The sequence below is a fragment of the Myotis daubentonii genome, chromosome 17 (assembly GCF_963259705.1).
Source record: "Myotis daubentonii chromosome 17, mMyoDau2.1, whole genome shotgun sequence".
In the NCBI taxonomy this organism is placed as follows: Eukaryota; Metazoa; Chordata; class Mammalia; order Chiroptera; family Vespertilionidae; genus Myotis; species Myotis daubentonii.
In genome coordinates, this window is record NC_081856.1 from 26,393,365 (window position 1) to 26,681,722 (window position 288,358).

Genomic DNA, 288,358 nt, shown 5'->3' on the forward strand with positions numbered 1-288,358 from the left:
GTCCTAGGATTTTCAAGGAGCTCTCTACCTATGAAAGTCCTAGATGGCATTTTCATCCAACATAAGGATGTTTTAACCTACATTGAAACCTGTTGCTGAATGTAGCAGAGGAGGCAGAGGAAGCAGAGGAGGAGGAGGAGGAGGAGGAGGAGGAGGAGGAGGAGGAGGAGGAGGAGGAGGAGGAGGAGGAGGAGGAGGAGGAGGAGGAGGAGGAGGAGAGGAAGGAGAGGGAGGAGAGAGTGGAACAGAACAAGAAGAAGTAGAAAAAGAAGAAATAATATGTGTACTCCAGATATAGGCTGATCTTGGTCAGGTGTTGACTGGTACTTCTCTCAACTATTGCAGTTTTTCAAAGCAATAATTGTGTCTAGCACAAAGTGATCCTCCCAAGGGTTTGCTCCAGCACAAGGAAAGGGAAAAAATATTATTAGAGTCAGATCAATAGTTTTTTGAAGCCACAAAACAGCGACAGACCCAAGCTGGCCCTTTCACAAGGCCATAGATCCAATCTCTCCTACTGCACAGTAGCTACTTTCTGCAAGCAGTTCCCATTCAGTCTTGCCATCATCTTGGTACTCATCTAGCCATCTGCTGGGGAAAGAGGGAAGACAATTAAAATAAAAGAACATTAAAAGAAGGCACATTACTTAGAACAAAAAAAAATTAAATACTTAAAGGATTTAAAGGGGCTTTCAGAGAGGGGCTCAGAAATTTAAAAATCAGTTAAGATTTCAAGCCACATCCAATGATCTTCAGGAATTCAACTTCAGCAAACCTTTGTCCTACACTCAAGTTATATTGATACATCCTAAAATGTCAGTTTTTAGAAACATTCTATGATAACTTTACAAATATTCTAATATATCTTAAAATCAGTAAAAATTTCTTATTTGGACTTTCCTTAGTGGAAATCTTTATTTCTCTCCTTTCATGTAACTGGTGTTTAGTTGCTAAGGCAGGCTCTACAACAGCAATCTTTCAGAGATATATAACACAAGGCACATATATTTTTTAAAAAGTAAAAAAGAGTAAAGATTAAATTAATTTAAATATTTTTATTTTAATAAATTCAAAAGATGATATTTCAACATGTAATCAATATAAAAATTATTGAGCTATATTACTGCAGTGGTCTGAATGTTTGTGTCCTCCTACCCCCAGAATTCATATGTGGAAATCCTTTGAAAGATGCTTAAGTCATGAGAGGAGATCCTTCATGAATGGAATTAGTGGCTTTAAGAAAAAAAGATTCTGGGGCCATGGAACAGACTAACATAGCTTGATTATATTTACACCATGTTAGAATAATGCTTTAGCATTCACAGTTCATACACATAACTTTGTTTGATGTTAATTCATATGAACGAATAAAAACAGGTATTCCCATGATACTTACACATGAGGAAACTGAACCTCAGAGAAGTCGATAATAGTACCCACATTCCAAAATTAGCAGGGAGCAGAACAAGTGTTTGAGGAACAGAATCAAGAGCCTGTTTTCTAAATCCTACTCCAGTTTTCTTTCCATTTCAGCATGCTTATTGCAGAAGAGAAAATTATTAAATATTCCAAATAAAGAGAAAATGTCTAATGCTGATAAAGAACAGCCTCCTGAGGAGAGAAGGCCTTCAATTCTGGTCTCAAAGGAGGGAGTAATGCAGCCAGAGGGAAGGCAGGAGGTATGCTGATGACACAGCTGGAATGAACTGGACAAAGGGGAGTATAACCAGGTAGTAAGTTACCACACACCTGTTGCATGGAAACAGCACCTCTTGATTGCCATTATACCAGTGGAGAAATGAAAACATGAGTAATGACGTAATAACTCAGAGCAGTAGAAGCAGAGGAAAAAACAAGATTCTGTATTAGGGACACAAAATCTAATAATTCGGGGGGAGGGCGGGGGGGAAGGACTTAAAGACCAACGATAAAGAGAGAAGTAAATTCACATGAATGTGTGTCAATACATTATTTATAGAATACTGATATGTTTAAATAATAATGTAAAGTCACAATCAATCATCATTCTTAATGGCGAAAATTTAGAGGTAACCACTGATGAATGCACTTGTCGATGTGATTAAATAAAGGGAAAAAAGGAAAGGAAAGAAGAAAGAGAATGAAAAGCAATGTGGTGGGAAAGAGAAAACAGAACTTGCATTATTCACAAATAATGTGACTTTCTAAATTAAAAACCTAAAGAAATTTCAGAAAATAGTGGAATTAAAAGAGGTGAAAAAATGGTAAATATGTACTAAATATATACAAATTAATTACATTCCTATTGACTAGAAAGGAAGAGTTAAGAAGCATAATTCAATGAAACTTACAGTATTGAATTGCTGTAAAAATTTAAGAATGTATTGGTAAATCTAAAGACAGATGTAGTATAATTCGTAGAAAAATTTTTAAATTTAAGAAATGACATAAACAAAGAGCTATCCCATATTTGTAAGTACAAAAAAATTATAGAGATATATTTCGCTCAAACCAATCTAAAACTTTAGTGTAATTAAATCAAATTCACCACAGGGTTTTACAAGAATATTTACGAGCAGATGATAAAATGTATGTGGATGAATGAAGCCCAAGAATGTCAGAGCCACTACTGACCAGAGTAAGGTAAGAGATTCAGACTAATGGTTATCAAAATGCATTATAAATCTATGCTATTACCACAAGGCAGAATTGTTGTTGGCGTAGATCAGGTGACTGATGGAACGGAAAAAAGAATTCAGGATTGATCTACACATTCACACAAATGTGATACAGGCAGTCCTGGCTTTGTGCAGTGGTGCAGAACCACATGAAAGACTGCATGCCGGAGCTCCAGTGGCGCAATCGGTTAGCGCGCGGTACTTATAAGACTGCATGCTGAAGCCCTGCCAAGCCATCTTACTAACCAATGGGGAAAATTACGAATGTTCATTGTGAAACATGTTTGCTGAAACATCAAAAACTCTCTTACTGCTAGTTATAAAGATAAAAGAAAATAAAAATATCAACATGAATATTTAGTATACCGCAATTTAAAACAGAAACATTGAGAATTACAAGGTCTAATTCTTTGTAAATTAAAAAAAAAAAAAGCCTTTCCAAAAGTATTTGATGAACAAGAAAGGATCCAGAGACAAATGGCCGGGCGGGGGGGGGGGGGGAGGGGGGGAGGGGGAGAGGGGGCTGTAGAGATTTATCAGCATAACCAATGGACACTGACACTGGGGTGGTGGGGCCTTGCCCGGGGTGGGAATGGCTGGGGGGTGGGAGGTGGTCAAGGGGGTAAGGGGGTGGGAAGGGGGAGGCAATATATGTAAAACTTTAGACAATAAATTAAAAAAATGCAAAAAAGAAAATAAAGTATTTTGAATGGTACTTGCCTTCTTTATAATGTACAGTAAAGAGCAAGTATCTTTTCTATTCCAAATTGTGGTACCCCTTTCTAAGTTACAATCAGCTTCCAACATTTTATCACTCTGTGCTGTTAATGTTGTACAATACCTCTGAGAGTTCCTTCAAGGTAAGGTTTTTACCAACATTACTTCCTCTGGGACATATTCATTCTTTTTGTCACAACCACTTTTCTCACTTATGGTCAAAAGCTCGCTTCACTAAGTTTCTCTGCTGCTTAGAAAGTCTCCCAAACGGTGGCAGTGGCAGCATTCCCACAGTCACATTTTTCTCCAGTCATCCCATTTTTGTTTGATTTGAACTTCAGCATTATCACTTTCTATTATTTTTTTTGTCGTGCTTTCATCTTTGAAGTATACATTTTTGTAAAATGTCACATGGGTTGGTCACTGGGAGACATGGAGTCAATACAATGACCTACTTTGCTGTCTGTGCATGAACTGGTAACACATGGGTAGGAACACATCACCAAAGGACTGTGAAAGAAGTAAAGTGACTGGTTGCAGATCAGAAGGTGCATCAATTATTTATGTAGTGATTGGTGGACTGAAGAACTAGCAGTGAAGTTTATACTTTATACAATAACAACAATAAACGGTGGTACCTGACATTTGAACCATGTTGTCGGTGGACTTGTGCTAATTAACTAAAGAATTGTAATTGAAATTTGTGCATACAGAAACCATGCAAAGCAAGGACTGCCTGAATTTGATAAAGATGACTTTGTAGAGCACTAAGGAAAAGATGGAGTAGGTCATGAACAGTGGTGGTACAACTGATTACCCATACAGGAAAAAAATGAAAGTGGATTCCATCTTCATGTCATACACAAATATCAACTACAGATCCAGATACAACTTAATATTTTATACATGTGTGCATATGTATGAACTGTTTATACATGCACATACAAATATATGAACATTTATTTCTAGAACACCCTAGGGTAGACTTCTTAAAATACAAAACATGCTGAGCATTAGAAAAAATACCACATTGTTAAATTCAACTACATTAAAGTTAATAATTTAAGTTCATTAAAATATATCACAAACTGGACAAAATATTGTGGTAGTAACTGCTAGTTGTTTTCCCCTTCTTCAATCACTGCAGTGTTAGAGCCCACATTTCCCAAGAGTCTTTGCAGCTATGTATAACATATGACTAATTTCTCAGCAAGAAAACATGAAGAGAAGTAGTGTGTGCAGTTTCCACCTCACTGGCTTTGAAATGACTTTTGCCTTCACCCTAAATATTATAGACAAGAACATGTATTTCCACAGAAGAAGAAATTCAAAAAAATGAAAGAATGCTGAATCTTCTTAGAAATCAGAAAAATGCAAATTAAGACCACGATGGGATACCATTTTATACCCATTTAGAGAAGGCAAGTATTAAGTGTTCCAGGTGTTTGAGGGGATATTGCACAACAGAAATTCTTGTTCACTGCAGGTAAGAGTAAAACAGTACAATAACTTTTGGGGGGAAAGTGCTTGAGCTTATAAAGCTGAATATAATCATATTCGTTGGCCCAGCAATTTAATTCTATGCATTTACCCTGTTTCTAAGCCTCAGTATTATTGACATTTGGCTTAACAATTCTTTGTTGTGGAGACTGCGGTGTGCATTATAGGCTGTTTAGCAGCAACCAGGCCTCTACCCACTAGATACTGGTAGCACCCCCAATCCAATGTAATAACCTAAAAAACCTTCAGACATTGCCAAATGTCCCCGAAAAAGACAAAATCACTTCCATTGGGAACCCCTATCTTAGCGGAACTCTTGTTTTTATACACTAGGCAGTGGTTCTCAACCTTCCTAATGCCACGACCCTTTAATACAGTTCCTCATGTTGTGGTGACCCCCAATTTCATTGTTACAAATTGAACATAATTAAAGCATAGTGATTATTCACAAAAACAATATGTAATTATATATGTGTTTTCCGATGGTTTTAGGTGACCCCTGTGAAAGGGTCGTTCGACCCCCAAAGGGATCGCGACCCACAGGTTGAGAACCGCTGCACTAGGAGCTGTGCACAGCCTATTCAGTTTGTTTGAGACAGTCAAACTAGAAAAAACACATTTTATTAACAAGAGATAAAAATTTAATTATGTGAATCATGCAATAGAATATTCGATAGACATGAAAATAAATTATCTATAGCATCACATAAGAAAATGAGTGAATCTTAGAAGCATAATCTTGAGTAGAAAAATAAGTGGAAGGCTTCAAACAGCATATCTTGATTTTTACAAAACACAAAAACTGTCAAAAGTATTTTCAAGGATACCTGCATAATTAGTAAAGCCTTTTTTTTTTAAAAGCAAGGATTAAAAAACATCAAGAAATGATAAACCAAAAATTCAGAATAGCTACTTTGGTGGAGAGGATAGGAATAGCGAATACAGGTAGAAGCACTGGTATTGGTAATTTTCTAGGCTCAAAGTGGGGGGTGGGTTATCAGACCTTATATAATACAAATTTTGAAACACATAGCCTAGCTTTTCTATTATGGTAATTTTCTTTTCTTTTAGTGAAAAATATGCAGAATGTAGGAAGGAGAGTTTAGTTAAAGACTTTTAAAACTATGCTCTAGAGCCCTGGCTGAGTAGCTCAGTTGGTTAGAGGATCATCCGCCAAGGTTGTGGGTTCAGTTCCCAGTCAGGGCACATATAAGACTCAACTGATGAATGTAAAAATAATTGGAACAACAAATCAGTGTTTCTCTCTGCCTTTCTCTCTCTGTCAAATCAATATTTTTTTTTAAATTAAAAAGAAAATTATGCTATCATAATTACTTTCAACTTTTCTTAACTGAGGTCAAATTGCCTTACCCTATCAGAGAAACCCATCAAAATTCTAAACTATCCTGCCAAAATCTAGCTCTCACCTTCAGCCTGCCTATCATGTTGTTTGTGTATTGTTTTTTTAAATGCCTATCATGTTTTCATCGTTTCTTGGAGGAGAGCTTCATATTCTTCTGGACGAGGCGAGGTCCCCTTGCCATGTGGTACAATAATAACACTGTGTGTGTCACTTTAACACTGTGTGTCACGCTTTATTATACTTGCTTATTTCCTCTGTGTCTGCTCCCACTAGGCCCTGCCTTGTTCACATTTGAATGCCCAACCTGTGGCAAAGGGCCGGGCATAGCAGGTCCTCCACAAAGCACTCTGACATCAGAAGGCAGTGCTTTTCAACAATGGTCTGAGGACCACATGAATCAGAATCCCCTCAGGTGCTCGTAAAAAACAAGCAAACAAACAAAAAACCAGACAGCACATTTCTGATGATTCAATAACTATGAATCAGAATATCTGGGTGTAGGCCCAAGAGGCTATTGTGTTTGTTTTAAGACATTCGGGTATTTCCTAAATATCGTGAGGCTTTGCTAAGTTTGCTGTAAATGTGAGGCTTTACTGAGGCTGTCTCTTTATTCTATTTGAGATAAAACTTTGTTCAAGTTAAAAGAATAATGTTGGGGGAGGTGCATGGGAGAGGGCAATGGGGGGAAAAGGGACATATGTAATAGTTTCAACAGTAAAGATTTATAAAAAAGAAGAAAAAGAATAATGTTAAGTAGCTTCTCTTTTTAACAATGGGAAGGAAAATTAAAGGTTTGCAAGTTTCGCTGAAGTGTTTCCTATACCTGCACAGATTTTGTTAATCAGTGTTTCACTGAAAAACAAACTAGTATTAAGACGTTTGTTGCTTTTAGCTCTTTAAACATTAAAAATCATAACGTTTCTTTCCTTTTTCCTTTTATCATTTTTATTTTGTTGAATCAACCCACCTGGTAATAACACCCTACCCTACAAATGTCCAGCCTGCTCCTTCAAACAAACCCCTAACTCTTCCTCCTTTGACCTGCGGAGTCCCTGGTGATCGCCCTGTAGGTGCTGTTGCTATTGTTGCCACAGTGCCTCAACATCGTCTCTTTCAGCATTTGGGGTTAGATCTTCTGTTTCTCACAACCAAGAGGAGTCTCAAAATGATTTTTAAAAACTAGAGCCTGGTTAAGCCAGGAATTCCTATTAGCTGTTCTGTTTGATTCATGCCCAAGTCTACCGTCTTGACTCTCATCAGCTCTTCTGCAAATCCATGCACGATTTCCAGGGAGACTTTGGATAAAAGCTAAATCTCAATAGAAGTTTCCATCCTTCATGACACCATGCATAGAAGACAGTATATTATGTCTTTCCTTCCTCTATGTAATATCTTATTTCTGCCTCTTTCTAATAATTTCCTCTATCTAGTCCTCAACTCATGTTATCATGCATCTATTTTCTTCCTATACAATGTGGCCTTCCCTTTTCTTCTTCCTTTCTCTTTGGGTTGTACCTAGAACACCCATGCTTCTTTCTGGTAAAGGCCATTTTTAAGCTCTAAGCACTATACTTGGTACGAGGAGAATAAAGTTGAATAATATGTTATACCATACATCAAAAAACTAAAAGTCTAGCAAAAGGGAAAAAAGTATAGAAATAAATGTAATAAATGGTTACTAAAATATGTGGTTGCATTTTAGCAGTGAAGAATGGAGGTTCCAGAGTCAAACAAACTTACGTTTGAATTTAATATGTCTAAGGAAAATAAGGGAGATATTTAAATATTAGAATTGACTGGACTAGTTAATAGGTGTGGGAGGGGTAGAAGGTGAGGAAAGAAAGGATCAGGATGATTTCCAAGTTACTGGTTTGCTAAAAGAGTGTGGGGTAGGGAACCCAGCAGAAACACATCTGTAGGGAAACATGACAGATGCATTTTTTAGTATTACCTAGTAGATCTGGGTACTTTATGCGCGCGTGTGCACGCACACACACACACACACACATACATACATACATACACACACGTGGAAATTTTCCTAGGAAATTTTCTTCATAATAAGGTACCAGTGAGCTTTTTAAGTCCTATAATAAATATAATCTAACAACACTTCATTTAACTCTAATTTCTTAAAAGAAAATTTTCTCATTTCAATTTTACATGAATTGTACATCCATCGTTTGTTTCACCTGCCTTTTATGAGACTTTTGATAAATATTCAAAACAAACTTCTTACCAAGAAAGCAAATCTTACCGGGACCTGTGCCATCATGACCAATCAGAACTTTCTTCAATTTTCCAAGGGACACTGCCTCAATGGAAAAAATATCAACCTGTAAAAGAAACGGAGTGACTGTTAGGACATTCCCTTTATCTAGAAAAAAAGCATTGCAATCAGTACATTATTAGTAACTACAGTACAATATTACTATATTGCTATATATTACTACTGTATCATTATTACTACCACTATAAGAATCACCATTTACTATGTTATGCACAAAGCCTACACTATGCCTTATGGAAAATATACAAACATGTAATATAATTCTTCCCCTCCTCAATCATACAGCCTAATAAAAATATTTTAAAAATTTAATCACAACATTTATTCAAAGTCTACTACTGCTAATTTCTTATTCATTTTCTTACTTTATTTTTAAAAAATGTATTTTATTGCCCTAGCTGGTTTTGCTCAGTGAATAGAGCATTGGCCTGCGGCCTGAAAGCTCCCAGGTTCAATTCCAGTCAAGGGCACATGCCTGGTTTGCGGGCTCACTCCCCAGTAGGGGCCATGCAGGAGGCAGCTGATCAATGATTCTCTCTTACCATTGATGTTTCTATCTCTCTCTCCCTCTCCCTTCCTCTCTGAAATTAATAAAAATATATTTTTAAAATATATTTTAAAAAACAATTCCAACCTAGGCATGTAAATATTCCTTTCTAAATTGAGTAAATTGGTTGCCAAGAAGAAGATGGAAAAAGAATAAATAAATAAAACTTGATGCTGAGGTCCTAGAGGGACCTAGTCCCTGCTGCAAACAGCAGTGGCATCGAGAATACACATCTTGATTATATTGTCTCCAGCTCTCTCCTTCTCTGCATTTCTTCTCTGTGCTTCCTGGGTCGCCTCCTGCCCAGGATCTGCCCTAGGCTGTGTTTTGGGAGAATTCACCTGAAGGTCTCACTTTCCAAGTGGGAGTTTACGACAGCCTATCTTTACTGCAGGGCCCAGACTGAATCCCAGCCTGATGAGCCCTCTTAAGCCTCCACAGGGCATCACCGGTTCACTGTCATTTCCTGATTGGCTTCTTGCTGCTAAGCTGCCACTTACAAATGGCTGAAAGCTATGGTAAATACCAGCTACTCCTTTGGACGTTCTTCTTTCCAGAATCTTGGGCCCTTAAGCCTTGTCTTCCTTGGCAGCTCTCCAATGCCTTTAAAACATATTTAAAAGATGCTTACCACCCTAGCCAGTTTGGCTCAGTGGATAGAGCATTAGCCTGTGGACTGAAGGGCCCCAGGTTTGATTCTGGTCAAGGGCAGGTCCCCTGGCTTTGGTTGGGGTTTGTGTGGAAGGCAACCAATTGATGTGTCTCTCTCACATTGATGTTTCTCTCTCTCCCTCCCTACCACTCTCTCTAAAAAAAAATCAATGGAAAAATATCCTCGGGTGAGGATTAACAAAAATAAATAAATAAAAGATGTTCATCAAACATTTCTAATTCTCAGCAGGATGGCCATTTTGTTACAAGTTAGACTGCCCTAGCTGGAAGTAGAACCTTGATTGTTTTATTTTTGTTTTTGTTTTATTTATTTTTAATAGGAGAAACTGGGACTTACTATGGTTGCATTGTTCTGGTTCAGCCCCACCTCAACTCAACTCCAGAGCAATAAGATGCACACCAAGAAGTGACCTCACCTCTCTCCTTTCTATTTGGTACCAAATGACTATTCAGGAATTTTCCGAGTGTGTGTCTTTTTAGATAAAGAAATTACAGGAAGTATGTGGGGTAACAGTTTATAAGGATCTTTCTGTTACCTGTCCCTATTGAAACTTGACTTTGTTATTTTTGGACTGGTGAAGACTTCGATTCGCCGAGTCCCCCTGGAGCCGATGAGGCTGATAAATACATTAGACTCTGTCCCGGTACCTGGCCTCCTGCCAGTGTAGACCTCATAAACCACCACTGAAATGTCAGAAATCTCATATTATTTTTCTCATTTCTATTTTCTCTTTGAATTTATTAGATACCCTGGAGAAAAATCTGACTGTTCTTTAATCTAGTTGACACAACTTTCTCTATGGTACTTGGGCCCACTCCTTCTTATGTGTACCCCTATTCAAGCATACTCTCCACCACTTCATGTTTATCTCATTCATACAGACGCTCAGCCATTCCCACAACTACTGTTTCAAAATAATTATTGTTAAGAATTATGCACTTCCATTAACCACTACACTTTCACAGTTATTATAAGAGGTTGTACTTAAAACACACACACACACACACACACACACACACACACACACACACACCTCTTCTCTCTCTTAATTAGATGAAAGTGGCATTTCCCCCCCACCCCCTGAAGTTGGCCTATTCTAATCACAGCTGGTCACTCATGCTGCTCCTTCATGGCGATTATTATTCTGTGAGGATTTTTAATAATCTTGATAGAGAAGAAATACAAAGACCCTAGAGAATTGCAAATTTAAATATAATTCTAAAGAAAGAGCTCAGTGAGGTACCAGCAAATTTTAATCCACCATATTTGACCTTAGAATTAAGGTGATTTTCAAGACACTGGTAAAAGTCACTAAAATTTAAAAAAGAGACTTTTCTAGCTGGTACTATTAATATGAATAATATCTTGGACACAATGAGTACTTGTTATTTCGAGTTCTAGAATTCTTTGTAAGTCATACTCTGTGCAATTGAACAACTGCATTTATAGAAATCCACATTAACATTTTCGAAAAAACTCAGACATAAAAATCCAACAAGAAAACAAGGTACGTGAGAAACATTGCCTGTTTCCATCATGCCTGACCTTTAGAAAGACAAATGTGGTATATTGGGAAATGGTGTAAGCAGAGGAGATAAATCAGCTTCTTGTGCAGTCTCACATATTCTAAAATACCCCAGAGTGAAAGCCAGCTGAGCCGAAGCAAAAAATTTAGAACACTTCTCATGAATTTAGGACAATGAAGAAATCTTTTAAACTACCTATAAAGGAGATCTGGTCTCACAACCTGTGCAACTACCTGAGCTGAACTGGCTGAAACTGACACTGGAATGCTTCATGAAAACAAGTATGTGGACAAGCATGATTAGAAGTCGTTACAGGGAGACCATGATTTTGTTTACTGGAATTTTTTCTTCATTTCAGGTGATAAGTGAACTTGTTTACAACTTAAAAAAATAAAAAAATAAGGACATTAAAAATATTAAAACAGTCCAGCTGTGGTGGCTCAGTGGTTGAGAGTTGCCCTATGAACCAGGAGGTCACGGTTCAATTCTGGTTAGAGCACATGCCCTGGTTGCAGGCTGGATCCTCAGTAGGAGGTGTGCAGGAGGCAGCCAATCAATGATTCTCTCTCATCATTAACGTTTCTATCTCTCTTCTTCTCCCTTCCCTCTCTGAAGTCAATAAAAAATATATTTTTAAAAAAATATTAAAACACAAAGTTAAACAAACTAATTGTTCATGGTTTAAAAAGTATACACCAAAAATTATTTAGAACAGAGACCATATATTTGTAGCACAAAATGCAGCACTCAGCCCTCCCTCAAGCATTGAACCTGCCCCATGATCAATTCATGCCCCTTTCCTGCTATCTGCACACACCTCAAATACTTCTCAACACTGTGTTCCCAGGAACAAGTTTAATACAGATAATTGGACCAGAAAAATTTCCTCCTAGATTTAGGCAGCTATTGCCAGAGAAATGTCCTAAAGGGAAGCCATCTTCACAATTTAGGATGATTTTGGATAAATTATGAAAGAATGTTAAGTAATTCTGTTCTTAATGTCACCAGAATTATCAATGATATATCAAAAAGCAATGGCCGTGTTCACAGGATTGTCTATTGTCAAAGCCATTGTCTACCCTCATGCTGAGCGTACCCTGCAGGACTGCACTTGTCCGGGTATTGAGTGTCTTGGTCTCCGTGTCCTAACCCTCATGTGCCGTTAAGTGCAGTGCTCACGTCTTTTTCCATTTCGAACCCCTACCTCCCAGCACATGTTAAATGTTCACTGAATAATACTGAGTAAGTGAATGCCTAGTACTCCCTCCATCTAGGAAAAGTGTTGTGTGCTGCTCTCTGCTGGTTGTCCACAGAACTGCTCAAGCAGGAATCACCAGACTGCGCCTCAAACCCACCCCACCTTCCCAGGATCCTTCTGCTACTAACTTTGCTCTCATTGCCCAGTTTATCTCAGGGTCCAGATGGCTTCTGGCCCTTTGGATTTGTCTCCTGGTCTTAGATCTACATGTGCTATCAGGAACTGACAATAGAATTTGGCTTCCTAGACTGAGCCTCTCTGAAGACTACCATCCACACGGGAGTGACTGAAGAAGGCAAGGGGTAGGCAAGGAGTTACCCCGTTGTCAAGTACTTCATGCCAGACATGTGCTAGAAGCTTCTCTTAAGTGAGCTTATTTAAAATGCCTCTTTACTACTATATGCAGTATGGCCTAGTGGTGTTATTCTATTTTGGTTCAAACCATCCAAGAATTCTCAATCTATTACTGAAAAAAAATCTCCATTTTTTTAAAAAGCAATAGAGTCACATAAAAAATATCATTCTTCTAGCTGTATCCCTAAAGTCGCAAGCTTTCATTCTCCTCCCAGGGTACATGGTAGAAATTTTCATTAGGAAGAGACATATGGAACTTACCCTAGAGAGATGTGCCCCTGTGCAAATGTGTGTAGGTGGAGACACACACACACACACACACACACACACATACACACTCCCTGCCCTGAGTTGGGAGCAAACACATTAATGCTCAGTGAAATTCATGGGACCTTAAATTTTAAGTAGGGCCCAAAATGAAAAATTCTCCACCCAGGGCCTTCCAAATATTTAGCTCCCCAATTCAGAGATGGAGGAACCATAGAGTCTCCCAACTCCTTCCAGCTGGCAAATGACCATGGGGCCATGGGGCCATGATTTCTCAGTCCCCTTCCCTCCATTCATGGAGACAGACTCTCAAAACATTTCAGGTCCTACCAACCTGCGGTGACATAAACAAATAATCACTGAGTCTAAGGTCATGAACTTTGCATTTGTGCCCCCATCCTTGTCAGAGTGCACACAATAGCTTTAGTGAATGTAAGGGGTTTTTTAATTATTTTTTTTCTAATTAGAAAAAAAGAAATGTAACTGTTTATGTTTGGGGGACTTTTCTAGTGCCATGTTTTTATCATGATGTTCTAATGTTCCTAGGTAATACTCAGTGACTTTGCCCTGCCGTGCTCTTATGCCCTGTCGAGTCCTTATGCCCTGTGCCATGCGGCTCCTCTCTGCACATGGGCACCTGTGATGCTGCTCAACCACCTCAGGAGCATAAGCATCACTGCCGAAACCCGGGGAACTCTACAGGCAGCACAACTGAACTTCCCAAGACAAACCCCTCGGCTGAATCTTTAATTTGATTTAATTAATGGACTGTTTCAGTGCTTTCTCTCAAGTCACCAAGAATGAAGCTTTCTCAGCACTCATCATGGTGAGATCATGTTGATACAAACTGCCCAAAGAAATCGGATCTCAGAAACAGATGGTAAATGGGATTCAGTGCTAAGCATGTGCCGACACTTCAGTCTGCACTGAAGGTCTGAAGGTTTGTGGTCCAAGACTTTATATACACTGGTATTTAGGGCAGAAGCTTCATGGGCTTCTACGTGGTAAAATATTTATCTTGCCTTTGAGCTATAGGAGGAAGTCCCAGGGTGGAGAGGGAAGTGGAATTTCTTGCTATTTTGTAGGTCACCCACAAGGCCTAGTGAAAAGATCCCTTAACACTAGGAGACCTGACCCAAAGTAAAGGAGCTGGCCGTGCAGAGGCCTGGGGAGGTACAGCACAGCAGATAAAATAGAAGATCAGGGGGCTGAGGGCTAAAGGGACAACTTGTCTGGTGCCCTGAGGGAGCACTGAGGCTGGAGCTGCGGGGAGGGTGATAGGCCTTGCAGGAAGTTGTGATGATTTTGGCTTTTACTCTTGGTAAGTGGGGAAACCTTGGGAGGGTTATAAGTAACGGAGTGACATCATCTGCCTGCTATTTTCTGGAGACCACACTGGCTATGGGGCTGAGAACAGCCTGTCCTAAAGCCAAGGTGCTCTTTGTGTTTGCCCTCCCACCGTGACAGCAGCTCCGTGCTATGAAGGAAGCAGCAAAGAAAGACAAGTCAAAGGGAGAATGCAAAGGCATTGCAGAGTGCCTGCTACGTGACAAATGCTGTATTCAGACCTTTTCACATACTCCTGATGGACATATATTTCTGGTGTGCCTGGAATGGTCCCGATCAACACCTGTTATTCTCACATACTCATTAACAGAAAGTCTTTCTCCTCTCTAAGGAAATGTCCTGGTTTGGATGGTGAATTATAATGGTGATCATGATCTAATCTAATAATAAGATTAATGTGCCCCATTTCAGAGGCAAACTAACCAAGACTGAGAAAAGCGGTGCACCTTGTCCTCATTCGGAAGCCAGTGATTGAGACCAAGACTTGAATCCAGACTCTGCTTCTCTGAGCTCCAGCTGTTTCCTCAATGAAAGGGTGTGTCTCTGTCTGAAGCCCACATTTCCCCCGTGAGCCTGGGCACTGTGGTAAAGGCTAAAGCATGAAATAACAAACTTATCTTAACTCGGCTATTATCATCCACAACTTGCTGTAAGATATCAGAAAGTGTTTCAGAAACACACATATTTTCTCACTACTTAAAGTCTGATAAATGCACATATTTGGAAGCAGACACATTTCTACTATGATGGTACTTTCTTACAGTCACAGATAGTTATTTTCTATTTCAGAGCACACCGCTAAGCATATCTGTGCCCTTGCAGAAACCTAGCATCCAACACTTCCTCACACACAGATGTGGCCCAAGACCCCACTTCGCATCATCATCTGTCTCTCCTGAAGAAAGCCTGGAGCCAGAACGTGTGAAGCAGCTATGGTGAGTTCAGGTGACATTCTTATCATCTCTGGGCATCCCCACCGGCCATTAACTAAAGATTTTTACAGACAACCAACCAAGGGCGATCGGCAGCTCCTGGTGCCTGTCCCCAGGAACAGGGCGGACAGTGAGCAAATCGGAGCTGGTGTGGATGCGTTCAGCTTGGCATACTAGTGCCTGGGAGGAGATTGCTCTGATCCCACCAGCAATCTAGCTCAGCCCCCAAAGAGTGGTGATTTATAGACAGATAGTCTCGAAAAACCTTTTCTTTTGAAAACATTCCAGTTACCATTTGAAAAGAAGCGGCAAAGCCACAAAATTAATTGGCTCGAGTGTTAAGTGCCAATTATAAGGAAAAGGACTCCTTTCTCTGCCACTAAATTAAAAAATAAATAAAACCCTCAAGGGTGTCACTAGAACTCTATCCAGCCTGGCAAGCCTAAGCATTAGTAGCTTCATTAAAAACAAAAAGTTCCCCTACATTATTCTTTGTGTTCTTCCCTGGGCTACTTCAAAACATTTTGACAGATGGACAGACATATCCCAAAATGAAGGTCAACCCCTCCTTTCAAACCCAGAACAGAGAAGCACCAACGCAATGGTGTGAGTCTGCTCTGCCTCCCTTGATGTCACAGGAATAGTAAGTGAACTGTCCGTGGCACCAAGAATGACTTTCCAAAAGCAACACCAAGCATGACCAGACTGCCCTTTGCTCATCAGTAGGTTTTGATCCCTCATTAATTCCTGAACACTGATGTGTCGTTATTTTTTTATTTTCCTATTTTAATGATTTCCCCCTCAATGTCTGGGAAAAGGGCAGCTGAATTGATTTGCCAGAACTGGAATAAAATGAAAAGACTGGACAGGATTAGCTTTAGGTGTCATGCATTACATGATATTACTTTATAGGAGAAATTGCTGTAAGAAAGGGTTGGTGTGCTTCAGCTAAGAAATTTCCCCTCTAAATGGGAGATGCTAATGGGTAAAGTTTCATTAGCTAGTTTGGGAAATGGATGAACAGAAAGATGCAGAGGAGACATGCTGAGCTTTTATTGCTGCTCAAGTTAAATGAACCCCAAAAATCAATAGTTCATTTAAAGTACAATGAGTTTCTTTTGTATCTTGAATTTTTTTAAAAACCCACACAACTGCTTTCTACGTTTTTGCATCCAATGTAGTTGTGCAATTGAGTTTAAGTAAAGTTCTTTTTTAAATAATGCAGCTTTTAAAAACACAATACATTGAGAAATAACTAGTATATCAGACCAATAAGATTCCTTCTGTTTCTTATTGGCATCATGGATTTAAAAGTTCTTCTATATATCACTTTTAGAAAGAATGGATTCTTGACAGATGTTAGCAACTTGGTGAATAGTATAAATAGGTCCTAGAATTCTAGACTGCTAGATATTAGCTCTAATTTTTTCCTCATACATCCTCTGTAATTTCTAACATTCCTATATTAGTTAAGAATGATTCATGTAGCAGAGCATGGATCATTTTCTGAGTCTTTAAAAAATTTTATTCAATTTATTTAAACAACATAAAAAAGACAGTTTACCCATTTCTCCCAAACCCCAACCCTCTCCACTTGTAATCACTAATCTGTTCTCTGTATCTGAGCTGGTTGTTTTTTGTTTGGGTATTTTTCCACATATAAGAATGATAATACAGGATTTGTCCTTCTCTGTCTGGTTTATTTCACAGCATAATGCCCTAGACATCTGTCCATGTTGTTGTAAATGTCAAGATTTCAATTGATAACCACTTATATTATTTCCACACCTTGGCTATTGCAAGTAATGATGCAATGAACATGATACTGCATATATCTTTTTCAATTAGTGTTTTCATTTTCTTTAGATAAACATCCAGAAGTGAAATTGCTGGACTACATGGTAGTTTTATTTTTAACGTTTAAAGGAAATGCCATACTGCTTTTCATAGTGGTTGCACCATGGCATGCCTACCAGCAACAGCACATAGGATTCCCTTTTCTCCACATGCTCAGGTTGGGATGTGGTAGTTCAAAGTATCAGTGAGCTATGGAGGGAAGCCTTCTGAGGAGAGACAAAGAGAAGAAACCGATGAAAGGGCAGAGAGAGGGGAGACGACAGACCGAACATGTTAACTGAAGCCATGAAAACTGAACAGCTTCTGGGGAACAGGAGCCCTGTCTGAATCATCTTATGTCCTCTGGTTCCCATTACACTAGGCAGCTAATGCCCATTGTATACATATGTTTACCTTTACTTGTGTGCAGTGGCAGGATAGAGCATGAACAGATATTAAAGAAGATGAGGGTGAATTGCCTAATGAAATATGGGGGCCGTAAGCAAGAAAGAGGACAAAGCTGAAGATGAAATGTTAGTCCTCTGTGTAAAGTTAGCAACAGAAGTTAGGGAGAGGCTCAAAAAGATAGTGACAAATCAAGTATTTAAATCCATGTGTTCAAGGAAAGAGAATCACGTAGAGGTAGTGATTTTAAAAAAAAATTTTTAATGGAGGAAACAGTAAAGAATTATGTTTGTATCATATAACCGAGGTCAAGGTGAGAGACATATTTAATAACAATGATGGTAATAGCTAGTATTTATTACATGAGTCTTTGTACCAGGAAGACTAAGTGCATTGTCTCATGACTCAAAACAATCCTGTGACATAGGCACTAGTTTCATCATTTCACAGATGAGGTATTCTGGCTAAGGACAGCACAACTAAATATATCACCAAGCCAAAACTAAACCAATGTGTCTAGTTCCAGAGTCCCTAGAAGTCTCTGCCTATTCAAATGAGAGATCAACAGTGTCAAATGCAGTAAATAATTCTAGGACACAGAGAAAACACACAGACACACATTTAATTTAGGACAAATGAGAGAAACCAAGATGGCGGCATAGGTAAACACCAGAGATTGCTGCCTCGCACAACCACTTCAAAAATACAACTAAAAGACGAAACGGACATCACCCAGAACCACAGGAAGGCTGGCTGAGTGGAAATTCTACAACTAGAAGGAAAGAGAACAGCAAAACGAGACTCAGAGGAGGTGCAGTGCGGAAGTAAAATACTAAGGTGCAGAGGTGCGTGTGGAGCGGGCTGGCGGCTGAGGGCGCGGTTGTCGTTTTCAATCGGGAGGGAGTCTCAGGCTCTGAGCTCCAGTTCCAGGTGAGTCTCTAGGGACCCAGACTCATACGGGAGAAGAGGGACTGTCTGGCAGCTGTTGGAACTCCAGGGAAGCTTTCTCTCCGAGGGTCTTGCAGCGATTACCGGGACATTGAGAAGCAAAGCCTCTGAGGGCAAGACTGAGAGCAGCCATAACTGCTAGCCCCGCCCTGTTGATCCCGTGGGACCCGCCCCGCCTAAGCCCTGCAGGGAGGCTTTTGCTGGATAGCCTCAGGCAAAGGCTAGATTAGCACCTCCCTAGAGATCCAGGAGCCAGGAAGCCCAGAGGTCAGAGTGGGACCATCCAGTTTGCAGCTCCGTGGAAACATAAAGCACACACTCAGGGGGCAGACTCAGTGAGCACCAAAGCCCCATTGAAGCAAGTCTTGCCCCAGAGGGGTGTCTCCAGCACAGAAGTTCTCCTACTGCAGACACAGCTGATTCTCACAGCCAATTGACCTGGAGGCCAATTCCTCCCAGTGATACCTACAACAATCAAGGCTTAACTACAACAAGACTGTGCACAAAGACCACAAGGGGGTGCACCAAGAGTGTCCTCCTCAGGTAATTGGGGAGGCTGAACCACTGGGCCCTAGAGGACACTTAGCACAGAAAACCACTATATCAACACAGGGAAGCATAAAAAATGCAGAGACAAAGAAAAAGGACACAAATTACAGAAATGGAGGAAAGCAAACTACTGGATATAGAGTTCAAAACCACACTTTTAAGGTCTTTCAATAATTTTCTAGAAACTGCCGATAAACTTAATGAGATCTACAAGAAATCTAATGAGACCCTCAATGTTGTGATAAAGAACCAACTAGAAATTAAGCATACACGGACTGAAGTAAAGAATATTATACAGACTCCCAACAGCAGCCTAGAGGATTGCAAGAATCAAGGCAACGATTTAAAATACAAAGAAGCAAAAAACACCCAACCGGAAAAGCAAAATGAAAAAAGAATCCAAAAGTACGAAGATAGCATAAAGAGCCTCTGGGACAGCTTCAAGCGTACCAACACCCGAATTATAGGGGTGCCAGAAGATGAGAGAGAGCAAGATATTGAAAATCTATTTGAAGAAATAATGACAGAAAACTTCCCCTACCTGGTGAAAGAAATAGACTTACAAGTCCAGGAAGCACAGAGAACCCCAAACAAAAGGAATCCAAAGAGGACCACACCAAGACACATCATAATTAAAATGCCAAGAGCAAAAGACAAAGAGAGAATCTTAAAAACAGCAAGAGAAAGAAACTCAGTTACCTACAAGGGAGTACCCATACAACTGTCAGCTGATTTCTCAACAGAAACTTTGCAGGCCAGAAGGGAGTGGCAAGAAATATTCAAAGTGATGAATGCCAAGAACCTACAACCAAGATTACTTTATCCAGCAAAGCTATCATTCAGAATTGAAGGCCAGATAAAGAGCTTCACAGATAAGGAAAAGCTAAAGGAGTTCATCACCACCAAACCAGTATTATATGAAATGCTGAAAGGTATCCTTTAAGAAGAGGAAGAAGAAAAAGGTAAAGATACAAATTTTGAACAACAAATATACATCTATCAACAAGCGAATCTGAAAATCAAGTGAATAAATAATCTGGTGATCAGAATGAACTGGTGATTATAATAGAATCAGGGGCATAGAAAGGGAGTGGACTGACTATTCTTGGGTGGGTAAGGGGTTGGGGGGAATGCGGGAAGAGACTGGACAAAAATTGTGCACCTATGGATGAGGACAATGGGTGGGGAGTGAGGGAGGAGGGTGGGGTGGGAACTGGGTGGAGGGGAGTTATGGGGGGAAAAAAGAGGAACAAATGTAATAATCTGAAAATAGAGATTTAATAAAAAAAAAAAAAACAAATTTAGGACAAATGGCCATTGGTATCTACTGGGAGAGTATCTTCAACACAGCAGTGAAAACAAGGTGATTATCAGAAATACATGGAACGGATAGAGAAAAATTAAGGCAGTGTGTGAGTTCACTTTTAGGCAAAACAAAACAAACAAAAACCTGAGTGAGGGAATTTAGGTGCTCCTAAATTCATGATTGATAATATTGACTACCTGTATAGCCAAGGAGAAAGTCACATTGAAATGGCTAGCAAACCATTTGCAGAAAGATGAATTGACGACACACATAACACATCCTTGTATGTACATTTTCACCTTTAAACAACCATGCAAGTGTTAATCCTAAAGCCTAATGTTCTAAATAAGGAAAGCTTCAGCCTGCGGGCTAAATCTTCCAGCATCTGTTTTTGTACAGTCCAGGAGCTAAGAATGCTTTTCACTTTTCTTAATGGTTAAAAAATTAAAAAACAGAATATTATTCCTTGATAAATTGAAATTATATAAAATTATAACTACAGTTCCCACAAATAATTTTTTTAAATACAGCTACACTATTACTTTACATATTATTCATAGGACCTGAACAGTTTCAAGACTTTATGATATCCTATTCTTTGTGTCTGGATCTTTACTGGAATAGGTTCCTATTCTCTGTTCTATATCATTTCAATTATTTTCATCTTTAATGTCAATCACAAAGGAAGCAAAATTAAATACCTGGCAAAGATGCTTTGTTAGTTCTCACAATGGGCATTTCTTTCCATGTATAACCATCATTTTCATTCTCAGCTATCCAAGATTCAACAGTTAGACAAAACAGCTCACATGTGTCTATGTTTTCAAGTTGAATTTCTTCCAGATACCACCTGGGGTCCTTTCCACTGTTGTCATGTCCAATACGTATTTTATAGATTTCACCAATAACTGTAAGATTAATCTGCAACACAAAGGAGAAAGGGGAAGTAAAATTTCCTACATCTCTGATCTGATTTGTCAAATTACAAATTCATATTCAATTGTGAACTCAATATCTACTTCCTCCCCCTAAATATTTCTTACTAATTTCCTTTAAAACTAGTTACTTGTAAATGCTAGTACTTATGGCAAAGCATAAATTCATTGACCATGGACAAACTAATGTATTAAATCCAGCTAATTTTCACTACATCTTTTTTTTTTTTTTAGCAACTCACTGTTATTACCTTGAAAAATAAATGTTTTATTGTAATTATTGATATCCACTATTTATTCAGTGGTTAGACCTAAAGAAAATAATCTAACTTTCTGGAGTCTATAATACATTATGGGTTTTTTTCCTATTAAAGTGAGGTCCCAAGGAAAAGAAACCATATATGCTTCTGAGTTTAAACTAGGGCTAATCAAATAGCCCTGAAACAGAGTGACTGTGTATTGGAAAGTGTGATTTCCCCGCCCTCCCCCACCCACCACCCCCAGTTTTACTGAGCAATAATTGACATTCATCACTGTACAAGTTTAAGGTGCATAGCATGATGGTTTGATTTACAATAGGTTCAACTAACATCCATCTTCACACATAGACTAAAAAGAAAAGAAAGAAAAAAAAAAGAAATATTTTCTCTTTGTGATGAGAACTCATAGAATTTATTAGCTGTAGTCATCATTTGTACATTACACCCCTGGTACTTATTTATCATATAACTGGAAGTTTTTACCTTTTGACCATCTTCAAAAGATCAGATTCTTAGACATGATACAAAAAGCATAATCCATAAAAGAAAAAAAACCTGATAAATTGAATTTTATCAAAATTCAAAACTTTCGCTCTGTAAAAAATCCTACTAACAGGATGAAAATTCAATCTACAGAATGAGAGAAAATACTTGCAAATCACATGTCTGAAAGAGAACTAATAATATCTATTGAATATTATTTATATATTCACATATATCCACATTTACCTATAGAGCATATATATCCTTTAATAAATGTGAATAGATATATATGTGTAGATAAAAACAAAACCAACTTCTCAAAAATCAACATTTAAAAAAAACAATGAAATGGTCAAATGATATAAAGAGCCACTTTACCAAAAATGATATGCAGATTACAATAAGCACATGAAAAGATGTTTGCAATAGAGAAGTGTATATTAAGACCACAATGAGCTATCACTATACATGTATTAGGACAGACAAAATAAAAAAATAATGACTACACCAAATGCTTGCGATGATGAAAAAAACCACAACTCATGAGATCACTGATACATGTTATATGTAAATTGCCGGTGAGAGTGTAAAATAGTAGTCCACCTGGAAAATAGTTTGTCAGTTTCCTAAAATAAAAAATTAAACATACACTACCATACCTCTCAGCAATTACACTGCTGGCCTTTATCTCCGAGAAATGAAAACTTAGCTCCATGCAAATGCCTGTACACAATTGTCCTAACAACTTTATTTATAATAGTCCCAAATTAGAAACAATCAAAATGTCTCAGTAGGTAAATCATTAAGCAAACTGTGGTACAGCCACACAATGGACTACTATCAGCCATGGAAAGGAATGAACTATTGATACATGCAACAACTTGGATGGATCTGAAGGGCATTATGCCAAATGAAGGGGGAAATAAGCTAATATCAAAACACCATAGACTTTAAGATTCCAATTATATAATATTCTCAAAATGACAGAATCATAGAGATTAAAAACAGAATAGTGTTTTCCAGGGATGGTGGTGGAACATGGCTGGGGGTGGGGGCTGTGGCCATAAAGCGAAAGCACCAGGGAAATCCTTGGGGGATGAAAAGAGCTCTATACATACGTTGATAATGGAGGTGGTTACATGAACCTATGCACCTGATTAAATGACATAAAAACTATTCATACAGATTGTACCAATGTCAAAATCTTGAGGTGATATTAAGCTATAATTAGGTAAAATGGAAACAATTGGAGAAAACTAGATGAAGGGTACATGGAATATTTCTACAACTTCCTGTGAATCTAAAATCATTTTTAAAAGAAAAAATATTTAAAATGTACTTATAAGCATTTTATTATAATTAGAAAGGCCATTTAGAGGTCTTCTCTCCTGGGAGATGATTTTGTCTGCATAGTTCTTCCTCTAGGCACTTGGCTAATTCACCATTTTGGAGCCCACATGACCTCACTCTAAGCCACTGTGTATGGCATGGGGCGGAGGCAGTCCTTCCTCACCGTAGTGTAAATCAGTGTCTACTTCTTCCTGGACTATTTGAATTACTCACAAGGCTCTGTACTTTTTTCTTCCTTCCCATACAGATAGAAACAAATACATTTTTGTACATAAATAAAATAAGAAACAAAGCATATATTCATGGTATACACAATAAATTTTCACTTTTTAAATTTAATACATATGTATCTATTGAAGATATAAACAATTTGTAAAATATAGAAGAGAATTTACTTATAATTTAAATTAAATTATTAATGATTCACTTTTCTAATTTCTTTCTTTTATATTCCAGGTAATGAAAACTATGCTGTGTTGAATGACATCAAAACTATCCAAAATCATGGTTGATACACTGAAAGCTAACATTCCTAAAATCAAATATGCTACTCACTGGGTAATTTTTTGTCACAATTTGCAAATTGTTTAGGTCCTTTATAGAAGTTAATTTATTAAAATTTCAAATGACATGAAGCTTTACAGGAATCCTATTTATTAACACCCTTTTATTTATTAAAACCATAAGTAATAAAACAAACTATTATATATATACCCTTCTTTGCATGACTGCATTTTCTACATTTCTTATTCTCTTTTCTCTTTTGAATATAATTACTAATTCATGGCTTTTCAGTCTCTCCTTGTTTCAATTAACTGTTATGATTATTATCACTATTGTGAAGATGGCACTTCCAGCTTAGCCAGTGAAAGCCCCTTTATATATTCACTCGTCTGTCTGTCAACACCGCCCTTGACATTTTTGAAGCTATCACCGACTCCAGAAACAGAAGGCTATTCCAGACCAATTCTGTTGTTGTTGTGTGTTTTGTTTTTTCCTGATCGAAGACAAAGAATGAATGTATCCTGACTCTTTTAAGCGGTAAGTATTATTCGAGACAAAATGTGGGCACCAGCAGACACATGTGGGTTGTGTGTATGTGGAGATGCAGCTGCCTTTGGGACAATGAATGGTGGCAGATTAGTAAAAGCCATTTCCCGCTTTCCCCCTTATCTTGATGCTTCTTCTCCGGGTACACTCTCCTTACGGATCTTCTTGTGGATTCCTGGGGACCAGGGCTCCTTTTAATCTTGGGCGGACATCAGTCTCCTTCCTAACTGTGTTCTGGGCCCTACAGTCATGCACCTCACCTCTTGTCCAGCCCGCCCCTTCTCTGTCCTGTGTGGTGAGCTCAGAACTGATCACCTCTTGAGTTCTCTGCAGTCTCCAGCGCTTCACTCCTAGATTCCACCTCACCTCAGGGCCCTCCTACTTTGGCTACTCCATCATTTCCTCCTTCTTTGGCTCTGTGGTTTCTGGGATTTGCAGTATCACTGCCTTGTTCTGAGACCCTGGCAGTCATTGCCTCTGAAAGTAGTTTCAAGGGGGCGAAGAGTGGCTGGCTATTCCCAGTGGCACGCATCCTGAGTAAGGCGGGGTGCTACCACACACCTTCCACCTTTCCCCAGTCAGGGGCTCCCCTAGAGGGGACCTGGGCCTCAAGCTCTGACTCACTCCTCTTAGATGCCCTGCATCCTAGGTCTGTGGTTACTTTTAGTTTTCCATGTTGAGATTTCTCACTGTTACCGAATCTTAATGTGTTGGGAGATAGATGCTGTTCTGAAAAGCCTCAGGCTAAATAAATCTGATGGCTTTTTATAAAATAGCATTTCTTAGAAGCAAGAGGACAGGAAATGTCCTGCCAGAACAGGCCATCATTAGCAGAAGGTTTATTTCAGGTACGGTTTGCATTTTTGCAAAGACACTGCTTATTGAATCCATTTCACAGTTGAGGAAATTGAGCTAAAGTAACTGGTCCAAGGTTGCATAAGAAGCATGCAAATTAAAAATGCAGATGCAGTGCACATTTGGTTCAAAACTGTCAGTCAAATTATTTCCTAACCAGGGCATCTTAACATGGCCTTGGCATGAGAAAATGACCGAAGCAAGTGTTGTTAACATACTGAATCTTTGAGATGTTAAAAATGATTAAAGAGCTTTATTTGTATCTTTTTCCTTATTTTATAGAAAAATTCTGCTTGTGAGCATTTAGGTTGGTCAAACTTTCTGATAGGAAATACAAGCTCTATAAGGAATGGTCACACTTTCCAATAATGAAATGGCGTTCATAGTTCTTTTCTGAAAGTAAAATGAAGTAGGCCACATATTAATTATGACTTTCTCTGTAAGTGGAATTTTGCAATACTTTAACCCAAGTCTAATAAATTAAAATAAAGAGTGCATATTACTTTTAGAAAAACATTATATATGTCTGTATGAGCATCAATAGAATTAACAGGTGGAATAATGAGGTATTTTAAAGTCATTTAACAAAAAAAACATTTCCCTACATATATGTGAGGAAATTATTTAGAAACTTAACTAAGACCATTCCCTCTGTATTAAACACAGTTTTATTCTGCACACAGACACATATTTCACTTTCACAGAGTCACCAACTTTTTCTGCATAGTTTTCAAATGCCAAATATGAGCTATCACTCTGAAAAATATTAATATTAGCAAATAGAACTTCAAGGCAAGCATCTATTTTTAAAAAAATAAAGGGTGGGGTAAAAGTAGCTTTACAGTTGTTTGCATGGGAAATAATACAATAATTAATGTTATAATACAAGAATAAATTTTGTTTTGAATTTTGAATGCTTACAAGTGTAAATCCCCCTTTGCCCTATCCTGTATTAAAATTGGTATTCATCATTTCTCTCTCTCTCTCTATCCCCTCTCTCCTCTCTCGCACACACATTTTTTGTTGCTGTAAAAATGCTTTAAGAATTAAAGGGCTGGAATGCAGCTTGCAATGCTATCTAGTCCATTTGTCTGCTGTTAAGGGGGGTCTACAAATGACCATCTAAGACTATGAAGAAAATTTCAGATTTCCTTTGTAATCTTCTTCAAATGTTAGGAATACTGTTATCAAACTACATTGTCTGCAGTATGATAAATCAATATTGGACATGCTCATACATTAGAATATTAAAAGTGAACGCTGTCCTTGAATTGGTGCAAATATTAAATAATGATTATTAATAGGCCATTTATTTCATCTAATAATATTACAAGAAGAGAGTTTCTAATTAATTTATTTTGATGGATTTATTGCAGTATATGTGATATACAAAAAGCTGTATGTATTTAATGTACGTAATTTGATGAGTGGACACATGCATTCAACTACCAAAATCGAGGTAATAAAGATGTTTCTCACCTCAAAAAGTTTCTTTTTTGAGGTGAGAAGAGAGAGAGTTTTAAAGCTTGATTCTGACTTGAGAACTAGACAACAAGCTTTTCTCAGCTTAGAGCCATTCGACAAACATTTCGTAACGTATTTTGAAAATAGTTCTCCCATATACCACCTGACTTACAAAAGTATGATTCGGTCGCGAGGGATAGAATTCTGTGGTGTGTGGAGTCAGTGCAGGAGACAGCTATGTGAGCCTCTCAAATGACCTAAGCCACAAAAGAAATGCCAGACCATGTGCTGAGGTTCTTTTTTAGGCAGAATTTCCACTATTTTCAATGGGCTCATAGGCACAATCACTTTGTGACCAACAGGTGGAATAGCAAACCTCTCCAAAGAGAGGAACAAAATAGCTGATGAAATTTGAGCAGCATCCAATGTCAGCTTACCAAAGTTAAAATTCTCCCAACTGAAAGAGTGGTAAGTAACCAGCACATTCAGAGTGCATTGAAAACACAATAACCAGGGCCCTTACATCAAGGGGCAAATTGGGAAACTAAACTCCATGCCTAGTGCCTCCCGTCACATGCGTAGTCCCATTACAGGGCCTGTTCACTGCAGAATTTACTTCGTCAGCTCTGAGAAAATACACCAGGTTTTACATGTTCTCGTGATCATCCATCAAGCACCTTGTTCTCCGCAGACAACGAAACCACCGCCCATGCCATGCTACCTGGTACAAAGTCTGAAATACTTCCACAGGGACAGTGCAGTCATTCTGAGTTCTTTTGAGCTTTGTTTGTTTGGGTTTTGTTTATTTTGTTTTTAACTTTTGAGTTATTTTGAGTGTTGGTTTGTTTGGGTTTTGTTTGTTTTTGGTTCTTTTTTTAACTTTTGAGTTATTCTGAGTGCTCACTCATTCTTTAAGGCTCTCTTCAGTCCCAGCATTCTGTGAGCTTCTTGAAGCTTTTCATAAGTCTGTCCATTTTTCAGAATTACAATAAAAAGTTTGGGGATTTTCATTTAAAAATGTCTTACATCAAAATCAGGTCAAGATTCAAGCTGTGTATGTGCTGGAATAATAGTGATGAGATCACAGACTACTTTTGCTGAGGTTAGGAAAGTCTCTGCCAAACACTTTTTTATTTTTAATCCTCACCCAAGGATATTTTTTCCATTGATTTTTAGAGTGAAAGGGAGGGGAAAGGTGGGGAGAGAGAGAAACATCGACGTGAGAGAGACACACCCACTGGTTGCCTCCCTACAGGCGCCCTGACAGACTGACTGGGGTGGGGTGCAAACCTGCAGCTGAGGTACATGCCCTTGACCAGAATCAAACCTGAAAACCTATGCTTTAACCACTGAGCAAAACTGGACAGGACTCTGCCGAACACTTTACATGTGGTTTCAAATCCTTACGGAAATCCTATGAGATACCATTCTTTCCATTTTGCAAAAGAGGAAACAGCTGAGCTTCAGAGAGGTTATGTCATTTGCCCAAAGCCCTGTGTCCCCTAAGCTTCAGAGCAGGGAATTTAACTCAAGACAACTGGATTTCCCAGGGCACGCGGCCCTTTCCACCCCATCAGCACACTGAAACGCCTGGACAGTTCTATCCCTAGAGGTGACCATGGTCCACGTAGAAAAACAAAACAAAACGCAGCAGAAACGGCAAACATAACTGGTGTGTTAATATGTAAATCAAATAGTTGCTCATTTCCTCCTTTCCACCCCTTCACTTCCCACATAATCACCCCCTGTGCTTACCAAATGAATGTGTGTGCATGTTGTGTGCATGAGTGTATATGCATGACCGCACCCATGAGGGATCAGCTCTCACATATTCTACAGGATTTTCCAGGGAATTAAGTAATATTTTGTCTGCAAGAGCAAATGATTACATGAGAGTAAAAGTGAATAAGTTAATGCATCCTTTGCATCATCTGAATGGGAAAGTTCTTCCCATTTTGCCCGCTTATGAGTGGGTGGACAGCATCCCTTCAACTACTCCTGTGCCCTCCAGGAAGTGGCCTGGTTTTATAGAGGCACTGTACTTCTATTTGCATGTGGGGCAAAGGTTAATCATTTGTAAATGCTAACACTACACTATGGCATACTTAAAACAGCAAAGAACAGGTGTGTTGCACAAGAAGACTAAATGAGTGAAGTAGAAGCCATTCTGTCTTGGGCCAGAGACTGAGCTTGTGGAGGAGCTGAAGGCAGAGATGTCTATAGAGGAAAGCGCGAAGTGAAGCACTGAGCGATGCATCAAGGGGTACCCAGGAAGGCTGTTCATGAAATTCAGACTTCCAGACAACCTGAGGTCTGGAGCTCCTCACATAGCATGCTAGGTTGCTAATTAACTCAGTCTTTGAGTCCATCTAAAGGAGAGTGAAAATATTCCATGAAAAGCCTGTACATATTGATTTCATTGCCTACTGTTACCAGACTTGGAAAACTGCTAGAACATGATCTCACTCATATGTGGAATCTAATGAACAAAATAAATGGATGAACAAAATAGATCCAGAGACATAGAAGCATGAAACAGACTGATGAATCTCAAAGGGCGGTGAGTGGGTGGGGAGAAATTAACTAGGGAACTGATATGCATATATGCATAGCCCATGGACACAGACAATAGTATGGTGAAGGCCTGGGGCTGGAGAGGGTCAATGGGGCGGGGGGGGGGGGGGGGGGAGAAGGGATATGTGTAGTACTTTCAACAATAAAGGTAAATCTAAAATAAATAAATAAAAATGTCCAAAAAAACCCAAAACAAAACCACCTGCTAGAGATAATTTAGGTGTAATTAGAGTTCAATGCCTAAGGCTTCTCTTTCATGCTTGAACTGTGACTAATTTTCCTGGCCTGCAAGCTATAAAAGTTGGACTGGGTTTCCCTTAAACGCCTCCTCACCATTACCCACAATAAGATTCTCACAGAAAATGAGAGCTAAAACTAAATTTTGACTTGTGGCATAGAAGTGTTGATCCCAATAAAATCTGTTGGGCAGATGGATTATCAAGAATGAGTTACCATAGTCATTTAAGAAACTGAAATAAGTATAGCTTGAATCTTTGGAAGATTGTTGATAATATAATTCCTACATCCTTTACTTTCTAATTTAATAGATAAATGACGATAAATAGACAACATAGTTAGATAGCTAGATGATGGATGAGAGATAGATAGAGATACATAGATAGGTGATAAAGATAGATGATAGATGATAGATAGATGATAGATACAGCAGATAGATAGATAGATAGATAGATAGATAGATAGATAGATAGATAGATAGATGATAGATAGATGTAAAACAGAGATGGAAGGGGGAAGAGGGAGAGTACCTAGACTCATGTAAATAATCAACTTATACTTGAAAAATAAAATTAAAGTGTACTTAGGAACAAAAGAAAATAAATAGAAATGGAGGCTTAAAATAAAATTAAATAAACTGATAGATGTTTCTAAGGTTGATTATTTTGAATATATATGAGGCTGAGATATTTGAACAATAATCTGTATGTTATCATATAATTGGAGCCAATATAGCATGCAGAAAATATGTGCATTTTTAAGGGAACAAAAATATGGGAAATGTACACATTTCTCATGATTATTGATGAATCTGTTTTTCTCTTGGTCTTAATACAACACAGTTGTTCCCACTCTGTAATTCACAGACTAGTTTCAAAGAATTGGATACAAACTGTTGAAACTGACCTCACAAGTACTGTGTTTTTTTAATAAAATGTTTTTATTCAGTTACTAGGGGCCCGGTGCACAAAATTCGTGCACTGGGTGTGTGTGGGGAGGGGAGTGTCCCTCAGCCCAGCCTGCCCCCTCTCACATACTGGGAGCCCTCAGGCGTTGACCCCCATCACCCTCCAATCGCAGTATCGGCCCCTTGCCCAGGCCTGACGCCTCCGCCAGAGGTGTCAGGCTTGGACAGGGGACCCCCATCTCCCCCCGATCACTGGCTCTGGACCCCGCCCAGGCCTGAGGCCTCTGGCCCAGGAATCATGCCTGGGCAGGGGACCCCCATCTCCCTCTGATCACTTGCTCCACCCCCCACCCAAGCCTGACGCCTCTGACCCAGGCTTCAGGCCTGGGCAAGGGGACCATCATATCCCCCCAATCCCCGGCTCCGCCCCCCACCCAGGCCTGATGCCTCGGCCAGAGGAGTTGACCCTCATCACCCTCTGATCACCAATCACCGGATCGGCCCCTTGACCAGGCCTGAGGCCTCTGGCAGAGGTGTCAGGCCTGGGCAGGGGACCCCCAGCTCCCCGCGGTTGCAGGCTCCGCCCCTGCCCAGGCCTAACGTCTCTGGCCTAGGCGTCCGGCCCGGGCAGCAGGGACCCGCAGCTGCAGCGGCCCTGCGATCGTGGGCTCCGCTTTAGGCCTAGGCAAGGGACCCCTAGCTCCCGGGACTGCCAGCTTCGACCATGCCCAGCTCCCATCGCTGGCTCCACCCCTACTTCCTGCTATCACTGGCCAGGGCGGCAAAGGCACCTGATTCTCTGATCATGGCTGGGGGGCAGGGCAAAGGCGGCCCTGGGGCCGCCTTTGCCCTGCCCCCCAGCTCTTAGCTCCCCCCTGGGTTTCCGATCACTGTCAGTGGCAGGGGGCTTCTTCCTGCTTTCCCTTTCGCCTCCCTGCATTGTGCCTACATATGCAAATTAACCGCCATCTTGTTGGCAGTTAACTGCAATGTTAGTTGGCAGTTAACTGCCAATCATAGTTGGCAGTTAACTGCCAATCATAGTTGGCAGTTAACTGCCAATCATAGTTGGCAGTTAATTTGCATATAGCCCTGATTAGCCAATGAAAAGGGTATCGTCGTACGCCAATTACCATTTTTCTCTTTTATTAGATAGGATAACTGAGCTCCCTCCCCAAGGCTCCCAATGCAGGTTTTTAGTGAGGATCAACCAGAAGCTGAGCCTTGCTGACTACTGTGAAGAGAGGAATATGCTGTAAGCTTTTATGCGATCCTGTGTGCAATGAAAGACTGCAAGATCAAGCCATAAACTTCAATTGATTAAAATCTGGAAACTTTTGAGATTGTTCCTTACCCCCAACTTTTTGAATTCCTAAATCTTACCAATAAAAAATGGCTGAAGATACTTAAACTTTGAAATGTGTGTTTAGAATTCACTGTCACTCTCAAGTTTATCCACTACACAGATACTTGAGGGCCTGTGTCTGGCCAGTATTGAGTATTAAGGAAGCAACAATACATATGACATATGACCCCCTCCCTCAGGGAGCATACAAGTCAGACATGCACTCAGTCACAGATGTAATCAGTACTGCAAGATGGGGCTGTGGAGAAATGGAAACTGTTGATTTAACCAGTCTAGGGTGTCAAGGATTCCCATTTTAGCATTAAAATTATAAGTAGTGTTGATGACAATATTCTGAAGGTGGATTTGGGACAGTCGGTTAGAAAGAAAAGTCTGACAGGAGTGGCATATAATAAAGACGCTGCAGAAGTGAAGACATGAGAATACAAAGTCTGGCTGAGGTTGGAAGAGGTAACATTTGCAATGAAATCTGCACATCACAACAAAGCAAGATGCATAGAACCTTATGCTTATCAAGGAGATTTGAAAGTTCCTGGGAACAACACTTTGACAATCAAACTCAATAATAATAATAATAATAATAATAATAATAATAATAGCAAAATTCAACAGGTAGAATAGTGAAACTTCAGAAAATCTTTTTAACAAACAATTAGCTACTATATATGCAAGAAAATAATTGCCCATGGAATAGGACTAAGTATTATAAATGTTCAGAAAATGCCTTTTCTAAAAATCTTTTTTTTTCCTTTTTAATTCTCACCTGAGGATATTTTTCCATTGGTTTTAGAGAGAGTGGAAGAGAGAGGGAAAGATACAGAGAAACATCGATGTATTTTTGGTTGCCTCCTGCATATGCCCTGACCAGGGCCTGGGCTGAGGAGGAATCTGCAACCGATGCACACACCCCTGACCAGAATCGAATTTAGGTCCCTTCAGCCCACAGGCCAACGCTCTTCCCACTGAGCCAACCCAGCTAGGACTCTAAATTCTTTATGCTAAGATCAAAACAACCAGCTTAGTTCCCATCCCTCTTACTGAATGCCTTTTGAGAAGCAGGGAACTCCAGCATACAAGTCATTTTAAAATGTTGCTTTGTATCATTTTTATCCCAAGATAATTAACAAGTTCATGTTGGTGCCAAATGCAAATTATGTTTATTTTGTTCTGAAAACCATGGCAGGGATTTTAATGGCATTCACTAGAACATATGGTCAGATGTGAGAAATTCTGTTGAAAGGTTACTCATGTATGTGCTCAAACACATATGTAACACTGTTTAGAATGGGGCTAGTGCTCGGGTCCAAGCTCTCCTCAGTTGATTGCATTTTCAGGTGAGCGTTTACACTGAACGCTCAGCAGTATTGACTGATGAAAATCATACTGTTTGCCAACTGGAATACTGTCAAACATTTTCAGCTTTCTTTTTCACACTGCATTTGGAAGAAAATGCTCTCACTATCACACTGCATCACAAATAACTTTCTTAGTCCCACCTTAAGCTGAAGTTGCTACTTAATTTTCAGCATTCACCTAACAACTGCGAATGTCATGCATGCAGTTCTCTGTATCAAGGTATGTTGTACAATTAGCTCCAGGAGACAGTGCTATTTTTCCTAGGAAAGCCATCAAGCAAAATAGATTTTTATTTCCTTTATGGCACAATGGCTGTGAAAGAAACAGTCATCTTTATGTACAGCATGTCTTTCTGGAACAAGGTTGAAGTAAATACAGAGAATATGTTTGAATTTAAGGGTATTATGAACAACTCAGTCCCTTACTACTTGCCTCCTGCATGAATCTTTTTTCATAAATCAATGTCAGCAGCAGATCCCATCTCTTCCATTGAACTCCCTTCACTGACACAGTCTCCCCATGCTATTTAGATGTCCTGGGAGAATTGGACCTCCTCTGGGAGCATCTGCGTAACTCCCACTGATCCTGATTCAAATGTTTCAGCACAGAATGAAGAAAAAGAATGGAGGAGTAAGAATATGAGTCGCTTATTTTGTGATAGCATAAGGTGTTAGCAAGCTGTATGTGCTCCTACACTTCAGAAAGATCTGCAGCTTCATAAAAGCAAATGCAGTCCTGCATGGACCCACATTCCTTTCTAGGTAAAGGCAATAAAGGAAGCAAATGCCCAGGAAGAGTAGGTAAACTGTTATGCAATGAAGGTCAGAGTGCCAAGTGAAATCATTTGGATAATTTAAAACTATTCAAGTACTTTCTGGAACTAGAACTTTTAGCTTTATAAATAGCTCATCTTCTTCATTCGCACTGTAAAATATGCATTAATTATTTATGCTATAGGACATAATATTGGCAGATAGAACTTACACATTTTAGTGGACTCTATGAAGTGGATCTTGGTTGAACTGGATGTGGCCATCAAGGACTGTTTAATCACACAACAGAATTTTCAGATAGAAAAGAAGGACAAATATGTAAGCAAGTGTATATATATATCAATGTCTGTGCATCAGGCTCACCCAAGTTCTAGAAAGTTATTATACCCATGCAGGAGTACATTTTTTAAGAAACAAATGGTAAAGAATGAATCTAAGTGAAAAATAAAAAAAAAGAAAGGAAAGCTTTGCTCACATCTTCTTGATTGATTAAGAATCTCAATGACAGAAACATTATCTGTAATGGCCAACTAGGTATTCTTAACCCATGATATAACCATGCAGTCTCGGAATAATACCAGGATGATGACCCTCCCACGAGTTCAGAACCTCAACATTAAATCAAAACCATTCAAAGCTTTGGCTAATGTGTGGAGGATGTGAGAAGATGCAAATATGTCCCCATTTATACTCTTGGCAGCTGAGGACTGCTGTGTAAGGAGTTAAAGCAATGACACCTATTCGCACTAGGCTTCCTAAGAGAACCTTGCAGAGCTGTGGGGAAGTCAGGCTAGTCAGTGGAATGGAATAAACCTCCATGCAGTCGACCCCAGTTTACTAAGGTCAGGGGCCTCTTGAAGGATCAAGTGGCCAATGTTTTGCTAGTCCTAATTCTGGGAGGGAAAAGAGCTTTTTTTTGTACCTCAGTGAACTACACAGATCCTTTAAGCTACTTTTCATTTGGTTGTTAAGGAAGTTTCATGGCTATGATCATTAATTTTATGTGTAAACATAGTGGGCCATGGTACCCAGATACTTAGCCAAACATTATTTTGGTTGTATCTGTGAAGATGTGTGTGGTTTTTTTCAATGGGATTAAATTTAAATCAGTGGACTTGGAGTAAAGCAGATAGTCCTGTATAATATGGGTGGGTCTCACCTAATCAGTTGAAGGCCTGGACAGGGAAAAATGCTGGCATCCAAAGAGTAGGAAGAAGTCTGCTGGCAGGCTGCCTTTGGACTTGACCTGCAACACTGGCTTGTTCCGGGATCTCTAGCTTGCTTACTTGGCAGATTTTGGACTTGCCCTTCTACAACTGCATGAGGCAATTTCTTAAAATCTCTCTCTCTCCCTCTCTTTCTTTCTCTCTCTCCCTCTCCCTCTCTCTCTCTCTCTCTCTCTCTCTCTCTCTCTCTCTCTCTCTCTCTCTCTCATATACATACCATTGGTTTCTCTGGAAAACCCTCATGCAAATGCACTACACCTAGAAGCTCTCTAGGTTAAGGGATAAACTCAAATCTAAATGAATGAACAGACAAGTATCAGAAATACATGAAATACACATACAATACATCATACATTTATGCTCATGCAGTCAAAGGAGTAAATGGATACAGTGCAATGATGGCCTAGCTCATGGCACATTTTAGCAAGGTAAGTCTCTAGCTATGTACTACCATGATTATTTCTCACTAAAAGGGAGAAAACATTATTCCCACTTCAAAAGAGTTTGCTCTTTAAAAGACAAGGGATACCCTCCTGCACAGTTCTTTGAGATGTGTACCTCAGGCTCTAACCTAGTAGGCAACATGATATAATGAAAGACTGACAGAGTTTGATATACCTGAGCCCCCAAAAAGGTTGTGTGCCCACTGTTCTTTCTTTTTTAAATATATCTTTTTATTGATTTCAGAGAGGAAGGGAGATGGAGAGAGAGATAGAAACATCCAAGATGAGAGAGATTCATTGATCAGCTGCCCCTGCATGCTCCACACTGGGGATCAAGCCCACAACCCAGGTATGTGCCCTGATTAGGAATCGAACCACAACCGTTGAGCCATGTCGGCCGGGCTGCCCATTGTTCTTAAAGTTACCTGTACTTTTGCAGCCTACATTGTAGCAGGTGGAGAAAATTTAATTGGATGAGATATGCAGAATACTTCAAACAAGCAGGGCCCTTTTCAGACAATCAATAAATATCATTTTAACACTCTACCATACAAATAAGAATGAGACACCTCTGCCACCAGGAACCTGCTTATTCTATTCCTTTTTCTCTCAGAAACCTAATTCTCTGGCAAATCAGACTTTAAGGACAACAGTAGCTTAAATTCATGCACTTAGCTTATTTAGGGCACCACAGAGTCCACGTTTGGTAACCTTCACAGCAGTTCTGTCCCAGGGCGAGGAGGCCCATCATTTCCTGTGGAGGTACTAAATGTTCTTCCTTATCCATTCTTAGCAATGATTTTTTTAAAGCAAAGAATATTTTTATTAAGAAAACAGGGAAAGAAATGGAGGGGAAATACAAGCCATTTCTGTGACAGGTAATATTCCATTTTCAAAGTTATCACCAAATAAATGTAAGCCTGAGTATATAAGTTATGAGCTCTTAAGGCACATATGTTCGCATACAGCAAGGTGTAAAAGTTTAGGAATTGTGTTTCTGAAACAAATGTGGGGGTGAAAACATGAGAACTCTATTTGAAATTTTAATCCAGTGCCATTACTGCTTGCCAAAAACTAGTTACACTTCTTTGCTAAATGTAGCCAGGGAACCTTGTAAAGAGAGGTGAATTTCTGTATTTTTTTAACCACATATACTTACCATAGATGTCTATGATTTTACATTGAGAGAATGCCCATCTTTAAGCTCTACAATTGACACTAGGTTAAGAAAAAACAAAATAAAGGCTACATTCATTACCTTCTCTCATTTATTATACTAGACACACCCATTCTGCACAAGAGCAGTACGTCTCCACTCAGAGAAATTAATGTCTTTCAGCAAGTAACATATATACTGGAGGTGCCGGTACCCATATGGACCCATCATTCACAACGTTTCAGATGTCTTATGTAATGGCAAGATTCTCTAACAGTCTGGAAACCATTGACAACATTCATTTGCCCTCTGTGGTACCTATAGATACAAGCAGGTGTACGTACCCCTGACCAACGATGTCACAACTAATGTCCTGACAAAACACTAAGAGTCTGACTAGGTTGCTTGTATTTTCCAGTTGTATAAACTCAGTCACTGTTTTGAACAAAGTTTGATTATCCTGGCACAGTTTCACAGGGTATCATTCACGACAGGTAAAGCCATTAGCATTAGGAGATTCAAGTAATGAGTGTGAAAGATGTTATTGGGGTTTCTTTTTCCTTTCTTTTTCTCTTTTATTTTATTTTATTAAGACTTGCTTTGTCAGAGAAGTTCAAGGTTCACACCAAAATTAAGATTTCCCCTATGCCCTCTGTCCCCACACGTGCAGTGCCTCCCCATTACCAGTATTCCCCACCAGAATTACAAACTTGTTACAATCAATGAGCCTACACTGACTTATACTCACCCAAAATCCATAGTATACATTACAGTTCACTCCTGATATCTTATATTCTACTAGAGGCTGGGTACATGAAATTCATGCACGGGTAGGGGCCCTAGGCCTGGCCGGCGATCAGGGCTAATCTGCAGGGCGACCGGCGGACGCCCACCTTGGCTGGCCTGGCCCCCTGTCACTGCCGGTTGGGGTCTGCAGGCTGGGGGAAACTCCTGCAGTGAGCATCTGCCCCCTGGTGGTCAGTGCGCATCATAGCGACCGGTCGTTCTGCCAGTCGGTCTGTGGTTTGGTCTATTTGCATATTAGGCTTTTATTATATAGGCTAGCTTTGGACAAATGTGTAATGCCATTATGATCTCATACAGTGTATTTTTAATGCCTTTAAACCCTCTGTGTCTTGCCATTTCCTCTCTCCCACCACCCAATCCCTGGCAATCCTTTTACTGTCTGCATAGTTTTGCCTTTTCCAGAATGTCAGATAATTGAATTCATACAAGCTGGAGATCAAACCTGAAACCCAGATATGGGCCCTTGATCAGGAATAGAACCGAAGACCCTTCAGTGCATGGGCCCACGCTCCAACCCCTGAACCACCACAGGCCAGGGTGCTTTGTTAATATTTTGTTGAGAATTTTTGTATCTATGTTCACCAGAGATATTAGTCTGTAGTTTCTTTTCTTGTGATGTCTTTGTATGATTTTAGTACTATAGTAATGTTGATCTCATAAAATGAGTCTGGAAGGATTTCTTCTGCTTCCATATTCTCAAAGAAATAATAGAAAACTGGTATCATTTCTTCCTTAAATGTTTGATAAAACTTATCAGTGAACCCACCTTGGCCTATTGCTTTCAGTTTTGAAGGTTATTCATTATGATTTCATTTCTTTATTAGATAAAAGTTATTTCTTTTTCGTATGAGTGTTGCAAATTGCGTCTTTCACAAAATTGGTCCATGTTATCTTGACCCATTATTTGTTTTATTTCAAATTTATACCTCTAGTTTAGTGGAAAAGTCACGAACACCATTCTTATTTACTCTGATGCTCGAGCCCAATATTCAAACTTAGTGAAGAATGTCAAGGACAATAACACTGCTGTAATATATTTCACCTGAAAGGCAGCTTAGCATTAGAAATAAATAACCAGTGAGGCATAACGAATTCATAAAAATGCATAAATACATTCACAAGAATAAAAGCATGAATTTATTGAAACACCATTCAGAAAATGCTTAAAAGGTCTGAGCAGAAAAAAAAAAATCAAAGATGTTGATAAAAACTCTGGATCCAGGATGATCTAAAACATTCTCAGTAACAAATATTTTGTATTTTCTCAAATTCTAGACACTGACAGTGTACCTTATGGAATCTGTCTCCTTTGTCAGGGCTCTTCAGATGTTGATAAAAAATCAGAATAACGTGAGCAGCTTCTCAGACCTCATTAGCAGCTTTTCAGGCTCCAGTAGCATCTTTCATACTCATGGAGAATCATATGCTCCAAGGTGAAACTTGAGCAACTCTAGATGAAAACTCCACAAATGTTTCTACTGGCACCCAAATTTAGTTAGCAATTCCATGTGCACTTGAAATGAGGAAATATTCTTTATTAGTAGGGTATAGCACTTGATATATAAACAAAACATCAACCTTATTAATTATGTTGTTTACTTTTTTTATATAATTGATTAATTTGAGTCAACTTCACCTGTCTTGAAACAAGAGGGACATATGAAAGCCCCCTAATATTAGTGGGTTTCTATTTAAATTCTTGCATCCCTTGTAGCTTTTGTTTAGTATGGGTATTTCTTGTGTTATTTTATGCATTGGTATTCATAACAGTTTTATCTTCCTTGTGGAATGTAGCTTCTAACATTACAAAGTGTCCTTTTTATCTCATTTAATGTTTTTTGGCTTTAATGCTTTTAGTTGTCAGTTTTGCAGCCATTGTTTTCTTTCTTTTTTTAAAAAGAAAATATATATATATATTTCTTTTGATTCCAGAGAGGAAAGGTGAGGGAGAGAGAGAAAGAACATCAATGATGAGAGAGAATCATGGATCGGCTGCCTCCTGCATGCCCCACACTGAGGATCGAGCCTGCAACCCAGGCATGTGCCCCAACCAGGAATCGAACCGTGACCTCCTGGGTCATAGGTCGACGCCCAACCACTGAGCATGCCAGCCAGGCAGCCCTTGTTTTCTTACTATTCCTTTTTGCTTGGTAAATCTTTGTCCACATTTTTTAATATTAGCCTTTTTGAACCAGTAAATTTTAAGTGGTTCTCCAAGATACTAACATTCGTGTGTTTTATCCCACAGTAGATATATTACAGTCTCAGATTTAGTATCAAAACTACTGCCAACTAAATTATTACTATACATCCTACTAGGGTTGTGTAGTCAAATTTCTAGGTTTTAATGTAACTTGAAATAATTTGCTGTGTCCTTACATCATCCAGATACACAGGTTGTTTCATTTTCCTTTCACTTTTAGGGGTTACTTTTTTTAAAAAAAGTTACATAAAATATTTATATGTTTCCAAATCAAAACTGACATATGAGTGTTTTTTTGTGTGTTTTTTAAAAATATATTTTATTGATTTTTACAGAGAGGAGAGGAGGAGGATAGAGAGTTAGAAACATCAATGAGAGAGAAACATCGATCAGTTGCCTCCTGCACACTCCCTACTGGGGATGTGCCCGCAACCAAGGTACATGCCCTTGACCGGAATCGAACCCTGGAGCCTTCAGTCCGCAGGCCAACGCTCTATACACTGAGCCAAACTGGTCAGGGCTGAAATATGAGGTTTATTCAAAGAAGTTTAGTTTCCTTTCCTGACCCCTCTGACCTAGCCCCTCCTTCCACAAATGTAATCATTTATTAGCTTATAGTTAATCTTTCAAATGTTTATTTTTTAAATTTAAGAATATAAATGTGTAAATATGTGGAGATATATGGATATATTCACATAATATCCCTTTTCTTAAATAAATGGTAGCATATATGTTTTCTCTAACTTTTTAACTATTTAATATATCATGGAAACTTAATAATAGTATATGAAAATAAACCTTACTCTTTGATACAATAAGGAATTATATTAATGAACTTATTCAACAGCACTTTTTTCTGAATAACATTTGGGAGATGATACTTTGTAATTCCATTCTTTTTCATATATTTTTCTGGACCCTTAATTTTCTTAGGTGAATACTTATGACTAAAGAATAAGCCAAAGTTTATAGTGACATTTTTTAAATATAAAATTTTGTAGTCTTGGTTGCCTGGCAAGTTTAAGAAGATGTAGGGAATACTAAGCAAAGGGATAACTACTGCTGTATTTGGGGTTGATAGTTTTATATTTGGGAAACACAAAGAAGACTGGAGGAAAAATGAGCCAGGAATCCAAAAAGAGGCCAATGTCCTTGCTCCCTTGAGCTAAGTAAGCTACCTGGCTTTTATAGAATGACATCTCCAGCTCACCTTGATCCCAGCTGAAAGGCCCACCAGTCAACAGCTATAAAGGGTTTAGCTTTGGCTGGTCCCAAGAGAGAATGTAGATCCTTTCTCTAAGCCCCTAAAGTATGTTCATCTATATTGCTTAATGGGCACCAACTCATAAAATTTCTGGAATCCTATCTGTTTCATGTGTACATGTCCTTTGTCTTCAATGTGATTGCTTTGTATTTTATAGTTCTATACCTACCACGGGTCTTAGCACAGTGTTGAAAATATCGTGTGCTCTATAAACACTTGATGAATTACATTACAATAAATAATATCCTTTGAACACCCTATCTTTAGAAGAAGAAACAATTTGGTCTTCTTAAAATTATTTTTGAGAAACTGGATCAAACCTTTTGTTTATATTTTATTCTATTCCACCTAAGAACTGCAATAGGGGTTTTCTAGTCTTCCTATTTCAACTTGAAGATATTTCTTATTTTTCTCCTTAAAAAGCCTATGTTCTTAAATTTCTAATGCATGTACAACATCAGAGATCATTATTAGAGGGAAAATTTTAATTTAAAAAGTAAATTTTCTTACCTGTAGGCTGTTTTCATCTAAATTAGGGTATATTAAAAAATTACCCAATTGTTTAATATTATTGGAGAAGAAGAAAACATAATAAATATTATTCCAAGAGTATTTTACCTTTATTTATAGTTGTTTCTTGATTATGATTTCAATTTCTCTTGCTACAGTCTAGGGCATTTATTCTCTTCTTAGAGAAAATGGAGCATTGTAGATTTATGTTTCTAAATAGTATCTTATAATATCAACTGGTTACTGATTAACAACTTCAGTTAATAACAACTGATGAGATAATTAAGACTTCACTGCTGATCCTAGAAAACATGGATTATATGGGGTAACAGGAGAAAATTCCCAACTGCAAGCGATTTAGGAGAAAATGGGAAGAGAAAGAAGTGAAGCAACAGGGTAAGTTCATATTTCAAAAGGTTTGTAAAGAAGGGAAGGAGAATGGTTAGTGAGTTAAGAGCAGAGTAAGGGTCATTTTTAGAATAGGGAAGATATAAGCATGTTGGTAGTTTGAAGGCAAGGGTTAAATAGAACCATCAACTTTACTCAATATCTAACATTTAGTTCAGAGTAGACATTAGCAAATGCCATTTTTTTCTTCCCACAAAAGTTTCGGCTTCTTCAGGAGTTGGCAGGCCAAACTCTTTTGGTAATCCTCCAATAAACAAATGAAAATGACTGCTATCTGAGGCCAAAACCTTTGTGTTTTAATATTTAGCTGTTATTAAAAAAATGATAAACTGCTTTTTGTAATTTATTCTGTATTGGGGTTTTGGTTTCGGTAGTTTATTCTATATTTAAGTAGAGAAGCTCCACTGGCTTCTTTGGATAAGAATTCATATGTGAAAATTTGGTGGTCCAAATATATATGCTTTTAGAAAATACTTCAACTTTGGTAACTGAAGAAAAGATTAAGTTAAATTGTCCCTGGGATCTGCCACCCACAGGAAAGTTGGCTGTGTTGGCAGGACACTGCTTAGTGCTGCCAAATAGAGTCAAAGTCCATTACTGAACTCCAAATTTCAAGTCCACCAGGAAAAGGAACTGAAGGGAGAAGAGGGGAGGGGAGGGGAGGGGAAAAGTTAAAGAAAGAGGATGGATAGGAGAAGGAGAGGGGAAAAGAAAAATATAAAAAGAAAGTCATACAGAGTTGTGCCAAAATCAAAATGACACACTGGCATCAATGTAGTTAATGGCTAGTAATTTTTAGATCCACGTGGTCATCTAACCTTTAAACACTGAAAAGGCCCAAGATAAACATTCTTTCTATTACTTATGCATTCACTGCTTTACTCTGGTCCAGCCAAGCTAGTCTTGGCTCCCTCTATTCCTTCCTCCTACTCCAGCCTCCTGACATGTTTCTACATAGAACTCCCATGCCAGCAATAGCCACCTACCAGCCATCTGCCAAGCTGCCTTCCTGCCTTCATTCATCTGAAAACTTATTTTAAATTTCACCCCATCAAGAAGCCTATCCCAATTTGTGGGCAGAGTTAGCTGCAGGAGTATAAAGACAAGAATATTTTATACTTTATACAAAGTATTTTGATTTTTAACTCTTTGAGTATGTACAATAATATTATAAGGTATTATTGTACCCATTTTACAAAGGAGGAAATTAAAGCTTAAAAATTTTAAGTGATTTATCCATATTTCCTTAGCTAGTAAAGGTCAAAGGTGAAACTCAAATATAGGTCCTCTATTTTCTGCTGATCTAAATTGCATTTTAAAAGGCAAAAAATGTATTTTACATTTTATTCTAGGAACATAAGGGATATTCAAATAATTGTGAAAGTGCCCTATGAGCTCATAATATTAAACCTATCTATCTACAAAATTAATTGACTTTATATAGTACTGAACCAGAAACAGGAAACTATTTTCTAAGAGTGAACGGCTTAGCCATTAACTTTTCCCAAGCAACAGAGAATACTATTTAATGTTTTGATTTACAAAAATGCAATAAAAGCTCAGCGAAATCTCTGGAAAGATTTATAAGTAAATAATAACCATACAAGATACATGGGACGCCTTTATTATGCCCTCAAGGTGAGAATGATCACAGGAAAATTCAACAATGAATGCCTCAGGTGAAAGTAACAAATATTAAACACATTCCAGCAAAGTCACTTCCATTAAACTTTCATGCTTTCAACAGATATTCATGAGTATCTAGTCTATGCTAGTCAATGGATAAGATTAACAAAGGTGAACAGAATAGCCAAAGAGCATATATGCATATCCCATGGACACAGACAAAAATGTGGTTAGGGCCAGAGCGAGGGGAGGGAGGGCCTGCATAGAGGGGGTAAAAGGGAGGGAAATAGGGGACATCTGTAATCATGTCAACATAAAGAAAAAAAGAATTCAAGATTTAGCGAATGAATGAGATCTAGCCCTTGCAGTCTAGGAAATCCTCGCTGACTATCTTCAAATTTTCTGCTATGATGGACTCTTTGTTCTGATTTTTGGCTTGGTCATTTTTCTGAGGATGTCTCATTTCCTTCCATCTAAATCTAAGTGACATTTCAGGTGCTCCTATAGGGCTGACCCTATAGTCTATGGAAGGTAGCTACCAAAATTAATATAAGGTCTTCCATCACTTTGCAATTCCTTTTTTGAAACTAGATTCCTCCTATAGCATGCTACACTCAAGTTCCCCTTCAAGACTTATGATTGGGTTAGGGAAACATTAGAGTTGCCTCACATTGCCACATGTAACATGAACCAGTTATATAAAAGGAAATTTTTCACTGTTCTGACAGTAATGGGATAGTCAATGTTTCAACTCCACTTGCCTGGTGGCTCTTCAATTCCATGGATTTGGTCACATGATATATTTTAGGCCCAAAGTCACATTTACATTGGGCCAGTTCTTACTTACCTTCAGAAAATTATAGAAATCACAGCTAGAATTAGAAGATTTTATAGAGTAATAGACATTTCAGTAAAATAGAACAAAATAAAGATATAAACAGGTAGAGAAAGACTGCTAGAATGGCATATTGAGGCCTTTCATAGATCCAATCCTCCATAGAACAATGGCAAATCTTTTTAAATCAAATTTTCAAAAATTCTGGGAGTTAATCAAAGGGTCGCAACAATCTGAGGAGCATTTATTCAATGAAAGCTATGAACCTTAGTAAGAACAGAAGGGTTCGTGCATTATAACTTGGTCTATTTCCATTTCTCTCTCTCAAGCTCCACAATATCCTAAAAAACAACAACACTGCAACTATGGCAGCTGAGAAAAACAGCAGGAAGACAGTCTACATAGTCTAACTATTGAAAGCCAAAAACAAGAAGAGAATTTTGAAAGTGGCAAAAGAAAACAATTCATCACATATAAGGGATTTTCAAAAATATTAACAGCTGACTTCTCATCAGAAATCGCGAAAGCCATCAATAGCAAATGATATGGTAAACTTCATATACGCAACATTTATTTAATATAATTTATAATTAGGTAGACTATGTATCTCCTTTTCTAATAAGGGAATAAAAAAATGTTTACGTACTATAATAATCATAGCACTCACTCACTGAGCATTTTAGGCACTACACTAAACACTTTACATGGATTAATTCATTTAGTTCTCATGATAACCTTCTGAGGTAAGAGTTATTGAGGCACATAGCAATTAAGTAACTTGTACAAGTAGCCACGCTGGTAAGTGCTAAATCTTGGCCATTCAAATGTTGGCCCTCTGACTCCTTCGACTCTGTCTTGGCCATGAGGCTCACCACCTTTCCATCACAGCATCATACTCCATGGACGTGAAAAGGATGAGAAAAGATACTCAAAATAGAAATATTTGACCTGATGGTGACCTAGAAATACATTTTTCCATAATAAGTTTTAAGTTTTCTAAAGTTCATATACTGTGTTGCCTTTATGCACATAAAAAGTGGGGAACAAACAAAACCTTCTATTTCTATTATTACTCCTGTTTTCCAACTCCATTAGGATAAAAAAAAATGATGTTTTCCAAAAAAATGTCATGTAAATGCAAAACATACACAATTCTCTATTTCATCTTAGGAACTGTAGATCAGAAGATATTTTCATAAGCAGGTGATAGTATATCAATTTTACCTTGAACATATCTGCACTGTTGGGGTTAAACAGCTGGTGTTTCCCAGAGCCTAAAATAATTGGACCTGAACATCTTGTTTCTCCATAAACATAAAGGGATACTGTTGCCGTGGTGCCCGCATTTTCAAGATCCCCAGTGACAACAGTCAACTTCCAATCTCCTTCTGCAAAGGAAAAAGAAAATCAATAAGAAATTGTGGAGGAAAACCATATTAATATTAGGAAATGAAGAATTCTACATAATCTACTTAGTTGTGAAATGAATACTTTGTGAAATCAAGAAGTATTGATAATTGTTAATCATGGACTCCTTTTGAAACTGGCGTGGAAAAACTGTAGAAATATTATAGCATTTTAATTGCAAAGCAAATAAGCAGCGAGCTTTTCAGGAAAGCATATATTTGGGGCAGAAATGCTCTGTTGGAGGCATTTAATATGGTTTGGCTGGAAAAAGTAGAAGTTTATTTAGGCATCACTGTCAAATCTTTGAGTGGGAAGAATGACGGACATACTAATAACCGGACACTATAAGTTGTTATCTGTACTAGGAGAATGCCCTGTCAGGTTGAGGTTAGTAATACAGTCCTAGCAGAATCACAGTGAGAACACAGAAGGCCAAAAATGAAGCAAAAAGAGCTAAAAAAAAGTTTTTAAGAAAGATTGCTGGAGTGCCTTAAGGGTTGGAATGAACCAATAAATAAGGAGCAACATGTTGAAAGCAGGACTTACAAAAGGAGTTAGGTTTGGGAGCGGGAGGGTGTAAAAAAGATGTATTTGAAATAAAGACAAAGGTATATTATAAGCAGACTGGATCTCTGTGGTGATGCTGGAGGCACAGGAAGGCTGAGGCAAGCAGGACATGACAGAAAACATCTTTTAAAAGATCTACAACTTGTACTATGACTTGTTGAGTTGGAAAAATAAATTGAGATAGGATTTCTTTTATCGTTCTGTGCACTTTGGAAAATTATACCATCAACCTCACAGCAGTAAAACCTGCTCATGCTGAATCCACACCATGTAGTCAAGCGTAACAGAGGGTAGAGTCTTTTCTGCTAGAACTCAATGCAGGGCATGCAACTCTACCCACCCAGGTTATCCCTGGATTGAAGGGACAACTTAAAGATGTTTTTATTGTTATTTTCAAAGGCTCCACAGATGCATACTGCTTTGTGAGTATTTTTAACATTTACAAATATGAGTAAGACCTACCACCATTCTGGACACCCAAGTTCTCAGTAACTCCTTCACTAGATGTTATCTTTCTTTTTAATACATAATGTTATTCCCTCTCCCCAATACATTCACAAAGATCATTTGATTATCTCTAAGCTGTTTAATAAAACTTGCAACAAGTAAATTTTTCATGATGTTACAGTTGATAAAAAATAAAAAAATTAGAACTTAAGCCTCAGTATCCAAAAGCCAAAGGAGGAGGACTCAAAGTGGTTCACTGTACACTCCACCTTGTGGCAAGTTTGCTCTGAGGAATTTCAGTTCAGCTGGGAAAATAGGAAGCATTTCTAACTACAGTCCCATGGAGAATTCTATCGCGGTATTAGTTCTCACAGAAAGTCTTTTTTTCACCTGTGCTTGGATGCATAGTTCAAAAAGTTACAGAATTTCTTTCCTTTTTATGGATCTTCTTTCCTACCTCAACCTTATCTCCTTCCGCTGCCCTCTGAGCCTACCCTGGGATTTTCCTGTCATGCTATCACAGGGAGAAGGATAGGAATAACTTTGTACATGGGCTTACGTATCTTCTTCAATAAAATAGAGACAAGCAGCAGGGAGCCATTGAATTATATAATGCTCCTGTGATCGTCCCATCTGGAATTAGCATGTCACCATGACAGGAGCTTTAAAGGTGGGCTAACTAATGAAATGTCTTCCGTGGTGATTTTTGTTGATTCTCAAGTTTTCCTGGGCATGATTTTCTTTTCTACTGCCCAAATAAAATAAGTATTTTCTCCTATTTTGTATAGTTTACTTTTTTAAAATATGATCACTTATCTCTTCTAAGAATGTCTATTTAAAATACAAAATAGTTATGATGAGAGATTTAAACAATGCATGCAAAGCTATTAACCCCCATTGATTTCCCAGTTTAAGTAACTGTTTCCAGTCACGCTTCCACCAACCCATAAATACCAGGTTTATTCACAATAGGCAACCTGGACAAAGCAGGCACCTCCTGTTAGGTCAGAGAGCATATTTAAAGAAGGCCTGACGGATGTCTACTAACCCACTTGCTCTTTTGCAGTGACCATTGTATTGCTCTAGTAAGAGGTGGGGTCTGTTTCCCTCCCTTTGAGTCCGGGTTGCCCTTGTCCAATAGAATGCATCACAAGTGACATTCTGAGACTCCAGGGTCTAGACAGGCCTGGGTCTGTTAGAACACTCCCTCTTGGACCCCAAGAGTCTCCAAGCAAAAATCACCTACCTGAGCCACATCAACCCACTGAAAAGTACAAGATAATAATAAATTATTGTTTAGAGTCACTCAATTTGGGGGCGGTTTCTCGTGCAGCAACAGAAAACTGGAACGGCTGCTGAAAGCATGTCACAGATAAGAGCTCTCTATTATCTTTTTACTTAAAAATACCATTAGTGTTTTTACCAGGAGGTCTGATTATTAGCATGTACGCCAGGGGATTTGACAGAGGCATTGCTTTCATTTCCCAGGTAAAGCGGGATAACAGATTGCAGGCCTGTTGTTAACCTTTTCCTTTCCAAAGTTTTCCTTATTAATTGGAGATTTATTTTCAGGAAGGCACAGATGGTTTCTGTTGGTGAACTAAGTCCCTATAGCTAGTGATGTTGAATAGCCCCTTCCTTAGATCTTAACATTTTATCTTTCTTATTCTGTGCAGAATTCTGTCACAGAGCTGGCATGCATTTAACTCTGTAGCTCAGAAAATGGACCCTGTGGTTGAATATAGAAACATCTGTGTCTAGACACATTTTCAGTTACTTGGCAACTACCCACTGAATATAGTACTCAAAGAAATGCAGGGAAGATGCATGTAAATTAAGCTCTTCCCATGTAATTGTTAGTTCAACAGACAGAGGAAAAACTCAAAGCTTAAGTCACCTCGATGCACAGGGAAAATTATGGTACAGGCATGCTTTGCCTGTGGCACACCAGACAGCAAGCATAGTCACTTACCTTACGAGCAGGGCGCAGTCAGATGCAGTGAGAGTGACAAACCCACTGCTCCTCTGCAAACCGCAAGCTCCTGAGTACTTGGTGTATTTGACTCTGACTTGGTGGAGAGGGTGAGCATTGTGGCAGAGGAAGATGAAGGAGAATGGGAACAGCAGGTGACTTAGGGAGCAAAGGCTCTAACATTAACCAGATTCACCCCCTTCCCCAAAGCCCCGTGAGGACCCTCCAGACTCCAGGGGATGAATCCAAGAATTTCTTCCACCCACATCCCCTTTGTTTCCAGAGGGAGGTCAGAATAAATAAAATGACCTCCATCTTTACATCCTTAGTGGTATTTTAACATGGCTCATAGATTAGCATGCCTGTCAAATGCTGAATGCAACTCTGTTCATGATACTGATGCCCACAGCACCCCATCAAGCAGCCTCTGCCCCCTATGAACTCATTCCCCCTATAGCCACTTTCCCTTGCACCATCCTTTATCTATCCTAAAGGGCTCCTTCCCACCTCCAGGACTTTGTCTGAAATACCTCTGCCAGAATGTTTGTCCTCTAACTCTATTCTCCTCCTCCCATCTGGTGAACACCTTTGATTTCAGGCTCAGCTCACAAGTTACCTCCTCTAAGAAGCCCCCTCCAGACATCCCTCAAAATAATTGGAATGAACCCATCTCTCCTTGCTTCTGTTGGACCCTGTGCACACTTCAATTCTTAGATATGTGAATAAACGCCATCTGTCTGTGCGCTCCTACCCCCGTCTATCCACCAAGATTGTAAGCCACTGGAAGGCCAACTTTTGGTCTTAAATGTCTCCATATTCCCACTGCCTCTTTACTAGTACACTACTTCACACAGAGTAGTCTCTCAAAAAGTGAATGAGTGAGTGATTTATAAAACCTTTTGGGATCCATTAAGGAGTATTTTTTAAAAGACTGCATGTGTGAGAAAGAATATTCATGTATTATTACAAATGTTTCAGAACAATATTTAACTATTTCATAATTTAAAAAGAACAAGTCCTTCTAATGAGGTTTCATTAGTGTCATTTTTGGTACAAAGGGCAAGAACATTGTTATTTGCCTCATAATTCATCTTGTTATTAGTACAATAATAATAAAAACAATATTGACCTTGTATCATCCAAATTTTGAAGGGCATATAAATATATCTAAATGAGATTTGGCAAAGATACTATAAACAGACAAATTATTACTTTATTCTAACTTTGATAATTTTATCTCCAAACAAATCTATGTAAATAAATTCACAAGTCCTTCAAATATAGACTCATAAGATTATGACATTTTTTGAATTTTTTAAGTACTTCAGAAGAACTTTTATTTTTCCAAGAGACAAATAATATTAATCCTAGTATACATGTAAAGCAATCGAGAAATTATGTGCTGAATAGCACAAGAGTTGGGACATTTGATACAGAATTAGAAACAGCTATGCTGCTTAGAATAAAAGGGTTTCAAATAATGCTCAATTTTCTTCACTTCAAGTTCAGAAAACAACCATAAAACACTATCAGAAATGAATCTGTTAGCCCTGACCGGTTTGGCTCAGTGGATAGAGTGTCGGCCTGTGGACTGAAGAGTCCCAGGTTCGATTCCGGTCAAGGGCATGTACCTTGGTTGCGGGCACATCCCCTGTAGGGAGTGTGCAGGAGGCAGCCGATCGATGTTTCTCTCTCATCGATGTTTCTCTCTATCTCTCTCCCTTCCTCTCTGTAAAAAATCAATAAAAAATATATTTTAAAAAAAGAAATGAATCTGTTATATATTTTATGTCATGGTTATAGAGTAAAACTTTTGTCATTTCAATGATTCTGACTATTATTTATTGTTGTGGGACATAGTAAAAGACACCCCAATTTACAGGGCTGAATGGAGATAAACAGGAGTATAAATAGTTGACAATAGTGGGGTGTGCTGCCTGCTCCAGCCCAAATGCTTGTTCAGGGGACTGTTGCCAGGTGCTCCGGATCCATGATGCATTTCAACACAAGGAAAAATGTAGTCTAAAAATTAACATTTATCGGGTACACAAGATGTACCAGGCTCTATTTAAGTGTTTTATAAATATTATTTTACCTAATCCTCACAGCAACCCTGATAGTTTCTATTATTGTCTCTATTTTATAAGAAAGTAGGAGGCATGGAGAAACACAGTGATTGCTCCATGCCATGCAGTGAGCAAGGGATGTAGTGAAGATTTAGAATCTGCACTATCACCCAGGATGCTCAGGAGCCTCTCTGCTTGTTGGTAGCTGGTTGGATCTCACTATTAAGTAAGGATTAACTATTCTTCAGTGCAATTTACCATGAAGCCCCTGCCTCTCTGTTTAGTACCTTCAACTCCACTTCAAATCCTGATCCTTGTCAGGGAGAATGGCATGATAGCTAAATGTCATGTTCTTTCCAGGTGCCCCAGAGTCCCTGTGGCCATCCTCAATCTGGATTCTAGCTTCTCCTCAATGGCATTTTCATCTTGCCTTTACCCCAAATTCCCTTCAAGCTTATCCTTCATACTTGCTGCTAAACTTCCCCCCATATCCCTGTCTTTACTGATCATCCACCTTACCTTAGCGAACACAGAAACCTATTTCTTGCTTCTCTTTGAGTATTTACTAACAGTTCTCAAGTGCTGCACTTTCCAGCCTCCAAACAATTTACTAGACCCAAACCTACCTTCAGATACACCTCACGGTATGCCACTCATTAGGATAGCAACTCATAGTCCTCAGTATATCCAGAATTCAAATCTTGGCCTACACACATACGCAGGTCTACATGAACTACCCTCTACCAATTCTATGGCTGTACTTACCTATTGCTTTGTAACAAACCATTCTAAGCTTAATGGAATAAAAAAATGATAATTATTTATTTTGCCAGTGACTGCAATCTGGGTCAGACTTGGCAGAGAAGGACCATCCCTGCTTCACACAGTGTCAACTGGGAAGGCTCAACTGCCACAGGAGGATCTGAATCCAAGATGGCCCTCTCAGATGCCCGGCAAGTTGGTGCGGGCTGCTGGCTGGAAGGTCAGCCGGGGATCAGGGAAATACCTTTGTGCCTCTCCATGTAGAGCTCTCCATGTGGTCTGTGCTCCCTTACGGTCATGGTATGTGGCTGGGTTCTAAGGACAAACATCTCCAGAGAGAGATGAAGACAGGAACAACCCGGCAGAGCAGTGTTGATTTTCCTGACCGGCTAGTGTACAGCGGAAATGTCGCATAGCATGACACCTGCTGCGCACTCACAGTGGAGGCAGTCTCAAAGGTCTGCCCAGGTTGATTCTGCCTTTTGATGGGAGACTGACAAGGTCTGGAAGAGCACATGGGACAGGAAGTGTTATAGGCATTTTCAGCAAATACGGTCTGCCACATCTCCCTTTCCAGACCTGCCATTCAACCTTTCTCAGCCACTCTTCCACCAGGACCACTAGTCTCTAGGTCAGTGGTTCTCACCTGGGGGTGATTTTGCCCCAGAGGACATTTGGTGATGCCTGAAGATATATTCTGTGGTCACAATTTAGGGAATGGGGTAGGTGTTATTAGCATCCAGGGATGATGATATACTTGACAGTATATCACAACTCCTGTGGCAGTTGAGCCTTCCCAGTTGACACTGTGTGAAGCAGGGATGGTCCTTCTCTGCCAAGTCTGACCCAGATTGCACAAGAAAAAAAGTTATTCAGCCCAAAGAATAGTTGTAAGGTTGAAAATCACTTCATTAAGTATATTTTACCCCAAACTGTACTATGCTTTCTGTGAATTATCTCTAAACTGGTTGAGAATAAACTCTTTTGGCAATGTTTCTTCATAGCTGTTAGACATTCTGAAGATGCTAAAATCATAGTATTACTGTTTCAATGTCAAATCCATTCCATTCCATTTCTATGTTGAAATATGGATATTTTGTCTGTCAGGGAAAGGTGTAAAACAAGGTTCTAGAATCAAGGAAGGATGAATGACTATCTAAACACTGGTATTTAACTTGTTTTGCATATTTGTTATCTGCATTTATCCATCACATTCAGATCAGCTTTAAAATGTAAACATACTAATAATACAATTGTGGTTGATTTAAAGAGGACCTAATTGAAAAAGCTAACTTCAAAAGACTTAAAAAGAAAACTAGAAAGCAATATGCAAATTTAATAAAGAAAAAGTACAATGAATAGAAATTAATCACTTGAAAATGATTATTTCTCTTATGTTTAAATTATTGAAAGGAAAAAGCATTTGAAGCTAAGGTCATTTATGTTACTTTCATTATAAACCAAGCAATAACTTAATGCCTGTGCCTATATTCATTTTAAATATTTTTCTATCAATAGTTTAATAATATACAATAAGAATATATAAAAACTGGTCAGGATAGGTCATCTTGAAAAAGAAACCAGTTATTTCAGATGATTAAAAGGTGAAAAGTGGCAATAACATTTACCATTTGCTTCCTCTTGTATTTTAGGTTGATGATTTATTTGCATTTCTGCAAAAAAATAAAAGTGAAGTGCAGTTAATAATAGATCTGTCTGATGACATAAGTGGAAGAAAAAGAAGTATGAGTTTAACTCTTTAACAGTATAGCAAATCCTTAGACTAATTTGTAACTTGCAGTAGGGCATATAACATTGCAAGACACATCTTTATATATGCTTTTATTTTCACTGTGAAAAATAATTATAAATTTGATGCAAAGGGGAAACTATCAAAGGGGACATTCTGGAAACAACTGGGGATTATTCCATGACATCCAGTTTATCAAAATCATCTTGTACTTTCTTGTACTGAAGATTTTTTTAATCCTCACCTTGAAGATAAAGTTCAATTTCTGAATGAATTATGCCCTGAGACATAAAGGGAAGCCATCTGAAGAAAAGAAAAAAGAAAAAGAAGAAAAAAAGAGAGAGAATTAATTTTTGTTTTTCTTAATTTTTACAATAAGCCTTATTCTTCATTGATTTTGAATATTAAAAGGTAACTATTAAAATAGCTTTAAGTCAAACATGATCCAATATACTATGGACTCATCACTGGTAAGAATGATGTCACAACTGTGGCTTGCAGAATAAAATACATAAATTACTAACCTTGCTAACCATCTATCTCTTCAGGTTTACCAGTCCTCAATCAGAAACACTTGTAAATATAACTGAGGCCCCTGGGGAGCACACTCCACATACCAAGCTGTAACAAAGACAAGCGAGGTCTAAGACTGAACCTGATACGTGGGCTAGGTTCAAAAGTGTGGCCTGAGGATAACTTGGCACAGAAAAATAAGCTCCACCATTTTAATAAATCCTCAATCGTTAATACAACCTGTATCTCTAACATCCTCTGTCTTGCTTTCTCATAGCTTTCTTTAATATCTTTCCTTCATTGTCTCCAAAAAGAATATTACCCTAGCCCTGATCGGTTTGGCTCAGGGGATAGAGCGTTGGCCTGCAGACTGAAGGGTCCCAGGTTTGATTCCAGTCAAGGGCATGTACCTTGGTTGCGGGCACATCCCCAGTGGGGGGTGTGCAGGAGGCAGCTGGTCAATGTTTCTCTCTCATCGATGTTTCTAACTCTCTGTCCCTCCCCTTTCCTCTCTGTAGAAAATCAATAAAATATATTTTTTAGAAAAGAATATTACCCTAAAATTTGGTGAAAATATTACCACTTTGGAAAATGTACTCAGCATGAATGATAGCTAATCATACCAGCTTCCCTCTCAACCAAGCAAACTCCTGTGTCAGAAGTTCCTTTTGGCAGAAAAAGCCAAGGCTGACCTCAGAAAGCCAACCTTCCCACTTGCTGGCTTTGTGATACTACTCTCTTTACTAAGTTGCCTACCTCACAGAGCTGTTGTGAAGCTGAAATGAATAGTCATGTAAAAATATTTTATGTACTATTAAGTGGTACATAAATGTTACTACTTTACCACAATAACCACAGTTATTGTTATTCAAATAATTCCACATTCAAACACACTTCTATTCCTTCCATCCTTCTATCTATTCAATAAATATTTAGAAAGCACCTTTTGTGTGGCAGGCACTTTGCTAAGTGCTGGGGAATACAAGAACAAGAGAGACAAGGAAACTGTGCTGAAGAAAATTTCAGTGTGAAAGAAGAAAACAGATGTGTAAAGGTATCAATTCACCAAGTGCTGTAGGTGATGTAAGAAATAATTGCAGATATTATAGGAGAAGAGGAGACTGACCACTTCTTAATGGCAAGAATGGAGAAGTAAAGGAATAAAGAACAAACAAATTTCAATAAAGATATGATACTTGAGCGACAAGTTGGACAGTAAGTAGATGTTTGACAGGCAAACAAGATGTCAGGAAGGCACCGTAGGGAGAGAAAAATAGCACTGGCAATGGTACAGAGATGAAACTCCATGTGGCTGGAGCACGGGAGCTGCTGGAAAAGACATGAGAGGTGGGGGGGTAGAAACATGTGGTGGTTACTGAACCCCAAAATGCCAAGGTATTCCAAGGCTGAGCTGTGGGACTTACTCCACCGCACTGGCCTTGGAGTTACCAGATGGTGCTGGAGTTGGGGTATAAAGGTGAACTGTGAGCTCAGACAGTTCTACTGAGCTGTCAGCACTACTCATCTTTCCACTTTTCAAAAGCTAGGGTCTTGACTGTCCAAGAACATCATACATTTTATGCAGCCACCAGCAAAAAGCATGCTTGAACAGCCCAGATCACCCCAGAGTTATGGGCTAAGTAGAAAATATAAATGCAGAAACAAAAAAAATCTAGAAAAAACATTTTTTTCTAGACTTTTAAGATGAAAGTAGACAACCATGAAATGTGTTTGAGTGATCTTGCCCTAAAAAATATGGGTTGTTTCCGTGGGAAAGGGCATAAAAGGTTGACATAGCATAGATCTTGTCTGTGATACATTTTACATATGGCAACCCCTGACTCACATTCAACATGGCAGAAGAAATACTAAAAGCATGTAACAAGGCTCTATGTCTCCAGCCCCACACCGAAAAAACGAGCAAGACTCATCCCTACGCCGCATTCTGTCAGTTTCCCACCATCACTACTTGTCACTTTTGTACCAAGGATCGGCTCAAACTGACAAAGAAGAGGCCAGAAATCTGCAGTAGCACAAATACACTCTCAGAATAGCAAGAAATTATTAAGAGTGGCCTCCTTTAGGGAAAAGAAAATCTGTAAAGATTGTTGGACAGTTCCCAACATTAAAGATTCAAAATGCCAAAAACAGCCCAAAGTTTCTTCTTCCATGTCCACAATAGGCTGGGTTTTCACATGGAAACCTATTCTTATTCAACCGCTTTCATGGGTCTGGGGCCCATCCTCTTTCCTGTGACTGAGAGACCAAGTGACAATAAACTCGGTGCCTCCGTGCCAGCGGGGAGTTTTCCTGAGAGACTCGGTAAGAATCTAGAGAGCAAGGCTTAAAGGCAGTAGGGCCAGGTCAGAAGTGGAGGGAGTTGCTTCCTGGACTTGTCATCATGGGGCTCAAGGGAAAGCCCAAATTATCTAGATTTTAATCGTTGTCCTTTGTCTTTCTTATGTGCTGTTCTGAGAGTTCTCTCTAAAATTTTCCTCACTAAATTCCCTTATGAAATTGTTATATCGTGACGATTTTAGTAATGTAAAGAGACCAACATTTAAACAAATATCCTCACAATGTATGTGATAATTTTCAGTGTAATCTTTTGGTCCTTTTGTGACATATAGCACACTGAAATGCCGAGAAATTGCAAGATAATTTTTAAGTATATATATTTTTTTATTTCAGAGAGGAAGAGAGAGAGAGAGAGAGAGAGAGAGAGAGAGAGAGAGAGAGAGAAACATCAGTGATGAGAGAGAACCATTGATTGGCTGCCTCCTGCACACCCCCTACTGTGGGTCCAGCCTGCAATCTGGGCATGTGCCCTTGACCAGAAATGAACCCTTCTGTCTACAGGCTTACTATCTTTCCACTGAGCCAAACCAGCTAGGGTGCAAGGTAATTTTTACTTGCAATACTTACCAATAAATTATTTACTTAAACAACAACGAATGATGCATGTCGTGGAATACTGAGTCAATGACACAAATCCACGCACCTAAAACACACACATACACTCACACACACAGGACTGTCCGCATTGCAGCACACTCTCTTTTTTTTTTAATTAAATCTTTATTGTTCAGATTATTACATATGTTCCTCTTTTTTTTCCCCCCCATAACTCCCCTCCTCCCAGTTCCCGCCCCACCCTCCGCCCTCACTCCCCACCCACTGTCCTCATCCATAGGTGCACGATTTTTGTCCAGTCTCTTCCCACATCTCCCACACCCCTTTCCCCCCCAAGAATAGTCAGTCCATTCCCTTTCTATGTCCCTGATTTTATTATAATCAACAGTTCATTCTGTTCATCAGATTATGTATTCACTTGATTCTTAGATTCACTTGTTGATAGATGCATATTTGTTGTTCATAATTTGTATCTTTACCTTTTTCTTCCTCTTCCTCTTCTTAAAGGATACCTTTCAGCATTTCATATAATCCTGGTTTGGTGGTGATGAACTCCTTTAGCTTTTCCTTATCTGTGAAGCTCTTTATCTGACCTTCAATTCTGAATGATAGCTTGCAGCACACTCTCTTGAAGTACCATGGAGACCAGCACTACCTTTCACAGGAGAAGATGGACTGGGATGCGGTGCCAGGTTCTCTGACAATGACCTTCTCACAATACCAGTACTGAGATTTGTCACTGGCCTCACAGCGCAACAGCACCTTCTGCAGCTTGCCAAGTGACACTGCTTCTATTTGAAACATGTCAGTCTGGTGCAGGAGACAGAGGAAAACCCCACAGAAATAACTTGAGTCCAGCACATGACAAATGCAGGTAATAATAATAGCCCAAGGACGGCCAGAGGTGGCATAATACTTTAAAAGAGATAATGTTACTACAGCCAGCATCAAAAGGGGTAATAAGGAAAGAAAAATAAGCAAATTACTTTTTTACCTATTAGAAATCTATTTCTGGCTGTGCTTCTTTCTCTCTTGCAGTTTTATTTTCTCCATTTGTGGTAGTATCCAGTGTAACAAATAAATAAGCCCTAATACAAAGGCTTCCAGTCCGTGGCTTTTCTCTGGCTTGGATTTCTGCCCCTGTATGCAGTTTATTAGGTGGTCAGGTTGCAGCACGTGGACCCATATGTAGCACATTTCATTTTCATGAATGCTGATCTACTTTGAGGCATGGAGGCACACATTTCTCCTCTCTCCCCACCTCCCCCTTCTTCCTTCCATTCTCTAAAATTTCTCTCCTGTACCTCTCTCCATAAATTAGATAGAGCACATTCTTGGGTTTGTTGTGAAAGAGCATCCTGGCGTCTTCATTTCTAAATAGGGTTGCTTTATCATGTCAAAAAGTTACTGAATTTCCAGAGATGTAGGACCTAAAGTAAATGCTACATTGATTAAAATAAAAAGAACTCCTTCACACATTACTTCCTCATAGATTGTTGCTGGGAATAACCACCCTAAAATTATCTGAGAAAAGGGTCATGGATTTGATTATGTCTGAGACATTCCCAGACATGCCATCTGACTATTAGCCACTTTTTTCTACTTTGTGGTAGGAATGCTGATTTAGGGCTGCTTATTTTGCTTACATTGCCACCAGGTTAAATTTCAATTTGGTATTCATGATATATTACTGGGTGTCGACTGTTGGGTCCACATATTTTTATGGAAATCTCTTGTTTAGACCAAACAGAAACCATGACTAGTCCCATGACATTTCTTTAAATCAGATAATGATTGTGCATGTTCTCTGGGATGCCTTTAAAGGGACATTTCTTGATATGCATCACCTGCTGTAGCAGATATAAGTGATACGCCCTGCCATCTGAGTCCATTTCTGGGGTCATCGGCTGCTTTGCTAGCTGGCGTAGGCGTGCTGGCAGCTTTCTTTCTCAGTCCCTACACCTCACTGCTTCTTTGCCTGAGGACTTCCCGTGGTGGGACAATTTTGAGGGATGTCCTGCAGAGTTTCTCTAAAGGTACCTAACAAGAAAAAGTTCCAGTAGTAATTAACTCATTAATGTCCCTATATTGGCTTTTCCCCATTTCCTGCCTCACTTTCCCCACTCTTCGCCTCAAAGGTGCTCACTGGGATCACCTCCGAGATAAATTACCTGTACCCCAGTCTTTGTCTTATGGCCTGCCTTACAGCAAATACCTCAAGGTGCAGAAAGATTTCCTGAATCAGCTTTCTGGTTTCTTCTTGTCTCTTAAAGTAACTTAACTTTTGAAGATAAAATTAAACTCGGTCTATTATGTATGTTGCTGCCTTTTGATTACATCGCTGGACACTTTGTAGAAAAAATGACAACAACCAGCCCAATCAGTGGCTAACGATGTGAGTTGTGGCTGGTGTGAAATTACTCTGGGGATAAACCAAAAGATTGTTGCCACAGTTTCTCGAATGCAAAATTCTTGCAATCATTGAGCAATTCCATTACATTCTAAGCAGTGAGGAAAATAACAGAAAAAAATGTGAGATCCATAATGAATCAGGGAAGAAAACACTTTTCTACCTCTAGTTTTAAATTTTAAAATCATGCCACTTATTTATGTACTGATTGCAACTTTAATTTCAACCTATAATACATCTTCTCCACTCTGTGGTAAATGATGAGCTGTCAAATCTGAGCATGTAACTTCACACAACACTGCATGCTGGCGACCAACTAGCAGGTACTGAAGCTTCACAATTGATCACGAAGGGGTAGGGTGAGCATCTGGGACTGATGGAAAGCTGGGAAGATTCTCCAATGGATAACCTCACTAATCACTTGGAGTAATAATAACAATAATATCATGGTATATAAAATTGTGTTTTTGCTCAAAATTTATAACTCAGTTTCACAGCAAAAATTAGGCATAATTTTGTATTTCCCCTCATCCATACTAGTTCTAGTTTTCCTCTTCATTCTGATAATGTGCCATGATAAATAAAAACTCATGTGAGCTTTAACACCTCTGATGTTTCAAAATATCTTATGAACTATAACTACAAAAAAAGTATGAGAAACAGCATTCTCAAACTGGTTTGGGAACCTTTATTTTTAAAAATATACCCTTGGGTTACACAATCTCTACTCTTAATTTCAGACCCCCTAAATAGCTCTGTATTTCTATATATATAGCAAAATAACTTTAAAAAGTAACTGGATTGCCTGGCTGGGTGGCTCAATTGGTTGGATCATGGACCCTTACACCAAAAGGTTAGGAGTTCAATTCCTGGTTAGGGCGCACACCTAGGTTGTGTGTTCAATTCCCGTTCGGGGGGTATACAGGAGGCAATCTGTCAATGTTTCTTTCTTACATTGACATTTTTATCACACATTCTATTCCTTTATCTAAAATCAATTTTAAAAAACCCATATCCTCAGGTGAGGATTAAAAAAATCTAACTGGATTGATTATGTATCTCAGCACAACTCCTCAGACACCTAATACACAGAAAGATTCTCATATTTGACAAAATAAATAATAAAGGACTTTAATGTGTGAAAATGATATAGTTGGCACCAGGCAAGATGTTTAAAGAAAGGCTATTGTGTTATTATGTGAAATGTACTATAATGGCTTTTCTATAACCTCACTGTTTAGCACAAACTTTGTAACTTTCAGTCTCAACAGAGCATGTTCATGTATATTTTTCTCTGATATCATCTCAACTTATCTTTTTCTTATTCTAAGACTATCACTAATTTTGAGTGTTTTTATCTTTGTTCTGTTATTCAACCCTAGTATAGGGTGTCCCATTTTTCTTGTGAGAACAACTTCTAAAATAAAGCACATTAGGAAGCTGAGTCAGGAAACTTTGCTGAAGACGTCCTAAAATGGAAACTTGAAGCATTGTGAGCACCTTTCACTTTCAATCATGTACGGGAACCTTCAGAGAGACTGCGAAGAACAGGGGGAGTTATTTGCGCAGACTCACCTGTCCTCTTTGAAATTTGACTGGCATGTTGGAGTTGCACAGCAGTCTAAGGCCAGAGTCTCCCCTCTCCCCGTAGAGACACAGGGAAACTTCCGACATGTTTCTGCTCTCTTCAGTTGCCCAGTATGGATGTCAACATGGTACCTCACTACTGGCAAAGCAAAGGGGAGAGAAACAAGAGGAAATCCATCACATGGGAGTCCATGCAAACAGGACCCAGACCCATGGGCTAGGCTATAGTAAAAACAAACGAACAAAAAAATCACATGAGAATTCCCTTAATCTGGACTTTCTATATCTGAGAGATTTTTTTATCTTTCAATTATTAATTTTAATTTTAAATGGGCATTTTCACATCATGAACAATTGCCCAGGAGGCTTATAGCTTTTTAAGAAAGAGAAATAAAAGATTTTTAAAAGGCTTTCATTGTTTTTTATGCATGGCATAGGAAAAGATTTCATGCTTAGTATTTTAACAGCAAAGGTGACAATGTTATTGTGCATGATGCTTAAAGTTTAAAATTATGTAGGGTTTGATGAGGAAATAGATCATTAGTGAGGTAATGACATTAGGTGGCCACTGGCCCAGGCAAAGCCAGAGGAAACACAGATGTGACATTTTTCTTTGTCATCACCTCAGCCCCTGAGACTGTAGCTGGACAGTAAGAACCTTTTTGAGATTACATTTAATCCCAGATCCACCAGTGACTCGTGCTGTGATGCTGAAAAAGTCACTTCTCAATGGGTAAAACAACTCTCTTGGAAATAGGAAAAAATATTCTGTGACTAAATAGTTCAGAAATAAATTTAAGCAACTGTAAAACAATTTGTATATGCAAGATATGTTACTGCAAATCATAACACACATGGAAACATAGCTTGTCCTCCTTTTATGGCAGGAAGCTCACAGACAACATCCTCATCGGCTTGGATTCGAGATAACCACACATTTGCTGCAAAATCTAGGGTCTTCTTGCTCTTCATATGCTGCATGGTCACCTGAGATTAGAAGAAACAATAACCAAATTGTGTGATTTCCAATGTCTCATAGGCTCAGAGTTCAAAATGCAGCCCAGGGATTGCCAAATGCATTGCACACTCTGGTGGTGGTTATTATGATTATTCGTTATAGCAGTGGCTGTTGCTTATAAAGTAATATTTTTTGCCAGATAAATGACTTATGCTGAGTGACTTATTTTAATGATCTCCTTTAACCTTTGCCAATTAGAATTTTAAAATTCTTATAATTTTATAAATAAGAAAATGGAGGCTTGAAGATTTGAAAGAGACTGATTCAAAGCTCTCAATTTCACCTATAGCACCTGGTAAACAAGCACCCTATAGGAGAAACTCCAAAAGAGATGTCTGTGTTCAGATTAGTCACCAAAGCAGGCATACGGCAGAATTCCACAACTTAGCCACATTCCTGCTCATCTCAGAGTTTTCACACACACACACTTGTATATCTGCCTAGAACAGCTTTCATCTGATTCATTACCATGTTGAATCTACCCATCTTTCATTACCTAACTTAGACATAACCTCTTCTAAGAAGCCTTTTGTGAGACCCTGATCTGAGTTAGGTGACCTTATTTTGTGATCCATGGGAACCTACTTATTCATGACTATGACTTAATACCTAATATTTGACTAATGTGATGGACATAACATGTTCTACTCAACATGGTACTTCTACCAGCTTTCACAAGGAAGTCCTTAAATTGTTTGTTTAATAAATCTACACTAATAAAAGAGAAAAATGGTAATTGGCGTACGACGATACCCTTTTCATTGGCTAATCAGGGCTATATGCAAATTAACTGCCAACTATGATTGGCAGTTAACTGCCAACTAAGATTGGCAGTTAACTGCCAACAAGATGGCGGTTAATTTGCATATGTAGGCACAATGCAGGGAGGCGAAAGGGAAAGCAGGAAGAAGCCCCCTGCCACTGACAGTGATCGGAAACCCAGGGGGGAGCTAAGAGCTGGGGGGCAGGGCAAAGGCGGCCCCAGGGCCGCCTTTGCCCTGCCCCCCAGCCATGATCGGAGAATCAGGCGCCTTTGCCGCCCTGGCCAGTGATAGCAGGAAGTAGGGGTGGAGCCAGCGATGGGAGCTGGGCACGGTCGAAACTGGCAGTCCCGGGAGCTAGGGGTCCCTTGCCTGGGCCTAAAGCGGAGCCCACGATCACGGGGCCGCTGCAGCTGCAGGTCCCCGCTGCCCGAGCCGGAAGCCTCAGCCAGAGGCGTTAGGCCTGGGCAGGGGCGGAGCCTGCAACCGCGGGGAGCTGGGGGTCCCCTGCCCAGGCCTGACACCTCTGCTGGAGGCCTCAGGCCTGGTCAAGGGGCCGATCCAGTGATTGGTGATCGGAGGGTGATGAGGGTCAACTCCTTTGGCCGAGGCATCAGGCCTGGGCGGGGGCCTGAGCCGGGGATTGGGGGGATATGATGGTCCCCTTGCCCAGGCCTGAAGCCTGGGTCAGAGGCGTCAGGCTTGGGCGGGGGGTGGAGCAAGCGATCAGAGGGAGATGGGGGTCCCCTGCCCAGGCATGATTCCTGGGCCAGAGGCCTCAGGCCTGGGTGGGGGCCAGAGCCAGTGATCGGGGGGAGATGGGGGTTCCCTGTCCAAGCCTGACACCTCTGGCGGAGGCGTCAGGCCTGGGCAAGGGGCCGATCAGGTGATCAGAGGGTGATGGGGGTCTACGCCTCTGGCTGAGGCATCAGGCCTGGGCAAGGGGCAGAGCCAGCAATCGGAGGGGTCTGGGGGTCCCCTGCCCAGGCCTGATGCCTGGGCCAGAGGCATCAGGCCTGGGCTGGGGGCAGAACCAGTGATGGGGGGAAATGAGGGTCCCCTGCCCAGGCCTGACACCTCTGTCAGAGGTGTCAGGCCTGGGCTAGGGGCTGATCCTGCGATTGGAGGGTGATGGGGGTCAACGCCTGAGGGCTCCCAGTATGTGAGAGGGGGCAGGCTGGGCTGAGGAACACTCCCCCCCACACACACCCAGTGCACGAATTTCGTGCACCGGGCCCCTAGTGATTAAATAAATGAAATGGATATTTGTCAACACAGGTAATTAAACTAAATCAGTACACCTCATTGGATACAATATCTGGTTGTATCCTTACTTGCTCCAACCAAAGGGACATGAAAAGAACATTGAGTATGAAGTCATTGCTTGGTCTCCTTGCAATGACAATTTTTACAGTGGATTTTCACAGCACTGCACTGGGCATGGTTGGGAGTTTAACAAAAAGAAACTGTCTCTACCACTAAGAAGATTTTATAGATTATCTGTGAAATATAGACACAAAATATTTTAACTACATAAGAATATATTATAGCATGCATATCAATAAACACTTATTAATACACACTAAATGCTATGTGGATTTTGCATAATGCAAAGGTTAGGATATAATAAAAATAATATCAGATGGAACCCAGTAGATGTTTCAGATAAATGAGAGTCATTATAAGCAGGTGAATGGAAATCTTCTAGATTCTGGACTTAAAGCCTTCCCCGGGAAGTACACAGTTTTTACAAGGTCATTCTAGCTGAAACTCTAGACTAAACTACCTACGGAAATTGGCAAGAAGCCTCTGGTTTATGAGGTGCCACTATTCCTTCATCTTTAGAAGTACCCACTGATGAGTCTTAGTCATTTTTCGTAAACAACAAAACCCTACTAACTCCACTAAAAAGCCTTTGGGATGAGGACTCTAAGTGAGTTCCATTTACCTTCTCAGTCATGATGCCTCAAATAAAAAATGAATCAAAGTTAATTTGTTTATTTGGTCAAGCAATTAAGAGTTGCAGCAGTGGTTCTCCACTGAATGAGATCTTTGCCCCCAATCCCCAGGAGACATATGGCAATGTCTGAGACATTTTTAGTGGTCACAATTGGGGAAGCTGGGGAGGGTACTACTGGTATCTAATGATGGAGACCAGGGAAGTTGCTAAACATTCTACAGTGTACAGTACATACACCCACACACAACAAAGAATTATCCAGCTCCAAGTGTCAATAGTAGTGCTAAGGTTGAAAAATCCTGGGATAGAAAGATACATAGTTGGTTAGGAGATAACTCAATAATTCAATAGAGCGATGTAGATAGATAAAGAAAGATACATTTATTGACCTTATTGTTGGTTGTGTTTGTTGTTTTTACAAAAATGTCAATTATTAAAGTGTTAAAGGGGGTCACAATTCCTGGAAGACCAAAATGCATTAGCCCAGGACTAAAATGAAGGCCGACTGGAATAAACTTGGACTTTGGATGAAAAGACTTTGATTTATGTCCTGGCCCTGCTACTTACCAGGTGTATGTCCTTAGGTGAAAGTTTTACATGATAACCTGTGATCCTCAGGTCCTCATTTGCAAAATTGGTATCATACCTACCTGCCTCACCAGGTTGAAGACTGAATGTTTTAGAGCAAGAATGAAATTAAATTAAATGGAAAACACATTATGAAAAAGACAAATAGGAAATTATTTCCCAAAGCAGAGCAATCTCAAGTGTGAGTTGCAATACCAAGGGCTATTGAACGGGAGATTCATTTTAGAACATCTGATTTTCAAATCCATGTGACAGTTATGTGATATTGAGAACTGCTTATCATCAATTCAAAACCCAACTACAATATCCTCAGTCAGGATAATAATATTACCTACCTTGTTGTGGCATAAATATTAAAAGTGATGATCTATACCCTGAGTGCTCAATAAATGTTTGGTGGTGGTGGTGGTAATAGTAGTAGTATCAAACTTAATCACAGAACTTAGACATCAGAATTCTTTACTGTTATTTGGGATTGCTTGTGATTCCTCACTCTCCAATAGCCTCCTAGAGCAGCGGTTCTCAACCTGTGGGTCATGACCCCTTTGGGGGTCGAATGACCTGACCCTTTCACATGGGTCATCTAAGACCATCGAAAAACACATGTATAATTACATATTGTTTTTGTGATTAATCACTATGCTTTAATTATGTTCAATTTGTAACAATGAAATTGGGGGTCACCACAAAATGAGGAACTGTATTAAAGGGTCGCAGCATTAGGAAGGTTGAGAACCACTGTCTAGAGACAGCACAAAGAAAACTTCAGTCAAACCATCTGTTCTTTAATAACAGAAAGATAAATTCTATTTTAAATCTGAGTTCTAGGTATAATTTAGGAAGACAGAGAAAGGCCTCCTTCACCTCTCCTCCCCTAAGTCAATCTAAAAGAGCTTCTGCTACCTCTCCTAAGGTCCCTACCCTGAATTCTCTACACCAGTCAAGAGCTCCATAAACAAAAGGCAAAACCCTTAACTTCAAAAGAAAGAGACCTTCCAAGTCTTTGGGAATGGAAAGCTATCCTTTAACCCCTCTCTTTCACTTACCGCACCCCAAGCCTCCCATCCCCATGGAGCTCCCTGACATATCTAGTCTCCTACATTCCTAGTTGAATAATCTTTGCATGCTTTTTCTGAGGTGGTCCCCATTCTGATTTGCAATATCAGGCAGGAACACATTAGAGAAAAGATGTCCATTTCTCTAAACCCCAGGGACTGGCATTGTCTCTATTCTCCATGTGTTTACCTCTTTTGCTAATGTCCTCCCTATTTAGCCCTTCAGGGATGGCCCTGTAGCCGTTCCCTACCTGTCCTTAGTGCCTATTTTTTCATGCCAACCAGGGCCCCCAATGGAGTAAGGATCAGGTCCAGGAAGCCCAGAGAACACACCGGCTGGATCACGAGGGCAGAGTGAGCCAACTGCCCTTCTCCTTGGCCCAAGCTCCATATCTTCCTTTCCTGCCTGTTACAGCCAAGACTAAATGCAAAAATCATTACTACCACCACCTACATTTATATTCTACTTTGATTTATGAAATACTCTTCACATATATTATTTAATTCTAAATTTAATCTTATCTTTTCTTGGAGGAGAAATAATATAAAGCCAAATCAAACAAACACTTTCTGAGAACTAAATTTTTGTGACTAGTTGTCTGCTGGACACTGACTATAAAAACAAAGAGTGTACTAGGATGAGAAAAGTTGAGAAAAATACTTTTAGAAATCCTACTTTGAAATGCCATAAAGCTTTGTTCTACAAAACAAAAAATATGTAACATTTCTATTCTTATTATATACTCAATTTATCCAATGCTTCTTTTAAAAATAATAAAGGCGAATAGCCCCCAACACATTTGTTGGGCCCTTAAAGTATTTAAAATATTACACTAGACTAGAGGCCCAGTGCACGAAATTCGTGCACTCATAGAGGGGGTCCTTCAGCCCAGCCTGCACTCTCTTGCAGTCTAGGAGCCTTCAGGGGATGTCCGACTGCCACGGAGGTGGGAGAGACTCATGCCACCGCCACTGCGCTGTGAAACTGGCTATTGGCTGAGTGGCACTCCCTCTGTGGGAGCACACTGACCACCAGGGGCAGCTCCTGCACTGAGCATCTGGTGGTCAGTGCTTGTCATAGCAACCGGTCGTTCCACTGTTTGGTCAATTTGCATATTAGCCTTTTATTATATAGAATAAAGTAATAAAGTTTTATGGGAGTAGAAGAATTTGGTACTTGGGTCAGGTTAGCAAGTACTAATTTCAGTCATTAGTATTTTCTTTTTGGAGTTGGAAATATGAAAATAAAATAAGGTCTAAATGTGTTCTCAGAGAACACACTAAGTGTTCTTACAAATAAGATACAAAGTTAAAACTTGACTCCAAGTCTCCTTATTTCTGGTACTATTCCTTGTGATGACACCCTATTTGTTACAAGGACTGTACAAGGAGGATCAATTATGGTATCTACAATGGACTGAAGGACTATCAAATGCAAGAATTTATCTTTGATTCAAATAAGCTGGCACAACTTTTAGAATATTTCTATAAACTGCTGGAGTCTTTTGAGATTAAACATTTGACTGGGGATTTGGGGAGAATAAGAAGCAGGTGCTTCCTGCTGTTCAATGAACTAGAAAATCCTCAAAAACAATTTTCCTCACTGCATTTCAGAGCTTGCTCTTTCTTTTCCATGGTTCTTTCTAAAACCCTGAAGTGAAGAAGTAACTGAAAATGAACAGGAACTGGAAATATTTACAAGATGCTTTAAAACTTCAAAAGTAAACAAATAATTTCCTACCTATTTTAGCTAATCTCAAGACTGCTGGGAGTTCATATCAAGTAGCTTATTATAGCATATCAAGAAGTAGTAGTTTAAAAAAAAGGCCCCTGCTGAAAATCTACATGTTAAGCAAAACAAACAAAAACATGTTTTCACCTATTTTAACTTGGGACACCAGGAATAATTTCAACAAATACTTGTTAGAAGCACTGGCTTCCCCCAAACAATAACACACTATAAGTTCTCTCCTTATTCATCATGAGAAACTATCTGGCTATAAACAATACATCATGATTATGGGGGGGAAATCCTCCTGGTATACATACTAATAATGGCAGACTTTCTTTTAGATTTTCTTAGTCTACAGAAGGAAGCCTTTGATCATTACAGAACTGACCATTATCTTTTTGAAAATGGCATTTCCATTTCGCTTTCAGATTCGGACATCATCTAGTATACTTCTAGACTAAAACAACCTGAAGCCCTGACTTTTGCTTTAGCTCTGACACAGAGCTGCCAAATATGAGCAATATAAAAAAGTCAGTATGGCTGAGGGAAAAAAAATGCAGTCGAATTAAACTTCAAAGCCAAACCTTATGTTGGGGTAGATGTAGAAAAAGTGTTGAGTTTCCAAAAATACATTTTCATTGAAACAAATACTCATTTTCCTTCTAAACGAATAAACAAATAAATAAAATATTTAAAGAATGGCAGTGTCTTTTTCATATAAAATCTTCAGCATTTGTTTTAATTTCCTAAATGAATAGAAACCATTTTAGGACCGGCCTTGATAGAAACTAAAGTTTATTTGTTGAGCTCCCCCTGCTGATTTAGAGCAGCAAATATTAGTTATTTCACACTAAACATTACCATAAAAACTCGCTCTTGGTTTCTTAGAAGCCTCAAATTTCTGGGTTATTTTAATAAACTTCAACCAAGTAGTTAAATACACCTCCTAAAATTGGCTGACTGCAACAGAGTAGAGTGGTATTTACAATGTCTGAATGAACACATTGAGGTTATAATACCTCAGTCAGGTTACCCAACCTGTCTGCTTAGAACCTGAGAGAATGGGAGAAATCAATTTACCTCCTTCAGTAAATCCTTTGAAAGACAGATGCAGTAAGAGAGGCATTTTCATTGAGATATGACGATTAAAATTAAAATTCCAAAGAGAACTAATCCATAATCTGGTTTCTAGTTGGGTTAATTATAGAATGAACTCTTTGAAGAAAAGAACTACATCTTAGTCATGTTGGCATGCTCAAACTCCTAGCAGAACCTCTTCCACATAATGGGTGCGCTAGCAATACTTGATGAAGTACCTTGACAATGAGTATAATTATGTATGCCTTTATGCATCTGTGCTCTTCTATATTTTAACACCAAAGTCCACAAAGGAAAGAACTGTTGCTCTCTTCCTCCCACCCAGGCACACTGAAACATAAAAGGGAAATTATCTTGGTCCTGACCTGTCTCAAAATATAGAGTTAATTAGAATAGAACCATACTAGTCCTAGTAAGAAAAAGGGAAAAGTCCTTTAAGAAAAGAGAAATATTGATGAAAAGGAATATATAAAAGATATAAAGATTACTGAATTGTTTCACTAGGCAATACATATAGATGAATTGAACTTTATTTTGCAAAGGGATAAACTTCAGGTGAAATTGTAAAATACTGGAAAAAGAAATAATGACTGAAGTTTAATTATCAGACGGGGGAGGAGGGACATATGTAATACTTTCAACAATAAAGAATTATTAAATAAAAATTAAAAAAATATTATCAGACAGAATATGGTAATCATGTACACAGAATGCACACCTGAGAAGACATGATGTTGATAGACCTGTAAGTCAGTGTGTTTATCAACTGACTCCACCCAAACAAGGTTACACAATTTGTATCTAATAAATTTCAGGCTATTGGAAGACCAAATACAAGGCATCTACTTTAGCTTTGCAAACAGACATTTTCCCTCTCATTAGGAAACAAGTCATTTTTCATACATAGTTATTTCATGATAATCTATGTGCAGCGCTGAAAACAGAAAAATTCAATCTTCAAATTACTTTCCATTCACCATCCCTCCCTACTCTGCCCTTACTCACACCTCTCTACTCTTTAAAATCCTCCTTGTCCACAAAGCCTTCCCAGTTCCTCCAGGGCAGTGATTGTCAACCCGTGTGCTGCAAGAATTTTTAAAACATACAATACCTGGCTATTTAGTCAGGGCACTGATCTCTTTTCCCTTACATTGTCAAATTTAAAAATGACAATAGCCAACACAATAACCATCTGGTGTGAGTGAATCAAAATTATACCTATTTTTTTTGGTCAGACTGGCAAAAAATATAATTTTCGGTATGCCACAGAATTTTAGTAATTGGTTTATGTGTGTCATGAGATGAAAAAGGTTGAAAATCTCTACTCTAGAGCACACATGTATTTTTCTTATTAGAAATCTACTGTGATTAGGGTCTGAACATGCAGCTCAGCCTTTAACTGCTCTCTAATTATTGTATTTGCTAATTGATTTTGTTTCTTCACCCAGATTGAAAGCAGAATCTATGGTTGATTCTAAGTTTATATCCTTGCAAAAGCTAAGGCCAGACTTATGGCAAGTTCATTTTCTCTTAGATATAACATCATAACCCAGTAATTGACATAGCTTTTTTAGGCTAAAATGGTTTCTTGGAATCTCATGTTAATAGCTTCTCCCAGAACTCTCCATAGCTCTGGATAGCTCAAAAGAATAGATTAGTACATAGGCTAGTCATTTTCTAAATCATATAAATAATAAGTGATAACTATTATTGGATTCATACAAACATTAGTCATATTTCCAGATGTGGAACTATTATATAAATGAGTCAAAGATGGCCTCTGTATATTGTCCCCTACATTGATTATTTCTTCCCCGAAGACTGAAACCCCTTAGCTTAAAAGCCCACTGGCAGCAAACTCAAATTTTAAAGTTTTTAAAATAGCCCCTATGACAGATATATGAAAAAATGCTCAACTTCACCAGGTACAAGGGAAATGGAAATCAAAACCACAATGAGATACCACTTCACACCTGTTATAATGTCTATAATCAGTAAGACAAGAAATAACAACTGTTAAAGAGGATATGGAGAAAGGGGAACCCCTTTGTGGAATGTAAATTGGTACAGCCACTATGGAAAAAAGTATGGAGATTCCTCAAAAAATTAAGAATAGAGCTACCATCTGATCAAGCAACCCCTCCTCTGGGTATCAACATGAAAACTTTAAAAAATGTCTTCATAAACACATATATACCCCTATGTTTGCTGAAACATTATACACAGTAGCCAAGATATGAACACAACCTAAGTGTCTTTTGATGAATGATTAGAAAAAAAGATGTGGTACATATATACAGCGGAACACTACTCAGTCATAAGGATGAGATATCGCCATTTGCAACAACGTGGATAGATCTAACGAGTAACAGACTAAGTGAAATAAGTCAGATGGGAAAGGACAAGAACCATATGATTTCATTCATTTATATGTGGGATATAAAATAGAAAGCAACAGGACCTCCTGTTAAGATGGCAGAGTAGGTAAAGGCTATGCCTGCCTTCTCTTCCCAGGACCACATCAAAATGACAACGAGATCAACCGAAGGACTTGTATGCATGCATATAAGCATAACCAGCGGACATAAGACACTGGGGGGTAAGGGAGGCCAGGGGATTGTCAAGGGCGGGGGGGGAGGGGAGGGGGGCACATATGTAATACCCTTTGTAATACTTTAAGCAAAACAATAAAAAAAATGACAACTAAATTATAGAACAACCATCCTTCACAACCACCTGAAGACTAGTTGAACAGAACTCCCATAACTGAGGATATTAAGAAGCCATGTCAAGACTGGTAGGAGGGGTGGCGATGCCTAATGGGCTGGTCCCTGTGCAGCAGCTAAGAATCAGCAGGAATAGCTCATCTGTGGAGGAACCCCCTGTGGAGCGAGGGTTCCAGCACAACACTGGGCTCCCCAGCTGAGAGCACCAGTGCCAGGAAGCGAAGTCCCCACCATATCTGGCTGTAAAATTCAACAAGGATTTCATCCCAGTGAGATGGAGGACTGCTGTAAACTCAGGCATTGTCTTAGGGACTGAGAACAGATTCACTCAGTCACAGACACTAGCCTTAAATGCCAGAGAAGGGACAGAAGCTCAAAAAGTGCCAGGGACATACGAGGAGGACTTGAATTATCTGGTTTCAGGGCAAGTGTTAGAGGGCAGCTCTCGCCTAGAGTAAAGTATCAGCAGGAATCACTGTCCTTTTGTTGATCCCTCCCCCAAACCAGACTGCAAGCACAGGTGAGTGAGTGCCAAGTCTGAGTATCCATTAACCAGGCTAACTGTACTTTCTTTCCACACTGTTGATTCTCTGGGACCCTGTGCCACCCAATTCACACACCTAGCCGTAACCTCTTTCCAAGGCTAATCCACACAAGTGACCAATCAGGGAATGCACTAAGGCCGTGGTCGGCCAACTGCGGCTCGCGAGCCACATGCGGCTCTTTGGCCCCTTGAGTGTGGCTCTTCCTAAGCCTTAGGAGTACCCTAATTAAGTTAATAACAATGTACCTACCTATATAGTTTAAGTTTAAAAAATTTGGCTCTCAAAAGAAATTTCAATCGTTGTACTGCTGATATTTGGCTCTGTTGACTAATGAGTTTGCCGACCACTGCACTAAGGACTTTCCTAAAATCTCTAAAAGGTCCACAAACTGCAAACCATGTGTGCGCTGTACCTATTGCTAAGTGGCCCTAAGCTCAGCATTAGTAAACCAATCACAGTTCATAGCATAACCGCTCAGAGGCACAGCTGATGAAGGAAATAGACATATAAGTCCAGAAAAAGCAGTGAGTCCCAAGATGAACCCCAAAGAGGCCCACACCAAGACACACCAGTAGTAAAATGGCAAAGATTAAAGACAAAGAGAGAATCTTAAAAGCAGCAAGAGAAAAGCAACTCATTATATTCAAGGGAGCTCCTATAAGATTTCTCAAAAGAAACTTTGCAGGCCAGAAGGTACTGGCAAGAAATATTCAAAGTAATGAAAAGCAAGGACCCACAACCATGATTACTCCACCCAGTAAAGCTATCATTTAGAATCAAAGGACACATAAAGAGCTTCCCAGACAAGAAAAAGCTAAAGGAGTTCATCACCAGCAAACCAGTATTAAATAAAATGTTAAAGGATCTTCTTTAATAAGAATAAGGAAAAAAAAAGATAAAAAATATGAATAATAAAATGGCAACAAATACAGATCTATTCAACAATTGAATCTCAAAAACAAAACAAACAAGCAGAACAGAAACAGACTCATAGATACAGAGAACATTGTGGTAGTTGCCAGATGAGAGGTGGGTTGCAGGGATAGGTAAAACTGGTGATGGGAATAAGAAGTACAACCTAGTAGTTATGTAATAGTCATGGGGATGTATAGTACAACATGGGGAATATAGTCAATAATATTATAATAACTATAAATGGTGTCAGATGGGTATTAGATTTATTGGGATGATCACTTAGTAAATTATATAATGTCTAATCACTGGGTTGTACACCTGAAACTAATATATTATATGTCAACTGCAATTGGAAAATTTAAAAAAATTGTTCACATTGATAACAACAATTAGGAAAATATGTTATCTTTCTCACTGGTTAAGATTTACTGCAGTGGGAAGGCCAGGGAGGGTTGGGGGGCAGGAGGGAGGGGGTAAGAGATCAACCAAAGGACTTGTATGCATGCATATAAGCATAACCAATGGACATAAGACACTGGGGGATAGGGGAGGCTAGGGGACTGTCAAGGGCGAGGGGAAAAAAAGGACACATATGTAATACCCTTTGTAATACTTTAAGCAATAATAAATAAATAAATAAATAAATAAATAAATAAATAAATAAGAAGCTCTGGCAGAAAAAAAATAAAAGAAAAAGATTTCTGCTTATTTCTTTTCATAATAACTATGAAGCGCAAAATATAAAACATTACCTTCTGTAAGTTCCATTCAGGTTGTTCACTAGTTGCATCATGTCCTATCCTTATTTTATATATCTCTCCAATGTTTCTTATTTCAACCTGAATGAAATGCAAAGGAGAAAAAAATAGCAGAATGTTTTAAATTAAGCACATTAAATTTTTTTCTTCCTACCAAATACTTTTTATTTTTTGGTTCCTAATATTTAAAAAGCTCTCAAGGACCCTTTCAGAGTCTAAAAATTAGGCCCTCTGAAGAAGCTATCAGCGGTTTACACAGACAGGGAGTATAAGACAGAAATATCATGAGACTTGACTAAAAATATGCGAAAGGAGTTAGATGAAAGAATAGGATAAAGAGCAGGCATATGCTCAGTACTCTGACTACATTTCTCACTAGAAACCAATGTATTTTGAGATGAGTTCCAATGACATAAACATGTGTTTTTATTTTAAGAAAATAAGCAACTTTCATCAAAGCTAAATATGGTGAGTTCTATAAACTTAAGGAAAAGTACCAGTGAGTCTAGAACTTCCTTTTACTCTGAAAATCCTCTTGTTTATCTCATAGGCTAAGACACAGATGTTCAAAGTTCAAGGAAGAGAAACAAACCTGTCCACACAGTATGTATACTTGGCAAGTTTTTTATATGGTCCAAGAGTATTTGTTTATCTAGGTAGCACTGTGGAAAACTGACTTTGGAATCACTCTGAGCTCAGTTTGGATCCTGGCTGTTGTAATATGAGTAGAATATGGTGTTTTCATCTCTCATCAATTTCTTTATCTGTTGAATAGACATAATATCGACTGCATACAATTTTCAGTTCAACTAAATGTTTGTTTAACACAATAACGTGGGCATTGTGCAAGGCCACAGATATACAAAGATGAAAATAATGGCACACTCCTTAACATAGAGATACTTATAATCTAGTGAGGAAGACCGACTTATAAGCTGACACTTTCTGTATTATAAGATATATCTAGGACAGTGGTTGGCAAACTGCGGCCCCTTGAGTGTGGCTCTTCCACAAAATACCACATGCGGGTGCGCACGTACAGTGCGATTGAAACTTCGTGGCCACACGCAAGGGGCCAAAGAGCCACATGTGGCTCGCGAGCCGCAGTTTGCCGACCACTGATCTAGGACACTGAACTCTGAGGATTAAAAAGGTGAAATGCTACCTTATTATTTAATAGCTTAAGTAATAGCGAACCATCAGAATTTCATAATCTCTTTCATAACACTTCCCATACTTAGAAATTATCTTAAGTGCCCACCACCACCATCACTTCCTCCCATAGACTAGCCCTTGGGGCTATTACAACACCACCAGGAAGGAATATGCTGGCATTGACTAGGAGGAAGAAACAGAGGGCTCTTAATCCCGTAGAGCCAACTTCTGCCCCACTTTCTTATACCCAGAGTCAGTCTCAGCAGTAGAACTCAAACTAGTTCTTCCCAGCAAATGTAACAGAAAGTTATCCCATAGTCCGAGTTTGGTTTCTCTCTGCAAGGTAAGCCAACTTTTATATATACTACTTTTGTCCCAAGAATCTATTAGCATTTAAGGGCAAACTTACTCTTTTTACACATTCTAAGTGACAAAAATAAAAGGATAACTGAACAGTCAGGTTACCTAGTTTATGTTACTTCATGCCTGTCTGCCTGTTACTCTGGAGAATGGAACTACCATGCAATCAGCTCAACTACATGTCAGCCAGGAGGCAAGTAAGTGCCTGGCATGCATTGTCTTTTCCAATTTGCAGAGTAGCCCTGGGAAGAGTAAGGCTCTTTAAAGAGTCTACTTTAAAAAATGAAGAAACAAAGAGGTTAAGTAATTTGTCTAAGGATACACAGATGGATACATAGCTGGTGAGTTCCAAAGTAAAATTCAAAGACAAGCTTGTTTGATCAGAAATATCCCACTGTCCTCAAAAATGGCTCACTTCAGGATTGGAAGAACGGAAAAGAGAATGAAAAACTAATTCAGAAGTGGCAAATGATAATGAGGAAAAAATAAACAAGTCAATGCCTACAGACGAGAGAGCAGATAGGAATGAGCTGGCTGGTCCTAATTTAGGGTTCTCAGACTATCAAGAGGTCCCAGTTGCATTGTGCCTTAAGCCCTAGACTATGCTGCTCAAACATCAGTATAAATGCAAATTACATGGGGGTCTTTTAAAATGTAGATTCTGACTCAGTAGATCTGGTACGGGGCCTGAGATGCTGCATGTCTAACCACCTCCCAGGTGATGCCCATGCTGTTGGCCTGAGGTCACAAGGCCCTACACTCCTACAGGTCTTTCATACCCATCCCTGATCTCTACCACTGATCTCTAATTTAGTAGCTATTACTTAAGCTATTAAATAATAAGGTGGTGGGCACTTAAGACACTGAGGTAGTGTCTTAGAGCTAAGTCCTTGCTCTCACTCCACAGTAAATAGGAGGAGCTAGAAGAAGAAAACGTATGCAATGCCATTGACCAGGAGAGAGAGTCCTCAGTAACTAATGTTCGTAGAGCCCTTCCCATCTACCAGGGAGAGTGCATATCACATACATTCCCCAACATTCTTTTAGAGCCACAACAAGGCTTTTTAGTAAGTGTTTTATGCTCCACCTTTACCAAAAAGGAAATTAAAGATTAGTGAGGATAAGCAATCTGTTCAAGGTCAATCTGGCTTTGAACCTGGTCTTCGTGACTCCAAGACCTATTCCTAACATTTACTACATTCCCTATATGTCAATAGAATTTTTAAAATATATACATATTTTTTCTTTTGGTCATCAGACCACCCTAAAATTTAGAAAAAAAGAAACCCATATCACTGCCTCTATTCTATATGTAAAAATAAGGCCGGCCTGAGAAAAATAAGTGATATATTCAAGGTCACACATAGAAGACATGGAAAGCTAGGACTCCAATCCAGCTCACATGGTTTACAGTCTAGTGCTGTACCTGGCAAAATAACCAGTCTCTGGAAGTGGAACCAGGCAGCAGTAGTTTTTAAAATTCCTCAGGAGACTCCAATGTGCAATCAACACTGATTATCCTTTCCAAGATTGAGCCCTGAGTAAATTTTTCCAGAAAAACATTGAGAGGATTTACCAGCACATGAGTGCATATACCACAAGATACAGTATGGGCAATCATAGGCCTGTGGGTTGGCCAGTGATCTAACCATAGCACACATATAGTGAATTCTAAACAATCGCCTTAAAATAATCTTTTGAAATACATATGTGCATTGAGCAAAAGTGCTCCTTCATGACTTCATAATAGCTTTTTTTTTTTCAACTTAAAATGTGCAGAAACAGAATGCCAGGCTCTGATCTAGAGATCTAGAAACCATGGGGGTTTGAGGTACTGCAGCCTCAAACAGCCTTGGCTTCCAGTGACTTGAGTTGACCTCAATCATTCTCTATCCAGTCTTATGATACTAAGATATATTCTCTAGGGAACACAACTGATTTTCAACAGCTCTCAGCCTGTGGGGATGGGGGTGGGGTGGGAATTAGTGAAGTGGAATGTGATTGTCCTAATTAAAGTCTGTCCAAAACCCTGAGGAACTAGGAGGCAACCAGTGACACTCAAAACAATGCAGCCCAGTTTTCTCTGATGCTAATTAAAATAGAGAGATATTCAAACGGACATTGGCAGAGCTTCAAAATATGGCTTCTGAATATGCCAAAAAGATGATTTCACACCATACAACTCAGCTGAGTGACATCTAAAAGTATGCGCAAATAAAAAGAAAAAAGGGTTTTCATTATCAGAAGAATCTCTAAATCTGGTTATAATTTGAGTTGAAATTGATGATTTATGGGGGCAATTTCAAACCAATGGCCTATGCCGGGAGCCGGTCCATCCTTGCTGTTTCAAGGGACCTGGCATATATGGCATACGGTTCTTAATATGTTTGCTCACCTTCTTGGCGCTGTGTTTTAACCAAAGTCACCTCTCCGAGAAAGGTTGTTTCCCCAGGTAGGGATTTTCCCCTGAAGTTAGGGAGGGAATAAAACCCCTCAACTAAGTGCCAGGCGGGTAATTAATCCCTTTAACTACGAACAATCATGCTTAAACTACATAATCTTTTCTCCCTGGAATGGAGATAAGAAACGCCCTAACCTTTGTAATAGAGATTGATAGGATTGAATCAACTGGTATAAATACAGTTGTAACAAGACAGAAAGACTCAGAACTTAGAACAGAATCAAGAAGACAGAATCTACACGGAGCCTAGAGACAGAAGAACTTTGCTGGAGAGAGCATGCCGGAGGATCCTGGAGAGGGACTGGCCTCGGAGCCTAGAGACAGAGCCTAGCGGGAGAACATGGCAAGGGATCCTGGACTGAACCTGACTACAGAGATTGGCAGGAGAACCTGACTGGAACCTGGACCCTGAACCTGACTGGAGTACCTGGACAGAACCTCTCTGGAGAGCCTAAGCAGAACCTCTCTGGAGATCGAGACCAGAACTTGGCTGGAGATCCGGGCTGGAGATCCTGGCTAGGCTGCTGATCAACTGAACGCTGTCTCCGTGTCATTCCTTCTTCGCCGACTCCGTCCACACCTTTGGGGACCCCTGGACCTGCTGGGGTTGGACCCCAGCAGGCCTAAAAATTATCTTTAAAGAAAGAAATTTCTTCTATCACTTTCCTTGTTTGGCCCTAGCTGGTTTGGCTCAGTGGGTAGAGTGTCGGTCTGCGAACTGAAGGGTCCAGGGTTCTATTCCTGTCAATGGCACATGCCCAGGTTGCAGGCTTAATCCCCAGTAGCAGGTGTGCAGGAGGCAGCCAATCAATAATTCTCTCTCATCATTGATGTTCCTCCCTCCCTCTCTCTCTCTCTCTCTCTCTCTCTCTCTCTCTCTCTCTCTCTCTCTCCCCCTTCCTCTCTGAAATTAAAAATATATTTTCAAAAATAAACTTTCCTTGTTTGTATAAGATATGTGAAGGGAAAATGTTTCCTTTGATGATTACAATAGGCATTAGGATAACTTATGAGAATTCTAATAGACCAGAGATTTATTTTATACAGAACACACATGCACACACAATCACACCCTCCTGTATTATAGAAATACCTTTGAAATGGTCAAAAAACTATATTCCTACCGATATTGTTTACCTGAAACTCATCCTCCTGTCTTGGAAGGAATAGCTGCTCTGGGCTGTCCTTGCTAAGACTTATTGGTCCAGGGACTCCTTCATCTCCATACACCCAGAGTGTGGCATTGGCTCGAGTCCCTGTGTTTCCTGTCAGCACTAACACCTTCCATTCATCTTCTGACAGAAGAGTCTCATTGCTCCGGGAAGGTCTGACTTCTTCTATGGGGGTAAAAAAGCATTAGTGGCAGATCAGGTGCAATGTCAGGCTGACAGGATCCTTTGTCTCATGGAGCCCAAGGACATCAAACAGAGCAGGGAGGGGTGGGGCGGGCAGGGAGGCACCGAACTGCTACAAACTCCAGAGAGCTGATTTGTGCTCCTCTCCTCTCAACAAGGCTCTGGTCAACGGAAACTGAAGAAAATTCAATGAGGACAATAAACATATGAAATGCCTGGCAATCTCTCACTTGTCCTCAATACTTCAACATGGATGTGTGCTGGAATTTGCAGTCTGTGTCCATAGATTTCTCATAAAGCTGCCTGCCTGGCTCACAGGTTTTTAGACAGAGCTACTGCAATGTAAAGTAACAAAGAAAAGTGGAATTAAAACACATTTTCAAATGAGATGTAAAAACAGCAATTTTTGAGGAGAGAGAAAATTTTTCTGAAATAGTTCAGGGGGCGGGGGCCGGGGGGTCGGGGGGAGCCCTACGGAAAGAGCAATGTAAGGATCAGAAACCACAGACAGAATTTACACAAATGCAAGTGGTTTCTGAAGTGCTTAGAGCGGGTTTTCTGTGGGGGCAGGGACCACATGGCGGCAGTGTGCCCAAGGCAGCCTCCATCAGCCAGGAGGTGCCCAACAGCAGCTCCTTGTTTGTAAGAGACGCTGATAAAGGGAAGCTCCCAACTTGCTGTCTTCTTTGCACTCAGCTTAGCCTGTTGCCTCATGAAGGAGATACTGGGGAATGCAGTGCTAAGAGCATTGCCCCAGGTACTCTGCATTGGTTGTCTAAATTGCCCCAACATTTGCATGTTAATTCTTAACTGAGATTTCCAGGTAGAAATCATATATTACAGACTTAGGTCATAAATTTAATGTCCTTATGTCAAATGGTTAAAAGGAAGCCAAGACTCTCCCTACATTTAATTATATGGAATGAAATAATAGGCAACCTTAGGAAGCACCTAGGACCTTAGTACAGCATTAGTATGATGACAACAAACCCAGGAAGTGGCTAGTTACTTCCTGCTATAATAAACAAATTTTAAAATAAAATAAAAACTATGCCAAAAAGTATATTTGCTAAGAAAGGACTTACCTTTATCTTTTAAAGGTGCCTCCACTTTACTGTCCTAGATCATCTCTATCACTACAATAGCAAGCATTTTTTTCAATTATAATAATAATCACCATTTATTAAGCTCCTATTATATGTAGGCTCTGTGTTGAATGCTTCATATTCATTTTTTCATTCCATGAAGTAAGTCAAATTATGTTGTCCATTTTAAAATGAGAAAAAGAGATAGAGGCTAAGTAATGTGCCCAAGTCATATAATAAGTAAATAATGAAATATCTAAATCCGAAGCCTCTGTACTTAAATGAGCTGGATAGCTGTTCTGTGTTCATTTAAAGACAGTTCAGCAGGACACAAGATTTTATTCAGTGCTAAGCACTGTTCTAAAAACTTAGTATTCATACCATGTCAACCTTACACAATCCTCACACCAGTCCTATGAGGTACTGTCCCCTATGAGACAGGTAAACAAACCAGGACTCAGAGGTTAAGAAATTTGCTGACAGCTATACAGGCAGTAACAAAAAATTAAACTTCAAACCCAGGCAGAACAAGGTTAAATCCCACGTCATTCGGGGTGTTATATCAAAGGCAGCTGACCTTTGATATAAAGGTCACAAATATTTTCCCAACAAAACTTTATGGTACAATTTAATTTCCAAATATTTTATGTAAACACCTGACTGTTATTTGTAGTCTATCACAATCAGGAGCCTGGCAAACACACTTGGAATTTCGTCAGAGCCCAGAAAACAGCAGTCAGCTCTCTACTGATGAAAACTCCACAGGACGTCCATGAGTCCTTCCCAGAGAGTAACTGGTGATCTAGGTCAGCAGGATACTCTTTAGGATGCTAATTATCTACTTGAATTTCTTGTGCTCAGCTAAAAGGATCATTTTTACTCAATTCAAGAAAACTTCTTTCAGTTCCTATTATTCATTAGGCACTGTGTTAGGTTCATTGCTCCCTCAATATTAATGGCAGAGATTAAAACTTTGAAAGAAAAATAATGACATTCTCACTCTGGACATACGCACTATCTAGTAGGAAAGGCAGACATATAAATATTTGGATTTCAAAGATGCAAACACATGCATAGGAAACAAAAGAAACAGGACAGAGTTCAGATGTAGCAGAGTCATTAACTATAGAGGGTGGCAGGAAAGGCTTCTACAGGTAACCTGGGTGCTGGATGTAGAAGGATGCATTAGAATTTTTCAGAAAGTGAAGGGAAGGGTATTTCAGATAAAGGGAATACCTGTCCAGCATGTACAAAGACTTGTAGTGGCAGGCATTATGAAAGAACTACACTAAGGGAGATGTGCTTGAACAAGACAATGAGATCATGAAAGGCATTGGCAAGTTGGAAGTTGGCATACCTTTGTGCAGACAACATGGAATAAGTCAAGATTCTAAATAATGGTGGTGACATGCTCTGAGTATTAGAAAGATCTGTCTGAAACAGGGTGGACTGTATGGAGCAGGGAAAGACTGAGGCAGAAAGGCCAGTGAACAATATAAAATGAAAAAACAAATGGGGTCAAGACACCATGGTTACTTGGTTTTAGTTTTTGGGTATCCAAATACGAACATATGCACGCGCATGTGTATGTGTGTGTGTGTGTGTGTGTGTGTGTGTGTGTGTGTAGCTTGTTTGTTTGATTTAATCTGCAAACATGTTATGGTCTCTAAAGTCTTTTCTTGCTATAACATTTGCACAAACATAACAATCATCAGGGTGCACTCATGTTTCAAAATTCATGACTTAATATTGTATAATTTATAATATAGAACAATGAATTAAAGTTTGTGCTGTTATCAATTAAAAATGAGTTCCATCTAATACCCTGATCTTTTGGAAATGAACCAAAATCCATTAGTCTCAGATAATAAATTTATCCATTTGAAAACCATAAAAGCAGTTGCTTTTGTTGACTAGAGTTTTAAAATATTCTAAGATGGGTGCATATTTTATGGAGATGCTGATTTCATCACCTGACTCATTCAGGGGCTCCCTAAATAAAATCTAAGGTGCCTAAAACTTACTCGGATATCTCAAAAATGTTCTTCATGAGGGTGACAGAACACTTTATTTTTTTTATTAAGTTATTACATATGTGTCTTTATCCCCACATTACCCAGCATCCCCCCCACTCATGCCCTCACCCCCCTGTTGTCTGTGTCCATTGGTTAGGCCTATATGCTGGCATATAAGTACTTCGGTTGATCTCTCTCCCTTACCCCCACCCTCCCCTACCTTCCCTCTGAGGTTTGACGGTCTGATTGAGAACACTTTAATTAAGCACCACTCAAGTTGACTCAGTCAATATAAAGTAAAATCAAGCTAAGCTACCTCTGGTGCTGTTGATCTCCTGAAGCTCTGAAAAAAAAATTTTTAATTACACATCGACATAAATAACAAATTAGGCTGATTCCATACATAGTTCATGGGTTGGTCAAAGTTGAGGTCAACTAAAGGCATGAATCATTATCAGAAAGTGTGGGCATAAAAAGACAAGTCCCATAAACCTTTGTGTGCTTTTTCAAGACAGTGTTTAAGAAAGCTGATTTACACTAGAATGTAAAGCAGAAACTGAAATCAAATTTTGATAGTACAGTGTCACAAAAATGATTATAATTTAACCCTATTTTTTAAAATGTAAAATAATCTGGAAAAAATATAAAAAGTTAAACCATTTTCTCTATAGATATCGTGCAATGTAAAAGTATTTCTAAAAAACTAACACAAATAGTCTTGTTTTATTCATTAATTTGTCAGTTTCTTGGTGTAAGGTATAGTAGGCTTTTATATAGAGCACAGGAAGCACAACACTGATAGGAATAGCTAACAGAAAATAAGATGAAGTAATCAAGGCTATCTCAACATGCTAAAATATTGGACTAATACCAAGAAGAAAAAATATAATTGTTATCAAGGTAAAGGCCTAAATTTGGTTTAAAAATCTGTTACATCTTTTTCAGTGAAAGAATATTGTACATACAATATCCTAGTGATCTTAGTATATACCAAGAGTCCAAAAAAGATGTGCTCCAAGCAACATTATACTGACAGATATATGGAGTCCACATTAAAGAAATACCAATTTTCTAAGTGTCCTGATTAAATGAGAAGACAGTCTCCTATTTAGACTTACACTTTAAAATATATATATACTATATATAGATGTGGTATTATAAGTTCTAGATCTTTGTCTTCCTTTCTTTTCTAATACATGAGGCTTTTGAATACAAAGGATGAGTTTATTTTATCTATAATACCTAACCCCCAAATTACATACATCTTGCCCTATCCTAAAGGTAGACTGACAAACATAATCTCATTCTTCAGGAATGGATCGTTGGTTTTGATGTCTTTAAAGTACAAAATAAGCTTTATAAGTTTTCTAAAGTATTTTTCAACTAATTTAATTTATTTCTATATGAATTAATGTAACCCAAATCTATCTAGCATAACAGCTAAATAGCGAAACATAGAGGAAGATATTTCTCACAATAAATAAGTTTTAACTACTACAGATGTTTTATAGAAGTAGAAAGAGAATCATGATCTGATCACTCAGTAATGAATCAGTCTTCTAAGTAATATTATTATGTAAAGACATTTTTGCCCACATGAAGGATACTTATAAAAACCATTTCTACTGCAATCACAGAAGGCAAAATTTAAACAAATCATGGGGATTTTGTAGGTGACATTTGCATTAGGAAAGCTTTATCACCTAGATTTTCAGGATTTAATGTCTAAACACAAGGTATATGCTATATCAATACTTCAAATAGTTAATAAATTAAACAGCTTCATTAATAAAGTTAAGTCTCCTTTTTCTCAGTTTCTGGCCCATTCTCCATTTCTATTGCCATTAACTAGTATTGCCATAACATGTAGTATTGCCATTAACTACAATAAAAAAAATTGGGCCTTTTTATAATGAATTAATGACTTAAATTTTATTTGTGCCTAGTTTGCCCTGAATGTTCCTTCATAAGACTCAGTAATCCCATTTCTGGGTATATACAGAAATATTATTCAGCCATGAGAAAGAAGGAAATCCTGCCATTTGTAACAACATGGGTGGAACTTGAGGACATTATGCTAAGTGAGATACAAAGACACATACTGTATTATATCACTTACATGTGGAATAAAATTTTAAAAAGCCAAACTTGTAAAAACAGAAAGTAAAATGGTAGTTACCAACAGCAAGGGTTGGGAGTGGGAGAAAAGGGAGAGATATTTAAGGATACAAACTTGAAGCTAGTAGATAAATAAGACCCAGAGATCTAATGTATAGTATGGCAATTATAGACAACATCTTATTATAAATATCAAACTTACTAAGAGACTAGATCTTAATACTTCTCATCATAAAAAAGAAATGATCATTATGTGACATGATAGAGGGGCATCATAGTGCAATATACAAATGTATCAAATCAATATCTTGTGCACCTTAAATTTTAAAGAAAATTAACAATGATAACATTTTTTAAATGTTTTCGCCAGAACAAGTTTTCACAAAATACAGTACATAGATTTTTTTTCTCTTAAATGTTTTGCTACTCATAAAAATGTATCTACTCCCAGAGATTTCAGCTAGCATGCTATTTTCAGCCAAGTCAAATTTAACTTGAGGTGGCCATCCCGGATTCCATACCTCCTGACACAAGACTGAATTCTCCCTCTGAGAAAAATTTTAACTAAGCACATGTTTCTCACACAATGTGATCTGTCCCACTGCTCCATGGATTCATGACATGACATGGAAATATAACACTGGGCCTTGTCCATACAGCAAAACTCAAAAGGCTCATTTCTCTTTTCTCTGGTTGATACAATAGTATCATAGGGCTGTCAGAAAGAGACGTCTATTTTCTGTTGCTATCTGAAATAAAAAAGAAAGCACACCCAATAACTGATTTTCAAAAAGCACTTTTTTAAAGGTAACATGAGCATTTATCTATTTCTCAAGATGGGTTTAAAAAATGTTTCAGACACAGTGGTCACTATGTCAGTTTACCCAAAGATGACTAGATTCTGATGCACAGGATTTGTCAGATATCATTCATAGAAGATAATACATTTAAGAGAGAGAAAAATGATCGAACAGACTAAAACTAGAAACTAAAAATCCAAACCTCTCAGCTCTAGAACACTTTATTGATGCCTCATTTTCTATATCAGAGAATTGGAGGAGATTATTTTTGTTGTTGTTTAGACTTTGGCGAGAATTTACTGTTATTTATAAAATATATTCATAAGATATTTTGTAGATAATAGTCCAATGGGATGTCATAATTTAATGCTACCTTCTTTTCAAGTCATTGTTCAGGAGTGATAATTGAATTCAAGGTAAAGAAATAAATACATCTATAATAATAAAAGCGTAATATGCTAATTAGACTGGACGCCTTTCTGGACATCCTTCCTTCCGGACAAAGCCGCAGTGGGTGGGGGCCACAGCAGAGGCAGGAGAGGCCCCGGCCACAGCAGTGACAGCGGCAGGTTGGGGCTGGGGCCAAGGCCCTTACATGAATTTCGTGCATCAGGTCTCTAGCTTTTAAATATATTTATGTTTTGCAATATAGAGCCCAAGCATAAAAAAGGTAAGATAACAGCTTAAAAGCTAGTTCATGTGTTATAATGTAACCTATATTATAAAAATAACTTGGTGTTCTCCCTGAGGTGTTCACAAAGAACCAGTGCAGACAAACAAACCGAAAGAAGAAGAAAAACAAAAGACAAAACTGCTGCTTACTTGCAGTTGAAGAAAGCGAGGAACCTCTGGCCTCAGATTCAGGTGGTATTTCTTGCTGGTGTTTTGACTCCTGGATCTTTTCCTCTTCTTGGCTGGCTGTTGCAGACATACCCATTGGGTTTTCTCTGCCAACTGAAATTAAGATTTTAAAAGAGATCATCCTTTTAAAATCACTTGTTTCTTCTCAGAAAACTCACCATGTGTTTAAACTATGCAAGTTTAAGTTTTGATATTGTTTCCATTTCAGTGCCTAGTCAAATCCTTTTACTCTGTATTACAGTTACCAGAAAATGACTTTTCACTCTTAGCAGCAGGCTGTGCGTGAACGGTATTCCGTTAAAATCTACTCACTGCTTTATAAATCAAAGCAATAATTTAACGTCACAGTATGAATCAAATGGCTTATTCGAGATATTTTTTATAGATTCTAACAGGAACTCCTTTGATAATCTGCTACTTTGCCTTCTTCAAAAGGGCAAACTGACTAAAATGTCATTTAAACAATACTTCATGTGGCTTTACTAAAATATGAGAATCAAAGAAATATACCTATACCTAGAAATGAAGAAAACATTCACTATTGTACTGTCTTTTATTTTGAAACAAGTTGTTTTGGTGTCTTATTCAGGAATAGATATCCCCAACCTAGCTGAATAATGACTCCACTTTTATAGTCCATGCTCATGAGTACTATTTGTATTTAGAACTTCAAAGTTTAAGTTTGTGTTTTATTCTTAGGGATTAGTCATAGTACAGCCATTTTTAAATTATAGTAATTCAAACTGACTGTCAGAAAATAGAGAGATCATCAGCAACAAAAAAAATTATACAGATGTCTGATTCTATATAATCAGAAATAATAGCAGCTATTTCTTGATACCACAATTGCAGTCAATAAGTAAAGATGACTCATAAAATATATGTTAGCATGAGAAGGCATAACCTCAGAGGTATGGCTAACAGGAATTAACAAAACTTAATCTTATGGAGTTATAACACTGGTGTCTGAAGACTGCCCATGATGATATCATCATGGATATCCTTAAAGGATTATAAGATAAAGATTCAGATAATACACTTTTTAACACCAAATCCTGTAAAACATGTTTTTCCATATGGTTTATTTATAATGCAATGCTTAGATAGTAGAGACTGATGCTGGTAAAAAAAAACAAAAAAACAAAAAAACAACAACTTTAAAACATTAAAAGGAAAATCAAGAAACAGGAAGTGTATATGCTGAGGATAAATTAACTCGTGGAGAAGAAAGAAAAAGTATAATTTAGGGTACATTTTATTATGACCCAATTAAGAGATCCATAATGCCCAGGCTGGTGACTCAGTTAGTTGGAGTGTCGTCCCAAACACCAAAAGGGTTGCAGGGTCGAGCCTGGTCCAGGCATATATGGGAGGCTATCAATCCAGGTTTCTCACATCGATTTCTCTTTCTCTCTCTCTCTCTCTCTCTCTCTCTCTCTCTCTCTCTCTCTCATTTAAAATAAAAAGATTTTAAAAAGAGATCCATAATTAAGGGTTTTCATTATCTATAATAATAAAAGCGTAATGTGCTAATTAGACCGGACGTCCTTCCGGACGAAGCTGGGGCTGTGAGGGAAGACTGGGTCCCAGGTGCCAGAGGGAAGCTGGTGCCAGCATCCAGGGGAAGGAAGGCCTACTCTTGCATGAATTTCGTGCATCGGGTCTCTAGTTTACTAATAATGTAGAAATCTAGGATCTACAAAGACAAGATAAACTTTCTTCTAGTCACTTCCATCAGCATAAACTGTAAGTCAATGAATAAGACATGCCTTGGACATTAATAGGGTATACAACCCAGAAGGAGAACATGTAAAGAATGGTATATATTGGTGAGTGCTATAACAGACATATGCACAGAGTGCCAATGGAGCACAGAGGAGAAAAAAATTAATGTTCTGTCTAGAAATCAGAAACAAGCTCAGAAAGGGTTGCACAGTAGGACAGCCAAAGCAAATGGTGACATGGGAATAAGCATCTCTCATCTCTCTGCCTCCCAGCACTGGCTTCTCAAGATTCTACCTCATCCTCAAAAACAATGTCAACATTTTTTATAAATATAATAGTTGCTTTATAGTATGTTTAAAAAATCTTCCCATCTATTGTTTTCAAGTGAAAGAGACACCTGCAATGAATACTATTCTAACTAAAACATCATTTAAATAATACTTCATGTGACTTTACTAAAGTATGAGAATCAAAGAAATATACCAATTTCTATTAACATTATAGAACTTTCATAAATGTTAATTTAACTAACACAAAATTCCATGATTATCTTCATGGGTTGATCCAAATAGAAAGAGCTTGTTAGTCACAGGAATTTGTGTCTAATCATAAGGATAACTTGTGAGGTTAAAGCATACTTTGTCCAAAGTCAGGAAAGGGGAAGCTGTGTACAGCAGGACAAACAGACACCTCTAGGCGATTACCCACAGGATTGACGACTAATGCCAAAACTACACTATGTGTATTTATTTAAATCATTTATTTTTAAGCAAAAATCAGAAAATTGTTTTCATATATAAAAAATCGCAACCCATTTTTTGTTTAAAAATATACTTTTTAGTATATTTAGATAAAATGGTAGATAAATATATACAACACATACCTTTATAGAAAAAAATCATGATAATCTATACATCAAAATATAGTTTTTACTGCTGGATAGATTACATGGGTATATTTTCAAATTTTTCCACAATTGCACGTATTTTTATAATAAAAATAATAAAGGAAAAAATTATATAAGCAGTTTACAGGTGCCTATCAACCAGTTTAATCAATATAAAATCAGCCCCAGCCCCATTTGCTCTAAGCTTTTAAAGTTTCACAATCACTGGAGATATTCAATTCTTTTAAAAAAAAAATTATCAAATAATCAGAGTGCAGTCTCAAAAGACAATAAAAAAAATAGTATGCCTACTTTTCAAAATCATGTTGAAAAATGTAACCTGTACTTTGCAATGCCTGGCACAAAATAACTGCCCGTAATAGTTAGCTATTATCACTGAAACAAGAACTTTCCCATACTCTTAACTGGCTTGGTCCCCAACAGCTCTGTGGGGCAGATAGAAAAGATGTTACTATTACCCCGGTTACACAGATACAGAAACCAAAGTTCTTTGATATTAATATAGCTGGTAAGTAGACAAGAAAACTCAGATCATCCATGCTCAATAATAGAACTACATTGTAGAGCCTGTAAGAAAGAATTCTTTTGTTTCTAGTGGTTCTACTGGTACTAATACCTTCCGTTGACCCTTTTATTATCTCTTTTATGTATTGTCACAAATTATTTTTTCTTCTACTCATCTTTTCTAATCATTGCTATCTATTTTATTCCTCAGCTTTGCTTCACTACCTTACCCTTTCCTTTGTATGAGTTTTCCTTTCTTCCTGTGCTCTTCCCACATGTGTGCTGTCGCCTGCTAGCTATTTCTCACTGCTTTTTCTTCTACTCCACCCTGCATCTTTCTGCTTTCTCTCTCATCATCTGTTTCCCTCCAGAGCTGCTGAGACAGATGGCATACCCATTTTGTTGAGTAGGAGTGCCGCTCTGTGCCAGGCTGTGGAAACACAGAGCACAGAGGGAGTGGTGGTGTGGATGGCAGTGAGTTAAGGTATACTAGCCCAATAATTTGCAAACTTTTAAAGATGGCAACTAAATGCTAAAAAGGAATTAATGCAGATAGCACAAAGAATAGGACCGGATAGACCACTATGTTAACATCAAGCTCTATTTTTTCTTATTTTAAACTATCTTCTGTAGATATAATATCACTATACGCATATAGTGATATTATATAAATATATATATACAAACTTTACATAAATATATATACAGACTTTGATAAGAAAAGACTAGGCAGACTTTGATAAGAAAAAGAGAAGTTAAATAAGAGTCATACTGACTAAGAAAATCATCAGGATTTTGATTAAGCCCAAATCCATGGGACTACAGCAGGGACAAATTAAACTACAAACTATATTTTGAAATAATTTAAGAACACAACAGAGTTGCCTCATTACCTGTGGTGTTCAAGCAAATACATTCTAAGTTTAAATTGTTTATGTAAAGATTTCAGATTCTTACTTCAATTTACTAGAGACCCTAAACTTAGATACAAAAAGTCAGTTTAAAAATACTCACATTTCTGTCCTATCCTTAGACTTCTTTTTTCAAATTCTATTTTTAATTCAAATATCATTTGTGTTGATCTTTTTCAATCTCCTTTCCTACTATGATCATAAAAAATTCATAGCAATTAAGCTGAGAATGTTTCTAACAGCCCCATCCCCTCTCAGTGTATGTGGAGATATCCTCAAATAAAATACAAGCACACAGACACACACACACAGAGATGCACACACACACAAGTGCACACACCCAATTTAAAAAACTACAAAGGAGCTTGATGTAGCAAAATCTTCATACCAAACATTAAATACCAGAATTTGAGGTATGTGGTCGTTATTACAGGTTTTTTTTTTTTTACTGCTTCTAGAATAGCAACCATAAAAAGCCTAACAGCAGAAATTTGCTGAGAAAAAAAATGATGAAAATATCAGTGTGTATAACCATCACGAAGCAAAAACAATGAAATATTTCAGAGTAAACGTACATTTGATGACTTGTGGATAGAAGAAAACATTCCCACTCTTGGTGTAAATAACTGGTTTCACCTGTCCATCTGACTGGAGTCCAACAAACAACCCTGGGCTCTTTGTAGATTCCAGGCTTATAGATGCATTTTCCAAGTTCTTCTTAATTTTAAAGTGACAGTCAATATCTCCTGTACCCTGCAATCAACATAACATGATTTTGTAACTCTGAGCAAACCCTGAAGGACAGAATTTTAAACCAGTCAGTTCACAAGGATATTATTTTGCTTCATTTTCAAATCCTCATGCCAAATCTAGAAACTGTTACATGAATTGCCCTATGCACTTGACCCTGTTCCATAAGATCCAGAAACAGACCAGGTGAGTGGCTGAGGCAAGGTGCACACCTTGGACAGAAGAGCTCGGAATCACAGAGAAGCTATGTTCTGTTTCAGTGTTGCCCATCTGTAGGAGAATAGAGAACAGTGAACTGTGAAGTTTTCCTTTTGGAAAATAATGTAATGATGAAAAGAGAGAAATTTTTGCCATAAAGTTTATTTACATTTAAACATAAACTAATTTTCTGTGCTAGTCCACATTTTCTGGATTGAACTGCCACCGGTAAATCGAGTTCACATAAATTGCTCAAAGACTGTATAGCAAAAATTCAAGACTTAGAAGCCTAGAAGTCATCTATATATCAGATAATCAAAATCACCTCTCTCTTTTTTAATGCCATTTATAATTGAATATTAGAAAAGTCACTATGTTCACATTTTATGACCTTAAAGAGGTTTTCTTATAAGATTTAAGAGTCCCAGAAGAGAAAGGTTTGTATACTTTGTGGATGTTGGTGATATGAAGGAAAAGCTACTTCCTGGTGTTCCTTCTCTAAGGTGACTGCATATTATGAAATTTTACTCTCAACTAGTCTGGCCATGATAATAACAATGTTACCTGTTGGTTTTCTTAATTGATTTTTTTTTTTTTAGAGAGAGAGAGAGAAATATTGCTTTCCACTTACTTGTGCATGCATTGGTTGATTATTGTATGTGCCCTGACCGGGAATCAAACCCAAAACCTTGGCATATCTGGATGACACTCTAACCAACTGAGCTACCCAGCCAGGGCCTGTTACCTGTTTTTATCTCAATTAGTCCACTTACCAGTTTAAAGACCATAAGCCTGACACTCTGTTTCTCAAGCATGACTTCCTCTTCTGTGAAATGGAATATAGCCCACTTTACAACCCTCTGGTGAGTCAATCAAGGACGCTAATTAAATGTGTGTGTGCACGTGCTTTCCTCTTTTGCCCTGTGAACATCAGTGCAGACTCACCAGTCCACTCAAGACAGGGAGCCAGAGAACCCTGAACGATCTAAGCCAGTGATAGCGAACCTTTTGAGCTCGGCGTGTCAGCATTTTGAAAAACCCTAACTTAACTCTGGTGCCGTGTCACATATAGAAATTTTTTGATATTTGCAACCATAGTAAAACAAAGACTTATATTTTTGATATTTATTTTATATATTTAAATGCCATTTAACAAAGAAAAATCAACCAAAAAAATGAGTTTGCGTGTCACCTCTGACACGCGTGCCATAGGTTTGCCATCACTGATCTAAGCCTTCCCTCTTCCCACCTCCAGAAACTCATGCAAACTCTCCCACACAGCCAGAGCCACACTGGTAAGGGGAAAGGGGAGTGGGGGCATCTCTGAGTTTATCCGAAAAAGAGTTTAAACTGTTTCAAACAAGAACAGATACACAGAGCATTAATCAGTAAGTTAAATGTATAATCCTTTTGCCGCTCAATCCATAGGAAAATTATAAATCTATAAAAGATGTTATGTTAGTTGCCTCCCACATCCCCTCCTAAGGTGTTAAAGAAGAGCCCTTAATACTTGAAATTTAAAATTACTTCCTTATTCAAAGTACAGGGTTTCCATTGGTGGAAATTCAGGCACCAAAAGCAGCAGCTAGGAAATATTGTTGAACTGAGACTTTCTAGTACCTTGGTTCTCAAAGTGTGGTTTGCAGACCAGCTCACCAACAGCTGGTTGTTATTAGAAATGCAGGCACACAATCCCACTGCAGTCTAAGATAGAATCTGCTTTCTAACACAATTCCCAGGTGATTTGTACACACATTATGTTTCAGAAACAGTGTCTCTCAAGGGTCCGGATTCCACTCCAATCACACCAAGCATTCCTACCAATCATACCCACTCATTAAAAACACTAGCTAAGGGAGACCACCATATATAACACCCAATTTCCAGATTGTTCATAGATTAAAACTAAACAAGGAATTATTAAGAAATTGCTATTCTCATATCTATTATTGGCAAATGTCTTAAACGTTTGCTGAGAAAAATAAGAGCAGATGCTTACTGTTCCATCACACTGGCCATCTTTAATCCTCAGATACATCCGTGCATTTTTCACACTTTCAAACATGCAAATCCCAGCGCTGATTTTATGCACTTTCCAGTAGGATTTTTCAGACTGGTTTCCCACTCCAGTGCAGCTGCCATCCGGCTGGAGACACAGGGCTTGGCACAGGCTTGTGGCAAGCAGAACCACAGCACTGTTGAGGAACACACCCTTCAGAGCAACAAATAGAACAGAAAAGCAATAAATAACAAGTTCAAGTATTGCTAGAGGAATATGGCAATAGAGGCCACTCTCTTACAGAAGTTGCAGTGATCAGGATCTTACCAGAAGCTTGGTGATTAAAAATGAGCAAAAAATGCCCAGCTAGCATGCTCAGTGGTTGAGCGCCAACCTATGAACCTGGACGTCACGGTTTGATTCCCGGTCAGGCACATGCTTGGGTTGTGGGCTCAATCACCAGTGTGGGGAGTGCAGGAGGCAGCCGATCAATGATTCTCTTTCATCACTGGTGTTTCTATTTCTCTCCCTCTCCCTTTCTCTGTGAAATCAATAAAAATATTTTTTAAATGAGCAAAAGAAAATAATAAATAGCTTAACTGCAATGCAAAACTGAACAAAAATAAAGGAGATAATCTGGTAGATTCCTGATTCACATGAATCATTATTTATTGAGAGTGTGAAGGTAAGCATCAGATGCTACAGAGATTTTAAAAAGATACAAAACATATATATACCACATAGAAACAGACAACAGTGTAGTGATAGCCAGAGGGAAGGGGGTGGGCGATAGGTGGAGGTGAGCAAAGGGGTGGGGGAGTGTGCAGATGATGTTTTGTTGAGTTGTATACTTGAAACCTGTATGGTTTTGTGAACCAATGTCACCCCAATAAATTCAATTTTTAAAAAAGATACAAAACACAAACACTTCTCTTAATAAATGTATAGTCACTATTAAAAATAGTTTTAATACTAATATAAAGCAGAATATTCTGCTAGCCAAGTACCTGAATTATGAAATGCATTGTATGCATATTAGTTAAATGTATGCATGTAAGAATACATCCTATATAATAAAAGGGTAACATGCAAATTGATCCTAACAGCAGAATGACTGGGAATGACTGGTCACTGTGACACACACTGACTACCAGGGGGCAGACGCTCAATGCAGGAGCTGTCCCCTGGTTTTCATTGTGCTCCCACAGGGGGAGCTCTGCTCAGCCACAAGTCAGGCTGATGGCTGCCCATACAGTGTTGGTGGTGGGAACCCCTCTCGCCTCCTCACCAGCGCTAAGGATATCCGAATGCAGCTTAGGTCTGCTCCCCGCTGGCAAGTGGACATCCCCCGAGGGCTCCTGGGCTGCCAGAGTGATGTCTGACTGCCAGCTTAGGCCCAACCCCCCAGGGATCAGGACTAAGCCAGGAGGTGGACATCCCCCAAGGGGACCCAGACTGCGAGTGGGCACAGGCCAGACTGAGGGACCACCCCCTCTCCCCCAGGTGCACAAATTTTTGTGCACTGGGCCTCTAGTAAATGAATAAAAGAAAAGAGATATTAAATATATAAGATATGTTTAAGAAAATTTTATGCAATCAACAGCTTAAGAGGAAGCTATAAATAGTTCTTTAAAGTTAATTAGACATATACTAACACTGTAGAAAAATGGATAAAATACATAAACACATAAGTCACAAAAGACAAAACACAAATGGTGTATAAACATAAGGAAAGGTACCCACACTAGTAATTAAAAAATAAATAAAACTAAAATTACATGTTTATTCCCCCTAGAAAATTGTCAGGTGCTATTTTTTAAGGACCATACTCAACACTTGAGTCAATGAAATGGATACTTTCCTACACTGCCGATGGGAGTTAGGTAGTAAAGAATTTAATATTACATAGAGAGGTCTGTGGCCTTCAGAGAGTTTTACTACCAAACCCTTAATGTAATACCTAATAGGAGTGTTTTTGTTTGTTTGAGGGTTTTGGGTCAACCATATAATATAAATGTGATTCAGGGTAGGAACTTTGAGTCACAAGGTGCCAGTTGACCTCCGAGAGGCAGGAGACTGAAATCAGCCACATGGACTCCCTATATGTTGGAACCCTAGTAAAGGCTCAGGTGAGCTCGCTTCCCTGGTTGGCAATACTCCATGCAGACTGTCACATATTAATGCTGAGAAAGTATCACTGTCCTGACTCCATGGGAAGAGGACAGTGTCTGCTACTTTTCCTAGACTCTGCCCTCTGTGTCTATTCCGTTAGCTAATTTTCATGTTATCCTTCCCTGCAAAAAAACCTTAACCATGAGTATAACAGAGTTCATGAGTTCTGAGCTGTTTTAGTGATCTCAAAGACCCCTGAACGCTAAAGTTTGTATCAGCAGTGAGGTGGTATATGAACTGTTCTCTCTAACTTCAGGGTTGACTTAAGTTTCTCAGGATTAAAAATTGGTACATTTCTGAAAGAAAATTTGGCAGTATGTTTCTAGAGTCTTAAAGATTTCGTATTCTGATCCTTATGTTCAGTTTCAAATTATCTAAGTTAAAAAAAATAATGGAAAAGAAAAAAGAACATAATAAAATATGTGGTCAAAGATTTGTCAAAGTATATGTTGCAGTAATATATGTAGAGATGTAAAATGAAAAGACAAAGATTAAAGGTACAATGATAAACAAATATATATATATGTATATATTCCTTATGTTTAAATATTATGCAACCATTAAAATCTTATTGTTTTGAAAAATGATAATGTGATAAAGTGTTTATTTTATAAATGTAAACAGTTTGGAAGAGAAGCTGACCTTGATTTGATTCATGAACCATCATTGACTAGCCATGCTATACTAGTCAAGATTCTTAACTTCCTGAAATGTTTTTCTCCCCATTTAAAAAACAAATAACAATATCTGTCAATATTTTCATGACGGTTAAATTTAGTCTTGTATGTAACGGAGGTCTCAATAAAGTGCCTGGCACAAAATACACAGTCTTATAACTGATAGACATTATAGTAATATGATAATAATATTATTTTTAAAATAAGGTCACAAACATATACTATAAAGGAAGAAGCATAAGTATTATGAAATCACTACATGTATATACCACACTCAAAGGGTGCAAACATTCTAATTGTCAGAAAAATTAAATATATACATTTGTTTGTCCCAAATGTAAGATTTTCTAACTTTTATTAAGAATCCCCACATCCATAGTTTTAACCTCCAATTGATATGGGATGTTACTCCCATTGGTTTGTTGCTGCTGTTATGATCCCTCTGGACTTTCAGTCTGGGTAAATAAAAGGCAATAGGCATCAATGCCACCTCGTGGGAAGACATCTGATTACCCCATATGACTCCATTCAAGAGCTTTCCTTAACAGAGAAAGTAGGTGTTCAGCAATATAAACTTTAATGACTTTCCTCCATTTTACCTTGACAAAAACAACAAATTCTTTGGAAAGGCCTGCATAGCCTGTTGATGATTCATCAGCTATTTTGCCATGGGAGTCAAAGATAACGGTGTGCCCAGGAACCTGTGCTGACTCAAGAAGTGCACAGCGGTTGGGCTGAACACGCACCCGTAGCTCAGTGGAGGCTCCACCACTAGCCTAAAAGAAAAGGGGGAAATCCTTTGCATTAACAATAGAGAGTAAATTTAAAATGTGTTGACATTATATGCCTATAGAAGTCTACTCCACTCTATAGCACTCTTGAACTATTTATATAATCTCATATCTTTGTAATTCAATAGTTTTGGTTCCCCAGCATCATTCCCAGTGTCTTTACCCAAGAACTTTCTTTTTCTCTTGATTCTCAGAACCTATGGTAGATTATTGGGTAACAATAAAAATAATTCCATAGCAGGATAATTTAATGAGATGTTAATATGTATTTCATCATTGTTTATTTTTTACTTCTTCATTTGCATCTTCCTAACTCAAGAGAGACTATCTGGGACCAAAAGCTGAAATGAATACACATGTATTACTAGGTTTTACTTTCAAAAAACTAAACATATCAAGGAGGTTATGCTATAGAGAGACATTCCTGGTTTGGGGGTACTGTTTGAGGGCTTACCCTATCTCCCCTCAGTACCCTAGAAAGCATTTGGGCCTGAAAAGAAAGGAGCCTCGGGTGCCTCTTGAATGGCTTGACCCATGACACTAGGGCTGGCTATAAGCTAAGTTCCCGTGTGTAGGTATGGTAGATTAGCAACAGACCTAATTACCTTCAAGAAACTATCTTGTTTGATAAATACATTACCAGCAACCAGTGTGGCCCTAAGCTAAGAGGGCTGTCCAGACATTCTGAGACCCCATTCCATGTGAAATCTTGTGTGTAGCGATATGATTCTCATAATAACTAAGCTGGAATATCTCATCAACCTAGGAGCTTTGAGATAGAGTTAATTTGATTTTAGAAAAATAAAGCAGTAGAACATTTGTTAAACTCAATTTAATTGAGTAGATTCCATATCCACTACATTCATATTTATTAAGCACTTACTATGACCAGGACCTGTACTGGGCAGAATGTGCTATGAAGTATCGTAAAGAAGGCACCTTGCTAAACCTGGAGCAGAGGGGAAAAGACTTCATGGAGGAAGTTTGACTAATTAACCACTTAGCCTAAATTTCAGTCACACAAATTACATAAGATTTTTTTAATAATTATTAATTACCCTTAAATAACATGCTGTGAATTCAAAATCATCATGTAATATTACATAACATTACTAGAAGCCTGGTGCACGAATTTGTGCACGGGTGGGATCCAGCCAGCCAGCTGGGGGGAGGGGCTGTGGGAGCTTGGCCGGCCCTGCCCGCATCGGCCTGGTTGGCCAGCCGCAGTGCGCATCATAGTGACCGGTCATTCTGGTTGCTTGGCTTTTATATATGTAAACTAGCAGCCTGGTGCATGAAATTCGTGCATGGAGGGGGGTGGTTCCCTCAGCCCAGCCTGCACCCACTCCAATCGGAGACCCCTCGGAGGATGTCCGACCACCGGTTTAGGCCCAATATCTGTGGGATCGGGCCTAAGCCGGCAGTTGGACACCCCTCTCACAATCTGGGACCGCTGGCTCCTAACCACTCACCTGCCTGCCTGCCTGATTGCCCCTAACTGCCTTTGTCTGCCTACCTGATTACCCCTAACTGCCCTCCCCTGCCGGCCTGATCTCACCCCAACTTCCCTCCCCTGCTGGCCTGATCTCCCCCCTAACTGCTCTCCCCTGCCAGCCTGATTGCTCCTAACTGCCTCTGCCTGCCTGATCACCCCTAACTGCCCTCCCCTGCCGGCCTGATCTCACTCCCAACTGCCCTCCCCTGCAGGCCTGATCTTGCCCCCAACTGCCTTCCTCTGCCAGCCAATTTGGTTCTGATTGGTCAGTTTCTATGTCAGTCAGCATCAAAAGCTCCACCTCCTAGGCAGCCTTTGGTTCCTCACAGTTGACCCAGATTTGATTCTGACTGGTCAGTTTCTATGCCAATCAGCATCTCTGGACCTATCAATGGGGCCTGATCAGAAAGGTGGGGCTGATAAGCAGCCCAGGTGGAGGCCTGGAGAGAAATAGAGGCACAGCTGTTGGCCAGGCTGGGAGAGAAAGAGAGGCAAGTTCTGATCAACGGCTGCCACAGAGGCTACAGATCAGACCCTGCCTCTCTCTCTCTCTGCAGGCTTCTCTCCGGGCCTGATCCTCAGCCCCGTAGGCAGTCAGTGCTGGGTCAAGGTGCGTGCAGTGGCCCCAGTCAGTGCTGGGTAACCCAGCACTGACTTCCGGTCTGGTTGAGCCTTTGGTTGTTATTACCCTGGCTCTTTATTATATAGACTAGAGGCCCGGTGCACAAAAATTTGTGCACTCGGGGTTGGGAGAGGAGGTCCCTCAGCCTGGCCTGTGCCCTCTCACAGTCTGGGACCCATCAGGAGATAATGACCTGCTGGCTTAGGCCTGCTCCCGGGTGGCAGAGGGCAGGCCTAATCCTAGGTGTAACCCCTGGTCGGGCTCAGAGCAGGGCCCATTGGGGAGTTGGGGCCCCGCCTCCTGTCATGCACAGAGCAGGGCGGATTGGGAGGTTGCGATGCCACCCTCAGTCATGCTCAGGGTAGGGCTGATTGGGGGGTTGGGGCACCACCCCCTGGCACACTCAAGGCAGGGTCCATAGGGAGGTTGCAGCGCCACTCCTGTCATGCACAGAGCAGGGCTGATCAGAGGGTTGGAGCTCCGCACCCTGTCACACTGATCCCGGTGCTGGGAAGCCTCCCTGCTCCGCTGATCCCAGGGCCAGGACGCCTCTCGGCTCCCCTGATCCCTGGCCCGGAGGCCTCTCGGCTCCGCTGATCACCGGGGCGGGAGGCCTCTCTGCTCCGCTGATCGCGGGGCCTCCGACTCCACTAATCACGGGGCCGGGACGCCTCTGGACTCCGCTGATCACCGGGGCCGGGAGGCCTCTCGGCTGATCACCGGGCCGGGATGCCTCTGGACTCCGCTGATCACAGGGGCCGGGAGGCCTCTCGGCTGATCACCGGGCTGGGAGGCCTATGGACTCCGCTGATCACCGGGCCGGGAGGCCTCTGGACTCCGCTGATCACCGGGCCGGGAGGCCTCTCGGCTCCGCTGATCGCGGGGCCTCCGACTCCGTTGATCACCAGGCCGGGAGGCCTCTCGGCTCCGCTGATCACCGGGGCTGGGAGGCCTCTCGGCTCCGCTGATCACCGGGCCGGGAGGCCTCTGGACTCCGCTGATCACAGGGGCCGGGAGGCCTCTAGGCTCCGCTGATCACCGGGGCTGGGAGGCCTCTCGGCTCCGCTGATCACCGGGGCCGGGAGGCCTCTCAGCTCCGCTGATCACCGGGGCCGGGAGGCCTCTCAGCTCCGCTGATCACCGGGGCCGGGAGGCCTCTGGACTCCGCTGATCATGGGGCCGGGAGGCCTCTCGGCTCCGCTGATCACCGGGCCGGGAGGCCTCTGGACTCCGCTGATCACCGGGGCCGGGAGGCCTCTCGGCTCCGCTGATCACCGGGGCCAGGATGCCTCTCGGCTCCGCTGATCACTGGGGCCGGGAGGCCTCTCGGCTCCGCTGATCGCGGGGCCTCCGACTCCGCTGATCACCGGGGCCGGGAGGCCTCTCGGCTCCACTGATCACCGGGGCCGGGAGGCCTCTCGGCTCCGCTGATCACCGGGGCCTCCGACTCCGCTGATCACCGGGGCCGGGAGGCCTCTCGGCTCCGCTGATCACCGGGGCCGGGAGGCCTCTCGGCTCCGCTGATCACCGGGGCCGGGAGGCCTCTCGGCTCCGCTGATCACCGGGGCCGGGAGGCCTCTCGGCTCCGCTGATCACCGGGGCCGGGAGGCCTCTCGGCTCCGCTGATCACCGGGGCCGGGAGGCCTCTCGGCTCCGCTGATCACAGGGGCCGGGAGGCCTCTCGGATCCGCTGATCACCGGGGCCGGGAGGCCTCTCGACTCCGCTGATCCCAGGCCCTGAGGCCTCTCTGCCCTGCTGCTTCAGGGCTGTTTTGCTTCGCTCTGCTTGGAGCCTGAGTATGCCAATTAACCGCCATCTTTTAGCTTCTATAATTGAAACATTCTATCTTTTGGAGTTGTTGCTTCAGGAGCTCAGAGCCCTGCAGCTGCGGGGATCCTTGACTTTCTCCATCGCTGGGGCAACCAAGCCTCCTATTCTCAGCTGCCTGGCTGCCAGCCGCCATCTTGGCTGACAGTTAATTTGCATATCTCGCTGATTAGCCAATGAAAAAGGTATCGGTTGTACGCCAATTACCATTTTTCTCTTTTATTAGTATAGGATACTAGGGGCCCGGTGCACGAAATTCGTGCACTGGGTGTGGGGGGAGGGGGAGTGTCCCTCAGCCCAGCCTGCCCCCTCTCACATACTGGGAGTCCTCAGGCGTTGACCCCCATCACCCTCCAATCGCAGGATCAGCCCCTTGCCCAGGCATGACGCCTCTGACAGAGGCGTCAGGCCTGGGCAGGGGACCCTCATTTCCCCCCATCACTGGTTCTGCCCCCAGCCCAGGCCTGATGCCTCTGGCCCAGGCATCAGACCTGGGCAGGGGACCCCCAGACCCCTCTGATTGCTGGCTCTGCCCCTTGCCCAGGCCTGATGCCTCGGCCAGAGGCATAGACCCCCATCACCCTCCGATTGCCTGATCGGCCCCTTGCCCAGGCCTGACGCCTCCGCCAGAGGTGTCAGGCTTGGACAGGGGACCCCCATCTTCCCTCAATCACAGGCTCTGGCCCCCGCCCAGGCCTGAGGCCTCTGGCCCAGGAATCATGCCTGGGCAGGGGACCCCCATCTCCCTCTGATCGCTTGCTCCACCCCCCGCCCAAGCCTGACGCCTCTGACCCAGGCTTCAGGCCTGGGCAAGGGGACCATCATATCCCCCCAATCCCCGTCTCCGCCCCCCCACCCAGGCCTGATGCCTCTGGCCCAGGCATCAGGCCTGGGCAGGGAACCCCCAGCCCCCCGCCAGGCCTGATGCCTCAGCCAGAGGAGTTGACCCTCATCACCTTCCGATCACCAATCACCAGATCGGCCCCTTGACCAGGCCTGAGGCCTCCGGCAGAGGTGTCAGGCCTGGGCAGGGGACCCCCAGCTCCCCGCGGTTGCAGGCTCCGCCCCTGCCCAGGCCTAACGCCTCTGGCCTAGGCGTCCGGCCTGGGCAGCGGGGACCTGCAGTGGCAGCGGGGGGCGCCGCGATCACGCGGGCTCCGCCCCTGCCCCTGCAGGACGCCTTTATGCCCTGCCCCCCACCTCTTAGCTCCCCCCTGGGTTTCCGATCACTGTCAGTGGCAGGGGGCTTCTTCCTGCTTTCCCTTTCGCCTCCCTGCATTGTGCCTACATATGCAAATTAACCGCCATCTTGTTGGCAGTTAACTGCCAATCTTAGTTGGCAGTTAATTTGCATATAGCCCTGATTAGCCAATGAAAAGGGTATCGTCGTACGCCAATTACCATTTTTCTCTTTTATTAGTGTAGATGAGGAAGCTGTCACATGAGAGCTGGAGTCCGATGGCCTGTGTTCAATTCTTGCTTTCCCACTTACTAGCTCTGTGACTTTGGGCAGCTCACTGAATTCTCCTATACTTCAGGTTCCTCTTCTGTTAAATTGGCGTAATAATGGATTCTCTCATACAGTAGATGTAAAGACTAAAATTTATAACACCTATTAAGCACATAAGACAGTTTATGACAGTAATGTCTCACTTTTCAAAATACATAATATGCATGGATTTTTAAAGATAGCTTTCTATATTTGTGAATTTCAAGCACAAACTAAGCAATACAAAGCATAATTACATGAAATTATTGGATTCTGTTTCCTAATAATAGTAACACTGAAAGGGTCTTTGACAAGTTAGATTGTCTCCTTTGGGAGGCTTACCAAAATTTTGAATGTTATCAGAGAAGTGGTCTACTTTTGGGTTTCGGTCTAAATTCTAATTGTAGACATTTAGGAGCATGTATGCATTAGAATCTCAAAAATCAGTGAGACAAAACAGAATGAAGAAAGTGGAAGTAAAAACCAAAGGAAATACAATTTGATAATCTTATAAAAGTACCTTATGCAAAAATATGTTATATATAAATACAATACTATTGATATATGACAAAAAGAAAAATTACTACCTACCATTCCAGTGACAAAGCCATTGTTAACAGCAAGAGAAAGATGCCTTATTTCATGACTTTGGAATATGCATATATTTCCTTTGTTGAAAATAACATCAAAGAGACCTGGAAAACATTTTAAGTATAGCAATTAATTCATAGTTTTAAGGATTTTTTCTTATTTAATTATACATTGAAATCTCCTAATAATATCTCTCAGTTAAATTTTTGTTAATTAGTGAAAAGGTAGAATGCCAGTAGCCTTTGATTATCTGTATCTTGCTTGGCAATTTGGTGGAATGTTCATGGAAAATCTTTAATGCCTTCCCATGCTAATTGGTAAACTCCTGAGACAAGCCTCCCCCGCCCCCCCCCCCCGCAAAAAAAAAATAACCACTGGTGGTCCCAGGAAGATAAATAATGCTAGTGTAAAAAACCCCTTACCCTTCTATAAATCTCAGAGATTTGGGGTAAAATAAAATTATGCATTACCAAAGTAATTACATATGATTTGGGCATTAATGACTGGTTCATATGATTGTGATGACAAAGATTCTTTCATCGTGTATTTGATGGTTTTTAGTTCTCAATGTACTTTTATATACCTTTTATCTTAAAATTTAAGCTTTTGAGGCATAAATTTTTGTCTACTCTGTGCACAGCTATATAACAGCACTTAGAAGAGTTCCTAGAACATAGTGAGTGCTCAAGAAATATCCTTTAGATATATTAGTTAACTTAGGTCCCCATTAGCCTATAAATACAAAACTATACACACTCGCACTCACAGAGTTAATCCCCATTTGGCAAGTGAGGAAACTGAGATACAGAGAGGTAAGGGACTTTCCCAAGACCCCTACGTAGTCATAGAATAGAAATGGAACCAGGACTTCAGGTCTTAGTCCAACATTCTTTGCATTACCAATAATCCTTCCTTTAGGACTTATAGCCAACAAATTTTCAGGAATCCACTCTTGTAACAACAATAAATGAAGGCCATTTTTGCTTTTACAAACAGCTGGTTCTCAATGATGAGTCAAACAAGCCAGATATAAAAGAATATGCATTGTTTGTTTTATTAAATAAAGCACAAAAACAGACAGAACTATCCCAGGGTCTTAGGAGGCAAGGTAATGGTTACCTTTGTGGGGAGAGTGACTAGAAAGAGGCACGAGATTGTTTCTGGAGTGCTGGTTATGTTCTATTTCTTGATCTGGGTTCCAGTTACATGGGCATGTTCAGTTTGTAAAAATTCACATTAAAATATGTGTATTTTTTTCTGCATATGGATATTATTGAAAGGGTTCAGAGTATGCCACCCCAAAAGTATGCCCTTTTGGCACAAAGATTATTTTGAGCTGAAGGCAACTGAGAAAAGAAAAGACACAGTATGAACTCCTTGTCCCCCACTCTATCAGCCTAAAAGCAGAACATAGATTTATTTTGTGAAGGTATCTCCCAACCCCACTTCCCCAACAAGAAGGGAATAACAATCTTATGACTGGAGACACGTGGCACTGAGAAAGAGATGACACAAGTCTCACTAATTAGCTCTTACCTCGCATTAGCTTCCCCAAATACATCCTTCCCAGAGTTGGCAGCCCCTAGGACCTCAAAGACCTTTTCCTTTGTCTTGTCACTTCTCTATAAAATTATTGTTCTTTTTAAAATGCTATGTAAGCCCCAAGTTTTAACCATCCCTTTGAGTTCAACTCCCTTCTTTTAGTTCATCACTAAGTTCTCTCCCATAACATGATTTTAAAATAGGTGATTTCTTGAGCCATGACTTATTTCATTTCCTAATGAGTTGCTGAGGTTTGTCTGTGTGGTGTGTATGTGCATATAAATATTTATACATAATATAAAATAATGTATCTAATATAAAATATGCATCATATAATATCTATAAAATGGTTTCATGGTTACAAAGTTAAATTTTCTAAAATAAAGCAATCTGCCAGGCTGGTGTCAACTTATGAACCAGGAGGTCAAGGTTCAATTCCCCATCAGGGCACATGCCTGGGTTGTGCGCTCAATCCCCACTAGGGGGCATGCAGGAGGCAGCCAATCAATGATTCTCATCACTGATGTTTCAATCTCTCTCTCTCCCTCTCCCTCTCTGAAATCAGTAAGAATATATTTTAAAAATAAAAATAAAATAAACCAATCTTTCCTTCTTCACCACTGTCAATATAGCCCATTTTGTATTAACTCAAAACTTTGAGCTTAGTCAACATATAACAAATGAAGCAGAATTATGGTAGTTATTGTGTGATTTAGGTTCCCTAAATCCTAATTTTTAACATGGAATTATTTATATATTTGCTTTACTTATTCACCTAGTATGTGTATATTCATCTAGAGTTAACAAGTGCAATGAATGAATTCTATCTCTATATATTTTTAAATATATTTTTATTGATTTCAGAGAGGAAGGGAGAGGGAGAGAGAAACTGAGACATCAATGATGCGAGAGAATCATTGATTAGCTGCCTCTTGCATGCCCCCTACTGAGGAGCGAGCCTGCAACCCGGGCATGTGCCCTTGATGGAATCAAACCTGGGACCCTTCAGTCTTCAGGCTGGCACTCTATCCACTGACCCAAACCAACTAGGGCTACCTTTATATTTTTATTTCAATTAATTCATTGGCAAAAGTTTTTAGTTAAGAATCGGGTCTGATGAAGAGATTAATTCTACTATTCTAAATTTTAAAAGGATTTCACTGTATATTGAAATTCTCTTATATTAATTTAAAGTTATATTTCCAAAAGTGAAGGACTTGCATATTAGTTCAACAAATCACTCCAAATGGAAGGATTTCTGCCTAATTAAGCTCTAACTTATTTTTGTCTACTTAATAAAATTCATCTTAATGGCTAAACATTAAGGATCTTCATAAAATTAAATCATGTTGATGCATATTTCTAGGTAATCCTGGACATTATAAGGTGTGGGATGTTATTAAATTTTGTCTTCCTCATTACATTTTGAATCTCTGGAATTCAGAATACTGTCTTAGTTATTTCTGTGGCCATCAAACTATTTAACATTATGTTTTGAACAGGATAGGCATTCAGTATTGAGTAGAACCAACTTAATTCCTTAAATGGCCACACTGTGTAAGAGCTACACTGTGGCTGTCTATGAACAATTATAATGTTAATTGCCTACATTTTAATCTTCAATTTAGTAATATCAAATATGATTTTCATGGTGTAATGTTCTGGTCAATGACATTTTCTGCCCAGATTTAAAGCCTGTCATCTATTGATCATTTATATTAATGCAGATAGTGAATTATTTAAATGACCCAATACTGGTATAAAGACATCTGAAAAAGAAGAAGCAAAACTATAAATTAAACTAGGTCTAGAAATCTGCCTTTTTCCAGCTCCCAAAACTGCCACAGCACCACATGCTTTGCCCAGTGATTTTACCATATTTGTCTGTCTTCTCTCCAACTGCATCAACTATGCCATCTGGATGCAGACGGACAAACCCTCCCGTAAGCTTGTTGTAGAATTGAAGAGTATTTCCCTTCATAAACTTCCAGCTTTCTGCAGCCCACTAAATAGGAAAACAAAACAAAAAAAATATCAATATGAAAGACAAAAAGAAGAACATTACGAAGAAACACCCCTTACTAAACATTATGTACTGTTTTCTTTTAACACATCAATTAGCTATTTGAACACTCTACCAAATAATTTTTAAAGCCAAAAGTAAAATCTTACTGTTTCCTTTCTATTACGTTCTAGCTTCTGCCCTGAGGATATAAAGGAAAGAAAGGGCCATTAATTTCAGCAGTGCCATGCCTTCCTCAATCATCATAGACTAGAGCTCTTCAAGAAATGTGTGTACATGACACTCACTTGCAGAGATGATATTGTTATCCCTGGCATAGAGTTCTCTGACAATTTTACCATCATCTTCCCCTTGATCCAGCCATCTGTGGAAAGAAAGTGTACCTAGTATATTCTGGATTTATATTTATACTAACCATGGGCAATTATCTAGCCCAGTCAGAAATAATGGATAATGGACATTAAAAAAAGCCATAGGTATCCAGTTGGTAAAAGCAGAGTAAAAAATGGAAAAGGAAATGCTTAAAATGACTGAGAGTACAGGTGAAGTAGGAGAAGCTACTAGCAGGTAAGGATGAAATATGTTTCTCCTAATTCACAGGTGCATTATTCAATCAGTCTGTCCAGGTCATACATTTTACATCCACTGGACCAATTATTTTATCCTGTTCTCTGGCCACCAATTACAGTACAAACAGTATCAGTTATTTTATAAATGGCTGTTATTGGTTCCACGGGAAAAGAGACAGGAAAATGTCGAAAGAAAGAGCAAATCTATAATCACTATTGGGGAAAATAACCCAAAAATCAAGGGCTGATGACAGTGGGTCAGCATATCATCAACACTAATAAAAGAGAAAAATGGTAATTGGCGTACGAGCTACCCTTTTCATTGGCTAATCAGGGCTATATGCAAATTAACTGCCAACTGAGATGGCAGTTAACTGCCAACAAGATGGCGGCTAATTTGCATATGTAGGCACAATGCAGGGAGGCGAAAGGGAAAGCAGGAAGAAGCCCCCTGCCACTGACAGTGATCGGAAACCCAGGGGGGAGCTAAGAGCTGGGGGGCAGGGCAAAGGCTGCCCTGGGGCCGCCTTTGCCCTGCCCCCCAGCCATGATCAGAGAATCAGGTGCCTTTTCCGCCCTGGCCAGTGATAGCAGGAAGTAGGGGTGGAGCCAGCGATGGGAGCTGGGCACGGTCGAAGCTGGCAGTCCCAGGAGCTAGGGGTCCCTTGCCTGGGCCTAAAGCGAAGCCCACGATCGTGGGGCCGCTGCAGCTGCGGGTCCCCGCTGCCCGGGCCGAACGCCTAGGCCAGAGGCATCAGGCCTGGGCAAGGGGCCGATCCTGCGATTGGAGGGTGATGGGGGTCAACGCCTGAGGGCTCCCAGTATGTGAGAGGGGGCAGGCTGGGCTGAGGGACACTCCCCCCCACACACACACCCAGTGCACGGGGATCAGCGGAGCCGCGAGGCCTCCCTGCACCGGCATCAGTGTGACAGGGGGCAGTGCCCAAATCCCCTGAACCCCCTGATCGCCCTGCGGCTCTGTGTGCGACAGGGGGCGGGGCCACAACCTCCCTATCCGCCCTGCTCTGTTCGGGACAGGGGAAGGCGCCCCAACCCCCTGATCAGCCCTGCTCTGTGCCTGATAGGGGGGAGCTGCCCAACCCCCTGATCGCTCTGCGGCTCTGTGTGTGACAGGGTGCAGTGCCCCAACCCCCTGATTGGCCCTGCTCTGTGTGTGACAGGGTGTGGTGCCCCAACCCCCTCCCCCCCCGCCCCCCCCCCCTAACGGGTCCTGCTCTGTGTGTGACGGGGTAGAGCCATAACCTCCCCTTCGGCCCTGCCCTGAGTGTGAGAGTGGCAGCGCCCCAACCCCTCTGATGGGCTCTGCTCTGTGAGTGACAGGGGCCAGCGCCCCAACCCCCTGATTGGCCCTGCTCTGTGCGTGACAGGGGGTTGCACTGCAACCTCCCCATCGACCCTGCCTTGAGTGTGACAGGGGGCGGTGCCCCAATCCCCCAATCGGCCCTACCCTGAGCGTGACTGAGGGTGGCATCGCAACCTCCTGATCCTCCCTGCTCTGTGCATGACATGGGGCGGTGCCCCAACTCCCCAAATGGCCCTGCTCTGAGCCCGACCAGGGGCTGCACCTAGGGATTGGGCCTGCCCTCTGCCACCCGGGAGCAGGCCTAAGCCAGCAGGTCGTTATCTCCCGAGGGTTCCCAGACTGGGAGAGGGCACAGGCCGGGCGGAGGGACCCCCCCTCCCTCCCTGAGTGCACAAATTTTTGTGCACCGGGCCTCTAGTCCTATATAATAAAAGGCTAATATGCAAATAGAATGAACGGTGTAACAACCAGAACAACCAAACAACCGAACAACTGGTTGCTGTGACATGTGCTGACCACCAGGGGGCATGTGCAGAACATGGCAGGTATTGGCCATGGCAGGATGGTGGAGCAGGTGAACAGGGGCGCCAGACCAAGGCAGGGCACTGGTTACTGTCATTGCAGCAAGCCTCTGGTGGTTACTGAAAATTCTTTGCTTCCGTGCACCACGGTCCCGCCCGGCACTCACATCTGCTGCCAGTGCTGGCCCCGCTTGCACCCACTGCCGGTGCCCGGCACCAGTCCCAATCACTTGGTGCCATCAGTGGATGCAAATGGCAGCTGCTGGCCCTGATCTCCCCTAAGGGCTTCTCCACCTCCTCCTGCTCCTGATGGGTGATCAGGGCAGCAGCCGCTGCTCACACCCACTGACAGCGCCGGCCCCACTCACACCCACTGCTGGTGCCAGCCCCAATCACTCCATGCTGTCAGCAGGTGCGCGCCAGGGCTGGTGCAGTCAGCATGTAGGAGTGACAGCAGTGGGAGCAGGGCTGCCAGCAGACAGGGGACCAGAGGCAATGGTGGGAGGGGTCAGGAGGGGGCGTGGAGGATGGGCCGACCTACCCCTGTGCCTACCACAGCCTTGCAGCCCATAGTTCCTGTCAAGGTGCACGAATCCATGCACTGGGTCCCTAGTTTTTGTATAAAAAGCCACATATGACATTTATTTTATACATTTATTTTTTAACCTAATTTGGGATCTAATCCAATGGGAATAAGTTTTCTTAACGGACTTTCATTCTCCTTATTAGAGAGAAATTATATTTTTAAAATCTACCTTAATTTTCCAAGAAATATTTAAATTTATATCATCAGGAATAATGATAAACATAATGGATATCTTTCTAAATAGAAGAAATAGTACCTAAAATTAATGTTCCAAAAAGTTACCCAGCAAAGCACTATTAACCAGGAAAAACTGAATAAAAAATCTATTTCTCTAGAACTTGGAACTGATATGAAATGAATTTAGTCAATGTAAAAGCACATCTACAAACCTGTGGCAGAAGAAGACATATTCATGGTTGGTTGTAGGATCACTGATTACAACATCGTCAAGAAACCAGCCATTTCCTATACACAAATTAAAAAAAAACAAAAAAAACAAACGTGGTGTGAGTATGTATGGTTCAGGTTTTACTTGAAGTTTTGAGAAAGAGGTTCTAGTTTCCAGACATATATAAAGGCTTTGGGAACCTTTAAGCTTTCATACTTCAAATAAAGCAAGACATAAGAGAAGTAAGCTTGAAAAAGCATCTAAAACTGTTTCTTACCCATGTAACAAAAACACAGTATATTTCAAGGCCTCATGTTTCGTTACCTACTTCAATGTTTTTCCTAACAGTTAAAAATAGAACAATTCTGCAACTGCTCTTGATTTCATAAACTGCATTTATAATCCTGGACCTGGCATCTCCCAAAGAATATATATCTGAACTATTTCCAAAATACGTTTGTGGATGAAAAGGGGCCACATGCTAACCTGGCTAGCTCAGGGAGGGCCTGTGCGGTGGCCTTGCGAACTCAGAGACCTAAAGTAACCACAACAGATGGGCTGAAATTAAAACTTTTTAACTAAAAGCAAATCATGGCTCTTAGTCATGTCCTAGACCGACATCTTCCCTGACAAAGGTCAATCATTACCTTAACTGAGCCTGTCTATTGTCTTTCTGCATCTATAACATATCTTTGGATGTCAAAGTAATTTTCCTTTCTCCAGACCCCTCAAAGCATGGGTACTGCTCTGCAAAGCTCACAAATACCCTTCATTAATTGTCAACCGTTAACTATCCTGTACCTACCTATTGTAAAAGAAGCATGTGTCTATCATTTTACTTTTTATCCAATCCCAGAGGCTTCCCCACTTTGCTTCCTCCCATCTCCCTAATCTGTCACCAATGGATTTCATGTAACCCACATACATTTCATCTTTGGATTGTAATGTATAAAATCAGGGGCAAAACTGCCATTTTCCGGAGCATTCTCTCAATTTGTTGAGATTTTGCTTCCTGGCCATTGTCAACAGTTTGGCTCAAATAAACTCACAAAAAATTCTTCACAGGTTTGAATGATTCTTACATTGACAAAACTCTCAGCAAAGTGGGAATAGAGAGATCATATCTCAACAAGATAAAGGCCATATATGAAAAACCTACAGCCAACATCATACTCCATGGGCCAAAACTAACATGTTTCCCTGAAAGACAGGAACATCACTCTTATTCAACATAGTACTGGCAGTCTTAGTCACAACCATCAGACAAGAAGAAAAAATAACAGGCATACAAATTGAAAGGAGGAAGTAAAACTGTCACTGTCTGTAGAGGACATGACTTTGTACATGGAAAACCCTGAAGATGCCACCATGTGGGCTCTTCTTCCTGTCTCTCCTGCTCTGGGGTTGGGATCCCAGAGTGGAGTTGAGACCCCACACTCCCAAGGGGAGGGACCTTTGCAGCAGATGTCACAGGGGCTGAGGGCTGCCACAGCTTTTCGAGGGGTGCTGCCCCTCTCTGGACTCCCCTCCTCTTACTAGTCTCTACATGGTTTCTTCAGTGGTCCTTATATATAATATGTCAATCAGCTGCACTTCACCTGGTTTTTCAAGTTGATCGTGAAGTATTTTAGCTGTAAATCTGGTCCCTGGCTGGGAGGAAGGAACCTCAGTCTCCAGCTATGCTGCAGACATTCTGGAGACTCTGAGAACTTTGTTCTTAACATTTTGAAAATTATACATTGATACTTTCAAGAAAAAGTTTATTTTTTATCATTTTTGTGGTATATGCACATTAATACTCTTGCCTTTTGTTAAAGGATTTTGTTTATCTTATATGGGTATTTCATACACTAGAAGAAAATTACTTCATTGGGAAGAAGTGGGTCACCTCTCAGCACTGATGGGAAAACTGAGGAAGAAGCAGACACAAATGGCAGCAGAAAATACAGCTGAGACCTTGCTGCCAGGACAGTCTCCCTGACGTGCCACTCTTGGCACTAGAGCTTGTGCTTCATGGACTGTCACTGCTGCTGTAACCACCAGTAGCATGCTGAGATGTTTCCACTGCCATAGCATTTAATCCAAAACTCCCCCAATATTTATGCATCACATTTCCTAGCATTCTAGGCAGAACAGCTACTTAGTCAAGCCTATCTTATTTAAAGAATATCTGGGGACACTATTTTAATTTCAGTCAATACTTATACATCAGCCTATTAAAAGTTTTCTATAATTATTCTCTAAATTTGTACAGAGTTTCATATGATTATTATGGAAGCAGACCTATGGAAGACTCTTACCTGGGCCAAGCCCATCGTGTCCTATGACAATTTTGTATAAATCCCCAAGGTGCACAGCTTCTAGGAAGAAGGTGTCAGTCTACAACAAATCAAACAAGTATACTTAGATCTAGACTATGAGTCTGATTTCTAACAAGAGTATAAATTTAGATATAGTAAAAATTGTGAAAAGAATTAGGTTCATTCAGTAAATATTCAAATATGTTTAAAATAAAACAATAATATTAACTTATAGAATGTGATAAACAATTTTCTAATATACCCTACTCCTTTTCACTACCAATTTTTCATTACAAAAGCATACATTGGGTCTCCCTACAGACATATTTTTCAAAGCACGTTGAGATTGGTAAGAAAGGTGGAGGTGCGGACCGGGCTGGTCCGACATCCACCTGTGCTGTTTTTCTAATCAGGAGGGAGATCGTCTCTGTGGAGGCCACCCGTGAGGAGCAAGGGGTCCCAGCACCACACCAGACCCCCAGCCCAGAGTCCCAGAGTTGGGAAGAGAAGCCCCTTATTGTCTATTGGCTGTAAAAAGTCACTAGCTGTTCTCTGGGACTCTTTCCCTCTTTTGTCTCTTTGCTGCACTAGAACTTACTTCAGGATCACTGAGCCTCTGTCTCACTAAAAACCTATTCAATGATGTTTGGTTTGGCCTACATTTTAACACTTGCCTGAAGCGAAACACTGCATTGTCACTGAACAGTCTGCTAGTTCTTTGTCAGGGTGATATTTCTCAATAAATATTCACAGCACAATTTCCTGAGATAACAACATGAGGTTTAGCAGTAAACTGACTCATACTTGTGCATTCTCTCCTTTGTTATCTGAGAGACACGTGATTGATCATACAGGTATCAATATGAAAGGGTTGCTGGGTCAAGAACTGAAGTTCTGTGAGACATACGAGACATTTTTTCCGTAAACAACTTGATTGAGAACCAAACTGTTCAAGATGGGAGACATTTGAGAACTGAGGTTTGACTGCATACTTAACACTACTGAACTGTGCACTTGCAATAGTTAAGCTGGTACATTTTATTTTATGTGTTCTTACCAGAAGTTTTTTTAAACCAGACAAAGGACTTTTCATCACTTACTTGTCCTCTTAAAAAACTGATGGAGCTCTTCGGTCGAAATAGTTGTCTGGATCCTGTATCTCCCTTTTTCCCATAGATTGATATGTAGACGTTTGCTACTGTCCCAGCATTCCAAAGCTCGCCTGTTGCCACATGCACTTCATATACTGTCACTGATAACAAAAGAAAAATAAGCTTCTTATGCCAAGCATTACATTTATGATAGAAAAATTATAATACATATACATATATATGATCAAGAGTTCCAGTTTCAGTTAAGATAGAGTGACACACTCCACCCAGTCTCTCCCACTGAATACAGCTATAAAATCTTGACAGAATGCATGGAACAGCTATATGAAGACTTTGAAAATAAAGAGTAGCATGGAGATTGGCGAAGAAGACCAGTATTTAAAGTACCAAGATGTGGCAGTGATTTTACCATTTTTTTTTTTCTTTTTCACCCTCTGTCATCTCCCACCTGGTAGCAGACACAGGCAGAAACTGCCACAGGAACCATTGCTGGGGTAGGAAAATCTGAACTGTAATTAACAACTGTTGGAGGCTCATTGCTGACAAGTCTGAGTGTTTAAAACTCCAGGGGCACCCAGTCATACTTTTGTGAGTTTTGTCTCCAGGAGATCAACTAGATTCTGACAGTAAATATCAGAGAAAATTTTCCTCCTGTTTCTTTCCTTAGGAAGAGGAGAAAGGGGAGCAATCTGACATATACCAGAACATTCTGTTCTTAATAAGGACTGTCCTCAGGAGAAATGAGTTATTTATTATAATGTGTTCGTTACAATTAAAAACAAATTTAAAAAATACCTTGCACAGCCTGAGAGAGCCCACTTTTTCCCTGGTTTTCTTAGCAACCCTTATTGTCTTCAGGAAAATAATTCCATAATTAAAACATATTTTTCAGGTTAACCAGGCAAACACTTTTAGACTTCCTTTTACCTTAAATGACAAATACTATTCTACTTCTTTATAGACTCAAAAGTATACAATATGGGGGGGGGGGGGAGAGAAAGACACTGATTCAACCTTTCCTTACTGTATATATAATGACATCATTTCATACACAGCACCAATCTCTGCTAGAATTTTGGGCAAAAATATGGCTGTCAGCCATCATTTGCTACATCTACCACTGACCTAGATAACTAAAGGCCTACCAAATTTATAAATAGCACATGAGATGGTATAGATAGCACATGAGAGATACCACTTGAGAAGTTTCTCCAAGCCAAGAGGAAAAACTAAAAATAATTAAAACAATTTTTTTTCATTAATCAACCATTGTACCAAGTACTATAGGGAAGACAATGGAAATCATTAAGTATTTGTAGAATATGCCTTCTTTTGATCAGAATTATACAATTAAAATGAAAGAAGCAAAAAGTAACCTCTGCATCATTACTAACAGTGGATAGGAACAGGGAACCTAGCTAATACCTCTTAGGGAAGAGAATGGGCTGATGAGAAAGAATGTTGAGAAGAATACTTAGGAGTGATGAGAACAGTGCTCATACATAGCCTTCACTTTGTAGCAACTGGAACTATTCATATCACTTCAAAAATATTTTAACTTCAGCAACTTAACAGTTTAATGCACCTTATTTAAAAACCACAAAGGAATCATCAGTATCTGCAAATGTTTTACCAACCTATGTTCCCTAAAAACGATACCCGTGTACCTAAGCATAACATTAGATCTATGGCATTGTGTAGCTCTTGCTAATCTTCACATAATATTCATTATCATTTCTTTCTTTAGAAAACAAAGATATATTTTTAGTAGAAAATATTCTAGATTGGAGAAAAATCTGTTTTTTTTTCAATTTCCCATTTAATAATTCTCATTTACCCTTTTCCTATTCTTTTCTAAAGTAGAGACCAGCAGACACAACAGCAAATAGCTGCCATAGACAATCACCCTGAATCCTTGTGGCAGTCGAGCTGTGATAGTCTAACCCTGAGCAGAGCCTACTTCTCAGCCACATATACACAAGCCTTGAACACACCTTTGCCTTTGATCAAATGCTTACAAAGTCATTGAGCAGTTCTGTTTTCATTTCCTAATCAAATAGATAAATTTTCAAAAATAAGGCAGAACCTGGTGGGAAAAGCATACATTGAGTTGCATTTCTTAGTCCTGGAATAAATTCATTGGACATTCAATTTCTCATGACGCTCTTACAATTCATTTTCTTGTTTTGATTAAGAGGCATTTCAGCTGACCTTCCTACAAGATTAACTGTTGAGAAGAAACCTATTTCTGACTGCCAGTATATGAAACAACTAAAAAATATACCACCAGCAGAGATAAGAAATTAGCAATTCCTTATTCATTCATTCATTTATTCATTTACTCAACATGGATTTATCAAGTCCCCTGTCCTTCAGCAGTTACGGAAACAAGTGTTTTTTTGTGCTACCTGGAGTTGTATTTTTCCTACCTGGAAGAGTGGGTTGTCCTCTGTTTAAAACAGGAAATTCTCGACAGATTTCCCCATCCTCTTGATCTCGTGCCAACCATCGTTGTACAGGTATATAAAACTTTTTTCCAGAATTCATGTCCCACAATTGTATCTACAAAAGCAACAATATTACTTGTAAAAATATTTAAAAATACATTTTTATTTTAAAGTGATTTTTATAAAATATTAGCATGAGCTCAGATTTCATGCACTACAGATTCGAACTGGTAGTTACTTCTCTGGGGTCTTAGCAATGAATGAAATTCAAGCAATAATTATTTATTTGAGCACCTATTATACCATACTATATCTAATCATTTATCCTGTAGTTAATCAAAGATGTTAATAAATGTCCAAAATCATCAAAAAGTAGAAATTGTTTTCTAATTCTAAAATCTAGCATTTCATAGTAGCGTACTATTATTGTTGTTGTTATCTGTTAAATTAATCTTTAAAATGTCTCAGATTTTCTACTTAATGTGTTTAAGAAATCATGTTGTTATAAAGGTAGATTTTCAAGGCCTAAACTAATTCTGTGGGTCTTGGTAAGGCACAGAAATTTACATTAATAAATTTACGTGAGGTGTGATTATGGCGTAATCATTCTTTTAGAAAGGCTCTCAAAGAACCACACAGAATTTCCATTGGCTTGCAAAGCTGCTACTGCTGCCACTAGTGTTTGATTTGATTATTTTAATTAAAGCTTAAGAAGATTATTTGAGAAATACACAAAATAAATCACTAATTGAAACTTTTTTTTGTACTCTTCCTTATCTATACATGAAAGAATCAAGATTAAGGTCCTAAGAGCAATGTGAATATTTTATGTGCTGTGAAAATATTGTACCATTATTGCTATAATGGACTGTCTTTTAATTCAAGTCCCTTCAAGTTAGAAACACAAGTTGGCTTACTTAAAATTTTAAATTTCAAGCTTCTAAACTCTATTATAAGAATCGAACAGAAAATTCCCAGCCAATTATCTAGCATCTTAATTTGAAATAATGAGTAAATTATATACAGGTTTTATGCACTCAGAATAAAACTTTGAATCAAGAATATCTCTCTTCTTCATTGGTACTCAAAGACAGGTGAGGTAAACCTCAGGCAAACAAGTTACCTTGTAGTGAGAAAGAACTTGCCATAGAAAGACAATAGGAATTTTCAGCAGCCTGATTTTTTTGTCTTTCCTGTGCGATGTTATACAAACTTTTTCAGATAACGTAACCACTGTATTAGCATTCCAGCTTCAAAATGGATATAATATTGTTTATTGGTTATAAATCAAATGAGATGGCAGGGGGATTGATGATCATTTTCATAAGTTAGTTAATTAGGAAAGAAAATAAAAATATATTATTACATATGATCACTTATTAATTTGAATATCATCCTTTAAAAGCTCTATATAGTATAAAAGAGAGAATTATTTTATACTGAAGCCAGACAGTAATTTTGAATTTTGAAATCAAATTTCAACTCTCTGTATTTTCTTTTATGAGTTTCATTTTTTTTATTCTGCCTCAAGATTTTTCATGACTTGATGCAAAAAAGGTGGCATTATTAATGACTATATATTTCCAATAATGGATTAAAAAATATGTTCATCTTACATAATTTTTCATTTATTTTTCTCACATTATAAAACTACTGAACAAGTTTGCCAAGAATATCAGGAGTTTGACTAGATGTTCTTTGCATTTTAAGAACTTGTTTAGTTAAAGATCATTTGTTTTTGAAATGACAAGAGATAGAAATACACCATATATAAAAATTAATGACAAGCTGTATGATTTCCAGTTCTCAAGATTTGCATTTATTGGCAATCATGCTAATAAGTAAAATTTTTAAAGTAAAATGTAAATGGGTTCTTTGTTGTTTTCTGTGGGGACTTTTGCTCTTAAAAGTATTCAGGGGGCATTATCTGGATTAGCATAAGCAGACTAAATTTGAAAGCTGGAAGTCAAGGTCTAATAGATTATTATTTCATCGACATTAATGTTCTAATTTTACAACTCTACTGAAGCAGACAACATCCACCTAGTTACTAATGCAACAATGTCAAAAAGCAGTGTGAGTTATTCCAGAGTCCCAAGTATTTTCTTCTCTTTGCAAAGAAATAAGAGGATTTATTAGTTGAGGTGCTTCCCTTAATTAATTAGGGATTAAATTACTAACAAGGGCATGTGATACTACCACCTTAAGGATTACACTGACTAAAAAGGTCCAGGTTTGACTCCATCAACTCATAATAGGGATGAAATGTTCCCTTGAGGTTTGATTCCTGAATAGAATTTGCAAAGTCTTTGAAAAGGATAGGAGTGTTGATATGTCTTTACCTGTTTACAGTGCCAAGAAGGGGAGATTCCAGAGTTTGTATGACCAATACGAATTTTAAAAAGTGTACCAATGTCTCCAACCGTGATCTACAAAGTAATCATGAGAACATCTTTCAATGCAATTTTACAAAATCCCATTAAAAACAGCTACTCTTAGGGCATTATACATTGATAAAGGGGTCAATCCATCAAGAAGATATAAGAATTATAAACATGTATGAACCTAATGACAGAGCATCAAAATGTATGAGGCAAAAATTGACCAAACTAAATGGAGAAATAGTCTACAATTATAGTTAGAGACTTCAGAATCCCACTTTGAATAATGGATAGAACTAGATAGGAGATCAATAAGGAAAAAGAGGACTTGAACAACATCAACTAAGTCTAACAGACATGTATAGAACATTCCACTCAACAACAGCAGAATATAGTTTCTCAAGTGTACATGCAACATTCTCCAGATAAACTATATGTTATGTCACAAGAACAAGTTTTGAAAATTAAAAATAACTGAAATCATCTATCTTTTCTAATTACAATGGAATGAAACTAAAAATCAATACAAGAAGAAAAACTGAAAAATCCACACAAATGGTGAAAATGAACATACTTTTAAGTAACCCATAAATCAAAAAAAAATGCAAGAGATATTTTTAAGTACCCTGTGATAATTTTTTTAAAAATACAAAAACAGAGGGAATTCAATAAAAACATAACTCAGAGGGGAATTTTAGATGTAATTCCATAAAATTTGAATGTACTTTTTGAACCCTGAGAACAAAGACACCTACTAAGAAGGGCTGCTGGTGGAAAACTGAGCTCAAATTTAAAAACAGAGCCTAGCAGCCACTTCTACACAGGGGGTCTCTCATATAAGCTGCACTTCAGGGTGAAATCCGCATTGAACTGCCTGACTCTGCATTAAACTGCCTTACTCTGCACTGACCTGCCTACCTACATGCTGTTTCTGCCATCTGAGCCAACCCTTATAAAGGAGTTCCTGGAAGCCTATTTTAACCAATAGGGCTAAGGCTTTCCCTATCCCTTTAGAGCTAAATAGCTCCAACCAACCAGAGCAGCTCGACTCTGACCAATCAGGACAGTGTCTTTTGGACCAATCAAACTGTGAGGATTTGGAGTCCTCATTTGCATGAGGACAGATCAATCAAAAACCAGGGGCAGGGACTTCTCTATCTCTACCCAGTTCAAAACAGTCCCTCTATGCATCCATTCATTCAACAGATATTATTAAACATATATAAAGTGCAAGGTGCTTGACTCATTTCAAGTCTTGCCTTTCATACTAATCTTTCTGACTTTAGTTTAACAACATAATACTAGTCTCCCCTGCTACCTGTTTCTTTGATACCTGTTTCTCTTTGCCTCCTGTTTCTCCCTTGCTCTTGATCTCAATATGCCTAGCTATGAATTAATAACTTGATGACAGCTTTGTTGCCCTCCTTTATTTGACAATTTTACTTTTCTCTTTTTTATCATGACTGAGAGTCTTGTCTGTTAAAGCCTCAGCCAGAAAGGCATAAGCTCTTGCTCTTGACCACAAGCATAAAAACAATAAATGTGGGCTACCTAGTATTTTCTTGTTGTATTGCAGTTTTATTTGTGTTTAATATGCTTAAGCATGATTGAGCAAAACTGCCATGAATTATTTTTGATTGATTGCCTACAGGACACATGTAGTCATAATGGAATGTGCCAAATTCAATAGATTGCATTCATTCCAAAGTACTAACTGTATCAGTTATATCATCAAGTTTTACTTGATTTTATTACTTACAGTAAATATGTCTTCATAGCCATCCTGAAATCGAGCTCCATCTGTTCCATAAAGATATATGGGGGCTGAGCTTCTTCGCTGTCCATATAGTATAATATAAACCTGTGAGCTGGTTCCTGCATTTGGCAAGTCACTGGTGGTTATGGAAACTTTCCAGTTACCACCTACAGCAGCACAAATAACACACAGCGTTACAGCAACTTATAAAATGGAAGACTCAGAAGAGCAGGTCATCATAACCTAGGAGAGTTCAGGACAGACATAATTCACTCTTCTCCACCTCCTCTGGAAAAGTCTATAATACAGAGTTAGACTGTTGTTTAAATACTCAATAATATTACTATGTCCTACAATATGACTCTGGGAATATTTCCTAAAGGATCTTTAATAATAGAGTAAGAAGCCGAAACTGGTTTGGCTCAGTGGATAGAGCGTCGGCTTGCAGACTGAAAGGTCCCAGGTTCGATTCCGGTCAAGAGCATGTACCTGGGTTGCAGGCACATCCCCAGTAGGAGATGTGCAGGAGGCAGCTGATCAATGTTCCTCTCTCATCGATGTTTCTAACTCTCTCCCTTCCTCTCTATAAAAAATCAATAAAATATATTTTTTTTAAAAAAAGTGAATCATCGGACAATATTTAAAAAAATAATAATAATAATAGAGTAAGAAAGAGACCATTATCCTGTCATTGTTAGTTGGTCATCCTGGATTCCAAGATACTCACTAATATAACTTCTCTTAAGTTTTTGAAAGCATTTTGACAAAATATCAACAATATTCTTAGCTCTGACATGTAATTGTGCATTCAGAATTACACCTCTCAAGATCATTTGAGTTCAGATATTTATTTTCCAAATCAAAATAAAATATCCAAAAATTTACATAAGCATAAAAACTGGAATCAGAGATGTTAGAAGGCATTCGAGGAGTCATCTGTTACCATTTATTCACTTATTGTTTTAAGTACCCTTAATTAACATATGAAGTAACTGAGTTCAAAACATGTTAAGTAAATGTATCATCAATCAACAAATAAAAACAGTGCTGGAGGGGAGCGGAGGCAAGATGGCTGCAGTCTCAGGACGTTCCTTCCGCTTGCACCCAGCACCGGAGCAGACTTGTGGCCAAACTGCAGAAGATTCAACTTAAAAAATAGCTGATCTGAAATACTGTGAGAGGGCAGCACCGAGAAGATGGAGTCGGTGAAGCCAGAGGGAAGGCACAGCAGTGCAGCCCCCTACCCCTGAGAGAATGGGTCTCAGCCCCACACAGGGGTCCCCAAAAGAGAGCAGCAGAGAAGGGAAGGGGAGCCCACATAGCATCGGGCAGTGGGAATCAGTGTTGATTTGGTCCATGTGGGAGACTCAGACCACACTATCCTTCTGATCTGGACAACATGCCAGTACAGGCCCACTCTCTGTTTTCAGTTCTTAATGCCCTCAAACTAGTTGGCCAGCTGTCTGCAGATGTCTGCAGCTGTCTGCCAATTAGGCAGTCATTGTAGACACTATTCCTATCCCACTCAAGAGCACACAAGGTTAAATCAGTCCTATCAAAACATTCCATATCACCCCACATATGTCATATCAACCAGATATACGTCATGTTAAGCCAATTTATTGACCAGGTCAAGGCTTACATTATAATTATGTGTGGTGGACAGCCAAACAGGGCATATCCAACTGAGATCAATAGTAGCCTCCTGAAGAAATAGAGCACCAGACTGAATCCACATAATGCTATTCTACACCAGACATTCTGGGAAGGAGAGAGACAAAGATAAGTTCTATGAAACATATGACAGAGTTCAATGTACACATTGGTGTATACCAGGGGGCCTCAAACTACGGCCCGCGGGCCACATGCAAATACAAATATTGTATTTGTTCCCATTTTGGTTTTTTTACTTCAAAATAAGATATGTGCAGTGTGCACAGGAATTTATTCATAGTTTTTTTTAAAACTATAGTCTGGCCCTCCAACGGTCTGAGGGACAGTGAACTGGCTCCCTGTTTAAAAAGTTTGAGGACCCCTGGTGTATACAAAGGGTTAACAAGAAGAAAGTAAGCAAAAGCACAAAAGTACATATCTAGAGAGTTTTCTGTTGATGCAAGTCATTCTTTACATAATAACTTTATCTTTTGACTGAGAATTCCCACTAATAGTTGTATACTTGAATGTGAGTCTAAAAGAATTCCCTATATCATATAAATGACAGGGAATTATTATTTTAGATTTTCTATAATACATTACTAAGACCAAATGGGATATATTACATGAATATATAGTATTTAAGGTTACTTATTTCTCAGTAGCCATTATCATCCTAATATAATGCGTGGAATTCCTGTGATGCACAAGTCATGTTTCTCAATGAATCTAACATCCTATTTTAACTAACTTGTTTATATTGATTCATCTGAACTTTAAGCAGTTTATTTAGATAGTAGCCAGTAGATTCCAGCCACTCATCAATATAAGTCTTACAAGAGAGATATCACTGTGATGGTGGTATAGGAGACCCCAGTCACCATCCCCCCAACAGAGATCAACAATTAGACAGATAGCCATGAGCAAAAAAAGCTCTTGGAGAGCTCAGGAGTCCACTAAGGAAACTTCAGCAAGAGAGTGGAACAAAACCCCTGAGAACAGACACACAAAAAAGGGAAGAAGAACAGCTTCATTTGCCCTACATCATTTCATCACCCTGCCCAGCACAGCTCGGCACCAAGGGGGGACTCCCCAGCTAAAAAGAGTTCCCCTCACTGGGAATGGGAAAGAGGGGTGAACAAACAACTGTCTCAGCCTTTCGGGGAACCACATGAAAGACCCACTTCAGGTTCACCCCACCCAGAGACCGGCAAAGCTGAATCGTACAGAGAGGTCCAGACGAGCAGGGGTTCCCAGTATAAACCACACAGCAGGAACAGCCCTGGTTCCAAGTGACGTGCTCTCAGAGGACCCCAACAGTTCTCACCACTAAAAAAAACAATAGTCAGCACAGCAGCCACAGTTCCCCAGCTGATTTCACCAGTTTTTACCACACAGGTATTCAAATTCAAAGATACCAGCCACCGGATTCCCATCCCACTCCCTCCTACCCACACCTGCTGGAGGCTGGGATTCACACCAGCAGCTCATGCCTAGCTTTCTGAGGCTGCATGAGTGCAAGATGCCACCTAGACCCGTGAAGCTAACTCTCACCACTGTGTCCCCTCAAGGCCAATGCCTCTGGCTTTGCACTTGCACTCTAACTGCCTACTATAGCACCAACCTCTACTGCCCTGTATGCACCCATGGTGAGATCCTGTAGCCATGGTACACTGTTGGTGGGAATGTAAATTGGTAGCACCATTATGGAACACAGTATGGAGGATCCTCAAAATATTGAAAATAGAACTGCCATATGTGCAGCAATCTCATTTCTGGGTATGTATGCAAAAGAGATGGAAGCATCGTCTCAAAAAGATATCTGCACTCCCATGGTGTTCATTCCAGCATTATTCACAACAGCCAAGACATGGAAACAACCTAAGTGTTAATCAACAAATAAAGAAAATGTGATATGTATGTTTGTATATAATTGTAATGGAATATTATTCAACCATAAAAAAAAGGAGATCCTGCCATTTGTAACAACTTGGATGGACCTTGAGGGCAATGTGTTAAATGAAATAAACCAGAAGATAAATTATCTCACTTATAGGTGGAATCTACAAACATCAAACTCATAGAGACAGAGAGTATAGTGGTGGTTGCCAGGAGTTGAAGAGTGGGTGAAATGGAGAGATGTTGGTCAAAGGGTAAAACTTTCAGTGATAAGATAAAATAATTCTGAAATCTTATACACAGCATGGTTGGCCATAGTTAACAATACTATATTGTATACTTAAAAGTTGTTATCGAAGTATATTATGTTCTAACCATACCAACAAAACAGTAATTATGTGAGATGAAAGATTTATTACCTAACCTTATTGTGAAAAACATTTCCTATTATGTGTGTATCAGATGATCACCTTGTACACCTTAAACTTAAACAATGCTATATGCCACTTATAGCTCAATAAAGCTGGGGGGGAGGTGGGACTAATCTTGCAAAAGGTAAGAACTATTCTCAAGAAAAAAAGCAGTTACATGACTGATTTTTTTTTTTTACTCCATCCACCTTTATTGTTTTTGTTGTTGCTGTTATTGTTATGGTAATCTCTGTGTATGAATCAGAATATAAAAATTGATAATAAATTGAAAATATGTATGCATAGAAAAAAGGCTGCTAATGTTCATGCCCTTTGAGAAGAATTCTAATCATTAACACCTATCACTACATATTGCCTTAAAATCTATGCTGGGGATTGTTTACTGCTTATTTCCAGAATTACAGAATGAACAGATCTGCCTTAAACCATCAAATATACCAAGACTCCCTCTTAGAGGTTTTGTTGTTTATTGTTTAATTTTCAAAAAAATTTCTAGTCATAAACTGTGTGCTACTTTTCTGTGTAGAAAAATTATGAAACACCTTGAAATGGACCAAAAAAATTACTGAAATGCCTTATCAAGTAGTCTCAGGGATATATGCCTTCCATTATCTTAATTATCTTACAATCCTGCAAACTGTAAAAAAAAAAAATAGTAATGTAAATTACTCTTATCCATAGAAATATAAATTAGTTGTGTCCAATGGAATGCAATTAATTACTGTCCTAGACAGACCCATATTCATTTTGGCATTCTTTTTCTCACTATTTTTGTGTGATACTTTAAATTCTTCTTTGAGTCCACTGTAATATATTACTGGTTCCCTAGTTAATGAGTTAAATAAAATACTTGGCATGTGTTTATATTATATCCTGTATGGAGAAAGTATTCTACTTTACATTATAATAATTTTGATTTATTATGCTACTCTGGGCAGTTACAAAACCCCATTTAGCCTCAATAAACAGGGAATACAAAGTATTTTTATGTTTTTAAAGTAGAGATGTTTACAGCATATCCACAAAGCTCTGGGCTATTTGTGAGGATGAAATAGTACAGGCGACATCGCAGGCACAGTTCCAGACGACTGCAAAAAAATGAATGATAATAGAGTCACACAAATTTTTGGTTTCCCAGTGCATATAACAGTTTTGTTTACACTATGCTGTAGTCTAGTGTGTAATAGCATTATGTCTTTAAAAAAACAATGTACATACTTTAATTAGAAAATACCTTATTGCTAAAAAATGCTGACCATCATCTGAACCTGTTGGGAAAATGATGCTGATAGACAAACCTTCAATTGATCTAAAATGTATCCACAAAGCACAATAAAACGAGGTATGCCTATACAGATACAGAAGGAAAAGTGCTTCTTTCTTGGGTCCCATGAGCCTCAGTCTCCTCTAACTACGCTAGAGATACTATTGTCCATCTGAGGGGTTTATTGTGAGGACTAAGACAGTATACATATAGCACCTAGCATAATTTTGGCACCAAGCAGGACTCAAAATGTTAGTCACCTTTACTTTTATAAAGGGTCATAGGAATAGATGTTGAAATTATATCTATTTTATGTATCTGAATACCCATGAGAGCGAAATAATTCTTGATTAGACAAACACCAACTTTTTAAAAGCATATCAAAGACACTAGTACTAATGGCTTTAAAAAGAACAGCTCAAATATATTCAGCACTATGTGGCAAGCTCCTTGCTAAAAGCTTTAAAATCATTCTCTCGAGTGAACCGCTCCCAGTAACCTTATAAAGGTAGCTCCTCATAAGGATGTTAAAGTGGCCCTATGTTATAGATGAGAAAACTAACCGAATGAGTATTACAAACACGCAAAGTGGCGTGGAGACCTCAAATTTAACCTTGAATGGGGGCCATGTTTTGTGTCACTGAAAGGTTTAGGAGGTAAAACACCTGAAAGCTTCATGTGAAAATAACCCCTCCCCCACTAAGCCAATCACTCATTAACTTAATTGCAACTTAAGTTAGGATTTCTGGTTTCTCCCATTATTCCCAAATTCAGCTTTCCTGGGGATCAACTCTGAGGATTCTTAATAGCTGGCATTTTTCTCCTTATTCCCTTTTGAACGCTAGCTCCTGGCTACTAACAGCATATTTCCATTATTTGTTAACACCGCTATACCTTCTGGGTTTAAGACTTAGGGATGCCTGCACAACTGGGTCCTCTGCTTTCTCTGAAGCAGAAGCAAGCAGCCCTGGGATGGCCCCAATGACTGAGGCACTCCCTTCAGTCCTGCAGGCCTCCTTCTGGGGGAGCCTGTGCTCTGGCCACACAGCACAGCTGACACCTGGTGGGCATGAACTGTAATTGCACCCCTCCATTTGAGGACCCAAGATCCTGAAATCCTCTATATTCCCCTGAACACAATAAATAGGCTAGCATCGCTTCCTCAGCCCTGAGGCACTACATCTCTAAAGCAAAAACCAGGTCTGTGTGACATTCTTAAATTTCCTCTAACGTTTCATTTAGTCTTCTGAATTTCACAATGTTACAAGATTTTTAAATAATATAATCATTGTGAAAATTCAAAAAACAAAACAAAAACCACACAGCTTTTGAATGTTTAAAAGAAAAAAATCACTTCCACAGACATTTTTAAGGTGATTGAAATATTGCTTCATAAAATACAAGAAACTTAGATCTACCCCTCAGCATCTTTGCATATCCTTCTACATGTATGTATCCAAAGTTAATAAGACGTAAAGAAAAAGCATTCAAAAGCACTTCTTGTCCAATCAACACACATTCACTAGGTGCTTACTATGTTCTAAGAAATATGCTAGATCTGGGATATAACCATAAGATGTGGCTGAACTTCAATACATACGAACATTATTTTAAATAAAAAGTACATTACATGGTCATCATTCCCAACTTCTTTTTCCCAATATCATCTGGGCTACCTAGGCCATTGTTTGATGTAGTAGTACTAAAAACCATATGCTACCATGCCAAATTTTCTAAAAACTCCTGGTTTTTATGAGCGATTTCCCCAATCTTCTTGATACATCTACATAACACATTCTTTCCAAGTTAAAGACAAAATTAATTTCCTAGTCTCTCTGCTCCAGGAAATGTACTACATAATTTTTTATTCATTTTATCCCATCTACCTCATATAAAGAATAAAGATGCAGCAAAAACAGCATGTTTTCAAGAATGAATGACTGGGTTCTAATCCCGACATGATGCCTACTGTGCACCCTGACAGAAGTACTCTGGCTCCCTGCTTCTAGGTTGTCTCATCTGCAAAAAGGTAGTATCAAAGCCAACAGTGCCTTTACAAGGAAAGATTACATATAATAAATCTGTAAGACTATCATAGTCCCTGGTAAACAGTAGACACAAAATTAATGTTAACTCTTCTCCCCTATTATTTCTCCACAATTTCACCAAAAGTACTCATTGCTCAATATAGAAGCTTATATAACATTAAGCTTTCACCTTTCAATTAGAAGTGTGTATCACAATGTAGAAAAACCATACTCTATGTAGAGGCAGTCTTCATCTGGTGAAATAAATAGCAACTCATAATTTTTTTATGGATTTATTACTCATGTTCAACTGACCAAAGGTATTCTCCATAAAATCAATTACCTTTTAGTTTCTTAATACCAAATTTGTTATTTTAGCACCTCTACATGTGACTCCACAAAACATTAATCATTCTACTTTGAGTCAGTTCCAGACAAGAGACACAACTTCAACATTTTATAAGACTCATTTCTATACCATCATATAGTGAGGAAGAAGAAGGGATCTTAAAAGGTTCCTGGATTAAGTCCCAGGCAAAATATCATGATATTGAAAGCAGAGAATTTATGGTTCATAGTCTAGTTGAATTTATCCTCTGGGCAACATGTTTTTATTTATATATAATTTTTTATTAATGCAGGTTAACACAGAAAGAATTCTGTCAAGTTCCTCTTCACAGAAGTACTTTTCCAATTCTGAAAAGTTTAGTCACCTCTAAAATCACCTCTTTTCTTTTCCAAGTTAAATCATTCCAGTTCCTTCAATTTTTCTTCACAGAGTATGCCTTAAAATTTTCCATTTTGTATGACCTATTTGAATCTCTTGACATTTTACTAATATTTAAAAGAATATAATCTATAGGCAAAGTACTGGAGAGACAGCTTAGTAGTAGAACATCTTTTCCTAATCGTGAAGAAAAATGGTGAATCCTGTTCCACAGAAATGCTTACAAGTTCATTTAACAGATGTTCTGAGGAAACTAAATTCAACACATTTGGCACAAGAAATGTTAGAGATTGTTGTGGAGATCTTACAATCATACTTTTATCAAATCAGTAATAAATGAAGTGCTTTAAGGCTATGTCTAATCTATTTATTCACCAATACATTTTGCACTGAGTGACAACATTAAAAAAAGATATAATTCTTATACTTAGGGCATTTATAATATCCTAGGAGAAAAATCAAAGAGACAGGAAATAATACATTATCAGAAAGACACACATTTCTGAAATAATAGAATAGAAACTGAGTCTGAAAAATGAAGAACAGAGGAATGATATGTCAAATTGGATTATCATTTTGAAGAAGTAGGAAATTCTTGGAGGTTATCTAATCCATATCCATCCCATGTACACCATCTTATTACAAGGAAAAAAAAACTCATGATGCAGAAAAGCAGTGGTGATATTGAAATTGTAAGTCTTTCTGTTCCTGCTTTCAAAATTATTTAATTTAGTTGGGTTTCCTCTTCCCAAATGAAAAAAATTTCACCCTCAAAACCATAAAATATTTTTAATACATTTCTGTTGCTAATATTTAAGGATGTCTCAAGTAGACTTGAACAAACATTTCAAAGAAGAAATAATAGTTGATATTTTCTCTTATTACTTGGTTCAGATTTGTCCTTGAGCTCTGGAATCTGTTGTTTAATAAGTTGTTATTCTCATCAACTACTTCAAATATTTCATTTGTCTGATTGTTGGGACCTTGTGTATTTGAGTTCACATCACCCACAACTAACAGTAATGTGTGTAAGAAATTCACACAAAACCTTTTCTTTAAATATAATTGAAATTTGTTTAACTTATTTTCTTCCTCTAAGTCCAAGAAGTTAATTCTTTTTAATTTTCTTCTTTTACCCACCAAGTCAAATGTGCTATTGAAATAAAGTCGATCAAATATATCACCAATGGCTTTATCAATAAATGCCTTTCTACTACTTTCTTTCTTATTTCTGAACATGGTCTTGTTTGACTCTAGGAAACAGGGGTGTATTTTCATCCATAAATAGTTGTCCAAGGAATTTTCAATATCAGAATCTTTGCAATATGCAAATCCTCGGTCTTCCTCATTTATAGGTTGGATAATAACTGTTAGTATTGGGCAATGTTGACCACAAAGGGCATAGAGTTTATCCAAAGAGTCACCATCCTGAAGTGCACCATGAGTATTATTATTTCCAGGCAATGGCTGGTGTTTAATAGTATCATCAGAGGCAGGATGGACTTTGTTGGCAGCAGTAAAGACATGAGTGACAGAGGTGCATACTCTTTCTGACCTATGATTACCCTTCTCCTCTGCATGATGATTTCGTATTTTCTCCTTAGGACAAGTTTTATTTTGAACATCTAGCAAATCCTCCTGAAAATGCTCAGAGTCACTACAGTGAGGCATGTTAAAATAATTGCATTTCAGTTCAAGGGGTTGAGCCAGTTCCTCCAATTCTGAAGAGGAGAGTTCAGCCATGTTTGGGTTTGGGGCCAAATTTCCAAAGTGTGAGTATGGTATCTCATTACTATTCCCAAGTAGAGTATCCACTGATATAGTATCTACATTGCCACATATGCCAGGATTTTCAGGAGATGATACTCTTAGCAAATGATTTTCTTTCAGGAGCCACTTGCCCTTGTCAATCAGTACTCCTTCCTCTCTGTCCCTGAGGATTCTGTTATGATCATTTTGTTTTGTGCTATGTTCTACAATGTCTCCCCCATGATAATTGGCCTTCATGTCATTAAAGTCACATTTATCTTGTCTTCCCTCCTGAAATTTCTGCAACTTAGATGAACTTCTGGATACCTGTCCAGAAGAGCCAAATGACTGACCTTCAGAATCAGAAAGACCTGCTTTTCTAGCACACTGAAATTCCACAGAACTGTAAGGACAAACCTGAGATCTGTGCGGAGGCCCAGGGAAAAAAGATGGTTTAACAATCTCCACTTTACCATAAAGTTTTTCTATTGTTCTCTTAACAAGTCCTTTATTATATTCTTTCTCTTGAGCAATCTCCTCACCATTGTCATTGGAGCCATCACTGGATGTTTTCCATGGCTGATCATTCTCACTGTCTTGTGTATAGTCTGACCAATCAGAAGTCACTGTTCTCTTGAAGCCGTTTTTAAAATCAAGAGGGGACTCTGAACAACTTCCAATTTCCATGCTTTTCACCATCATTTTTACCCTCATATTAGTTTCTCCCTCATTGAGTTCCTTTTCAGGAGCAGAGCAAAATACTAAAGATGTTAGTGGTGCCATCCCTCTACTGTTTGCCTTACAAATTACACCATTCCTTCTTTCTTCTTCCACAATGTTCCTGCTAGAGACTTCTATTAACTCCAGATTTTTACTAGTCTCTAACTCTTTTTGGATCAATTCTTCAGTGGTTTGCTCTCCAGTATTTAACTTTCTATTAAAGATATCAATGTCCTGCTTTTCTAATTCTTCAAAGGATTCCAGTTCTGAAATGTGTCTTTCATTTGATGTTATGCTTTCGGTTATTGAACCCAATTCTTCAGAAGTCTTTGATTCTTCCTTATCAAAGGATGTATATAAATTTTTATCCTGAGACTTTTTAAATAAACAACCTCTAGATTCACCTAGAGCACTATGTTCCTTATCAAATTCTGGTTCAGTTGCATTTAGGGAAACACCATAATGGCCCAAATTGCTATTTTGGTGTGGCACCAATACATTAAAGCCATGTTTATACCCAGGGTCTGCCAAAATATTTAGGTCTTTCTTAACATCATCAACTCTTTCTACCTCTTCAGTGAATTCCAAATTATCAGTATATGTGATTTCTTTGAAATTTAAAAAGTCACTGGTATTGCAGACTTTGATGGGAATGTAGGCCCCATCAATTGGGCAAGCTGTCTCAAAAGTATGTTTTTCCTCATGAGCACAAACCTTATGGGAAGATACTGCATCAGTAAGTGAACAGACCTTTCCTGGGAAACAAGCCTGATTCATAGAGGTCTGATCCATGGTACAGCCATCACTATAGGAAAAAACGTCTCTGAGGTTACAAGTCTCTTTTGGAGGATAAATGTTACTCACAGTGCACACCTCACATGGAGAGTAAGTCACCTCTGAAAGACAAACTTCAGAAGCACAGTCCTCACTGGCATTTAAAGAGAAGATTTTCTGTGCTTTTTCATTTTCAATCCACTTAGAAACTCTCTGAATGTTAGGTGTCGAACAATTTGCAGCAAGACCTACTGGAACCATGTCTTGTCCCGTCTCAGTGAGTCCAAGGGGATTTGTAGTTGACTCCACTAAATTGGCAACAGCAGCCTTCAAGTCATCAGCTTCCTCTGTGATGGCAACGTGCTTTAGAACCTCCAACAAGGCAAGTATTTCTGAAGTTCTGTTGGTAGTCTTGTGAGCATCACCTTGACAGAGGCTATTCACACTTCCCTTTAGGTTTAGCACCAAGAGCCAAGCTAGAAGGACATTAGTGGATGAATCACATATTGGGTAATGGGAAGGCACATCTACAAGTGAACCTGGCACTTGAACAATACCATTCTGGGTCTGGTGAATACTGGAAACTAAAGCTTGCAGTTGGCGAAGCAAAAGTACTAGAAAGATGTCTTTTGGAGTGGCCTCTTCCATTGGACCTACTTGGATGGCAGCCTCTACACTTTGCCCTTTTGTAGCTAGGTTTATTTCTTGGTAAACAAGGCTTGGTAAACAATGTCCTGACTTTTCAACAGATCCTTGCCTTTTAGTATTATGATCATCAATAGTTGACTGTGACGAAGTACAACATTCATGCAGGGAAAGCAAGTAAGCATCATTCAGAGATTCAACCTGGCTCTCATGGAGATCTTCAGTAAGTTCTTCACTGTTATCTTTGTCAAAAGATTTACCTACCTCTTTATCTAGATTATCTCCTGTCAAACTATCATTTTTAGTTATGAGCTTATTACTCTTCACGACACAGTTATTTCCTTTTTCAGAACTTGTGTGATAATTATTTCCTGCAAAACCATTGTTACAACTTACCACACACCTTTCCTTTTTGCATATTGGTGCTGATTTTTTAGGTTGCAAAGCTGAATGTGGATTTATGTTCTGCAACCATCTCTGTATATAATTTTGAACTGAATGATGGGTAATATCCTCAGGAAAAACAGTGTTTTTCAAAGATGGTAAGGAATTTACCCTTGTTGTAGCACGTTGTTTACTTACAATAGTTCCTGATTTTGACTTAGCCCCTTTTTGTTTTTTCTGGCTTTTTAAAGTTATATGTGAATTATTAACTTTTGAAACTAAACTCTTCTTTTCCATTCCTCTCAAATACCAAGATGCTATTTCTGCTTGAGCCTGTTGTCTGCAAAAAGCACTGGGGTTTTGCTCAAGAAAGTTAACCACATGAAATAAATTTTGATTTTCAAAAATATTTTTGCAATATCTGAGTTTATTATGGGGAAATGCTTTATCTCCTTGACCAACTTCTTTTTTTGCAGGGCCTCCTAAGTTTACTTTGTTTAATGGTCTGGATTTTCTTTTGGCTCTAAGTCCTTGAACCTTAGGATTCTGAATAATACTTAATTTATTTTTTTGGAAATTCTTAGAATTCACAGGATTGAGATTACTTTTGGAACAAAAATAACTTGTTTCAATTACCCTATCACTTGCATGAAGGTCTTCCTCACAAAGTAACCCTCCTTCAATGGGACTGTGTGAATCTTGCAATATGGTTTCCTGTGCAATTCTACCTCTTGTGCTTATTTTCTTACTAGGGATTCCTTTAGTTGCAATCTCTCCACCCTGATGCCTATAACTTTTCACTTGCTGCCGAGATATCATCTTTTTGCTGGCAACAGATGATGAAATCTGCTTTTCATTTTCTGGAAGTTTTGTTAAACTGCACTGAGAAAATTTATTAATTAGTCTGTCAATTCTTCTGGTGACAGTAGAGGATCCTACTGAAGCTGGGGTCTCAGAAATATATTTGTCAGTTTCAGAATTTGTACTTGAAGAAGGTGCTGCATCTGCTAAAATAGGACAGAAACTATCATTGGGGTTACCGTAAGTTCTCGAGTTCTTCATACTAGTTTTGTTGTCTGGTGTTACATTATCAACTATATCTTCCTCCACAACTACGTTTTTTGGTATAGTGTGTGGAAAGCCATGATTATGGGACATCTCTAACATCTTCTGACTTGTAATTTCTATAACACCAGCACTTAATGAACTTGATTTGAGTTGTCTGCTTTCCTTTTTTCCTTCGGAAGATGACTCCATCTGCTCACTGTTATCTATCTGAATAAGTACTGGTTTGTTAGATACTGATGACATTTTACTGCAAGAATGTGTAAACATGTGATACTCAGATTTGTTTTCTCCATCTTTCCTTTCTTCACTGTAAGAAAATTGTCCAATCATTTTTTCTTGAACTTCAGTTTCGGATACTAAGGTCACACTCCCTATCACAGATTTCTTCTGTCTCATTCTCTTTGGTCCAGGCGTAGGGGGCCTATAAAAATGCTGTTCTGCTTGATCCTGAGTTCCCTGGGTGGCATTTGTGTCCATAGCAGAATTCTCACAGTTAGAAACATAAGTTTCAACCTCTTGATCTGTCATTTCAGTTTTTATCTCCTCTGCTAAACTGTCCTCTTGATTATTGCTTTTCTCCAAAGGTGAGACATCTGCAGACAATGAACATGCTGCAATCTTTAAACCAGATTTCAGATCATCTGTTCTTCCTGGAAAACTGTTTATATCACTCTTTTCATGATTATTAGAAAGACCAGCTCTACTGACACTGGTTGTCCATTTTATGGTTTCCTCTTCTTTTATCTTGAATCGAACTTTCATCTCAACTGTCATAGTGCCATCTTGATTAAAAATAATTGATTTCTCAACATCATCTTCAGAAGGATATATCAATAAATTCTGAGAATTCTTTTTTTCTAAGGCCAAGTAATGTTCAGGAGCAAAGGAATGGTCTGAGTAGCAATCATTATTATGCATTTTGTCAGAAGCAGCAGAATAAATCTGAGACCTTGGGCTTGAAGGCATAAGTGTGCTCACTTTCAAGATTTTAAGAGTACAAGATGCCCCGCATCAAAATATAATGTGGAAGATAGAGGAGTTATAAATACATATATCCAATAGAAGAGGCAGCAAAGGAAGAAGAAAAGGAAAAAGGAAATAATTAGTATGAAAAATATAATTTTTCTAAATTTCATAGTAAGAATCATTAATATGTTTCTCACCTCTATGTATTCACTGGTTATTTGAGTTCACTGTGATATCTGGTATATTTCTACAAATTTTTCTTTTAGAAAGAACTTTAATCATAATCCAATGAGGAAATTCATAGAACTTTAATTTTCAGTTGAATAAGGCAATTTTAAAAAGGAAAGTATAAAGCAGAAATTGCCAAGTATTCTAGCAAAAATAGATTTTTGTGGCCTTTACTTTTGTTGTTTGATTTTCTTTACCAGTACTGAAATTGGAGTCTACCCAAGTGCTGCTCAGTTATTCAAACAAAGCAAGTAATAATTTATGGTGGTATTTATTTTCCCATTTGTGCATATCCAAGAGAGGCATTTATAGCATTTTGAAAGCTAAAGCATTTTTATAATGTAAGGCTACCTTAATCAAATAATAATTATTAATTTAGCATTCACTTTGTATAATCAGTGAATCTGATTTAAAATAGGGCACAAAAGAGAGCTAGAGATAAGGCCCAGATATCTCATTATCTTTATAATGTGTATTTCTAGAGATAACCTTAGCATTCATACTTCTTATACTAAATCAAATCTTATTAGTGATTTGTATGGATTTTTACATGCTTGCCATCAATTAAATACCCTTAACTTTTCAAAATATAAACCTAGAAATATTTTCTCTTATCCCTCTGTACTTTTACCAAAATTTTAAGTGAAAATGTCTTACTCATAATTTTTTAAAGTAAAACTTAAGGAAGCCCTCAGATTCCCTGAAACCATCAAAAATCATACTCAACAACCTATATCAAACACAAAATAATAAAATCAGTTTAGCAAAATGACCAAGGTAAATAGTAGTACTGTATACATAATGAATACTCAGCAGCTAATGTGTACAAAACAGAAACATTAATAATTATCTATTGAGATTATATATAAAACTAGAGGCCCGGTGCATGAATTTGTGCACAGGTGCGGCCTGTCAACATAGCTGGTGATCAGGGCTGATGCAGGGGAGGAGCCAGCTGGCTGGGTGGAGGGACCGTGGGAGGTTGGCTGGCCAGGGGGAGGGACCGCAGCCGGCTGCGGGGAGAGACCACGAGAGATTGGCCAGCCAGCCATGGGAGGTTGGCTGTGGGAACATACTGACCACCAGGGGGCAGCTCCTGTGTTGAGTGTCTGCCCCCTGGTGATCAGTGCACGTCATAACAACTGGTCAACCAGTGGTTCGGTCTTTCAGTCACTTAGGCTTTTATACACATAGATAAGATAACTAAATAACAACAATAAGTAACAGATGAATTTCATCCACTTTAGTAGTAAGTAGAGGATTAATACTACTTATCCATCTCCAATTAAAATTTAAGTATAAATGGCAACCAATACTCTAGCAGAGAGCTAAAATACTTAGCACAATGAATAATGAAATTAGCCATGCCTGCATAGGGAATTTACAGCCTATCCCACACTCCTTAGCATCAAGAGGCCCTCCTCCTCCCCTATCCACATTATGCAGTATTTCCTAAGAAATTATCACCCTAGATTATTGTTAGCAAGCATGAAGTGGCTACATAAACCTTTGCTTTAAATAAATAAAATGTGAATCTAAGGGCCTGTGTTTTTTCCTTCAATAAGTAAAGAATGCATATAGTTAGAGATTTTTAAAAATATAGTCACTCAACTAACCTACTGAGCTCTGCATGATATAATTAAGAGAAACTTGCAACCACCAGAGATGTCACCTACATATTCCAGAGACTTCCTCGCCAAATAAAGAACTGCTGGCATTTTGATTTTTTTTAATCTACGTATTATATGAAAGAAACCCATACCTCATCAATTCAATTTAAACAGAAATATCACAGATTGATTTGGAAAAAATCTTTTAAAAATGAGATAGCTTTTTATGACACTCTGCAACTATAAATATAATCAGTTTCAGTTTAGAATGTTTTTTATACCATTTTCTCTTCTGTGATGAAGAAAATTGGCCATTTAAGCAAGGATTTTTTGTTGTTGTTGCTGCTGTTGTTGAGCTAAAAAATCTCAGTGCTAAACAGAAATGCTGTATATTTAAGTGACTTACTCTTTTTGCTTTCTGACCTAGTATTTCCCTTGGGGTACACACGATGAGAGATCCCTGGTAATCTAGCAGGCAGCAAGTACTTCTGGATGTCATAATTTCCTGGTTTAAATGGCTCCCTCCCTGCTGCCACCACAACTCCCGGGCTCGCAATCACGGCCTGGAGACTGGGAACCTAGGAGAAACCAAAGAGGTATGGTCCTTACGTAAGTAACTTGCAGTTTTGTTCTTTCCATAGGATAACTGTACAATGGACTGAATCAATTCAACAACCTCTGGGCTTGAAAGAGATAATCACCAAGTATTTGTTAGGCACCAATGATGTATGCAAAATAACGAAATACCAAAGTGTGGGTGGTGGCGGTTAAACCAACACCCTTCCTGAGCTGGAAAAAGACAGACCTGTCTTCCGTCAAGCTAAATAAATCTTTAAAAGGTATGCAATACTGCCCCTGCCTCCCCCACCAAAGTACCCACCTGTAGCCAAATGTCTACCCTGCCTCTTGTGGACACAGGGGCAGCTGCAGGGGAAACTCTCCCCTGGCCCCCTCAGCAGGGATCCCAGGAAAAGTCTTCTCTCCCTAACAGAATACATCTCTGGAGGACTCCTTTTTAAGAAATATTGTCAGCCCTAACCGGTTTGGCCCGGTGGATAGAGCTTCGGCCTGCGGACTGAAGGGTCCCCGGTTCGATTCTGGTCAAGGGCATGTACCTTGGTTGCGGGCACATCCCTAGTAGGGGGTGTGCAGGAGGCAGCTGATGGATGTTTCTCTCTCATCGATGTTTCTAACTCTTTATCCCTCTCCCTTCCTCTCTGTAAAAAATCAATAAAATATATATTTTTTTAAAAAAAATAAATATTGTCAGCCTGGCCAACGTGCCTCAGTGGTTGAGCATTGACCTATGAACCAGGAGGTCACGGCTCAATTCCCAGTCAGAGCATAGAACCTGGGTTGCAGGTTCTATCCCTGGTGTGAGGTGTGCAGGAGGCAGCCAATCAATGATTCTCTCTCACCACTGATGTTTCTCTCTCTCTCCCTCTCCCTTCCTCTCTGAAATCAATTTAAAAAAGAAAGAAAGTAAATATACTGTCGGATGAGAATCTATGCCAACACATTACATAACTCAGCGCTCAGGGAAGGCAGGCAAGGGGAGGGAGCACGGGAGAAAAACCACCCTCCCGGGGAGGAAAAGCAACCGGCCACGAGGGTGGAGCTCACACGCACACGCGGGCACCTAAGCCTTCTTTCCCGCGGGATGAGCTAAGCATGAGGAGCTGCCAGACCCTTACCTTCCTCCCATCCGTGGAGTACAGCCTGGTCACGCGGCACCGCATGACCTCCGCCAGGTGCTGCAGAAAGGCCTCGAAGCTCTGGGTGACCCTCCTGCTCAGAAGGACCACGCGCCCAGCGCTCGGGTCCCCGTTCCGGAACACCAGCAGCCGGCGCGGGGCGCGCAGCATGCCGGGAGCGGCGGCGGCGGGGAGGCGGTGCGCATGCGCGCTGAGCGCCAGGCTGCTGTGCCAGGGCCGCGGGCGCCGGCGGGCCTTGTCCAGGTCCACGGGCTGCACCCTCCTGCTGTGCGAGCACAGGTACGACTGGCCGTCCTCCAGCTGCTCCAGGCAGGTGATGCCGTGCCTTCCCCCAGGGGTGCTGACGTTCCTCACCCCAAAAGGCAGAGGCACCTTTCTGGACAAGCTATCCAGCAAAGCATCGAACGTCTTAAAGGACCGAGGGTTGACCACCACGCTGACCCCACCAAACTGCGGGTCTCCGCTCTTGTAGAAGCTGATCCTTTTGGCCACCACGGGGTGAGTGACGCTCAGGTGGCGAAGAGAAGGAACCTGACCTTCAGAAGAAGTCGGATGAATCATGGAAAAACTAGAGGAAGGCGTTTCACTCATTTTGGCCAAGACCTAGATAGGGAAGAAAATTATTCATCTCCAGAATAACAGCACCATAAAGAATATATGATAATGATCATGATAATGCAAACTAAGTACAGTTGTAGATATCCAGGCTTTTCCCAGGATTTCGTTCATTCATTTATTCATTCATTACACCTGCCTGTTTTGAAAGATAATTTTAAGGGCCTAATAGTAAAAGGACACAAATGAAACAGTTAAATAATGATATTTCTCATTTAAAGATAAAAACAACCTAAAGACACTAAGAAGTGACTAGGTAAATAAATTATGATATATGCACTCATGCAATGGAAAGCTAGGCAACCATTACACATGACCTTGTAGATCTGTATTTATTGGCATAGAAAAACGATCATGACCCATTGCTAAGTGAAAACGCAGTTTGTAAAATACATATGCTATGACATTGCTAGTGTATTCAACAGCCCTCCCTATACATGGATTTCACATCTGTAGATAAAACCAACTGAAGATGGAGATATTCAGGGGGAAAAAAGTTACGTTTTTGCTTATGTGTACTATGTAGTTAGGCCTACAATGGTTGCATCTCAACTGAATATGTACCTTGTCATTATTTCCTAAACAATACAGTATAATAACTATTTATATAGCATTTACATTGTGTCAGGTATAATCATCTCGAGGTAATTTAAAGTATAAGGGAGAATACACATAGGTTATATGCAAATACTATAACGTTTTATATATGGGATTTGAACATCCATGGATTTTCTTATCTGCGGTATTCCTGGAACCAATCCCCTCATGGATACTGACGTTCAACTTGTACATCAAAGGTGGGCAAATGTGGGTTAATAATAATATAATAATTAATAAATGAATAATAATACAAGAGCAGACTTTGTTTTGTGTACTCACACCTATAAACCTACTTTTGCCCACCCCTGTATTTATTATACTAGTAGAAAAAGTCTAAAAGTATGCACAGCCCACTATTTATGACAGTTATCTATGGATGGCAGTGCTCAGGATAATATTGATGGGGTTTTTTATACATTGCTAAATTTTATGAATCTTTAAAATTAACAGGTATTCTTGAACAATTAAAAAAACAAAGAGACACAAATTAGAAACCATCCAGTGAGAAAATTAGTTCTGCATGCCCTCATAGTTAAGGAAAAGAGGGGAAATAAGAAAGATTTATAAAGTTTAATTTGTCTGTTGGAGGGAACTAAATGAGTTCATCTGGAGGAAAATGTTTTCTGACATTAAATTCTAAAATCACATAAATCTAGTATCACATAAATCCTTAAATAATAGCCACATTAAGACTGTGTAAAATGTTTCTATTACAGATTGTAGAATGCAGGAAAATTATCTAATACATCACTAATCCTACTTGGAGAAACTGCAGTAAATAACTCTGTTTTGAATGACAGCTAAAAGTGGTGCAATCAGTACTGCTCCCACTACTGGTTCTCAAATGAAAACTTCCAGAAGGAATTTCTAAGCCATTGTCAGCCAATCTCTGAGAATCTGATTGACAAGTAAGCTTCTTGTGGAAGGGTTTATCTGTTTGGGGGCTTGTTTTCCATTTGTAGCATATATGGGTATTTTCTATTGTTTTAAATCAATATAATCATTAGTGTCTTTTGACGTGGTAAAAAAAAAAAAAACTCTACAGCCTTGAAGACAAATTAAACACACTAAATAAATGTGATCAGTATTATAGAGGTGACAACAGCATGTTTGTAATTATAAATGAGCTATAATAAATCTGGCCCAAATCACCTACCTAAATGTTTGCAAGTTGTCATCTAAGATTATCCAGTATCATTTGTAAATCTTACTTATATGTAATTTAGGAAAATGAACGTAAAGATCAACCTATAAATTAGGTGTCTCCCCTTCTGCCTCCCCACAGGGTTTAAAGTAATTATGGTACTTAGGACAGTAAAGGCAGCTGCAGCAGGCATGCGGATCAGGATTGGGGAATCCAGCTTTGCCGTGGAGTCAGCAAAACTGCAGCCTCTTCTCATCCTCTGCTCATAAACTGTGGTCTGACCTTGAGCGCGCTGCTTAATCTCCGTGCCCTCACCAACCATAAGAGGGAGGAATTCCTTCAATACTTAACTAAAAGACTCCAGAACTCCTTGTCTCGAAATACTTTTTAGGTTGGTTTACTTACACATTTTTCATGAATAGTGTTTGAAATACATTTTTCTCCTAATTTTGGAAAATTATATTTATGCGTAAGTATAGTGAGGCTTTTCATTTCAATAGCTTTCTGACGGATCTCACTATTTGGAGAGCTGTTGACCTGGTGATCATGATGGGAACACAGTTATGAGAGCTGATAGGCTAAGGGTTTTGGTTTGTTGGTGTGTTTGTGTGTGGAGGGCTGACTGAAAAAGAGAAAGGAGATTTTGTGCTGGGACCAGGAATGAGAACATGGAAGATAAGGATAATTGGAAAGGAGGGTGGCCCCCATCGTTCCTATCCCACCGCTGCCCAGCCCTGAGCACTGGTTTTGAGTCTGATGCATGAAGGGAGAGCTGTCCCAATATGTCAAGGTTGCAGGTTCAATCCTGGGTCAGGGCACATATAAGAAACAACCAATTAATGCATAAATAAGTGGAAAACAAATCTCTCTCTCTTTCTCTTTCTCTCTCTCTCTCTCTCTCTCTCTCTCTCTCTCCATCCCTTTCTCTCTCCGCCTCTAAAACCAGTAATAAAAATGAATCAGAATTTGGATGAATTTTTTAAATGTTTCTTTACATATGTCTTAAATAATAAGGTTTATTAGATCCCTCAGATATTGGGATGTGGCAATAATATACTTAGGGGATATCTAGGGAATAAAAACACTCCATAGCCTAAAGCAGTCTAATTCTCACAGCAGGTTAGGCCGAAGGAGAAGCGGAAATAGGTAACAAGAGAAACCGTAGAATTTTAGGCCCATCACTTTCCTCACCCCTGACTTCCCTAGAAGTAACAAACTGTCCTGCCTCCAGCCCAAATTATATTGAAATCTGCTTCTAATGATTTGGCAGCTTGCACCAATAGCTTCTCCTCTTCCATTCATTCTCTTCAGTGCCTAAAGTCAGACCATGAACTATCATGAATAATTGTACATGTATTGCTTCTTAAGATTGAGCGGGTTTTTTTAACCACCCTTTGGTTCCCTGGGTTCATGATTGGTCTCAATTATCTGTGCTGCTCTGAGATAAACGCAGTGGTTGCCTCTACCAAGAGAGTTGTACCTTCTCTACGCTACTCATTTGACAAAACAAATGGCAGACTTACAATAGCCATGCATCATTTCACTAATTGTAACTTAAATGTAATTTTCTACCATGAAGTAGGAATTTAGAAAGAATAACAGGAAACAAAATAAGAAAAATGGTATATTCATAGTATTAGTGCTATGGCATTTCAGAGATTTAATGTTGCAAGAAAAATTGGTTCATTTCACAGATTATCATAACCATGCAGTGGAACTGAGGGGTGGGAGTTCAGAAAGGAAACACAAGAGTCCCCTATGGTAGTCGAAGCATTGTTGAATTATAAGCAGCTTTCTTTATAATGTGTTGCACAGATTTCTCTAATCAGTAAATAGTGATTTTATAATCAGTAAAAAGAAAATGTTACTCATATTTTATTACACTAGAATTTCTTCATTTCCTGAGAGTGAGGTTCCCTTCTACTTCAATATCAGCATATTGTGAAGGTTTGTGGCATATTTAGGTATTAGGAATATTTCTTCCTTTTCTAATGGTTAAAGATAGAACACAGATATGCAATCTAGATATAAAATAAAGTTTAACTAGCTAAGCATAGCTTATTTTCAAAATAAAGATTCCAAGTAATTTTGTACTTACCAGAACTTGAAACTTCCTTTTAAAAAAAAAAAAAAGATGTTTTAAGTTGTTTGTATAATTCACATGAAGGTTACTGGATATGTAACCTGCTTATTTCTTGCAAAGAAATGAATGTCTTTGGGTTTATTGTTAGTGCATCCACTCAGGGCTTTAGTACAGCCAATTAATTTAATTCAAGGTGATGCTAATCACCAGACAGGATTCACCTTAAAGGGGACCACAGCCAGAAACAAATCAGTTTCTAGCATGCTCCACAGTTCTGAAATCTGCCTAAATAGAGCCTCCCTTGTATTATCTTGCTTACCTAGTGTCATTCTCAGGAGAAAACACTTTGCCAATTTATAAACATTTCTCTCCCAGACAACCTTAAGTCCTCACTTATTTATGTTGAAGAGAAAAAATTGTTATGCTGCCAAAAATGAAATAGTTTGACAGTTTATCATTCCATGAAAAGTAATTCTGAGTAACATTTGCTCATGGTAGTCATTAAATAAGCAAAGGACCTAAGCCTTTTTGTTTTTAATGTAAGCACTCCTTATTACCTCATCAGTGTAGTTCTAATGAAAATGGCTGGAAGTGTGAACAAAGTCACTGCTCAGCATAACACAGGACAAATGAGAGAAGCAGAGCATGAGGACATGAAGGAATTTTACACTTCTCCATACACAGCACTCTTCCATTGCTTTGCTTAATCATGATGGGAATTTGAACATGTTCTAGGACTTTCCATGAAGTCCCCAGATGATATCTGCTGCTCCTGATGGCTACCTGTAGCCTAATTGGATTTTCAGATACCTCACCTCATCGGATTTCTTACCAGGCTTCCTGCCTTCTTTCTGAACCACAAAAACAAGGTAAGAGGCCCTTCAGGAAGGAAGGATCATGTTCAAGTATGTTCCTAAATGTTGTCTCCAAACAGATCACACACAAAAAATAATTATGAAATTATATACTTTGCCTCATAAATATTGACTTTGTAATAAGTCACCTATTCAAACATTAAAAAATAGTAAGAAAGGAAGGACAGAAGGGAGGGAAGGAAGGAATGAGGGGAGAGAGACAGAAGGGGAAAAACAGAAGGAAGGAAGGAAGGGAGGAAGGAAGGAAGGAAGGAAGGAAGGAAGGAAGGAAGGAAGGAAGGAAGGAAGGAAGGAAGGAAGGAAGGAAGGAGGGAAGGAAGGAAGGGAGGGAGGAAAGAAGGAACAGGGGAGGTATAGATACAAGAAACAATAGTATTTAAGTATGATACAACCCTCCATTCATAATAATAACTACCTACACAAAGACATGGCTGTTAAGTAAGTAAAGAAATTTATGATTACAGCCTAGCACTAGGCATGAATGGTCTCATTACCACCTCCAAATTGGGAGGCAATAAATGAGAGGTAATTTTTTACATACAGGAATTGTTAATAAGATTATCAGCTGATTTCTCATCAGAAATCTTGGAGGCCAGAAGGCAGGGTGATACATTGAAAGTGCTAAAAGATAAAAACCTCAATCAAGACTTCTCTATCCGGCAAAACTGTCCTTCAAAAATGAGGGGGAAATTAAGACATTACCACATAAACAAAAAGTCAGAGAGTTCATTACCAGTAGACCTGTTCTGTAAGAAATTATAAAAGAAGTTCTTAGCATAGAAATGAAAGACTACTAGACACCACCCAATGAAGTGAAGTAATCAATATGAAGAAAGCAAGACCTCTGGTAAAGGTAAATACCTTCAGGGAAAGGTAAATGGGTAAAAGGTAAATTATATAAAAACCAGTATTGTTATCATTTTTGTCCAAAACTCTAGGGTTTTTTCACATGACTTAAAATAAAAATGCATAAAAACAATTATTAATGCCACTGTGCAAACAATGCATAAAACCTTCATTTCTGATATTAATAAAAGGGAGAGGGGAAAACTGATTAGATTGAGCTACCCCATTCCGACTTTAACTTGGTCAGACCCACTGCCTAATGCAGTGGTTCTCAACCTCCCTAATGCCGCGACCCTTTAATACAGTTCCTCATGTTGTGGTGACCCCCAATTTCATTGTTACAAATTGAACATAATTAAAGCATAGTGATTAGTCACAAAAACAATATGTAATTATATATATGTTTTCCAATGGTCTTAGGCAACCCCTGTGAAAGGGTCATTCGACCCCCGAAGGGGTCGCGACCCACAGGTTGAGAACCGCTGGCCTAACGTGCGTTCCACAGATGAGACTGCAGACTAAACACAGGTTCAAAGTCAATAATGACGTCCCTATCCCTTCCAACAGAGCAGTATGGCAGCCCATCCTATGTTGAGGGTCTTCCCTATATCTGGTCTCACTTACTCCCTTCACATTACAGCCTTCTGCCTCTGCCCCAGTGAGCCCTGCAGCCTATCACTCTGCATATAGTGAATATGGCAGCACATGCCAGATGGCCACGAGATTAGCTGGATTGGTGAGTGATTACAAATCAAATTGCTGATGTGGGGGAGGTAACGGACAGCTAATGGGATGAGTTGAATCCCAGCCTGAGAGACTGAGATTTACCACAACAGAACTAACACAGATTTTGGAGAAAGAAAAGGACAAGACAAAAATGGTATTTAAGATGATATTCTACTAGCAGCATTCAGTAAATGTACACAGAGGATGAAAAAGGAAAAGACTGGGGAAAGAAATGCAGCATGGAAACAAATCTTTAAGAATTGGCTTGGGCCGAAACCGGTTTGGCTCAGTGGATAGAGCATCGGCCTGCGGACTGGAAGGTCCCAGGTTCGATTCCGGTCGAGGGCATGTACCTGGGTTGCGGGCATATCCCCAGTGGGAGATGTGCAGGAGGCGGCTGATCGATGTTTCTCTCTCATCGATGTTTCTGACTCTCTATCTCTCTCCCTTCCTCTCTGTAAAAAATCAATAAAATATATTTAAAAAAAAAAAAAGAATTGGCTTGGAATAAAATGGTGGTCTGTAATGAAAGCAAAAGATATTTTCCAAGCACTGTTCTAGGCTCCACAGAGACAGCACAAATGAAGCACAATCTCTGCCCTACAGGAACCATCCTTTTAAAGGGGAAACTAAAGCCCTAGCTGGTTTGGCTTGGTGGATGGAGTGTCAGCCTGCAGATTGAAGGGTCCTGGGTTTGATTCTGGTCAAGTGCACATGCTCAGGTTGCGGGCTCCATCCCCAGTAGGATGCATGCAGGAGGCAGCTGATCAATGATTCTCTCTCCTCATTGATGTTTCTATCTCTCTCTCTTCTCTCCCTTCCTCTCTGAAATCAATAAAAATATATCTAAAAATAAAAAATAAAAGGGAAACTAATAATGCAATAGGCACCACTCATACCTTATTTGCCACACATTCTCAAGTTTTCTCCCTGTATACCTTCCTCAGAGAGGTTAGAAAGCCAAGTACTCACCTCCCAATCTCTACGTCAGTAGTCTAAGTGATCTTGTCTAGGCCAAGACAATGTAAGAGAGCTCTGAATGGAAACTTTTGCTTTCTTGATAAGAGACACACATGGTGCCACCCCCTTTTCTGCCTTCATGCCTGGAATATGGGAGTAACACATGGAACTACTAAGAGGCAACAAGTATGAAGATAAAAGATTAACACACTAAGGATGGCCAAGTAGAGAGATAGGAGAGCCTGGCCGGTGTGGCTCATTTGTTGATAGAGGACCTATGAACCAGAAGTCACAGTTCAATTCCCGGTCAGGGCACTGCCTGGATTTGGGGCTCAACCCCCAGCAGGGGGCGTGCAGAAGGCAGCTGATCAAGATTCTCTCTCAACATTGATGTTTTGATGTTTCTGTCTCTCTCTCCCTCTCCCTTCCTCTCTGAAATTAAAGAAGAAAGAAAGAAAGAAAGAAAGAAAGAAAGAAAGAAAGAAAGAAAGAAAGAAAGAAAGAAAGAAAGAAGAAAGAAAGAGAGGAGAAGAGAAAGAAGAGAAAAGAAGAGAAAAGAAGAGAAAAGAAAAGAAAAAAGAAAAGAAAAGAAAAGAAAAGAAAAGAAAAGAAAAGAAAAGAAAAATAGAAGAAGAGTCCTGATAGCTATGTGAGCAACTGGACTAATCGGGCAACCACCTAACTCTTCTAATGAGAAAAATTAACCCCATTCCTGATACCAGCTGCTGAAATAGAACTCTTTATGGCAAGCAACCTTGTCTGACTCTGGGAGGTTACATAAAAAAAGGAGTCTATTAAAAGAATAGTGAATGGCTCACAGAATCTTTGAAAGTTCTAAAGAATAAGGCTCAGATGTAAGATTCTAGGAACAACATAAAAACCTTTCATAGAACTGGCCTGACGAGGAATCACCTGTACACCACAGAGCCCATGGTGTGAAAGTTTGCACCCTTGCCACTTTTCTACCAGGAACACGATTATACTTCAAATAAGATCAACCTAGCTATTCCCCTTTGCTGTCACCCTAACCAGAAAATCAATTTCACAGGGCGCCTGCTGTTTCACCTTGCTCACCTCCAACCTACACTAGTACCTGTGCCCTCATTTGGGGAAAAAATGGAAAGAAAATATGTAGCTTATTCGGCTCCTACAGGAAGAAATAGTCTTTGGCCTATGAAGATTCATAAGGTGAATAATCTCCCAAACTCAAACAGGGTGATTTGCAAAAATGACTGCAATTCCCTGCAAACCCCTTTACTATGTAATCTGTAGCTCCAACCATCAAGAGGTGATATCTGGTTTTTTTTCTCCCCTGCTCCCTGAATTTTGACTGCTTTGACCAATAGAATGAGGCAGAGGGGATATTATGCCAGCAACAAAACTAAACCTGCCTCAAGAGGATGGGTATACTCTGTCCTCCTAAGAATCCTCTATTATTCATGAACTAGAGGCCCGATGCATGAAATTCATGCAAGGGGCTCAGCGCTCACAGCCTCAGTGGCTGCCTCAGCCCTCGCAGCCATGGTGCCTGGCTTTGTCCAGAAGGTCGTCCGGACGGTCATTCTGCTGTTTGGCCATCCAGTCTAATTAGCATATTACGCTTTTATTATTATAGATAAGCCTTGCCTGGCCTGCTAGTTGATGAAAAAAACTTACTCCATGTGTCTGATTTACCCCAGCTAACAGCTGGCCAGCCCTCAGAAACAGAGCCACCTACCTGATCGCAGATGCATAAGTAAAACCTGCCTAACACCGAAGATCATCCATCTGAGCCCCTTCTGCTTGGCTCACCCAAAGAAGTATAAGCTCAATAAATGTTTGTTTTAGCCACTATGTTTGGGGTGATGTTTTATGCCATAAAAGCTAATGGACATTAATATAAGTTGACAGGAGAAGATGTGACTTTGGGTAGTGGGCACGTAGTGCAATATACAGAGCTTGTAACATAGAAACCCACACATGAAACCTATATGTTCATGTTGACCAATGTCACCCCAAACAATTTAATAAATATTTTTAAGCTAATGGACAAAATTACAGAGAGCATAAAAAAAATAAGATAGTAAGTAAGATAATTTAAGATTTGAAAAAACTAAAACAGTATAATTTAGTAGAAAGTGATGAGGTCCACTCAATATTTAAGGTGAAACTTAAATCTGAAGAATCAAAAACTATTTAAAGCCAAAACTGGTTTGGCTCAGTGGATAGAGCGTCGGCCTGCGGACTGAAGGGTCCCAGGTTCGATTCCAGTCAAGGGCATGTACCTTGGTTGCGGGCACATCCCCAATAGGAGATGTGCAGGAGGCGGCTGATCGATGTTTCTCTCTCATCGATGTTTCTAACTCTCTGTCTCTCTCCCTTCCTCTCTGTAAAAAATCAATAAAATATATTTAAAAAAAAAAAACTATTTAAAGATATAGAAGAAATGTATTCCAAACAAAAGCAACCGCCCATTTCCAAAGGTCCTGAGACAGGGAATGTGACTAGCATTGCTTAAAAATATGAACAAAGTGGAGAGTGACGAAAGATAACATCAGAGGAATAGGAAGAGACCAGATTGTTTAGAGCTCTCGAAACCCTGGTAAGGATTTTGGATTTTATTCTGGTGAGGAAATCTGATTTACATTTTAGAGAGATTGCTCACCTGCTATGAGGCGCATGGGCGTTAGAACAGCAGGAGGGGAGGCCAGAGCCCTGTTTGGTAGTTACTATAATAATAATAGGAAATATCTGCTCAGTTTGGCTGTGAGCATAAAACTGCTCTTAAAGAATAGCTTTTTTTTTTAATTGGGGAAAAATTGGAAGAATGGATTTAAGAGATTAGTAGGATAGAGAGAGAGAGAGAGAGAGAGAGAGAGAGAGAGAGAGAGAGAGAGATATGCAGGGAGGGAGGAAGTCAGCAGGACCTAATGCAACTTACTGAAAGCTGCTGTGTGCCAGGCCCAGTCCCTGGAGTCACTGGGCATCTATAGGAGGCAGCCTGGTGGAGTGAAAAGGGTGGGGACTTTAGAATCATGCAAAGCTGGAAGTGCATCTGTAGGCCACCACTTAGTAACTGAGTGCACCAGGGTGAGTTACTTATCTATCTGAGCCTCCACATGTTCTGTAAAAAAAAAAAAAAAAAAAAAAAGATAAAAATAACTGTCTCATGGGCTGCTCTAACAGCTCAATGTGTAGCATATGCAAAGTGCCTAGCCAAGTACTTTTTAAGTAGTAGACATCCTAGAAGTGTTGGTTTCATTTCCTTTCATTTATTTCCCTGATGGAAGATCCAGTATCTGAATAAAAGCTGAAAGTCAAGGGATCCTGAAACCAAGGTAGACCTGTGTCTGGATATGTAATCAGGTCAACCACGATCTTTCCTTCTATAAATCTTACTCAATAACCTTTCCCCTGAATATTCTCACTTAGCTACACCGGCACCTTCAGGCAACTGACACCAGCTACTGACCTAACATGACAAGTATAAAACTCCAGGCTAAACTGAAATGTCAGTTTAGTGTCCAGAGCCTTTTCTGTTGCCAACGCCTGTGATCCACTTCCTTCTTTTGGGTCCTGCTTCCCACTGTGCTGAGATCCAAACACTGAAGCTGCTTTCCTAAACTCCAGCCCAACCGCTTGCTCTAATCTTCAAACAACACTTCCTGCACCAGTCCGGATTCGGGGCCTAACTCTGACCCTCAGCGCCATGATTAACTTTCTCTGGGTCCCTCTTAATCCGTGGTGGCCTCTGCTATGGCTTCTCCAATCTCGCTTTTGCTCTTTCACACCCAGCTCCCTTCCATCTGTCCAAAGCCATTTACACTCTTCCAGAACATTCCATCCTGATAGTATTACCCACCATGGATGCATTGTTTCTGTAAGATTGCTTCTTTAATCTTATAGCATGAAGTATTCTTCTGCATTTGAACTGGCTTTTCTATCCCAAGGGAATAACTTAAATTGAAAAATGTTCTATAACTTGCAGCTGTATTCACAACATACAGTCACAAGTTGACCTGCCAATGAATATTAAATTCCTTATCAAAGATGGATTAACTCTGCCGTAAATGTAATTCAAAAATAGCAACAGACATAAGGCAACGTGATTGGACAGCTTCGCTTTGTAGGAGAAGAAATCTGCAAGACAGGATTTAAAATGCACTAAACTCAACAGTGTATGAAATGGCACTTTTGTTGTAATTTTAAGCTTTTTAAGTAGAATCTATAAATATATCTAAAAAATTCCAAGAAGGCTAAAGAAAAAAATACATGAGAAAACACACAAAAGAGAGATAGAGGAAGAGATTAGACATGAAATTAGAAATGGAAAAAGTCCTTAGGCCACTTGCTCATTTCCCTGCCAGCATAGCTCATTCTCCAGGGTTCGTCCAGTCTAATTTTAGATGGCCGGAGAGTCTTGACTTCAGGCACTTCATTTGTAAAACCATTCTGCTGTCTAACGAACCCTCATGATCTGTCAGTCCTTCTAGTTCTTGTGCCTAAATTTTCAACCTTCCAATAGGTTCCAAGGGTCTCCTGGCCTTCGCTGGCTGCAATGCCCAGGTACAGTGCTAGAGGGAAAATGTTCTCTTCTTTGTCAGATCTATCTATAAAATACCTCAGAAAGCTGAGATCAAATCAAAACCAAGATAGGCACTCTCCAAAGATCGCCAGTGGGCTGGTGCAGGAGAACTTGGGTCTTACTTTGTTTTCACGAAGAAAACATCCTATGTTGAGGGTCTGATCAATGATTGCCACTTTTACAAAGCATCCAGAGGCTTAAGAATCTCTACTTAGATTTTTCTTTCCAAAGTCCAAATAGTTCACAGAAAGGCATAATAAACACCACCAGTTATAAAATGGCTAATACTTGCCAGACATTACCCCTGATACTTTATATACATTGACTCTGACCTTACAATAAACCCTACACAGCAGTTATTCACCGTTTCCTACATATGAAGACACGGAGACTTGTGGGTTGGAGTTAAAATAGTTCAGTCATGTCCGTCTGGCTGAAACCCTTGCTTTTCCCGCTGCCTATGCCATTTCTACAGCACCTTTGTCAGAGCGCCTGATTCTGGGCTCTCCATGTCCAAGCAGATGATGTCTCCTGACCCGGGTACACTGTGAGGAGATGGATGGGGCAGAGCACCACACTCCCCAGAAGACACACTGCCTCTAAGCATTCTGGAGACAAGCTCGGAGAGAACTGGGTGGGCATTGCAGCTCTGTTGCAGGAATGAGGAACCTAGACTCTGGGGCTGGGGAACACCAGGGCATGCAGTGGGGTAGAAAGACCCAAGCTTGCCTAAGTGGGGAGTGAGCAGGACAAAGCAGCAGCCCCTGATACTTGGCAAACACATTTAGGTTCTGACCATCCCATTGTGGCTTCAGCTACTTTGGATCCATCCTAGGCTTTGAATCAGGGTCTGAACCGATTTATGGGACCGGGTGTTTTAAAGAACCTGACTCAGAACTTCTCCTTGACCCGGACCTTAAAAAGAATATCAGGACTCATTCCTATAGCTCAGTCGTCCCCAATGCCCCACACTAACAAAGGGTAACAAAACGCCACCAGGCACCAAAGCCTTCCTTAGCCAGAGTGGCAAGGGAGGAGCAGATCTGCCCAGGTAGGTGAGTCATTAATACCGCCCTGCTTTTCAGCTTTCAGAATTGATCCTACATTTTAGCTTCTTGGACTGGGCTCCTCATCAGTTTGCTTAGTTTTCTCCCTCATTTGGAGGGAAATGTTGAGAATCATCAAAGGAGCCTGTCTGCAGCTGCTGATTTACAGCTGTGTGTCTACTGAGATAACACAGAGTGGAAATCTGGGCACTTCAGGCCCCTGATTTCAGCTTCCTAGACAAAAGCTCTGCTGATTAGATTGGCAGTTCTTGAAACAACACTGATGCAGCTTTTTCAAACATGAATTGGAACTCACATGGACGACACATCCAACCTTAGGAATACAGCACTGGAACCGAGAACTGCAAGGGTAATGAAGAATCTGCTTATTTGGGGAAATGGTTTTATTCCTCTCACTTTTCAAAGGACAATAAATCTATTTCTAAGAAGGGCCCGAGGCAGACATGAGTTGGAATCCCAGCCCTGTGGCTTACAGTATGTACCACTTCTGTGAAGGCACTTCGCTTTCCCTGAAACTGTTCCCTCAGCTGAAAGATGGCTACACTAATATCCTGCTGACACAGTGCTGGTGAGAATTAAATCAAGGGACTTGCTTAGCACAGTGTTTTGTGCTTAGCAAATGCTGGAGTCCTTCCTTTGATAAACTGCACGAAAGAACACAGCAGCTCATTAAAAAAAAAAAAAAAAAAAAAAAAGATAGTTTTATTTGAAAGGTAGCACGTCACCCTTGTGAGAAATATTAAAATATTTTACTCCCAGAGCAAAAATCAGAGGTAAAAGAAATGAAATTAGTTGTAAATTTTCAACTAATTTTTGTCAACTCTTATTCGTTAAGAAATGAATCAATCCCTCTAAGCCATGTCTTACTCTGTAATTAGAAAATGCTTCTCACATTTCCATCTTCTTTCTGAAAATGTCTACCAAGCTTCTCATCAGGAATTTGTCCAAGTCTGAGGTTACCAAGGCACCACATGAAAAGCCATTGGAGCACACTAATTAAAGGGATGGTTTGACAATGGACATACCTGTATTTGAGCCCAACCTTTATTTATACTTCCGAGCTGTGTGGCCTGGGTAATTATACAGCCTAAGTCTCCATTTCCTCATCTACAACATAGGGAGGTTACCATAGTATATATCTTTCAATATTACTTTTTTTTTTTAATATATTTTATTGATTTTTTACAGAGAGGAAGGGAGAGAGATAGAGAGTTAGAAACATCGATGAGAGAGAAACATCGATCAGCTGCCTCCTGCACATCTCCCACTGGGGATATGCCCGCAACCCAGGTACATGCCCTTGACCAGAATCGAACCTGGGACCCTTCAGTCTGCAGGCCGACGCTCTATCCACTGAGCCAAACCGGTTTCGGCTCAATATTACTTTTGAGGATTAAATGAAATAAAGTAGTGTAACACTAGTAAGAAATCATGTTAGTCATTTTATTATTAACGAGCAATCCATAACACATGTGACTGATTCATAACCTATGTAAGAAAGGAATGTGAATTTAAACACCATTCTCAAAATTGCATAAGCACAATTCATTTATTCATTGTGGGAAACCACACAGACTATAAACTCTGAATGAGGATTCATTACTTCTAGTATTTATCATTTTCCTCCTTCCATGGAAGTCCCAAATAAATGATCGACATTTCTTACCAAATGTAAGCAATCTTTTGTCTTAGATAACTTTCTCTTACTTAAAGAAGTTATTGTTTCATATTTAAAACTGTAGAATAGTAGTTAGGGAAACTAGAAATAATAAGTAATCTAAAGCATATTCTGATCAATCAGTGTCTATCACATTTAACCTTGGGCTATTGATAACACCAGCCACACCTAGGATTGCCTCCCCACCACATCCCCGTTGGCCCTGCTGTAGGGAGTCTTATCTAGGAAACTAAGCCCATGAATTTCCGGACCCAAAGTGGAAAGAGATTAGCTCCTGCCCTAAAATAAATCACTTCCCAGTGTTTTCACTTCCAGACTTCTAGAACTTTCCCTGCAGTTTTGAATGTGAACAACTGTTACATGTCTGCAACAAAGATGATCAATTGCACTCTGATCCCAAATTAAAATGGGAACCTGTAGTTTAGAATCTCTTCACTGTGACCCATAGGGCGTCCTTTTTTTAGCATAGCTGTCAGTGACTTTTCTGATAGCTAGCATACCTTTGAGGAATGTCTTTAAAGCATGAGAAGAAACGCAGTGTAAATTAGGTTACCATTAAGTAATGCAAAAGAAACTGAAACATACCCTCCGTAGCTGCTAATGAAGCTGCTAAGCAAGTAGCTGTTGCAAGACTCATTGCCAGCATTAATGAGTGGTAAGAATGACATACATATTCATTCATTCTTTTCCTCCTCAGGACATGTAAATAGCACACAGGCTGGGCGCTTCCTAAAGCAGCAAAGAGTGATTGAAAAAGTGATGTTTTCCTTCTCTCTACTCACACCCTCAGGTGAGGAAGAACTACTCTCTCTTCAGTTAATCACGACTGACGTTAGGAAGTGCACTGTTTTTCAGACACTTCATTGGTTTTTCTCGATCTCAATAGCTTTGTTACATTAGGGAACAACTACCTCAGGACCCGTAAATTCCAAGTCATCATAAAACCATCATCTAGTGTAATAGTCTTAGAATGAAGGAGTTGCTTTGGCAGAATCCCTGAGTTACAGCTCTGCATCCACTACTTTAATTCATCTAAAAGTGGAGGACTCCTTAGCTTAGGACAAAGCCCATAGTTAGCTCCAGATATAAGAAAGTTCTTACTTATGGCGAGTTAGACTGGTCCTCAAGATGTCTATCTCCTCCTTTGTATAAGTTCTATACGGACAGCAACAGGAGTTGCCATGTGAATTGTGGAAATATCTGCAAAGGTAGCCTTTGATGGGGAACCCCTTGATGAGATTGGCTGTTACTTCAAACTCTTGGTGGGAGGGCAGACACTAAATACAATGGAGGCCTGAAAATAGGCACCAGGGCCGCAAACACCTGGCTGAGGTTCTACGGCAAATTCCTAGTTCCTGGCTGAACTAGCCCAGATTGCAAAATCACAAGAAATAGTAAGTTGTTGTTGTTTTAAGTCAGTTAGTTTTTTTTAAATAAATAGCTTTGGTGTAGTCTGCTATGCAGCAATAGAAGTCTGAAGCATGGACATACAAATAAAACTTCACAGACACACTCAAGCCGGTTCCTAGGCTTCTTAGAGAGCATGAGACCGGCTCCCAGACCCCAATCTTAAAAACTTAGGGTTGCATTTCCCAATAGTTGTTCTAAACAAAGCTACTCTACCAAAAGGGTTTCCACCTTTACCCCACTGTCTTCCCATTCTCTCTCGAAATGCCATCTCTCACCCAAGTTTCTTCTTACCTTAACCATCCTTCAGGCCCATTCCATGTGCCCCTTCCTCCAACAGGTCTTTCCACATCCTCTCACTCAGTGATACAGCCACCACCCTCAATAGTCATGTAGATTAGAGATCAGAACACCTTTTGCATATCAGGATCTCTCTCTTCTTAAGCTCCTCATAGCATTATTTCATAGACTCTTTATTTTAATTTAAATTCTTTATTTTATTTAAAGCATTACATGAGTCTCCTTTTTTCCCCATTGACCTCTCCCCAGCCACTCGCACCCCCCAGCACATGCTCTCACCCCCCACTGTCTGTGTCCATTGGTTATGCTCACATGCATGCATACAAGTCCTTCGGTTGATCTCTTACCCCCTCGCCCCCCGCCTTCCCTCATAGGTTGGACAGTCTGTTCAATGCTTCTATGTCTCTGGTTCTATTTTTGTTCATCAGTTTATGTTGCTCATTATATTCTACTCATAGACTTTTTCATGGCACTTTTATTCTCTCTCGCTCTTTTTTAAATATATTTTTATTTCAGAGAGGAAGGGAGAGGGAGAGATAGAAACATCAGTGATGAGAGAGAATCATCAATGGGCTGCCTCCTGCATGCCCCCTAATTGGGGATGGAGCCTGCAACCTGGGCATGTCCCCTGACCAGGAATCGAACCATGACCTCCTGGTTTATAGGTCGACACTCAACTACTGAGCCACACCAGCTGGGCTATCCTCTTTAATCATAACGATAGCGTGCACTTTCAGGATCCTCCAAAAAGCACTCTGAGGAACTGTGTTTCCTTCATCTCTGCATGCCCCTTAGTGCCTAGTATTTCCAATCCTAAACCCACCAGTCCTGGCCTGGCTTAGAGTAATGATGCCATAACAAGGCCTTTGTATTCACCTGAATCTCACACCTGGGAAGCTGTGTGACAACAGCATTTGCATAAATCAGGCCCTAGTAATAGAAACCCAGACTTTTGGAAAGAGCTCAGGGCCTGACTCAAATGGTCCTGCTCCATGCTGGAATCCCAATGATGCGATTTCATATTTGGATGAATTTGACATTATTTTCATCTATAAATTGACATTTTTCCAATCTCATAAGTCTTTTTCTTTCTTTCTTTTTTTTTTTTTTTTTTTGCTTTAAATGATATCATGTACGCTCAACACCTAACCTAGGGACTGATACATAACAGACTACAGAATGTTGAGATAAAATACTTTGGTAACTGACTCTATTGTGATAATGCTGCAAATCCACTCTTTGCCTCATTGTAACATTGTTGAGACTTTTTTTGGCAAAAAGAAAGTTCTGAAATCACATGCCATTTAAATGTAAATCTGAGTATTTTTAAATTTGAGGGAAAGGCTATTATATTGAGAGCTGTCTCCCTGGCTTCATATCAAATCTATATTCCTCTCAATCATTAAACTGGAAGTAAGTTTATTAATCAATTCTCTTTCTCCTGGAGTTATTTTTGTGTGTGAGAGGTTATTTTTGGTCTCAATATTAAATGAGAAAAAACACTGACAATTTTACCTCCTTCTTTATTCATATTAATGAGGGTTGCATCCTTAAAACCAAATACCACACAACTGAGACAGAACAACTAGCAGACGTTCTTTTTTCTTTTCTTTTTTTCTGTTTGCTTTGGAAAGACTGAATGGAAAGTAGAGTCTACGCCTCACTCAAACTACTCTCCCTCGTTTTTCTTGGAAAAAAGAAGGTGATGACTGATTTATCCAAACATGTTTAAGGCATCTGGTCTATTTTGTATCCTCCCTACAATCAAGGGTCACAGTTTTATGACAAAATAAAGAAAAAGAATTAACACACATTGAGCATTGTAAGAGGCAGTACAATAGAAGGACGGGCATCTGAAAATCTCTATTTATAGTAAAGATGCTATTATTAGCAGAAGTTTTGATGCCAAGATTATAAAGAGTGAGCAAATACAGCCAGAGGCTCAGCTGTACAAGCACCAAATAATTAAAACTCTGGTTTGGTTCTTAAATATGTTGTCAGGCACTCGTAGAAATAGCTCTTCAAAAAACGTGTTATTTTGAGGGTGAAAATGATACATTCAACCTCTTTGAATTCTGATGCCACAAACCCACCAGAGTGTGACCACTGGGGTGACAAGGGGAATAACTCCCATTAACATGAGTGCTACATGCTGGTCCATAGCATATAAGGAGTAGACACTGAGCACGTAAAAGTTGATGAAGGCAGGAATCAAACCTCTTTCTTCTGTGCTGAGACTAGAACCACCTCATATCTACTGATGAGAATGAATGGAAAAAGTGCTTCAACAACTGATTCCTTTTTATACTTGCACAGTCCAATTCCTTAGATGATTTTTCTCTGTTTTCAACACTAAAAGAACCACGTAATTCCCAAAAGGTTCCAGCCAGAAGGGTCCTTTGAGGTTACCTAAACCAGTGCCAGAACTTTATGGATATGCATGGATGTCCAGCCAGTTACATCACTTGCTTAGGGCCACACTGCTAATAGGTGGCAAAATTTGTGTTACTTCTAATTTCAAACGGTGGGTGACTTTCATTCAATTGTTGACAAAGTCACTTTCTTAAAATAATTGTTTATTGACTCACGAGAATAAATGAACTCCTGTGACTGTGCTTCTTGGATATGCCAAGTGGGTCTAATGTCAGTCAGTACAAAACATCATATGGAGACAATTTTCCAAACTTAGCAAGCAAGCGGCATTACCTGAGCAAACCAACCTCTTAATCTGTGAACCAGGTTGTCCTCTGTCTTAAGGTTTTTGCTCACAAAAGACAGCAAGACTAGACCTGGGAAAATAATGCAACCCTTATGTTCTAAAAATGTTGGGTAATTATCATCATCTTTTTGTAGAGAGGACAATGTGTTATGAATTTAGTCATTGTTATTGGCTAAATTCTGCCCTGCTCCAAGATGTTGAAGTCCTAACCTCAGTACCTGTGAATGTAACTCTACTTGGAAGCAAGATCTTTGCAAATGATCAAGTGAAAAAAATGAGGTCCTTTTGGTAGGCCCTAACCCAATATGATTGGTATTCTTGTAAAAAGGGGAAATTTGGACACTGACATGCCCTCAGGGAGAACATCATATGAAGATGAAGGCAGAGATGGGGTGATGCTTCTTCAAGCCAAGGAATGCCAAAGATCACCAGAAAACACCAGAAGGTAGGAGAGAGGCAGGATCCTTCCCTCACAACCCTCAGAAGGAACCAGCCCTACCAACACCTTGATCTCAGAGTTCTAGTCTCCAGAATTGTGAGACAATAAATGTTTATTGTCTAAAACACCCAGTTTGTGGTATTCTGTTTGGCAGACCTAGCAAACTAGTACTATTGCCTCATCTGAAAAAGGATGGGCTAGCCCTAGATGGTTTTGCTCAGTGAATAGAGCATCGGCCATGGACTGAAAGGTCTGGAGTTCGATTCTAGTGAAGGGCACATACCTCAGTTGCAGGCTCTATCCCTGGTCTTGGTCACGGCATGTGTGAGAAGCAACCAACTAATGTGTCTCTCTCACGTTGATGTTTCTCTCTATATATATTTCTCCCTATCCCTTCCACTCTCCAAAAATCAATGGAAATATAGATTCGGGTGAGGATCAAAGGATATATGCACCCCTATGTTCATAACAGCACAATTCACCATAGCTAAGATTTGGAAACAGCCTAAGTGCCTATCAACGGATGAGTGGATTAGAAAACTGTGGTACATCTACACAATGGAATACTACACTGCAGTAAAAAAGGAAAGAATTCTTACCATTTGCAACAGCGTGGATGGTACTGGAGAGCATCATGCTAAGCAAAATAAGCCAGTCAGAGAAAGATAAATATCACATGATCGCATTCATTTATGGAATATAATGAACAACATAAACTGATGAACAAAAACAGATCCAGAGACAGAGAAGCATCGATCAGACCATCAAACCTCAGAGGGAAGGGAGGGTAGGGTGGGGGTAAAAGGGAGAGATCAACCAAAGGACTTGTATGCATGCATATAAGTATAACCAGTGGACACAGACACCAGGAGAGAGAGGGCTTGAGTGGGAGGGGGGGAGGCAATGGGGGATAAGGACACATATGTAATACCTTAATCAATAAAGAAAAAAAAGAAGAAAAAAGAGAAAGAGAAAAAAAAGGATGGGGTAAACTAATTTATCTCACCGGCCCTTCAGGCCTAACAGCTGCAGTTCCATAAAGGCAACTATTCAGAGGCTCTGAGTCCTGGGAACCTGCTCAGTGTAATGGGAGGGGAGGGGCTACAGCTCTCAGACAGTGAACAAATATTTATTAAGCAACTATTATGTGTCCAGCATCACTCTGGGCCTGGGACACAGCCATGAACAGGAAGACACAGTCCCTGTGACCCAGAATTCCCAGGGAAGATCTGCTCTAAACAAGTAATCACAAGTGTGATGTGTGCTGTGGAAATGCAGAGACCGCCCTGGGACAATTAGACCAGCAAATGAGGTTTACAGAGAGACAGAAATGAGGGTGAGGAATTAGCACCCCAACAAAGAAAGGTGGGGTGGGAGGGGGTGGTGTGCATGTTCCACAAAACTCCCACAGTCTAACCCTTCTCTCAGGGAAGGGACAGCCTCGACAGGCAGAAAGGGGAGAATAGAGGGTTGACAAACAAAGCAACAAATGTCCTCCATAATACAGAGACAGCTGCCACTCAACCTGTCGAGGCCACAGGAGGCTGAGGAGGTACAATTTCCAGCAGCAGCATTAGCGGCAGCACAAGTTTCAAAGGAATCCTTCTCTCCTAGACTCACATCATGAGTCACTTCCAAACTTCAGTTATATTTAGATTTCTGTTGGGCCTAATGGCATTCTTTCTGGTTTCTATTTTAAAATGGTGTCGAGCAGGGTGAAAACAGAATTTGTGAATAAGCACATATTATTTAATCTAGATCGCAACGGCCCATTTTCCTTTTCAACATGTTTTGGCCTTTAGGTTTCTGTGAAAAGGTATGTTGTGTGTGTTTGCGTATTTGTTTGAAAAATAGCTAAGAACATTTTGATAAATAGTCCAAACTATATGTAACAAAAGATACCCAGAACACTATATACGCACTTAGCAAATTGTTTTCTGAAACATGATGGCAACATTCCATGAGGATTAATATTGTGATATGTATCAGGTTTCCTCTTCCCTCCCTCAAGACAACCCAGGAATAAAGGCATTTGGGTCATTGAATTTTCCACCTGTTAAGATTTTGGTTCTGCTCTTTGCATTATTGATAATTACAGTTAATGTTTACCATGTACTTAATATGTGCCAGGCACTGAACAAGGCTCTTACATTCATTTTTTTCTTAATTCTCCTAACAGTCCAGAAAGTAAGAATGTGTATGGTCCCCAGTTTAAAGATGAGGAAACTGAGGCTTAGTATTGTTGAATAACTTATCCTCGGTCACACAGAAAATAAATGGTGGAGCCACTGCTAATGTCAATGGCTTCTGAATTGATGAGGAATCAGGAGTCTTCCCTAGGTTTCATCCCAGGTATTGGCTATACAAAGGAAATGAGCTATCCTCTGCTCCTTCTCATCATCAGAGCACTAGATTTTCATCTTAAGGAACCTGAAGTATTTGTCTCACGCTATTCATCTTCACTCCCAACTTCCTGAAGGATAAAAGAGCACAAGGGTTTTAACTTCCTTGCACACAGTAAGTCCAGGCCAGTCCAACATGTGTCCAGAACCAGTGCTCTCTTTCCTAACTCCCATATGAATCAAAGTGTGAGGTATAGAAGCTTCCTACAGAGATATCAATCAACAAAATATCTCATGTGCACCAGTTCTGGCCAATGGATCCAGTTCCATTCAACAAGTATTTTTTGAGCCATATACAAAGGATTGCTAGCTCTATCTTAAAATCTAATATTTACTTCCTTTTAGTAAAGGTTTATTAATTTTTTGGTAAGCTAAGCAAATTTTTCTAGTCTCTGTTGCAGCCACCTTGACCATGTCACTGTTCTAACCACCGACCTGGAAGCAGTAGGGTTATATGGTTCTTTCAGAAAGACTCCTGAACAGGGAAGGGCTCCTTTTTTTTTCCAAGCCCTTCTTCCTCTTTTCTTTCCTAAAATGTGGTTCAATGGCTGGAACCCCTGCAACCGTCTAGGACCACAGGATGACCTTGAGAATGGTACCCATTCACAGCAGAGTGAAAAGATGGAGGAATCTTGGGTCTCGGCACTGCAGATGAACTATATCAGACCTGGACTATACTTTCACATTGTAATAAGAAAGAAACATAGTCAAGTCTATATGTTATGTTTCAGTTATGTTCAGCCAAAATGACCTGAGAGTACCACCTACTACCTGCCAGGCATTAGGCTAGAAACAATTCCCTCCACCTCCCCCACCCCCAATACCCACATACATGCAATGTATGTGTGGGTATTTGGGCAATGCCTAATATAATGAGATCACACCAACCACAAACATCTCTCCTAAAGATTTGACAGAAGTGCTTCAGAGGACCACAACATTTTATGAAACATTCTCACATCCGTGAGCTTATCATTGATCTTTCTCCCACACAGGGTGGTATTTTTATTCCTGAATATACAAAATGAGGTCTAGCTTCCCACTGCTTATTGCATTCAAAGACCATTACACTAAAAATAATTACCTCAAAACCAGTAGGAACATTTTGTCTTCTCCATCCCACCTGTTAAAAATTTAAGTTATGGACGTCTGCATGCCTATATTTTCATTTTACTTTCCCTCAGGAAGCCTCTTGATAATAAGTGAAATGCCTACGACCTGGGTCAGCTTTGAATTATGCTGTAAAAATAAAGCCTTTTGTGGTCTCCTGAAAGATATTTGGATCCAAGGCTGTAAAATATTGCTGAGATATTGGTGCTCACATTAAATTGGCCCTTTTGCCAGAATATAATGAAAGTGTGGGCATCCCTCTCTATGTCCAAAGACCTTAACTGATGAATAACAATAGTACATTCTGTGACTAAAGGAAGGTTTGACAAAATTTGTCAAACAGCCATTTAACTCTAAGGAGATAAAATAATTGCCTATATTGTGTTGTTGTTTCTTTTACTTAAATGCTTATTTTTGGAGAAGCAAAGTCAGAATGCTGTTTGAGCTACAGGAATTTAAATATTCAAATCAACTATAAGAAATTCAAGGAACACCCAAGCTGAGATGGGTCTAGAGCTGCAGCCACCATTAGCAGGAGAATTGGTCATTCCCCGGCCTCAAACTCAGGTCAGACCAGGGTGAGGCTTTGAGGAATTCACAGCCACCACTTGCCTCGGCCTACACTCCCCACAGTGGCCTCAGGTCCTGAGAACCTTCCTACTCTGTTAGTTAATTAAGCACACTCTGTAAGGTTGTCTTGCCCCTGTGGCTGGTAGAGGTTGCTGTTTGGAGCCCTGTGTAAATGATTTGTCAGCAGTAAATCTCTTATCTTATCCCTTTATTTCTTTGGAACAATGGGACCGAGGCCCAGGGTCCAGGGAAATAGAAGTGGCTCTGAGCTCAGCTCAGCACTGGTTCTTTTTTTTCTTTTAATATATTTTTATTGATTTTTTACAGGGAGGAAGGGAGAGGGATAGAGAGTTAGAAACATCGATGAGAGAGAGACATTGATCAGCTGCCTCCTGCACACGCCCCCCTGGGGAAGTGCCCGCAACCAAGGTACATGCCCTTGCCCGGAATCGAACCCGGGACCCTTCAGTCCACAGGCCGATGCTCTATCCACTGAGCCAAACCGGTTAGGGCAGCACTGGTTCTTTATATCCCCAACCCCCACAGCTTTCATGGGTCCAACTCAGGCTACAAACCACAGCTCAAACAGGAGAAAAGGGACTGTGCCAAGACAACTCTGAAGACGAAAAAGCCAGAATAAAGCAGCCATGGGTGGAGTTCCTCCAGGTGAATGGCTTTGATCTGACAAGCACCTGCTCTGGCCAGTCCTCCCCCAGGAGGAGATGGTGGGCCTTTGCCTCGGAAAAGGGTATCACTCATCTCAGAGAACCCAACCTAAAAAAAAAAAAATGTGACCTGTCCTCTGAGTGATTAGAAAGAGGAACGCAGAGGACCTATAGTTAAACTTTAGCATCCTGGCCCACCTCTAGAAAGCTGGGGGCAAGCTCAGGGCCCTCTGAAGGCATCCAGGTCTCTCTATGTCCCTCTCTTATGGGGAGAACAACAGAGATTGAGGATCACTGCTTTAAATCTCTCCAATGATATCTGTTCCCTGCGCTGACCAGTCTTGACATTCCTGGCATCACCAACACCAGGACAGGGACAAAGCCCCACCCGCAGGAGACCTGGTCTGAAATGTTCTAGGAGTTCATTTCTGTGCAGAAAACCATGGGCCACCAAACCTCTCACATCAACCTAACTTGAGGGACTTCCTCCTGGGATGAGCTTACTCATATTTCTACTGGAGTAACCAGTATTACTGCTTAGAGATCAATTCTTTCTTGCTATTTCCATTTGTTAGACAAATGTATGGGACTTAGTTCCAGGAAGTGAAGATTTGGGTGTCAGTAATAATGATAATAATAACTGACACTTGTGAGGCATTTAAAATGTGCTGGGCTCTTAAATATCAAGGAACCCTGTAAGAAAGGTATTTTATCTGCAACACATAGGAAATGGTGACCTAGGGTGTTAAGTGACACTCTGCACTGCCATTCTCTTTGGGAGGAGCGTGTCTCAGGAATGCAGCTACCCGTTATGACTGAGGGACAAGCGGCCCTGGATCTCCTCCCTCTCAGCCTGTTCCCAACCTCAGATCTTAGGAAGCCCCACAGCAGCCAGAACACGGACCCTTCTGTTCTGGGCCTTAAGGAACAACTAATTATGTTTTCCTCTTTCTTTAGATTCAATTTCCTTCCCGATCAGAGTGGTAAGACTAAAGAGCAGAAAGTCGGGTGTGCACTTATAGGAACAAAACCACGATTACTACTGGGACACCAGGGGCCTCGGTGAAAGGTGCCTCCCCGTATGGCTTGCCTGGTGGGCCAGCCCCTGCACCACCCATTCAGGGAAAATTCTGTAGAATTAGAAGGGGTTTGCCTGGCCTTGCATCCTTGCCAGAACTCCCCTGGGGACCTTCAAAGACCTTTGGAAAACTGCTTTGCTCTTCAATATTGAAGAAGATGCCACCTGAAAAAGCATCCATGGAAATGCTTTTTGATCAATTCATATTGACATCTTAGAGAGTACAGACTCCCTGCTGTGGACTGCCTGGAAACGTGGGCCTGGGCTCCCCAGCCTGAGACAAGGAGGCACGACAGGAGGGAGAGAGGGTTTTGAAACAGGGCATGAAGGAGCCAAAAAAAAGTGGTCAAACACTGCCTATCATCCATAGCCCTGTTGTACCAGGTTAAACACAATAAATACAGCATGAAATCCACTTGCACCTGGCTCCGATAACAAGACAAAACAAAAGAAAGAAAGAAATTTTAGATGATAATTATAAATTTATAGTAACGCTTCACCAAGCCTAATATTACTTAAAACTATTTCTTTTAACTTATTTCAGAGACTTGTTTATAAATCATAGACAAATGTTATCATTTCAGTATGTTCAGGAATGCCTTCTCTGAAACATCAGATAACTTCAGATATGAATCCTGCAATTTTCTTTAAAACAGCAATGATCATTCAGCCTCCACTTCCTTAATGAGAAATGTTGCACCCCTATTCACTGGTTTCGCATATGAACATAAGACAAGAAATTTGGAATTCTGGGTTTTGAATCATTTGAGGAATAGAATAGCTGCCCAGTGTTTTAGGCAGATTCATTTTTAATTACTTAATATTAACTATTAGCATCTCATATCTCTCTGGACAAGTTAGGGGACCATCCATTCATTCAACCCATCTATATATTTTCTGTAGCTACAGTACTTTTTTGTGATAAGCGATATTTATATCAATATCCTTGAAATGCTATAAAAATTTGAAATACCTTCTCAGAGAAAAAACAAACTTATTTTCATGTATTTGAGTAGATTTTCATTATCCGAGTAGAGTTGTTCTATCATGATATCATGATATTAATTCATATTATCAGAATATATAATTATTTGGAATATGGCATTCATCAACCATGCATAGAAAGTAGAATGTTCTAGCAATGATATTTGCTATTGATCTTTTTTTCTGTTTAGTTACTAAAATGTTTTTCGGGAGTAGGTAATTCAACAGGAATAAAATAATCCAATGACCAGGATTTATACATTGTGCCAATTAATCACCTGAAAGGCCATAATTTATTATTTTTAGAGCAGACCAGCTGTGTTTTTGATAGGACTGATCAGTGAAGTCATGCCTGCCAAACTACTCTAGCAATTCCTTACCCTGAGGAACCCTTCAGCTGTGGTAATGGCCAGGTCTTCATTGTGTTTCCTAGTTTCCAAGGGTGTTGTCTGGCCTTAGTAGTGTGTTGCTATTAAATGATTCTAAGGTACTAAATAAAGTAAATACAAACAGAAACTAAACCCCTATTGCTATGGTGCCAATGGCAAGTAATTTAAGCAAGCACTTTGAGTTTACTCAGAATCTATAATAACAATGTTAAGTATAGAAATTCTGGTTAGCCAACAAGAAGAAAGTGATTTCGTAATATGTCCCTGTGGGAATATTATGCCATTAATTTCAAATTACCAGAAGCTTTTGCTCAGGCTGGTTTTCAGTCTGTGGGGCCAGATGGACAGACCGTTTCTGTGGAGCCACGTCTCCCAGGGTAACACAGCTCACCCAGTGACGCCACCTACTGGCCAAGCAGTTCTGCTGCATATCCCTCCCCAATCAGCTGTGATCTCTCCAGCATCAAAACAGTGTATCACACCTCCTGAGGCTGCCAAGTGGCCCTGTCTTCAATGCTGAGGGGACCACGAGAGCAGCCACTGCCTGTATCTCCACTGGAAGCCTCTGACTCCACTACAACTGGAAGCTCCACTTCTGGCCCCACATAAAACCACCAAATGCCACCCACATAGAGATGACACCAAATGTGCAACCGCCGTGGCGGTCTCCCTGCACCATGTCAGCATGTCAGGCTCAGAACACATAACATCTATTGTTTTACATATTGAGTGCTCACAAAATACTAGGCACTGTATAGAGTGTCTGCACCCAGCCCTACCGTTATCATTTCCAATATACAGATTTTGGAAACAGGAAGGGAGGTGAAAGTACACTCACACGTGAAGGACTTGGAGCAGGCATTCTGAGCCACCACACACTCCTGCCTCCAGGCAGAAACCTTAGGGACCAGTGCATTCTGCTCACTGAACACAGCACAAGTGGATTAGGACCAAGGCTCCCACCTGCACTCTTTTGGCGCCCACGCTAAAAGTTCTGGCCTATCTCACCTCTGACATGAGCCAGGACTTGGTGGTCCCCTAATGCTCTGTCCAGCTCCACAGCAGTCAGAACACCTAGTGACTTAAAATGAAAATGAACTTCCACTTGAACTGGTAAGAAAAGAAATCCAAGCTAATAACTAACATTCATGGAGCACTAGCTTATAGAGTGAGGGAGTGCTGAGCACACACACGGGAGGAGCCGGGTACCAGCTCAGACCCACGCCACACCCTCTGGCTCCTCATCCCTGCTATGATGTTCCTGCTATGATGCCCCAATGCTGCAGCTTGAAGGTGACTAAGTGAACATGAGAAGTTGCAATCAAAAGAACATGAGAAATTGTCATTCAAGTTAGAAACCACAGAAGAGTTTAACTTCTCTCCAATTTGGGGACTGAGTCCCTACATACAGTCCCACACCACCTCATGCTCTGAATATTCTTTTCATATTCTTTGATCTGGCCCTTCTCACCCCTAAAAGTCATCTCATATCAGTCTGTCTCAATAGCCTCCCAGCTGGTGTTCAGGCATCTGTCTGGTCCTGCCCCACCATGAGCCAGCCGCTCCCCTATTGGCCCCCATAGTAAAAACCTGTCCGTTATGATTTCTAAAATCTAAGACTGATCATACTAGTCTTCTGCCTAACACCCTCCAGGTCTCCCCCACGGCTTTAAGGATCAAGTCCCAAGTCTGAGTATGGCCCATGGGCTATGGAACTTGAGGACAATTGTCCAAACAACCTCTCAAACCTAGAATATCTTAGGAACACCTGCAAAAATGCCAGTGCAAGAAACATAAGTTCACTCACCTTCCCCATAGTAACCAAGACTAAAAAGTATTTAGCTCAGGCCTTTTCTGCTTTCTTTGCCATCTCTGGCATGTTTTCCGCACCATTAAGCAATCTTCCACATTTAAATAAAAGTTAAGTGTTCTCCCTTAGAAACCTAATTATAAAACTTAAAAATTGTAATTACCACTCCCAATAATAAAGGCAAGGAGGGGAAAAGAGCATATAATTTACCTGTATTTCTAAAACGCATATAGAAATTCCTCAGATGCTTCCAGAATGGCTTACTCCAGACGACTCAAGTTTAGGATAATCAGAGTGAAGAACCTGGCATTGCTGGGAGCCTGTCGCTCAAATGCGGCTTAGGAGTCAGCCTGGCTTCTGTGTGTGCTGGTCAAAGGGAAAAGCGATGTTTGCGTTGTCACCTGTATTACCTGTAACAACAACAAACACTTCACGTAACTCCCAAACCACCCACTGGCAAAGAATAGAGCTAGTCTGAGGTTCATGATTGTTATTATGCATTGGTGAGTGAATTCATCTTATTCTGATAAAGAAACAGAGAGTATAGTACATATAACTGTGTTCCCTTATCTCTCCAGTTCCCTATAATTTCTAATAACCTATAATAAATAAAATTACATTTTATTAATGGACCAAAAAATCCCATTTTGTTCTCATTCTAATCAATAGATCTTTTGTGGCATATAAATATTTGACATACAAACAGATGAGCTGTTTACCTTATTTTGGTATTTTGAGTATTTTTCGTGAAAAGTATGTTTCCGTTCAGTCAGATGCCAGGAAGTGGAGGTCATGTTCCCATGACAAGTACATTGTTAAATTCAACAGACATCTGTTTAGAGCCTGCTGCATTTAAGACGTGAGCCTGCAAACAAACCAACAGAAAACCCTCTGACTTCTAAGTGTTCGTGAGCCAATTATCTTTTGTACTAGGTGATTTTCAACATGCACATATTGTTTCTACTCTTCACTTACTCTCTCAAAACCACAGAAGTGCCTCTGCAGGCCAGGCTGAGCTAAGCTCTGAGCACTGCCAGCAGCCCAGGATGGGCTCCAGGGGGTGATAAATGTCTCAAATCACTTGTCGTCGTCCTTCGCTTCATTTTGGTCACCAGAACCCCAGGTTAAAGGTCTCATATTGTTTTGTGTTTATTTAACAGCTTTATGGAGGTGTAATTGACATACAGGGAACTGCACATGTGTCATGTGTACAGTTTGGTGAATTTGCACATGTGCAAGCATCTGTCATACCATCACCCCAATCAAGGTAACAGACATATCCAGCACCTCCCAGAGTTTCCTTGTGTCCCTTTGTTTCTGTTGCTTGGTTTTTTCCTCGATGCAGAAAATACATTTTCTTTTTTTTCTTTCTTTTTTTTTTTTTTTTAGTTGGTTTGCACATGAAGCAAAGATTTTTCAAATATGACCTTAGAATGGGAAATCCAGAAAGCAAGAAATTCTATCTGGAAGAATCTGTGCTTTTTAAAACACTTACAGGTTCTTGACAAATTAAGCAGCAGAGGGCAGGATGGTGCAGGGAAAAGTCAGGGGCCCATCAGCCAGAAACCTGGGACTGGTCCCATTCCTGCTGGAAGTCTGTTCACCTCCACTGGGTGTCTGTTACCTCGCCTGCAGAGGCAGGGGCTGGGTTGGAGAGACTTTCCTACACCTAGCATGCTTTTTCTTTCATTCAATAATACTACTACATCCCTATTATCTGCCAGACAGAGTGCTAGGTGCTGCAATTAAACATGGTAGACAATGTAATTTCTCAGGTGACATTGTTTCAGACAGTGCCAGTGCTACAAATAAACACCCACTGGCCTTGTTTTGTCCTCTCCTTTACTAGTCCTGGCCCGTCCCAGGGCTCTGCACGCCCTGGGTTGATTTTTCCCTAAATATGCACAGGGCTCTCCCATCCTCCTCATGTAGGTCTCAGCTCTGATGTCACTCAGAAGCCTTCTAAGGCCACCCTGGCTAAGGTTGGCTCACCCTCCCCCAGTCACTGTATAGCATGTCACCCTGATTTATTTCATGTGGAGCATTTAGCTCTGCCTGAAACAATATTCTTCTACATTATTTAGAGGAATGCAATCTCCAAATGGCTAGTTTTTCTGTTGATATGCAGGTAGGCAACTGATTTTATTTCTACCTTGTCCAAACTGTCCCAGGAACTATGGAATGAAGAAAATATTCCTGACCTATCCTCCAGAAGTGTTCTGAAGGATATTTTAATAAATACTAGCTACTGAACATACTTTTATTTGTTTATTTATTTATTCATCTATTTATCTATTTTACATCTTCTTTAAAAAAAAAGGAGTGTATGCCTACTAGATTGTCATTGAATTAGAGTTAGTAGTTTAATGAATATTTGAAAAAGTTTCCAGTAAAACGCTTCAGTGTGCTCTTATATAAAGCATAACTTCTGTCTTTAAAAAACAGCAACGTCACCAGACAATTAAGTCAGATTCTCAATGGGTGTCACAATAAAGAATCATGCAATGTGCAATATAAACAGAAAACATTGCAGTCCCTACTGCAGACCCATCACAAAACTGTGGAAGCCACCAGAAGCCCCGGACTTCCCTAGGGTTTTGGAAAATGAGAGGAGAATGTCTCTCTCCCTACTACTGGATTACATGTTATCACCTGGGCACTCAAAGCAATACTAGCTCCTAGGAAACACTTTCTCCAGCTTCTGTCTCCTCTAGCTTATCACGCCAGGCAGGGACAATGCCTCCTTAGGGATGCTCTGGGTGCGGCTCCATGGCCAGACCATCCCAGCTCTGCAGCCTTGGGCAAACCTGCTCACCTCTTTGTGCTTTTGTTTCCTTTATTATAAAGGAGGGCATTAATAACTGGGTATTATTTAGTTGGCTTGTTGAAGAGAAAATTAGATAATTACATATAGGGCTAAGAATACCACTCAGACCGGTGTTGCTCTGTAGTTGAGTGTCAACCTATGAATTGGGAGGTCCCGGTTCGACTCCTGGTCATGGCACATGCCCAGGTTGTGGGCTCTATTTCTAGCAGGGGGCGTGCAGGAGGCAGCCCATCAGTGATTCTCTCTCATCATTGATGTTTCTATCTCTCTTTCTTTCTTCCTTCCTCCCTGAAATCAATTAAAAATATATATATATATATATGCTTTTTAAAAAGAATACCACCCAGTGCATAGTGAGCACCTGGTACATATTAACTGCTGCTTTTTCATCCTCCTGTTTCTCAGTTCATCTCTCCCCACTCCAACCTGAGGCCCAAGGTGCACAAAACTTCCTCTGCCTCAGCACCCCCTCCTTTCAGCTCACTTCAAAGAACTAGATACTGTATTTAGAATAACTGGGTGCTGCTGGACTCTACTCATCTGAGAAATCAGAATTGACCTGTTTAAGCCTCCTGAAAGAACCCCCCAAAATAAATGTGTTCCTTGCATTCTAAAAGTTAAGCTCAACCTGAGATGCCAACAGATAACGAAGGAGTGAATGTTACCCAGGACGACAGTGACATTCCAACACTTTACTCTCAATTAGAATCAAATTTTGATCCAAGTATCTGGATATAACACTGGATAGTAGACAACTGAGCAGCAAGATCAATATACTCTTTACGACTCCAGCTTCATTTCAAACATCCATGAACATGGCTGTGACTCTAAGCCGCAAACACAGTATCATCAGAAGCATGCAACCCTTCTCCCCACCATGTACACCACTGCAGTTGGGACCCTTTTGTTTCCGTGGCCCTGTTTTGCTCCCAGGTTTCCCAGCCACGCAACCTTTGAGTCATTCTTGACACCTCTCTTCCCCTTCCTTCCTGAATTTAATAAACTACCGACAAATCTGCTGCTACTGGTTGCAATGCAGTGCCCTCCCCAGCAGCGATAGTGCAAACCTCTATTGTTGTAACCCCCTTTCAGGGGGAATTCCAGCTACAGGCAGTTGGAGGCCCCAGTGGAAACCTGGGAGGAACTGCTCCAGCCTTGCACTCCCTCCCGACCTGACTCACACGGAGCCCAGCTCTCAGCTGGAGCCCAGAAGGGAGGTAAACAACTGGACAAGTGCTTCCTCCCGCTCCAGCGGCTCAGGCACAGGGGGCTTTCCCACAAGGCCGGGCCGTCTCTAGGCAGACGAACGTCTGTGTTCCAAGGCACAGCCCGGGCTGGCGATGCGCACCCCCCTTCGAAATCACTTTGAAGCCGTGCAAAAGTCTTGCCAACACCGAGCCTGAGAGCTCCTCTGCTTTCGCTGGGAGGGGCGGTTTCCTGCCGGCCTTTCACATGAGGGAAGTGGAGGAACAATCATTCTGCAAGGTACTCCCTTCACACACCAAAACCTGAAAACCTAATAGGATTGAGCTTTCTGTAAGATAATGCATCAGACAGGACATTCGGTCCTGAAGAATAATGCTCCCACCTTAGAGACTAGTGGTCATGCTATGCTTAATTTGTAAAATCAGTTCAGAAACGCTTCTCCTTCAAAATCAGATTAAACATGCTTGGCTCCTCCAATAATTCCAGAACCTTCCCTACCTTGATGATCTTTCTCTGAACATGGTTCAGGTTCTGAACGAAGAAAATTGGGTTTGAAGGCTCTTGTTTGTGTTTTTTTTTTTGTTTTTTTAGGAGAATCAGAGAACATTAGCACTAAAGAGTCCATAGAAATTGCTGGTACAGTGTCTTCAAGTTGTGGGTTACAGCTCATTCGTGGGCCATGAAATCAATTCAGTAGGACACCACCAGCTTTTCCTTTTAAAATGAAATAGAATAGAAAATATCAGAGTGCACTGCATTTATGAAGGGTACGTATTATTTCATGGAACTTTTGTTTCAGGTTGTGTATGTGTGTGTGGGTATCTACCAAGTTACGATCACCATAGAGCTTCAGTCAAAAAAATTAAAAGTCACTCGTCTAGTCCAACCAGGAACTAGCCGTGTGCTATCATGGATAAGCATTTGTTTGCAATTTAGAGTCAGAAAATCCTTGGTTTTAAGTCTGGCCTCTGGCACTTAGAAATTGCATGAGCACAGGTTCCTATTAAGAATGGCTGAAACTTAGCTCAGCTCATCTACAAACAAAGGGATGACAACAGTGTTTTCCTCAAAGAGGTGTTAAGGAGACACACACCAACACTCACTTCCAGGTCCTAAACTCAGACCGTGTGCCAGGAATCAGGACATGAGCTTTACCTGCATCATCTACCACAAAAACCCTTTATGTTACACAGTATTGTTATCATCCATCACAGGAGGAAATGGAGGCAGTTTGGTCCACGTGTCTTTACTTACATTCCACTAACTACACTGTGCCTCTATACCAGCGGTTCTCAACCTGTGGGTCGCGACCCCTTTGGCTGTCGAACGACCCTTTCACAGGGGTCGCCTAAGACCATCCTGCATATCAGATATTTACATTACGATTCATCACAGTAGCAACATTACAGTTATGAAGTAGCAACGAAAATAATTTTATGGTTGGGTCACAACATGAGGAACTGTATTTAAAGGGCCAGAAGGTTGAGAACCACTGCACTATACAAATGTGATGATGCATTTAAAGTACTTAGCAAATTAACATTAAGTACTTAGTACTGACACCAAGGAACCTTTAGAATTCAATGCTGCTCCAAAGGGGGACAGGGGGCCTTCAAGAAGTGTTCATGCTGGTAGGTAGGTTGATGGCCTGCTTCCTTCACCAGGAAAGTTTTGGTTGTTTGTCTTTACTCAGCAATGTGCTTTGTGCTGAAGTTCATTGACACCCTGGCAGGAGCACAGTCATCAACAAGCAACTGGTGGTGCGTAGACCACACCTTGAGTAGCCCTGTGTTAGATGGCAGGGCTGTAATCATCACAGTCATCCTGGTCATGTTAGTATTATCTGGGACACATATTCAGATCTCCTCTTTCACTGACCAACGGTCTTTTGACTACTCGGTCAAAGGTAAACTTGTACATTTATCCCTGTTCACCTTCATCTTGTAGATTGCAGTCCATTGCACATTTTACAATTTTTATAATGTCATCCAAATGCACCAATTATCCTCCCCGGCTTTGTGTCATCCACACACCTGCTAAGCATGCCTTGTGTGTCTCCATAGAAATACACATACAAGGTTAATCAGGATAGAGCCAATGACAGATTGGCTTTCAGTATAACAATGAGAACAATGCTCTAGCTCCTCACAAGGGCTGCATACTCTGTTTCCTGTCCCAAACACTCACAAACCCGGACCTTCACTTTCCAACGGGGAAGGAAATGGACTGAAAACACTAGGAAATAAACTGCTTTGAAGGCTCCATCTTGTGGTGCACAAGCATCAGTGCATCTGGATGGCAAACCAAAAGGAGGAGGCACTTACGGAGAAGTAGGTCCTAAGAGCAGGTGAGAGCCTAGAGTATGTGTGTCACTCTCATGATCTGCACAGCAAATCCTTTATTCTCGTCATGTCTCAAATTAAAGTCAGACTGGCCCTTTCTTTCTGTTCATCACTGTGAATTCAATGAATGTAACACCACACCTATTTGATTAATGGCCCAGAAAAAAATACATGTTTCATGAGCCACATAAAGAGAACATTTTAAAAATACCTTCTTTCATCCATAGTTGTAGATTTGAAATATAAATATTCCCTTTTCTTCTGCTCACGATTTTGAAATTATCTTTAAGGAGTCCTGGATTTAATGGTGGGCATCTATGATGAAGGAGGGAATGCTCAATTTTGCTGGCCAAGCAGCTACCTCATAATCTTAAAAGGCTGAGGCTAGCATGACGCCCTGGTCACTCTGGCCTGCTTGGTCCACAGCTGGGCCCTACATCCTGCAGATGTCAGGTGATGCTGCCTTCCTAGCTACTCAGATATCTGTTTCCTTCCTCCAGCCAGCCACGACCAAATGAGGCCTTTCAAACGCAAGAACAGGCATGAGTCTTCAATGTAAGTTTAAATAATCATGATTGAATTGTAGTATACAATATCACATTTTGTTAACAATGGGTGATGGAAATCCTTAGGCTTCAGAAATTAAGAGAAGACTCCAAACAGAGGGATTCAACAGGGATTTCAGATTTGGCCCAAACGCTGGAATTTTAATGCCCAGGGGAGCAGCAGAGAAGAGAGAAGGAAATTGGACTGAGTCACCTGCTCAATATGCAAATGTGTTGAAGAACTGAAAAGCATGCAAGAAAATTATGTTCACTGGTCCTAGAAAGAATCAAGGAAACTTTCAGGCTATAGGTACCTTGCATTAAAAAAATAAATAACCTGCAAGAATGCACACCCTCAGACTATATCATGTGCAGATGTGAATTTACTAGTATATCACCTACAGCAGACAGGAACCACAACATGGGAATCAAACACAAAGACTGGCCAGGATAGTTGAGACCCTGATTCATAGGAATACTTGTACAACCCTGGGCATATAGGAAGGACAGCCCAGCCAACCATAAATCAAAATTCAAAGTGACATAATCAAAACTCTACACGTGCCCTGCCAGTGTGGCTCAGTGGTTGAGCATCGACCTATGAATCAGGAGGTCACAGTTCGATTCCCAGCCAGGGCACATGCCCGGGTTGTGGGCTGGATCCCCAGTGGGGTGTGTGCAGGAAGCAACCAATCAATGAATCTCTCTCATCACTGCTGTTTCTATCTCTCTCTCCCTCTCCCTTCCTCTCTGAAATCAGTATATACTAGTATATATTAAATTAAAAATAATTAAAACTCGATATGCAAGCACCATCTAAACTACATGAGGGCCAGCATGAAAGATGGGCAGAATCAATACAGGAAGAATTAGCACTCAAGAATGAGAGGAAATAGAAAAATCTGAAATACACTAGTAAAAAGATACACTTAAGCTTATTGTAGATGAAAGAAGGAATATAAACAATCATGAAAGGCAGGGCAGCACTTTAAAAGATCAGGAATATTGGGGGTGGGGGAAGAGGAGAAATGTAGGAATTTAAGAAACAGATTATTTGAATTTCCAGATTCAGCAAGGAGATGTAGAGAGCTAGAAAGCCACCCTTACAACAAGAAAAATGATGGACAAACTGCAAATCAATGACTTTTCTTGAACCTCTTAGAGAACTAAGGTCAGAAGATCAAACATCTAACAAGAAATCTTCAAAGAGACAGGTGCTGGCAAGAAGAAGCGGAACTCGAGCTTTTCCTTATCTAGGGCAGATGTCATCACAGGCCATATAAGCCAATAAGAAAATTCAGCTATAAGTATTTAACGAATTGCTAAAGGCCAAGTGTAAAAGCAGAAAGAATTTGAAACCCTGGGGGCTGCAGAAAGGGGGAGACAGCGAGTTAGCAGTAGTCCAAACCATTGCCAGCATCCAACTCTATAAGAAATGTTTAAAGAAGCTCTTCAGTCAGAAGGAATATAATATAGGTCAGAAACTCAGATCTACAAAAAGAAATGAATAGAATTAGAAGTAATAGAAAATGTGAATTAAAATAAAATAAAATAATTGCTCTAAAAGGAAACTTAATGTTTGAGTAATTATAATAATGCATTCTGTATTGAAGACTTGCATAAAGGTAAAATATATGACAACAATAGCACAAAGGCTATAGTAACCAGGAATTGAGGATATACTGTTATATAAGTTCCTTATACCGCATTGAATAATATTACCATTTTTTTAAGACAAACTTAAATTATTTCTAAATGTATATTATAAACCCTACGGTCACAACTAAATAAAATTTTGAAGCATGAATTACTTAAATGAAAAAAAGATAAAATGGGATAACAAAAAATGTGCTCAAATAAAACCAGAGAGAAATAAACAAAAAACCAATAGAACAAGTAGAAAACAACAAAGTATAAATAGGTTAGAAGTAAACGTATAGAAAAATATGCTTTTTTTCCTACACTTTTACTGGAGTGGAATCCAGGTTCTGTCGCTCCCTAGCTGTTGACACAATTATTCAACTTCTCCACCCTTGTCAGTGACCAAGAAAATCGGAAGTGAGCATCTCCATCTAAATGACCTCCAGGCACATCAAGTTCCTGAACATTTAAATCTGGAGTCTTATCTCTGCCCCTACCTCTGCCTCCCCACCCACATTGCTCTCGGGCAGTTTCCTGATCAAGGCACAGCTCTGCCACCAGGCCAGGTGCTGCAGCCTCAAACCAGCAGACCTTTCCTAAAGCTGCCGGGGTCATCGTCCTCTGCCCCCACCAGGGATTAGAATATAATCAGTCTGGGCAAGGCCAGGTATTGATCATTCCTAAAGCAGCCCAGATGATTTTAATATTTAGCAGGGCTATGAACCACTGGAGAGCAGTGCCCCCACCACCACCTGCATGTCCCCCCTCCCCCAATTTGGTACTGTCTGGAGACATTTTTGGCTGTTCCACTGGGTTGATATTGCATCTGGGGATGCTGCTATATGTCCTACAATACACAGGATGTCTCCCACCCACCCCATAACAGAAAGTTACGTGATCCAAAATGTCAAAAACTGAGGTTGAGCCCAACCAGCATGGCTCAGTGGTTGATCATCAACCTACGAACCAGGAGGTCATGGGTTCAGTTTTGGGCTAGATCCCCAGTGAGGGGCTTGCAGGAGGCAGCTGATCTGTGATTCTCTCTCATCATTGATGTTTCTATCTCTCCCTCTCCCTTCCTCTCTGAAATTAATAAAAGGAAAAAAATTTTAAATGAGGTTGAAAATCCTGGACCTAGAGTATGTTAGTTCCTCCCTTGCTACCCAAAACATAATCCCTGAGCACAGTATCACATCACCATCACCGGGGAACTTTTACTGATGTGAGAGCTCTGGCTCCTCCCAGACCTACAAGTCAGAATCTACATATTAGCAGCATCCCCAGATCACCCAGGGAACATTACAGTTTGAGAAGCCTGGACTGCTCCCTCCTCTTCCCCCTGCAAATCTATCAGATAACAGATCCTGTCACCACCATCTCTCCATCATTCCTGAAATTGCCCTTGCCTTCCATCCCTAGGGAAACTTCTCAGTCCAGGGCTTCGTTGCTTGTCATCTCAGTTATTGCAATAACCTTCCCATCTGACAGCCCCCTTCTGTCTCAGTAGAGGTCTTCACCCCTTCTGAGAGTTATGCAACAGTTTAGGATGGAAGGAAAGAGCTGGGCCTTCCCAGGGGAACACACACACACACATACACACACACACACACACCACACACACACACACCACATTGCATACAATTACACAGAGCCGCTGAAGCCCTCCTCAGCACTTCCAGGCCACCTTAGTCTCTGAGCAGAGTGCCTATTCTAACAAGCCGAGATGATCACTTGAACCCCTCCTAAAAGTCCCAGCTCTTAGCACAGCCTACTCCAGCCAAGGAAAGTTTCAGCAGCTGCCCTGTGTGCGAGGGCTTGGCCCACCTCGGAGTCTCTGCAAATGCTGCTTCCCTTGTCCGACCCACCCTTCCTCTCCTGGGTGAGGCCCTCTGCCCTCTCCCTCCAGAGCAGCTCAAGGATCACTTTTCCTGAGAAGCCTTTACTGACCACCCACTCCCATCCCCACCTTCCACTCTTAGTTAATTTTCCTTTGTGGTCTCAGTTTCCAGAGCTTCTATCTGCCATAGCATTCAGAGAGTATTATGTTGTTGTGTTTCTTCTTTTCTTGTGAGTCTTCCGTCATATCAGAGTCAGCAAGGGTATCTTTCCTCTCCAGTCTCAGTGCCCAGCACAAACAAGAGCTCAATAAATGTTGCTGATAAAGTTTAAAGGAACAATAAAGCTAGCATCCTTCCCACTGTCATACATTGTTTTCAGTTTATGCTTTAGTGACTTCGTACTTTCCCCTTATAAAGTATAATGTCTTATTTCTTAACTAGAGGCCCAATGCACAAAATTCGTGCAAGAGTACACCTTCCTCTCCCTGGCTGCCCACACCAGCTTCCCTCTGGCACCCAGGACCCAGGCTTCCCTCACAGGCCCGGTTTTGTCTAGAAGGTCATCCAGAAGGATGTCTGGTCTAATTAGCATATTATGCTTTTATTATTATAGATTAGGGTGGTGAGTGGATGCTCATGATATTATTCTTTTACTTTTCTTTTTCATTCTCACCTGAGGAAGATATTTTTCCATTGATTTTTAGAGAGAGTGGAAGAGAGAGGGAAAGATAGAAATATTGATGTGAGAGAAACACATGGATGGGTTGCCTCCTGCACAAGCCCTGACCAGGGCCCTGGCCGGGGAGAAACCTGCAACCGAGGTACATGCCCTTGACTGGAATGGAACCCAGGAACCTTTGGTGCACAGGCCAACACTCTATCCACTGAGCCAAACCAACTAGGGCATCTTTTTCATTTTTATAGTCCTGAAACTTTTTACACTCATAAGTAAAAACGATTAAAACTCTCACCTCAACAAATGAATGCCTATGTGTCCCCAGCATTCTGCACCCATAATATTGCTTGCTGAGGCCCAGTTCTGGCTTTCCCAAGAGCCTTTCTCTGCAAGGACCCCCCCCTCCCCCCCCCCACCATGCACCCCACCAGAGCCATTCTCAGCTAATTGCAGGAGGTGAGAATTTATAAACACTTTTTCATGTTTGAGTGTCCAGGTGAAAAAGCTGACCGAATACAGAAGAAATAGGACTTGAATCAGGATAAGAGAGAAAGACTTGGAGCCAGAAATTTTACACAGAAAACATTTCAACCCCCTGTGGAGATTATGGACAAAAGTACTCTGTTTATTTTAAAACGCTAAGAACCTCACTAACACTGGATTACAAATTTCAAGGTAAAGCCAAAATTTACACACTCCCCATCCCCATTTGGAAAAAGATTGTGAATCTTTCTTAATAAGAATAGAGCATACTCATTAAAGAAAGGGCTTTTCCAAACAAATATCTTGAAACTGCTCCATGGCAGTGTTGTTTTATATCTACCCTTTTACCATTACAATAACTTATTTCTCTCTACCCTCCAAAACAAACAAACAAAAACCTTGTTTGCTTTGAAAATATCACCTCTTTTTCACTTTGATTTACTGCCCTTTGGCTACGGGCCCACTGGTCCCAGGCCAAGTCATCAGACTCCCCAGGGCTGCCCTGGCAGGGCAGGGACACGGGGCTGCAGCTCAGGAAGCCTGCACGGGGCCAGCATCCCTACAAAGTGCCCTCTACGTGTCCACTGCCATCTGTCCTGCTGTCTCTCCTTGGGCAGGGCAGGTCCTCAGAGATGCCCGTTCCCTCCCCCCGCCCTCCGGCAAAGGCTCTGTCCACAGCCCCAGAGAAACAGGGTGGAAAGGGAGGGCCTTCTCAGGGACCAACTGAGAGGAAGCAGCCTCTGTGTGTTTGAAAGTGTTGACAAGGGCCTATCCCAGGAAAACAACTACCATAGAACCAAACAAAACAAAACAACCCTCTTCTCTCCCAAGGACCCTCAGTCCCCAGTGCTGGAATCATTTCCTTGCTCTCCATGTGAGTTAGAGCTGCACCTGAGTCAGTCAAAACAGACAGCGAGGGTCAGAGGAGAGCAAGTCAACAGACTCATAAATAAGCTTGTGGGTCTTACGTAAAGAGCGCATTTGAACGTTATTTGGTGGTTGGTGTTACCTGGTGTGAAATCAGCTCTACCACTTACTGGCTACCTTGAACGGGTTACAGAATTCCATTTGAGCATTCCAGGAGTTTCCTCTACTACTATAGGACTTCTGAATTTTGCCTGATATATCAGAGTATGGATTTAAAATAACTAATTCTCTTTGCTATATGAAGAGAATTTTTTTAAGGCTAAGTTTTTCTTGTCATTGAGACAAATTCTCTGAAACTTCTCTAGATTGACATTTTTCCAGATTAGCACTATAAGAAGAAATAATTATGGAGTATAAAGAAGTAATTTTTTCTGCCTTTTGAACCTATACCCTTTGACTATACATTCCCCAAAAGTTTGTAAAAACAGAATATGTACATATATTTTTCAATGATGAAACTATTATTTTTTTAATATTATAGCAAGAAAAAATTTAGATTGATTTAGGATGTCTATCCAATTTCACATAAAATCAACTAAAATCCCTATAGTACTAAACTTCATGGACATGTGCATGCACACACAAAAATATGTGTATAAGGAAGTACGGATATTAGAATAGAAACTAATGTGTTTCTCTTTCTTGCATAACAACCTTGAAATGCTTTGTCATTCAACATTGGGGATGCTCTATCTCTTCACCTGGTAGATAAGCCACAAAACAGTACATGGTATACAATTCTATTCTGATCAATAAAGCACCAATACAGCACTTCCCAAATGCAAAAACCTTTGCATCCAAGGATCTATTCATGTCTCAGGCTCTGAGGTCAATGATCCTCTTCCATTAAACAACTTCCTGTTTTGGTCTATAGTATCATTTATCACACTAGACCCTTTGACTGCACTATTTTTGTCTTGCTTTTTTTTTCTACGAGCAAAATCATTGCACCTGAACAAGAAACTCCTTTTTTTAAAAAAATCTGGTTTTCTCACAGAATCAATGACATAAGAGGATTAATTGTTTGTTTTCAGTCCTGACTTTTTCTTCTCCTAGATCTATTTTTGAAACAAATTTTATTTTGGGATGTCCTGACTAGGATGATACAAAATTGGAAAGCCTGGTGCAAATTTTATTGACCTCCATTTCCTACTATAAAGGATGTCCCCACTAATCTGTCATGTACAGGGCAGACAAAGGCCAGAGCCAAGGGAAGCCAAGCCAGATGGTGTGTCCAAGAAGCCCGGGACCAGACTCTGTGTGTTTTGTTGGTGTGTTTTTAAATAAATGGTCAACTAGAAGGAGGAAAAAACATGTGGGCATCCTTCTTCTTGTTCCAAGCTAAGCTAAATTAAATGTGAGCTGTAATATGCATGGCAAACACAAATGTCTGAGAAGGGGCACTTCCTAAACGTGCTTGGATATGATAGGATGAATGGATGGAATTATGGATAGATGGGTGAATGGATGGGTCGGTGGATGAATGGATAGGCGATGGATTGATGAGTAGATTGATTAATTAATGAGTGAATTAATTAATATTATTGATTTTTAAAAATTTAAACAATGCAGAAAACTGAAAAAGATAGAAGTTACCACTTTGGGAACTATATGAATTATTTTTAAAAAGTCTCTGGGACTACATAGATTTTAAAAAGAAAGAAAAAGTACAATGTGTTCCATATATATATATTTTGCCCTGACTTTCATGATGTATGAATTTAAAATCAAACGTGTAGTCCTACCCGGTTTGGCTCAGTGGATAGAGTGTTGGCCTGCAGACTGAAGGGTCTCAGGTTCCATTCTGGTCAAGGGCACATGCCCAGGTTTCAGGCTTGATCCCCAGTAGAGGGCCTGCAGGAGGCAGCCAATCAATGATTCTCTCTCATCATTGATGTTTCAATCTCCCTCTCCCTCTCCCTTCCTCTCTGAAATCAATTTTAAAATATTTTAAAATAATAATAAACAATAAACATGTAACTGCCATGTTTTACATTTTCTCTCAATCCAGCTGCCTTGCCCCAAAATGGTGAGATATCTGCATGCAATAAGATGTTAGATAGAAATATATATTTATATTATTCAGCATAAATACTGCTAATAAGCTAATTCCAGCATAATTTAATTTTTAATGCAAATGTGGAGATGTTAAAAAAGTATATTTATATTAAATGTATTGATGTATAAAATTTGTAAAACATTTATCCTTTTCAGAAAAAAACAATGTTAAAAGTTTTGCCCATATTCTTCCTGAGTTTGGCATATTATATTAGATTATTAATCTATTTATCTATATTATGTATCAATCATCTATATGATTAATTTTTAATTAATTTTAATTTTGCACCAAATTATAGTCACATTGTCCATAGTAATTTACATCTCTTTTTTTTTTCACTTTTATATCCAGGGCATCTGTTCATGTCACTGCAGATGTCTATCTTGTTCTCTTTTAATAGTAACTGCATGGACACAATTCAGTCAGACTCCTAGTGAGAATTAAACTGTTTTTGATTTTTATGTCATTACCAGGAATACAGTGGGGCCTTGACTTACAAGTGTCCCGACTAATGAGTTTTTCGAGATACGAGCCATCTCTCGGCCGATTTTTTGCTTTGAGTTGCGAGCTAAAATTCGGGTTACGAGCCAGCTTCAGATACCCCACTGCTAGTTTGCGCAGCGAACGTCACAGTGAACGCCACATCAGCCCAGCATCACGTGTCTCACTCATTCACTTTAATGATTTGACATACGAGTAATTTGAATTACAAGCTCCATCACAGAACAAATTAAACTCCTAAGTCAAGGCCCCAGTGTACTGCAATGTACTTCCTTGTACATATATGACTGACCATCTTTATTTTTGAATTTTTAGTAATCTGTGCTATGTTCTCTATTAGTTTGTCATTTTTTCAGTATAGAGAGAGGGGAACAGAGGGGAAGAGATAGAAACATGGATTGGCTGCCTCCTGTATGCCCCCTACTGGGGAATCAAGCCTGAAACCCAGGCATGTGCCCTGACCAGGAATTGAACCAGTTACTTCTTGATTCATGGGTCAAAGCTCAACCACTGAGGCACATGGGACAGGCTTGTATGGGTTGTTTTTCAATCTTTGTTTTCTTTCCTTTTTGTTTTCTAAGGTTCTATTGATATACAGTATCTTCTAACTCAGAGTAGATACTTCCCTTTATCTTATCTAATCTGCTAATAAACCTATCAAAGGCATTCTTCATTTCTATTAGAGTGTTTTTTATCTCTAGCATTTCTTTTAGTATATCACTTCCTCTAGTCCAAGGGTGGGGAATGTCTGGGCCCAAGCAATCATTTGGTCTGGCCCTGCCAAGACAACCTCAGGTGGGACTCAAAATTCAATAAATCTAGGAGCTTTTCTCATAGCAACATAACTTTATATTAAGTGAATTATATTGAGCAAATGATGTTATAAATATCCAAATAGCCCTTGGCGGAAAAAAGTTCCCCACCCCTGCTCTTGTCAGTTAGCCTCTGATAATGCCCCAACAGGTTAGGTTCTAGTTAACTGGTTTTCCCTGAGGGCAGGCCTTGCTAAGCAGAACCCGTGTAGCTCTAAATGGTTCCTTTCCCCCTTTCCCTGACAGAAGCACAGGGGAGTTTTTTCTTGGATGGTGAGAATCTGACCAAGCTCCTGGAGGTAAATCTCACAAAATTGTGGGTCTCCCTGAAGTTTATAACTCTCCGAATTGTCCACACTGAGCCTCCAGCAATTTGCTAATTACATTTCAGGTGTTCCTGGCTCAGCTCTGAAATCAGTGCTCCTGGGGAGCTGTGACTATGTAGTCATCTGTCTTTCTCTCCATTCTTGGGCGCAGTGGCTTGCCCCGTGTCTTCCCCTTCATTCCTGAAGGATATGTTCACTGGATATAGAATTCTGGGTTCTTTTCTTTCAGCTCTTGAAAATGTGCCACTTCTTTTTGGCCTCCATTGTTCCTAGTGAGAAATCCACCATCATTTGGATTGCTTTTCTCCTGTAGTAGGTAATGTAGCATTTCTCCGTGCCTGTTTTCAATTTTTTTGTTTGTTTTTAAGTTTTCAGAACTTTGACTATGATGTGTCTTGGCACAGAAATATTTGAGCTTATTCTGTTTGTGAATTGCTCAGCCCCTCTAATTTATAGGTGTATGTCTTTGGCCAAATTTGGGGGATTTCCAGCTATTTTTTAAAAATATTTATTTATTTATTTATTTTAAATATATTTTATTGATTTTTTACAGAGAGGAAGGGAGAGGGATAGAGAGTTAGAAACATCGATGAGAGAGAAACATCGATCAGCTGCCTCCTGCACACCCCCTATCGCGGATGTGCCCGCAACCAAGGTACATGCCCCTGTCTGGAATCAAACCTGGGACCCTTCAGTCCGCAGGCCAAAGCTCTATCCACCGAGCCAAACCGGTCAGGGCATTCAGCTATTTTTTTTAATACTTTTCAACCTCACCTAGTTTCTCTATCGCTTTGGGATTTCGATGTCATGAATGTTAGATCTTTATTATAGTCCCAAATACCACTGAAGCCCTGCTCATTTTTTAAAGTATATTTTTCTTTGTTACTTGGATTAAATAATTTCCATTGTTCTGTCTTCAAATGCATAGATTTCTTCACATGTATTCCCCATTCTGCTGTTGACTACATCCATTAAGTTTGTTTTTTGTATTTTGTTTTTTTGGTTACCATATTTCTCAATTCCAAAACTTCAAGTTGTTTCTTCTTTGTATCTTCTATTTCTTATTTTTTTTATGTCTTTGCTGAGACCTTCTATATTTTTTGTTTCAAGAGTGTTTATAGCTTCTCATTGAAGCATATTTATGATGGCTGCTTTAAAATTCCTGTTAGCCCAGCTAGCATGCTCAGTGGTTGAGCACCAACAATCTATGAACCAGGAGGTCCCGGTTAGATTCTGGGTCAGGGCACATGCCCGGATTGTGGGTTTGATACCCAGTGTGGGGCATGCAGGAGATGGTCAAACATTGATTCTCTTTCATCATTGATGTTTCTATCTCTCTCTCCCCCTCTAAAATCAATAAAAATATATTTTTTAAAATAATAGAATGAAATTTCTATTAGATATTTCTAATATCTGTATCACCTCAGTTTTTCCTTCATTAATTGCTGCTTTTATTCTAGTTAAGGTTTCTTGATTGCCTGTTTGCTATGATGAGTGATATTCAGATAAATCTGGTCATTTGGGGTATTACATTACAGAGCCCACATCTTACTTAAATCTTATGTTTTAGCATGTCTCCTTTGATACCACTCTGGTAAAAGAAGAAAAGTACCACTCATTAATACCAGGTTTTCTACTTGGCCTTTGTTGAGACCCCGAGAGAAGAGCTCTTCATTACTGCTCCCCATGTACACCGTAGAGGATGACCTCATTACTACCCAACAGTAGTGAGAGTCCTGGTTCTCTCTTGGCTTCCTCTGACACCACCCCAGCAAGAGGAGAAGGTGGAATTTCAGTCATTCTATGTTGCCTCTACTGACAGTGCAGAGTGGGGGGAGTGAAAGTCCCCACTCCCCACTCAGCCCTCACTGAAGCTATATGAGTGGGGTGGGAGCACCCTGTTACTATATGGCAAGGATTGAAGTCTTGGCCTTGGCTTGAGCACAATGGAGGGAAGATAAGACCACAGTTTTTTTCTGTGGTGTTTGGCTGGAGTAGAGCAGATATTATCTAAAATTTTCTTGCTGGGTGTCCTTTTCTTGTTTTGTTTTGTTGTGGGGTTGTTGTTTTTTGCCAGAAAGTGCAAACTTTCCTTTTAAATAAAAATGGAGAGAGAGAGAGAGAGAGAGAGAGAGAGAGAGAGAGAGAGAGAGAGAGAGAGAAACATCCTATATAATAAAAGGCTAATATGCAAATTGTCCCCTCAACCGGGGGCTTGACTGGGAGTTCGATCAGGGGCAGGGCCACCCGGCCAACTGCCCACGGCCCTTTCCCCCAACTGGCCCAGTCTGATTGGCCCAATGGGGGTGGGCTGGCCAGACCCCACCCATGCACAAATTCGTGCACCAGGCCTCTAGTCAATGATAAAAGAGAATCATTGATTGGCTGGCTTTCACACAACCCACAGTGGTGATCAGGCCGGCAACCTGGCCATGTACTTTGATCTGGAATCCAATGGTGACCTCCCAGTTCATAGGTCAACACTCAATCACTCAAGCAGGCCAGGCTTGAGGCTTTTTAGTCTATGTCTATTGATATTTCCAAGTTGCCAGTTTCTCTAATGTTCTGTCTGGAATACATAAGACAAAACAAAGCCTAGGTCCTAAGGTCCCCAGTCAGTCTACTTTCTGTTCTCCATCTTTTAACATCTTCTTTTATTTATTTTGTATTTAATGTTCAGTGCTTTTAGTTAGCAAGAAGAATAGGGAAAAGGTTGTCTACTCTCTCGTCCTGGAGGCAGAAGTCTTTTACAACTTTGAAATGATGTCCTCTCCTGGCCTCATGTGAAGTGTAATTAGCGCACAACTTTAATTGCACAGCATCTTGTGTGAGTCTTTCCTCTTGTTTCACACACTTTGCCTTCATAGAAGGATATTTGAGAATGAGTAAAAGAATATGTAACATCAATGCTCATTGCAGCTTTTACTTTTTAATAGTCTAACAAAATTATTTAAATATCTATTAATACAGGACGTATATTTTCCTTTCACACAAGGAAATTGTACGCAGCCACTTAAAATGAAATATAAGTTTATGTATAAAACCATCAAGGATATATTGCTATGTCATAAAAACAATGAGCTTGCATATTATTTTTTTAATTTTTATGCTTTTCTGTTTAAAAGTTTTTCTTTTTTTTAAGAATTAAAAGTCCATGTCCATGAGTTCTCTTTTTTTTCATATTTTGCTCAATCCCTCCACCTCCAACCAAGACCCTCCCCACACCAGAGCTTAACATTTTTTAAAGATCTTTAAAAATAAGTAAGTGATGTTTCAGTCCAATAAATAAGAAATGTTTTAGTTTTTCAATAGCTATGCTCTAAAAGCAATTTCATACGGCTTAATCATTTGATGTTCATAATATGTATAGCCAGGGAAGGCATTATCCCGAGTTAAGTTCTAGTTCGACGCAGTTTCTAGGTACCACACACTTTTCTATATAACTCTCCTGGGTTCCCAATGCAATCAGGTTTGCCTTTTTATAATCATCTATTTGAAAAGCATCCTATGATGTAAGATAAACAAATATGACATTGCATAGAGAATCAAAACTGCAAACTTCAGCGGCCTAATCTTCAGAGAACATTTTCAAGAAACAGGTGTTTCTTCTTTTCCATGTACTCGACATACACAGCAGATAAACAGTCTTAACGTTTTTAATCACAAGGTCTATGACATATGACTTCTCTACTTCAAAGCACTCTAATAATAGCACATGCATAGAAATATAGTGCTCTGAGCAAAGTAAACAAACACTTTTCTCTCCTGAGAGGGATCAGATGAATCCGCTTATGTCAGATCTCTCCCAGAATTCCATTGTTGTCTCTCCAAACAAGCTTTAAGGAAAACCACCAAATCTGGGATTGGGAGCTTTTCTCAAACGTGTTTCCTTTAAAAACACAGGGAAACAGGATTTTTGGCCACAGGAGGTCAAGGTCAGCAATCTAACAGAAATGGTCCTTTTGAACTTCCTTTTTGAGAAACGCATTATGTTATCTGAGGAAAGTTGTTACATTGAAAATCTCTGCTGACACTCAAGTGATGATCAATTTTGCACAAGGAATGATTTCAGGAAGCATACCTATGAAATCCACAAATCAGTCTCATGATACTAAAATTTAAATTTCCAAGACAATGAGAACAGTATAAACTCAGTGAGGACTGGAACAGTGTTTTAGCATTTTTGTGTGCTCCAAAAAGTACTGTGCAGTGCCTTACACATAAGTAATAAATAATTATCTATTTAATGAATGGTATTTTTAACAATAAAAAAAGAAACTCATAATAAAAAAAACAGAATTAAGAATGCAAAGAGTAACTATTATATTTAAAATCTTTTTTTTGAAATTAAAAAATGAAAATAAAGAATCCAAAGAAATGCAAATAAAACACCCAAATTGTGTTCCTCATATAATGTATTGCTTTCAGAGACCTGAATTTATATGAAATGTTTGCAAATATGGGTATTGTTATCAAATAGAATATAAAGACATTCCTATTAAGATGGTTTTCATACCACTGTCTTATATGTGTACAGTATTTTTTTTGAGAATTTAAGAAAATTTTCAATAAATTAGCTCATTTTAGTGTTACAGAAATTTCAATAGTATTATCTCCGTTACAAAGTTAGAAAAGTTCAGATGAGATTTACCAAAAGGCACCCAACAAATGAGCAACAGAGCTTGACCTTTGCTCCTGAAGATGAGACTGCTATTTCTGTAAGAAAGGCAGCTCTTCAAGATCTTATCTGTGAGAAGGGCTTAAAGGGCCAGCCCTCAGCTCCCAATCCTCTCTAATCACTGTAAGCTGTAGTTTGACTTGCTTTCTCTCTGATATTAAACTGTCACTGAGCTTTGGTTTAGTTTTAAGAAAGAAATACCAAAGAAGAAGAAAACACATCACGTAGGGGACATAGATTTTTTGTCTCACTGGCAGGTTTTCTTCCCACCTGATGGACACATTTTCAGTTGACACTGCCCACTTCCTGTCCAGAGGAGAGTGTTTAAGGAAAATGTCTGAAACACATTTCCCTTTGCTTTAAACTGAATCATGAAAACCCATAAATGTTTTTCATTCTACGCTAGAAAATGGGTATTCTAAGATATTTTAGCAATTCTCAATTTAAAAAAATAAGAAGCATTAAACAACAGAGCAGTTTGTTTGCATGAAATACCATAATATTGTTATTCACACTTGGCCTTACTTACATTTTACTAAGTTGACTTATTTCCATTTAATATACGAAAACTTCTAGTTTCTCTTTTTAAAAACTCGTTTCAGTAAGAATCAATATTGGGACTGTGTTAAAAAGGTATATGACATCTGTCATCAACTTATGTTTGGACTCTATAATTAGATTAGAACTAACGATCACTATTCTTCCCTTAACTAAATTTTCCTTCTAATGCTTGAAACATCCAGAGTTTGCCTTATGATCTATTAATTAGCGACTAGTTAAAAATGTTTTCTAGAAAGGCACAAAATGTCTATCCAGTGATGAGATTAACTGGACCAAAATGCTGAAAGTACTTAGCATCATGTTATAATAAAACATGCCTGTGAGGTGAGTGACAAAAGTTGCCAATGCAGTGGGCATATGTGCCCCAACCTACAATGCTGAAAGGTAAAACATCCCAGGGATTGTATGATTTTATAGCTATCTCCGGTCTTGGCCTAATATACCAGGCAGTTTAATGAGCCAAACACAGCAGGTAGCCTTAGAGGAAGTTCCGCTCTCTATCAAGGCTCTTGCTTCATTTCCTGCCCCAGACACAATTCCCATGGGCAGCAGTTGGAGTTTAAGTCTCAAGGAAATGCAGAACCAGTTTAAATGTATTACTACTCTAGATAATGTCTAACCTCTCTAGGAGCCATGAAAATAAATATGTCTATTCCTTCTCCTAGAACAGTATCTTGTACATGAGACAACTCAATAAAGTCATGTCCAATTGAATAAATAGGATTATATTAGGCAGCAATATTTTTGTTAGGGTTTCTGATCACCTTATATTTGGAAATTTTGTCTTAATGTGACATTGTGCTTTGAAAACGCCTGAGTTCTTCGAACTTAGAAGATACTCTTTATATCAAAAGACAAGTGGTAGCTTGAATTCTAGAATTTTGCAGCTTTAAGGCAACAAAAAGTTCATTATGAAAGTAATCATAAATCACTACCTAGTTACAAAGAATAAAAATTCAGGTTTTTTTTCTGCAATATGGAGAGGTCAAGCGTAGGTGATCTGAGCAACAGCCCAGACATGAGAAGGAGGAAGCTGTTGGAAGGACTTCAGAATGACCTACTTGATGGTGAAAGTCAGAATGCTTGTCGTCTAAGGTCAGAAACAAGACAAGAATGTTTGCACTCACTACTTCTATTCAACATTATACTTGAAGTTCTAGCCAGAGCAATCAGGCAAGAAAAAAAAAATAAAAGTCATCCAGATTAGAAAAAGAAAAGTACAATTTCCTTTATTCACAGATGACATAATAATTTATGTAGAAAATCTGACAGAATTTACAGAAAAACTGAAAAAGCCAATAAGTGAGTTTAGCCAGATTTCAGTTTACAAAATCAATATACAAAAATAAATTGTATTCCTACATACTAGCAATAGAAAATAAGAAAATGAAATTTGTAAAAATCACAATAACATCAAAAATATGAAATACTTGCAGATAATTCTGAGTCTGATAAAACATGTGAAAGACTTGTACTTTACCCACTAGGAAGTATTGCTGATAGAAATTAAAGAATACTTAAAATAAATTGAGAGATATATCTTGTTCATGGTATGGAAGACTAAATAGTTTTAAAGTATTAATTCTTCCCAAATAAACCCATAGACTTTGGGATCCCCATCCAAAGAAATCGCAATCAAAATCCCCAATGGCTAGTTTGAAGAAATTTGCAAGCTCATTTTAAAATTCATGTGGGACTGGCCAATGTGGCTCAGTGATTGAGTGTCAACAAGTGGACTAAGAGGTCACTGGTTCAATTCCTAGTTAGGGCACATGCCTGGGTTGCAGGCTTGATCCCCAGTGTGGGGCATGCAGGAGGCAGCCAATCAATGATTCTCTCTCATCATTGATGTTTCATTCTCTCTAACCCTCTCTCTTCCTCTCTGAAATCAATAAAAATATTTTTAAAGAAAACTATAGACCAATATTCTTTACAAATATTTTTTTAAAAAATATGTTTTATTGATTTTTTACAGAGAGGAAGGGAGAGGGATAGAGAGTTAGAAACATCGATGAGAGAGAAACATTGATCAGCTGCCTCCTGCACACCCCCTACTGGGGATGTGCCCGCAACCAACGTACATGCCCTTGATTGGAATCGAACCTGGGACCCTTCAGTCCAAAGTCCGATGCTCTATCCAGTGAGCCAAACCAGCTAGGGCATTCTTTATAAATATTGATATAAAAAATTATCAACAAAATGCCAGCAAACAGAATTCAGCAGCATATTGAAAAGATACGCTATACCATGACCAAATTTATTCCTGGAGTACAAGGATGGTTTGACATATCATCAATATAATATGCCACTTCAACCAAATAAAAAAATAAAAATCATTATCTCAATTGATGCAAAAAAATAGCATTTGACAAAATCCAACACACTTTCTAGACACAGACACTCAACAAAATAGAAATAAAAGAAAATTAGCTTAAAATAATAAAACCTATAATGAGAAATCTACAGCAAACATTGTACTCAATGGTGAGAGACTCAAGACTTTTTCTCTAAGACCAGGAATAGGGCAAGGATGACCACTTTCTCTAATTCTATTTAACACTAGAGGCCCAGTGCACAAAATTCATGCAAGGGCCTTGGCCCCACCCCCCGCCTGCCGCCACTGCGGCTAGGGGCCTCTGCCACCATCCCCACCCACTGCCGCCACGGCCGGGGGCCTGTGCCACATCTGCAGTGGCCCCCACCCGCTGCGGTTTTGTCCAGAAGGAAGGACATCTGGAAGGACATCTGGTCTAATTAGCATATTACACTTTTATTATTATAAACTAGGGACCCAGTGCACAAATTTGTGCACCTTGAAAGGAACTGTGGGCCATGAGGCTGTGGTGGGCACAGGGGTGGGTCTCGGCCCATCCTCTGCGCCCCTGCCCAGCCCCTCCTGCTGTGGCCCCCGGTTCCCTCTCTGCCGGCAGTCCCGCTCCCATTGCTGCTGCTCCCAAGCGCTAAAGGCAGCAGCCCCGCTCACACCCGCTGATGGTGTCAAGTGATCAGGACCAGCGCTGGGTACCTACAGTGAGTGCAAGCAGCGGGTGTGAGTGGCAGCTTCGGTACCAGCTGCGGGTGCGAGCAGGGCCAGTGCCAGCAGTGGGTGCGAGTAGCACCTCTGGCACCGGCAGCAGATGCGAGCGCCGGGCGGGACCAGGGGGCACAGGAGCAAAGAATTTGCAGTAACCACCAGAGGTTCACCCTGATGACAGTGACCAGCACCCTGTCTTGATCTGGTGCCCCCACTCACCTGCTCCATCATCCAGCCACGGCCAACGCCCACCATGTTCCGTGAACGCCTCCTGGTGGTCAGTGCACGTCATAGTGACCAGTTGTTCCATTGTTCTGCCATTTGGTCTATTTGCATATTAGCCTTTTATTATATAAGATAGCACTGGCCGTTCTAGCCAGAACTCTTGGACAAAAAAAAGACTGGAGGCCTCTTAAGCCTGCTCTGTGTAGCATCTTCTGTGGACTTGTGTTTGTAAATTCCCAGTTACAGGAATTTTCCAGTTTTTTTCCCCCAGGAGTTCATAATCTCTTGCTCCCTCTGCTGTCGGTCTGCTATGCAATGAATTTTTTGAAGCAGTGGCAAAACTTCAGCTTTTTGTTTGTTTGTTGTTTTTGGTGTTTTGTTGCTGTTGTTGTTCTCAGTAGCCTCCGGACATCTATAGCATTCGAGGTTTCATATGCATTCTGAGACTCAAAAATAAAGTCAGTCTCAGGCAGCCACTAAAAAGTCTGAATATTAGGTGTTCGTTTCAGTCTCCTCTTTCCTTGTCCAGAGGTAAGCCGTGGCCTGGGAGCCTTGCCGATGGCATTGTACTGAGCTGGTGCAGGATCTCTGGTAGGTGACTGTGTCCTGGTCTAAATCTTTACCTTGGTTCCTGGTGACCCTCTGGCATCTAAAGTACACTGGGCCCCTCAGTGCTACAAGACAGGCGAAACAAGCCAGTACTTCAGTTCCCATAAAAGTTGGAACATTGGACACATAATCCAACTCTTTCTCTCCTCAATGAGAAGTTTGGATTTGGAGTATTTTTTCCATTCACTCTGGAGGGGTTCTGTGGGTGCTTGCATGTGAATTTGTATCTCCATCTTTATCTCAGTTCTCTTGACCTTGAGATTTTTCCTGTCAGTACTCAGATGCAGGCAAGACAGAAACCAGTACCAGGTCAATCCCCTCAAAAAAATCAGAATATTAGACATATAGTCTAGTTCTTTCCTTCCTTCCCCAGGAAAGTGTTTCCTTCCAATCATATGGGGGGGGGGTGCAGACTTATAGTGAGAAAGTGTCTCCAATATTTCTACTGGCTTGGATGTGGCTAGTTTCATGCTCACCATATTCTTGAGAACTGACCACCACCTTCATTAAGTCACTCAAGACATAAGCAAATTACACTTTCGGATGTATATTTGATTTGTGCCTCCTTCTGCCATGAACTTCATAATTAAACACTGCAGTTTCCATTTTCATCTAACACTGCAGGTTCCATTTTCATCTAACTAATGCTATGAAATGCATATTTTTGCATTCTTTATTAATGCTTAACTAAAGAGAAAATTCTGTTTTAAACAGAGTGTGTACAAGATAAATTTTGTTTCTAAACTGCAATAACAGCTTTAGTGTAAATCAGACACTATCAAACAATTTTACAATGTCTTGGAAAAGAGCCCAAGACCATGAGTTCTTAAATAGGTTCTCTGTGGTAAATGGGCTGCCAACCTCTGTGTAAACAATAAGCCTATTCCCTAATAATGCTAAGAAATATCCCCTGAAATGAATTTTAGTCTGATAAGAAAAAGAGTGGAAATATGTTCTGATCCTTGAATTGTTTTTAACCAATTGTGGAAAAGCTATCTTTAAGAAGTGTTGCTCAGGGCTTTTTCTTTCCTAGTGCTTTATATCTTACTTTCTACTCTACTCCAAACAGACTAATTGACTTGTCATTGAGCACTCGACTTGCCTGTCTTAGCCCCCATGCTTCTTCACACACTACGCCTGAGTATACAGTTGCTCATGGGGGTACTCTGCATCCCCATTGTTTTATTTTTCAAAAACATTTAATGATTCTGCTTTGCCTATAGAAAATTCAGTTCAACCACTTCAGCCTGATTTTCAAACGCTTCTATAATCTGACTTCAACTCATTGGAAGCAATATAAACAACACTTAACACTTGAAATTCAAGTACTTTTCATTTATTTCCCCAATTAAATTAAAACCAATTCAACTCCCAATGTCTGAGAGTGGTAGGAAGAATAATTTCACCCTCTGAGGGGTTCTCTCTTTCCCTTTTGTGGATCATTCAAGAACTTCAGGCACTTTTGCAGTCCCAAGAAAGAGCCTTTGGACATCCCCTACTAAGTGAACAAGGGACCTGGGGTCTTTCAACCACTGCCACTGGGATTATCACATTCTGCCACCCAGGATGGCCATGAACTGCTGTCCTCTCTATTTCTGAAACAAAGGCTGACTTGCCCGATTTCCTAGCCTAGGCTGGCAGGGATTTGGAAGGTAAATACTGCCCCTCTATACCTCCATTTCTTCAAAGGCACGCCTGATTCAGAGAGTTTCTAGCTATATTTACCATGTTGTAGCCTAACCACCCAATCCCCTTAGTTACAAGAGGACTGACCATTCTCCTCTGAGCCCAGCTGTCCCAAAGACATGTTTAGGGTCTATCCGTTAGGGACCCGTAATCACTGGAAGTCCATTCCAGGGTAAAGAGCCATAACAACTGCTGAATCAGTCTCTTTTTCAGCTCCCAAACCACCAAAATTCATTCTACTCCCTTTTCAAACTAAGTGGGATGTAATGGAGGCAGGTCCTAGAAACAAAATACCCATTTTCCCTCTTGGAAGGGGACTTGCCCCTGAGTCACATCACCAAGAGAAAGAAGAAAGACTCTTAGATGCTTTTCCTTTTCAACACATAGAGAAAGTCTTAGCCAATGCAGTAAGATAAGAAAACCAAAAAGGCATGCACATTTGAAAAAAGAAATAAAGCTATCTTTATTCACAGAGAACATAACTGTTTATAAACAAAATCTGAAATAATCTACAAAAAACACCCTCCTAGAACTAATAAGATTAATTTTTTAAAAAATCAACTATATTCCTATAAAGTAGCAACAATTTGAAATGCAAAATATAATTATATTGCCCTGGCTGGTGTGTCTCAGTTGGTTGAGCATTGTCCCATGAGCTGAGAAGTCACTGGTTTGATTCCCAGTCAGGGCACATGCCCGGGTGGCAGGCTTGATCCCCAGTCCAGGGAGTGTAGGGAGCAGCCAATCAATGATTCTCTCTCATCATTGATGTTTCTCTCTCTCTCTCCCTCTCCCTTCCTCTCTAAAATCAACAAATATATATTTTAAAAAACTACACTTGTATAATGTTTTTTTTTAAAAAAAGAGCAAGACAGGAAAATTAAAGAGAGCCTAGTTAAAGCCATACTTAAAAGCACAAAACCTTTTGGTGTTTATGTCCCAGTGACTGGTCAGTAAACTGGTTACTCTACAGGCTCAGGCTGGACAGACACTCTCTGGGCACACACACACCCCTGGAAATACCAGTTTAGAGGAGCACAGATTTCCTCCTAATACCACCACTCAGCTAGGCGCTGCACAAATATTTCTAATCCTTGCAATGACTCTGCAGGTAGTTATTATGACCCACACTTTATAGATGAGGAAACAGACGTTTTGAGTGGTCGGGTGAGGGCCCAAGGTTTAGAAAGTCACTGGTGGTCTCCCTGGAGAGCAAACTCAGGTTTCTCAGCCTGTGTGGCCCATGCCTGACCCCCCATAGCATGCTGCTTTCATTAGCTCTCCTCTGAGCTTCTCAGAATCCCTCCCTGAAACCTCAGGCTGGTCCTCCCACTGTGACAAACAGGGGGGCTCCTGCGCCTTCCCTACTTAGGGCAGCCCCCTTTCGCCCACCTTCATAGATGTTTTCAAGTCCCCCCTCTCCCGTAATGTTTCTTCCCAAGGTTCACACTGAGCTCTCTGCTTCCAAATCTGCAATAACCCAAGACCCTGAGTCCAGTATGTTTGATGTGATGATGGAGGGGGCAGAGGAAGCACATCTCCAGAAACCCCTGGAGCTGGAAAACAAGCCTGGAGCCCAGCCTGAGGGAGGAAGTGGGGTGGGCCAACTAGAAAGGATGTTGACCCCCACAGGTCAGACAAGAGGAGGGGCCCTCTGGTCAGAGGGAAGTGAAAACAGGGAGTGCCTGGAAGAGATTGTTCATGCTTTAAACCCGGGCCAAACTAAATGAGTAATGAGAGAGGGTGTGCGGGGCCTCACTATATATAGCTGGACCCAGGACTCCCTCGAGGGAAAAAAAGTCCTTCTGCCCCACATAGTCTTAGGACCTGTTAGTTGGCAACCCACCCAATGACACAGCGGGGGGACAGCCCAGGGAGGGGTGGGGGGCACGAGAACTCCATCTTCCCCTTTGGGGATGCTCCTGAGTGGTGTTAGGGGAACAGGATGTAGAGCCCACTTGGGAAGGGGAAGACCTCCCTTCCGCTGCGAACATGTATGTCTCAGCCCTTAGTAATGAATTCCTAAGGGAAACTGACTCCTGTCTTCCCACAAGCGCCTGGCTGCAGAAGGTGTGTGGATGCTCCCCCAGCTGTGGATTGGGGGAACAGGAATTCTCTCTCTGGAGGTCTTTGGGGGGCTCTATCTCTCTCCATTGGGGGCGCAGAGTCTCTATTGCGGTATTTTGGGAGATAATGTTCTCTGGAAAAGGAGGGTTCTAGGAGGACTCCAGCACCCATGTTTCCATGTCCAGGTGCAGTTCTCTCCCCTCACGGGAAATTCTGAAGAAGCCAGCCACCCGATGGAGTTCCACCTTGGGTCTGATAGGGCCCCTCCTGACAAGGGGCGTTGTCCTTTTGCCATCGGATAAGGCGACTAATCAGTACTGCTCACTATTTGGAAAAAAGGAGCTCTAGGATCTGGGGGAAGGTAGGAGAAGGCCGAATGCGGGAAGTCAGAGACCCTTCCAGGCTGAGCAGAACTCTAATGCCAGGTGAATGGGGCTTTGTCTCAAGATATCAATTTGAGCTCACTGGGGGGAGGGAGGAGGGTGTTTTCTTAATGATTTTTAAAATGTAGCTCCTAGCAACCAAGAACAATTTAAACAGGAAATTCTCAGACACAGGGCATTGCTAATGACACTTATCTGTAAACCCTACCATTGATGACAAAATTGATAAGAGACAATCTCTTCCTTGGCCTTCCGCGGCTGTTACCGGCCACAAAATTTCCAAATTCTAGAGCTTTTACCCCTAAGCTAAGAAAATCCATCTCCAGGTTTGCAGAAGGATACACAAAACTTTCATCACTAGGAATTTCTGCCACTTCTTCCTCAATATTTTCCGTTCTGAGTGGGATTTTCCTGTTTCACCGGTGCTGTATTTTGTGGCATGCCCCTTGCTCCTGCTCTAACTCTCCCTCCTTCCTCTCCTGAATGAGTTGATTGAATCCACTCCCGCTAGCAGCATGTCTCATAAAATATGCCCAGAGAGCATTGCAGTCTTCCTTCCCTCCTCTCCTCCCACTGCGGGGGTTTCAGCATCCACATGGGGAATCCACACCATGTCTCCTGGCTGCACAATTCTAGTGACCTTTCCCTTCACGCCCCTCTTCAGCAGACGCTACCCAACCCGCACCTTGTACATTATCATCACCCTGGCCAATTTCATCCCTGAAATCCCCCTCTGATGAATTCTTTCCAGCCCAGTTTCTCCCCCCAGTTCTTTCCAAGCCTAACAGTTCTCTCCAGACCGTATTTCCTTCAAACCCATCTCCATTAAACTCTTGAGCCAAAATCTCATTTCCACAGTCCCATCTCTCTATTTCGACATTGGAGCTGCTGAGTATGCGATCCTGAAGGTCAAAACCAGTCTATGAAACCCAAGTTCATCTAGGCCTTCAACAGTGCACCAAGCCCTCTCTGCCTGGAGCTCCTCTTCTCTAGTCAGGGACTCCACCCCTCCAGCCCCTCCACCATCCTCTCTGAGGTCATGGCTCCACCCTGATTTTACAAAGAAACCAGGAGTAACCTCCCTTAGTCTCTTCACCCGTTCACCCCCATCTCCATCAACTTCAGCTCAGAACTACCTTCCCCATCCCCCACCTGTTTTCCCCACTTGGCTCTCTCCTTCCCCTTCTAGGCCTCGGGTAAAACATCAGCACTTCCCTGGGGCCTTCTGGATCCATAGTAAGTACTTGATAAATGTCAACTATGATTATGTTTATCCCATGCCCCTTCACACAGAATCTATCACTGTGCTTTCTGCCAGATAATAATACTTTTTGTGTTTTATTGCACTGACCACACGTTAATGATTATTTATCTGCATGCCTTTTCCTCATATAAAGCCACAAGCCCCTTGAGAACAGAGACTGTGCCTTGTGTATCAGTGGAAGCAATATAGTATCTGGCATATAATAGATGCTCAATAAACATTTGATGAAATAAAACATAACTGACTTCTCAGTTCTCAACTGTGAGGTCATATGTCCATCTACTTAATGGCTGCAATTCAAATCACCTTAGGAGACCAATCACCTTGACTGAAACCAAACCAAGTAAATCAGAATCTTTTGGGAGACAGGCCTCAGGCTTTTTTTTTTTTTTTTAACTGATTGTAGTGTGCAGCTTGTTTTGAGAATCACTGGCTTATAGAAGGTGGAGAGACTCATAAAACTCAGAAGGTATCTAATTCTAATATGTTGTATTACAAGAAATGCCCAACCAATCTAATAAGAGAGACAAGCAAACAAGAAATAGATTTGTAAAACATTAAACAAAAATGAAGTTGGGGTGAGACCAGTGGAAACGCCCAGTGAGTGGGCACCGGGGGCAACGGCTTTTCCCTGGCACCAACACTGGGGCTATTCCTCCTCAAGTCCATCAAGTTCTCAGCTTTGGGGCTCCAGATACTTTCTGTTCGTCTCCCCAGTTCCTCCTCTCAGCCAGCATCATCATTTCCTAGTGCTATCACACCTGTGGCTCTAACTTGAGCATTTACAGGACTTCAGAGAAAAGCAAGATAGCTAAGACAAGTTGAGAGGTCGGGCTGTGTGGGGGTGAAAAGCAGGGCAGACGTGGCTGGCAGGAAAAAATGACCCAAAACTGTCTAGTCCAGTGGCTCTTCTGAAATTACTCTTTGGTGTTTGTTCCTAACCTGGGGGTGTTTTAGGCCAAGAGCAGTGCCTAAGAAGTCAGTGTGGATAAGGGATCTAAGGTCTGGCCCTCAAGGTGTAGTCTCCGCCTCCTCTGGGAATTTGTTAGAATCTTGGCCCTCCTCTGCCAGAATTTTCATTTTAGCAAGATCCCGCAGATGCTTCACACACACATTCAAGTTCCAGAAGTTCTGTTCTAGACCGGAATCTGAGGCAATGCAAATGCTGCCGGTCCCAGGACACCCCACATTGGGTATTTCCCTCTCACAACCAAAGCAATTAGCAATCATGACTACAGCCAGCTCTTTCTCTGGTTATCTGTTATGAGTTCCTGTGTTTCAAGTAAGAAGAAAATCAATTTGAAGGGGTGTAAACAGTAAATGACTTGCATACACTCACATAACTGAAGAATTCAGAGATATGGCTCACCTCCCAGGAGCCTTGATTCACAGGCTCTGATACTGTCACCTGGGTTCCAGGTTCTCTCATGCCCCCTGCTCTACCACCCACCACGATGGCTTCATTCCCATGCTCCACTGGGGGGCCTCTAGGCTCTCCCCATCATGGGCAAAATGTCTGAGATTGAGAAGATCAGCAGCTAAGATTCCTTCTTACCATCAGTTACATTTCAGACGCATAGTATGGCAGTCAGGTTCATTCAGTGAAGTCTGAAGGGCTGTGCTGAACTGCCACCTGAGTAGCTGTTGATGAGGAAGCCTGGACTTCTCTCCATCCTCTCCCCTGTGGCAGCATCCACGGCGCCCTGTCCTCTAGTTTTGTGGTTAGGTTTGGCCAATGAGAGGCACCATCAGAAAATCAGGAGACCCCTAACCGGTTTGGCTCAGGGAATAGAGTGTTGGCCTGCAGACTGAAGGGTCCCAGGTTTGATTCCAGTCAAGGGCATGTACCTTAGTTGCGGACACATCCCCAGTAGGGGGTGTGCAGGAGGCAGCTGGTCCATGTTTCTAACTCTCTATCCCTCTCCCTTCCTCTCTGTAAAAAAATTAATAATATATATATAATTTTAAAAAGTCAGGAGAACAACAGGATTTTTTTCCAAGATCCATTTTCTGGCCCCATTCTCTGGGGCCACAGGTGGCAGTCATTTCATTCCTCTTCTCAAGGCCACCACCTCCTGCTGGCAGGACCCAAAGCTGCCATTACCTTGGGTTCCAGTAACAGCCTCTCCCAAGCCCAACCATGGTTGGTGGATGATGCTCTGAGCTACTGCCTGACTTAGGATGCTTCCAGTCTCTTTACAGATTCCCTTGCATAACGGTTCCTTGATCTTTCATGGTTCACCTATTTTAAATAGAGCCTGTTTCCTGTAGGACTCTGACCCAGACACACCCCATTTGCTTTTGCACAAGCTTTATTTTAAATAAGCTTTCTTTCCCAATTTCAAAGATGGCGGTAACCAAGAACTTTAGAAACAATGATTTGAAATGTGAAAGAGACACACTAAGTGTTCAATGTTTAAAACTAGCTGGGAATGACATGCCTTTTGAAGAAAAAAGTGCTTTCTAGCACGGTTCATGAATTTTCCACTTTATAAAAAGAATCCAACCTTACTGTAAAAGTAGTGAATATACAAAATGAAAAAAGATGGGCTTTACGTATCCTTAAGCAGAGCACATTTTTGCTTTGCCTTCTTTGAGATGTTAACCATGGTAACAGTTGTTCCTACTGGGATGGATGTTCCTGAGGAGAAAGGGAAGTTTTATCTAGTGTGCCAATTGTAGTGATACAGGGTAAACTGGCTATGGAACTCATGAGGACAGAGGCGAGGGGTTCAAGCCAGCACCCCCAGCTGAGCTGTCTTGAGAGTACAACTGGCTTAGGTCCCACCGTTCCCTGAGACGCCGGCGCCTCGGGTGGGGGCGCTGGCTGCCCCAGGACAGGGACAGGTGGGAGCTGCTGAGGTTGCATTTGGAAGTAGCACCCCGACACCAGCCACAGGTGAGCACATAGAGCATTGGTGCATGCGCAGGGCGCTGGGGGGCGCCAGGAGCCCCCTGCATTGCGGGGATGGGGAGAGGTGGGCAAGTCCACCAGCTGGGGGCCTAGCCCGGGTGCCAGGGGCCAGCGGGCCACTCCAGCCCCCTCCCCCTTCCCCACTGCGTAGTCAGAGGGGTGTAGGGGCCGAACAGTCCCCAACCAGCTGCCCAGCGCAGCAAAGAAGGCGGGATCTGGCTGCACACAGTCCAGGTGGACGTGTCCGCCGTGGGGGCGTGGGTAGCGGTTGAGTGGGCGGGTGGGGGGGGTCACTCCCAGACCCTGACAGTCGCCGTGGTGGCCGCTCACGTGCAGGACGGCAGTGACAGGCCCGCGGGAAAGCCCTAGTCCTAGTGCAGGCCCAGGCCATCTGTGGCCAAGCCGCCGCCTGTGGCTGGGACAATGGGGGTAAGGGGTACCGGTCCCTGCCCCTGGTCTGGTCCAGCAGGGGCCAGGCGCAGCGTCACCTCCACCTCCGCTTGGCTGGGGATCTAGTCGCTTTCCAAGTCTCAGAGCTCGGACACCTCACAAACCTGCCAGGAGCACATTTTAACGTCCAAATTAAGGCAGTGTGATAGTGGAGGTTAATATTAACCTAGTGCCAGAACAGGATCACCAATGACTCCATCAGCCAGTGATGACTGGGCAGATTTCAGCACCGAGCCAGAATCAGCTTCTTGTAATACAGGGACCTGGAAGTGCCAGGGAGGCATCCCGGTAGGCCAACCCCTGCCCCAGGAAGGTGGGCAACTCAGGGGCAGTCCCCTAGAGAGTGCCGCCTGCGGAGTTTTCTGTCCGCGGTACAGAAAGAACTGGGCTTGTAAAAGACTGCACTTAGGATGCGCACAGTTTCTGCTCCTTCACTTCTCGGGTGGAAAAAAAGGGGGGGAGGGGGTTGCATGAGTCTTAAGGACTCTTAACTGTACCTGAAAAGATTAAGTCAAGAAAAAAGACTTACATTGGACTGGAGATGGGACCAAGTAGAACTGACCCCACCAAAGAGTGAAGAGGACCCCCAATCAGGTTAATAGAGGTTCATCTTCTAGGAATACAAGAGCCACTAGACACTGTTAACCGAAAGGCAAGCTGCAGCAGAGCAGGGGAGATGTGATCCCACTGTTGGGGTGAAGAGAGAAAACCCTACCCTCTTTGTGATTGTAGATGCGGAGAAAATGCGTGCAAGGGAAAACGGGATTTGTAAGCAGTCACTAGCCTGAAGTTCAGACTGGGGGTGGGGTGAGTGAGGCCTTGCGGGGGGGGGGGGGGGGGGGGGGGGGATACTTAGTTCTCCCTTAATGTGCTGCTTACATTTTTATGAAAATAAACATTTAAAAATGTTAATAAAGCTATTTACGAAGACAAATGGTTTTATATTTAAAGAAGATAAAGGCTGCCAATTTTATTCCTTCTTTAAACAAAAAGCCAACTCTCCCTCAACTTTAAAACATGGCAAGAGTCAGAAGCTTGAACTCACCACAACCAGAAGTCACCATCTCCCTCTTTTCTAACACCAACTTTAGCATTAAAGAAAAACCCAAAAAACTCAAGACGACAGCCTTCTGGCTTGCTGTTGCCTGCATTTCCAGCTCCTTTAATAACGAACGCTTTTATCTGCAGTAAGTCACTTGGTTTCTTACCTGAGAAACGAAGGAGAAATCAACTCTTTTTTTCCAACTTGGAATAAGAACATTCCCGAGTTTTCACTCTTGGAGAGGCGTCCCTGATTAGACGACACCTTGAAAACCTTTCCCAAGGCTTTTCTCACGTCGTGTTCCTTATCATTTACACCTGGGGGTGCTTAACCATGTGGTCGGGAACCTTTCTGTTTAATTTCATCTCCCGGCCCCAAGGCGCTTCTGCACCTGCCGGTGAATTGTTCCCCCAGGGGTGAAACTCCCCCAGCGAGGCCCCAGATGCAGCCACTGGCCCGCCAGCGCGAATTTTCCCGGGGTTCCGCCTCTCCCCTTCGAGAGCCCCCCTCCCACATCCCCCCCCCCGCCGGTTCTCGGCGCCTCCCCTCGCCCCCCGCGCTCCGTCTCTCGGGGCACCGGGCGCAGGGGGCACATTCCCCACGCCAGCCGCCCGCGCTCCGCCTCGGCCACACCTTGACGATGCCGAGTGCCAGACTCGCCCTGGGCCCCGCCCGCGGCCCGCTGCTCGCCGCCGCCTCGCCCTTCACCTTCCTGTCCCCGAGGGGACACAGCGACTCAGTCCAGGGACAGAGGCCCAGCCCGGCCACCGCCGCGGGCAGCGCGCTCCGGGTCTGGCTCTGATGGCCACTGGCGTACCCCGCATCCGGGCTGCCCGTGGCGCTCCAGCCCTTCCCGGGAGCCTCCCCAACCCGGGGGGAGAAGAGGGGAAGGGAAGAGGAGGGGATGGGGAGCGAGGGAAGGAGATGCCACGGGGGCTGCTCGAGTCCCTTGGGCCGGAACCCGCCACCCGCATCCCTAGCCAGGCCCTGCTCACCGAGTGGCCAGCGCCCCCGCCGGCCCAGTGACACTGCGGGCACCCATGGGCCGCTGGGCTTTCTCTGCACCGACGGGGCCCATCGAGAACCCAGGCGCCGAGCATCGCGACCCGCTGCCACTCGTTCACTGAAGTTCAGCCCGTGTTTATAGGCTTTCATTCCCTCCTCGGCAGAAAAGAAGCCTCCGAGACCCAAATCCCCTCCCCTCCTCGGAGGAAAGTCAGTCCCGGACGTCACGTTTGAACCGTCTGACTTCTCCGAGGGCCGGCGGGCTCCGGGACGAGCTCAACAGGGAAGCCCCGCTCTCACCTCCCAGCCCGATGGGTTTCAGGCCGCGTGTCCCGGCGCCGGGCGGGCACCCAGCGCCCGAAACGAACGCGCGGCGTCGCAGTCTTTTCGTCCTTGTTACCCGGGTGGCCAGGCTCTCCTTGACACAGTTTCTTTTTTTATGATTATTTACACCAAACTTTAGGTCTTTTAAAAGATCTTTTAAGTATCTAAGCTAAAATCCTTGCAAAGTGTTGTTACAATGTTCCTCTGAATGAATAGCAGCTGCAGTGCGGGTTCCGGGCGGGAGGAGCGCGGAGCGCTCGGCCTCCAGCGGCTCTCCTGCTCCGCGGCGCCCGCGAGGGAGGGCAGTGGCTTGGTCTCCCTGGGACCAGGGAGAGCCCCGAGGGAGAGGTGGGGGCGGGTGGAAACCGACCGCTGAGCTTAGAGTTTGTCCTTTACACGATGTTGTTTTTTCTTTGTGTAAAGCGTTAGGGGTAGTATTTCTTTTAACTGGTGGCTGTAAGAAGTGAGTGGATTTAAAATTCCAGCCACGGTAGTAAGCAATCGCGGTTGTCTGGTATTGATTGAAATGCTGTAAAAATATCTTTCCACATAAGGCGTGCATCAGTATTTCAGCTGTTCCCCACCCTCTGCCGGAAGAAAAAAAAATGTATTTAAAAAGCCACATTCTCAAAATAGAGGAGTGTGCCCTGGGGAAGATGGGGGCACCAATATCCTCACCTTCTCACAGTGGAGGAAAGACTCGCCTTGGCGATGGATGAAGAAAAGGGGTGTGTAATCTTAGTACTTGAAAAGGCAATGATAATCCATAGAAGATGCGGAAATAAGGATTAAACTACCTTCGGTAGATAGAGGAGCACAGGAAATGCTTAGTGATTATAGCAAGAAGTCAATGCTCAAAACTGATAAACAGAATTAGCTGCTCAGGCATATTAATTAGCCGCTGGAGGAAGAAAGTTGTTAATGTAGATAACAGCCAATAGAACTTAAAAAAAAAAAAAAAGGATTGGCTGACCTGGGGAATGGGCTGGAGGTGGGGAAGGTTGAATCTTGCTACAACTCTTAGTTTATATTACAAGCCCCTCTTCAATGCTACCTTTTTGTGTGTGCGCATCATTTAAATTTTTAAAATTATTTTTAAATGAATAAATAAAAATTATACACTTTCCATACCTACAGTCTCTTTACTGAAACTACAAACTTGATTTTTTATTTTCTTCTTTCTTATTCCCCCCCCCCACCTCACTAAGCCCTTTTCAGTTTCATATTTGTAGTATGTGTGTACACCTTCAATTCCTACTATTGCTTTCAAATGTCCAAACAGGTTTATTAAAATAAGCAGAAGAACCCACTAATAGGGAACAACTGTAAAATTGTTTCTTCAGTTCAGAGATGTCTCAGAATTGTTTTCTCTTCATCCTTCTACCATTGACTTCTGAGGACTGAATGACTGAAAAACCTGAGTATCAAGCTAGAGATGATTTCATAACTTCCTGTCCTCCCCCATTCCACTTTGGTTATTCCCCCTCAAGAATTCCAACTTTGTTCATTAAGAAAGAAAGAAAGGAAAAAAGAAAGAAAGGAAGAAGAAAGAGAAAAAAAAGAAAAAAAGAAAGACTGGACTGAAAAGAGAATGTTAGCAGACTTGATATCACATTCAGTGAGTCCCAATTAACTGTCTCTGTATAAAGACCTTGAGATTTTCATGTAAAAGGGATTTTGTGTGAATTGAGGCGTTTGATATGAAATTCTTTAAGTTACAGTTATTTCTAGACTTATTTTGTAATCAAAGAGACCGTCTCGTCCACAGACAGTCTGTGTTTCCTGCTAATATGGACAATCTTACAAGGCTAATAAAATGCTCAGTCCACTAATCCAAGTACCAAGATACTGTTGTCTTCTCTTTCCCAATGGAATAATTAAATTAAACCACCCAAGTCTGCTGGGTGTGCATAGAGATACATAAAATCAAAGGGGAGAGAGCAATTGCTGGGGCACTGAAGCAATCCTTTAAGCACAATCTCTTTGAACCCCTACAACCATCCAGTGAGAGAGTCAGGGCTTTTATCATTATCCCTACTTTTTTACAGATGGGAAGACTGTTTAGAAAAATATGAGTAATTTCTCCAAACCCACAAAGCTAAGTTGCTGAGCCAGATGAATTTCTGACTCAAAATGCAAAGGCTTCTCTTCTTTTGGAATAGTGCCACGGTGGCTTTATGCAGTCATTCTCATTGCTCCAATTCTTTTGCTAAATTCGATGTTCTGGCACATTCTTTAAGAGAAAGGAGTAACAGCCGCTGGCAACTGTCTCAAGTAGAAGAGAGGCAACACAGGAACTCCTGATTTCTCCAAGAACTTTAGGAATCGCTGAGGTGCCGAGAGACAAGCAAGATACTCAACTCAATGTGCTTTTCCTGATACCAGCACAAATTTAAAGAGGGAGCTGGTGTCTTCTGCAGTATAATTCAAAAGCACAGTCATATTCAGAGATAATAATAAATCAAAGGTACAATTTCATTGTGATATCCTCTCTCAGCCGCTTCCATAAGTAACTTACAAATTTATTTGTAATTTACCAGACCCACCCTGGTAGCTTTAACAGAGAAGTAGTCACTGACTTGGTGGGAAGGAAAATGCCCTTTTCCTGACTGTTCTGGGTCATTCAAACAGGTGTAAACACTGTGCTTTCATTGAGTCAGGATATCTCAGTCCATGAAAGGGCTGGACCCCACCTCCTGTCACACAACAAAAGTATATCTCAGAAGTAGAGATGGGGTGGGGGGGGGGCAATGTATTCTTTATTTGTTCCCTAAATAAAAAATAAAACCATTAAAAATAAGGCAAATTTAATACTTTTAAAAACCACTAGGTATCTGTGATCACTTTATCTATGATCTGTCTGCTTGAGGAAAGAGGAGTCTATGCATTTAATGATATAACCTGAGTCCCAAGTTTTACATTCTGTCCTTCACATAAAAACTACATTGGTATCTCTGACAGGCCCCAAAGCCCTTTTCCATCAGTGCCCACATCCTTATACTTAAACATATAAAGGGCTTATTTAAGGAGAACAACTGTTTCAATAATCCATTGCTATATAACAAAACACCTCCAAATTCAGTGGCTTACAACAACTATCTTTTTTTTCCCCCCTTTAATCTTTCTCACCTGTGAATTGCCACAGCTCATCTGGGCATTTATTCTTCTGGCCTCTCTTGAGTTCCTATCAGATGGTGGTAGGCGGGCAGGCAGCAGGTGGGAGTCAGGAAGGCTGAGCCCTCTCTCTTTTCAGGGAGTCACAGGGCCTCACCTCTGCAGTGGCCTCTCCACATCGTCTCCCCACCTTGGTAACTGGACCATTTGCAGGATAGCTCAGGGTTCCCAGGAGTACAAGAAAGGAAATCTGCTGAGTCTTTCTAAGAGTTGGGCCCGGTCGCTGGCACCGCATCACTTCCATGGAATTCTATTGAGTTAGAATCACAATCCGACCCAGATTCAGTGTGGGAGGAGTTTACACAAGGATGTAAATACCCAAGGTCTGGTTCATGGGCCAATCTTGGAGACTAGCTACCACCACCACCACAACTGCGCACAGGGAAAGACCATCTTGGCAGGGCCTCGTGGGTTTCCTTTACACTTAGAGAGAGGGACATACTACTCCCCGTCTTCCTTGATTCACATCTCAAAAAGGGAGAACTGAATTATTTGAGCGAGTTCTTGAGCTACCCCTTTGTGGTTTTAAATATAGGAAAATTGCCTTTTTGATACTTGGATGCCATGCTTCCCAACAAACCCTCACTGTTAGGGCTTCCAAATCCGAGGGCTTCAGATTCCTACAATGCTTGGAGTGACAAGGGGTAATGAATTGCCTAAAATTCATGAAATATTGTGCAAGTATATGTGTGCATTCTCCCAGGAGGGAATTCCTAACTTCCCTCATATAAGGTGAATTCAAATAAGAAATGCCCTGGGATAGGGACAGGCGGGAGCCCCTGTCCTGCCTAAAACTTCCTGGGTTTTTATCACCTGACATACTTCTAAAGCCTCTCAGAAGCAGAGATGGGGGTGGGGGGAAGCAATATTATCTTTTGTGTGTTTGCTTCCAAAGTAAAACAAAAGCTAACATTAGCTAATACCCGAGATCACTTCATCTGAGTCTGAGTGGGCTGGGTGTTCCTGCAGCCCCCACTTATTGGGAAGACTAATTCCCCTACATTTGGGTGAAAGGCATTGGGAATGCTTAACATGTTGGCTGTTATTTTCCCACCTGTCCCTAGTGAGTACTTAAGAATGTAACTTAATAGGACTTTGGATTCTTCCACCTAAGCACTCTTTCTTTCCTTTTCCCTATTAATTTTTTTTAGAGGTGGCAGCCAAAGGTACAACTGAATCTCATTGGGACAATTAAGTATGCTCTAAAATATCCGGTGTGATCTGAACTGGCGACTCAGCCTTGAACCTGAGCAAGTGAGGCCTCTTGAGGCATCTGGGAGAAGGTACTCAGGCTGGAAGCAGAGCCTGTCTGGGGTCAGAGAAAGAAAACATGTGGAAAAGGGTAGAGCACTAGAGGCAAAAACAAAACAAAAAAGACTTACCTTTCCTCCCTGAGACTTCCTGTTCCACGCATTATATATCAGACTTGGATATCCTAATGTTCATTTTTAGGGCTTCTCTTTGAATTTGGTTAGGCCTACTCTTTTAAGAGAATGAGAAATTTACAGTAACTGTGCTAAATGTCACCATTAACATGTCTAGTCCTATTAATAGTTAACATTGGTCTCAAGAAATGGTGTTTGTGACAGAGGCACTAGCAAAGTGAAAAAGTGGAAGTCCAGATTTTATTTATTTTTTAAGATTGAAAAATGACACCCAAGACAAAATGTTTGCAGAAACCTTTTCTACAAAACATATACCCTGCCATTCCTCAAGAGAATCTAGCCAACCATTTCAGCTGAGTATCCCTCTTTAACATAAATGCTTCAAGCTATCCTCTTTCTCCTTCCTTTTATCTATAGAAAGTTATTAGTGTGGAAAGTTATAGTTTCTCACCACCAGAATGTAAGTTCTCCCATTGCCCAAGGACATACCCTGGTACAAAGGAAAATGGAACAAAGGTTGTAGGAACTTAAACACCAAATTTTTACCATACGTGTGGCAGACGAGGGCTCAGGGTCTCCTTTCCCCACTTGCAAAATGGGGAGAATAAGCTCACGGGATTGATCAGGCTCCGACTCAGTACAAAATGGCAAGGACAACACCCCTGGCACAGCAAGTGCCCATGACAAGTCATCTGTTTCCATTTATGTCTCAGTCTGTAAAATGTGATGGAAAGGGACACTGCAATCTGTGCTGCCGCATAGCAGGGCTGAGCCCGCACTTCACACCCGTGACTCAGTTTCCTCTCTAGAATGGCCGCACAGTGATGTCCTAGGGCAGTACACTACATACAAGTCATCCCTGGATCCCTCCAAAGTTCACTGCAGGTGCCAACAAATGTTAATTGGCCACACATGCAGTTAACCTGTAATATCAAAATATCCTAATGAAATGATAGATGGTAAGGTTCATTAAAAGTTAAGGTCAAGCCCTGGCAGGGTGGCTCAGTTGGTTGGAGCAGCATCCCAAACAGTTGCAGGGTCAGGGCACATATATAAGTTGCACTCCAGTGCTGGAGGCAACCAATCAATGTTTCTCTCCCTTTCTCTCTCTAAAAATCAATTGAAACAAATCCTTGAGTGAAGATAAAAAAATATGTAAGAGATCAGAATGCACATTTTATTCCTTTGACTCTTCAAATTATTTTCAATCCAGTAACACTACTTCCCAAGGTGTAGATTTGTGAGGATTATTAAAAGCAAGTTCATTGTAGAGAGGAAATATAAACACTATTGGTGAAATACAGATGACAAGAAAAAACAAAAACAAAAGCCTCTTTAAGCAGTTCTCAAGAAATATAGAAAACCAACTAGAAAACCAAAATTACTTGACCGTTCTCTCTGGTAACCAAAAGTGATACATTAAAATTGAAAGTATTTAAAGTGTTAAGATTAACCATTATTTTTTTAGAGACTATGATCACTTTTGAAATAGGTTCATTCCGTAAGGGTTCTTTTCCTAGCAAAAACATCAGATTTGGATATCCTAACATTCATTTTTAGGGCTTCTCTTTGAAGTCGCTTAGGCCTACTCTTGTAAGAGAATGAGTAATTTACAGTAACTGTGTGCTAAATGTCACCATGAACATGTCTAGTCCTAGTAATAGCTAACCTTGGTCTCAAGAAATGGCGTTTGCGACAGAGGCACTAGCAAAGTGAAAAAAAAAAGTAGGATTCCAGGCTTTATTTTATTTTAAGATTGAAAAATGACACCCGAGACAAAATTTCTGTGATCAATAAAATTTCAGGAAATGGAGCAAGTGGTTCTGGGACAAATCAAAACGGGTCAACTTGAACTTGGGAAACGGGGTTTTGGCAATGACTCTGTGGGAACAAATCTTAAACACACAACCTCACATTTTGTTCTTCTCCCCCAACTGTTCAAGTGTCAGACAAAATAAATTACCATAAATTATCTGCCAAGGCAACTTCAAAACACAACAACATGAGGCCAAGGATTTCCTTAGCTCCTCCAGGAAGTGTGGAACACTGTTTGTGCTTCTGGCCTGCAGGCTGGCTTGAATCGGAGCCCGTCAAACGTCAGGGTAGTTGCAGTAATATACCGCGGAGCTGGCATCGGACACCACGGAGGAAATGGCCCCGTGGCCGTCAGGGAGGTTCACGCCCGAGTCGTGTCCCTGGTAAGGGAGCCCCATCTCGGGCTTGCACACGTAGTGCAGGTACTGTTCAAACTCCGTGCGGTCCATCTCCCCGAGGAGCTCGGCGGGCTGGCTGGGGTCCGCCCCGTCCCGGCAGGACAACGCCTCGGGCGGGGGCGACGGCTGCCCGGGGCCCGGCGGGTGCTGCTGCGGTGGCATCTGGAAGCCGCGCCCGCTGCCGGCCGCGGGCGAGCCCATGGCGCCGTAGTACATGTGCAGGGCGCTGGGGGGCGCTAGGAGGCCCGGCATGGCGGGGCCTGCGGGCTCCGGGCCGAGCCTGGAGTGCATCGGGCCGCCGGGCGGCTCCGGGGGCCCCGCGTAGTCCGAGGCCGGCGCGTAGCTGTAGGGACCCGCGGCCGCCGGACAGTCCCCGGGCAGCGGCGCGGCGAAGAAGGCCGGGTCCGGGTCCACGCCGTCCAGGGGAGACGTGTCGGGCGTGGGCAGCGGGTAGCCGTCGAGCGGGGCCGCTCCCAGGCCCTGGCAGTCGCGGTAGTGACCGCCCATGTGCGGGGGCAGCAGCGGCGCGCCCGCGGGGAAGCCCTGGTCGGGGAAGGGCAGGCCCAGGCCGTCCATGGCCCCGCGGCCGCCCTCGGGGCCCAGCGCGGCCGCCGGCGGCTCGGCGAGGCCGTGCAGGAAGCCGCCCTCCACCCGCTTCAGCCGCTTCACCTGCTTGCGCCGCCGCGGCCGGTACTTGTAGTTGGGGTGGTCCTGCATGTGCTGCACGCGCAGCCGCTCGGCCTCCTCCACGAAGGGCCGCTTCTCCGCCAGCGTCAGCGCTTTCCACGACTTGCCTGCGGGGTCGTGGGGAGGGGGAGAGGAGCGCGGGGCTCACTACGCGAGTTCCCTCTCCCGGGCCCCCCAATCCCCCCTCTCCGACCTTGAACTGTGCAGCTGGAGGGTAAGGGGCCAAGGGAAAAAGTGAAAGTATGGGCTCCGGAGGTGGAGCGGGATCCGAACACTTGGGGAATACGAGAGATCTCGGGTCTTCTAAGGGCACCGCCCCCATCCCCCCACCCCACCCCCGATTTCAGCCTCCGGGGAGCGGCTGCCCGGCTCATCCACGCCCGGTCGTTGGAGGAACGGAAAAAGTCTCCCCAGGAAAGGGTCAGCCCCGCTGGACGCCAGGGGTGCCCTCGCCATCCCTGGGATGCGCGGGAGGCCGCCTCTCCAGGGCCCTGGTACCCGCGCTCCCGTCACCCAAGTAATGCGGACACGGAGGGCCGAGGCTGGGAGCCCGTGGAAAAGCCCGGAGGAGCGCGATGGGAGGAGGACGGACGGCCCTAGGGAAGGGCTGGCGCCGTGCGCCGCCGGCCTCGGGCGCAGGACCCGCACCCCTTTCGGGTCCAGCCGGCAGGTCCGCGGTCCTCACTCCCCAGGGCCGCGGGGTCGGACTCACCCAGCATCTTGCTCAGCTCGGCGTTGTGCAGGTCGGGGTTCTGCTGCGCCAGGCGCTTGCGCTCGTCCTTCGCCCACACCATGAAGGCGTTCATCGGCCGCCGAATGCGAGACTCGCCCTTGCCCCGGCCCGCGGCCCCGGCCGGCGCCCCGCCGCTCGCCGCCGCCTCGCCCTTCACCTTCACGTCCCCGAGGGGACTCAGCGACTCGGCCCAGGAGCAGGGGCCCAGCCCGGCCATCACCGCGGGCAGCGCGATCCGGCTCTGGCTCTGGTCGTCACTGGCGTACCCCGCATCCGGGCTGCTCATGGCGCTCCAGCCCTGCTCCGCGCCCCACAACTCTCGGCCAGACACGCCGCCTCCCCCGATGCGGGGGGGAGGGGGTGGGGAGCGAGAGAGGGAGATGCCACGCGGGCTGCTGGAGTCTCTCGGCCCGAACCCGCCACCGGCGTTCCAGGCCAGTCCCAGCCCACCGCGCAGCCAGCGCCCCCGCCGGCCCGATGACACTGCGGGCACCCCCGGGCTGCGGGGCCTTTTCTGCACCGCTGTGGCCAATAGAGCAGCGGGGGCGGGCCGGTCCATAGTCGTTAGGCCCACGCCCAGCCGGACCTCCGAGTCCCCAGTCCCAGCTCAATCCACAACCGCCCTTTTCCCCTCCCCAATCCCCGCACCCACAAACCTACACCTGCCTGCGGGGAAAACTGGCTGGAGCCGGGCTCTGGCGCCACGACCTCGCAGACCCAGAAAGGGGGATTCTTGCTAAACCTTCAGGGGTGCTGGGTAGAAGTAATTGGGCACAGTAATTTGGATCAACACACTAAGCACCCACTCTTGATTACAGGAGCTAAGCTGTTTCAGTGGTGGAGGACCTCGCTTCTACCAAGGAACCCACAGGTGTCTTTTTCAAATGTGTTTTATCCAATGCAATAGACACTGTTGATTAAAAAAAAAAATAGATTCTTTTCCCAAAGGACTCAACTTGCTTGGTGTATTATATTCAAAATGTTATGTCCGAGGTAAAATTTTAATTTTTAAAACAAGGTTAGATATGGAATGACATTCTGTAGCCAATATCCCGTCATCCAGAAGAACTTAAAGCCGTTGTGCATAACGAGAACCAACCACTGGAAATGTGTACATGAATGTAGAGTAAACAAAGTCTTCTCATGTGTATCCAGTAAAATTGGCAAGACTTAGTTCTGATTTCTAAAATGTGATAAAAAAGAAACCACAATATTTACCTAAATGCCCATCTGTAGAGGAAAGACAGCCAACCTTTTGAGTGGCAAAATAACTGTAGCTCTTAGGGGTTGTTTAAGGTCGTTTTGCTGGAGGTATTAAAAATTCTTATATGCTTCTGCAGACAGAAATGAAAATCTGAATGACTGTTAAATTTGTGTTTAAATCTGAGAAAACTTTCCAGTGGAATTTTTGAACAAGCCCTTATATTGCACTCATATATGGCACATGTCACACTCTTCTTAGAGCCATCCAAACAGCAAATTATTCTCATAACCCCATGAGGCAGACACTTTGTATCATACAGGAGAGGAAACAGGCACAGAGAGGTTCAGGAACTTGCCTGAGGTCACAGCATTGGGGAGTAGAGTTCCTCTCCGATAGTCTGCCTTCAGACTTGGAATTCCTAGTCACTATGTTGTATTTGTGTATATGTGTTGTTTTCTAAGGCAAAGAAAGAAGGAAACAGCTTTTGCATAATTAGATAACGTTGCAAAGAAATCAATGCATCAAATCTCAAGAACAGATTTTTTGTTTTGTTTTGTTTATTGTGAAGGGGTGATGAAACAGTAGGGTTTTCGTCAGGACCTGGGAAGTAAATGCTGCAGCTTTTTGTGTGCTATTACCATGACAGAGTAATCGGTCAAGCCTGCTTCCTAGTGGTGTCCATAAAAATAAAGAAACACAGAGCTTTGGAAACAGACATTGCCAGGTCTTCGAAAAAGTCCCACACACTTATTTTAAGCCAGCTTTCACTGTGTGAGGATTTGTGTAGTCTGCCCTACCTCCTCCCCCCTCTTCCCTCCTCCCCCTTTACCTGTAGCAACCAGTCTTCCTTCTGGGGACAAATCTAGAAAGTATTTCTAGTTCCTGGATCTCTCATGTTCAGACAAGAAAAAATAATTAATCTACTTAAGAAAATCTTAGGGAGGTGATGGGTGACTTAAATTTAACCGATTACATACTTTTCCTTTAAAGCTTTATTTATTTCTGGGGGAAAATGGGGGAACATGAAAATGAAGCATAATTGCCTTGCAACTGGTTATATAAGTAAGGAAATGATAGGAATATAGAGAACAAATTAATCCCCCAGTGCCTTGCTCCTTGATGTTTCCTGGGCGATCTTCTCTAACTTTTCTAGATAGTCATAAAGGTCCTTTCAAAGATGTCAATGTAGAATTTTCTATTAGTGCAAAGTGGTTTTTTTTATGAATTAATAAGTATTATCTTAGAATAAAGATTAAACACTAAACAAAAACAGTGCCCACTCCAGAATCCGTTTTATCGGTCATATCTATTCGACTGATTCCATAAAAAATAAAATGAGAACACAGTCTAGGTGTGAGTCCAAAAATGCATATGCACCGATTGGCCCTTGTACAGTTTCTTCATCCTTGGGTTCTACCTCCCGCACTCCTTTGCACGGAGACGTGCCAAGAGCGTGGATAAACTGCCCGGGAAGAAAACCTGGGGCTCCCCATGATTATGTGCACTTGTGCCTGAAGACTCACTACTGGTTTTTGTTGTGCAAAATGGCTGAGAATCAGGTGAGAGTACTGCACCCACGCCGTTGGAGCTTTAGCTGTGAGCGCCCCTCCCCCTACTTCTTATAGCATTTCCCCGGAGCGTTATGAAGCAGCGATTTACTCCCAGTCGCCAGGAAGATATGAGGATGCCTTTCCAAGACTAATCCATGTTACATACCGTTACCTAGATCCAATTTCTCGTACTGATCATTCATGTGTCATACATTTAGGGGGGAGGGTGTTGGGGGCTGGGGCACCGCAAACCAGCCCCCCTGTGTGGACTCTCCTATTTCCGTCTCTAAATGCGGTGTTGGAAGTGGAGCCTAGGACGTTATCGGAGCCAGCCACAAATGCCACATGAAACGCAGCAAACATCCGGAGCGGCTTCCTGCAAGCCTTGCCTTTCTCAACACGAGAGATTTACAGGCAGGGGGGGCGGGGGGGGGGGGCGGAGGGAGGGGGTGATTCAAGCAACTTTCGCGAGTAAGAGCCTTGTACACCCGGGTGCATTCGCATTGCACAGTCTAGGATTTCTGGGCTCCTGGCTACTAATCGCGCTCAAGGTGCCCAGGCCACACCTGAGGCTCCAAAAGCTGGGTGAAGAAGCAACTAGCGCGGCAAGGAATTGTGCCCGTTACCACTGGGGACCCTGGCCTGCAAGCGCAGAAATCGCCCGGGTAGGTGAGGAGCTGTGGCTCCGACCCTGAGTTAAACCCGCGCTTTTCCTGGGCCCCTGAGTGACCAGGCAAAGGCTGGGTGACTTCCTGCAGGCTTCTGTGTTTTAGATGCTCAGGAAGCGGGAGCCAGACCCGGGGCACTATGTCCATAGGAATGGCCCTGGGTACCCACATGTATGCGGGTTGGCCCTGAGGAGTAAGTCCGTGGAGGCGGGGAGGGGAGTGCGCGCCGCCAACCCCGGGGAAACGCTGGGGCGGCCTCCAATAAACAATGATGTGCTTTGGACAAAGAACAACAATAAGACCTTTGCACTTATAAATCGCGCGCCCTCGGCGGCCTCCGGGAGCCGATCGCAAAGCGGGGCGCATCGGAGTGTGGTCGGGGCTCCGCACAGCTCAGGTAGGACCGAGCAGCCAGACGCCGTCCATTCGCACCGCGCCTCTGGATACCTTTTGCGTCTCCTCCCGGTCCCTGGGCCAGTCCCCCGTGGGTCCGGGAAGCCAGATCGGAGGTCTTGAGAGGTGAGGAGGAAGGAGTGGTGGGGTAGATCGCGACCGCCCGCTCCGACGTGGCTCAGCACCCTCACCCCCACCCCGGAAGGCCCTGAGCGTCCGATCCCCGTGTCCCTCGCACCTGGCGCCTTGGCTCTGCCCTTCTGCTGCAGCGGCTGGCTTCTCCCGCCTGCCCGAGCAGAAAAGGGGCCTCGGCTAGAGGGTCTTTGGGGACACTTGTTCCGAAAGAGGGTGGGAGGCAGGCATGCGTCCAGGGTTCACTCCCTCTCTCACTCTCTGCCCCCCGCATCTCTCCCCAGTTCGCCGACCCTTCCAGGCCACCCCGGACCCCTTCCTGGCAGCGGGGGACAACTGGACCGTAACCCTGTTCCCGCTTGGCCCCGCCTGGGGTTTGCACAGGCAAAGCAGGAAATGTGCTGTTCCCGGTCCACTTCCCTGCAAAGAACTTGTCCTCCGCGGGGGTGTTTCTTAGATACCCGCCCCCCAGTCCTTGCTGTGGTCCCCGGTTGAAGTGTAGGCTCCTTCCCTTTATTTTCTGACTCTGGGAACCTCTGACTCGTGCCTGCGTGTGTGTGTGTGTGTGTGTGTGTGTGTGTGTGTGTGTGTGTGTGAGATGGGGGAGCCTTGGGTGTAAGGAAGAAGCAGTGTGTGTGTGTGTGAGAGATGGGGGAGCCTTGGGTGTAAGGAAGAAGCAGTGTGTGTGTGTGTGTGTGTGTGTGTGTGTGTGTGTGTGTGTGTGTGATGGGGGAGCCTTGGGTGTAAGGAAGAAGCAGTGTGTGTGTGTGTGTGTGTGTGTGTGTGTGTGTGTGTGATGGGGGAGCCTTGGGCGTAAGGGAGAAGCAGCCAGCTCATTCCCTGAGACAAATGACACACACACTGCCCAGCCCAGTCCCTTCACATCTGCCTTGTCACTTCACAGGGAATTTCAATAACACCATGGCTTCCATGCACCCAGTTCTGCCAACCTCTGACTCTCACCTTATTCACACCCTGGAATAGGCCAGGCTTCCCCTGTAGAGTTGTATTCTCAACTGACCAGACAGCCTCTTATCAGTAGCATGTCCACTTGCACTCCCACCCGAAGGAGAGCAGACACGGCCCCTGCCTCGGAGGAATGTACAATGCAGCACCTCCCTGACTTTTTCACTTCCAGCTGGGTGTTCTAAGGCCTGTTCCACCCCCACCCCCGCATGTAAAGGTGATGCTGACATCAGTAGGTCAAGCACTTTGAGATATTTTTTCTAGTAGATGTAATAGGTTGCCTTGCCACCCCAAGAACTCTGGCTTGCCAAGTTTCCCAAGTCAGCAGGGCTGGATTTTGTCCAGGGTTGCTTAGGGCAAGGTGTGCATTCTGTGGCCATGGAAGTGATCAAAGTTAATAGATCACAGGACAGACCACCCCCGACAGCTCTGTGCTGCTTTAGTCACAAACATATATCAGGTTTTAAAACTGTGCCTGAATTTGCTTTCAAATAACAGGAGAGAAGATGCGAGGCATCCTTGCTGGATTTCTTTGCAGTCACTCTTCATTGACCTCTGTTAACCTGAATTTTCCTCTCTGTCCATTCCTTGGACCTTGCTAACAACTTTGTCAATACTCTTTAACAGCAACACAGGGCCTTTGGTTCATTTCATCTTTTTTTAAAAAATATATTTTATTGATTTCTTACAGAGAGGAAGGGAGAGGGATAGAGAGTTAGAAACATTGATGAGAGAGAAATATCGATCAGCTGCCTCCTTCACACGCCCTACTGGGTATGTGCCTGCAACCAAGGTACATGTCCTTGACCGGAATCGAACCTGAGACCCTTGAGTCCGCAGGCCGACACTCTATCCATTGAGCCAAACCGGTTAGGGCCATTTCATCTTTATATTCCTTCAGCAGTCTATTGGTATTCAATAAATGCTTATGGATACTATAATGGTTGTCCTTTTTGATAGAGTCATATGGTCATCTCCCTCAAGGCAAGGCACTAAGAATTTTCTCTATAAACCTCAGCAAAGACTCAGTTTTCATCTCAGACATGTCTGTGCAGGCCATGTGATCATCTGACTTGTGGCCTGCACTTTCTCTCTCACCCTCTCCTTCACCAGGAGTTCAGCCTCCAACCATTAAGCACCAGAAACCCACATCTTATGAGGATTAAGTCCTATTGCTTTTCTGAACTCATTCGACATGGAACTGCAGGCCAAGAATCTACATTGAAAATTTTGTGTGTGGATATAATGCATAAGCAAATTTCTATCTTTGGGGATTTTTAAACACAAGCATCTTTAGTATTAATTTCTTCATAATTATAGAGTACAGTTTACAAAGTATTTTCAACATACATTAACTGGTCTGATCCTCATGGTAGCCCTGGAGGTAGGCAGCCTTTGCTGTTATCCTCAATTTTCAAAAGGGGAGATTGAGCCTGAAAAAGATTGGTGACTTGGGCCACTTGTTTGTCCTTGCTGGTAACTGGAGTGAGTCCTGTTTTGAATTTCTTTCCATGCCATGTCTATAGCTAATGAAGAACCTGCTGGAATTTGTAGTCAATAAACAAAGACAGTGATAGAGCTAGATTAAGGATCCTTAGAACAGAAATTTCTAGAGCTATCCCTAACCAGGTCATGATAAAATATTTAACATCAGTGATGCAGTGCTGTAACAAGAAAGCATTTTCATTTCAGAGATCTACAATTAGGTATTTTTATTAAATCACATAGTCTAAGCCCTACATGACATCTCAGTTATTTTGAGTATTGTTTCATACAAATTCTAATTCAGCTGGAAAAAAAGAAAAAAGAAAACAGTTCAAAATTATATGGGAATAAAGTTCAAATAAAAGGAAGTTGAGGTCTCCAAAGTGTACTTCACACTCATTCAGACAGAGACCATTAATTACACTGAATTGCTGTGGTCTCATCACATGTTTCAGGTCTATTAATGTTGTTCTCCTCTAGACTTACTGCTGACTGAGTCTTTAAGGCAGCAGTTCTCAACCTGTGGGTCGCAACCCCTTTGGGGGTCAAACGACCCTTTCACAGGGGTCGCCTAAGACCATCCTGAATATCAGATACTTACATTACCATTCATAACAGTAGCAACATTACAGTTATGAAGTAGCAACGAAAATAATTTTATGGTTGGGGGTCACAACATGAGGAACTATATTTAAAGGGCCAGAAGGTTGAGAACCACTGCTTTAAGGCACAAAAACATACACATAGCAGCTAGGTAAAGTAAATTCCCTCCATTCTTACTGTTGTTTAGAAGAGAAATGGATGGCAAATATTATCAATGCTTTTTTTTTTTACGAAGTGGAAAATTAAGGCACAGAGCAATTGGATAATTCACTTAGTGCTTCCAAATCAGTCTGAGACAAGAGAATACTCTACTCATTTAATCGACAGATAATTCTCCAGCATCTGTAAGTCCGAGGCTCTGTGCAGCCTGGCACATTACTTATGAGCACAATTGGGCATTGAACTGCTTGGGATTGAATCCTAGTTCTACAGTTGCCCAGCTGTGCATCCCTGAACATACTGCTTCACGTCTCTGGACTCACTGTGTAAAGTGGGGGATAATTATAGAAATGACCTCAGAGAGTTTTATGAGGATAAAATGAGTTAATTGTTCATGAGCTGCTTAGAGTAGGGGCTGGCGCATAAGGTATTTAATAATAAAATGAAATTTAAATTAATGCATGCTAGTATCTGAGAATATCTTGGGTGAATAAATAAGAAAAAGCTACCCTACTATTGAAGGTAAATGCATTGTAACAACTAAACAAACGTTCTCAAGAAAAAAATTAATGGAATTTGATAATATTGTGGCATCTATTTATAACTAGCAATAACTAATGTCATGCTTTAATAAAAATTGTTCCTTGCATTAGCAAAAGCTTTCAGAGAGCCCTTACACTACTGTGCATTTTCTAATTGCATTTGAATGTGAACATTTTTACTTTGTTGGTAAAAAACTTTTTGTTTTATGTGTCAGTCTTCTAAACCAATATTAAGACTGAAAAGGAAAAAATACACTGAATTGTAAAACATTTGGTATTCCACTAGAAAAACCTTTGCAATGCAGACACCTTGCAGTCAAGCACTTTCCTAGGTAGGACTAGAACTAGATTCTTCTTCTAAAGGCATGGAAACCACATTTAATTTTGATACTGTGTCAGGTACACATGTATTTAAAGGAAGAGTAATCCAAGATACACAACCTTGCCTCGATCTTTCAGTGCAGTATAATGAAAAGATTCTAAATTCTAGTCTTGGTTATTCAATAATTTGGTACCAGGTAAACTGTAGTCACTTAAACTGCCTCATTCTCTTAAAAAATTATTTTCTTTAAAATTGAAGGGGAAAAGATCTGACCTCTTCCTAAATTTTCCAGATAAAGAAGTGAGTAAAAAATTACAAAGACGTTTGCAAAGTAAAAATGCCGAGTAAAAGTGTGTTAGTGATGCCCTAACCGGTTTGGCTCAGTGGATAGAGCATCAGCCTGCAGACTGAAGGGTCCCAGGTTCGATTCCAGTCAAGGGCATGTACCTTGGTTGTGGGCACATCCCCAGTAGGGGGCGTGCAGGAGGCAGCTGATCGATGTTTCTCTCTCATCTTTCTCATCGATGTTTCTAGCTCTCTATTCCTCTCCCTTCCTCTCGTTAAACATCAATAAAATATATTTTTAAAAAATGTGTGTTAGTGTGTGTGTATGAGTATGTGTGTCTGGATGTCCTATCATTCTTTGATTATTCCTTTCTTTTTGGCACTAACATGATATTCCAGGCTCATCTTGTCCTGTTTGTGTCTGTGCCCTGATTCAGTGATTTCTCCAAGGAATCAAGAGGATCATTTAGTGAAAGATGACATTTAGAAACCAAGATGTGGGTTCTCATCAACACTGGGGTACCATCACTCCTAGATACCCTCAGCAGACGGAGCTAGGAAACATGCATATATTGTGCATGTACAGAGACACACCTATATCTATAACTATTTCTATATTTACTTCTAAAAACTATTAAAGTTATGAGTTAATTGATGATAACTCCAACCCAACATCTCAGGTTCTTGCTAGCCTGCTACCTTTCCATGTTTGTAAATCCCTTTTCTAACATAAGAAACTTGGTTCTCGTTACCCTCACTATGTCCACATATTTGCTCACTGTAATCAGTCTTCCAGCTACTACCTGTCTGCTCTGGGATCCCCTTTTCTGGGCTCCCAGGCACACTGCTACCTCTGTGCAGTTCTCCCCAGCACTCCATGTTTTCCATGTTTGGAAGCAAGGGACGGAAATACTTACTTGTTTAAATTTATTCTAAAATTATTTTAAGTATAAAATGTAACCGTAAACTATCAAAGTTTTCTTATTTACTATCTTTACTTATTAGAAAAGTCCTCAAGAATAAATTAAAAACAAAATCACAAGGTATTATTTTTGTTTGTTTTGTATGGGACTGCCTATACTTTTGAAATTATAAGATAGTGCATTTAAAACAAACAAAAAATGTTCCTTGAGTTTCATTTATGGCTAAAGCAAAACTAGTATTTCTTTCACTCCAGGTATAAGAAAGAAATATAAATAAGTATTAAATAATATTTTCCAGTAGTGTTCATAGAATTTGTGGCAACTTTGAGGAAATACTTCATAAATGTATTGCCTCTCCCCTCTGTCAGCCACACCCACACACACATTACTCTCCATGATCTTAAACCTCCCCCCCGCAAAAAAAATAATAATGCACAACATCAGATTTCATGACTTGCCCAAAGTGCAGAGGTTGGCCAATCTAATTTGCACTGCTTCTATGCATCACTGAGTTCCCATGAGTCATTTCCATCTTCAGGGTGAGAGAGGAAAAGAAAGTCCAGTGGAACTATATTAAAATGAAGACCAGCCCGAGAGCCTCCAAATCAGGCTCAGCTCCTACCTGAACTGCATCTTCCAGGACTCCTCTCTCTTAGCGTAGCTCAGGGGATGCGCTGCAGGCAGCCTCTGCCACCCTGACAGTGAGCAGGTAAAGTTCAGCTGCAATAGACAACCCAGGGCACATCCCAGGCTCTTCTCTCCTTGGCAAATCTTTTCTCCTTTTAGAAAATTGAAGAAAATTCTTATGGGGTCCGTTCTACAGAGAAGGGGATGATGAAACATCCCAGAGCTAGAAGGAGCAACCTCTGGTTAAGTGAAGGCTGCAAGCATGCATGATTTAATAAACAGGAATCATATGTGTATGCATCAGCTGGATTGGTCATTGTATGTAGTAAAACCTACAAAACAGACCTAATAGATCAATTTGGTTTTAGGATAGTTGTTCAAACTGAAGCTTTAATTTTTTTAGCAGATTAAGTGTTCAATAGTTGAAGGGCCTTTGCTAATTTGATTTTGCCAATTCTTATTTTATTCTATTTAACAAGTGAATTATAATAGCTATCTATAAAGTTAATTAATGTAAATATTTTTTAAAAATTTTTTAAATTGCTGTTAGAGTGGGAGAGAGAAACATTAATTTGTTGTTCCATTTATTTATGCCTTCATTAGTCGATTCTTCTAGGTGCCCTAACCAGGGATCAAACCCCAAATCTTGGTGTATCAGGGAGATGCTCTAACTAATTGAGCTACCAGACCAGGGCTTAATGTAAATAAACTCCAACATTTTGCCTAGCATTTGCCTAGGTTTGACTATATCTTAATAGTGAACATTTCTGATTCACATGCATAACCTATAATCACCAATTGTAGTTCAATCATATGCAAATATCCTATCCATTATGGTAGCCCATGTGGTCCCACATAAACTGGCTGTATTTACTCCCATCTCTCACTATTCTTTGTCTCCATCACTATGTTCTCAACAACTGGCCTCTGGCTGTTCCTAAAACACGCTGAGCTCTTTCCCCTTCAAAGCATATGTTCTCTTTCCTCTGCATAGAACCAAGGTCCCCAATATTTTTTTATGGCTAGCTCCCTCATTCTATGACACCTACTCTGAGAGACCATCCTACCTAAAATAGCCAATGTCTGCCACCTCCCCCACAAACTTGTCACCTGCTTAATAATTTCTTAAAGCACTCATTATTAGCAGTCATCATATTTTATGTTTGTTTACTGTCTAGCCCTCTCCCCATTAAAATGCTAGCTTCCATTTTCTGTGACGTGCATTGCTGTATCCCTGTGCCCAGAACAGTTAGTGATTGTTATGTCATAAGGAGCGCAACAGATTGGTTGAATGAATGAAAGATTGCCTGAAACTGAGAACCTTAAAGGATTTCCCCTGTCTTCAGATGGACCAAAACTGGGGACACTTTTGACTGCTGGATAGTTTTTTACTATGCATTTTCATGTCCTTTCTTTAAAAACAAAACACCCTTCCCTCTTAGAGTTTTTATTGAAGCTTCATTATGTCACTTTTAGAGGAGGAATGTTCCCTATGGACATGTGTTTCATTAACAGTATTATCTCACAGTGTAACTAAGACTTTCCAAAAGAAGGGTGATGGTTATAAGAGCCTCTAAATAATTTTAACTGATTAGATATCTTAATCCAGTTGCCAGTTAATTGTGTTTGTTTGTGATTAAGAATATGATTTTCACCTACTCTCCCTCCACAATCTCCCTCTGTTGGGAAAGAGCCAATCTTCCTGCCCACTTCATATCTACCGCCAGCTCTTTGAAGGTGTTTGCTGAGGGGATGAGACCACAGCTATCACCTGGAGCCAGGAGCTGGGAAGAAGGAATCTCTGTCAAGCCACCTGCAGGTTGACTAAGAAAGGCCCCTACGCCCATGGCAAACAATGGGGAGATCTGAGGGCAAGCGCCCTTGTCCCTTCCCCACCCCCCTCTCTCTATGCCCAGGTCACTATTTCTAGGGAGAAAATGACTCCTACGTGATACATTGAAATGCTGATAAAAATGAAATTTTCTTTAAGGTAGGGCTTCTCAAACTGTCTGTGGAGAAAGATCAGATTTTTTCATTATTTCCAATCTGTCACAGAATGAAACTTAAAATACAGAAAAAAAAACACCCCAAATCACTAGAAAAATAAAAAAAAAATGTATTTTGTGCAAAATACAAGCTTCCATTTTTTAGAAGCTTCAGCAGACATCAAATTATTCTCAAATTGGTACCAAAGTTCCAACCTATTTACTTGCAGTTTCTCTACCGCTGCTGCAGGCCAGCACAGACAGGCAGTAGGCAGTCCCACCCTCAGGGCCCAGGCCTCAGTCTCAGCCTCTTGCAGAAAGAGCAGGGCCTTAAAACAGCAGCCCTCTTTTCATTTTCATTTTAGGTTCCTATTTATTTATTTTTTGTAAAGGAGATATCAAACTGACGATAGATGAAAACTTCTACCATTCACAGGCACTCCATCAACAGAAAGCCATTTATTGACATATTGACTGGTGAACAAGGAGGTTATTCATGAGACAAAAATTTAAACCTATATTCCTATATTATTAACCTCAGCTATTCCTACACATCATAAATATGTTTTCGTTTACCAGTGAAGAAACTGAAGTTTCTAATAGTTAGTTTGGGGGCTCTGGTGCCAGAAGCCAAAGCTAAAGGATGTAGTCCTTCACCTACAGCATTTAGAGCTCTGACAGCACACGCTGAAGTGTGCTGCTTTGTGAATGGTGTAGGCTCACTCCAGGCGCCTGTTGTCCTCCCAATGAGATCAGACTTTTTGGTCAAACTCTCTTCATACCCATCCCGAACTCATCTAACTTCTAACTTTGTAAGGACATTTGGAATTCTGTGCCAAAAATTCCTTTCATTCCCATTTTTCTGCAAAAAGCCCGATTCTTCCCCTTCCTATTAGCCATTGTATTGTTCCTCCAAAGCTTGGAGGACTCCAGTTTCCTTAGGTTACTATGAACATTCTGGCCTGGCTTGAACTTAGGACAATGTGCTTTTTATTCATTTTTTAAAATATATTTTTTTATTGATTTCAGAGAAGAAGGGAGAGGGAGAGAGAGATAGAAACATCAATGATGAGAGAGAATTATTGATTGGCTGACTCCTGCTCGCCCTCTCCTGGGGATCAAGCACTCAATCCCCTGTATGTTCTGTGACCAGGAGGAACCATGACCTCCTGGTTCATAGATCAACTCTCAACCACTGAGCCACACCCCACCGGGCTATTCAGTATTTTTGCAGTGGTACTTTCTATGTCCATAGACTAACTTTGAATAACAAATAACATTATCCTAAATTTAGTTTATTATCATAAACTCTTAGGAGAGCATGCTCCAAGCAGTTTCCCAAACTCCTCACAAGAGAGATTCTACTCAGTCTGGAGAAGGCTCTGGGAATCTGTATCACAAGCATCTTAGTGGTCCTGGCAAACATTGCTTTAACATGTTAAAAATAGTAAATTGTTAATGATATACAATAGAATTGTTGCACCATAGAGGAAAACTGTACTGTATGCCAATTTAAATTTACAGTACACTGAACGCTATTATTTCTAAAAAAGCTGCGGATCCTGAGAAAGGAAATACCTACCAAGAAGGGCTCCTGGAGGCTAACTGGGCTCCAATTTAAAAGCAGAGCCTAGCATTGGTTTCTCTCTCACAGAAACTACACTTCAGGGAGAAGCCTGCACTGAATTGCCTACCTGCACTATTCCTGCTGTCTGAACCAGACCTCATAAAAAAGTTTCTGTAATTGTGCTTCAATCCGTAGGACTGAGACTTTCCCCATCCAATCAGAGCTGTGCAGGTAACTCCCCCACACCTTTTGCATCTTCACTGACCAATCAGAGTGGCTCCATTCTGACCAATCAGGACAGTGCTTTTTGGACCAATCAAACTGTGAGGACTTAAAATCCTCATTTGCATGAGGATGAGCCAGTCAGGAATGGGGCTAGCAATTTCCCTCTCTGTAAATCAGCTCCTCTCTGACTAGCTGGAAAGCCATCTAGACCCAGGGCCACCTCACAGCTATGCTGTACCACAGCTGTTGCTGTATCATCCCTGAGCTGTAACATTACTGAGCTGTTCCATAGCGGTGCTGTTCTCATAGTCTTTTTGTACCACGTTTGAGCTGTCTTGTGCTGAATAAAGTTTCCTTCTTCATTGCACCCCAAAACTGGGGATTCCTGTTGTGTCAACTTAACTGTTGACGAAGCAAATAAGCAAAAAGCTGTCTTAGGTTCTTAGCCTCTGATTATTTGTCCAAAAAAAATTTTTTTTTCAAAGGAAAGGATCTTAACTTCATCTTATCACTTTGTTTCACAAAACAGATTTAGCCTGCGCCATCTTTAATGCCTTTCACCAAAGGGCAAAAATTATGACTCAAAGCTTTATTGAGATACATCTCCTTCTGTGACTCTCATAGTGTCTTCCTCCAGAAAGAATTAGTTATGCATTTAATATCTAGTTTCCATAATTTTATTAACAGTCCAGGCCACAGTATATTGTAGTTGTTTATTTTTGTTAAAATTGACCTCCTGCTGTATTCTTCTTTATACCACTTTGTACCTGTTTATACCGTTTTGGGACACAAAGTAAGGTGCTTAATAAATACTAACTGATTATTGTTCCAATGTTATAAGAATGGTGGAAAAGGACTGTTTCCTGTGTGTTTATTTCAGTTCACTTAAGTTGCTAGCTCTTAAGATTTCATGCATTGCTGGACACATAAAACATCATCTGGTCTATATCAAATACCTTCTCCCACAGAATTAACCCCTGGGCTTTAAGTAATTTTAAGAAGAATTCAAAATGGCAATACAAATTATTTATAAGCATACCATTTATTATGTAAATCTAATTAAACAATATTTTATTGCTACAGCAAAAGACATTGAAAACGTTTAGATGTTTAATTAACAATAGATGAATATGGATAAGGGATGTGTAGATTTTTTTGGTACAATTTTTATTTTAGTAACTCTTGGTAAGTTTGAAATCATTCCCAAATGCAAGTGTTTGTTTTTTAATTAGATGTTAAACCTTGAAAACACATTATACTAAGTGAAAAAAGCTAATCACAAAGGACCACAAGTTGCATGATTTAACTTATAGGAAATGTCTAGAATAGGTAAACCTGTAGATAGAAAGTAGGTTATTAATTGTTTAGAGGTGGTGTGGGTATAGAGGAGGCAGGGTGACGTGATGGCTAAAAGGTATGGGGTTACTTTTCAGGTTAATGAAAATGTTGTCAACTTGATTGTGCTGATGATTGCACAACTCTAAATTTACTAAAATCCACTGAATTATACACTTAAATGGATGAATTATATTGTATGTAAATGAAATCTCAACAAAGCTGTTATTTAAAAAAACAGAAATCAGAGACAATCTAGAAAAGACACAGATATTAAAAGTTTGTTTGAAATTAAAAATTGGTTGGAAGATGCAGTCACTTTAGATAACACCAATCAAGCTATCATTCCCTCTTCCTCCCCTTCCTCCACTCAGGCACATTTCCACATTAGCAGTAAATGGATTATCTTCTCTCCAGAGTAGTTAATAGAAAAATGTGCTAGCACATAAACTAATTGATTTATGATTAGCCATGGGATAATTTTAACACCTGCAAGTTTGATTTTAAACTTTATCTACTAATTTATGTCTTATTTTCGAGTTGAATTCATGGGTACTATTGAAAGAGCTTTTGTTTAAAGCATTATACAAATCTACTTTAGAATCCTAAATTAGATATTTCCTCTCTTCCCACCTTCCTGTCTGAAATGGGTAAAATGAGTTTTTACTCTCTCTCTCTCAGTCTTATTAAGATTAAATGGCAATTAAGATTTGTGGCAGGAATACTGATAAAATTTTTAAAAAGAAAGATGAGTTTACCTTAATTAAACTTAAAAAGACACTTAAGTAATTGTAGGAATGAGAAGAAAATGTTCACATATAACCCTCCTTTGTTTCTCTAATACTAACTAACTAATGTTAGTTAGTGTATTTTTAACAGATATTATATCTCACTTATTCATTTTGGGACTTGATGAAATATTTCAGAAAAATTTTGCATAATGTTCAATGATATTAAGTAAGGTTGTGGTTTAAGTGAGTTTAAAAGATATTTGTGTAGGAGAAAATTATCATCAGTAATGAGTAATTCATTTTTTTTTACATACGAAGTGAAATAACTTTACAAATGGTTTACTAGTAAAAGGCGTATCACCATATTCTGTGCTTTCTTTGGGTGCCTGAGGAGTCAAAATTACAAAGACAATTGTTATTTCTCCCCAAACTGAACACTGTATTAACCAGAATGTTTCCAAATTTAAGCACAAGTTTCTGTAGCAACATACCATAACATGAAAATCCCTAGAGAATTATACTTGGGTGCAAAAACACTGTCGATTCATTGTAAAGCGAGGCATCAGTCTACCAGCCGGAGGGTGAGCAAATGCTTTTACCAGCTGCTGTTCAAACATCTTCTTTGTTCTTCCTGCCTCAAAAAGAAATATTTTTCTAAAATTGTGGCAAGTTTTCTGTTTGAAAACCTTCGTTGGAAGAGAAAATGAATTCTACTGGTGAGCAAAACCACGGGCTTACTATTCAGTTTTGAAATCTGCATCCCCTAACCAAAACAAGTAGTTTATTGTAGTCAGAAAGAAGAACTTTTACTTATTTTTCCTTCTTTTTTTAATTACCCCACACTTTGGAGATCTTACTCATTTTTATTTTTGGCCAGACAAAAAAGGGGCTGCAACCTCATCAAAAAATCAGATTTCTGGATAACCAAATGGATGATCTACCTTTTAGCCACTTTAACTGAAATTGGTCTTCCCATAAAAATGGATTTCTTTACTTCCATAGAATCAGATAATCCCTACCATAAACAAAAAGTTCACATATTCACATTCTGGAATTCTGGAATTCACCATATGGTTCCCAAACAAAGCAAACTAACCAACAAAAAAAATTGAGTTTAAAATTATGTCTCTACTATCCTAATTATTTATATGTGCTTATATACAGACAGTTAATCCATTTCTAATTTCAGGAAGCTAATTGGTGGAGGAGGGTTACATAATTATTATTCTCTGTGCTGTTCTGATTATTCAGATTTTGTTAAGCTTACACTTAATTTCAGAAGAGATAGCCTCTTAATACTGTCAGGTAACATATTTAACTCGAATGGGGTGAATACTAGTAGAACAGAATTCTGTTTAATAATATCAACCACACCAAATAATTCTATGGTCTACTTCATAGTCCCAATTCAAATTTTGACTCACTGGAGATTTTCTAGAAGGACCAAATCATCGAGTTTGCTTGGCATCAGCTCTGAAATGGGGACACTTATTCATCCCAAAATCTATCACAAAGTATTCGTTAGTAGACGATACCCCCGAATTTCAAACAAAATATCATCTTTTACCAGCACCATTAATCTATTTGAAATAAACTCATTTCTCTTGGTTAAAAAAACACACAACAACTTTGAATTTTAGAATGTTATCATTTTGATCCACTGTTTTACACTGGGAATAGTTTATTAAGTGAGATCAAACACAGGCTCTTTGCCTTAACTAAACGGACATGCTAAACTGGCTCCAAAGTTGATTTGTGGAACTCATTATGGACTTCACAAAGTGTTCAAGGTTACTTTTCAATTTGTTTCTGCCAGAATCAATAAATCTCTCACTTGGTTTCTTTGCTGTACGTATTGTACTGGTTAATCATGTATACACATGGCATAGCACATTAGACTCAGAGAAAGAGTTTTCTGAAGGGAGCCAATTTTTAACTACTGTACTGTTGAAATCGGAAAACAAAGGCGAACTGCTCCTGTTTATTATTAAGGTGTGTTATGAACTAAGAGCCATAAATAATCTTGCTGGCCAATTTCCAGATCCAGAAGTAGGAAGGGGGGGGGGGGGGGAGAGAGAGAGAGAGAGAGAGCGCTATCTTATGAAATTGTTTTGTTGAAAAAATCTCAATATTTAGGAAATTCTTAATAGGGAGCCACAAGCACCCAACAAGTACAGGAGATACACTAGTAGTCAACTCTACAAATACAGCATTAAGCTTTTTTACTGGCATGCATGCATAATATTTTGAGAGCATGAAATCTTCCTAGAAACTATTAAACTTTAAATTTAGGTGGATGAATATAGAAGAGCTATGGCAAAGAAAAATTTAAAAAACACACACACACATATCTCTGCAATGACCCCTTTCTCATCTACTATTTTACTCCATTTTTCTCTGGGCCACCCTCCTTATATTTACAATTGAGATTCAAGGTTCCACCTAATGGTGGATGGCTGTTGCATGTAACTCAATGGCACCAAATCAACCCAATTCTGCCACAACTGAGCCTGAGTTAGCTGTATGGCTTTCGACTAATCAACTTACTTCTTCCATAAAATGTGAGGGGTGCCTCTCAATATTCACATTCTTGAATTCTGGAATTCACCATATGGCAATGAGATTCTGAACTCCCACCTCTCAGATGAAGTTGGGAGGTAGAATTTTTCTAACCCTCCATATTCTAGTATGCAAAAATATCACCTGGGGCTGTGGTTGGTTTAAGATAACTTCCGTGAATAGCATGTTTACCAAGCAATTGAGGAAATTCTCACCTGGTTGGTTCTTAAGACCCAGGCTTGGAAAAGCCTCCTTGCCTTCGGGATTTTTTAAGTTTCTAATGCAGAAGAAGTCACTTTTTAAATGAGTTTACCTAGGGGTATTTTTCACAGATTGAATGAAAATACAGCTTGTGTATTTAGGAAATTTACATATATAAAAGACAATCCCAGGAAGAAGGGCTGTAGTCATAGCTGGGGGACAGTTTCTAGATTTGAGACACTTATTCATCTTGCTTGTAAAAAATGAGTACGGAAAATAAAGAATTATAAGAACAAATGTGTCTATTTTCTTTTTTTATAATTTATTTTTATTGACTTCAGAGAGGGAGGGAGAGGGAGAGGTAGAAATATCAATGATGAGAGAGAATCATTGAATGGCTGCTGCCTGCATGCTCCACACTGGGGATCAAGCCTGCAACCTGGGCATGTGCCCTTGACCAGAATGGAACCTGGGACCCTTCAGTCTGCAGGCCGACGCTCTATCCACTGGGCCAAACCGCCTAGGGCCATGTGTCTATTTTCAGTCTCAGTGGAAATTATTTACTGTGCCAAAATAAATGTTCAATCTATAAAACACATTAATAGTAACCTCACATTAATTTAATCTAAACTCTAATCATTTTATATACTTAAATACCATTCAGGGTGTTCATAATTTCTCTTTCTAGTTTGACCCATTCTAAACCTTTATTTTAATCAATCTCACAAGTTAATGATGGTGAATATAGTATTGACCCATTTACTTTCTTTTTTCTTTTTTTACTGACAGCTCTTTTTGAGATATAGTTCGCATATCACACAATTCACCTTTTTAAAATGTACAATTCAATGGCTTTCAGTATATTTACAGATATCTGTAGCTATAACCACAATCAATTTTAAAATGTTTTCATCCCCTTTGAAAGAAATCGTTAGTATTCACTACTCATTGCCCCCCAGACCTCCATAGTCCTAGGAAATCATTCATGTGCATTCTGTCTCTATAGTTTTTCCAATTTTGGACACTTCATATAAATGAAAGCATACACTATCTGGTCTTTTATGAGGGGCTTCTCTAGTTAGCAAGATGTTTTCAAGGTTCATCCAGGTTGCAGCATATATCAGTTCTTCATTTCTTTCTCTAGCTGAATAATATCCCGTTGTATGGATATACCACATTTTATTTACCCATTTGTCATCAGTTGATAGGCATTTGGTTTGATTCCATTTTTTTTTGCTATTATGAGTAATGCTGCTAGGAACATTCGTATACAGGTTTTTGTGCAGACTCGCGTTTTCAGTTCTATTGGGGTGGAATTGTGAGACCACAAGGTAACTTTATGTTTCTCCATTTGAGGAACTGCCAAACTGTTTTTTTCAAAGTGGCTGCACCATTTTAAAATCCTACCAGCAATATATGTGGGTTCAATTTATCCACACCCTTGCCAATACCTGGAATTACCAATCTTTTTTATTATGACCATCCTAATGGGTAAGAATGGTATCTCAATTGTTATTTTGATTTGCATTTCCTGAATGGCATTTTTTTTTCATTGCTTATTGGTGATTTCTATATCTTCCTTGGAGAAATGTTTATTTAGACTCTTAGGCCCACTTTGAAATTGGATTGTCTTTTTATTGAGTGTAAGAATTCTTTTTTTAAATAAATCTTTATTGTTCAGATTATTACAGTTGTTCCTCTTTTTTCCCCCCATAGCAAGAATTCTTTTTATATTCTAGTACAAGTCCCTTATCAGATGTATTATTTGCAAATGCTTCCTCCCTGGTTGTCTTTTCACTCTCTTGATGGAGTCTTTGGGAGCACAAAAGTTTTACATTTTGAAGTCCATTTTGTCTACTTTTTCATTGGCTGCTCCTGCTTTGGGTGTCATATCTAAGAAGCAGTGGCCTAATTCAAGATTGTGAAGACTTACGCCTGTGTTTTCTTTTATGACTTTTATAATTGTAATTCTAGCTTTCATATTTGTTTGATCCATTTCTTAGAATTGTCTTTATTTTTTATTCAATCTCACAAGTTAATGATGGTGAATATAGTATTGACCCATTTACTTTTTAAAAAAAAATAAAATAAAATTTACCATTTTAACCATGTTTAAATACTCAGTAGTGTTAAATAGTTCAATGGCGTTAAGTACATTGACATTATCATTTAACTAATACAGCGGTTCTCAACTAGTGGGTCGCGACCCCTTTGGGAGTTGAACGACCCTTTCACAGGGGTCGCCTAAGACCATTGGAAAACACATATATAATTACATAATGTTTTTGTGATTAATCACTATGCTTTAATTATGTTGAATTTGTAACAATGAAAATACATCCTGCATATCAGATATTTACATTATGATTCATAACAGTAGCAAAATTACTAAATTTTCATAGCAACGAAAATAATTTTATGGTTGGGGGGTCACCACAACATGAGGGACTGTATTAAAGGGTCACAGCATTAGGAAGGTTGAGAACCACTGAGCTAATATCCAGAACTCTTTATCTTGCAAAACTGAAATTATGTAGCAATTAAACAACATCCCAATTCCCCTTCCCCCAGCCTCTGGCAACCATCATTTTACTTTCAGTCCATGAATTTGGCTACCTTTTAATTGTCTTTTTGCAATTGGTTTATTTCACTTAGCATCATGCTCTCAAGATTTATTCATACTCCTCTATTGTATGCGTATACCACATTTTGAGTTGTTAATAGTGTGAAGTAAAGTTCAACTTTATCCTTTTGCATGTGGAAATCCAGTTGTTTCAGCATATTTGTGGCCCATCTATTCTTTAACACAGATAAGGAATTGAATTTAAATAACTATTATTTCAAACTCTTAAAAATCAGGGGGATAAAATCCAAAGGCTGTTTCCGAAGACATAGTGAGCGCATAGTCAGGATACTCTGTGTTGTGAGTGACCGTGTGCATTTCTAGACAAGTCTGCAAAACAAAATGTGAAGATGTCATGTTGTTTTTCTTCCTTGTACTCCAGAATCTTTCTACCTTTTTTTGTTTTACTTTTGAAAAGTAGACTGTCACTGCATGTGCTGCTTTGATGGGATTGTAAACTGAATAATACAAACCGTAACTTAGAAAAATGTAATGATTATGATTATCATCATCATATTTAAATATAATAGTCACCATAAAGTATGGATATGTACATATGAATCGAAAATTAAAAAAGAATTATCAAAAGCACTTCCACTTCTTCAGTGGAAATATCAAGTCATCAAGAATCAATGTTTACTTGATAATCAATAGGTGGCGCTAGACATTTAGTCAGGATTTCATTCAGTTTTACATTGCCCATCTATACATAGCTGTCACGTCTCCCACTGGAAAAGAGAAACAATCACTAGAGAGAATATAAAATCAGTGAGGGAAAATGGGCTGTCTTTATCATAGTCACACTCAATACGACAATAAGTGAAGGCAGTTTTTAATTCAATTAGTACCACGGGGACATGTTCATAGATTTTAATTGCCCCAACACCCCCCCCCCCCCCCCCCCCGCCACCAAAAAAAAAAAAGAAGAAAGAAAGAAAGAAAGAAAGAAAGAAAGAAAGAAAGAAAGAAAGAAAGAAAGAAAGAAAGAAGGATTTACTGCCAATATTCAGATGACCTTTGAGGTCAAGGATACAATCAGACCTTCTGGAATCTACTGAGAATTAGCCAGGAAAACTTTGGAGGTGTTTATTTCTTTTTAAGTTTTGAAAGGAAAAATACAATTACAAGTCAATAGCTATAGAAACAAACAAACAAATAATTGAGACCAGGACAGAATTCAACAATTTGTATGTTTTTTTGTTTTTCTGTATTGTTACAATAGTTGTCAATATGATCACTGGTAAATTAAGTAGGATATACATCTATGTCTATTTCTGTATATACCAAATCACACATATCCAGTCAATTGTTATTACATTAGAAACAAAAATAGAAATCATTTACAAACTAACTTTTACATTAAAAGCCTACATATTACAGTAATATTATATATTGAACATAGTGTTTTGAACCAACTTCATTTTTATTTGTATTATCTTCTACTCTTGAGGCATTTTACTTTTTAAAAATAAATAAACCTCATGCTATCATTTAATGTACAAACAGAAGTCTAATATGGAAGATAAACTCACAAAATAAAAACCCTATACTCTCGAACCCATCCCTAGAATATGTCCAACTCTTTTCGTAGATTTTTGGGCTGTGGATAACCTTGGGATAGTATGGGAACTGTCCCGGAGTCCTGAGCTAAATATTGAACCCAAGGATCTTTGGTCCTAGAATCCCATCTTAGTCCTAGTCAGTCCAGCTTTTCAGATGACCTTGTACAAGGTTAAACCTTTCCAGGCTTCTCTGAAAAGAGCAAAGTTACTTCATCTATTTTTCAGCATACTTGGTGAGGGTAAAAATCCTTGCATTGTTTAGTTTGTCTTTGAAGTGCAATTTACTACCAAGCTAGATACATCTATCTCCTTCCTACCCCCAACACACACATATACATCATTTGGCATAATATCAGTCATAGTATTCTACAGTAGGAAGTATCCACTATGTTTACAATCACTAAATGGAAAATATGGGAATAGGATGAGCAAAATATTTTTTAATAGTTCCAGATAATGTGATACATGAAATTTCTTCACAGACTTTTTCCCTTCCAGGAATAAAACCTGGGCATTGTAAATTTAATTGAATTAATTTACTATCAAATACAGTGAGATTTTATTGGTTCATTTAAAAAGTTTATTGGTTTATTTTTTTAATTTACTTCTCATCTTTAGTAATCAGGTTTGGTAATTTATTATTTAGCCTTTATAAGAAACTGCTGCCCTTCTTGGCAGGACTCCCTTAGATGCCAAGGATACTTACGTATTTTTAATCACACCAGAGGAAACTACTTGAAGGCAGGAGAGCTTTGGTAGGGAGACTGAATAAATTCATATGATTATCTTGTGTTTTTTATTTTATTTTTAAATATATTTTTATTGATTTCCGAGAGGAAGGGAGAGGGAGAGAGAGACAGAAACATCAATGATGAGAGAGAATCATTGATCGGCTGCCTCCGGCACACCCCACACTGGATATCAAGCCCTGACCAGGAATCGAATCGTGACCTCCTGGTTCATAGGTCTATATTCAACCACTGAGCCAGTCTGGCCAGGCATATCTTGTGTTTTTTAAAGTAGGATTTGTAGGTCTTTAACCCTCATTCTTGGAGATTTATGAATTCTATTCAATATAATAATTTTTGTTTTTGATTGCTTTTTGTCATACATAGTATATTTTTATTTTTTTCCAGGTCATGAGGCTAACGACCTCATAACCAATCACTGCCACTCAGTTTCAGTCTCAGGGCTCAGGCTTGGATTTGTGTTTACATACGATGGCACCAAGCAATACGACTAATTATTAGGAGAAAAAAACTGGGGGTTGGAGGACTTATTTGTAAAGGTGTGGTTTTTTGCTTGTTGAAACACATTCCTTCCTGTACATTTTCAAATACAATTTAAATTATGTTTAGTATTTCCTAATTTAAATTTTTTCATTTTAAAATATGGGCAGGTTTATGATCATCATTAAAATAATTTCATATCTCCTTGGGCAAGGAATCAAAAGAAAAATATATACAAATGGAACTACATCAAACTAAAGAGTTTTTGTACCACAGATGAAACCATCAGAAAATGAAAAGACAACCCCCTGAATGGGAGAACTTATTTGCCAATGATACAAGGGGTTCATCCTATCTAATAAAAGAGAAAAATGGTAATTGGCGTACGACGATACCCTTTTCATTGGCTAATCAGGGCTATATGCAAATTAACTGCCAACTAAGATCGGCAGTTAACTGCCAACAAGATGGCGGTTAATTTGCATATGTAGGCACAATGCAAGGAGGCGAAAGGGAAAGCAGGAAGAAGCCCCCTGCCACTGACAGTGATCAGAAACCCAGGGGGGAGCTAAGAGCTGGGGGGCAGGGCCCTGGGGCCGCCTTTGCCCTGCCCCCAGCCATGATCAGAGAATCAGGTGCCTTTTCCGCCCTGGCCAGTGATAGCAGGAAGTAGGGGTGGAGCCAGCGATGGGAGCTGGGCACGGTCGAAACTGGCAGTCCCAGGAGCTAGGGGTCCCTTGCCTGGGCCTAAAGCGAAGCCCATGATCGCGGGGCCGCTGCAGCTGCGGGTCCCCGCTGCCCGGGCCAGACGCCTCAGCCAGAGGCATTAGGCCTGGGCTGGGGCGGAGCCTGCAACCGCGGGGAGCTGGGGGTCCCCTGCCCAGGCCTGACACCTCTGCTGGAGGCCTCAGGCCTGGTCAAGGGGCCGATCTGGTGATTGGTGATCGGAGGGTGATGAGGGTCAACTCCTCTGGCTGAGGCATCAGGCCTGGGCAGGGGGCTGGGGGTCCCCTGCCCAGGCCTGATGCCTGGGCCAGAGGCATCAGGCCTGGGTGGGGGGCGGAGCCGGGGATTGGGGGGATATGATGGTCCCCTTGCCCAGGCCTGAAGCCTGGGTCAGAGGCGTCAGGCTTGGGCGGGGGGTGGAGCAAGCGATCAGAGGGAGATGGGGGTCCCCTGCCCAGGCATGATTCCTGGGCCAGAGGCCTCAGGCCTGGGCGGGGGCCAGAGCCAGTGATCAGGGGGAGATGGGGGTCCCCTGTCCAAGCCTGACACCTCTGGCGGAGGCGTCAGGCCTGGGCAAGGGGCCAATCAGGCGATCAGAGGGTGATGGGGGTCTACGCCTCTGGCTGAGGCATCAGGCCTGGGCTGGGGGCAGAACCAGTGATGGGGGGAAATGAGGGTCCCCTGCCCAGGCCTGATGCCTCTGTCAGAGGCGTCAGGCCTGGGCAAGGGGCCAATCCTGCGATTGGAGGGTGATAGGGGTCAACGCCTGAGGGCTCCCAGTATGTGAGAGGGGGCAGGCTGGGCTGAGGGACACTCCCCCCCCCCCCCCACACACACCCAGTGCACGAATTTCATGCACCAGGCCCCTAGTATCCAATATTTATAAAGAACTTATAAAACTCACCCCCCCCCCCAAAAAAAGCAATCCAATTAAAAAATGGGCAAAAGATCTAAACACACACTTCTCTAAAGAGGACATACAGATAGATATGAGATATCACCTCAGACCTGTCAGAATGGCTACCATCAATAAATCAACAAATAGCAGTGTTGGCCAGGAATGCAGAGGTGCAGCCACTGTGGAAAGCAGTATGGAGTTACCTCAAAAAAATTAAAAATGGAACTGCCTTATGACCCAGCGATTCCACTTGTGGGAATTTAAGCACAAAGGGAGTGGACCAGAGGAATATGGATGATGGAAAACACCTGAAGAATGAGCTGCACCAACAGGACAGTTTGTAACTGGAGGAGCAGAGGAAGCAGGGTTAATGTGGGAGAACTGGCTCCTGTAATTCCCGTTATGTGCTATTCAAGTCAAGATGGGAGATCTGGAAGAGTGGAATGCTGGCACCTCGGCTATAGACGGAGACAGGGGATGGTTTTCAACCCTCTATCCATAATTCCTATACCAAGATCACATCTAGTAAGAAGCAACTCAGTTCCTGTGCATTCCAGTTTCAATAAATAATGCATTATGCCCTAGCCAGTTTGGCTCAATGGATAGAGTGTCAGCCCACGAACTCAAGGGTCCCAGGTTTGATTCTGGTCAAGGGCATGTACCTCAGTTAATTGATGTGTCTCTCTTACATCGATGTTTCTTCCTATCTCTTTCTCTCCCTTCCACTCTCTCTCAAAAAACAAAACAAAACACAACAAAACAAAAAAAACCACAAAAACAAAACAATGGAAAAGAATCCTTGGGTGAGGATTAACAAAATAAATAAATAAAGCATTATAAACACAGGGGTAAAGGAGCCAGTGAGAGAACAACATTATTTATGTAACAACTAGGGGCCCGGTGCACGAAATTCGTGCACTGGGTGTGTGTGTGTGGGGGGGGGGAGTGTCCCTCAGCCCAGCCTGCCCCCTCTCACATACTGGGAGCCCCCAGGCGTTGACCCCCATCACCCTCCAATCGCAGGATCGGCCCCTTGCCCAGGCCTGACGCCTCTGACAAAGGCATCAGGCCTGGGCAGGGGACCCTCATTTCCCCCCATCACTGGTTCTGGCCCCAGCCCAGGCCTGATGCCTCGGCCAGAGGTGTAGACCCCCATCACCCTCTGATCGCCTGATCGGCCCCTTGCCCAGGCCTGACGCCTCCGCCAGAGGTGTCAGGCTTGGACAGGGGACCCCCATCTCCCCCTGATCACTGGCTCTGGCCCCCGCCCAGGTCTGAGGCCTCTGGCCCAGGAATCATGCCTGGGCAGGGGACCCCCATCTCCCTCTGATCGCTTGCTCCACCCCCCGCCCAAGCCTGACGCCTCTGACCCAGGCTTCAGGCCTGGGCAAGGGGACCATCATATCCCCCCAATCCCCGGCTCCGCCCCGCACCCAGGCCTGATGCCTCGGCCAGAGGAGTTGACCCTCATCACCCTCTGATCACCAATCACCGGATCGGCCCCTTGACCAGGCCTGAGGCCTCTGGCAGAGGTGTCAGGCCTGGGCAGGGGACCCCCAGCTCCCCGCGGTTGCAGGCTCTGCCCCAGCCCAGGCCTAACACCTCTGGCCTAGGCGTCTGGCCCGGGCAGCGGGGACCCGCAGCTGCAGTGGCCCCGCGATCGTGGGCTTCGCTTTAGGCCCAGGCAAGGGACCCCTAGCTCCCGGGACTGCCAGTTTCGACTGTGTCCAGTTCCCATCGCTGGCTCCACCCCTACTTCCTGCTATCACTGGCCAGGGCGGCAAAGGCACCTAATTCTCCGATCATGGCTGGGGGGCAGGGCAAAGGCGGCCCCAGGGCCGCCTTTTCCCTGCCCCCCAGCTCTTAGCTCCCCCCTGGGTTTCCGATCACTGTCAGTGGCAGGGGGCTTCTTCCTGCTTTCCCTTTCGCCTCCTTGCATTGTGCCTACATATGCAAATTAACCGCCATCTTGTTGGCAGTTAACTGCCGATCTTAGTTGGCAGTTAATTTGCATATAGCCCTGATTAGCCAATGAAAAGGGTATCGTCGTACGCCAATTACCATTTTTCTCTTTTATTAGATAGGATGTGTAAAAGTCTAACCTCAAATTTAAAAGTCTGATCTCAAACCTTGGCCCTGCTGTTAATGTATGTGATGTTGGGCAAATTCCATTCATCTCTGCAGTAGGTAATAATGGTGCTTGCTTCATTTGATTGCAATGAGATTCAATGAGATGATGGATGCAAAATACTCAAAGGAAAGCAAAGCCACTGTAAAGCTCACCGGGATTGGTACTTTCTGTGCACTTATACCAGTGACGGCGAACCTATGACACACGTGTCAGAGGTGACACGCGAACTTGTTTTTTTGGGTGATTTTTCTTTGTTAAATGGCATTTAAATATATAAAATAAATATCAAAAAGGTAAGTCTTTGTTTTACTATGGTTGCAAATATCAAAAAATTTCTATATGTGACATGGCACCAGAGTTAAGTTAGGGTTTTTCAAAATGCTGACACGCCGAGCTCAAAAGATTCGCCATCACTGATTATAACTCACCCGTATGTTAACTTTGGCAGTTTTCAAACCAAACATCTACCTAAACAAGGTAAATCTTCAAGTCATTCTGTTGTATCCTTAGCTACCCTTTGGAGGGAACACAGTTCCCAAAAGTAAATACAGCAACCACCAGAATGAGTAACTCCACATCAAAGCTGCTCGCAGGGCGGTTGTCTGTAACAGTGGCTGGTTAAACTGTGACTAAGGCTCTCTGAGGGCACAGTTTGGATTTATTCCTTTCTTTTTCCTTCCTTCCTTCCTTCCATTCCACTTCCAAGGGCTGGGACAGCTCACCAATGATGGGAACACTTGGGGCTCAGAAATATATTTTAGGTATGGTTTAAGACAATGCTAATCGACTTCCTCCTTTTATTTAGTTATTTCACTAAAATAAAATAACTGGGAAATACATATATTCAAATACCTGCATATATATATCTCCACAAGACAAAAAAGAAAAGGCATGCCCTGAAAATACTCAGCTCTGTCAGGGGAGCAGTGGCATCGTTGAATTATCGATAAGGAAATTCAGTCCAGTAGTTTCTCAGTAGACTCTCCACAGTCTTTTCTTATTTTTCCAAAAGTCACTACAAGTCAGCCCTGCTGGTGGTGTACCTCAGTGGTTGATCATTGAGCTATGAACCAAGAGATCACAGTTCAATTGCTGGTCAGGGCACATGCCCGGGTTGTGGGCTCGATCTCCAGTGTGGGGCATGCAGTAGGCAGCCAATCAATGATCCTCTCTCATCATTTTTTAAAATATATTTTATTAATTTCAGAGAGGAAGGGAAAGGGAGATAGAAACATCAATGATGAGAGAGAATCATTGATCGACTGCCTTCTGCATGCTCCCTACCGGGGATCAAGCTGCAACCCGGGCATGTGCCCTTGACTGGAATCAAACCCAGAATCCTTCAGTCCACAGGCTGATGCTCTATCCATGGAGCCAAACCAGCTAGGGCTCTCTCTAGCATCAGAGGACAGCCAGATAGTCCGCCTGTTTTTCCCCCTTGCCTGACTCTGTCTGAACTTGTGGAGACTAGAGGGTCTCTGTTCTCAGTGCAGAAAGTAGAGTGAGGCAGGGAGTGGGGCGTCCTATATTTGGAAAGGGCAGAAGGGATGTGACAGCATGGAATATGCCTGCTGGGCCATGTTCGTGAAATCAAAACACAGCATGGAGATGCAAGGTGCAAGTGTGCTTGAAAACTATCCCTGGTAGGGATCTGGGTCACACTTAAAGAACACTGGCAACCTCATTGTGGTGTTTATGATTTTAATCGGTAAAGGCTTTGGTTTCCAACCAAGAAGCCCTTAACTAGTGATAGCTGTGGAATCTAAGGATCTCAGTTCCCACCCCACAAGGATAGATTTTTCTATGACTCTGTGATCTACTTTCTCTAACATAAGCAATCAGACATAATCCCCAACCAACTCAGTCAAATTGCACAATTCAGCTGGGTGAGAGATTAGCTAAAACAGACCTTTTCTGAACAATCCAAGTAATTCTGAGGAACATTAAAGTTCCAAGAGATATAAACTTCCAGACTGGCCTGGGTGGTGACAGAGCTAGTCACTAAGAGACTAAGAGAGGTGACTAAGACCAAGAGATGGCAAGGCTCAGGACTCCATTTAAAGCCCCAGCGGTATTGTAGGTGTCACTGGCAAGGGAGAATGGGAGGAGAGACAGTGGATGGAGGCCACCGTCCTGATGATCCTTGGGCAAAAGGCTGCCCTGCCCCAGTATAGAGAGCTGATTAGGTTGGGTGGGAGTGAGAGTAGCTGAGGGAGGGAAATTGGCAGAGCTGTGGGTGGACTGCCATGGCTTTGGAAGAGGCAGCCAGGACAACGAAGAGGTTGCTCGCCAAGAGCAGCATTGAGCACAAGGGGCTGTTTTCTCTCTCTGTTGATTTGTTCTAAAGGCGCCCAGATAGGGATAGTCCTGATCACAGCCAAAAATAAATAGCAAATTTGGAAGTATGGCCTGCCTTTTGCTGAAATATATCCCAAACTGCTAGAACTCTCTTCCTTTTTTAGTCCAAACTCCTTTGTCCACTAAACTTCATAAAGAGTAATCTAAAAACCTCAAGAACATTTCCCTCTCTTCAAATTATTCTGTAGATTATGTCACCTTTTATCCCCGATAAATGTCCTTTGATTTGATCTTTGCACACCATAAGTGTGTTAGTGTCCTGCCCCATCTAGTTTTGTGTGGACTGGCCTCAATTTGGCTTAAATATCCAGGGAGAGTGGCCCAGTGCTCTTAGTTCTCGTAGCAGAACTCTTGGCCAGAGCCTATGAACTGGGCTTTTAAATACAGTCTAATTTTGATATTTATAAGAAAGGTTGTAAGTTTTTTATTATGTTTATAAGAGAAAAACCAATTTGTCATTGAGCATTTCAGTAAAATAATTTCTGATGTGAAAAGGGGGAGTTAGGGTGCTGAGCTTGCAAAGGGGGATGGCCAATTGGAGAAGGAGAAAAATGCTTCAGTTTCCCTAATCATTTTTTGTGAATAGACCATATTTTACTTTTAGCAATTCACTAAAAATATTTTCCTGCTTTGGAAAGATCTTCTTCAATGACTTTGGAATAGTAATACAGTAATATAATCTACAACTTAAATTAAGATTCTAGAGCAATTAAGCTTTAGGTAGCAAAAATCCAAACATGTTTGTTTTTAAATAAATAGGTAATTAAGCACAAGAAATTATTTCAGTGAATATACAGGTATTAATATAGTTGAATATTTTAATTGTTAATTTTTCTGTAGATCTAGGATTTTCACTTTCACTATGACTGGCTCATGGTAGAAATAAATAAATTGGCTGACCTTTCTAAAATGAACAATCTAAATATCATGCTTTGAAATTATGCTTAAACACAGCAATATATATTCAAACTTCAAATTTAGGGTTAGAATTAGGTTTAGGATTAGGATTAGAAACTAAGGTTAGTGTTAAGTGTAGTTTTAGGGTTAGGGTAAATGTTTAGAATTAGTCTTAGGGTTAGGGTTACAGTTAAGGATTTGGTTTAGATTGATGATTAAGGTTAGGGATAGCCCTGACCAGGTGGCTCAGTTAGTTGGAGCATCATACTGTACACCAAAAAGTTGCAGGTTTGATTCCCCATCAGGACACATATCTAGATTGAGGGTTCAATCCCCTAGGGTGAGTATGGGAGGCAACTGATTGATCTCTCTCTCTCCCTCTCAAATCAATAAACATACCCTTGGGTGAGGATAAAAATAAAAGATTAGGGATAGGTTTAATGTATCATGGTTAAAGTTGGGAACAGGGTATGGGTTAGAATTATGGTTATAGTTAGAAAGTTAGAGTTAGGATTACATATTTTAGTGTGTGTGTTAGGGCTGAAGTTAGGTGTAAGCTTTGGATTAGAGTTAGCATTAGTGATTAGGTTAGGGTTTTGTTTACAGTTAGGATCAAGGTTAGGTTTAGGTTAGATATTTATTTAGGATGAGGAGGAAGGTTAGAATTTAGGATTTGGGTTAGGATTTTGGTTAGGGTTAGTGTTAGGATTAGGGTTTGATGAATTGTATAGACAAACTGTGATGGAGAATTCCTTGGCAACAGGGACTCAGGCATCTTCTAGCCATGGTCAGATCAGCCAAACATGTTTTTATCCTGCATTAGAACGCATCCAAAAGAAATACAAAAGACTCTGCCCTCTGAAAACACCTGTTGACTTTGGAGCATCCATATCAATAACAGCAAAACACACAGCAGATGTGAGCCTGCTCTGTCGGGGTAAAAGGAATGTCAAGTATGAAAAATATCAAGAGGAAATGGTGGTAGATACTTCCAAATTCTTCTACCTTTTTGTAAACATGACATTAATTACATTATTTTGTTAAATTTGGCCTCAAAAACAATTCTAGTATGATATTTTCATTTTTCAATTATCTTAAAAATCTGGTGATAGATATTTAAAAAGATCAATAGCTATATGACCTCAACCCCCAAGTTTAACCTAAAATGTTCACAGTAACCATCAATAATGAATGATATTATGGAAAGTAAAATTAGTTTTAAAAATATTTAGCAATTTATCTAAATACTTTTATATATTATTTTTAAAAAGGAAGTGCTGAGATGAAAGTTCTTATGAGGATTCTTCATCTAAATTTACTAGAATCAGGAGAAACATACAAGATGGGGCAAAAGTCAGTTTACAATTGTTCATATGGAAAATAATACAATAATTAATAAGTAATAATTAAGAATAAACTCTGTTTTGTGTATGCACAACTGTAAACCACTTTTGTCCCATCATATACAAGACTTCTGGGGGAAAATCTTTAAATTTATAACCTTGTTAGATGAAAATAACATTTTTGTTTTTTTAGAGTTCTTTTCCTCTGCCTGTTAGTGTTTTCTGAGGGTCTGGCACAGTCTTCTCTTCTCACTGTACACAACCTTCTGCTCTATCTTTTCTACTCCAGTGAATTACTCTCATGAATGCCAAGAACTCCCAAACCCATCCCAGACTATCCTGAGCCTTGGACCTTTGTTTTCAACAGCATGCTAGATACCAACAACTTAATATTTCAAAAACAACTAAAAAGACCTAGAGCTAATAAATGATTTCAGCAAGATTATAGGTCACAAGGTCAATTTTTAAAAACTCAATTTTATTTCTATATAAGAGTAATGAAGGAAAATTTAAGAAAAATATTCCATTTATAATGTCATCTATATATATAAAAGCCTAAGCGACCAGCCAACCGGATGACCAGCCGGTAGCTATGATGTGCACCTACCACAGGGGGCAGATGTTCAACGCAGGAGCTGCTGAGTGACAGCAACTTTGCAGAGTGCCCTCTCACACTCCGGGACCCCTCGGGGGGATATTGAACTGCTCGTTTCCGCCTGATCCCCACAGGCTAGGCCGAGAGACCCCCACCTGCTGGAGGGACCCTGCTCACTCTACAGATGCCCTTTAAGCCCCGGTGCCACCCCAGCTGCTGCCAGCCGGGGAGGGACCCCGGGAGGTTGGCTCCAAGGTGTGTCCAGCCCATCTCGCCCAGTCCCACCCCACCAGCCACCTTCTAATTAATTTACTTTCAATGTGCACAAATCTGTGCACTGGGCCTCTAGACAATAATAACAAAGTTCTTAAGAATAAGTTTAACAGAAGAAATGCAAGTACACTGAAAACTACAGAACATTATTGTAAAAATAGCAATTAAATAAATGGGAAAATATTGCATGTTTATGAATTGATAGACTTAATATTATTAAGATGGCAATACTCTCCAAATTGATCTCTAGATTCAATGCTATCCCTTTCAAAATCCAACTGATTTATTTGCACACATTTACAAGCTGATCCTAAAATTCATATGCAAATGTAAAGGATCCAGATAGCCAAAGTCATCTTAGAAAAGATGAACAAAGTTGGAAGACTCAATATTTCCCAATTTCAAAACTTTCTAAAAAGCTACAGTAAGCCATAACCAGTTGGGCCCAGTGGATAGAGCGCTGGCCTGCGGACTGAAAAGTCCCAGGTTCGATTCCGGTCAAGGGCATGTACCTAGGTTGCGGGCACATCCCCACTAGGAGGTGTGCAGGAGGCAGCTGATCGATGTTTCTCTCTCATCGATGTTTCTAATTCTCTATCCCTCTCCCTTCCTCTCTGTAAAAATAAAATAAAATAAAAATTAATAAAATATATTTTTTTAAAAAGCTACAGTAAACCAGACTGTGAGGTGCAGCCATAAGAATAGACATATAGGTAAATGGAAAAAAATGAGAGTCTAGAAATAAAGCTATATATTTATGGTCAATTAATTTTGTACAAGGATGTCAAGATACTTCAATGGGGAAAGAATCCTTTTTCAACAACTGGTGGTGAATATCGATCTGCCAAAGAATGAAGTTGAACTGCCCTGGCCCCGCCTCCCACACACATACCATATATACAAATTAACTGAAAATGGATAAAAAACCTAAATGTAAGAACTAAAATCTATAAAACTCTTGGACAAAACATGGGCTTAAATCTTCATGATTTTTGATTAGGTCAAAGTTTCTTAGATGTGACGTCAAAAGCACAAGCAACAAAAGAAATATATGTTGGACTTTATCATAATTAAAAAATTTTGTGCTTAAAAAATGGCTATATAGAGAAAGTTAAAAGGCAACCTACAGAATGGGAGGAAATATTTACAAATCATTTATTTGGTAAGAGTCTAGTATCAGGAATAGATAAAGACCTCTTACTACTCAATAACAAAAAGACATGTAGTATTTAAAATAGACATATAAAGGTTTAAATTAATTTTATTCTTTGGGAATGTACTTTAAGTAAAAGTAATCCACATGTATGTACATATTAGACAATAGCCAACCTGGTTTTAAAATCACCATGCCAGAAGCACCCCATTCTCTTATCTCTCAGTCCTAGAGGTAGCTTAACAGAAGGAGATGGAGAGGAATGGCCAGAATTCAAAGCAAATGAAGGAGTCATGGGGGGCTGGGAGGAGGTTCCCCAAGGAAAGTCAGGCACTATTACCAGAAATAGGGGAAATGGATGATGGACAAGGTGGGTGAAAGAACAGTGGCCCATGAAACGATACTAAGGTTGCTGGGCAGTGGGATCACCAAACTATGTGCACAAGTTGATGCCTCATGGAGACAATGATGGAAGGCAGCGGCATTAGAGACAAGGACACTGACTTGGAAGTCGTTGTATTAATTCAGGTAGCATGGTTATTGTTGCTTAAATAAAGATAGTGCCACTACAAATAAAAATGCTTGATAAATTTGAACCATAAGGAAATGGCAGAACTTAGGTAACTGGTTAAAGGTGGAAGCTGCGTGGGTGAGAAGGTAGTGAGAGGGATGGGAGAGTTGAGTGTGACTCCAGGTTTAATGCTTGCGCAACTAAGTGAATTGTGGCCACTGACCAGGGGCCCCGGAGCAGAAGCCACTCTAGAGGAGGGCAGTGAGTTTAATGTACCTGTGTGATATCTGAGTGCAGTGGAACCTAGAGTTCCTAGTCAGAATTTCAGGGAAAGACCTAGGGTATGTGCAGCCCCAGTTGGAGCCCTGCTAAGCAAGGCAACCTATCGATATGTCTCTCTCACATCAATGTTTCTCTCTCTCTCCCCTCTCTCTCTTCCACTCTCTCCAAAAATCAATGGGGGGAAAATATCCTCAGGTGAGGATGAACTAACAACAAACAAACCCTGCTTTCTTGTTTCAGATTTTCTCATAAAGAATAGGAAAAACATAGAGTAAATCTGAGAGCTGGCCCCTGGTCGTCAGTAGAGAAGAGGGGCCCTGTCCAGGAGAGGAAAGCACATTGGGAGGAACGTCTTGGGAGGGCATTGTAAAAGCTGAGGCACACTGAGCACTGGGTTTAACCCCAGAGCTCCCTACTAATCATTGTTGTTTTTAATCTCCAAGGAGGTGCCAGCCCAGGATTTACGTATGAGGCCCTTCTTAGCACAACCTAAGGAGAAACAAGAAACAACTTTTACTTCAGGACTGAAGACTGTCCGGAAAACTGGAGAAGTCCTGAATGTCACTGTGAGGAAACGCAAAACAGGAGGCAACATGTTTGTGTTGAGCAGATGGGAAATGGCTTCTGTATTTCCATAGGTGATTATAACATCATTAAGGAAATGTGAGAAAGCCATTAGCATGACGTGAATGCCTGTTGATCCATCTGTTTTTAAGTGCCACTCAAATAGATTATAGTTGCATGTATAATTTTCCAAAGTACACTTAAATGATATTTTACTTTTGCTTCTTCGCTAGTAATATAACTAAGTGTTTACTCTTAGATATCCCATTTCTAACTTACCTCTAAAATTAAGACTAAAATAATAAATACATCTAATATTGACATTTTCAGAGAAGAGCTCCATCATGGCCAATATTGTAATTCCACAGATCTAATCCTTGTAATAATCAGTATGGTTTGTCAATATTTATCTGACTAGTCAATTGTATGGAGGATGTGTATTGACTCGTAAGCCTAGGATGCTAGAAAAATAAGGAAGCACAGCACTTCCTTTCTTTGGCAAAATCTCTACAACTGCTATCTGTAGGGAACTCTGGCTGCTAAGCAAATCACTCTGTTCTATGTATAGCTTTGTTGATTGACGTGGTTCTCCAAAAGGCACACACCCAGGGTTTTGTTTCCCACGAAAAATGTTAACAGACAAACTGTCTAATAAACATGAGATGCTGTCCTGAGGGTGGAGAGAAAAGGGAGGTCTTTGGATGCTTTAGGTAGCTTTTCTTCTTGACCTACTTGGGGTCCTTCTGTCTCAGGATGGAATCATCTTCTCAGGTTCAGCTAACAAATGTGTGGAACACTGAGTGGAATGAGATAACGCCAACCTCTAGCTTTTTAGAGAGCAGCGGTGTCTTACCCTTGAGAGACTGAACCTCTGGGTTAGGTGAGCTGGCTCTGTGACAGCCCTAAATAGATCATGGCCTTTTGTTTCTAAGTGGATCTCTTAGGGTCACACTTTTTGTCTTTCATTTTGAGTTTCAGGGCAATTTTTAATTGAATTTATAGGCTGACATTGGTTAATAAAATTAATGAGGTTTCAGATGTACAATTTTCAAAATTTATTTTAGATAGGGAGAGAGAGAAACATCTATTTGGTGGTCCACTTCTTTTGGTTGATGCCCTGACCAAGGGTCAAACCCACAATCTTGGTGCATTGGGATGATGCTCCAACCAACTGACCTACCTGGGCAGGGGGGATTCTACATCATCTGTATATTGTATTGTGTGTTTATCACCCTAAGTCAAATCTCCCATCGCCATTTATCTCCCCTTTACATTTATCTACCTCCCCCCACCCTTTTCCCCTCTGGTAATCACCATACTGTTGTCTGTGTCTACGAGTTCTTTTGGTTTAATCCTTTTCCCTTTTTCACCCAGCCTCCCAACCCCTTTCCCTCTGACAACTATCTGCCTGTTCTCTGTATCGAAGAGTCTGTTTCTATTTTGTTCATTAGATTCCACAGATGAGTGAAATCATATGGTATTTGTCTTTCTCTGACGGGCTTATTTCACTTAGCATAATACTCTTCAGGTCCATCCAAGCTGTCACAAAAGGTATGATTTCTTTCTTTTTTACAGCTGAGAAGTATTCCATTGTGAAAATGTACCACAGCTTACTTATCTACTGATGGGCCCTTGGCTGCTTCCAGATTTTGTTTATTGCAAATAAAGCTGCAATCAACATAAATGTGCATGTATTCTTTTGAATTATTGTATTGGGTTTCCTTGGATATATTCCCAAAAGTGGAATTGCTGGTTCATAAGGCAGTTTCATTTTTAATATTTTTGAGGTCACTCCATACTGCTTCCCACAGTGGCTGTACCAATCTACATTCCCACCAATAGTGCACAAGGGTTTCATTTTCTCCACATCTTCTCTAGCACTTGTTCTCTGTTGATTTGTTTATGGTAGCCATTCTGGCAGGTGTGGGATTGTACCTCATTGTCAGTTTAATTTGCACCTCTCTGATGATTAGTGTCCTTGAGCATTTTTTTTATGTCTCTAGGCCATTTGAATGTCCTCTTTAAAGAGTACTTTATTTTATTTTATTTTTTTTAAATGTATTTTATTGATTTTTTACAGAGAGGAAAGGAAAGGGATAGAGAGTTAGAAACATCGATGAGAGAGAAACATCGACCAGCTGCCTCCTGCACACCCCCCACTGGGGATGTGCCCACAACCAAGGTACATGCCCTTGACCAGAATTGAACCTGGGACCTTTCGGTCTGCAGGCCGATGCTCTATCCACTGAGCCAAACTGGTCCCTAAAGAGTACTTTAAAAGGAAGGTTATTATAATAATGTCTTTGTAAAATATTTAGTTTCTTGTACTAGTATATTCTGCTGACTTTAAAATAATTAGAGGTGGTGTTGTCTATCAAAATCAGGCAAGTATCACTAGTGGGTTCAATAAGAAAACATTTTACTTTTAAAACATTATCACATAACACTTTCTCTCAACTTTTGGATCTATTACTAAACAAAGAAAAAGTTCAAATTATGGAGAAAGGCTTCATTTTATTTTTATTTATTTATTTATTTTTTTAAATATATTTTATTGATTTTTTACAGAGGAAGGGAGAGAGACAGAGAGTCAGAAACATCGATGAGAGAGAAACATCGACCAGCTGCCTCCTGCACACCCCCCACTGGGGATGTGCCCGCAACCCAGGTACATGCCCTTGACCGGAATCGAACCTGGGACCCTTCAGTCCGCAGGCCGACGCTCTATCCACTGAGCCAAACCGGTTTCGGCAGAAAGGCTTCATTTTAAAAAATGAGAGATTTGTAAACTCAATCCTTACGTTCTGTTACAATTTAAAAATTATAATTACATGTATAACTCTATTGCTCTTTAGCTGAAGCAAATACTGACTGTAGCCTTGGTCTCTTAAATATTTTTAACAAGAGTTATTTCTTATTTTTCACATCAAATAATATTAAAAGTTTGGTTGGCATCTTATATAGCCACAACAGATGAAACAAATCGAATATAACAACTGAGGTTCTATAGGCATCTCATCAATATCTTATACCAAACTCGGAATGACTTTATTGGGAATTATTTCATTAAATGGCTGGGATGGCAGCTGGTTTTGTTCCTATGATGGTGCATATATCCAGAAAAGACAGTTCCTATTCCAATGGGCGGGGGGCTGGGAGGCTCTGGTCTTTTGACCCAGACGTGCCTTTTAGAGAAAACCTCCATGGATCTGAGAGTCAGGGTGGACACACACTTTGGAGACAATATAAAGAAGCCGGCATGAGCTCGAGCTCTGAAAAGAATTGTGAAGCTGCATCCTGCCAGGGTTTCCTCTCATTCCTGTATTTCTTGTTCCCTGCAGCTCTTTATTGGCAGCAAATGGACTATTCTTTGATACAGTCTCTGGACATTCTTTCCCACATGCTTTCTCTTTTCTTTTTCTATCTCCCTCATCCTCCTTTCAGCACCATTTTCCCCCCAAGTAACTCACCTGGTTTTCCTTTTTCCGCCCATGCCTCTTTCATCTCAACATCTCTTTTTCTCTGTAAATCCTGCCCACTTTGATAACCTATGAGAGGAAGCAAACAACAAAACTACAGGAACAACGGTTGATCCCTCAGTGAGAGGACAACTTCATTTCATCGTTAGCACCAGATTTATTTATTTTATGCCTGTTTTTCTCCATGATGAAGCAATCCAATATTCACAACTTGATTTAACTATGAAGAGAAATTAATTTCTCTGCTATTAATCCAGGACAACAATGCCAGAGGCTTAAGGGAGGTCAGATAGGGTAAGGGATAAGGGACAAAGGAGCACTCTTCTGATGTCCCCCAGTTAATTGAGCTGCACACCTATTAGAGAGTGTGGACAGTGGCTAGGTGCAGAGGAGACAGCCCCACATTCACAGTCTAGTGGGGGCATAGAGATGTGAGCAAATATCCACAGTATAGTGATTTGTGATCAGGGCTGATTCAAACAGATTTTGGCCCGGCTGGTGTGGCTCAGTGGTTGAACGTCGACTTATAAACCAAGGGGTCAAGGTTTGACTTCTGGTCCAAGTACATGCCCAGGTTACGAGTTCGATCCCCAGTAGAGGACATGCAGGAGGCAGCCAATCAATGATTCTCTCTCATTATTGATGTTTCTATCTCTCTCTTCCTCTCCCCTCCTCTCTGAAATCAATAAAAATATATTTAAAAAAAAACACAAATGGAATTTTGAGTTTGCAAAATAATAAGCAAGTGTGCCTTGGGCTAAGAGAGAGGGGCGATCTCAGAGAGCAGAACCTTTCAAAAGAAACCTGAAAAAAAAAAAAACAGAAAAGAAAAGGAAAGACCCACAGAGTGAGTTCTGCTAACAGAGAAGATACGGACATTCCACACCGAGAGCACCACCTGAGCCAAGGTGCTATTCCACACAAAGGCTGGCTAAGACTGGGTACAAATTGGGGGTGGGAGGAGACGCACCTGGAAAGGTCAATAGGGCAACAACAGCAGAGGCTTAAGGGTGGTCAAATAAAACAAGGAATGAAAACGGAATTGGATTTTTAAGTTCAGAATTTGTAGGTAATCTTACGTAAAGAGCTTCAGCAAAGTAGAAGAAGAAAGCAATATCCTCAGAGGGCTGAGAGGTGTGTGGGGCTTGAGGAAATCAAGTTACAGTCATCCCCCCTCATCTGAAGTTTCAGTTATCTGCAGTCAACCTTGGCCTGAAAGTGGAGAATTCCAGAAAGAAACAAGTCCTAAGTTTTAAATTGTGTGCTGTTCTGAGTAGCGTGATGAAAGCTCACGTTGTCTTGCTCCATCCACCCTGGATGTGAATCATCGCTTTGTCCTGTGCTTATGTTCAAGTCACCCTTATTTTTCTTAGTAACAGTCCCAAAGAGAGCAAGAGCTGTGATTCTGGCGATTCGGATCTGCCAAAGGAAAGTCATAAAGGCCTTCCTTTAAGTGAAAAGGTGAAAGTGTTCAACTAAATAAGGAAACAAATTGTATGCTGAGGTTGCTAAAATCTATGGTAAGAATGAATCTTCTATCTATGGAATTGTGAAGTAAAAAATACATTTGTGCCTTAACCAGTTTGGCTCAGCGGAAAGAGTGTGGCCCTGGGAACTGATGGGTCCCGAGTTCAATTCTGGTCAAGGGCATGTGCTGTGGTTGCAGCCTGGATCCCCAGCCCTGGTCAGGTGTTTGCAAAGGCAACCAGAGTCACATCAATGTTTCTCTCTCTCTCTCTCTCCCTTCCACTCTCACTAAAAATCAATGGAAAAAATATCCTCAGATGAGGATTAACAATAAATAAATAAATAAATAAAAGTGTGCTAGTTTTGCTGTCACCCCTTGAACTGCAAAAGTTATGGCCACAGGTTGTAATAAGTACTTAGTAAGATGGAGAAGGCATTAAACTGTGGGTGCTAGACATTGACAGAAAATGTGTTTCGATTAATGGCAGTGTGTTGCACCAGAAAGCATTGAGTCTATATGAAGACTTCAGCAAAGAACCCCATAAGACAAGTAACTACAATCATATAACTTTTATTACAGTATATTGTTATAATTGTTCAATTTTATTATTAGTTATTGTTATTAATCTCTTACTGTGTCTAATTTATAAATGAAGCTTTATCATAGGTATACATGTGTAGAAAAAATAATAATATATATAAATTTCAGTATTATCCACGGTTTCAGACATCCACTGGGGGTCTTGGAATGTACCCCCCGCCATGGATAAGTGGGGACTACTGTACTGGTATATAGACCAGCATTTCTCAAACCCTTTGGTCTTGAGAACACTCTACACTCTGTAATTATTGAGAACCCCCAAAAGCTTTTGTTTTTGTGGGTTACATCTATCAATAGTAATCATATTAAAAATTAAAACAGCCCTGACTGGTTTGGCTCAGAGGATAGAGCGTCGGCCTGCGGACTGAAGGGTCCCAGGTTCGATTCCGGCCAAGGGCATATATGTACCTTGGTTGCGGGCACATCCCCAATGGGGGGTGTGCAGGAGGCTGATAGATGTTTCTCTCTCATCGATGTTTCTAATTCTATCCCTCTTTCTTCCTCTCTGTAGATAATCAATAAAATATATTTTTAAAAAATAAAAATTAAAACAGAACTTTTCAAAAATAGTCATTAATGCTTTAAAAATAACAAATATATTACACACAACATAAATAACGTGTGTGTGTGTGTGTGTGTGTGTATGTGAAAACAATTATATTTTCCAAAACAGAGAAGTTTTTTTTTTTTGAGGTTAATGAAAATGTTCTGAAATTGATTGTGGTGATGAACACAACTCTGTGAATATACTAAAGGCCATGGAATTATATGCTTTAAGTGGATGAATTTTCTGGTATATGAATTAAATTTCAATAAGATGGTTAAAAAAGACAAAATAGTAAGCACTGGGTGTTTAATATATATATTTATGAGATGATTAAAATACTAAGTTGTAAACACTTACTGAATAATTAAAACTAATTACCTAATCTCACTCTCCTCTCAAACAGAAACACAAAAATACCACTCCCCCCCGCAAAAAAGAATTGAGGCTATTTTCCTTGGGGTTAAGAGTTGAGCCATAGAGATGAGATTTCCTACTTTTTCTTGTAGAAATAAAATGATAACATGAGATTGTATTACTCTTTTGCCTCTCTCTTTTTTAAAGTTCACTGAGGTATGATTTACATACAATATAATCCATCAATTTTAAGTCTACGACTCAATAATTTTAAGTAAATTTATGCAGTTGTCCCAAGTTCTCATTTCAGTTTTAGAACATTTCATCTCCCCCAAATGTTCCATAGTGCCCATTTGAAGTCATTTACTGCTTCTACCCCAAACCAGCTTATCTGCTTTTTGTCTCTATACTTCTGACTTTTAAAAAATATGTTTTTTATTTATTTTAGAGAGAGAGGGAGACAGATATAGAGATTGAAACATCAGTCAGCTGCCTCCTGCACACCCCCTACTGGGGATCGGGCCACAACCTGGGCATGTGCCCTAACGGAAATTGTACCTCAAACATGGATCAGTGTTCTCCCACTGAGCCACACCAGCCAGGCTCTATACTTCTGACTTAAAAAAAAATTATATATTTTTATGGGGTGTTTTTCTAGTTTTTTGTTTTTGTTTTGTGTTTTTTTTTTATAATATATATTCTAGTGAGTATAGATTGTTATCTCAGTGTATTTTTGATTTGCATTTCTCTAACAATTAGTATTGTTGAGCCTATTTTCATGTGATTATTGGCCATTTGTGTACCTTCTTTGGAGAAGTGTCTTTTCAAACCCTTTGTCCATTTTTTAAAGTTGGAGTTTCTCGTTTTTGTTGTTGTTAAGTTGTCTTTTTATTATTGAGATAAGAGTTCTTTAAGTATTCTAGAGTCAAGTTCCTTACAGATATACTAGAGGCCCAGTGCACATATTTATGCACATTGAAAGGAAATTAATTAGAAGGTGGCTGGTGGGGCAGGGCTGGGCCAGATGGGCCAGACATGCCCTGGAGCCAACCTCTCCTGGTCCCTTCCTGGCCAGCTGCACCTTGGGTGGTGCCAGGGCTCGAAGGGCATCTGCAGAGTGAGAGAGGTACTTCCGGCAGGTGGGGTCCCTCGGCCTGGCCTGCAGGGATTGGGCCCAAACCGGCAATCCGACATCCCCCAAGGTGTCCCGCAGTACGAGAGGGCACTCTGCAAAGTTGCTGTCGCTCGGCAGCTCCTGCGTTGAGTGTCTGCCCCGTGGTGGTCAGTGCGCATCATACCTACTGGCCAGTCGACCAGTTGGCAGTCTCTTAGCCTTTTATATATATAGATAATTTGCAAATAATCTATTCTTTGATTGCCTTTTTATTCTCTTGATAGTGTCCTTTGAACTACAAAATATTTTCATTTTGAAGAAGTCAAATTTATTAATTTTTCCATTGGTTGTTTGTGCTTTTGGTGCCATATAAAAGGACTATTCCATAATCCAAGGTCACGAAAATTTAAATTTATATTTTATTTTAAGTATAGTTTTAGTTCTTCAATTTTGGTATTTGATCAAGTTTGAATAAATTTTTATATGACATGCAGTAAAGGTATAACTTCATTTTTGACATGTGGATATCTAATTGTCCTAACACCATTTGTTGAAAATACTATCCTTTCCCCATTGAATTGCCTGGCACAGTTGTCAAAAATCAATTGACTATAAATCTGAAGGTTTATTTCTGGACTATCAGTTCTGTTCTATTGAGCTATATGTTTGATTTAATGCTGGTACCACACTGGCTTGATTACTACTGTTCTGCCGTAAATTTTAAATTGGGAAATGTAAATCCTCCAGCCTTGTTCTTCTTTTCTAAAATTGTTTCAGTTGTTCTTGGTCCCTTGGATTTCAACATGAATTTTAGGGTCAGCTTGTAAATTTCTCCTACAAAGCCAGCTGGGATCTGATAAGAATTGAGTTGACTCTGTAGATCAAGTTGAGTAATTTTACTATGATAGCAATAGTAAGTCTTCCATCCGTAAACATGGGATATCATTTCATTTATTTAGAAGTTTTAAAATTTCCTTCAACAATGCTTTGTAGTTCTTAGAGTACAAATTTTGCACTGCTTTTGTTATTCTTAAATATTGCATTCTTTTTTAAGCCATTCTAAATAGAATAATTTTATTAATTCTATTTTCAGTTCCATGCTTACTTTTAACCATAATAAACCCAATATCTAGGCTTCATTTCATTCTTTCTTTTCCTTTCTTTATTTTATTTTGTTTTTATTGAATTTATTGGTGACATTGGTTAATAAAGTTATATAGGTTTCAGGTGTACAGTTCTATAATACATCATCTGTATATTGTATTGTGTGTTCACTACCCCAGTAAGTCTCTGTCCATCACCATTTATCCCCCCTTCACTCTCCTATCACCACCCACACACTTTTCCCTCTAGTAAACACCATACTGTTGTTTGTGTCTGTGATGTTTTTTGGTTTAATCATTTCATCCTTTTTACCCAGCCCCCCAACTTTCTGACAGCTGTCAGTCTGTTCTCTGTATCTATGTATCTGTTTCTATTCCGTTTGTTAATTTATTATGTTCATTAGGTTCCACATATAAGTGAAACCAAAGATACTTGTCTTTCTCTGAAGGGCTTATTTCACATAGCATAATACTCTCCAGGTCCATTCAAACTGTCCCAAAAGGAAAGATTTCCTTCTTTTTTATGTCTGAGTAGTATTCCATTCTGAAAATGTACCACAGCTTACTTATCCACTCATCTACTGATGGGCACTTGAACTGTTTCCAAATCTTGGCTATTGTAAATAAAAGCTGCAGTGATCATAATATAATTTTTTGAATTAGTGTATTGGGTTTCTTCAGATATATTCTTAAAAGTGGTATTGCTGGATCATAAAGCAGTTCCATTTCTAATTTTTGGAGGTAACTTCATGATGCTTTCCACAGTGGCTGCACCAATTTGCATTCCCACCAGCAGTGCACAAGGGTTCACTTTTTTTCACATCCTCGACAATGCTTGTTGTTTGTTGATTTATTGATAATAGCCATTCTGACAAATGTGAGATGATATCTCCTTGTGGTTTAAATTTGCATTTCTCTGATGATTAGTGAGGTTGAGCATCTTTTCATATGTCTATTGGCCGTCTGTATGTCCTCTTTGGAGAAGTGCCTATTCAGGTACTTGGCTCATTTTAAAATTGGACTGTTTGATTTTTGGTGTTAAGCTGTATCCATTCTTTATAAATTTTGGGTATTAACCCCTAGTCAGATGCATCATTGATGAACATGTTCTCCCATTCAGTGGGCTGTCTTTTCATTTTGTTGATGGTTTCTTTTGCTGTGCACAAACTTTTCAGTTTGATATAGTCCCAACTTGTTTATTATGTTCTCTTGTTTCCCTTGCCAGAAGTGATATATCAGAAAAAGTATTGCTATGAGAAATGTCCAAGACCAGTTTTGATGTGGCTTCTTCTGTAAATACTTGATTATAAGACTTCTCTTCAGCTAATCTTTTGGTGGTTATTCAGGTTGCCTGCTCTTTAGTTGTAATTCCAGTTTGGTCCTGGGAGGAAGTGACTATAACATCCTTCTACTCTACTGCCATCCTGTTAACACGGGCTTCATTTCTTGGTTAAGAGAGAAACACCTTCAGGTGAAGAAATCTCAAGTTATTCTGAAATTCTTACATATGACCCAAAGATGAAGTTAAAAGTTTGATTCAATCTGTTTTAAAGATCTCAGGTGTTAAGACTCGAACTCATCTTGACGTCTTATTTAAGTACATGCTTATTCGGATTAAGGAGGACCAGAAATATGAATATACTAGCAGGATGGTACAGCTTCCTGGAAGTGCAGCGGGAGTGAGAGCGGTCCTGAGGTCACAGGCAGGTCACAGAAGCCAATAGCCTGTCCCACGGTGACACTCTGGTGACACTGGGCAAGGTTGTTTTTTGTTTTTGTTTTTGTTTTTACCTCTGTACACCACAGTTGCTATCCTATATAATAAAGAGCTAATATGCAAATAGTCATCATGCCATCATGCCCTCACACCCTCATGCCCTGGTGCTAGGGCCGGGGGACCTGAGGCCATGCACCCCACCTGGCAGGGCTTGACGGGCATGAGACCAGCTGGGTCTGGGTCTCACACTATTTCGAGGTGCGTGCAGGTGGGCAGGGACTTGACTCTGGGTCCTGCGGCACACCCTAGACTCTGACAGGAGGGAGATTTTTCATATACATTTTACTAATTTTCTTGCATCTCTGACACTTCTATTATAGAGAAAGGGGAAATAGCAATATTAAAATATTTCCTCTAATTAATTCCCTTTAAATGTGCATGAATTTCATGCACTGGGCCACTAGTCTTTAATAACAGTTTATACAGTGTTTTCAGAATAGTTTCCAAACTGAGGTCCCCATACTCCATTAGTAGACAAACTACTATATGCAAAAAGAAAATACAAGAACTTCTATTTGTTTAGTCATATCACCCTTTTAATTTGTATTTTTGTTTATGCTTTATAACTACACATAGTATAATATTCTGGTGGTATAATTGCATACGTAATATTAAATTGGCAAATACAATTTGTCAGTTCATGATCAAACAATTTTTTACTGATGGAGACTATTGAGTGACTTAATTCACTGCTTAGCAGGTAGCAAATGCTCAGTAAATGTTAGTTATCATCAAATCAATGTTTGTAATTGTTATAATACCATTATGAGTAAGTGTAAAGGGATCGGTTATGCTTCTTTGGCTTATTGTCTTGCCACTGTCGATGAGATTGTGAAGCACACAAAAGTCAAAGATCACAATTATCAGAACAAATGACACAGCAACTCAACCACAAAGAAATAACACTTTAAATAATATCAATTAAAAGTATGTGAAAATATTATGGTCAATAAAGAAGGAAAGTAGATTTTAATTTTCATGTCCTTAGTGTGTGTAGGCAGTCAGCGCCCTAAAAGATATTTGCTATTGGACCAGGCTTCAGTTGTGCAGGAGCCACTTGTTTTTTCTGATTTTAAAATCTCCACTCATGTGAAGCACAGGATTCCCAAATTGTGGGAATTCAAGACATCTCTTGGTTCTTCAGGGCAGCCAGGTCCAAGATTTGGGCGTGTCATCTGGGAACATCCTTCTCCAGCCCAGCCTGTTTCCCTGCCATTCTTCGCAAGGACTGTGTGTATGGCACCAGACTTACTTTCCCAGAAGTGCTTCTGGGACCGCAGTCTGCACAAAGGGGCTGTTAAATGTGTTTCCCTCCCTGCTGGCTCAGCTTACTCCTGGGCCTCAGGTCACATCCAGCTCATAGTTCCTATCAACTTTTCCCAAAGGACCCCTGGGCTCCTGCAGGAGCCAGCACTTCCCTGGAACAGGAAGTTCTATTTACACTGTCTTGGAGCCTGGTGCTCATCCATAAAAGGGAAAAGAGTCCTTTAGGAAAAGGGCAGGGTGCTTGGAAACTCTTTAAAAGTGAAAGCTTTGCAACCAGTTTCTGTTGTTGTACACCGTTGGTTAGTACAGTTTTTCAGAATACAAAAACACATGCTCTTTGGACTGGCTGAACAGTAAATCTGAAAGCTGAGATTACAATAAAGAAAAGATATGGGGAGAATGTCATCTGAACCCTCCAGAGTGCACACCTAGAGCAGTGATTTCTTTCTTTGGTCTTCTAGAACATAATTCCATGCAGACATACTAGTTTATGCATGAATTATCCAATCATACTTTAAACGAGGAAGAAAAGCTATCTGGACTTTGCAATATCATAATGCTTAGCTCTATGGATGGTTGCTACTAATTTCCTAGACTGGTATCTAGCATGCTTTCAATCATAATTTAAATTATTAAAAGTAATTGTTCATTGTACCTACTATAAGTGATAATTATGAACAATTATTATTAATTATATTATGAAGAGTTAAGAGCATTATATATAAATATATATATATATAAATATATATAAACTCATTTAAACCTCTTGATATCCTTATGAATTAGATACTATGAGAATTAATGACACAAAGGAGCTAAGTAATTTGGCTAAAGTCAGGGTAAGTAGTGAAGCCAGAACCTGACCTGAACCCTGGAAATCTAGTCCCATATATTGATGCCCCAACCATTGTATTCCACTGTCTCTTATACTCTGCCTCTGTCCTAAGCAATTTAAATATATTAGCATGTTTAATTTAAATAACACAAATAATGTGGCAAGTTTCATGAACTAAAATATCCCATCATTTTATATTTATTCATCCCCTGCTAATACCTAGGACCATCGCTAGATTAAATACAAAATTTTATTATGGTGGTATATTTGCATACTTAATATTAAATTAGCAAGCACAATTTGTCAGTTCATGATCAAACAATTTTTTACTGATGGAGACTATTGATTGACTTAATCCACTGCTTAGCACGTGGCAAATGCTCAGTAAATGTTAGTTATCATCAAATTAATATTTATGATTGTTATAATATCATTATGAGTAAATGATTCTGATGTTGCTGGCACTGGAGAAATAGGCTAGAAGCCAGCATCCTTGGTGTGAGCACCTGTGCATTGCTGGTCAGAGATCACCATTTATCCAGCCACATCTGCCCTTCCCTGTCCATCATCACTTCCATCCCAGCTTTGCAGCCCCACATCACATGAGGTTCCCTGCGTATCACTCCTGCAATAGGATCCCCACTGCCACGTGTTTTCACTGCCTGGAGCATGCTCCCCCACCCTTCAGACACTCCAGTTCACCATTTAAACCCCAGCTTAGGCGTCGCCTTTCCTGACCACTATAGAGAAGGTTAATCCTCCCTTCTTCCTTTGTGCTCCTTGGGCCCCATTGGCTTCACTTGCTGCTTGTAGCTGGGCGCATCACCGTATCTTTTTTTTTACTGTGCCAGCCTGTAGGTCCTTGAGAACAGAACTGTGTCTTATGCAACTATGAAGTCCCATCACTTAACTGGTGCCTCGTACAGTATGGAGTTGCTAAATGTGGAGTTGATTTGTTAAACTGATCATATCTTCTTTGGAAGTTACTTTCCCAAACCTGCACGCCTCTGCCATGAGGACTGCCTCCGGGAAACACCCCGGGAGACTGAGAGGTGGCGTATGGTTCCAGCAATCTGGAAGTTATTGGCGACTCTAATAAGAGCCATATTGGAATGAGATTTGAAGGAAATAGATGGTGGGAAAGCAACAAGAAAGCTATAGACAACCCACTGGAAAAAATCTGATTATGAATGGAAGTAACTAAGGCCAATGGCTAACGGATACAAGGTTGAATCGGGGCGTTGTGTGTTGCTTGTCTAGCTGCTGCTGTTATTGTTAAGATGACAGAGATCTTTGTATATTGAAGGGCAGCGGGAATGGGTAGAAAGGTAGAAGGGAAAGATGAAAGCAGTAACTGGTAGCCTAAAGTTTGGGAGAAAGCAGTAAGGAATCACCTCCCTTCATAATCAGATTTCTCGAATGAGTTGTCTACAGCTGTCTGGTTGCTTTCCTTATCGTTCCTTTTCATCTCCCTTCAATATGGTGCTTATTAGGGTCACTAATGACCCCCACATTGCTGGAACCATAAGCCACTTCTCAGTATCTTCAGGTTCAAAGCAGGATGGAAAACAAACCTTTTTAAAAGAGGGACTGGCCACTCCACTGTCTCAGGAAAGGAAAACTAGGGAAGATGCAGGTGGTGGTGATTTGGTGACAAGAAATCAAGGGAGGTCTTATCTGATGTTTCTGTGTGCACACGTGTGTGTGTGTGTGTGTGTGTGTGTGTGTGTGTGTGTGTGTGTGTAGTTGTGTTTTTTTTTCTGAAATAGGAAGCAAAGCCATTGGGGAAGAGGTGGGACATATATGAGCTTGAAGGAGATAGAAAATGTTTGAAAAGCTTTTGTGAGAATAAGCAGATCAGAGGTACAGTGAGGGTGTCAGAAAAAGGGAGCCTCCCATGTGCTTGGTGGTCAAAGGTGGGTAGTGATACCAACTGCCCAGCTGGGGAACTTCCCTCCAGCAGTGCCTGGCTGCCTGGTGCAAGGACAGAGAGTGAGTACAGTTCATTCCAATTCGAGTTTGCCAGGCAAGCGCAACAAAAGGAGTGTGCCTGAGCTTAGAGTGCTTGGAAGCAAGTGGTTGGCATGATGGGCCCCAGAATCCAACTTCAGTATTAGGAAAGTTCAGAGAGGAGGAGCCTGTGAATAGGGAGGAAGTGGGAGGGGGGTACAGAAGTCAGCAGAGGTAGAAGGATAGCTGTGGTGGGAATCTTTGCGCAAGAAGCTGCAGTGACTGGCTTGGTGGCCAGCAAGGAGGATGTCTGAATTTGTGATTTTGGAGGTGGAGCAGTTTCAAGAGATAACATATTTCAGACTTAACATTCTGCACCGTGAGAACGGGAAGCTGTGGCCCAGCAGAGAATAAGGTCATTGGGTTAAGGAGCTAAGAGGTCGCAGAGTCGGATATGTCTAGAATGAAGACAAATGTAAGGATAAAGGTGAAGAACCAGGTTCCAGAGTCTGTAATGAATGGCGGTGAGTGCCTAGGAGAGGGCTTAGTGAAACCCTCAGTTATCCTAACTTGTAAAGCTCAATTATTTTGGAGAGTGAGAGGAGATGCAAGCTGATCTGAAAATGTCTTGGTTGTCAATTTCCCATTTAGGGTGCATACACTTCCAAAAGTACCCACTAAAAATTTATTATTTACTGGTGCTATGAAAAGACTTAGAAGGAATAGATATTGAGAAAAAAACATCAGATATGTTGGTGGCAGTTATGGTAAAAAAAAAAAAAAAAACAGCAACTGCTCACATCACATTCCCATCGGGTGTAGTAGTCTCAGACATTGTAGTCTGAACAGCCTCCAGGAATCGGGGTGTTAGCATGCTCACTTACATTTCTTTTGCCCAGCTCTGAAGCAAATGTGGGGTCAATGGTCCCACATGTCCCAGATTTTATAAAACTGCTCAGAAGAGAGTTGCTCTGGGTTTACGCAGCTAGCAGCCAGCTAGGCCACCCTCCATGGATAAGCTCACCTTTTTCTAACAAAGTGGCCAAAATGGGTTCTCCTAGCCTTGAGGGAGCCTCTTGTATTTGAAACAGAATTAGACTTTCTGTTCCTCCTAAGCCTTCTTTCTCCCCCAAGACTATCTTCTTGTGTCCCTAACCGTAATAACGAGTGCATATGAGCTCCAGGCATTGCTCTGAGCGCTGTGCATGTGTTATTTTATTTAATCCACACAATAAAGCCACACTGCGAGGTTCTGTTATTATTATCCTCATTTTTAGATGAAGAATCTGAGGCACAGGTAGTTCAGGAATGCTCCCAGGGCTGACAAGAGCCAGGTGCCATTTGTCATCAAAGACTGGACTTCTTGTCTCCCCTCGAAGATGGCACCACCTTCCCCTCTGGGTTGACCCAGGTCACATCCTCCACTTCTCTTGCTCTCATCACTACCCACCCCGACCATTTACCACTGTCCTGTCCACCTCCCTCAGGCATTGCTCCCTAGTACCCTGGGTCAGGCTCCAGCCCCTCTCAGTCTGAGTCTCTGTCTTTCTTATAAACCCAAATCTCAGGCCTGGCAGAGGAGACTTTAAATTCCTTAGCACACATGCAAGGTTGACCCCTCCTCCCTTACCCAGTATTCCCACCTTTTTGTCTCTCCCCCACCATCCCCAAGCTCTATACTTTATACTGAACTGAATTCTTTTAGGGCTCCCCAAAGGCAGCTCATACTCTGTCCCTTCCATGGCTGTGTCTCGGTCCCCTCTGCCTCCAGCTCCTTTTGTTTTTCTGTCTTTGGGACAGCATCCTCCCCTCTCGGCCATGTTTTACAAGTTTCTCTTCATCTTTCATGACTCGGGTTCCTAAAACCAGCTCAGAAGCGACCCTCCACCCCCCAGGATCCCCACAGTACTCAACCCGCTGAAGTGGAATTCCCTGTTTAAGTGTCTGTCTCCACCCCTGACTGCCAGCCCCTTGGGGACAAGGCCATGTGTCATTCAGCACCGTGGTCCCAGTGCCTAGCTATATATTTGTGATCTGTAGTCTTTTCTAGATGTAAAGGTTTTATTTTTAAACAACCTAGCCAAATCACAATAGTCATTACTCCGGGGAAACTTTTGAGGCATGGTGTTTTTCCATTAGTCAGACTAGCAAATGTTTCTGTTTCATGAAGGACTAAGCATAGTTCCTGCTTTTTCATCTCACCTCCCTAATCAAGAAGAAAAAAAAGTAAACCCAAAATCTGACAACCTTGGAGACTCCCCTGACTGCTATTTCCTGAAATTTGTCGGTGGCCATTGATGCTTCTATTTAAATTTCCCTCTTCCAAAATGGTCTGTTGGCAGGCATGCCCTCCAGTAACGAGGAGGCTCCCCTCTCACCAGGGTTTCCTCCCAGTGAGGGGACCCCAAGGTTAAACCGTCATCTAGTGATGTCCAGAGCCAAGCTTTCAAAGATTCCGTGATTATCAGGAAATCATCTTCAGCTAGACGATTTTTTTCTAACTTTCCTGTCAGCAGAAATACTCCTCCTGAAATAAATTGTTCACCTTGGGCATGGAAATCAAGGGAAAATGTTAGAAGATATTTATTTAAGATATTACTGCTGATTTATTGTTATAATTTACTTAAGAAAACATTCATGAGCCACTTTTGAAAAGTCACTTGCTCATGAACAATGTAAGTATTGGTGAAGGATCATAATTATGTAACACACTATCGAGAATTATTTGTTTAGATAAAACTTAGATTTGCTACATGATCTGAAACAGCACTATCTAAACAGGTTTTAATTTGGGTTTAATTTGGGGTGATTGTATATGTGTCTGTTCTTACTTCTGTTTGTTAATAATAAAAATTAGTGAAAAGTTAACTGTAAGTTGCTTAACATCTGATTTATTACATGTTGACTTGGCCATTTCTTAATTGCGTGAGTAAAAACATAGCTAGGAAGTTAGAAATTCAGATTGATTAAAGATGAGCTTCCTTTGGAGTATTTATTCAGTAAAATAAAATTTTTGTGGCTTTTTATTTTAAACTGAATTTTATACTTAAACATATTTGCCATGTAATATATGCTTCTTGATTTTTAGTATTAAAATGAACACACAGACTTTTTCTGTTTTGATATATATGTCCTGAAACCAGAAAAACTATTCAGATTTTCAAGACCATCTATTAAAGTTACATTTTAACATGGCATGTAAAGTTATTATTCTTTATTTTTAAGTTTAATTTGACCATGGCATTGAGAAGACCTATGTTGATTCTGTATCTAATTGAACAGACCTAATAATTTGTAAAAAGTTTAAAGATTTATCCAAGTAATTTTTTGAGTACATCAAGAATTAATTTATTTTCCCCTGAATTTATTCCAATGTGTTATTAATAATATTATAATCACAGTCCTCTGTAATATTTATTGAGAATGTTCTATTTTCCAGACACGATTCTTGCACTTTACATTTATCATTTCACTTAATCCTCCCATTAGCCCTGTGGGATAGTGCTATTATGATCCCCAATTTACAGATGAGGAAACACACAGAGAACTTAAGAAACATAGAGCTAATGTGTAATAAAGCTACCATGCTAAAAGATATTGAACCCAGGTATCTCCTTAATTTCATAATAGCTACTTAAGAGGCAGAAGGCATTAGCAGAAGCTGAACACCTGCAGGGCCTAGGAAATAGGACATTTCCATTTTTCTGGTCCCTTGCAGTGTGATGGTGCCATGTCAACCAACAGCACATCGCAGCGATTTTGATGCACAGTCTATGAAACGGCTGAACGTTCACTGGCTTGGGAACAAGACTCTCTGCTCCACACCCCCCATCTCTTCGTTTGAGGAGCTTCCAGGGGCAAGGTTCCACCAACTACACAGAGAGCTGAGCTCTGAGCTCCGCCCAGAGAGATGAGGGAGTCTGGCTAAGAAAATCTGGTGCTAACTGGAGTCTACCCAATTTTCAATGAAAAATAACTTTGAGACTGAACGTTAATCTTTCACCACTTTGGTGAAGTAGAATTTAGACAGAACATCTCAGGATTTCCTGACTTTACCTTGCACTCTGAAGGATAATGCTCTATAGTACTACAGCTGAATGGACCAACTATCTCTAATTAAACTCTTGAACTTTCTTGGCTTTTGAAAACTTGCTGGAGGGAAATGTCCAAAGACTCTAAAGTTTGGTTTCTTTTCAGAGCCTAAGCTAATCTCACCATCTAAATAAATCTGTGGAAGATTCTGGCAGATGGCTAAAGCCAAGATGAGTGAGGTAGTGCCTTCCTCCTAGGTCTCTGGTGAGCAGTGAATGGTATAATGAATATGTGTGAGAGGCTGAGCTTACATTATACCTTGTGTAAGAGAGCCCATCTGTTCAAATACACTTTAAAAAAAGGATTTTGTGGAAATTAGGGATTACAACATTTATAAGCTTTCCCCATTAGAATCCTAACTTTATTACTAGTTTTTTGTTTGCTTGCTTACCTATGCATAAGACATTCAGTTCAAAAAAATTATTCAAATTTTAGAGCTCTCACAATCCAAAAAGAAACTTCTACTTAGTCTCCTTTTAAATCAAACTCCAATACGGACAAATGAAACCTGTACTTGCCATTAAGTTTCTTCTTTGCATAAATGTTATATTATATTGGTTGAAGTATAATTTTAACGAGATATCTAGAATACAGGAATTTCACTCTACTAAAAATTTCAAAGAGTAACACCACAATTGTCTCATTTATTTAATATTTGCCTTGAAAGTGGGGTTAATTTTGAACGCTTTAAAAGCAAAATTACCAAAAAAAGCAAAATTACATGCATATAATGTGTAGTACAGAAAACACTGACTTTTAAAACATCAACTCTTAAAAGTCTAAAGCGTTAAATTGAACTACATGAGAAAATGTTGAAGAAATTGGCATTATTAACAAGACTAAGTGAAGACTGGGGACAAAGAATGGGAATGGGATACATTCTGCTTTTACAGGACTTCCAGGGACTAAAGAATTTGACAACAGCTTATACTAATAACTTCTAAAACTTTATGTTAATCAATAGCAAAACTTCATATTGCAGATTTAAGATATACTCCACATTAAATAATTGTGATATCTAAGACTGTGCAGAGGAAGCATACAAACATTCTATACAGTTATTAATATTGTTCTATTTATATGAGGGTCTCCAGAGCTATCAACATTCAAGAACATATTATTGCCACAATTTCCTCACTCTGTCTTACAAGTAACAAAACAGCACCAGCAGCTTATCTGTCCCTCACAGTTAATAAGGCCACATTTTAACACAGTTTTGAGATTCAATTTCACATCCCAATACTTACAATTTAAATGTCAAACAGTACCAAGTATTAGCAAAGATGTCTCACATTGAGAATTCTAATACACTGCTGGTAAGAAAAATATTAATTTGATGATATCTAATACCTAAAGGCTTGCTTTCAGGTGCTATGAATACCTGGGTATTCTGCTCCTAGGTATTTACCCAATAAACACGTGCCTCAGGAGACATGGACAAGAACATTTGTGTTGGCATTGTTTGTCATACACAAATACTGGAAATAGCCCAAATTTCCATTGACAAAAGAGTGGATCAATAACATAATAAAAGAACTCATACTGTTGAGTACTACTACAGAGGTTGAAATTAGTTAAAATTCATGTACTAATGTTCCATGTTTCTAATTGAATAATGTTGTTTTATCCAAGTTTATGAACTTAAAAAGTTTCAGAAGGCTATGTACATCAAAGAACACCATCAAGAAAGTGAAAAGACAGCCAACAAAATGGGGGAAAATATTTGAAAAGGACATATATATATCTGACAAAGGACATATCTACAATATAGAAAGAGTTCTGAATAGTGCCCTCAGCGGTCCCAGATCTGTCTCTTGCTTCAGTAGTGTTTGGATGGAACAGACCCAGGGACACCCCTTCTTCCAGCCTCCTACCACTCTCCAGCATCTTATCCAGTCACCACCTTCAGAACCACCTCCGACCCAGCCAACACACCGGGTTTTTTCTTCTACCTTAACTCCTTATTGCCAAACAACCATAAGCTCCCATATTCGTCAGCATTGTTCCACCAAGGTGGAGGCTGCGGTCAACCGCCTGGCCAGCCTGCATCAGCAGGCTCCCACACATACCTCTCTCTGGGCTTCTATTTTCACCGCAATGATGTGGCTCTGGAGTACAGGGGCCACTTCTTCAGGGAGTTCAGGGAGAAGAAGCTTGAGGGCACAGGGCATCTCCTAAAGATGCAGAACTAGCGCGGTGACTGCATTCTCTTCCAGGACGTGCTGAAGGCTTCCCAAGGTGAGTGGGACAAACTCAGGATGCTGAGGAAGCCCCCCTGGCCTTGGAGAGGAACCTATACCAGGCCCTTGTGGATCTGCGTGCCCTGGGTTCTGCCCACACAGACCCTCATCCTGTGACTTCCTGGAGAACCACTTCCTGGATGAGGAGGTGAAACTCATCAAGAAGATGGTCAATACCTGACTCACCTCAGCTGGCTGGCCGGCCTCCAGGCTGGGCTGGGCGAGTATCTCTTTGAAAGGCTCACCCTCAAGCAGGACTAGGAGCCTTTGGAGCCCAAAGGCCTTTGAGGGACCCCTCTGCATTGTCCTGGTGTCTGGTTTTGCCTGAGCTTCTCCCCGAAACTACTAGCCATTCTTTTAACTACCCTGAAGCCCTCTTTCATGAATTGGACCAAATGGAAACAATAAAACTTTTTTGGAAAAAAAGTTCTTATAATAAATATTGTTTTTATAATAAATAAAAGTTCTTATAATCAATAATAAAGACAAATAATTCAATTTTTTAAAAAAATGGACAAAGGATCTGATCAGGCATTTCTCAAAAAAAGATATGCAAATAGTTAATGAGGACATGAAAAGGTATCAATAGTCATTAGGGAAATACAAATCAAAACCACAATGAAATACCTCTTCACACCTACTAGGAAGCCTTATAATCATAAACTTGGACAATATGAACTGTTGACAAAGATGTAGGGAAATTGGAATCTTCCTACACTGCTGTTGCAAATTGATGCAATTTCTTTGAAAAATAGCCTAGCAACTTCTCAAAACATTAAATAAGATTTATCATATGACTCATCAACTCTATTCTAGGAATATAGCCCCCCAAATTGAAATGTGTTCACACAAAGACATGTACAGAAATGTTTATATCAGCATTATTCATAATGGCCCAAAGTAGAAAAAACCATAATACCCATTAACAGATGAATGAATACTTCCATATAATGAATAAAAAGGAAAGAAGTGCCTAAATACTTCACTACTGCAACATGAATTAACCATAAAAATGCTGTTGAGTGAAAGAAGTCAGACACAAAAGGTCACATATGGTATGGTCCCATTTATATGAAATGACCAGAAAAGGTGACTCCATAGAGATAGAAAACAGATGAGTGATTGTGTAGGTCTGGGAGGTTGCGGGGTGTGGGGAGAGAAAGGGGTTGTTTCTTGGAGGAAGACAATGAAAATGCTCTAAAGTCAGTTGTGATGATGGTTGTGCAATTCTGTGAATATATTAAAAATGATTGAATGGTACACCTTAAATAGGTGAATTGTATGGCATATTAACTATATCTCAATAAAAGTTATCAAAAGGTTATGTGCATTATAATACCACATATTCAAGTTTTAAAACATGCAAAATAGTATTACATATTGTACAAACACATGTTTGGGAACAAACAGGCAACAGTGGTATTCATATACTGAAAAGCATACTGACTTGTCAGAATAGATACCTACCCTTACACAGCAGTGAGTACTTGAAGAACATCCGTCCTACAGGCAAGGGAAAGGTAAATGCCAAGTTCAGACAGCAATCACCTCTGTGCAGGGAGGGGGGAAGGGTGTCGGAGAGGGGACCCAAAAGTCCTCAACTGTTTCTTTAAGAGAAACTCTGAAGTGACTATCACAGAATGGTCAGATTTCATCAAAGTGGGTTGGTGAGAACATGAACACTTATTGTAGGACTCCCTATACTTGTCTGTATGCCCGAAATACTTCACAGTTTAAAAATGGTCTACATTTCTAAGTCTGTCTCATTAAAGGCCATGATAAATGCCTTCCATGGGGCCTGTTTGTTGCTGGTCATTCAACATTTGTCAGCATGCTGCTTAGTCCAGGCTTAAGAGCCTTCCCATTGCCACAGACGCAAGGACCAGAGGAATCTTCATGCATAATGATGAAAGAGAAAATCTATCCAGGCACCTTAAAGGTACACCAAGAGCCCCATTATTTGAGCCATTGTCATCCAGTTCTACTGAAAGAGTTGCACTACAATAGCAGGAATTGCCATTGAGCACAAAGCAGAGGCTTCCCCCCTCCCCCATCCCCTTCTTAATCTCCCCCACCCTCACCCCATCTAGCCTGGTCCAACACTCCTGAAGTGGCACAGCTTGTAGCAAAGTCCAAGGCCGGCCATAAACTTCCTGACCCGGAAGCAGAAGTTTTAAGAGCATTTCTGGTAACTGTTAGATTAAACCCTTGATTTCTGGGAGCAGGCTGCTAGAACTTAACTTTTTGGCATAGGCACGTAGTTGGAAAGACTCGATCAGATATTTAATAACCTAATCGCAATACTCCAAAGCCAAGAACACCAGACAATTTTTTTAAAAAAGGAGAGCCCAGTCTTTCTTGTTCTTTTTGACACATTGCTAGTACCAGGGTTTAATGGTTTTTTAAATTTCTATAATGTACTCTAAGGGCTGTGTTTGGAAGTATCGTAACGGTTTAGATCAAATGTAAAGTATATTGAAAGCAATCCCTGCATATGAAAAGCAAGCTCCCTCCTTCACATTCACCCGGATTTTCCTCTCCTGCTGCAGTCTCCTGGCTTTTTTGTACAAAGAGTCCAGGGATTGGAAAGTGGGAACGAGAATGAGATGGTGGGCCTACAGGAATAAATTGCATAGTGCATGTGATGCTCAGATTACTGTGAAGATGTTTCCATGTTCCCGAGTAGAAGACGCTCCGGGCTTTTGCCTACATTACATAAACTGTTTTGAGAGTTAATCCCTTTCCTCATGTGACTCATGGTCTTGCAGGTCCTTCTAGAGGGGATAAAAATACAATGGATTACGGCATGCCACGTCTGCAATTCCCAAGGAAGAAGTGGCTTTAGACATGTATATTCCGAGCTTGGTGACCGAGTGCCAGTGAGTGTGTCCGAAAGCAGTTGGAAATCGGACAGTTTGTGCTGCAATGCAAGGACAGGAAACATTGCGAGGTTCTGCAACCGTGGTTGGCTTGAGATAATACCATTGTATAACGAGGCGCAGCGACCGCTCCCACCGCTGAGAGCCCGGGGCCTGGCGTCTGGCTCCTTGGCTGCAGGCCAGGCTGAGGTCCTGCCGTCTGAAGGCAGGGTGTGCGTCCCCTCCCAGGCGGTCCTCACACACAGTGCCGGCCACACCTCACCTTCCAGAGGAAATCTGGCCAGAAAGCCAGACTTCATGACTTCTTCTTTATGAGTCTTACCCACCCCCCAGCCCTTTCCCGGGCTTTTGTTTTCCACTTGGTTGCAGTGGTGGTATTCACTCTGCACTCCGATCAGGATTTAAAGGCCCAGGCATTCAAGGAGCTGATGACAGGGTTATTGGACAGATACTGTATCTCGCCGTGCCTAGCAGCCTCCACTGTCAGCGTTGAACCCTTGCTCTTCACAGGAGCCCTAGCTCTCATCACTTGGACCACCCGTCCTTCCCACAGGGCTGTTCCACCAGGCAAGAGCACTTACCAAGGACTATTCTAGACAGATTTAGCAGCAATATTGTTTGATTTTAACGGGACATTGTTCTAAACACACAAAAGAGTTCAAGGATGTGGCCATCGGGTTTTGTTCTTCTCCCCCCTCGCCCCACCCCAAGCTGTCAGGTTTCTCTGGGAAAATGGGATGAAAATGTTTGGGGACATTTCCACAATAAAACACTCTAAATTTTTTTTTTCAGATTTCCTTTTAGTTCTGTCAAGATTATAACTCAAATCTGCAAAAGTCAGGAAATTCCAAATTTATGTTGACACTTTCCCCTTAAAACCCTCAGCAAATGACAAACAGTGTAAAACGTCTACTTCAATTCGAAAGTTCCAAATATGACACAGGTTACCAAATCCTTCCAGCAAAAAGGTGCTTCAGGGTGGGAAGCAAATGTAATCTTTCAGGCCAATAATTTTTCTAAATGATTTCTCAGTACAGAAGATGAAATGGGCATGTCAGGTAGGTGGGCGCCTTGATTTAATTTTTGCAAATGGAAAGGAATTATATTTAATGATGGAAGCAAATGAAAAAGTAGCGGAATTTATCCACAAGATCAGTGGTTCTCAAGGTGAGAATAAGGACATGGCACCAACCAAGGAACTTTTCTGGACCCCCCATGTCAGTTCACTCTCAAAGGTTCTGCCAGCCTCAGTAGAACCCTCAGGGCAGTGGCCTGGCTTCGCAGCCGGACAGGCACATGTCCCACAGCCTAGCAGCTTCTGTCGCTGTGGCTGCGAGCTGTGGGATGAGAACAGATTATTTGGCGTATCTCACAGCCCGTTTCCCCATCTATAAATTGGAGGATGATCCGCGTATTTACCTCCTGGGTTATTAAACGAGATAATGCATGCTAGCACAAGAAAGTTCTAAAAATTCCTTTATAAAGATTCGTGAAATACCAACCTAGGTAATAGTATTCACAGTGTTATGGAAAACAAGCATTGTCAGCATGAGTGGCAGAAGCATATTAGAATATGCTTTAGAGAAGGGCAGAAAGGAAAATGGATTTTCCTTAAACAGACATTTCTAGGGCCACAGAAATGACTAATTACATTGACAGAGAAAGACAGCGAAAAAGCAAAACATGCGCCTTCTAGGTCCAGGGTGGGAAAAACCCTTCAGCTGCAGATAACGCAGAAAAGCATGTAGTTTGCATGTCATGAATAATAATAATAATAAAAAAAGCACACAAAATGGGCCTCCTAAGAGACATAGCAAGTAGCAGGGACAAGATCTGTAGATTATAGAAAACCAGCGAGGAAGACCAGGTGAAGCAGGGCCCCGGGAGAAGGCAAGCCCACGGGCAGGGAAAGCAAGGTCTCGCTCCTCTTCACCGTCCTCTCTAAACCTGTGGTCACTTGCCCGAAGGCCTGAGACTAGGGAGAAGGCTGGTTAAGCTCCCAAGCGCCGAGTGTTGACACCACACGGCTCCAACGGACACAGTCAGATGACCCAGGAAAATTAAGTCATTTTTTTTAGAGTCTAGTATGATAAGGAAATCTTGGAGGCAAATGTGCTATCTTTCATGTTAAAATAGGAAATAAAACCCACAAACATTAAATGGATAGATCCGCTTAATTTTCCTATCTGTAAGGATATTATATTTATAAGTCATCTGTCAGTACGGAACCAAGAAGACTGTGGGAAGAGGAAACCATTCCAGACCAATTTCATTTCCGTCTATGATAGACAGTGAGACCATGCAATAAAGGCAGAACAATGCCTGTGAAATCGGAGGAAACGTGTGCCACCATCTGCTCGCAGGACCCGGCTGGCTGCGTGGGAGCGGGCCTGCCAGCACCCAGGCCGGCCTTCCTCCTCGCCCACCCGGTCCTGGTCCCTTCCCCCTCACACCTGCAGCTGGGGCTGCCTCTCCCTGAGGTTGGCTGGCCTCTCGCCGTGTTTGCTTTCAGATGTGTTTCCAGCCACATCTGTTGTTTTCTAGGATGGAGTGGCAGTTAAGGTTCTGTGGAGAAATGAGGGTAGGATTTGGAGTCAGAACATGATGGGTGCCTGGTCCTGTCATCTACTTCTCGGTGGACTTAGGTGGGTCACTGACCCTTTCTGATTGAGACAGCCTCTCTGATCCAATGCGGACCTTTCATGATGACGCTGAGGACTAAAAATCAAGGACAGCTATAAAGCATGGTTCAATAAAGGTTTGATTTTTTCCTAACTTCTGATCTCACATCTTTTCTAACTCTGGGTTTTCTCTGGGATCTAGATCCCTTTGGAAGGTATATTTAGGCTTCCAAAAACAGCCTGATAATGAACTTGGTTAGGCATGTGAGTCTGTCCATGGGACCCCACCATTCCCATGTTTTAGTTAGGACTGGGAAAGCAAGCCACAGTCCTCAGGCCAGGAATGTCCACAGAAGGAAGTCTACGTGTCCCTCAGCCAGCCAGCCACGGCAGGGACCTTCCTTCCCTTTCTTTTTATATTCTCCATCCCCTTTCTTCCTCTTTTTAATTCCTAGGCCTTGATGTCCACAATGAGGAAATTCACAGAGTCTACATACTTGTACCTGAGATCAAGACTATTTTCAAGACTAATGATCTGAGGGTTCAAATGACAACAGTATTTCAGTGCCGAATTAAATGACATCGGAGTCCCAAAGAGTGAAAGCCTTTCTCCCTCTCTGCTACGGTTGCCCGCTGCAAGAAGCTCAGCCTCTGTGCCCCTTGGCGCCTGACCCCGGGCTGACTTGGCCACACGTCACCCTTAATGCTGATACACCTGGAAGTCCACAGAACCAGTAAATATTTACCTGTGCAGGAGAGAGGAAATGGCGTTTTCTGCACAGGGTAGGTGACGGGGCAGCTCATTTCTCTGTGTCAACAGTGTGAAACAAACAATGGCGATGTGCAGTGAGGGCACACTATCTGTTAGGTTCAGAGGAGGGAGCTGCCGATGGCCATGACCTCCAGGCTCCATTCTGCGCCTTTCGCAGCAGCCAGCTCGGGGCAGGCCGTGCTCTGTCTGGTTGTCAGCTCTTTACTTCATCAAGCTGCTCTCCACCCCCAGGAGGAGATGATCTTAGAAATCACTGCAGGGACTTCTCAATTTTCCCCAAAAGGTTTAAGAATTAGATGCGTCCATTGCTTTCTTTTTATTCTCAGTCTGTCCATAACTTCTGTCTGGCAACTCTCAGCCAAAGAAGAGAAAGGAGAGTGGCGAGAAGATATGCTGAGGTGATAAAGAAGCAAATATGCCTAGGAAGTGGCAGCCCGAGGCTGCTGGCAAATGCCAAAGTGTACAATACAAAGGCGAGGCAACTGCCCCCAAACGGGCTGAGACAGACGGGGAACTTTGCTACTAAAGAAAAGGGGGGAAGCATGGTTTCCTTGGTTAACTATTCAGATTTCTATTCCACTAGCCCTTTCAGTTTGGGTAGATAGTCTCAGCAAACAAATGGAATTGAGACACTGAATTTTCAGCACATCTATGGCAATTACTTGTCCCTTTCAGGCACATTAAGTTTGTCAGGATATCACAGTATTAGTTGATAGTAAATGACTTCTGACGGATTTGGGTAAAGGATAGACAAACGTTCTTTGTACTAAGAAATTTTCTGTAAGTTTGATATTATTTATCAATAAAAAGGTTGTGGGTTAAAAAAAAAAAAAGAAAAGCTAGCACTTCATAAAAAAAATAGCACACCCATGGGCTGTGGAAAACAACCACGACAGTTAGGTAGTCATAGCATATGTGAATAGTCCGCATGATACAGAGTGATACCTCTTCTTTCTGAACATCCATTCAACCAATTACTGAACTCCAGGGAGAGCCAGGCTCTTCTCTGATGGGCGGACGTGGCTATGAACAAGAGAGAAAGGGAGAGACAAGCACAAGTCTGCAAGATCCATAATGTGATCACTCTGAGTTCTGATGGTGATATGTGCTGCCTAAATGAGCAGAGAGGAGGCAAGGGGACTCTCTGCAAGAGGCCGGGCTGTCTGGAAGGCCTCTGACGGCACTGCCATCAGAGCGAGTCCTGTTGGTGAAAAAAGAGCTGTGTGAAGACCCAGGGTGAGCGCCCAGCATGGGGGACTAGTGTGTGCAGTGTTACTGAGCAGGAATGAGGTCAGGGCTGGAGGGACAGCCAGAGGCCAGTTGATTAACTAACGTTTTGATTAATTAATGGAAGGAACCTAAAGAATATAACTAGTTCAACTCATCATTAAGTTAGAGGGCAAACATGCCTAGGGCATCTACTTGTCTATATCATACAAATAGTTAATGAGAGTAGGATTAGCTCTAAGTTCTTCTAGTAGGTGGGTCTTCTTCCAATGTCTTTTAGAACCAATTTCTCTATTTCTTGTTTCAGTTTCCTCAAGGACGTCTTCCTTGCTAGGCTTCAAGTCCTTGGGTGTGCAATCATGAGGAACTGTCCAAATCTCATCTGTAGTGAGATCAAACAAGAATTAAACAAGCAAACAGTAAACATCATATTGACTTAACCCAGTCACATCAGGTTAATTCTGAAGGGCACCTATTACTGGCTGGTGACATGGTTTAATGGAGTGAGTTTAAATTTTATCATATACTCATTGGGCAAGCAACGTTCACATGCCCAAGTGTTGTTAATTAGTGATCCAGAATTGCCAGACAATAAGGAGGAGCTAAACTGAAGCAGGATTTAGGAGCAGCAGGGTACAAAGTGATCCTATCTTGATTGACACTGTCTTCAAAGGTCTACTAATCCCAGTATCTATGTGAATTGTTTTATGAACCAAGTTGAGTTACCAGCTGGGCTCAGTGTGGATGGAAAATACTCTAAAACAAATAGCACTGAGATTTCTTGCTTATCATGATGAAATTAGCATTTGTAGATAGGCTTCTGAAAAACCATCCTATTTATTTTATAACAGAATTAAATTGACACTGGAGGAGGAGAGAGAAAGAAACATTGCCTTGGTAAGTCAGGTATCTGTGGACTCTCGTTGTGCCTGTTAGACTAAGTTTGATTGCCACAATCTAAAATATGGACATGCCCTGGCTGGTATGGTTCAGTTGGCTGGAGTATCGTCCTGTGAGCACAGAAGGGTTGTGGGTTTGATTCCAGGTCAGGGAACATACTGGAGGCAACCAATCTATGTTTCTTCTCTCATATTGATGTTTCTCTTCCTCTACCTTTCTCTCTTGAATCAATGGAAAACACAACTTCAGCGGAGGAAATAAATAAATAAATAAATAAATAAATAAATAAATAAATAAATAAAATATGGACAAATAGTCAATCTTTCTATATGGATTTTTCCAAAAAAATAGTTACATTTTATTCATGATTGAAATTTTCAGGAAAGTTGGATGTACATATGAAAGATATTTTCCAGGAAATTTAGCGAATGTGAGTTTGCTTCTCAAGCAATCAGGGATTCTCATTCCCCACCAGGGCTGTGTGATGGCCACCTTAGTCCAAGATGATCACTGAGCCTTGACCAAAAAATGTGCCTTGTATTTATAGTTAGTTATACTCAGCCAGTTGTGAAAATAATTTCCAGTTTATTTCCTGCACACAAGGGAAATATAATTATATAACTTATTAAATATAATAACATCTGGGTGCAAGTAATGCAGTGAACATTCCCCTAGTAACCTGGGTACAGGTATGGTTACACACAGCCCACATACAACTGCTCTCTGGTTTCTGTGTTGGGATTCGAGAGGACTAGGAGATGGAGCTCCTCATAGGGTCAGGAAGTAGTTTGGTAGATTTGAGAGGTCGTTTGACAGGTCTGAAAAGAGAAGGTGACCGAAAGCTATTGCTCTGAGACCAGAGTAAACTGCTTCTCTTTGTCCCTCTCAGAGAAAAAGGAACAGGAAAGAGCAGAGAAGGGGAGTAAACAGAGGTGAAGAGGGCTGTTTGGGGGCCAAATCCTCAAGGTGTTATGCCCACCTACCATGCTGCACCCTAACAATTACACGAAGCATGAAGAGTCGCTTTGATTATTAAACTAAACCCTGCACATTCCTTCCTTCTTTGTGGCTTATCAGACATAGCACCTAGTCATATGTACACAGCTCTAGAAACTAGACACAATTTAGGCGATTTGCATGAAAATAACTTTCCTTATTGATAATTGAGAAGTGACTAGAACATGGCAAGGGGAAGGAGAGTAGATGAGGATATTGGCAGAATCAAATGAGGAAATGTATGCCTGCTTTAAAGCAATTATCTGGGACTGGAAGGAGAGAATATATATCAAAGAGTAACAAGAAGTACCAGGATTTTATGACATGACCAGTTTTTAAAGGTTAGTCACTGAGTTAACTCTAAGGGGATGGATTAAGCCAAGGCCACCTTAGCAGACTTTTGTTCTCCAGGCGATGGTTGAGGCATTCTGTGAACATGGGTAAGCAATGACTTCTTTCTTGCATTCTTTCTCTTCACTTCGTGAAACTCCCTTGACCCTCTCTCTGCTCTGGTTTAACAATGAAATCAATGGCATCACTGCAACTTGAGGAGAGGGAAAGGAGTCCCTCAGGGGCTGCGCCCTTTTTTTCTCAGAGGAAATTAATTTGGCTGTTCTGTAGTCAAGGCCTAAAAGCATTGAGATTCCTTTGGCAGATGGCGTCCTGGCAGTGTAGGCGACAAATGAAAGGCCCCGGAAGCATACGCTTTTCACCTAAAAGGACAAACCGCCTTCACAACAAACAATCCATCTCTCCCAATAAGAAACTGAAAAAGATAAGGGTTCTGCTTCACCTCCATCCGTGCATGGGCCTGGGAGTAAAAGTTTTCCATCTTAAACTCCAAGGACAGGTGTAAACAGAGGCTCAGAGCTTCCCGGGAGGCTGATTACAAAGAAGAACTAATCAGAAGCCTTTCATCTCTGACCCTTTACCTTTAGCTCTTTTCTGGGGCAGGGAGGTGACAGGGCTTGCTCCTTTTGTGCCCAAGGAAGTAACAGGCAGCCTGCTGATCAATATCCCCCTTTGGTAGTGTTTTCAGAACTTAGAAGAGGGATCAGAAAATGAAGCAGAAATCGATACTCAGGTCTGGTGAGGAGGTTATCGTCACATTAATTTCATTTCTAAAAAAGAAGAAACCAACAAAGGCACACCGATTACCTTTGCGATAACAGGGACCTGAAGGTGCTTTCTAAAAAAGTGAGGGACCGAGAGCCTTGGGTTTTAGTCAGTTTGATGCCCAAGATGAGATGTGGTTGAGTTTCTCAGATTGGATACTGCCTGTGCTGTTTCCCATGCTTGATTTTCTAATCATCACTAGTTGGACAATTACCTGTAGCAGAAAAGCAAAGGAGAATTTCTAACAAGTCTAAGGCTTTAGGAATAGGTACTTCAGTAGATAAATGGGGATGTTTGGGAGAAATCAACAAAGCAATAAAGAGACTGGAGGGGTTGATTTATGGGGAAGATCATTCTTTTGATGTTTAGCTGGGCTAATCAATGATTCTTTTTTCCTTTGGGGCATGGGTTAGGGAACAGGAGAGGAGTAAAAGATTAAGATTAGTAACCTACAAATACCTGAAATGAATAATTTCACAGATGAGGCAGGAATTCCTTTCAAATTAGCCAACATAATGGAATAGATCTAAGAAATTAATTCAAAAAGTATTTATGTCACAACCTTTTGTCCCCCAGTCAGCTCTCTCTTATTACTTCTTATATTGAATATACATACACTCACTGGCTCTTTGTTAGTTTAAAATAGAAAAAAATTACAATTTAAATTCTTAATGGAAGGATGTTTGAAATGTGAAAACAATTGCCTTTAAAAAACAATAAAAACTCACCCCATGAGATATTTAAAATGACATCAACACATGTTGTATCAGAGGGAGATGAAAGGACTGAATTTGTCTCTTCCATCTCTGCTATGTAAAATTTCTTGTAGGAAATATGTTTTTAAATTTTTAAATATTTTTTTATTGCTACCACCACTGCCCAACATAGTCTCTTTTTGAGCTTAGAAAGTTAATCAATTCATTCTTCTAATTAGTACAAAATTAAGATTTGGGGAATCTAATTCAGACAACACAATATCTACTTAGTTCTTATTTTATTTTTAAACATTAAAAGGCATAAGCTAGAGGCGTGTGCTCAGTTAGAGTTACATCATCCCAGTCAGTACCAGCAAATGCTTGGCTCGCCAGACATTCACTGAACACCTGCTATGCCTGCTATGCAGCGGCAGCCACCTGGTATTTCTGCTTCTTCTCATACATACTGCCTCCTGTCGCTTGCTAAGTTAATCATGTCACTTGTTCTCGAAGTGGCTTATCATTACACTTGGGACAAACCCCTAACCACACATTTCAAGAACCAACAAAACCATGATCTCCTACCCACCTCTCTGATTTCACTTCCTACCACCTTCACCCTGTTTCACAAGCTTCGCCCAAGTACACCAAGCCCAGGCCTGATTCTGGTTCTTGGACGGTTTCTCTGCCTGGATTGCTCTTCCTGCAGGTCTGCTCAGGACTGACACCTTCCGTTCCTTCAGGTCTTGCTCAGGTGACATCCCTTCCAAGGGGACGCCCCTGACAGAACTATGTCAAGCAACACACATCATTCCTGTCATAATTCTCGATTTTCCCAGAGTATTTATTGCTTGCTTGAATCATATCACTTATTCACTTACACATGTATAATTTGCCTTCTTCATTGTTAGTGCACTAGATGAAGGAATGTGTGTGTTGTCTGTTGCAGAGTCCCCAGCATTTGGGGCAGTATGCAGCACAGCGTAGTCACCCCGTATGTATATGTTGGAAGAAAGGCAGGAAAGAGGGAAGAATGGGAAGAAAAAGAGAGAAGGAAGGAAGAGAGGGAGGGAGGAAGAGCAGAGTATGATGTCATCATCATGGGGCTCTAGACAGAAACAGAAATACGCAGTAGGAGCTCCTGAAGAGGGGCGATGATGTGTTTCTGTTACCGGTATACTCCTGTGCCAGGCACATTTGAAGACTCCTTAGAGAGAGCAGAAACTTAATAAATAAGCTAAAATTTACAGTTAAGGGTAATCACAAAGAGGTAACTGCAATAATACAGTCCCCCATTATCTACATGGGGTATTTTCCAAGACCCAAAGTAACCGTGGATAGTGCCAAACCTATATATACCATGGTTTTTCCTATACATGCATACCTATAATAAAGTTTAATTTATAAATTAGGCACAGTACCAGGTTAGCGACAATAATACTACATTAGAACAAATATAACAATATACTGTAATAAAAGTGATGTAATTTGCCCCAGGGCACAAGCTAGTGAGCATCAGAGTTGGGGCTGAGGATAGGTCATCTAGCTCCAGAATGTGAGCTCATAACCACATGGGAACTAGTAACTGACAGGGTGAGAGTCCCACTTGCACTGGGAGACAAGGCTCACAGAGTGAGGTGTGAAGAACAGACCAGAAAACAACTGGTGGGTGGCATAGTCATGAACTGGGTACGGGAGAGGCGGAGGTAGAGAGTCCTCAGGCCATGTTCCAGGTCACTAGGGTGGACTCATCCTTTGGAACCTTTCCTGACTTTCTGTTTTATTCTGTGTCCCAAACACACTACTCATCCAACCAATGTTTCTTGGCCTGATAAGTAGGGTGACTATGGGGACTACTAATAAAAGAAATGAGATGAGGTTAAAAGAGCTGGTTGAGCTCAGGCCATTGAGAGGCAAGAATTTGGAATACATGGAAGGATAGGGCAATTATTAGAAATTTTAGGTAAATTATTCAGATGGTGCATAGAGAAGATTGGAATGAAGAAATTTAAGACAAAGAGACAAAGTAGGAAATTCTGCATCAATTAGAGTAATGGAGCAATGATAAACTAGTAATTAATAAGATTAACAAATGATTAGAAACATCCATTGGCAGATGAATGGATGAATAAATATAGTATATACATACAACAGATATCATTCAGCCTTAAAAAGGAAGAAAATTCTAACATGCTGCAACATGCATGAGCTTGGCAGACATTATGCTAAGTGAAATGAGCCAGACACAAAAGGACAAGTACTGCACAATTCAGCTTATATGGGTATCTAGAGTAGTCAAATTCATAAATACAGAAAATAGAATAGAGGCTGCCAGGGGTCCTGACCCCTTTGGGGGTCAAACGACCCTTTCACAGGAGTCGCCTAAGAACATCGGAAAACACATATATAATTACATATTGTTTTTGTGATTAACCACTATGCTTTAATTATGTTCAATTTTGTAACAATGAAATTGGGGTCACCACAACATGAGGAACTGTATTAAAGGGTGGCAGCATTAGGAAGGTTGAGAACCACTGGGCTAGAGGACGTAGGAAGCTATTGTTTAATGGATATTGAGTTTCAGTTTGTGATGACAAAAGTTCTGGAGATGGATAGTGGCGATGGTTGCACAACAATGTGAGTACACTTAATACCACCAATCTGTCCACTTAAAAATGATTAAATTGGTAAATTTTATGTTTTGCATATTTTACTGTAACCTAAACAAACAAATAAACTATTAGATATGGGACAGAGAAAAGTGAGAGATGGAAGATGGTTCTGCATTTTGGACTTGAAGGAATGGGGGATGGCTGAAAAGAGAGGTCAGGAGGCTAGCTGAAGTGCAGGAGTATATTTTTGGAGTGGATTTAAAGGTGCCTGTGACCATTTCAATTGACCAGTAGGCATTGGGTCTCCATCAACTGGACCTCAGGCAAGGAGAACACCTGAGAGGAGAGAATTCACAAAGAGGTCAGGCTGAACCAATCAGGCAACAGATTCATGCCACCGGCTCGCTGAGGTGCTTGGTTCATTTATTCGCTACTTGCATATTTCAAAGGGAAATAATAGTGTTGTCTGGGTTGTAACCTTTGGGGTTATATCTTTAAGACTGCTTTGAAGGAATTCATACATAGAAAATTTATTAGTTCCTTCTCAGTGCTGGGAATTGCCTTGCGTTTTTCCCTCTGTGGATAAACCTCTTTCCTGAGGCTGAGTTCTTTCACCCTCTAGCACACGGCCTGAGTGCTGGACTGTGCAGATACAATGGCCCAAACCTGCCTTCACATAGGCGCCACAGGGCCCAGCAGGACTATGCCCTTGACACCACCCTAAGCAACCTTGATAAAGTGGGTGACCATTTCTGTGGGCTCATGGAGAGATTTCCAGATGCCTTATCTAGGCCCTGGAATCAGCGGCTCAAGCCTGACTCACCCCCACGTTTGCCAGCAGATCCTGGAGGCCCACAATGTGAGGAAATCAGCAATACACAATTGGGGAGGTCTTTTGTGTGGTAGCTGAGCTTCACTTTTCCTGGCTCTAAATAGCACCTATGCTATGACAACATGACGTGCAGGGGCACTTCTGTTTCAGTTGTCCAGTAGCAACCTACTACAGTTTTATGTTACACTGAAGGACAAGGGATGTTTCCCTTCATATTATGGCTTCGTCTACAAAATGATTAAAACACCCATCCTCTGTAAAGTACAGCATAGGAAATGTAGTCAATAATATTGTAATAACTATGTTTGGTGCCACTAGACTTATGGGGGTGATCACTTTGTAAGTTATATAGATGTCTAATTACTATGTTGTATACCAGAAACTAATATAATATTGTATGTCAACTGTAATTCAAAAATAAAAAATATATACTTAAAGAAAATACCTGGCAGCTCAGCTCAGTCCCTGTCATGGAGAGTCCCTACCTCCGGGCTGCTTTTGCTCCTTCTGCTCTGGGCCTGGGCCTCAGCACCAGGCAACGCCTCTTCTGATGCACCACCATTGGTCAATGAGGTCGTTAAGTGCACAGTGAACATGAGCAGCCACCTGGCCAAGTGACAGTGAATGTGGTCCTGGCCCACCCAGGGGGCAGTTCCATTTCCCGAGCCATCTCCTTCCTTCTGGCCTTGGAGCTGGAGCTAAGGCCTGGCTGGCTCACCTCAGCGTGCATGTGAAGGGAGAAGATGAGGAAGAGAACAATCTGGAAGTATGAGAAACCGGACTCTTCATGGTCAAGCTCCCAGTTGCTCTCAATCCTGTGATAAAGATTTCAGTCATTTTGGAAACAGTCTCTATACCCATGTACTTCAACCATATCCATCTCAGGTCACTCGGAGAAATAATTTGTGGTGTTTGAGGGCAACCATTATTTCTACTCTTTCTATCCAATAGACACAAACTATGCATGCGAAGCTTGCCTCTCAAAATGTGGAGAGCTATACCAAGTTGGAGAACCCCATGCGATCTGAGTACTTCCTAGATTATGGACATCTCCGAAATGTACCTATTTATAGTCAGGATACTTTTAATGTACATTATGAGAACAGTCCTTTCCTTACTATCACCAGCATGACCCAAATCATCGAGGTCTCTCAATGGGGTGATATTGCTGTGGAAGAAAATGTGGACTTGGAGCACACAGGGCTGTGCTTATGGGGCCTTTGTCATGCTATAATTACCAGAGACACCCAGATAGTCCATTCTCTAAAGACCATCCTTCCTACTGCTGCCCAAGATGTTTATTAGCGGAATAAGACTGGCTATATTTCCACCAGCCACCTCCTTATTTTGGATGATTCCATAGAAATGGAGATCCGGCCTTGTTTCCCTCTTTTTGGAGGGTGGAAGACCTATTACATCATTGGCTATAACCTCCCAAGTTATAAGTATCTCTATAATTTGAGAGACCAAACTTCTATAATATGCACTGAAGATGAGGTTTGTGGACCACGTGTTTGATGAACAAGTGATAGATTCTCTGGCTGTGAAGATCATCTTGCCCTAAGGAGCCAAGAACATCCAAATTGACAGCCCCTAAGAAATCAGACGTGCCCCAGATAAGCTGCACTACACCTACTTAGACACATCTGGCTGCCCTGTGATTGTTTCCTAAAAAGAATAATCTGGTAGAACAGGACACTGTGGTGCACTACGCGTTCAGCAAGGTGCTCATGCTGCAGGAGCCCCTGCTGGTAGTGCTGACATTCAGGCACTGCTAATACCCCAAGGACACTCTTTGCAGATACTTATATTCCTCACCTCAGGACTCCACTAGAGCCACGAAGAAGCACTGACGGCCCTTCTAGAGGTATGCTGCCCTAAAATGGGTGATCACCTCTCAGTAGCTTTACAGAGAGGTTTGTGGGGACCAAACACCAATGAAGGGAGAGCCCAGGATATTTTCCAGAAAATTATTCTAAAGTCACTTTAATATTCTCCATATTGGGCAATGGGAACTCTAATAGGAGAATATTGTTTATTTAAGTATGTGCTATGCTTTCTCTAACACGAACATGGAAACTTCGCCTTAAACAAATCGATCTTTTAAGGGAGGGGATGAACAAATGTCTGAATCAAAGACAAAAGAAAACAAAAGTGGCTTACATGGTCAAAAATGCTCTATCCTCGCGTTTTCACCTGGCCTGCTTTCTGATAGTTTTGCAGTCCAAATTGCTCACCGCCACTAGCAGGTGGGTTAATGTATTCTCCAGCTCATGGCTATTCTCCCTTAAACACAAGGGCTCCCTGGGCCCAGCTACTGCTTCCTCCACCTGCAACTCCTCCCTGATTCCCTACGGTGTCCTGGCTGACACACATCACCACTATGGATGGGCTGCAGCAGCACAGACACTGGGCTCCCTCTAGGATGGTTTTGCATGGGGAAGATCTGTCAATGATTCAGCTCAGGCAGTATACTTCCTTTGATTTTCCATAGGATTGTCCAGCTCTGGGAACTAAGGCCGACCTCAGAGCCTGAACTTACTCCACTGACAAATGGGTCCCCCATCACACATTGTTTTGGGTACCTGAAGGGACTATTTTAAGGCATTTGGCTATGATGTCAGTGAAAATGATCCACAATTCATAAGACACCACCACAAGAAGACCATCAAGGACAAATTGTTTGTTGACAATTCCAAAAGTATTTAAGAGTAGTTACTTTGCAAAAAAGTTTGAAATGTCCTAAAATCTTACACTCATATGAGAAAGAAACTTGATAGTTTTCCCAAATTTGGCAATAATTGTTAAGATTTACATGATATTACCAATAACAAATTGTGAAATGGAAAAAAATGTGTAGGTAATATAATCAATAATATTGTAATAATTATGCATGGTGGATACTTAAAATATTGGGGAATTACTCTGTAAAGTATATGATTCTCTAACTACTATGCTGTACACCTGAAACTAAAACAAAATAATATTGAATGTCAACTTTAATTGAATAATAAAATTTTAAAAACTTTTTAAAAATCTGCCAACCATGCTAGAGGAAAGAGTTATTTATCTTTATATTCTCTTTAAGAAAAATTCTCTTATAAAACCTGTGTAATAGAGACACTTAAAAAGTATGTTATCAAAAAACATAAGAAAGTGCTATAGAGATATGTCAAACAATTGGTTAATAAAATATATTGTGAAGTTTTTCTGATTTGTGGTCTTTTTGTGATGCATTGTTAAGTTTTTTAGACTTGTAATTTGTAGTGCTTCTTTTCTCATTAAAAAATATTTATACATAAAACACCCATACACACAGAGTACTGAAAGTACACATGTAATAATATTAGGTATTGATTTAAATACTCAGTAGTGCTTTATTGTAATTATTGTTCTTTTTAAAAATTCTCACAGAATAGCCCTAACTGGTTTGGCTCAGTGGATAGAGTGTCGGCCTGTGGACTGAAAGGTCCCAGGTTCGATTCCGGTTAAGGGCATGTACCTTGGTTGCGGGCACATCCCCAGGAGGGGGTGTGCAGGAGGCAGCTGATCAATGTTTCTCTCTCATCAATGTTTCTAACTCTCTATCTCTCGCCCTTCCTCTCTGTAAAAAATCAATAAAATATATTTTAAAAATTCTCACAGAATAAGCATATTAAAATATTTATCTTTTCTCATATTTTGGCTATCCTGTTACGTTAATAGATTCGACTTGTTAATTTACAGTTGGGTAGCAATTGTCTATTTTTTTCTTTAATAAATCATCTTTCTAACTTAAAGTATATATTACTTTTAATATTTTAATTCATGGCTACATGTTTATTTTTATATCTAGACAAAATATCTAAAATTCCTAACCAAAAAATTATACTCATCAAAACAAAAATATCCCTATTTATTATTAATATCAGGGCATCATAATAAACTCTGAGTTATAAATTCTGTAATTTAAATTTATGCCTCTTGCCTGTGTTTTACTGGTGAAAAAGGTGTTTAATAAACACACAAATTAATATGTCAGCCCTAGAGGAATACTATGTATTCAAACTATCTCAAAAAGATAACAAACTAATATTCTCTAAAAATCATTGACTAGTCAGGACATTTCTGATTGCAAATGACAGAAAATCCAACTGAAATTAATGAAAACAAAGGTTCCTGGTCATAAGTGGGAACTGTGGGGAGGAGAAGCTGGCTGGGGATCCAGGCCTGGACACCACCTCACAGCCTTGGTCACCTCTTTGTTGGCTCTGTTCTCTCTCTTATTTTCTTTTTCAATATATTATTATTGATTTCAGAGAGGAAGGGAAAGGGAGAAATAGAAACATCGATGATGAGAATCATTGACTGGCTGCCTCCTGCACGCCCCCTACTGGGGATCAAGCCTGCAACCCAGGCATGTGTCCTTGACCGGAATCAAACCCGAGACCTTTCAGTCTGCAGGCCAATGCTCTATGCACTGAGCCAAACCAGCTAGGTCTTGGCTCCATTTTCAAATAGGCGATCCCTTCCAGCAACTCCAGGATTACAACTCAGAACCCCAAATCCAGCTGAAGAAAATCAGTGTGCCTTTCTGGCAATAGCTAGGTCTTCTTAGCTTTGATGAACTTACCTAGCACACAGCACTGGGGCTAGAAAGAGACACTATGCCAATGTAGCAGGACTGAGATGGGATGCTATTTTATTAAAACAGGAAAATAGAACATAGGGAGAAAAAAATTGCTCAGTATGATTATGAAGCATAAAAGAATCCATCTGGTATTAAACATAGGAAAGTGGTTTTGTAGATGCTGCCTCTGAGACATTGTGTATGTGGTGTGGGATATGCATGTGTGTTGTGTGGTCTGTGTGGTGTATGTGGTATTGCTGTATTGTGTGGTATGTGTAATGCGCACCTGTATGGTGTGTGGTGTGTGGTGTGTGTGGTATGTGGAGGGGGGGCGGGGTGTGAGTGTGGTGCCTACATGGAGAACAAAATGTCCACAGTAAAACAGCCCTGCTGCTCAGGGGAATTAGAGAGGCCTTCTAGGGCTGTCAGGAATGTAGCTCCAGTAAGGTCACGGTTAAATGTTGAAGCATTATAAATTAGATTAGGGGGGCGGGGGGGGAAGCCATCTGGCAAAGCAAACAGTTAGGGTGGGAGTTGTGAAAAAGAAATGTAGATCTCAGAGTCCAAAGTGGACATGCTGACATTTCATGTGGTTCACTAACTCTACTTTGTGGCCTTCATAAATTTCACTCAGAATTAATGTCAATGAAATTAATGAAATCACAGGCTGTTCAACAAAAGAAGTATCAATCTGTAGTTTTCCATTGGGTCAATGAGACCTCAACTTATCGTAAGTATGCTTCATATCTACAAGAGCTGAGTGCTGATTTTGCTTAAAGTACCTGTCAGGAACTTCATAAAAATTCTTTATAGTGATCTTTCTTAACAAAGTTCAGGTGACTTTTGGAGTTAGAAATCCTGATTCAAAGACCAAAAAAAAAAAAAAAAAAAAAAAAAAAAGACAAAAGAATCCACAAATAAACAAAAAAAAAACCACCTTGGTTTAGCAAATCAGTTTCAATTTCTACAATCTATAATAAAATCCTCCTTCAACTTACTTAAAAGATGTTTGTAAAAAATATTTGTACTTTTATTGTTCCGAATAGAAAGAGAAAATGGAGAAAACAATGGCCCTTTAAAACACATCACTTCAAAAACTTGAGATAAAAAATAAACATTATAGAGATGTTATTATATGTGTTTCTTTCCTGAAGGCAAATGCATATGTGTCCAAATGCATATGTGAATCTGAGTGTATCAATAACATACTTAACTTGAAGACATT

The 288,358-nt window shown here is 40.7% G+C and overlaps 2 protein-coding genes and 1 pseudogene across 2 annotated transcripts; 1 reads left to right on the forward strand and 2 right to left on the reverse strand.

Annotated features, from left to right (window-relative positions):
* Nucleotides 1-412: 412 nt before the first annotated feature.
* On the reverse strand, nucleotides 413-142,339 carry RP1 (RP1 axonemal microtubule associated). Its single transcript, XM_059671758.1, is given in 32 exon segments — nucleotides 413-588; nucleotides 1,750-1,769; nucleotides 8,430-8,573; nucleotides 10,283-10,353; nucleotides 10,356-10,430; nucleotides 21,177-21,396; nucleotides 45,788-45,951; nucleotides 53,413-53,457; nucleotides 53,779-53,837; nucleotides 57,616-57,770; nucleotides 60,946-61,043; nucleotides 61,046-61,096; nucleotides 61,812-61,944; nucleotides 74,108-74,194; nucleotides 79,227-79,426; nucleotides 86,285-86,416; nucleotides 90,946-91,123; nucleotides 93,318-93,530; nucleotides 96,766-96,942; nucleotides 102,983-103,086; nucleotides 106,400-106,529; nucleotides 106,697-106,728; nucleotides 106,835-106,911; nucleotides 109,937-110,012; nucleotides 112,236-112,314; nucleotides 113,336-113,487; nucleotides 115,777-115,909; nucleotides 118,137-118,223; nucleotides 119,935-120,098; nucleotides 136,483-136,654; nucleotides 137,771-138,394; nucleotides 142,249-142,339. Coding segments are annotated over 31 exon segments (4,140 nt in total). The 5' UTR covers nucleotides 138,383-138,394; nucleotides 142,249-142,339; the 3' UTR covers nucleotides 413-488.
* A 67,193-nt stretch (nucleotides 142,340-209,532) lies between these two features.
* On the reverse strand, nucleotides 209,533-211,987 carry SOX17 (SRY-box transcription factor 17). The gene is made up of 2 exons (XM_059671760.1): nucleotides 211,419-211,987; nucleotides 209,533-210,813 (listed from the first exon to the last, which is right to left on the reverse strand). Exons 1-2 carry the CDS (start codon nucleotides 211,723-211,725, stop codon nucleotides 209,897-209,899), a joined length of 1,224 nt encoding a protein of 407 aa, XP_059527743.1. The 5' UTR covers nucleotides 211,726-211,987; the 3' UTR covers nucleotides 209,533-209,896.
* Nucleotides 211,988-281,701: 69,714 nt separating this feature from the next.
* LOC132220127 (dolichyl-diphosphooligosaccharide--protein glycosyltransferase subunit 1-like) lies at nucleotides 281,702-284,302 on the forward strand (annotated as a pseudogene).
* The last annotated feature ends 4,056 nt before the right edge of the window (nucleotides 284,303-288,358 follow it).

What these genes read in the sequence shown, in the direction of transcription:
- SOX17 (XM_059671760.1), bottom strand. Translation starts at nt 211,725, where the DNA reads ATGAGCAGCCCGGATGCGGGGTACGCCAGTGACGACCAGAGCCAGAGC. An exon ending in CGAGCTGAGCAAGATGCTGG is followed by an intron (nt 210,814 to 211,418) that starts GTGAGTCCGACC and finishes ACGACCCCGCAG; the next exon opens with GCAAGTCGTGGAAAGCGCTG.